We start from the raw sequence: 288,358 nt of genomic DNA, 5'->3' as shown, positions 1-288,358 counted from the left end.
AAAAACATTAATGACTCTCCTTGAGTCATTAATAGAACAATCAGATGGGGGGAAAAAAGTAACTACATGGAAGATTTGAACAATAGCAGCTACCAACTTAAACTAATTGGTTTAAGTTGGTTTAAACTAATTGTAGAACACTACATTTCAACAATGGGAGAATATACATTCTTTACAAATAACTGTAAAGTATTCGCCAAGATAGGGCAAATGCTAGACCTTATGGACTGCCACAGTTTCAAGGATGCTGGTAGAAGACATAACAGTCCAGGGTCAGAGATAAAGGACTTTATTACTCATGGCAATAGCTAAAGCTAGAGTATCCCACAGGATATCACAAAAAGGGTCAGATGATAATTGTGTACACGGTAGAGTGCATTTACAGGAGAGGAACCCTGAGTTTAGGGAACCCAAATCTTTTTATAATAGGCAGTAAGCCTGCCTGACCTTTCCCTAGGAGGGAGACATTACTTTTATTATATTTACTGTACTAGGCAATAAACAAGCCTGCCTTTTATTCTAGAGGGAGACACTATCTCTTATCCTTGAAAAGATATTCCAGAGCAAAGGCCATCAGTACTTCTGCTCCCAAGACATACAGAAATGCAAGGGACCATACAGATGTCTTTTCTAACAGTGTATTGGCATAAATTTAGGCAAACAGATGAATGTAATAGAATAGAGCATCCATAAAGAGATACACACAGTTGATCAATTGATTTTTCCATACAGGTGCCAAAATAATTCAATAGGAGCAGACACGTCTTTTCAACAGATGATGGCAAAACAACTAGGTACATGGGAAAAAAGGACCTTTTGCCCTACTTCACACAATACACAATGATTAATTAGAGATGGATTTCTGACCTAAATGTAAAAGCTAAACTTCCAATGAAAATATATGAGAAATTCTTTGTTATTGATACTATGGAATAGGCAAAGATTTCTTAGGACACAGAAAGCACTAACCACATGCAAAAATTTGACAGAATGACTTCATAATTTTAAACTTCTGCTCATCAAAAGACACTATTTAAGAAAATGAATAGGCAGGACATAGATTGAGAGAAAATACTTGCAACGAATATATGTGTTAAAGGACTTGTATGAACATAAAAGCTAGTTTGTACATAGATCAGGAATTTTTGGAGTCAGTACATTAGAAGGACAACGGGCAAGACAGAAGAGAGTACTGCCTGAGTGTTTGAAGTCTTGAATCATCAGGTGTAGACTGGATAGGAAAAAAGTAAGAAAAAGAACTTGATATATTGGAAAACAATTAAGCAGTTATTTGACTAGAAATATTAATGCTTTCTGAAAGCAAATATAGATACAAGAAAAGAATGAGGATGGAGGAAAAGGAGGCAATAATCAGAAAGAGCATTACTTGGAACTTGAAATGTCAGACGTAGAGCAGACCTAGGAAATAGTGAAATAAAACGGATATTACTGATACCAAGGCACAAGTCAACACCTGACAACAGGATGCTGAAAATCAGTGAAGTAATAATGGCATGGGGATATTGACTGGATGATGTCAAGCCCTGAGGAGGAAAGAAAGCCAGTGAGCCAGGTGCCAAAGCTTTCCATGATTATGGAATAATCAGAAAGTCAGCAGTTAAGAGTGACCAGAGGAGGGCTTCCCTGGTGGCGCAGTGGTTGGGAGTCCGCCTGCCGATGCAGGAGACACGGGTTCGTGCCCTGGTCCGGGAAGATCCCACATGCCGCGGAGCAACTAAGCCCGTGAGCCATGGCCGCTAGGCCTGCGCGTTCGGAGCCTGTGCTCCGCAATGGGAGAGGCCACAACAGTGAGAGGCCCGCATACCGCAAAAAAAAAAAAACAAAAAAAAAACAAGAGTGACCAGAGGAGAGTGAGGGTAACTTGTTTATAATGGCATAATGGACTCATATGCTATGCATGGTTAGATATTTTCATATTAAATTTTCACAGTACCCCGATAATATTATTACTTACCCTCATTTCACAGATGATTAAACTGGAGTTCACAGATGTTAAGTAATTTGCTCCAGGTTATAGAGTTTGTGAATAACAGAGCCCGATTCAAAACCATATCTGCTTGAATCAAGTTAGTATCCTTTCTACCATGTCATGCTAACAGCAGACAACCTGGGCTATAAGTGAGAGGGTATGTGAAGGAACAATAGTGCTGGTCAGGGAGGGACTAGAGGGTCAAAAATGTGGAAAATTTACTCTCGGCCTGAGTAGGACCAGAAGTGCCTACTACTGAGAGGGTTGAGAGAGCTTGGAAGAGATCTTTTACCTTCAAAAAACAGCAAGGTAGCAGTTAATTTAATCTGGGTGATGAACTGTTCTACAAAGACCTTGGGTGTATAAGAGAGGTTTTTGTGATTCTTAGGGTCTACCATGGACCACTCAAGGACTTATTACTCCAAACCTAAATCGATTTTTTTTTTAATAATTCGGTCTGTTATTTATAATTTTTTAAATTCTTTTTTCTTTTCTTCAAGCTCACAGTTCTTACTTCTTACAGTTGCCAATATTTTTGCATGTAGAAGCTCCTCTCTCCTCTCCTAATGTGTTTCTTCTAACCTAGGAAAGGGTTATAAGCCAGATAGCCAAGCTTATTAAAATAATAGGCTATATAAATCTTAGTAAAAATATGTGCTACATAAGAACAAATTGTTTCTGACAGACGCCCTGAGGAAGCCTTCTATAAATGAGGAGCAAGATCTTTTGTTTAAGTAATCTATTTTTGTTTATTTTTAGTTTCAAGCTATGTTACAGGTGGGTGAGGTTGCTGGCTAACTAAATTCCAGTAGGTAAGGTCTTGCTATACAGAAGCAGAATAATAAAATCATTAAATATAATTTGTTTAAATATTATTTAATTAACCTTTAGTAGATGTTAAATGAATGATATTAAACTAAAACTTTTTCAATTATAAGTCTTCTTTTTGGCTTATATATGTTCATCATTTGGAAGGTAAAGATATTTTTAATGAACCAAGATCTAATTCAAACAAAATGAATTTGTTTTGGGCAACTACTGACAGTATCATTGGATCTTTGAGCTGAGCCTGGAGCTCACTCGATTGAAAATGGATTGAAAATGGTGGTATCATAAAAACAAATATCATATATTAACGCATATATGTGGAACCTAGAAAAATGGTAGAGATGAACTGGTTTGCAGGGCAGAAATAGAGACACAGATGCACAGAACAAACGTATGGACAGCAAGGGGGGAAAGTGGTGGGGGTGGTGGTGGTGGTGTGATGAATTGGGAGATTGGGATTGACATGTATACGCTAATATGTATAAAATGGATAACTAATAAGAACCTGCTGTATAAAAAAATAAATTTAATAAAATTCAAAAATTCAAAAAAATATACTTAATAAGTTTTCCTGAATATGCAAAACAAGCACTTTCACCTATTTCTGGAAAGCTTACAGCATTGCAGAAAGCAAAATCAGGAGACAATAAGCATACACCAGTGGTTAAAAAAGAAAATGGTGGTATCATAATTTATAATGTGAGAATAGACTCAGAATGAGGCATAAGAAGGATAGAAGAGATTTATTAAGCTTTAGGGCCACATATCTTGTGGTTACTTTTGAGAAACCAGGAATTCTATTTGTCTATACATATTATCTTTCTGCATAACACAGACTGTCATCAGACCATTTTAAGCTACACAGTAAAAGTCCACTGGCCTAAACTATTCATGTCCTTGGGAAAGCTTATATGAGACATATTTCTGTGATGTTTGGGTTTTATATAATGAACATATATTATTCCTGTGCTCAGAAAAAACAAAGTATGTTAAAAAAAATTTTTAAACTATGAAAAATTTATATAGACTTTGCTAGTTGTTCAAATTACACTGAATAAAATTGAAGTTCTACTAATCCAGAAGTGTTTAACAAACTAATTCTTGAAGCAAGAAGTCTTTATCACAAGAGCTAACTCTAAACTACTGTGTGGGCTCCAGCAAATTAATCTAAGTGCCTGCTATATTTTTCTACATATACCTTAAAAAGAGGATCCAGAAAAATTAAATCCCTCTCGACATGTGGGAGAGAAGTTGATCTGTGTACTTAGTTCCCGCTTCTCCATTCTGTGGCCACTGAATAAAGCTGTACTATGTCGATCTCAAAAAAACAAAAAAAGAGGAAGAAGATCCAAGGCTATTTGAAAAAAAAAAAATCGACATAAATAAAGACCATCCCTGCCCTGTCTGTGGAGGACATAAGAAAGGCAACGTTTATAATCCCACCAACTTTTGTTTGGTAAAAGCTAGTATATGAAAGTAGGAGGACAGAGAGAATGGATGCCGTGGGCTTTCCTTTTTTCCTCTCTTTTATCCTTCTGACTGTTCCCTGGCATACTGACAAATCATCAGATTCTTCCATCAAAGTTCTAATATAGATAGCATTTGCCTTTATTTTTAAGACCATCATCACCTACAAACAAAAGAACTGTTAACTTACTTATGTTATGTTTTTTCCAGCTCCTCAAGAATATGAAGGAAATTGAGTTAAGACAGGCATTTTTTTCCTACATTTCATAGAACAAGCCTATATAATTTATAAACAAAGCAAACTGTCAGTTGCTTTTAACCCATTATTTAGGTAGAAAACAGTTGTTTGAGGTGGTTGCTGCTTTTTATTTTTTTAAATCGCATCTGTAACAAGTTCAAGGTAATCTTGAATTCCAGGTTTGATTCAGTAATCAGCTGAATCAATTTTCAGTTGAAATTCTGAAGAACTGTATGAATAAATGTTACTGGTTTTTTTCTCTTTTGAATATGTGTTATATTTAAATTTGAAGATAAAATCTTGGGCACTTCATTCATGAAGTTATAGAAATTATATGGTAATCAACATATTTAAGTTTGTATTTCCTAACTGTGCAGTTACGTTTACATGCAGAATATAAAGTAGAGGGTCTTCTAAGAAGGCATTATAAGTAAATTTAACCTTGAAAAATGAATTGTCTCTTCAACTATGCTGTATCCTCTCGTTAATGTTTACAGTATTCATAGAAGAATTGCTAGAGAATGTGCTGGAGAATCTAGGGAAATGTCGTTTAAAAAAATAAGCTTAACATTTAACATTGCCTATGTTATATTGATTTTCTTAGTGGAAGTTTCATAAAGCCAAATTGCCTGTCCATGTTTTCCAGCATGTAGTATTTGAAAAAAATTATCCCACTGGAAACAATAATACATGAATTTTCCTCTAATTACCCTGGCCACAACCACTTAGTCTAGCTGCACTAGCATGAATGTTGGTGTAAGGCCTAGGAGGTCAGTACAAAATCAAACCTCAACAACCACAGCAACAGGCAGGAGCAGGCATAGGAAAATTAGAATCCTAAACTTAGATTCTTTCTTTCACATAGGCAGAACAAATAACTGCTCACAAAGTTTGACTTAGAATCATGGAATGTTACAGCTTATGGTAAATCTGAGGACCAAACAGATGAGCGCAGCGATTAATTATTAATTGCTCTTCCCACACTCTCTGTTTTCCTACTCACCATCTCGCCACTTGGGCCACTCTATGGAAGGGCCCTCACTGCTTTTTTATTTTTTTTTCGGTACATGGGCCTCACTGTTGTGGCCTCTCCCGTCGCGGAGCACAGGCTTCAGACGCGCAGGCTCAGCGGCCATGGCTCACGGGCCCAGCCGCTCCGCGGCATGTGGGATCTTCCCGGACCGGGACACGAACCCGTGTCCCCTGCATTGGCAGGCGGACTCTCAACCACTGCGCCACCAGGGAAGCCCCCTCACTGCTTTTTGATTACCAGCAGTGGAGTAACCGTAACTCTCAAACGCTGATTTTGTTAAGATCAAAAGCCTTGAGCCAAGAGTAAGGCAGGAAAGATCGAAAAGGTGTATCATAAGATATGTGCTTTCTCAACCCTTCTACAACCCATCTAAAAGGCCTCTTTGACCTTTATTGTTGCTTTCGTTATCTCAGTGTACCACAGTCTTCGTATCCCTCCAGTCGTGGTTTGTGCTGAGCGTGAGGCCTGGGGTGCTAGAGGGCTTCTCTCAGTGTTCCCGTTCCACCCTCAGCTTTCATCAGTCCCTGCACACCTGCACCTCAGAGAGCACTTCTCTCCAAGCACTGGCCCCCTGCCTCAGCAGGAGACTGCTGTTGCTTATTGGGGGTGGTTTTGATTCTTCTAGTCTAGCCCCAAAATTAGGCAGTCTGTGCACCTGGGCCTTGGGGATGGGGCCTTTTCAGTGCTCCTGCTTCTCTCCCCATGGCAACCAGACCTTCCCTTGTTTTTGAGGCTCCAAGAACAGCTCTCTCTGGTCTCCTGCCCTACCCTAATCTTTCTTGTGAGCATCCAGGGTAAGCCTACGGAGAAGAGTTTGGAAAAGACTGTGAATTCCCCTCGTGAGCCGGGCTCCCAGTTATCCTAAACTGATATGCTAGCCCACACATGGCCTATAGGAATTTACTGGCGTTTTAGCTGATTTCTTCTTAGCTGCTTCCCTGAAGGCCACCTCTTCCTCCCTTGCTCTGCTAAAAGTACAAGAGTTTGTATGTCCCATCCCTCCTCAAAGGGGTTTATCACTCTTTGAGATTCAGTTGCCTTAGCTGCCTTGCAACTTGGTTCTGATAGGTTTAAGAAAAAATAGGCTCTTTTAGACTATATGGATTATTCCTGTTGTTAGTATAGAGGTAACATTTTTTTGTGTGTGGCTTTCCCTGTCCTAAACAGAAGTAGAACCTGTAGTCTCTCATTACTGTCCAAAAAAAAATCCTTTAAAATTCCTTAAACTTTTTCGTTTTGTTTTGCTTTGTTTTTGGTATTTTTTTGTGCTAGGCGGGCCTCTCACTGTTGTGGCCTCTCCCGTTGCGGAGCACAGGCTCCGGACGCGCAGGCTCAGCGGCCATGGCTCATGGGCCCAGCCGCTATGTGGGATCTTCCCGGACCGGGGCACGAATCCGTGTCCCCTGCATCGGCAGGCAGATTCTCAACCACTGCGCCACCAGGGAAGCCCCCTTAAACTTTTAAAAAATCAATAGTCTCAGTGAAATGAAAGAAAATGAGAACCAACAGTACTTTTGCCTACGGCAATTTCTCTGGCTTTCTCCTCCAAGGGTTGGGAAAACAGATTGCCTTAGGCCAAATATCTGCCTGGTGAGCTCTGAAAGAATGGTATGGGATGTGTTCCCTAAAGCTTCTCACACATAGGGCTACAGAACTCAGGGTTCTGACCACTCAGTGTTATGGACTGAATGTTTATGTTGCCCTAAAATTTTTGAAGATGGGGGTTTTAGGTTGGTAATTAGGGTTCCAGATGAGGTCAGGAGGGTATAAGGCCTTCATGATGGAATTAGTGCCCTTACAGGAAGAGACACCAGAGAAGCTTGCTCCCCCATTTCAAGCACACAAAGAAGAGGTAATGTGAGCACACAGCAAGATGGCAACCACCTACAAGCCAAGAGAAGAGACTTCAGAATGAAGCCTACTTTGCCAGCACCTTTATCTTGGACTTCACAACATCCAGAACTGTGAAAAATACATGTCTGTATCAAAGCCACATAGTCTACAGTACTTTCTTATAGCAGCCTGAGCACAGACACCTAGTATTGAATAGTCTAGAATTATCCGAGAGATATTTCTTAGACCAGTGAAAACTGTTACAGTTTGTCACTGGAGTGTGGAGATCTCTAATCCAGAGAGGTTTTTGTTATGGAGTGGCTTTTTTTATAGCCCCAGCATGGGCTTGTGTGGGTGAACCGAGCCATGTGAAGAGTTACAAAGGATGGACCTGTGTGATCTGAAGATCCGAAGTCACTCCTATAGGATGAACAAGAAAGAGGGCAGCAACATCTTCCAAAGGCTCTGAATAAAACAAACGTTTTTCCAGATAGAGTACCCTAGTAGGGACTTCCCTTTTCTGTATCTTTCCTTTGCATACCTGAAGGTCTTCTTTTTAATTTAATTCATTCATCTAACAAATATTACTGTTTACCGTGTGCCAGGCACTGCCCTGGAAGGTTGGAATATATCAGAACACAAAACAAAGAGCCCGACATCTAGTATGCAGTTTTCATTCTAGCAATGGGAGACAGAATTAAACAATATATGAGATACATAAGTAGATGATATAAAATAAGGAAATTTATAGGTGCTATAGAAAAAAAAGAAACAGTAAAGGGAGTCAGAAGTGGTGTGGGTGATAGGTTACAGTTTTAAGTAGGGTAATCAGTGTAGACTCCAGTGCAAAGGTGGCATCTGAGCAAAGAATACACTGAGGTAAGGGAGCTAGCCAGGCAGATAACTGGGGAAAGAATGTTCCCAGCGGAGGGAGCAGCCCACAGAACGGCCCTGGGTGGGAACGTGCTCCGTGTGTTCCAGGAACAGTACAAAAACCAGCGAAGAGGAGAGCAATGTGAGTGGATGTTAGAGAGGCAAGGGACGAGGTGGCAGGTTATAAAACTACAAGTAGCAGGGCTTATCTGGACATATTGTTTCTAAGCTCCATGCTGAATGCCCCTCCTATTGCTGAATGATCCCTCTCCTTTTGTAACTGGCTTCGTAAATAAAGAAGACTCATAGGGTTCATGCTGGGCATCACCAGATGGGTTGATTGGAGGGAGGCAAGAGTTCAGTCCCAGATTAATAATACAGCAGTTAATAGAACAGTTGTTACCAGATCATTGAAACAGGTCCCAGTCTAGATGATCAATAAGCAAAATGATTTAAAATATTCAGTATCATTAGTAATCACCAAGATATAATTTCCTACTATTAATATAGATTATTTCTATAAAATCTAGTTGGACATACTGTTATTTAGTATTATCAAAGGTGGGGAAATAGAAACTCTCCGATCAGGTAATTGGAAGCATAAATAGGTTACAACTTTACTGAATGGCAATTTGTCAGCACATCAGCAGCTCCCTTAACTGGCCTCTTCTTAACCAGTTTTCTGAGTTAACCAGCACCCACTGTTCTCTCTACAAGGCACACTGTCTAATACCATCTGCACACTGAATGCTTGAAGCTAGGGGGCTTCTCTCCCAACTACTTAAGTACTGCTGCTTTCTCAAGGGGTTTATCAAGAGGATTATGTTTTCTCTAAACTTATCATTTCAGTTCTAGTCATTTTTATAATTGTTATTTATTAAATATTATATAATCTGATGAAATGAAAATGATTTGTTTTTTCGGTGGGAAACGTGCTTTGAAATGACTCAATGAATATACATTAAAAAAAATTGCTGTCAAATCAGATGTGGGTGAATCAAATGCAAAAGAAATTGTAAAAATTTTGAAAAGCTGCCTTTCAAGGGTTTTAAGTTCTTTCTCCATTTTAAGCAAAGTGAAACTAGAATCATAAATGATTTATTAATTATAGTTGTGATTTATAGAAAAAAGGTGGTTCAGAGTTCCAATCAATAAAATGTACTATAAACAGAAAACAAAACGAACAGACAAAACTTTGGCCCAAAATTAAAATGCTGGCACATGAAAGTACATAAAGCAAATAAAATAAATAAGGTATGTATGTATCATTTTAATAGATTTCCTGCCTTCAACAACTTCTTTCAACTAGCCTATCACTCATAGGCAACAGGGCTTCAAATATATAGGTCAAAACCTTAAAATCATATGGTCACATTAGCAGTCTAATAATGAGAAAACATCAGACGAATACAAACTGAGGGACATTTTAAAAAATAGCTAACTTGTACAGTTCAAAAGTGTCAAGGTCATGGAAAACAATTTGAAAAAGATGAGACATAGTAACTAAATGCAACATAGTTAAATGGATTGGAATCTGGAACAGAAAAAGAAAGATGTTTATGTTGAAGCTCAGTTTAATATTTACCAATGTTAATTTCTTAGTATTGGTAAATGTGCCACGGTTATGTAAGATGTACATTAGGGGAAGCTGGCTGAATGGTATATAGGAATTTTCTGTACTCTTTGCAACTCCTGTGTAAATCTAAAATTATTCAAAATAAAAAATTTTTTAACTATATGGGAAAAATCCCCTTTACCCAGTTCCAGAAATTCTACTGCTGATAGTTTACCCTAAGGAAATAATTTAAGATGTATGCAAAGATTTAGCCATAAGCTGTTAATTGAAAATAACTTAAATGTACAAAATAGGTGATTAGTTAAATATAATTATGTATTACAATCAATAGCATATTTCCTAGCTATTAAAATACTATTTTAGAAGTATTTTTAATTATATGGAAAAAATATTTATTATATAATATTAAGTGAAAAAAAGGAGATTTGAAACTAGGCTGTAGAGTATGAACTCATTTGTATGTGTGATTATATATACACTCCCACAGAATGCACAAACACATACACACACACACACACACACACACACACACACACACACACACACACAAGCATGCACAGAAAAAATCTTTGGAGGGCCAAAGATTTTAATAAGGGTTATTGCTAGATTTTGAGATCAATGTTGCTTTATTTTCCCCAAATTTAAAAATGTATTACATTTTATGATTTAACTATGTCCAATGAACTTCAATTTTTTTTCTTTCTTCCTTTTTTTTAATACCCAATGCAGAGGTAGAACTTTCTATTTTTTTCTTTCTCATCTTCTTCCCTTTCTCTCTCTCCTTCCCTCCTTCTCCCCCGCCTCTTACCCTTCCTTCCTTTCTCCCCTCCTTCCTTCTTAAGATAAACTACTGATATTATCAATATCTTTGAAACTGCCTGAGGGAACCACACTTGCATAAGATTAGTGGCTTCCTGGGATACAAGAGTACAGGCGCTCAAACCACTTTGCCCCAAGATTCAAGATTACTGAAATTTGTTAGAATAGATTAGGATAACCCCAAAAGAAGCCCAGTGACAAGGAAAAGCAAAACAAAAGCCATGGAAATAAAGTCACCACAGAAGCAGGAAAAGATAGTACCAGATGACATCTCTGACAGAAGAGAGGTTCTACATAGAGGAATCTATCCCAAATCAGTCTTGCCACAGGCAGGCTGTGTCTTCCTGAAGTAATTATGTGAATGAATCTAAAATGCTAGAATATAAGGGCCCCAGGGTAATTTTCCCATGAAACACCTTTGTCCTAGTGCAGCACTGAGGAAGGTGTTGGGGAGTAAGACGATCCTTCTTTGAAATCTTAAACAATCAGTGGACAATAAATAATCTGCACTGACTGATGCAGAAGCTGCTGGAGCATAAAGTTCATCCTAAACGTCATCTTCACAGACACCAGCCATTCTAAATGATTACCGGACTTCTGGTTGTCTCCAGCTTCAGCTGCAACAGTACAAGGCAGCAGCACAGCGCTGGAGCATGTAGTGGTGTTTTAACAAGCAACCAACATCTGTTGGCAGTTTTGAAGTCCACCAGCTCAAGGGGTGGCGTTGCCAGATTTAGCAAACTATAATATGGGACTCCTAGTTAAATGTGAATTTCAGAGAAACAATAAATAATATTTTAGTATAAGGTTTCCCAAATGTTGCTTGGGACCTACTTATAATAAAAAGATATAGATATATATATACTTGTTTATCTGAAACTTCATTTAATTGGAAATCCTGTATTTTATCTGAAAACCCCACCAGAATGATGAGTCCAAATCCCCACTGTAACAAGATAAGCATATATTACTTCTTATTTTTCTAACTTAAAATGTTACTAAATAAAATTGTATAATGGGAAACATTTTTGTTAGGTTTTGTTTGTAGTAGCTCTAATGCTTTAGCAGGCTGATATTATAAAGAAGAGAAAACAAGGGAGGAGGCAGCTTGACCTCAGGCACTCTTCTAGTAAGAGGCATCCTATTACCCTTGAGATAGAAGTCTCTACAGATTGGATTGAAGGAAGAATTTTCAGCCACAGGAATTATTTATTTATTTTTGGCTGTGTTGGGTCTTCATTGCTACGCGTGGGCTTTCTCTAGTTGCGGCGAGCGGGGGCTACTCTTTGTTGCGGTGCACGGGCTTCTCATTGCGGTGGCTTCTCTCGTTGAGGAGCACGGGCTCTAGGCGTGTGGACTTCAGTAGTTGTGGCATGTGGGCTTCAGTAGTTGTGCAGGCTCAGTAGTTGTGGCGCACGGGCTTAGTTTCTCCACGACATGTGGGATCTTCCCCGACCAAGCTCGAACCCGTGTCCCCTGCATTGGCAGGCAGATTCTTAACCACCGTGCCACCAGGGAAGCCTTTAGCCATAGGAATTATGTTAGGCATTGTTTGCAAGAAATATAAAAGCAATAAAGCTGGCAAGAAGAGAGGGACAAGCAGAACTGGTCCTTGGAATATGAAAGGGAGTTTGGGAGGAAGATGAGTGTCAGGGAAAGAAATTGGATTTCTTGCTAACCTGCTATCTAAGTAGGTAAAGTCAAATATAACACTTGGAAATGTGGTTCACTGCTGGGAGAAGTTATTCACACCTCAACTGTAATTTGGGACACCCAGAACTGCATGTGCAAGAATCATTTGTCACTTCGGCAGTAAAGAATAATGATTATTAAGAAACAAAAGAAATAAGCCAAGCTTTTGAAGTCAGGAACTCAGGCAAGAAAAGTGACAGAAATCAGATAGGTTACTGATGTCAATCACGGCAAGCAAATCTGGAATCTACAAAACTGTTATGATCAACACCTCTGCCAAAAGGACATGGAAGAGCCTAATTCCAAGGCCGGAAGTACTTGACCTCTTAATATTTCCTGCCAAAGGCGGAAGATGGTGGGCAAATTCAGGACTCCCTGGGGCTGCAGGTGACTGCAGGGACATTAGAATAGTTACCCTTGTGTTCCTACCGTCTAGGCCTTTCTTGCCATATAAATCATTCAAACTGTTTGGACAGAACTGATATTACAACTAGAGTCTTAACATAAGATATAGGTTAAACAAAGTTATTAAGCTTTCTTCAGTAACAAAGGATACAGCCCTTTTGCACTAATCCACTTTGCAACCATAATTCCATTTGCAATACAGTGAATAACTAAGCGCTTAATAAATGCTTTTTGATGGGAATGAGAATGTTTTGAATGGTAACAGAAGAGCCAGAAGGAGACTTGAAGGGAAAATTGACTGCCACCCATACAGAGACCAACTTGACAGAAAAAGTCAGCTGGGCAAATATTTGACTTACTGTACTTATTTCTATCTGTCTTTGTCCCAGAAAGTTTTAAGAGGGCTTAGCTGGGCAAATGTGTTCTTGCTTGGTAGCCTAGCAAAGGACACACATGATGGCAATGAGCTTTCCCTTTCTAGTTATGCTGCGTTTTCTTCATCAAGGGTGTAGTTCCTTCTGGGATGGGTAAATCCAATTAAACAATTACTAAGTCTCCATGTTACATTCCATCTACAAATAAGCTCTTCGCATTTGTTCCTCAGAACGTATTTGCTAGGAAATATTAAAAGACTTTAAATCAACTGTTAAATTATAGAAATTAATTCGCTTAAGCATTTCTCAGGTCCTACTATGTACAAGGACCTTTGCTTTGTGTTAAAAAAAATTTTTTTGGTGGAACCAAGCAGTCCATCTTCTAGGCAAATAATTAAGAAGTTCATGAACATTGTCAAAAGTGGCAAAAAATGGAAGCAACCCAAAAATTCATCAATAGTAAAATTGATAAATAAATTGTAGAATATTCATACAATGAAATATTTTTCATCAATGAAATGAATAAATGCAACCTGTTCTCATCAACATGAGTGAATCTGAAAATCATTTGGCTGAAGTCATGGACAAATTCAGGCAGTATGACTCAATTGGTATAAAGTTTAAGATTTGGGGAAACTAAACAATATAATAATGTTGAAGGATAGATATCTAGGTGGCAAAATTATAAAGAAAATCAAGGGGAATAAAAATTTAGGATAGAGGCTACTTCTGTTTCAGAGGTAAAAGAGATACATTTGGCAAGGTGTCTCTGAAGGGCTGATACTGTCCTATTTCCTAAGGCTGGGTGGTGGGTACAGAGATATTTATTTTACTATTATTTAAACATTACATATAGGTTTTATACACTTCTTTGTATGTATGATATATTTCAAAGATTATTTTTAAAACAGAGGTTTAAAAAATAATTGAAGGGGAAACCCCTAAGGGATATTTTTTTCTATTTGGATATTTCAGATATACTAAGTCTATAAAACATATTTTAATTAACTACTATGTGTAAAATAGATAGCTAGTGGGCACATGCTGTATAGCACAGGGAGCTCAGGTCTGTGCTCTGTGATGACCTAGATTGGTGGGATGGTGCGGGGCAGGGAGGTCCAAGAGGGAGGGGATATATGTATGCATATAGCTGATTCACATCACTGTACAGCAGAAACTAACACAACATTGTAAAGCAATTATACTCCAACTAAAAAAAACTTTTAATTAAAAAAAAGAGGTTTCTCTAGGTTTTTATAAGTATTCAGATGTTGATGTACAGTGGGTAATTTAGATGATCACTATTATGGAAGGAATGTGGAGAAATGAAGACTATCTCTAAGAATATATGTTCTTCATCTTTGACTTTAAGATAGTCACATCTTGTTAAATAAGAAACCGTATTTATATTTAGGATAAATTTAAATAGAGACAATGAATTAACTGAGATGACATCATACTATACATGACTATGATATCTATCAGCTGAGAGTAATCAATTGAATGCCAAACAAAATTAAGCCACAAAACCAACTGGATGAGTCAATGATCGTATTATACAGATGGTGAGACTTTGATACAGAGCTATGAAATGTTTAAGAGGAGAATAGTCTTCAACAAAAACCAACAGTTTCAAGCATTGATTTCCCCTCAAGTTTTTTTTGTTTCTTTCTTTTTTTTTGTAGTACGCGGGCCTCTCACTGCTGTGGCCTCTCTCGTTGCGGAGCACAGGCTCCGGACGCGCAGGCTCAGCGGCCATGGCTGACGGGCCCAGCCGCCCCGCGGCATGTGGGATCTTCCTGGACCGGGGCACGAACCCGTGTCCCCTGCATCGGCAGGCGGACCCTCAACCACTGCGCCACCAGGGAAGCCCTATATGATTTTTTTAGTAATATTATCTTTGAATTTTCATCAGACTACTTTATCCATGAAATTTTATATCAAAATTATTCAGAAGAGATACACTTTAAAGGATATGGGCTGCTTTATAAATCAGAAGCATCTCTGAAAATTCCAAAGCCTGGGAGAAGCCGAGTGAACATAAAATACCAGTTCCAACAGGAAAGGTGCAAATAACAAAAGTCCCTTTGGGACTATAGAGGAAGATGGCAGGTCATCAATTCCAAATAACTTTAATGGTAGTATGTCCATGGAAATGATGCCAGTTTCCTCTAGACAAGACAGACCATCTCTGGTGTTTTGGTGAATGTCTGAGGTGGAGAGACAGGGTGAAGACAGAAGTCATAACATCAGTTATATTGGTGAAGATAATGTGTGCAAAATGAGCAAAAGAACATAAAATTGAAAAGTTCCTATATTAGGTATAGACAGACAACGGCAATCAGGTCAAATTAAGGAAAAAAAACCTTTTGAGGGGTTAATCTTTACTGCTATGGCCCTGGAAGTGAATTTTTTACTCCTTTGTTTCTCATCTTTATTTCAATAGTAACTTCCTTCAAACTGGATGTGTAACTGAACAAAAGATAGTTGAGATGTGAGAAATTTATTTACAATGAGAATATATCCATTGGGAATCATATTTTAATAGCTTGACATTGTACATTTGATCATGCAAATTTTTTTTCAGGCAAGAAAGATAAGAAAAAGTACAGCCTAGATCAAGGACTCTTTCAAAGTAAGCTAGCTTCAATGTATTAATAAAGAGTTCCAGAAATTGGCTCAGTGTAAATAAAGTACTAGATAATGAATGAATATAATCTAAACTAGAAGATTTTTATTTAATATTATCTATTCTTAAGTCAATTCATTTGATATTAGGAGATAGAAGTAATGTGCCAATAGTTTTCTAAATGTATAGATTCTTCACTACAGCTAGAACTTTAAACTTTGCTTAGCTATGCAATCTTGAGGATGTGTGCTATTGGTAAACTCCAAATAAGATTCATTAAGACACCGTAGAGAGTTCAGTGCATTTTAAAAATCATATCTGAACAATCTATTTTAAACATTTTTCCTTGCATGATAAAAACATCTTTCCAATTAAAAAATAGACATAAATTCAAAGAAAATGATTTGTGGGGTAACCACTTGCCTTAATTTAAACTAGCAGTTCACTGATCTCAGAGTATAATTCCCAGACCATCAGCATAAGCTCCACCTAGAAACTTCTTGGAAATACAAAATGTTGGGCCCCACCCAGACCTACTGAATCAGAAACTCTGGGGGTAGGGCCAGCAATTTTAAAAAGCCTTCCAGATGACTCATATGCACACTAAAGTTTGAGAATCACGGCTTTTTATTACCATTCTACTGTGATGACCTTTACTGAAAAAAGGGAAAAAAAAAATCTAGGCCATTTATAGAAATGAATTCCCCATCAAAATGCCTGCAAATGTATTTTTAAGCCTTGATGGGTTAATCATTCAGCCTGGGACATAAAGATTAACCAAAATAATTGCAATTCAGCAGCCTTTAAACATTACATTATTTTAGATAAAAGAAGGCAAGTTTCTATTTTTCAGGTAAAAAGTATTACAAAAATATTAAATAATTTTTTTTTTTGCTCTTGAAGATTCTAATTATGGCATTCTCTGTAATCATAGCACTGCAGAAATGATAATCTGGTAAGGACTGAGAATGTTTGTTTAATGAGGTTGTCTAATTCAGAACTTAAATTGAAATTTTTGGAGTAAGTTTTCCCCTAGCCTGAAGATTTTTTTACTGGTATTTCATGTTCCAAAAGATCATTCTTTATTCATATCTCATTTTTCTCACCTTCTTATTTTTCCCAGGCATGAAACTTCTAAGGACTTCAAAGGATGTTATAAATGCTAGTTAACATAGGGAAGTGATTACTATCTATTTTATGGCCTAATTACTCTGTTTCTTTCTCCTGCATCTCTCTCCATGCTTTGCAGATCACCCTTGTTGGTCTACAAGAGTCCTTAGAGGCTAGAAATATTGTCCAGAGATTAATGAAGCTAATTGTAGTTTGGGAAGCCAATTTGAGTTACTGAAGATATTAACAAAAATTTTACAAGACTTTCAAAAAAATCTCTTTGGATAGATTTTTAGGCCTTATCAAGCTTTCCTACAGACAAATGGCCCATTTTAAAATAACCTCATTTAAATTACCTTATTCTGAAAAAAGATTTTAAATTCACTGTCATTTATACAGAAAATAAATTATTATTTTGATTAGAAAGGAGAAAGACATTGTAGACAAAGGCAGGAAAACAAATCCACACTTACATTTTTTTAAAACTATGTAAGTTATGTAAAAAAAAAAATTACTCCTGTTCGTTCACAAATTTTTTTCCCTTTTGGGTTTACAAATAGAATAAGAAATTTTCTTTTTTAAAATCTGTTTCTCTTGAGTATATATTATCAGTTATTTAACTTTGAAAGAAAATGTATGTAAAGTATAACTTGAGAAAAACCTTAGATATTATTGAATTAAAAGTTGATAACTAAAAATTATCCTTTATATAATTTTTATGATGAATATAATTTAGATATAACACATCTTAAGATATTCTTAAGCTACCCAGACTTGCAGCCAAACTTTCCCTAAAAGGTAGCCAAACATTTGAGGCCACTCATTCAGTACCCAATATACATTTCTTAATCACTGGTGGTAGTAGTATTATTGGACATAATAGTTTGGAGTTATAGCAGGATATAATGTTACTACTATAATATTTAGTCAAAGATCTAGGAATACCAGAATTTTGTCCCAGTAGCATATCCACTTATTTAGTCGATACATATTTATTGAGCACCTACTACTTGCCAGGTTCTAGGGATATAGTTATGAACAAAACACAGCACATTGCTATTTTCATGGAACTGATGTTCTATGCGGAGTGACAAACCATAAACAAATATACTGAATAAATATTTAATGTATCAGATGTCAAAAAGTGCTGAGATGAAAAAGTCAGTTAAGGGACAAGAAAGTGGGTGGGATATGTGGACGGGGAAAGCTATTCTTTTTTTATAAGGGAGTCATATTAGGAAAGGCTTCTCTAAGAAGGTGACAGTTGCAGAGAGCAGAAAATTAAGGAAGGGAAGAAGCTTTATGAACATATGGGTTAAGAGTGAGTGATGTGGGGGGGAGTTGAAGATGATGAAGTATTAGGTAGCAAGCCCAACATCACTAAGTGCTGTATAAAATAAGGTACATCCTTTGGGTTTCATTCTGAGTCAGAGAGAAAACATTGAAGTGTTTAGAACAGGAGCGTGACATGGTTTTTTTTTTTTTTTTTTTTTCGGTACGCGGGCCTCTCACCGCTGCGGCCCCTCCCGCCGCGGAGCACAGGCTCCGGACGCGCAGGCTCAGCGGCCATGGCTCACGGGCCCAGCCGCCCCGCGGCACGTGGGATGCCCCCGGACCGGGGCACGAACCCGCGTCCCCTGCATCAGCAGGCGGACTCGCAACCACTGCGCCACCAGGGAAGCCCCATGGTTTTTTTAATAATCACTCTCGCTGCTGTATGAGTGGCAAAGCTGAAAGCAAGGGCATACATTGGAAACTATTATAATAGCCCAGGCAAGAGATGATAGAGACTTGGAGTAAGATGGTAGAGGTAGATGGAGTGAAAACTGTCACATTTTGGATATACTTAAAGGTAGAGCCAAGAGGGTTTACTTATGAATTGGTGTGGGATATGAAAAAAAAAAAAGAGAAGAATCACGGATGATTCAGGGTTTGAGACTTGAGCACTAGAAGAATGAAGTTCAGCAGAAAATATACGTATGGCAGGAGCAAGAGAAGTGTTTCTTTACTTTCTTTACTATTAGTGGAAATTTTGGCTTCTTAGAAGACTTATCACATCAATTGAAGGAGAACCTAGTAGGAAAAGGAAATAATCTGACAAGAGAGAGCACTGTCCAGAAAAACTGAGGGCCATTCCCAACAGAGCAGCCTGCAAGAGATGAGCAGGACATTTGTGCGAGACAGAGACACTTGTGGGCCATCTTCACGTGGCCTATAGACAACAGACCCGTCAGCACTGAGCATCCTCAGATTCCGGTCAGAGTTGGAGATAAGGAAAATGGATGACACCATATAATAATATGCAATGGAACTTAGGAATTATGATAAAACATCCCCAGGGATCCTTCAGAAATAACTATAGGAAATTTTGCAGTAAGCTGGAGGTTCTGCAATAGCGGATGTGAAGAAGAGCCATCAAACAAAGGTTAAATTTAGTTTAACATTTATTTCATTTAAATAGAGTATGGCTAATCTAGGATTTCTTACGTGTTTCTTTGGTTTTAGAGATTTTTATAAGCAAGAAATGAGAGATTGCTTTCATGCTGCCATTTTTCGCTAGTGGAATGTTTTGCAATTATTTTTCTATATCATATAGAAAACAAAAATTCTAAAGTGGGGCTTCCCTGGTGGCGCAGTGGTTGAGAGTCCGCCTGCCGATGCAGGGGACGTGGGTTCGTGCCCCGGTCTGGGAGGATCCCACATGCCGCGGAGCGGCTGGGCCCGTGAGCCATGGCCGCTGAGCCTGCGCGTCCGGAGCCTGTGCTCCTCAACGGGAGAGGCCACAACAGTGAGAGGCCCGCGTACCGAAAAAAAAAAAAAAAAAAAAAAAATTCTAAAGTGGCATAAAATGTCATTTAAAATGCCTAAAATCTTTCTTTCCATGTGATTTTATCAATAAAAGATATCTACAACTATCAATACATTTTCAACACTAAAAGAAACAAATCGGATTTATATGTGATGTTACTTATTTTGATATTTCTTATGTATGCTATTTGTGATCTTCTAGAATCAGATGTATAAAGATAGTTTACCAACAGCTTCATTTGAGATAGGTATGTTCTAAGATATATTACATCTTTATGTGGACAGGTTACACAGTGCATGCTGCAGCTGATATTTTAAATTACTACAAATATAGTGAAAGAGATATGAGGCTTTTCATATCATATCTAGGAATATAAACACCTCTTTTCTAAATATAGAATAACAACTCAGTAAGAGCTGATCATTATTTATGTAATAGAAAAGATGCATTTGGCTTTTGTGATACACACAGCTATTTTTCTCAATTATTCTTGCCGTTTCACTCACCATACCAAGAACTACCTCAGCGATAAGAAACAATGACCATTTTCTTCCAGGAACAGAGTGAGAATTATTTTCTTTCATGATGCGATTTTTCTTTCACAGTTCTGAAAGCCTTGCTGGTGTTGAGGAGTTATTTCTTAAAATCCTCTTCACACCAAAGATAGAGTAAAAAAGAGAGAGAAACCATCAATATAGTGCTATTTTCATATTTTAATGGGGCACTGAAGAGAAATTAAGATCCAAATGTTTAGGAACAGTTTTAAGATCATAATTGATGGAGTCCCAAATAGAAGACTGAGTTTCTGGCTTAATTCACTTTGATGGAAAAAGTGAACCCTATGAGTTAGGTGGGGAGTACAGATCTATTACAAAGCTTTGCTTTTTAGAGCAAACTTATGACAATTAGGAACAATTAGGAACCAAAGTATATTAAAAAACACTGCTTATGTGTTTATCCTGGATCATATGCTGGTGAGCTTGTCATTGTGAAAAGGAATATAAGGAACTATTTCTACAAAATCTCTAATTAACCCAGGGGACTTTCCACAGAATTTATAGCCTAAGAAGGATTCTAAATGGATTTAAAACATAGGCAAATAGAGCTGTTGCATTTTCATGAATAACTCTCAAGGGATACAATTGACATGAAATAAGAATATCACTTCTCCTTTCCAAATACCAGCACCACTTCCAAGATGTAGGGAGAATTTCAGTGGGATACAAGAAGATTCCTTGAGTGCAACTTGGAACATAAACTCCATTATAGTAGGGAGTCTATTGGTCTTATTCATCACTATATCTTTAGCAGCTGCCACAGTGTCTGGTCTATAATAGGAGCTCAATAAATATATTCAATACATGATTGAGCCTGTTCAGGAAACCATACATATTAGATGTATGATAACTATGAGTTGCTATGATGTATGTATTCCCTGACGTGTGGGAGTGAGCCAAAAGGAAAGATTATCTGCAAGTGTTGGAGTAACTCTCTTCAGGGCCAATTAAAGAACTTCCTATGGTCTTCCCTGGTGGTGCAGTGGTTAAGAAGCCACCTGCCCATGCAGAGGACACAGGTTTGAGCCCTGGTCCAGGAAGATCCCATATGCCAGAGCAACTAAGCCCGTGTGCCACAACTACTGAGCCTGTGCTCTAGAGCCCGTGAGCCACAACTACTGAAGCCCACACACCTAGAGCCTGTGCTCCACAACAAGAGAAGCCACTGCAATGAGAAGCAACGCGCGCCGCAATGAAGAGTAGCCCCCACTCGCGACAACTAGAGAAAGCCCGCACACAGCAATGAAGACCCAATGCAGGCCAAAATAAATAAATAAAGTTATTTTTTAAAAAAACTTCCTATGATCTCATTTGAAAGGTTAAATTAATTACAGGAAACGCTATCTACAGGTTAAATCTTTGAGCCTGTATCATGCACTGTTGGTGTCCCACCCATATCCCCTTGAGCTTTCACCAGTATAGTCCCCTCTACTCTCCAGCTACCAGCATCTTTATCTCTTTGTCAGAGGGCTCATCTGGCTGACCATATCAGGGCTAGCTTCTTGGGGGTATGACCAATGCTGTCTTACAGGTTCCTGTACTCAGAAGGGGGCCTCATGAGTGGGGTTTAATTCTCTGCTGTTGCTATATTGAAATTCTTAGTAGGTTTATCTTTAACTGTGTTCTATAAGTGAAGTCCATTGGGACAGTAGAACAGGTACAGGGGTTTGGAGGCTCCACTCATATGCACTCCCTCTTCTTGTTGCTTCCTGCCTCTCCCCTGCGCTGACTCAGTGACTTCTGCCACCTTCTGCCTTTGGGCGAGGGTCTGGATACAAGTTGGGTGAAAGTCAGGGTCAGGCACATGCATACAAAACATCCCATGTGCCCAGTTGTAGGATGGATTGGGGGAGGGGCCAGGCAACTGCGAGCCTCTGCATTTGCCCTGTGAGTAGCCCTGTGCCAGAGCGATATATTAAATAAATAGCAAGCACACACACAAACTCACTCATATACACACATATGCATGCACACATGTACCATGTGAGGGTAGGCGGCCTTTTCCTGGCTTTTTGAGCAAGGAACTCCACATTCTCATTTTGCTCTGGACCATGCAAGTCCAATAGTTGATTCAGTGGAGCTCTCTCTGCCCACAGACATGGCAGACCAGCAATGCCAGAGAATGAATTTCTATCCCACCCTTTTCACTCCAGCCTTAACTAATGGCTGGCTGCTGGAATTGGTGGGAGAATTATGTGTTCTACAGTGGCTCCAGAGGTCTCAGCTCCTTTATTAGGATTCAACTCCTTTATTATATGGTAACTTGCTTAATAAAGTGCTCTTATTGGCCACCCTCCCTTCTCTATTGTCCTTCCTCACTTCCACACTGGTGCTTCCTAAGATCATCTTCCAAATATACCACTTGGATTTAAATCCTTGAACATGTTTCTGGAGAAACCCAAAGTAAGAGATTCCCAAGCCAATATTTGAGACGTTTCTAATATCCTTGACTAACTGAAAAATAAATATCTCCAAAAGAGTGGGGTCCTTTCTCCCACAGATTTCTCTGTAATTCAGAGGCTTTGGGGTTTGTATTTTTGTATACCTTTTACTACTCAGGATGCATAACCATTTAATCATTTCTCCTTTGTTTACTTCCTCCTTCTCTGGTTTGAATGCAAAGGGTTCAAGTTTCCTAAGGGTTCCTCTGCATTCTATAATCCTATAAATCTCCTGTTTTCTTTCTGAAAGAAAAAGAAAAGTTGTTCTTTACTTATTACCACAAGAGACAATAATTTTCTGTGGATTTCTGAATTCTGCTATGGTGGTGTTTGATTTTGTTAAATATGACCCTCATATGACAAAAATTACACAATATATTTCTGGCCATTTGTTCTAGAAAACAAATATATTCAACTGAATCTGAAAATGTAATTTCAACATTACTTTCCAGATTTGGGGGAGAAATTGGAAATGGTGGAAAGGTGTAATAGGTATGGAATTTTTTTAAGACCAAAATATATTTTATATTTAACTTATTTCTGTTTTAAATATTTAAATTTTTATTTTCATACCATGAAACTTGGTTATTATTATTATTCTGCATCTTCAGGCACTGCTGCTTTCTGCTGACATGAAAACGAGAGTTTAGAGAAGGTGTTATCCGCGTATTGGTCAAACTTCGCATTTTGGGAATGCCCTAGAGAAGAAAATATGACGCGAATGCCTTAGAGAAAAAAATATGACGCTGAAACCTAGTAGTTAATTTCCACCTGCACCGTCTTCCCTCCAATGACTCATGGATTCTTAGCTAAAACTAGCTGCAATCATTGATTTTTTAAAAAGTTCCCCTCCCTTGCCATGTCTGGGACCTAACTGATGCAGAATGGATAAAACCAAACTAGGGCTGCTGAAGGAAATTCCAGATCATCTCCCAGCATAAGTACCTTATGCAGACCTCATCCTCTCTAGGAATAACACTGACTAACAAGCCCCTTGACTTTGAGCTATCTGCTCCACCTGTCTACAGTGATTCTTCAGTTCTAACTATCCTCTATACCTATTCACTTCCTTTTCCCAATTCCTTGTCCTGGTGAAAAGTTCATTCATTCATTCAAGTGTTCATTCTTTTAAGAAAAATTAATTGGTAACATACAGTGAGATTCAATGATCTGTAACTCAAGTACAGCTGTGGTCTGCGGAATGCCAGCATCATTATCATCTAGGAGTTTGTTAGAAATGCAAATTCCTCATCCCTACCATAGACCAATTGAGTCAGAATTCCTGCATCCAGGATCCATGCCCTAACTACCTGTCCAGGTGATTCATATGCACCCACAGTTTGAGAAGCATTGGTCTTTTTCTGGATTGGGACCCAATAATTGCAGTTCTAATAAGTTTTCAGGTGATGTTGCTACTGCTAGTCCAGGGACCACATTTTCAGAAGCACTGATCTAGAAGTTCAAGTTATTATTCCTGCTGCCTAACGAAAGCCTGAGTCTAAATCTCCTCAAATTATCGAGTTTTAACCTCTGCTTTGTCCAAACTAAATCCAAATTTACTGTGAATGTTTCAGTTCCTGCTTGCCAACTCATAGCTTTTTAAATGTGGTAGCAGTTTGAGACAGCTGCCCCTGTACCCTGTTAATGTTATTACTCTCATTATTTTTGTTTCACTTGCTTTATCTGAAAATCTCATGGTATGTTCAACTAGGCACAAACTTAAAATTAGACTCTCTGAGTTTAAACTATAGATTTACCATATTACCTGTCTAATTTTGAACAGTGACTTACCATTTCTGGAACCTATTTCATTATCTGCACAATGGAGATGAAATGGATTGGAAGAGATTATGTAATTGAAAGAAGCTAGCAAAAGGTCTGGTATATAGTAGGTGCTCAATAAATGTTATTAAAATTTTTATATCACAGCACTCTTCTTCTCTAATACCATCTAACACCAGGTAATGACATGAGATATATTAAAAATCATTCAATTTTTTAATCTTTTTTATGTCTTCAGAGTGCATTTAGTTTCACTTAAAAATTGATTCAACTTTATTGTCTATATTTTATTCCTCTTTCATTTTGGTGACCTCTAGGAAGTGTAAAAATGCTAATTTTCCTTTGATTTTTAGAATTACCTAGAGTTTTAAAAGTAAAGCAGGCTATAATAGAATGTTATGTGTATAATAGAATGTGGTAGTTCTAATGTTCAGTTTCCTATATTTCCTTGTCATTTGATGTCAGATAAAAGTCATAGCTAAATGTACCCTAAAATTTCTCATTAGAAAAAAATAGCTTCAACATTGATGAAGCCTTTCATCCAAGCACCTGAAATCCCTTTATAGGCATTAGCTAATTAAGCTTTAAAACACCTCCATCAGGAGAGTAAGAATTAGAACACATGGACTAGAACCACATAGGCTAGTTAAGAAATAGGGGCTCATACTAGATCTATCAGAGTAAACTGCAAAGATTACAGCACAGTCTGTTCATTTCCATCATTTTAATGACTGATGTGGAACTCCAACTTTAAAATGGTTTTTAAAATCCTATTTCCATAAAAGTAATGCATGCATATGCTTACAAAAATCAAGTAGGATTGAAAGGGTTATAAGAAATATCAACAATTTCTTTCTCCGTATCTCCCCAACCCTATTCCCTAGAGGCAACCTCTCTTTAACTACTAGTTTCTGTATTTATAAATAGTATGTTTATATTGCTATTCCTGATTTACCAATGTCAGATACTATTTATGCCATTCTATGATAGATGAGGATTTAGCTATCACAGCACAACCACCACCACCCCTCCTCCATTCCTCCCACTAGTCATGTCACTTTTAATTAAATAACCTAACCGTGTTGAGAGTATTTTGAGTATATATAAATGTTCACTGCAGGGCTTCCCTGGTGGCGCAGTGGTTGAGAGTCCACCTGCCGATGCAGGGGACACGGGTTCGTGCCCCGGCTGGGAGGATCCCACATGCCACGGAGCGGCTGGGCCCGTGAGCCATGGCCGCTGAGCCTGCGCGTCCGGAGCCTGTGCTCCGCAACGGGAGAGGCCGCAACAGTGAGAGGCCCGCGTACCGCAAAAAAAAAAAAAAATGTTCACTGCAGAGTCAAGTAATTGTACTATCAGTCAAACAGTTGCACTATAGTTATATTTTCTGTCTTACTCACCTTTTAAGTTTTGTTCCTGGAATTCCTAATTATTTTACTTTGTTCTTGCAGGTTCTTACAGCCATTCTTTTTTTTTTTTTTTTTTCTGAAGTCCCATCATATCAGGTGTTTATCAAATGAGTTTCCCCTCTCTCTCCCATTCTGACCACAGCAAGTTTCCATCTCAACTTTCTGCCTCCTTTGGGGCTGCTGCTCTCTAGACCTGCTGCATTGCTATCCTGGGATGATCCTTGACTACTCTCCTGGGTTGCAGCCCCTGTTTCATACCTTTCTATTTCCTAGTTTATTCCCTATATTGCTGGAGGCAAATTTTCTGAGTCTCTGCTGACTGAAAATATTTTTCTTCTACTTTCTACCCCACACTTGATAGATATTTTATCTAGGTATAGAATTCTAGGTAGAAAATCATTTTCCATCAGAATTTTGAAGGGATTTATTTGTTGTCTTATAAATAAAATAAATGACTTACTATGAATAAATGCAAAGGTAATCGATTAACTATACCAAGGCCTAGGTTGGTATATATATATATATATATATATATATATATATATATATATATACACACACACACACACACACACACACACACACACATATATATGAACCAAAGAAAAATATAGATTGCATGGTAACAACATTTGGGTTTAAGGCAGGACTGGCTACATAATTTGAGGAGCCCAATGCAAAATGAAATTGTGAGGCCCTTTGTTAATAAATTAAAAATTTCAAAGCAACAAAGGTAGAGCATTAAACCAAGCATGAGGGCTTTCTAAATGCAGAGTCCTATACAGTTGCATAGTAGCACACCTGTGAACCTGGCCCCAGTTTAAGATCTGGCTTTATAGACCATTTTCTTAATCTCCAATCCCTCACTTAATTTCATGGAGCCTTATAGTGCCATTTATAAAACAGGAATAATAATATCTGTCCTTCCAACCATCTAGGGTTGTGGGGAAGTTATGCATAACATGGTAAAAACAATGTGTGTGTAAGTACTATGTAAATCACAGCAGTGTAAAGAAGAGTAGGTATATGTGGAATATTTTCTTATATCATTGATAAAAAGTGTTAGGTTGGGGTGTGCTTCACTGTGTCCTCATTTATGCATGGATAACTGATGTGCAGAAATTCACAGCTGCAAATATATATTTTAGAGCCAATCCAACACTAGAGTTTTGTACCAGAGAAGCTACAACTCATTGTTGATGATCACATCATTATCTGAAACTCTAAAATAATGGACTTTTAGTTGAAACTTTCTATTAATTTCACCTTACAGATAGCACTTTAGAGTCAGCACTTAAATCTGTCTTAAGTTGTGAAACATGGGTGGTAACTGAGAGTGTGGTTTATTATTATTCTACCCTGTGTTTTACCTGGTGTCCCTATTAAAACTATGGGCCTTTACCCAATTTCAAGCTATATTCATTGGTAAGTGCATACAGATGCTTGTTTGGGTGTTTGAATCCTAGATTAGTTACTAATTGGCATCCATAGTTTTATCATAACCCAGGCACATCCATTCATTTACATATTGTCTGGGGCTGCCTTTACACTCCAACAGCCATTGAGTAGTTGCAACAGAGACCTTATGGCCTGCAAAGCCTAAAATATGTATTATATAGATCTGAAAAGTCTGCTGACCCCCCTTAGACCATCAGTCCTGACTTCTCAACACATCACCACAACCCAATGAAACTGTCCTAGCACCCTCACATTGTTGCCCCTCTATCTGGAATCAGATCACCCTGCAGTACCTAGCACTCTACTAGTCAAACTATCCTGTCTCCCCAGCTCCTAATCCCTCCCCCATCTCCCGATATCTGCTGCTGCTCTGGTGGCTCTGACCTCAGCTTCTTGTTAAACCACAACTCACACTTAACCTCTGACATAACATCTGCTCCTGACAATCAGAAAGAAGAGAACTGCAAATCCCATTCAGGTGCAACACCCCACCTCAGCAGCTAATCTAGTAAGAATTTTCAAGGTTTTCTGGATGCAATTTTGGAAAATTTGGTGCATTTCTTCACAGTGTATATTTTTCACTCCTATCCACTCTGAATATTAAACATCTACTTTATACCTAGCACTCTGCTGTCTAAGAGAGAAAGGGTTACAAGATGGAGAGAAAGCTGATTTAGGCAAGAGGGAAGGGACAAAGGAGGGTGGATGAGAGAAAACAATCAAGAAAATGATCCAGTTTAGTGATAGACGGTAAGACACAGGGTGATTGACTGACTGACTGACTAAATATATTAATAGATAAATAAATGGGGGATTAATGAGAGTGATTGCAAAAGATTTTGCTGAGAAGATAGGATCTGAGCTAGCTAGGCCTTAAAGGATGGTGTGGATTTGGAGAGTGCATATAAGGAGAGAGTAGACAAAATAAATAGGTAGGTGAAATGAGTTCTGTGTCTGAACACCTGCCACCAGGGGTCACAAATTGTGGAGCTGACTCCCTTCCCCTCTCCTACCCTCTATCACCACTGACCAAGTCCCTGTAGCAATAAACTGCAAAAAGGTACTTCTAATGAGTAAACTAGAAAATGGTGACTCTCTGGCTGCCTCCAGCGAGGCAGGCAGGCCTGAAGGGCACAAACTTGGGCAGACAGGGATGACTTTGTCTCCATTTGCACCCCCAGGACCAGACACTATCATGCACACAGTACTACTTGACCAATAATACATTGCAGACCAGAAAAGGGTGGATCCCTAGCTGCATCTTTTCTTTAGACATACTTTGTTGGAATCTTCCAGTGTGTTAAAACGACTTAAATTAATATCTGACAATATGCTCTGTTTGTGAGACCATGGCTAAACAGTTATTCTCATACATTGCTGGTGAGACAGCAAAAATCACACAATCCCCACAGAGAGGAATTTGACTAATTCTACTGCAGTTACTTATGCATTTACCCTGACACAGCAATTCCAATTCTAGGCATCTGTTGTAAAGATATACTGGCAAAAATACAAAATGACTTGTGTCTAAGGCTATACTTTAAGAATATACTTTAGAATAGCAGTAAACTGGAAAAAAACAAAACTTCTATTAATAGTAGAGTGGCTGAATAAACAAGGGTTGGCAAACATTTTCTATAAAAGGCCAAATAGTAAATAGCTTAGGCTTTGTAGGCATATGGTCTCTATTGCAATACTCAACTCTGCCATCACAGTACAAAAGCAGCTACAGAGGATAAACGAATGAGTGTCTATGTTTCAATAAAACTTTGTGACACTGAAATTTGACTTTTGTATAACTTTTATGCCACATAATATTATTCTTCATTTGAATTTGTTTTCAGCCACTTAAAAACATGAAACTCATTCTAGGCTTGAAGTCCATACAAAAACAGGCAGGGACTTCACTGGTGGCACAGTGGTTAAGAATCTGCCTGCCAATGCAGGCTACAGGGGTTCCATCCCTGGTCCGGGAAGATTCCACATGCCTCAGAGCAACTAAGCCCGTGAGCCATAACTACTGAGTATGCGCTCTAGAGCCCGCGAGCCACAGCTACTGAGCCTGTGTGTTGCAACTACTGAAGACAGCGCACCTAGAGCCCATGCTCGGCAACAAGAGAAGCCACTGCAATGAGAAGCCCGCGAACTGCAATGAAGAGTAGCCCCTGCTCGCCGCAAATAGAGAAAGCCGGCGCACAGCAACAAAGCCCCAACACAGCCAAAAAAAATCACACAAAAAAACAGATGGCAGGCTAGATTTGGCCCTCAGACTGTAGGTTGTCAATACCTAGAAAAACTATAGTATATAACAATGTTATCTTATATAGTTACATAAAGAAATAAGGAAGATATCTATATACTGATATGGATCCAAACTGTGTTAAGTGAAAAAAACAAGGGGTAGACCAGTGTTTATAGTATGCTATTGTTTATGTAAGAAACTGAAAGACATATGAGTACATATGTATAATGTTTTTTTCAAAAAGAAATGATGGAAAGATAAACCAAACACTAAATAGTTACAAGGGGAGGGGCCGAACAGGGTGATGTGAACAGAAATGGGAGCAAGACTTCTGTGAATATAACTTACATTGTTTGGACTTTGAAATATAGTTTAGACATAATTGACAAACAAAATGAAGTCACAAAGAAAAAAATTGATTTAGTTATCCACATTTTAAAATGGAGATATTTTACAAAGAATCTACATTTCCTTTCTCTTGAAATATTGAAAGATCTGTCTGGCATCACTGAGTCTACCTTCCCACATGGCAGCCCTCCAGAGGAAGCCACGTTTTAGCAACTTCCTTTTCAGTAAGACATATATTCTGTGTAGGTGTTTAAATTTGCAACTTCTGCCCCAGGAGGAGCAAATGAATTAATACTTGATGCTTAGTATGGTGCTAACAGAAAACTATTCAGTATTTTGAGCATAAGCATGAAATGATAGAAGTAGTATTTCAGGGAGATTAACCTGTCCGTGTCATGTGTAATGATTAGGAGTTGGGGAGAGCCTGATTCCAGGCGACAGAGACAAGTTTCCGAAGGGACTGTCCATGAGGCCTGCCCCACTCTCAGACGTACTTAACGCTGCCCTGGACATGGATCCCACAGGCCTGCGGCATCAGATACGTCGCTACCATTCAGGTGAAGCTCGGCCTGAAATTCTGGACCCCGAGGGCCTGCTGAAGCCAGTGGCTTGACCACCTCCTCCGCAGGAGTCCCGGCCGAGCTTGGGAAGGGGCCACTCTGCTGGGACTGGGGAGCCGGTGTGCCCGCCATCCAGGCCATGCTTGTTAGTACTTGTGGGCGGCCACGTGGCTCCGGGCCGGGCAATGCGCTGTGGCCAAGTTGGGGCACTGGAGTGACCACCCTCAGGCATCCAGACGGTCAGGAAGGGGCCCCCACCCATGCCTCACCTTTCCCCATCCTGCACCCAGTGCTTTGCGGAGATGAGAGCTGGGGTGGGAGGCAGGCTCAGGGTGGGGGACTGAGCCTGCGGCTGTGAAGCTGCCAGGGCATCGCCGCGCCCTTGCCTTCTGAGGCCACGCCCACTGCGCCGAAACCACAGCTCGAGCACTGGAGGTGCCTGGGAGTCGCGCGTCCCTCTGCAGAGCCGGAAAACAGTCACTGTGCAGGGAGCAGCCTCAGAAAACCTCCACAAGGTTCTTCAAGCCTGATGGCCGCCCACTGCTCCTCTGCCAGGCTCGGGGTCAGATCTTGAACTCAGGCCACGGGGTGTGGATGGAATTTTATTTTAATGAAAAGACCAGTGGTCTGTCTCTAGCCGGTGGCGCGAGAGCAACACCAAGGTGAGATAAAAACCAGCTTTGCTTAAAAAAAAAAAATTGCCTAAGCTCTCTAGGTATAGGTCCTGGACTTGAATCCATTTCTCCTGTCCTGTACAGCATCCTTCCTCTCACAGCACGTTAACTTAGGTCAATTGATTCAGTTCTGTGCATCCTTGCCCTGTGTCAACAAAAAAGCAAATATGTTAAAATGGGATGATTTCTATAGTCCCTTCCAGATCTAAGATTCTATCAGCCAGGGAACTGTGCTTCCATGTGTGGGAGTGGGTCTGGGGAAGAGGTAGTAGTATTTGGTTCCAATTCTCCCCACACCCCTTTCCTTTAACTGTAAAGCAAACAACGAAGTAGAATACATTTGATCTGGCATGCCTATAGAAATTAGACTGTAGCTGGTCCCCAAAATGACTGCTAGGGTCACCTTGTATGTCACTGCAGACACTGGGAAGGCTCTCATGATGTCTCATCTTTTGCGAGTAGACTAGCCTACCACCCTTCACCTTACACCCAACTACTTCCTTAGGAGAAGGGTTTTTAGTTAACAAAATACATACACTGGCATAAATACTCAATCTTGAAGCTCTGCTTGTTTCCAGAGCATTCAAGCTGTTAGTAGCAGTTGGAGCCATCATTCCTACTTCATGTGAGTATAGTTTTAGACAATTCCCTTTGTACAAATTAAATAGCATCTTTATGGATGTCTTATTTCTCTCATTGGGGATAATTAGATCACATTTTCCTTTCAGCCTGGGAGAAAGATCCTGGAGATGCTTTAGAAAAATTGGTAAGTCACTCTTTCTTTTGTATTTCCTCAACTCCATAGCTTATATTCCCCCTCATATAAGGAAGGCTCCTTTTCAATATATTCCCCAATTTTGAGAAAGACAAACTGCCAGGAGCTGAATTGCTGTCCTGTGGCCAACAGGCAATTCCTGGCTTCTAACCTCTGGCTCTAACTCCTCTGTGTACCTCTTTGAACTGTGAAGATTAGTGACATAGTGGATCACTGTGGGCTGTCCTGCCTTATGAGAAGACCTTTGGGTACATGTACTTTCCTCTTTATTCCCTGAGCCAATGACTACATAGAGCAGGAATTCTTAAGATCAAAGACATGCCTCAAACATCAAGTATTATAATCTTTGTAGAGTGTAACAGGAAATCCAGTATCCTAGGGACAAAATAAAATGGGAGGTACAATCCTTGAATATCTAGAACTCATTTGTTAAACAGGATCCCAATCATGGTTAACGTATCTGAGGTAGTTTATCTTAAACCTAAGAGAGTAACTCAGAGTATGGTTTATACAATTAGAAATCACATTTGCAAAAATATTACTAATTCTACTTACTCCACATGTTCAATATACATGTGCACACATGCATACACTCTAAGAGAAAAAAACTACTCCTTCAAATACACTTTTTAAAAAAATATTTCAAGGTAATAACCACAGCTATCAGGACAGGCTACTTGGGAAACTCAAAAGCATCAATCAGTTTCATAGTTAGCATCACCACCTTTCTCTGGGGACCACTTTGTATGAGGTAGAACGTGCCCCTGTTCTCACCAGGGCAGACAAAGGGAGCTGAATAGAGAGGATGAGAGCAAGCCAGCCTGTTCTCCATGGAAGAGGAGGGAGAGGAGAATTAGTCAGCACTCACTCTTCCACCTGCTTCCCAGATGCCTCTTAAGATTGTTTTTGCATTATGTGTCTTTTCCTTCTAAACTTGGACTGTTTGCATAGATCAGCAAAAAGATATCTCTAACCTTGCCACAAACACTGGATAATTAAGTTGGATTTTCAAGAACTCCTTGACACCACTTTCTCTGGACCAGATTTTCAGGTTTGGGATCTGAAACTTCCCTTTTTAATTTTTTTTTTTTTTTTTTTTCCTAATCTTTTGGCGATGCAGCGCAGCATGTGGGATCTTAGTTCCCCCACCAGATATTGACATTGGAAGCGCAGAGGCTCAACCACTGGACCGCCAGGGAAGTCCCTGAAACTTTGCTTTTTAAATTGCTCTTTTCCTCTTTTTCCCTTCTCTCTCTACCATTTTTCTACCTCCCAATTTATTAAAGAGGGAAATATGTGAATAAATACAGAATATATTCACTAAAAGCATTATCTGTTCTTTGCTTTTTTTTTTTGGTGGTACGCGGGCCTCTCACTGCTGTGGCATCTCCAGTTGCGGAGCACATGCTCCGGACACGCAGGCTCAGCGGCCATGGCTCACGGGCCCAGCCGCTCCACGGCATGTGGGATCTTCCCGGACCAGGGCACGAACCTGTGTCCCCTGCATCGGCAGGCGGACTCTCAACCACTGCGCCACCAGGGAAGCCCTGTTCTTTGCTTTTATTCATTTGTTCATTTAACAAATATTCTTTGAATGCATCTATATATCAGCTAAGTGCTGGGTATGTATGTAGTAGTCAACCAAATAGACAAGGTCATAATGAAGCTTATACTCTTATAACATTAAATCAAATAAATATTTGCTATGTAAAGAAATAACCAGGGGCAAATAATTTAGGATGGAGGGTCAGAGAAGGCTTCTCTGAGGGAGTAACACATATGAACATCATATGAACAGTAACATCATATGAAACATGAAAAATATTTGATGATGATTCTAGATATTCTGGACAAATTATTCTCCTAATTCTTATGATATTAAAAAATATCCCTGAGCATGTCTACATATTTGCAAAATAAATGTCATGGAAAGTTGTGAATATTTATTTGTAATTAGTGGTCTATTCATCTTTCTAGAATTTAAACCGGTTTTATCCAGCAAACTTGCATTTTTCTAGTATTATGAGAGAAGAGCCCAGATAAAAATAGTTCTTTATTTGATGTCAGTGGGGCTTACTAAATAGAGTAGTAAAGGTAAAAGCAGTGAACCAGATGTACTTAGATGTGTAAGGAAAGAATTTAAAATCTCAATATGAATGAGAGAGGGAATCTGCTTAATACTATAAACAGACTCAAACCCTTCTCTGATTACACCTTTGCAAGCAATTGTGATGGAAAGAACATACAAACATGAAGGAGGAGTTTTTCTAGACACTCTCTTGGCTAAACTTTAGAACTTTGTTATAAATCCATGAAATACAGTCTGCCTCAAAGTAGGCCCACAATTGGACCCACCTTCAATGAAATTACTGAATTAACAAGATAATACATTTATAACTTGCTTTCTCATTTATAAAATGGTTAATTAACATACCACCTGATTCTCAAAACAGATCTTTGAAGAAAGTATTATTATCCCCATTTTAAAGAAGAAACAGAAGTTAGGTGATATGCATATAGTGAATTAGTGAGTGGGGAAAATGAGCTTCAAAACTTGATTTTTCTGACACCAAAGCCTGTGGCCTTGGTGCTGAATCACACGGCTAAGCCTTACTGTAAATCAGAGAGTCTCTGACTCTGTCCCGAGAGGAGTGACAGACAGATTTCATACAGTAAAATGGCAGTTGGACAATCATACTTTCTGCCATGTCACTTCATGGAGAGCAAGGTGTCACAACCTCATCTCATCCTAGTTTTCTTTAGAGACCCATTAAAGGATCTTGCATTCAAAAGCAAAGGGGCAGATATATCTTCACTGTTAACATGATTCTGAGGCACTTGTGACTGGCTCCTGCAGAAGCAAACTTGGCTCAAATGAGATCCACACCTGAGACTCATAGATTCATTTCTGCCATGAGTGTCTTTTGGAAAGAAGAATGCAAAAGAAAGAGGACAGAGGTCTCTGAGTAGAGTGAGAACTTGCAAGCATGCTGAGAACTTTTCCTCCCAGAACAGTATTTAGTGGAAAGTGTTCTTCACAAGCCTGAAGAGACCTAAAATCCTAAAAAGAGGTAGGTGTGTCCCAATAATTTCAATATTTAAAGAAAAGCAAGTTCCTGCCTTCAAGCAAGATGATAATAATTACAGTAATAGTAATATAATAATAGCGATGTGGAAAATAGGACACTTTTACTTATTTTGTCTCCATTATTCTGAAGTAATTCCACTTTAGGCAACTTAAGCATCCTTGAATTATTTTTCATCCCGGAGTATTTACGTAGAATATAGCCAATTTCTAATTTTATGAAAAATGATTTTTTAAAATCACAATAGCTATGCTTTACTGGCGTTGCTGGTTGACCAACCCTACAATCATTTCTAAAAGTGATTCTTACAGAAGGCTAAAAGGCCCATCCCAAGAGTATATATTATACATGACCCAGTCCTAGCCAAAGAAACATGAGGAAGTTCTCTTGGAAGGTTTTTGCGAGGAGTTTCAGTATACTGTTGAAGAGATGTTGAGGCTCACTTTTTTAACAGGTTAATATGTCAAAAATAGCTAATGCACACAGTTTTTCTGCTCTTAACTGTTCAATAGTTACAAATCATCATGATTCAGGATATAGTTATACTACTAATTTTGGCTTAAATGGTGGTAGAATAAAGATTTGGTTTAGTATACTACTCCTTTTTAAGTTCCTTTTAAAAACCTCTCAAAACAGATTCATATTATATTGGATTTAACATGAGTAATAAATAAGTAAAAAAGAGTTTACACTAAGTTGACAACTTGTTTAGAGTTTTTTATAGATGGAGCTTAACACAGTCAGAAACTCACAAAATTTCTGAGAACCGAAGAAAATCAAATAGAATTTGTGCTGCTTCTGTGTAAGCAAGTCCTTGTAAATTTGTTCTTGTCTCTGTTTGACAGATGATGGCAAATAGTAAAATGGTACTTATCCCTACTGGGGTGGCATTTCCAGACAGCTTAATTACCCATTCTTTTTTTAAAAAAATATTTAATTTATTTATTTGGTTGCACTGGGTCTTAGTTGCAGCAGGCAGCCTCCTTAGTTGCAGCATGTGGGCTCCTTAGTTGCGGCAGGCAGGCTCCTTAGTTACAGCATGCATGTGGGATCTAGTTCCCTGACCAGGGATGGAACCCAGGCCCCCCACCCCCCACCCCCGCATTGGGAGCACAGAGTCTTATCCACTGCATCAGCAAGGAAGTCCCCTAATTACCCATTCTTAGGGCGTCCTCCAACTCACAGAGATCATCTCCTCCTACTGAAACAGGAGGGAAGTGGGCAGGGCACAACCTTTAAAAGAATGACATAGCCCTTGAGGATCAGAACATAAACTGGTTAGAACTACTAGGCCCAAGATGGCGGAAGTTTCCAGTAGTCCTTGAGCCTCATTATGTACTCACTGTAATACATTAGCATCTAAATGACACACCCACCAGCGCCATGACAGTTATGAGGCTGACCATAAAAGGACAAAAAGTAGGCAGTTGTCCAATTCCTGGAAATCCCTGCCCCTTCCCCAAAATAGCTGGAATAATCCTCCCACTCATTAGGCTCTGAAATCACCTAGTCCATAAAAACTGTCTCTATAAGAATCTCTTTTACCTGGATCCTTTCTATCTCTCTACCCTCTTATACTATTCTCCTATTCTGTATTAGTCAGAATACAGCCAGAAAAACAAAACCCAAGGATCATTATAGTGGTGAGATATTACCTGAAAATCAGGAAGCTGCTCTCTTCCCTGGTCTGGAGCCCACCAGTCTTCACTTCTCTTTGATATACTGGAGATATTATACCTGTTTCTACTGGAACTAAACAGGTACTTGTCTTTCTGTAGATGCTGCTAAAACCTTTACTGACTACTAGGGCCCAGAGCCTACTACCACTTCTGTTGCTGCTACCAGAGGCTCCATCAGAAGCAGAAAAAATGGCTTCTTCATTTCTGCTACTCTAAATGCCCTACCAATGCTGCATGGTATCAGAAATTAACAGGTAATGTGCTGAAAAAAGAGACTGCAAAATGTAGTTTTCTGGCTTCCAGCCCCTGTGATTTAGAGAACACAGAAGGTCAGGAATGGAGCCAAGAGCTACACACAAATAATTGGCACATGTGGGCTTTACACCAAACCGTTTCAAGACACACATACACATTCATATGGTTTTCATAAGGTTAATACCAATTTATTTTCTGGGTCTCAGCTTAAATAACAGTTCACCAATCAAGCTCTTTTTCACCCCACATATTGATTTGGGTCCCCTATTATAAACTCTCAGGCACCTTGTACTTTTCCTCACATTAAGAAAATTGTCACAAAAAAACTGCGTAATTTTTCATTTAATATCTGTGTCTCCTATTAAACCAAAAAATCCTTGAAAAAAAAAAGGACTGCTATGTCTTCTTTATTGATACCTCTCCATTGCATGGAGTACAGGTCATCCGAATAAATATTTACTGAATAAATGAAATATATCTTCTATCATAGCATTTGAAAGGGTAGTTTCTTCATTCATTGTCAATAATCCCTCTAGGATAAAATATTTAATAGTTCTGAAAGATTATTTTATCATTAGGCAAAGGGTCAGTTTCTCAGGGATTTCTCTCATGTTGTTATACATACAGAGTTTGGCAGAAATGACATTTTAGTTTCTCTAGGTGAGTTGTAATAGAAGTATGAATGCCTAGATCTTTTTCAGTAATGTAGTATATTTCACAGTAATTTAAGTAACCATGGAGATAGTTATGGAATTAGATTAAAAAAAGACAAATTAAGGAATTAAATAGATGGAATTTCTATGAAATGTACAAAAGACAGAGTAAAAAAAAAACAAAGAAAATTATAAAGCAGAAGAAGGGAGGGAAGAAAAAAAAAAGAAAATTATAAAGATTCCCCCTCCAATCTTGAGGTTCTAGCCATCTAGTTATAGAATCACATATAAGAACAACATCAAAATATCTATTTACCCAAATATTCACATACATTTTATACCAAAATAATATTTTCAAACACTGAATGGGAACAGCTTAGAATTAAAGTATTTGATCATGAAAGGGATAGAGCTGATTTTTCTTGACAAACTGGCTTGTAGCTTTCTAATTTAGTTCCATTCATTAGGTCAACACTTTTGTTTGGAGTTTTATTCCCATAACAGAAAGACTGTAGGGTACAAAAGGGCAGCGGAGTTATCAGCAGTCTGTTATCTTTAAAGCTGGATTCCTGATTCTGGAGCTGGATTTTAAGAATTCTAATACTCAAAGTGTTTGATCTTTTTCTAAGAGGTGAGTGGTATTTACACTCTTCCATCCTCAGCTGCTTAGAGTATAACAATCCATAGGTTCCATTTGTGGGGGAGGGAGGAGATGAGGTTACTGTCAACAAACTTTTAAATTATTGCTGTGGAGAGGAAAGGGTTACAAAACAAGTTAAACTGGAAGGTGATGATACAATTCATCTAGGAGAGCTTCAGTTTTTTTTTAAGGGAAATAAGCAACGTTATCCAATGACAATGCATAGGCTAAGGAAGGGGATGGAGGCCTGAGGATAAAGGAAAAACACTGGAGCAATCACTGTAAAGGTTTCAATAAGGATGGTTATAAGACTGTTGAACAGCTTTGAGAACTCAAGGGGAAGTTTGATACCATGAAATTTCAGGAATTGTATCTCGTGCCCTGTTGAGATTTTATCAAGCAACTCCTGATCTCTTGAAATGGAGCAGGACCCTCTGGGGCCCTCCTGAGTACAAATCCTTTCCCTTTTCCCCATTTCTTGTTTGTAGGAAATAGGCTGCATTCAGCCTCCTTGACCTTCCCTGAGCTCCAAAGAGCAGATTCATACAGTTGCTTATCAGGGAAGGGAGGGAATGCAGAAAGAAAGGAAGAGCAATCAAGAAACTATAGTACAGGAATGGCACAGGGTCCTGGTTCCTCCTCAAGGGATATACATAACATTTATCTTTGAGTTCTGCAGGAACTAAGGCCCCCACCAAGGTGCAGGACGGTAAGTTCAGCCTGAGCACAAGATTCCTGGAACACCGCCCTGTTACCTCACCACCACCCAATCAGAAGGAAGTGTGCACACAGTGGAAGATAATGAAGACTGTGACCTCCTCCCCAAATGATTCTCCCTTCAAAAACTTTCAGGGTCCAGCAGAATCTTCAGAGTTGGTTTTTAGACACAAGTCCACCTTCTCCCCCAGGATGCTAGGCTCCTCAATAAAGCAATCTTTCCTTTTCCAACCAACACTTGTCTTTTGAGTATTGGCTTTTGAGTGGTGAGCAGCACTTTGGTAACACAATGGCAGGAATGCTGAGTGTTGTTAGTGAGGGCTAGCGAAACAAAGGCTGGTGAGTGCATTATTGAGAAGTTTACCATGGAGTCCAGTCTGGATAGGAAGGCAGAAAAGCCAGAATGAGTGTAACGGATTTGGAGATAAGTGTTAGAAAACAAAACTTGGAAGACGAAGAGTAAATTCAATAATGATGGCAAACTGGTAGGAAAACAGTAAGCTAGTTTAGAAAAAGCTCTTCAGTGAGAAATTCCCACTGAGACCAGAGGTCCACAGGAGGTTGGAAAGTATTGATGTTGTCAAGGTCCTCAAGTAGTAGAATGTAAAAAGTGTACACAGAAATTCAAAAGAAGACAGGTTGTTAAATGATGTCTATAGAACAATGATCTAGAAGTAGATACACTCAGCCCTGTTCCAGGTAGCATGGGTTGAAGAAATAGGAAAAAAAGAGTTTTCTATAGAAGAGGATTCAAAGAATCTTAAACTTTAGAGAAAAATTCATGTTTTATTTAGTTCAAGAAGGTAGAAGTATTAAAAGTAAGGATATGGGGATGATAGTTCATGATGGAACAGGGGTCTGAAAGAGTCTCATGAAGAAAACAAACAGCTGGTCAGGAATGGAGTGGGCCTAGGGTGGTGTTAGGGAAAGCTAAGTAAGGTGGTTAGAAGTAATGCTGAGTTTTATGTTAAGGTCTTTGAGTGTTGGTCAGAAGAATTAAGGTAAGGTGATGGGGAATTGTATTAATGAAAGAAAACTTTTTCCTCCCTGCTCTACTCACACATCAAGTGTAGTGGTGGAGGAGGGGGGGTTCCCAGACAAAACAATTCTCCAACCTTCCAGACTAACTCCTGCAATTCAATTATGACACTAACTACCTGGTGTTAGCATAGCTAAAGATTAAGGACTCAGCCCCACAAGACGGCCTCCATTTCAGATGCTCATCACAAGTTCCAGGTTGTCAACTGTACTTCTGACCAATCAGCTATAAATTGAGCATTTCCATGACCCTCTCCTGGGGTTCAATAATTTTTTTTTTTTTTTTTTTTTTTTTTTTGGGTTCAATAATTTGCTAGAAGGGCTCTCAGAACTCAGAAGAAACACTTAATAGAATTTACTACTTTATTATTAAGGATACAACTCAGAAATAGCCAAATGGAAAAGTTGCATAGGGCAAGATCTGTGGGAAGGGGGACAGAACTTCCACGCTGTCTCTGAGTACATTACCCTCCCAGCACCTTCACATGTTCACCAACATGGAAGCTCTCAGAGTTTAGAGTTTTTAACAGAAGTTTCATTAATTTTGTTACCGAGGCCAAGCTCGCTCTGCTTGCCACACAACAGGCCAATAAATCAGGAGATGAGGTGTTGAGGCAAGGAATAGCGACTTTATTCAGAAAGGCAGTCATCTGAGAAGATACAGGACTAATGTCCTTGAGTACCATCTTATCAGGGTCTGGATGCCAGTTTCTTTTACAGAACAGAGATGGGGAGGAGGTGAGGAAGTAAAGTAAAAAGGCCATATGTCTTGCAAAACATCTCCTGGTTTGGCCAGCCTCGGGGAGGGGATGAGTTAATTTCTTCTTTCTTGCAGCCATTCACAGGTGGGCAGGGTCAGAATGTTTCCCTGTGAGCTAAAAAGGGCACTTTAGTTTAACATTTAGGCAGAGGGCCAGGGTTCCCCGAGGGAGGCCATTATGTATGCTTATAGCTATAGACAGCACCCCTTTAGTGATTATAGTAACAAAAAGCAACGGAGAGCAAAGGTTAAAGTAAGAGAAACAGATCCAACTTGGAGTCAGATTTTGTTTTTTCCTGTTACAAGTTGACATAATTGATTAAATCATTGGCCATTGATGATTAAGTCAGTCTCCAGCTTCTCTCCCCATCCAGGAGGTTGAGAGTGGGGTGGGACTGAAACTTCCAACCCTCTAATCACTGGGTTGGTTTCTCTGGCGACCAGCCAAAATCCCCAAGTCACCTCATTAGCATAAGCACACAAATGGTTGAAAGGGGCTTATTATAAATAACAAAAAGCACTCCTCTCACCCATGTCATTCAGGAAATTCCAAGCATTACAGGACCTCTGTGCCAGGAACTGGAGAGAAGAAGATCAAATGTGTATTTCTCATTATGTCACAATTAGTTTTCTACTATTGCTGTAACAAATTACCACAGACTCAATGGTTTACAACAACACAAATTCATTATCTTTCAGTTCTCTACATCAGGAGTAGAGCACAGGTCTGGCTAAAATTGAAGCATGAGCTTCCTTTCTGGAGGCTCTAGGGGAGAATCCATGTCTTTATCTTTTCCATCTTCCAAGCACTGCCAAATGCTTTGTCTTATCGTCCCTTTCCTCTATCTATAAAGCCAGTAACTTTGTAACTCTCTGACCATTTTTGCCCACTATGCAGCAAAGCTAATCTACTAACACCTGGTTGTGGTGAAGGAAAGTACAGGCTTTACTGCAGGGCACCAAGTAAGAAGAATGGGCAACTCATACAACTCAACTCTTTTCCCTCCCTTCCATTCAATAATTATTTATTGATTAATGATAATATAAAAGAAATGGTACTGGATATTTCAGAAACCTGAGACACATCCATAAGAATCAAAGGAATAATATAAAGTGGAAGTAAATTATAAAATTTGCCCAATAATTTTTAAAAACTCAGTTATGTTATTTCAACCTTTGCCATTTGATCTTCCCCCACCCATTTTCTTCTCCATTTTCTGTCTTCTTTTAATATCCCTCTGCTTCTACCCATATTTTCATTACTTTTTTTGAGTGTTTCTCTTTCCATCCCTTTTCATCCTCTTACTCATGTGTCTTTTGCCTCCTGTTTCCCTCGGTTTCCTGTGTTACTATCTTTTAGCACATATTCAAACCACTGTTGGAAAAAACTATTTTGTTCTAAAATACTAAAATTCCCCTGAATTCATTTTCTCCTTTCCATCCACTATATCACTGCTCAAGTTCACACTTTCATTCTCTCTTCTCCCTATAACTTCCTTGTTAAATTTCTGCTTCTAACTCTCCTAAATCCCCTGACAGTCCATCCATCCTCACCTTTACACTGTTCTCTGACTTTTCTAGCAAACCTAATCTTGTCATTCCCCTACTCAAAGTTCTTCAGTTGTTCACATGACATACCAGATAAAATCCAAACTTCTTTATAAGGTTTAAAAAAATTCCTTCCTACCTATCTAACTTCATTTTTACCTTTTCCCCTAATTTCCCTTTGCATGTTACCCTCTGGCAGCACAGAAATACTTGTGGTTTCATCATTCTCTGTCATGCCTCTGTAACCTTCCATCTGTCATTCTTATATCCCCTCAGCTGCTTTTATGCCATCCATATGGCAAACTCCTAGTCATTCTTTAAAACTGTTCAAATACTACTCAGCCATTAAAAAAGAATGAAATCTTGCCATTTGTGACAAAATGGAGGGAACTTGAGGGTATTACATTATGTGAAATAAATCAGATGGAGAAAGACAAATACCATATGATTTCACTCATACATGGAATCTAAAAAAAAAAAAATTGCATGGTGATGGATGGTAATTAGACCTTTGGTGATGATCAATTTATTGTGTATACAGATGTCAAATTATAATGTGGTATACCTGAAACTTATATAATGTTATACACCAATTTTACCTCAATTAAAAAAAAACAAGGGGGGGCTACCTTGGTGGCACAGTGGTTAAGAATCTGCCTGCCAATGCAGGAGACACAGGCTCAAGCCCTCGTCCGGGAAGATCCCACATACCGTGGAACAACTAAACCCATGTGCCACAACTACTGAGCCTGCGCTCTAGAGCCTGTGAGCCGCAACTACTGATGCCCACATGCCTAGAGCTGATGCTCTGCAGCAAGAGAAGCCACCACAGTGAGAAGTCCGCACACTACAACGAAGAGTAGCTCCCTCTGTCTGCAACTAGAGAAAGCCTGTGCACAGCAACAAAGACCCAACACAGAAAGGAAAAAAAAAAAAGACTGTTCAAGTGTTGCTTTTGCTGTTAGGGTTTCTCAGTCTCTTTTAGGCAGACCTGAGACTCATCCTCTGCTCTTTGCTATATTGTACATCCCTCTACTGTTTGCAAGAATACTATTATTGGTATTTGGGGTCAGGGCTTGAGTTTTTCCATTCCCAACACCTACCATAAACTTCAGCACATAAGAGCTCAATCATCTTTGCTCAATTGCCCTACCCTTTTATTTAACCTACCTGAATATCAGTGCCTAAAACTGTATTCTTTGGAACTCTAGTGCCCCTACAAAAGAGTTGTATATTATAAATAGAGTTAGCCTTTACATAGCTATGTGATGTATGTTTTCATTGTAGGTTTAAGAGAGAAGTCCAATTCCTCTTTTCCCAAGTAATCTTCTTATCTTTTAATTTCATAATGATTCTCAAGGGCAATCAAGGTCTGTAAAGTAAAACTCCTAAACAACCTAATATTTCAAATTTCTATTTGTCTTTACCATGATCTAGATCAGGAACATCAACCAAAAAAAACAAAACAAATGATATGTATATATGACTAACACACCAGGCTAATTACCTCCAAATTTACTTCTTTCAAACCCGTCTCTGCTTAACTTGGATTATTGTCAATGAAGTAGAACAAATTTTGCTCATTTGCCTTATTGCTTTTATTTCTATTAATTGACAGATTGATGTGTGCTCTGTGATTTTAAACAGTTTGACTTAGAGAAAAATAACTGTTATAAGGGAAAGTTTTGGGAAATAGTCACCGAAAAATAGAGCATCAATCAAAGTTCAATCAGGAAAACAGAAACTATATTATGTCACCTAGGGAACTTAATAATAGGGTATTGTTACACAGGGCATGAAGGGGAGGCTCCATGCCAAAAAGGGGAACATTTGAGGTGATTCAGAGATATGTAACGTAGGAAGCCGTTACCACCTTAAAGCTGGGGAAACAAAGGGAAAATTTTGGGTTATTAGAACTAAGAAACTCAGAGGACAGATCTCGCTGGCTAGGGCATGGATCTTTGAGAAGTAGGCATAGCCTAGCTGGTGCTGGTAACTCTGATGTGTTGTGATGAGTCTGATTCTTACCATGTAAAAGTGGGAGGCTGGAGCCAACTGCTGATGACAGGAAGATGGGCTATTGCTGCTGAGGTGATGCTGATAGCAGGAAGCAAACAGAAAGGAACAAATGTCTTCTCCCCAACTCCTACCTACCACCCTCCCTCTAATGACTTCTGTTGATCGAACCTATAAATAGCTGGCAAAGAAGACATATGTTTGCACAGCCCCAGCCCCAGTATTAAGAGTGAATATGGAGTGGAGAGATGATAGCTTAATAAGTAGCACTAAGAGCGATTAAATTAAGAGTGTTAAGCCATGGTCAGTTAGAGTAACCATCTTGCAGCTTGAAAAATTCAACATGATCATATACTCAAGACCTCAAAAAATTAATATTCTTCTGTTGAGTCTGTCTGCCGTTAGATATGCACTGGAGTATGCTATGTCACTACAGTCATTTAATCATCCAATCTGGGAGCTATATGGCAGATACGGTTCTAGATGGTTGGGTTTCCACAGTGAAAAAGTAAATAGGTCCCTGCCCATCTTTGGGGAACTTTCCTTCTAGTGAAGGGAAAACAGACAATATATAAAGATATAATGTGTCACGTGGTGAGTGCAATGGAGATAATAAAGTAAGTTGTGTGTGGGGGAAATAGGGATTGGAGATGGGGGCAGCTCTTTCATATGGGGTGGTCATAGATGATCTCAATGATAGAATGCAATTCGAGCAAAGACCCAAAGGAAATAAGAGGGAGAAAGCAGTATGAATATATGGGGGAAGATCTTTTCAGTAGGAAATAGCTGTATTTGATAAAAGTGGGTGGACTTTTTTGTGGTTTTGCAGTTTGTTTTTAACTATTTGCATAGTTCTGCTATAAAAGACTGTGATTCTAGCTGGGTAACATCAACTTACTGTCAAATATAGTGCCAATTCAAACATTCACAAAGCATTGCTCATCTCTTCCACTGAGGGAAAAGCTATACTTCTTCACGTAGCAGGTTATAAAAAAAATTGCTGATAGTAAAAGAACTAGCTGAAGTACATACATAATAGCCCACCTCTACTAAAAAATACTTCTTTTAGAGTCAGCTATGAAATTCTAATAGCCTCAAACCTTTAATTTGGATTATTTGAGTAAATGTAAAATGCCCAAAACTGTACATAATTATGTCTTTTATGAGATGTCGACCTTCATTTTTTAGTTAAGAGTTAATGAACCTCAATAATTGGTCAACAGTCTTTAAGGCAGAAAGTGGGATGGACACCATCAGTAGTTTTAACCCAAAACAATGAAATCACTGTTGGCATTAGGATTATGTTGCTTTTTGTTCAGATAACTTTTTTCTTGGAAAATACGTGCATACTTTGGGTTCAATGGTGCCAGAAATATTGATGTTAGCTATGATTAAGTTTCCTTCAACCAATTTGTCACTCAAACAATAAAGGTGAACTTATCTGTAAAGTCAGACGCCTGAAAATGGCATAACGCAGTTATACTCTCATGTTAAAGCCTTTTTAAAAAACAACAGTAATTCTGGCCCTTGAAAAAAGTGAGTTGTACCACATAATATAAAGTCTTTTTCTGTAGCTAGTAATAATTTCCTACAGGAAAGCTTGAGGTGGGTATGTCTTCATTTGAGGAGAATGTAATTGGAGACTGGACACTTAGAAAGTAGAAGTTTGAGTTAACTCAGTCAACTTGTTTTTAACTTTTTAAAAGGAATCTTGAAAGGTCAGTGGTGTCTACTGGAAGGCAAGAACTTGGTTCTGGCAGGGAGACCACCACACATGGCTTGCAGTGTTTGCACTTAACTTCTGTACCTACGCTCCTCTGGCTGTCAAGTAGGGATAATAGTAATTTCCTGCTTTGACTTCTCTGGCTGAAGATGACATATTAACACTATTATTATTATTAAAACATAATGCATGCATGCACGTAAAACAGCAGCGTGGTGTTCTTTTCATGCTTATATAACATGTATAAATACTGCTCTTCCATGAACTCTTCACTTTAGGTCAGAGGAGAATAGCATGCCACTAATCCAATTCTCAAAATATGGAGGAAATATATTCTTTAGAGCTCCATATCATCCTTTTGAGAAGCACTAAACTTGCTAATCCCTCATGGTCTCTGTAGCAATTGCATGATGGCCCCCATATTAAGCCTTTGGCACCTTTTCAAATGTTGGCTAAATTACTTTTTTCCTGCAGACTAGAACCATCAGGGAAAGGCTAGGGTAATGAAATTTGCTAGCGACATTAAAATTTGGGTTGTTTAACATTTAACTGAGTATCAACAACGTGTTAAAGTGCTATCTAAACAGATAATTAGCTACTGGCTGCGCAGTGGGCTCTGTCTAAATTTAACTGTGAAATTACGTTTAGGGAATGCGAAAATAGGAAAAGAAATTTTCTCAAGGGAAGCGGTGGTGTCAGCACAGCTGAGGAATGTCACAATAGCTACATTTCGTCAATTATGATCGTCATCAGGGCATCTCTCGGAGCGACGCAGGACAAGGTTTCTTCGTAAGTGCATCCTGAGACTAGGTGATGGAAAGGAGTGGTTGCAGGAGACAGGCTTATAGGGGACGACAGAGGCAACAGGCATGGACTGCGAGAGAGAAAAGGGGTGGAGGAAAAGAGGTATTTAAACCCAGCGCTGGAAGAGAGGTTGGGAGGAGGAATTTAAGAAAGAAAAAAGAGCGGCGGGCAGGGGGTAGAATTGTGTGTAGCCTTGGAGATGAGTAAAACATTGTAAGTCAGTGGGTGGAGGTCGGGGAGACCCTAGTGATTGAAGGGGGAGGACAGCGTGATCTTGGCGGCAGACAAGCATTAGTTTAGCTGCGACAGGCGGCTAAATCCTTGTTTGACTTTCTTCTTATTGGAGCACATTTGTGGCTCTCTGGAGGCGACGGCAGGACCAACATAAAATTAATGGTGTCAGGACTGAGAACCTGTGTCCTCTGCCTCTAGACCCCCTCAGGACAGTCGAAACTGTCTACCACCCCCGCAGAACCGCTGATGGCTGTGGCTCCAAGGTTAAGCCACCAGGGCTGTGCGTGGCGGGCAAATAAATAAAGAGGGCAAGGCGAGCAGCTGCTGGGGTGAAGGAGGGTCGTGGTGGAACACGGACGCTCCTCTCACGCGCACGTGTTTAGCACTTCCCGAGGTCGCTTTCCCGCGATCAGTTCATAGGAAAACAGGCAGTGAAAATACAATTATACGTGCGAACATGCAAATGAAACAAAACCAAAGAAAAACACCACGGCACTAAAGGCGCTCCGATCGGGGAAATGCAGGCCTCCTGTTGCCCGTCGCCGGGGGAGGACAGCGGACAGCCTGGCGGTCAAAGAAGCGAGAGAGAGAAAAGCAAACCTTCTGGGGCCCCTCTCCTTTCCCGGCTCCGTTGGCCCTTTCACCAAACTGCCCACCCAGAGAAAGGGGCAAGAAAAACGCCTGTGCAAACGTGCCTCGGCGGACTGGTGGGGAAGTGGGGCCGGGAAGAAAGGAGGGATTCGGAGAGCTCGGCTGTCCCGGGAAGCAGGAAGGAGGAGAAAGTCTCTCCTTTCAGCCCTCGGCGAGGAGGGAGGTGACTAGTCCGGCACACTATGTCCAGCTTCCCAGACAGGAACCTTTCGCATGGGCAACGGAAAGGCAGCCCCATCGTGCCTTCCCCTCCCCCGCCCCTCGTCCGGTCCCCGCCAGAGGGAGAACGCCGCTCGGGGGAGCCTAGCTGCGACCTGGACTGTCCCACAGCCCTCCGCCTCGGTCTGAGCAGGGGCCGCGGTGGACCAGCAAGGGGCGGAGTGGGAGAGACCATTGGAAACGCTGGGAAGGGGGACGAGGAAGGAACGCGAGGGGCGGGGCCTACTAACCTATTCCAGATTTTCCTGTTCTCTTTAAAGCCCTGCTTTCGGAGAAACCCCGTTATCAAAGAGGAGAAAAGAGATTTTTGGTTTTTTTTTGAAAGGGGAGGGGCGTGTGTAGGAGGGCGGGGTGGGAGGAGTCGGGCTTGCACTCCCGGATCAGACGGGAGCGCGAGTTGCGCGGGCGAGTCCCTGCGCTCTGAGGGTCAGCTTCCTCTCCCCCTCCCGTGCGGGCGGGGTGGTGCGTTCCGAGTTCCCAGGAGTTCGAGGCGGGCGGGTGCCTGGAGGGGGAGGGGAGGGGAGTGGCGGTGGCGGCGGCGGCGGCGGGCGGCTCCCGCCACAGCCTCTGCAGTGGCGTCGGCGACCGCGGAGTTGAAGCAGCCGCGAGTGCTCGGCTGAGTGTCAGCCGGCGGCGACGGCTCAAGAACTGGGAGTTAGGGACGCGCGCACCGGACCTTCCGCCGCCGCCGCGCCTGCCGCCGCCGCCCACAGCCTGAGGCGCCGGGGCCGGGGGAGCCGGGGGGCCGGAGAGCGAGCGGGCCGGGGGGAGGGTGGGGGATGGCGCGGACCCCAGGGCCGGCTCCGCTGTGTCCCGGAGGCGGCAAAGCACAACTTTCCTCCGCTTCTCCCCCCGGGGCCGGGCTCCTGCTGCCGCCCCCGACGCCACCGCCGCTGCTGCTGCTGCTCTTCCCGCTGCTGCTCTTCTCCCGGCTCTGTGGTAGGTGAACCTCGGCGGCCGGTGCGGGCTGAGGGAGGCGCGACCGAGGGTCCCGGGGCCGCGGCCGGGGCCGGCGTGGGCCGCTCTCCCGGGCGGGAAGCGGTTGTGTTCGGCGGTTGGCTGCGCGAGCGGGTGTCGCGGACTTTGGCTGGAAACTTTTCGCCGCGCCTGGGGCGAGGCCGGGGAAGGGCCGGGGCCGGCGAGTGCGGCGCCGGCCGCCCGCTCTCCTCGCCCGCGGCCGCGCCGCTCGCCACGCTGCGGGCTGGGGTTCGGCGACGGCGCTTTCCGCCCGGACGCCGAGTGCTTCGTGCTCGGGACTCCTCGGTGTTTGCTCCGGGGACCGTTACTTCCTCGCCTATTCGCGGAGGAAGCCGAGAGCGTGGACTTATGTGCTGGGGCTAAGGTGACGGGATGCACGTTTGCCGCCTCCTTTTTTTCCCCGGGTGAAACTTGAGCTGTGAGCCAGGATACCTTTAGGGACCAGAGCTCGACGGAATGAAGCCTTCGGGTTCCCACACCTCATCGCCTTCCGCCCTGGAGAAGCACCATGTTAGCCCACCCTGCAGCATCCCCTACAGTTTTCTTCGGTCCTCCAGCCCCTTTCTGCCCTGGCAGCCTCTGGATCGCTTTGCATTGAGCCCGTCGCTGCCTTCTAGTTTGTGGGACGTATGTCTCACTGTCTGTGTTTATTTTAGCAACCCTATTTGTCCTCAGGACTTCGATGTATGTGTAAAATACCTTATTGCATTGACCGTGCCCCAGCTGTTACGATCAAAACAAGCCCCACGCCTCTTCCCTTTCTTCCCACGTTGTCTTATAGTTTTGTCATATTTGGGAGGTAGTCTCTTTGTAAGTTCACTTTCTAGGTATCAGAGACTAGAAGCCTACTTGTTAAGAATACCTTTAAAAAAACAAAAAAAGAAAGAGCTCCGTTTCATGCGAGAGAGGTGGACTTAAGTGATCCTTGATGGAAGGCGGCGATGTGGGAAAGTAAGGCCACCGGTCTTTGGGGACTAGCTCTGTCTTTTCCTAATACCGGAACCCTGCAGGACGTTATTCATTCGATGACTCTTACTTGGTGAGGAAAGTGCAGAAGCAAAACTTAGGCTTGCTCAAAGCGTGTTTTACCTGAGATTTTTACTGGTACATAAGTCTGCATTGGATCTCAGTGTTTAATGAAATCTTAAGTGAAACCAGGAGTTTGACCAGTATTTACTACAAGGAGAGACGTGTGCGGATTTATTGGATGGTGTGATTTAGAAGAAAGAGAATCCTCTACCCCTGTACTGTGTAGGTGTGTCAGGGTAGCTGGTTATGAGGGAGGTAAAATTTTCAAAAGACTGAGTGCCTCTTATAGGCTGAGAATTTCCACTACTAAATCACCGTCACGTTTCAAGCACTGTAATGACACGTTCTCATTTACAGAGTATAGTATGATAAATGGCATGTTAACTAATCTACATTGTTTCTGTACCCCCACTCCCCAGATGTTTGGTTCCACTACACAAGTCTCAATGCTGTTACCGCTTTAGATTGATGCAAGATTCTAGTTTGAAGTTGTGTACCGTTCTTTTCCATTCTGGAGGGTTGTGGATTACAGTAAGGTGGGAGGAAAGTGGGAGCGGATGTTAACAGTTTACTGTTCTGACTTAGATTGTGTTAAGGACTGGGAGAATATTTCTATCTCCAGTAAAGTTTTATCTAGCTAGGCAAAGCCCCGTAGAAGACTGAAGTAAGGTAATATGTATAGTTAATACAAGGAAATTGAACCTGGGTAATAATTTCATAGTGAATGTGCAAGTGAAGTGTTGATTACTTTTTGAAGGAACACATTGGTTTTTACATGGAAGAAGAAAGGACTTAAAAAAATCTCTTTAATAATATGCTGTTGGAGGGATTTGATATTTTAGAGTCCTAAAAATTAAAGTAGTATAGGCATATGGACTGTGATTTAGAGAGGTGTAAATTAAAGCTTTTAGAGTCAACTCAGCTTGTAGTTGTAGAGACAGACACTAGTTTTGTGTCACTGTGCACTGCTCATTTAAAGAGCTTCCTTTTTTTTGGCTTATAGTATTATAACACCCTAATTTGTGAACCCTTATGACAAATTTTTAATATCAACCTGTATTTTAGAATTCAGTCTTTGAATATGGCACAGTTGTCCTGATTTATGGATACTTAGTAAGTATGGAAATGGAATTTTCTTGTAACCTGTTCGTTGATCTGATATTCATAGTACTACTTAACAAGGTTTGGCACGTACTGATGTTTGAATTGTTTATTTATTTATTAAAAAAATTTTATTGAGGTATGGTTGGTTTACAATGTTGTGGGAGTTGTTAGAGTTGAGAAGATTTTTAGGCTTTAAAGAGATGACTATATAATTTGTTAATCAGAATGCTTTTTTTTTACCACATACAGATTTATTATTATTATTTTTTTTTGCTGCTGATATTTTTGATATTATGCTTACATTTAGCATGGCCTTAACTATGCTACACTTCTGCAATATCATCTATTAGCACAAGATAATTTTTATGTCATGTTAATTTTACTGCTGTTAAAACCCTCGCAGTCAAACTGGTAGACATGATATTCTGTAAGCTATAAACATTAATCAGATTTGCTGTTTTTAGTGTGTACATTACCTGTCTTATTTGAAGAACTGAAATTTAAAAATGAGAATTTTACAGATTAACCAACTGTAAGGGTTGGTTGGTTTTTTTGTTTTTTTGTGTTTTTTTTTTTAAAGCCTAAGAAAGTCCTAGGTGTAAAGGTCAAGAGGACTAGATTTTTCAACACTATCTGACTTGATATAAACCTCATTTATTTAATTATGGAAGCCCATATTTCTTTATAATGGCAGTAATCAGTTCATAGCTGATCAGATTTATCTTACTTTCCCTTCCAACATTTTTTCTTGAGGAGTAGAGAATATTAGGATACGGTATTGATGAAAGAGAAGGTAGACTATTTGACCTAAGTTCCACCTTTTTCCATTTTCAACAGGGTTATATCTTAAATGGATATTTAGAAGGTGATGGAAGAAAGATCTATCTATCCTATTCCTTGATAGGAACTTGAGGACATAAAACATGAATAAGGCAGAGTCCTGGCTTCAGGGAGCTTACAGCAGTATGATAGACATAACATAAACAGATCGTTATAGGACAGCTCAGTATTTATGATAGAGATCTTCATGAGGTGTATTGTGGGTTACCCAGAAGAAGGATACCTAACCCATTAGGTAGAGATATTAGTGTAAACTGAGAAAAAAATTACTTAAAAAAAATCAGTTGAGTTAGATTTTCTTATTGGGATTAGACCTTGTGGTAGGTGGAATAAGTTTGCTCTCTCTCTGCAGTTTATGATTTAGATGCTAAATAAACAGTTTGATTCTGAAAAATGACTGCCACTTACTAGCTGTGTGACTTGTTGGCAAGTTATTTAACCTCAGTAAATTTAAGGTTTTTCGTCTTTTCAAAAAAGGTAATATCAGTTTGCCTATAGAGTTCTTGTCCTCTTGCCTGTAGAGGATTAAATGAAAGAATAAAATAAAACGCTTAGAATGCATGGAATGTGCATTCAAATTTTAGCATTTATTTTATTGCACATTATAAACCAACCAACCTAATATTTGTCATTCTTAAATTCTACCCTGTCGGGTAAATAATCAGATGACCAACTTTCAGAATGTTAGGATATGGTGAAATTAACTCAATGGTGTAGTTGTATGGAACCTAGTTGAATCGTCCCTTAATGATGTAGAATGCATTTTAGGACTGGGCAGTTCTATACGATCACTCAGAATGTTAGTGGTTATATTGAAAAATGTGGAGTTGAAGAGGGAGTCATGATTTCACTTCTACCTTATCAAGTTACTGGTAGTTTCAGGTTGGAGCCTATAATACATATTGCCCATATGAATCTTTCTGCATCCAAAACAGATATAATTGGAAAGTGAACCAAATTTAAAAGGAAGCAAAAAAGACCAAATTTTCCTTTTTGCATTTAGCTACAGAATCAGAAATAGGAATTGGAAAAAGCTGGGCAATTAAATGTTTGTGGATGTGTGTGTATTTACCGTTTTACCTTGTTTATGTCACTTATGCGTATATATATATACATATATTTAGTGATTTCAGCAACTGATGCACGTTTTGCATCTGTATAGTTAAGTAATAGAACTTACAGCTTCTTGCCTATTATTTAAAAATTATTGAAGAGAAGCTGGCTGTGATACCCTTGTTAAAAAATAGTATTTTGGCATTCTGTAATTTACCCCTTAAAAAATTAGTGAGTTAATAATATATTGCTATAGCATATTCTGTAATCTATTAAAGTCCTCATAAAATTGACAATACTGGCTGTATGGTTTGTGAAAGATGTGGCATTTGATTAATAATGGCTATTAATGTGTAAATGTAGGATAAAATCAAATAACCTTTAAGTAAGTAATAGAATTATTTTGTGTGCCAGTAACTCAGATCTAAAAATCTAAGCACCATTAATGTCATACTTTTGACCTTTTATATTTTTATCTAAAATTGTCTTGCACCCATACGCTTTCATAAACTTATGATTTTTCTGTAAGGCTCTGACATAGTTTAATTATTTACATAAATAAAATTTGTTGTGTATTTAAAATTTAAAATTTTAGTGAGGGCTGCCCCCTATAAGTCTAGATACAGCCATATTGCAGGTACTGTAGTTGTTTTGGAAAGGATATGCATACTTATATTACGACTTTTACATGTTCTCTTTAATGTAACATCCGAGGAGATTATTTTTCTTGTAACATTATTAATTGCCCAACATTCATTCTGCTAATTAAGATCAGTAGGAAGGAAGTAACCATGTAGCGTTGTGAGTAGATATTCATAAACTAGAATTTGAGGCATGTGTAAAAACATACCAGCTCATAACTGGTTTAAATGACTAAGAGTTGATAGTATGCTTTTCAACGTTTCTGACGATTATTTTGTAGGTGTGAGATAGTAAATTATACATGTGACTCTATAGATAGGAGAGGTTGTAATAGTTTTTTCTTTTTTTTTAACTTTACTTGGTTTCTTTTAACTTTAATAGTTAAAAAAAAAAGGGATCTCCCTGGCGGTCCCCTGGTGGTTAAGACTCTGAGCTCCCAGTGCCAGGGGCATAGCTGCAGTCCCTGGTGGGGGAGCTAAGATCCTGCATGCCACAGGGTGCTGCCAAAAAAAAAAAAAAAAAAAAAATCAAACTTGCTCTTTTAGATAGGTTGGCTATTGTACCAGTAGAGGCTCTTTACTTTAAGCTCTCAGGTTTCTTCAGAAGAAGTAAAATTTTTAAAAGGTGGGTGTCTATAAATCACTATTCTCAGCTAGCCAAGGTCAGCAAATGTAGGGTATGTGGATAGGTTCAGATCCTAGTTTCTAGGAAATCTTTTTCAAAAGAACATTCCAGGCCCCGCTATGGACTTATTGGATCAACATTTTTTGCAAGAGGTTTGGGGAGTGGAGCCTGATGATTGGGGCATATATATATATATATATATATACATATATATATATATATATTTTTTTTTTTTTTTTTCGCTACGCGGGCCATGACTCACGGGCCCAGCTGCTCCGCGGCATGTGGGATCCTCCCGGACCCGGGCACGAACCCGTGTCCCCTGCATCGGCAGGCGGACTCTCAACCACTGCTCCACCAGGGAAGCCCTGGGGCATAGATGTGGTCATTATTTTGTTCACTGTTGTACCCTCATGTGCTAGGCATGTAGTGGGCAAATTTCTTTATTTCAAGAGCTTAATAGAAAAATAAAATTTAGTCTAAACTAACACTGTCCAATAGAAGTAATGTGAACTATATACATGATTTTAAGTTATGGTGCCACATTAAGAAAGTAATAAAAGAAACAGGTGAAATTAATCTTAATATACTTTATTTAACACAATATAACCAAAATGTTATTATTTCAGCATGCAGTTGATATTAAAGAATTGAGGTGTTTTACCTTTTTTATTTTTGTAGGAAGTCTTTGAAATCTGATGTGTTTTACACTTACAGATTGTTGTTTGGATAAGCTATATTTCATGTGCTCAGTAGTCAGGTATGGCTGGTGGCAACCATATTGGACAGTGCAGGTCTAAACTATTTGTGGTCTCCAAAGTAGGTTATGCCCTTCTCTAGCTCTTACTCGTAAGGCCTAAGATGTTATTACTCTTCCTATCTACTCAAATTCTGAAGCGCCCAGTTTAAAATTAATTTCCTCTGTGAAGCCTTGCCTTACCACTTCTTTCATACAGTGAGCTTTTCTTCTTTATAAAGTAGTTACTCTTTTTATTCATTATCTAGTAATTTAATTGTAAGTTGTTTTGTGGTGTGTGCTCTTTGCAGTAAAAACCTTGCCTCAGGCTTCACTGTATGTCATCAGCATGTATCACAGAATAAACACAAGTTATTTTGTAAACTGTATAGGTTTTAACATGTAAGGGAGGAAGAACCCAAAAGGGTTCTTCTGGCTGGTCTAAGAGTTACATTGACATGAGACAGATTAACAGGAGAAAATCAAACAAAAGTTTAAGGGCATGTATACATGGAAGAGACCCAGGAATACTGCCAGAAACCCTCACCTTAAATACCAACTTCCGCTAAAGACAAAAGAGGGTACTGGGGGTGACGATATGGGACTTCAAAGGGGAGAAAGACAATTCACATGAAGATGGAAAAGCAAATGTTTGGTAAACAAATTTTTGCTGGGCCTTGCAGAGACTATGGGACACAGAGTGGACCCCGTTCTCTAGGCCCTGCTGAGTTTCCCCACAACACTTAGCCTGTACTTTTTGCAGATATCTCTGGTGATAGCTCAATTCCAGGAATAGACCCACTATCTAAATTTTTTTTTTTTTTTTTTTGCGGTACGCGGGCCTCTCACTGTTGTGGCCTCTCCCGCTGCGGAGCACAGGCTCCTACGCGCAGGCTCAGCGGCCATGGCTCACGGGCCCAGCCGCTCCGCGGCATGTGGGATCTTCCCGGACTGGGACACGAACCTGTGTCCACTGAATCGGCAGGAGGACTCTCAACCACTGCGCCACCAGGGAAGCCCAATCTAAATTTTTTTAAGCAGTTAGGAGGAAGGTCAAATCTTCTTCCTGAGTCTTTTGGACCTTGATTGTTTTCAGCTCAAAATAATTGTGTGCCAAAGAGACGTTGTGAGGTGATAAGTTTTGCTCTCAAACATTTGCTTTTTTTTCCCTGTTAATAACTTTAAGGAATTGACCAAATTTTCTATACAACAAAATGGTATCAAGAGAATACTCGATTTATGATTTCATCTTCCATGTTGAAATAAAATAATAACACAGAATAATAGCTGTAATAAATAACTACAAAAACTTTTCTGGATTTGACTTCATTTCCTATCTGATCCTAGCTATCTTTCAAATCCTTAATCCGTCGAGCAAATTCTGTTCATTTTTTCATGCTTTTAAGTTCAGAGCAATGTTTGCCAAAGGGTTTACTAGAACACTAGTCTCAGAAGATATGTTTTTGGAAGAAAGAACTGTGGTTGAATACATTTGGGAATGGGAAAAACTAACCATGTAACCCCCTCCCTCATGGAAAGTCACTGTGTGCATTAGTTTATTAATGGTTTAAGAAATTCTTTAGTAAAATATTCTTTTTTGCAGTGTAATTAAACTATTTGATATTTGATATATTTGATATTAGGTTGATGTTGTTTCTTTCCGTACCTTCCAAGATAGGGGAGGAATGCATATATATATATATATATATATATATATATATATATGTGTGTGTGTGTGTGTGTGTGTATATATATATATAGTATACATATGATTCATTTATTTAATAAACTAGAAAAGGTTGATAGGCTTTAAAGACGTTACTTGGTGAGAACGTTCTTTGTTGGCTTTTCTTTTTTCCAGAAATTCTTTTTGCTTTCTTAATCTCTGTCTCTTTATTCCCTGTTGTGTTACCCATTTTGAGTCTGAGGTATTTGCGAAATTGACCTAAGAGGAATACAGTTCTTCCTGTTTGGTATTGCAAAATTAGCAGTGTATTATTTACCCCAGGATATATGTAGTTTGAGCAGCTTCTGTGGGATATACCTCACTTTATGTATAACACATCACACTCTGGGTCTGAGTTTTAGGAATAGAGTGGGTTTATTAAGATAGCTATTCTCTTTTGTAATGGAAGTCTACCAGTGCTGTTATTGGGAAGGACATGAAAAAATCAAGAGGCAGATATAAAAATAGGTGTACACAGCTAGGACTCCAACTTAGCGTTTGAGAACATTATATATTATTAAGAGTGTGCTGGACTCTTCTAATGGCTTCATTTCAGAGGAAATAAAAAAGTATTAATGAAATAGATGTTAGTACTGGGAAACTATGGTAAGATGAATGTCATATAGTGACTCTTTCTATGAGTTATCCATGATAGACATGATTGTTATTACTAAAATATCTGAGGCCATGGGTTTCGAAACTTATTAATATGATATCTAATTTAGTCATAGCTACTGTGGGGTAGATTAAGATTTCATTTCACAAGTGTCCTTGTCATTATGAACTCCAAACTCCCTTCTAATTTGATTTAGATTAGAGATAATCATTCATGGTTATAAGTTCAATTTAATGTTAACTAAGTCAGACAATAGTCTATCTTGTATTTAAATCTGCTTAGTGATACCCTGGTTCCTTTATTTTAAATGCACAATTTTTAAAAAGCCTCTCTTTTATTTATTTTTTACTGAAGAGATTCAAATGGGAGAAGGTACATAGCTAGCAGTTCTGTCCTTATTGAGGGCACAGGGCTAAAACGTTATAGCATTTTTCACTAAACCATGAGTCTGCATATATTAATTGCTGTAGGAGCTACTGTAAATCTAAATCTCTGATTTCTGCTTGTTAAACTTAAAGGAGGTAAAACATTACCACCAACAAAAACTTTGAGGAACATATGCGAATAATGCAGATGTATTGAACATCAACTTTTATAGTAGCTTCCCTATTCCTATAAGCAATTCTGAGGTTATAAATATATGATTATTTTGATGACGTAGCTTCATTTGCCTAGTCCACATTAAAACCAGAGTTTAATATTGAAATAACAGTAAGAAACTCTTCTTAAATTGTTACCTTCTGTTTGTTGTACACTAATACAGTGTAGCCTTTTCAGTTGAATGACAAAAAGAAGGTATATCAGGGCTAGAATTATTAATACTAATGAAAACATCTTTCCTAGCAAGAAATAAGACTGTTTAGACTGTTGACACTCTTTTCTGTATTTAAGATAGATTATTGTTACATTTTTCAGTGAAAAACATTGTTGACTTTTATTTAAAGATTTTTAAAAGAGTTAGCAATTATGGTTGCTATTTTGAAACCATGCATTGTTTATCAAACTTATTTTCCATATGTGTATAAAAGGATCTGGACTGTCATATATTTTTGTTATGTTTATAACTGATAGTGAAAATGTTTAAATATATAAGTAGCTGGTGAAGCTTTTACACAACATGTTAAAAAGTCTCTTGTAAAAGCTTTAACGCTAACAGCATCTGTTAAAATATAAAAACAAATCTGAGATCCCTAAGAAAAATACATTATTTTTCTTTGAGGATACTGCTGTTGCTTTGCTGCCCTCTACAGTCATCTAAAATAGTCACTCTTGACTTTTCTCCCATGAAATGATTAGAATACTTCCTTGACTTGTGTGCTTTAAATTTCAAGAGTGGGTTGAATAATATTTACTGTCAAAATATGACAACGTTTTAATTAGTCACAACAGTTGATCTATACCTGTAATGCAAAAAATAAAAGGTTTACAGATTGAAGCAGGGGATGGATTGGGGACTATTGCACATCAATCAGGGAACAGATGATGGAGCACCAACCAAGTGATAGGTAGTATAGAGGATATAACAGTGGAATAAGATGTGATGGCTGCTCCCAAGCTTATAAATCCATTTGTAAGACTAACTGTGTGTTAGATATCTGTAATAACATACCAAGTAGTATGATACAGCCTAAGAAAAAAAGATCAGTAAGGCTCGGAAGAGTCAGAGAATGCTAATTAGAGGAATTGAAACTTTTGAGCTATATATTCAAGAAAGATTCAAGTTCAGACAGGTAAAACAGGGTTATTTCAAACAGGGGAGAGAATATTTATTAAAACATAAAGCATCTGTTACACAGAAAGGGCTATGCTAGGACCCTTGGGGTCTTTGCCCTTAAGAAATGTAAAATTTAATTGTTAGCAGATTTGGAATTAGAAAATGGTGTGTATGTGTGTGTCTATTTTATATCCAGTTGCTTAAGCTTTCTGCCTGTTTCATTCCTTATACACTTAGCTAAATAATAGCTCCTTTATCGAGTTGCTGTGAAAATTAAATGAAATCCTTATTAAACTGCAGTAAAGTGCTTTACAAATACAGCTATCCATAACGCAAGGGAAAATGAATTGTCTCATGTTAGAAATGTAAAGTGTTGTGAGATTGCAGAAGAAGGAGCGGTTTAACTGGAAATGGAGGAAGACTTAATAGAAGACCTAATTTTCTAGCTGAACCTTGAAGAGGAAGAGTTTTCCATTTCTGAGGGAAGTCAGTGGAAAAGAGAGCATTCCAGGCTGAAAAGATAACTGGACTGAGGACTCTGTGGAAGGAATTAATGTTTCCACGTGGTTCAAGTATGAGCTTTATGGAGGGAAGTCATAGATTTTAAATACTTTGCTGATTCTGAGGAGATTAGACTTCGTGTGGGAAGCAGTGAGGAGCTTTTGAAGGCAGGTAACTATTGTCTGTCAGTGATTTGAGAATATTTTATAGCTCTGATAGCAAGTTAAAAGATATATGGGAGATATGAGAGACAAGTGAAAGGGAAAACCATTGCTCTTGTCCATAGTGTCCATAGTGTTGTCCATCCAAACATGGTGTTTGGATATCATAGGTGAGGAGAGAAGAGTTGGATATGAACTTATGTTTCTCTCTTGAATGACTAAAAAAGGATAGTAGAAGGATTGATGAATCAATCTGGTAACTTTTTGGAGGCATTTTAATTGTGCCTCTGGGGCATATTTTAGAGCTGTAGTTGGAAATTTGTTAGGAGAGGGTAGTGGGGGAGGACGTGGAATTGGGAATTATTAGGATCAAGGTATTTGGATTAGATGAGCTGTTTAAGGGAGAGAGGAGGCAGAGGGGGAGAAGAGAAGAGAGAAAGTAAGGAAGAGGAAGTAGGGAGGGGACTGGAAAAAATTTTAAATGTTGAGATACTTTGGGGACTTCCCTGGTGGTCCAGTGGTTGAGACTCTGTGCTCCCAGTGCAGGGGGCCCGGATTCCATCCCTGGTCAGGGAACTAGATTCCCACATGCCACAACTAAGAGCCCGCATGCGGCAACTAAAAGATCACGCGTGCTGCAACTAAGACCTGGAGCAGCCAAACAAATAAATAAATATTTTTTTTTTTTTTAAAAAGGTTGAGGTACTTTGATTAGATAAGAGGGAGGGAGGGAGGAAGGGAGGGGAGAAATAATCTGGGAACAAATTCTTACTTGATAAATAGACCAATACATTTAGTGGTTAAGAGAAGTACATTGATGACCTAGTAATTTAGTACAAATGGTTAGGAAAAGGGTCAAATTCCAAAAAATTAACTAATGAGGGGATAGTGAAGAAGTAGTAGGGTAGGGCCTGCTCTTGGGAAAGAGGAACATGACCAAGTAATTTGAGGGGGAAGAATAATGTATCAGTTATTGTGGGTTGAATGTGTTGTCCCAATATTCCTGTGTTAGAGCCCTAACTCCCAATCTGGTGGTGTTAGAAAGGGGTCTTTGGCAGGTGATTAGGTTTAGATTAGGTTGGTCATGAGGTTAGAGCCCCCATGATAGGATTGGTGCCCTTATAAGAAGAGAATGACACCAGAGCTTCCTTCCTCCACCATTTTGAGGATACAGCAAGAAGGTAGCCATGTGCAAGCCAGGAAGAGAGTTCTCACCAGAACCCAAACCATGCTAACACCCTGATCTCAGACTTGCTATCCTCCAGAATTGTGAGAAATAAATGTGTGTTGTTTAAACCACCCAGTCTGTGGTATTTTGTTATAGCAGCCTGAGCTAAGACATCAGTGAAGGTTTTTAATTATGAACACTTCAAACTACTTTGGTTAAAATAAAATTTATTGAAGGATATGGAGTGATTCGGGTATGGAAATGAAAAACCAAAGGAGGCTAGGCATCTAGAAACATATCCAGAACCATAGCCAAGATAATGTCTAGGGGCAGTCTGTCAAGGTCATTGCTTTCTGCCCCTTGAAACACTGGACATTGTAGTTTTGCCTATTATACTGACATTGCTGCTCTTAGAAACTAGATACGGTTATTGCCATAACCCAAGAGTATATATTTTCCATGGGTGTCCACTACAGAGAGTTGAAGAAAAGCTTTTTAATTTTTATGATGAGACTTCTCTGTCTTTGGGAGGGGGATGGGAAAAGAACATTGATATGGCAAGGTCCAGGAACAGAAAGTAAGTGGAAACATTAAAAACACAGATGAGTGAGGCTAATCTTAGAAATGATGAGGGGTTCTTCTTTCTACTAGGCAGAGAAAAAGAAAATGATAGGTGAAAATACAGAGAGATTTCCAGGTATAAGAGGGAAGTTCTGGAGAGGATTTCATCTTTATTGATTTATGTGATAAATTTTGAGAGCACAGGGTGATGTTGGGACTTAGTAGTAGAACCTGTGGGCAGAAATGGAATAAGACATCAATTAAGAATGAATAAAATGAAATTATAAGTCAATTGTTATTACTAAGGAAGAGAGAAGGATTTGTGATTAGAAAGTAATGGGAGAGGGGCTTCTGGAGTGCTGGTAAAGACTTATTTCTTGACCAGGGTGATGGTTTTGTGGATATGCTTACTTTGTAATAGTTCTTACGACTACATACTTACCACTTATACTTTTCTGTTTGTGTGTGTATGTATGTATACTTTGTTGAGTCTTTTGGATTTTCCATCTATACAGTCATGCAATCTATGCATAATTAAAGCCTTATTTCTCTCCAATCCTCCTTTTCCTTTGCTTATTGCACTGGCTAGGACCTCCACTATTGATGTTGAATTAACGTGGTGACCGCAGGCATCGTTGTCTCATTCCTTATCTCAGAGGTAAAAAAGTGTTCAACATTTCAAAATTAAGTATGATGTTTGCTGTAGTTTTTTTTTTTTAATAAAACTTTTTTTTATCAGATTAGGAAAGTTTCTATTCCTAGTTTGCTTAAAAATTTTTATCATGAATGGAGTTTAATTTTATCAAGTGCTTTATCTTAATTTTGAGATGATCATATACTTTTTAAAATAATGTGAATTACATTAAAAAATGTTAAGCCATCTTTGTGTTTCTGGACTGATACCAGTTTGGTTTTGATGAATGTATCCTTTATTATATTATAGGATTCAACTATTTTTAAAAAATTTTTTCTTCACCATCTATGTTTATAAATTAAATTGGCCTGTAATTTTCTTTCCTTATAATGCTTTTGCCAAGTTTTAGTATCAAAGTCACGCTAGACTCATTAAAAAATATGAGAATTGTTGCATCTTTTTCTATCCTGTGTAAGAGTTTAAGATTGGTCCTTTTTTTTTTCTTTTCTTTGACTGGTAGAATTTGTCGGTAAAGCCATCCTGGCCTGAAATAATTTTTTTATGGGAAGGATTTTTAGTTACAGTTCATTAAATAATCATGGTACTGTCTAGATTTTCATTCTTCTTGTGTCAGTTCTGGCACATTGAGTTTTTGTAGGAATTTGTCAATTTCATGTTTTCAAATCTTTTGACATGAAGTTGTTCATAATGTTCTCTTACTACCTTTTAGTGCCTGGAGGATCTGTAGTAATGCCTCCTTTTCTCATTCCTCATGTTCGTATTTTGTGTTTTTGTTTTCTGGATCAGTCTTGCCAGGAGCTTATCAATTTTATTAGACTTTTCAAAGAACCCATCTATGACTCATCTTGATGCTCTTATGTTTGTTTTCTGTTTCATTATTATCTGTTCTACATTTTCTATTTTTGGAGCATTTATTTCCTATTCTTCTATTTCTTGAAATGAATGGTTAGATTATTGATTTTTAGCATTTCTCTTTTTTTATATATGCATTTGAGTTTATAAGTTTTCCAACTAAGGTCATATTCACAAGTTAACATATCCTAATTGCTTTTTCTGCATCTTTATTTTTTCCACTGTAATATGTGAACTTCTGCTACATTAATTTTTCTAGATAATGTTTTTGGCTTCCTGTATTTTCACTCTTCAGTATTATTTTTTCCCTCTTGCTTATTTACACTTTCCCTGACTTGACTTTAAGCTCCTGGAGGGCAAGGAGTGTGCCTCCTCTTTGTCCTTTCTCAGCATAAAGCCTGGTCAACAGAGGTAAGTGTTAAATAAGTGTTAAGAAATACGGATGTGCAAACTGAATTAAGAATTTGCCTTTCTGACTTCATTTCTGTTATTTGTTACCAATACTTAGATTTTTCTTCTTCAAACTTCCCTTGCATTTTCTGTTTCTGTGAATCTGTTTACTTTTGTACTTCTTCCCATAGTGCCCATTCTCTGCTTGGAAAAACTCACCTTGCCTAAAATCCAGCTTAAATTCCACTATTTTCCCACAGATTACCAAACAAAATTAGGAATCACTAGTTTGGGCCTAGCTGAAGGAAAATATCACTTTCTAGATGCAACTTTTCTCACCCTCCACACTTCTCTCATTCTTTCCCCCAATTTTCTGTTTTCACCCTTAACTATGGTGACTTTCATAAAGGTGATATAACCCAGTTTGCCTTGGAATGTCTAGGCTTACAACTGTTTTTCTGGCATAATTATCAATAATACTCCTCCACTTCCTTTCACTCTAAAAATTGTTTTGGCTTAGATGACAAATTATATGATGGCTCTACCATACATCCATTGCCTTGCATGTCTTATTTTCTCTTCTAGATTCTCACATCTTGGAAGTCTCAGGCTATACTGTTTTCTACTTTATAATACTTAGTACTTAATATTCAGTGAATGAAATGCAGTAAATATTTGAGCTCTTACTATGTTCCATACATACTTGTATTTTTTCCATATTAGCTCACTTATTTTTTCAACCTAGACTTGTAATATCTAATTCCTTGACCCAGTGTTTTTCACTTAAAGTGAAAAATCTTGCGAAATCTTCACTCTAAATCCGTTCAGCTGTACAAATTCTTTATGCTTACTTCTCAGCTACTAGTGGGACTTGGGGAGAAAAAAAATCATATAACCATGAAGATTGGTGCCCCTATAGAATCAGTCTTTAGCTTCAACTGGACCTCAAACAGTTTTTATAGCAATCCTTTTTGGTTTAGTCAGTGCATGCTCCCATGTTTGAATATTTTCTTTTAAATTTTACTGAAACCTTGTTAATTAGGTGGTAATAGTCCCATTTTATAGGTGATAAAACAGGCTCTCAAGTACCCGGGGTCACACTGGTAATAATTTAGAGGTCTGTGTGTTCTTAAATCTAGGTTAGTCTGGCTCCAAAGTTCTTGCTTTTTTATTCCATTCTGTTCCACCATTCGTAATTTTAATTCTCATTCTTAGGTCTGAAAAGTATTACACTACTTAGCCATAAGCTCCATGTACTTGTTTAGAGGTACCTCTTTTAAAACAGTAAGTTTGAGATTTTTGGATTATTAATGTATGTTGTGTAAATGTGTGTATAAATTTTTAGGTGTATCATTGTAGAAGGCTGTCATTTATGAGGATGGATAATACATCAGTGTCTTTAAAGCACTAGTTCTTTACAATGTCTGCGTTATCTGAGAATATTTACATGTTCACAGGCCTTCTGTTTTTTATGTATCATTTATAATTAGGTTAAAGTAAATTTAAGGATCAGAAGTAAATTCATCAGTATGGTTAAAAAACAATTCCCTTGGTTGAAAATTGTTTACTGTTGATTATAAATTTTTACTGCTGGAATAACAGTAAGGCCTAAGATAATATAATTATTATAGTATTTTGGGGAATACATTTTATAATGGTGATTGAAACTCATAATGTCATTACTGTTTAAAAATTGCTAAAATTTCACAATTTGAAATGGGAATTGCAAGAGCAGATTCTTAGTAATTGTTATGAAAACCCATCTCCCATGCATTTTACCTCTAGTGGAAGTAGTGCTTACTTAAGAACTACAGCCCCCCTCTACTTTTTGTTTTGAAAATCACTGAGCTTTTGATTGTCTCCATTAATAGCCATTCTAGGTTTTCTTTCTGTGAAATGTTTAGGATTTATTCATAATGTGCTCAGCATGATGGAGTTGGAAAGATTACTTTTCGAAGCCAAGAGGCTTCTTGTCTGTGTTTTGCCAGTAGCCATATGATAAGGGCAAATCACTTCAGTCTCTGTAAAATGAGATTAGATCAGATGTCCTGTAAATTCTCTTCCTGATCTAAGATTTTGTGCTTCTGTTCTGAAAATGTAAAGGAATTGTACTTAAAAGCATAAGGTAAATTCAACTAAAGAGAACCTTTATGTGGGTTGATTAAATCAAGGTATTTTCCTTATTTGAAATTAAAAGGTAGTGACAGAACAGATGATGGAAACAGCATTTTAGAAAGAGCATTTTATAAAGACTTTAATTGCTACTTAAAGATTGGTAAAGATGATGTACAGTGGCATGAAATTTATCTTTAGTGTTAATGTATAGGAAATACTGTAGTAGAAGTTTGCTGTTCCTTGAACCTGTTATTTCCTGTGTTGGTTACATATAAATCATTTTTATAGAAATCTAAACCTTAAAAAAATTAACTCTTTGAGGCTGATTTTTTTTTTAGCTTTGTAGAAAACTCAGACCTGTAGTTCGAAGTTAACCTTTATTGAATTCCACTGTAAAACTGTGCCATCTAGAACTTTCTGCAATGAAGCAAATGTTGTATAGCTGTAGTCTTCAGTATTATAGTCACTAGCCATATGAGGCAGCTGAGCACTTGAAATATGGCTAGTGTAACCGAAAACATGAATTTTAAATTTTATTTAATTTTAATTAATTTAAATTTAAATAGCCACATGTGGCTAGCTGCTGGGACAGAGCTGTTCTAGGAAATGCTAAGCAGTGTGCCATAGCATAATTAGAAGACTTCAGTTCTAGTTCTCTACTGTGTCATTTCTGATTACTGCCCTTTACCCACTTTGGACTTAGCCTTTAGTCTTATTTTATTTATATTTTGGCCCTCATACTGGATCTTTGCGTAGCCTGGAATGGTCTTCCTAGCCAATGAAAATCTTATCCTTGAAGGCACAGCTTAAATGCCACCTCCTGCAAAGCTTTCCCGGATCCTCTGGACTATAGCAAAAGGCACTCTTATTATTTACATGACCTGTGGTAAGTCTTTTAACCCTTTTGATTCTTAATCTGTCATATGAGATACCTACATACCTCACAATGTGGGGTTTTTTTTGTGTGTGTGTGGGGGAGAGGTGATGAGGTGTGGGGGTCAGAGGAAATGGTGTATGTAAAAGCTCTGATAATTTTCAAGAATACACAACTGTAAGCTGATGATATGGTGTGAAAACTGAGTCTCAGAAAGATTGACTTCTCACCGTCTCCCATTTTCTGCCTCACTTTACTTAAAACTTCAATCCCAGTAATTATTTAGCTACATTGGTTTCTGTAATCCTCTAATCGTAATTTCCTTCTTGACTAGTTTCAAGTCTGTAGTCTACCACTGAAATCATTTCTTTGCCTGCACATCCACTGCTTGCTCATCTCTCTTCTAATTGTGCTAGCCTGGTGAAACTCAACCTAGCTGAAATCTTTACTCTCTGCCTTGTCAGTTTCTCCAGTCAGGCAGCTGAATGCTGATTGATGTCACTGTAAGTCAAGATTAGTAAGTACAAGTGGCTCTTGGTACTATTCTGAAATCATACATTTTCCTGGTTAGTTGTTCTCAAACTGTTTGGTCTTGGAACGTTTTTGTGCCCTTAAAAATTATTGAGGGGACTTCCCTGGTGGTCCAGTGGTTAAGAATCCATCTTGCAATGCAGGGGATGCTGGTTCGATCCCTGGTCGGGGAACTAAGATCCCACATGCCAGGGGCAACTAAGCCCACACGCTGCAACTACAGAGCTCACGCTCTCTGGAGCCCGCGTGCGGCAACTAGAGAGAAGCCCACGTGCCGCAACGAAGAGCCCGTGCGCTGCAACGAAAAATCCCACGTGCCTCAGCTAAGACCCGATGCAGCCAAAAAATAAAATAAATCAGTATTTAAAAAGATTTTTAAAAAATTATTGAGGACTACAGCAAGCTTTTCTTAATGTGGGTTTTATCTGTCAATATTTATTTGGTTAAATTTTAAAACTGAGAAATTTAAAAATGCTTTAATTCCTTCAAAAATAATAAACCCATTACATATTAACATATTTTTATGAAAAATAGGTATTTCCTATAAAAAAATTTAGTGGTAAGAGTAGCACTGTGTTTTATTTTGTGAATATCTTTAATGTCTGTCTTAATTGACAACAACTGGATTTTCATACCTGCTTCTGCATTCAGCCTGCTGAGTATCATGTTTTGTAGCCTCTGGAAAATCCACCATATACTCATGACAGAATGAGAATGAAAAAGACAAATAAGATCTTAGTATGACTGTGAAAATAGTTTTGACTTCATTAACCACCAGAAAAGGTCTTAGGTAATCTAAAGGGTCTCACTTTGAGTACTGTTACTTCAGTCTATCTACTCTTTCCCTACAGTTGTTTCACACCTTATTTCTTTTTATGCTTCTAGAACCTCCTCTTATTCTCATATGAAATCCTTTCTGTTTTAAAGAGAAAAGAGAAGTAGTCAGAAAAGAACTTTCACCACCATATCTACCAACCTATCTGTCTGTACTGGTAGTCTCTGCCTGCTATAGCTGATGCACAATGAAGGACCAACAGCATCTCTTCTAGTCCTGTCACATACTGCCTCTTCTCAACAATTGACCCTTCTCTTGTCTCATAAATTTTTTTCAGTCGTTTCAGTCAGCTTAAAAATATGCTATAACATCTCGCATTAAAAAAATACTCTCCCTGACCCATCATCTCTCTTGAGCTTCTATCTGATCTCTTTTTCTGCCCTTCTGGTAAAAATTCTCACAAAAGTTACATGTATAATAAATGTTTTCCAGTCCCTCTCCTATTCTCAATTTTAATAAAAACATCCTTACTGGGCCTAAGTGACATATAATAAGCTTCACATGTTTAAGGTGTACAGTTTGATAAATTTTAACAAAGATATATATACTGTTGAGTCATCATTACAGTGAAGATAGTGAATGTTATCCATTACCCCCAAAAGTTTCTTTGTGTCCCCTATAAAACATACATTTCATCCTTTCCTAACCCTCTTCCCCCAAGTAAGCACTGATTTGCTTTCTGTCACTATAAAGTAGTTGTCAATTTCTAGTTTTATATAAATTGAAACATACTATGTATGTCTTTTTCTGTCTTCTTCCAACATAATTATTTTGAAGTTCATCCAGATTGTTGCATATATCAGTTTATTTCCTTTTATTGCTGAGTAATATTTGGTTGTATGAGTATTCCTTATAAAATTTTTAAAAAGACTTTATTTTTTAATAGCAAAATTGAATAGGATGTACAGTTTCTATATGCCCCCTGGTCTGTGTGTGTCTCCCCTTCCTCCCTGCAACATCCCATACCAGAGTGGTGTAATTGTTACAGTCAATGAACCTGCACTGACATAACCCAAAGGCTGTAGTTTATATTAGGGTTCACGCTTAGTAGTGTACATTCTGTGGGTTTTGGTAAGTGTATAATGACATGTATCTACCATGATAGTATACCAGGATAGTTTCACTGCCCTAAAAATTCTGTGTTTTACCTGTTCATTTCTCTATACCCTCTAACCACTGATCTTTTTAGTGTCTTCATAGGTTTACCTTTTCCACAATATCATACAGTTGGAATCATTTAATATGTATCCTTTGCAGATTGGCTTTTTAAATTTAACAATATGCATTTAAGGTGACTCCATGTCTTTTTGTGGCTTGGTAGCTCATTTCATTTTAGCACTGAATAATACTTCATTGTCTGGATGTACCACAATTTAGTTATCCATTCTCCTACTAAAGGACAACTTGGTTGCTTGTGTGTTTTGGCAATTATGAATAAAGCTCTGTAAACACCCATGTGCCAGTTTCTGTGTGGGAGTAAGTTTTCTACTCATTTGGGTAAATACCAGGGAGCACAGTTGCTGGATTACATGGTAAGAGTATATTTCATTTTGTAAGAAACCACCCAACTGTCTTCCACAGTGGCTGTACCATTTTTCATTCCCACCAACAATGAATGGGAGTTCCTGTTGCTCCACAACTTTGTTAGCATTTGTTGTTGTCAGTGTTTGGATTTTGGCCATTCTCACAGGTGTGTAATGATATCTCATTGCAATTTGCAATTCCTTAATGATATGATGTTGAGCATCTTTTCATATACTTATTTGCCATCTGTATATCTTCCTTGGTAAGGTGTTTGTTAAGGTCTTTGGTCATTTTTGAATTGAGTTGTTTTCTTGTTGAGTTTTAAAAGTTCTTTGTGTATTTTGGTTAATAGTCCTTTATTACATATGTATTTTGAAAACATTTTCTCCTAGTCTGTGGCTTGTCTTCTCATTTTCTTGATAATGTCTTTTGCAGAGCAATAGTTTTCAATGTTGATGATGACCAGCTTATCGTTATTTCTTTTATGGAACATGTCTTTGATGTTGTATCTAAAATGTCATCACCATACCCAAGGTCATCTAGATTTTTGCCTATGTTATCATCTAGGAGTTTTCTGTTTTGTGTTTTACATTGCGGTCTGCAATCCATTTTTAGTTAATTTTTATGAAGGGTGTAAATTCTGTGTCTTGATTTATATTTTTGCACGTGGATGTCCAGTTGTTCCAGCACTGCTTGTTGAAAAGACTCTTTTTGCTCCATTATATTGCCTTTGTTTCTTTTAGAGATCAATTGACTATAGTAAAATTAATCTATTTCTGGGGTCTCTGTTCTATCAGTCTGTTCTTTCACCAGTGTCACTGTTTTGATTACTATATCTTTATAGTCAGTCTTGAAGTCATATGGCATGTCTTCTGACTTTGTTCTTTTCTGTCAGTATTGTGTTGGCTATTCTGTATCTTCTGTTTTTCCATATACGTTTTAGAATCAGTTTGTCAATATCCACAAAGCAATTTGTTGGGAGCAAGGATCATGTTGAATCTATAGATGGGAAGAACTGACATCTTGACAATATTGATTCAGTATTCTATGGAATATTCCATGGAATATTCTACATTTATTTAGTTCTTTAGTTTTTCTTATATAGATCTGGTACATATTTTTTTAGATTTATACCAAAATATTTTATTTTTTGGGTGCTAATGTAAATGATATTGTGTTTTTAATTTCAGATTCTATTTGTTTATCATTAATATAGGAAAGCAAATGTATCCTACAACCTTGCTATAATTGCTTATTAGTTTAAGAAGTTTTTTTGTTGATTCTTTCTGATTTTCTACATAGACGATCATGTGATTTGTGAACAATGTTTTATTTCGTCTTTTCTAATCAGTATATTATTTATTTCCTATTCTTAATACACCAGTATGATGTTGAAAAGGTACAACAGTGGGAACATCCTTGACCTGTTCCTGATCTTATGGTGAAAGCTTCTAGTTTCTCACCATTAAGTATGGTGTTAGCTGTAGGTTTTTTAAATGGATGTTCTTTATCAAGTTGAAGAAGATTCCTTCCTACTTGAGTATTCCTTTTTATTGCTGAGTAGTATTTCATTGTACAGGTATACCACAATTTGTTTATTCATTTACCTGTAGATGGACATTTGGGTTGGTTCCAGTTTCTGGCTGTTAAGAATGAAGCTGCTGTGAACATTTGTGTACAAGTCTTTGTATTGGCACATGCTTTTTTTTCACCTACTGAGTAAAGATAAAGGAGTGAAGTTGGTGGATGATATGGTGCTTGTATGTTAAAGAAACTGCCAAATTATCTTCCAGTGAGGAGGTACCGTTTTACAGTTCAACCAGCAATGTAGGAGAGTTGATTCTTCCACATTCTCTCCAACACTTGGTGTTGTCAATCTTTTAAAATTTCATCTACACTAATATGTAGTGGTGTCTTATTGTGGCCTTAATTTTACATTTCCCAGATGATGTTGAACATCTTTTCATGTGCTATTTGGTGATGTTTGTTCCAATCTATTGCCCATTTTTATTGACCTGTTTTGTATTTATGGAGTTTTGATAATTCTTTATGTATTTTGGATTCAAGTGCTTTGTCACCTATAAATCCTTTATTAGATTTCATTTGTAAAAGACATTTTTGCAGTAAGTGGCTTGTCTTAAGAAGTGTCTTTTGAAGAACAGAAAATTGTAAATTTTATGAAATCCATTGATTGTGCTTTTGATAACATATCTAAGAAAATATTTGCCAAACCAAGGTCACAAAAATTTACATTTGTACTTCAATATTAATTTTAGCAGTAGCTTGTCAGTTTTTATTAAAAGGTTGATTGGATTTTGATTGGGGTTGTGTTGAATCTATAGATCAATTTACAGAGAATTAATGTTTTAAAAATATTGAGCACTCTCTCTTGCAAGAGCAATGGAATCATCACTAACTGCTGAACAGTCATCGACAGGAAAACACTGGAACTCACCAAAAAAAGATACCCCACATCCAGAGACAAAGGAGAAGCTGCAATGAGATGGTAGGAAGGGTGCAATCACAATAAAAATCAAATCCCAACTGCTGGGTGGATGACTCGCAAACTGGAGAACACTTATACCACAGAAATCCAACCACTGGAGTGAAGGTTCTGAGCCCCACATAAGGCATCCCAACTAGTGGTCTGGCAATGGGAGGAGGAATTCCTAGAGAATCAGATTTTGAAGACCAGCATGATTTGATTGCACAGCTTTGACAGGAGTCGGGGAAACAGAGACTCCACTCTTGGAGGGCACACACAAAGTAGTGTGCTCATCAGGACCCAGGGGAAGGAGCACTGACCCCTTGGAAAACTGAACATGCTACTCTTGGAGGGTCTCTTGCAGACGCAGGGGGTGGCCGTGGCTCACCGCGGGGTCAGGGACCCTGGCAGCAGAAGTTCTGGGAAGTACTCCTTGGTGTCAGCCCTTCCAGAGTCCACCATTAGCCCAAGAGCTGGGTAGGCTCCAGTGCTGGGGCACGTCAGGCCAAACAACCAACAAGGAGGGAACCCAACCCCGCCCATCAACAGAGAAGCAGATTAAAGTTTTACTGAGCTCTGCCCACCAGAGCAACACGCAACTGTACCCACTACAACTCCCTCCCATCAAGAAGCTTGCACTTGCCTCTTAGATACCCTCATCCACCAGAGGGCAGACAGCAGAAGCAGGAAGAACTACAGTCTTGCAGCCTGTGGAATGAAAACCAATTTCACAGAAAGATAGATAAAATGAAAAGGCGGAGGACTATGTACCAGATGAAAGAACAAGATTAAACCTGAGAAAAACAACTAAATGAAGTGGAGGTAGGTAACCTTCCAGAAAAAGAATTCAGAATAATGATAGTGAAGATAATGATAGTGAAAAGAATGGAGGAAAAGATGGAGAAGATGCAAGAAATGTTTAACAAAGACCTAGAAGAATTAGAAAACAAACATCTAGAAAAACTAAAGAACAAACAGGTGAACAAAACAATAACTGAAATGAAAGCTACACTAGAAGGAATCAATAGCAGAATAGCTGAGGCAGAAGAATGGATAAGTGACTTGGAAGACAGAATGGTGAAATTCACTGCCATGGAACAGAATAAAGAAAAAAAGAATGAAAACAAATGAAGACAGCCTGAGAGACCTCTGGGACGAAATTAATTGCACCAACATTCACATTATATACGGTTCCCAGAAGGAGAAGAGGGAGAGAAAGGACCTGAGAAAATATTTGAATAGATTATAGTGGAAAGCTTCCCTAACATGGGAAAGGAAATAGCCACCCAGGTCCAGGAAGCACAGAGAGTCCCAGGCAGGATAAACCCAAGGAGAAACACGCTGAGACACATAGTAATCAAATTGACAAAAATTAAAGACAAAGAAAAATTATTGAAAGCAACAAGGGAAAAATGACAAATATCATACAAGGTAACTCCGATAAGGTTAACAGCTGATTTCTAAGCAGAAACTCTACAAGCCAGAAGGGAGTGGCAGGATATACTTACAGTGATGAAAGGGAAGAATGTACAACCAAGATTACTCTATCCATCAATGATCTCATTCAGATTTGTTGGAGAAATCAAAAGCTTTACAGACAAGCAAAAGCTAAGAGAATTCAGCACCACCATACCAGCTCTACAACAAATGCTAAAGGAACTTCTCTAACTGGGAAGCACAAGAGAAGAAAAGAATTTACAAAAACAAACCCAAAACAATTAAGAAAATGGTCATAGGAACATACATATCGATAATTACCTTAAACGTGAATGGATTAAATGCTCCAACCAAAAGACACAGGCTTGCTGAATGGATACAAAAACAAGACCCATATATATGTTGTCTACAAGAGACCCACTTCAGACATGAGGATACATACAGACTGAAAGTGAGGGGATGGAAAAAGCTATTCCATGCAAATGGAAATCAAAAGAAAGCTGGAGTAGCTATACTCATATCAGATAAAATAGACTTTAAAATAAAGAATGTTACAAGAGACAAGGAAGGACACTACATAATGATCAAGGGATCAATCCAAGGAGAAGGTGTAACAATTATAAATATATATGCACCCAACATAGGAGCACCTCAATACATAAGGCAACTGCTAGCAGCTATAAAAGAGGAAATCAACAGTAACACAGTAATAGTGGGGGACTTTAACACTTCACTTACACCAATGGACAGATCATCCAAAATGAAAATAAATAAGGAAACAGAAGCTTTAGATGACACAATAGACCAGATATATTTAATTGATATTTATAGGACCTTCCATCCAAAAACAGCAGATTACACTTTCTTCTCAAGTGTGCATGGAACATTCTCCAGGATAGGTCACATCTTTGGTCACAAATCAAGCCTCAGTAAGTTTAAGAAAATTAAAATCATATCAACCATCTTTTCTAACCACAATGCTATGACATTAGAAATGAATTACAAGGAAAAAATGTAAAAAACACAAATACATGAAGGCTAAACAATACGTTACTAAATAACCAAGAGATCACTGAAGAAATCAAAGAGGAAATCAAAAAATACCTAGAGACAAATGACAATGAAAACACAATGATCCAAAACCTATGGGAAGCAGCAAAAGCAGTTCTAAGAGGGTAGTTTATAGTTATACAAGCCTACCTCAAGAAACAAGAAAAATCTCAAATAATCTAACTTTACACTTAAAGGAACTAGAGAAAGAAGAACAAAAAATCTCCAAGTTGGCAGAAGTAAAGAAATCATAACAATCAGAGCAGAAATAAGAGAAATAGAAACAAAGAAAACAGTAGCAAAGATCAATAAAACTAAAAGCTGGTTCTTCGAGATGATGAGCAAAATTGATAAACCATTAGCCAGACTCATCAAGAAAAAGAGGGAGAGGACTCAAATCAACAAAATTAGAAATGAAAAAGCAGAAGTTAACAACAGACACCGCAGAAATACAGAGCATCCTAAGAGACTACTACAAGCAACTGTATGCCAATAAAATGGACAACCTGGAAGAAATGGACAATCTGGAAGAAATGGACAAATTCTTAGAAAGATATAACCTTCTAAGACTGAACCAGGAAGAAACAGAAAATATGAACAGACCAATCACAAGTAATTAAACTGTGATTAAAAATCTTCTAACAAACAAAAGTCCAGGACCAGATGGCTTCACAGGTGTATTCTATCAAACATTTGAGAAGAGGTAACACCGATCCTTCTCAAACTCTTCCAAAAAACTGCAGAGGAAGGAACACTCTCATACTCATTCTACGAGGCCACCATCACCCTGATACCGAAACCAAAAATACTACAAAAAAAGAATATTACAGACCAATATCACTGATGACTATAGATGTAAAAATCCTCAACAGAATACTAGCAAACAGAATCCAACAACACATTAAAAGTATCATACACGGGCTTCCCTGGTGGCGCAGTGGTTGAGAATCCGCCTGCCGATGCAGGGGACACGGGTTCGTGCCCCGGTCCGGGAAGATCCCACATGCTGCAGAGCGGCTGGGCCCGTGAGCCATGGCCGCTGAGCCTGTGCGTCCGGAGCCTGCGCTCTGCAACGGGAGAGGCCACAACAGTGAGAGGCCCGCGTACCACCAAAAAAAAATTAAAAAATAAAAATAAATAAAAATAAATAAATAAAAGTATCATACACTATCATCAAGTGGGATTTATCCCAGAGATGCAAGGATTCTTAAATATATGCAAATCAACTAGTGTGATACACCATATTAACAAATTGAAGAATAAAAACCATATGATCACCTCAATAGATGCAGAAAAAGCTTTTGACAAAATTCAACAACCATTTATGATAAAAACTCTGCAGCACGTGGGCACAGAGGGAACCTACCTCAACATAATAAAGGCCATATATGACAAAGCCATAGCAAACATCATTCTCAATGGTGAAAAACTGAAAGCATTTCTTCTAAGATCAGGAACAAGACAAGGATGTCCACTCTCGCCACTATTGTTCAACATAGTTTTGGAAGTCCTAGCCACGGCAATCAGAAGAAAAAGAAATAAAAGGAATACAAAGAGGAAAAGAAGTAAAACTGTCACTATTTGCAGATGACATGGTACTATGCATAGAGAATCCTAAAGATGCCACCAGAAAACAACTAGACGTAATCAGTGAATTTGGTAAAGTTGCGGGATACAAAATTAATGCACAGGAATCTCTTGCATTCCTAAACACTAACAACGAAAGATCAGAAAGAGAAATTAAGGAAATAATCCCATTCACCATTGCAACTAAAAGAATGAAATACCTAGGAATAAACCTACCAATGGAGGTAAAAGACGTGTACTCAGAAACTATGACACTGATGAAAGAAATCAAAGGTGACACAAATAGATGGAGAGATATACCATGTTCTTGGATTGGAAGAATTAAAATTGTGAAAACGACTCTACTACCCAAAGCAATCTACAGATTCAATGCAATCCCTATGAATTTACCAGTGACATTTTTTTTATAGAACTAGAACAAAAAATCTTAAAATTTGTATGGAGACACAAAAGACCCTGAATAGCCAAAGCAATCTTGTGGGAAAAAAAACGGAGCTGGAGGAATCAGACTCCCTGACTTCAGACTATATATACTACTAAGCTACAGTAATCAAGACAATATGATACTAGCACAGAAACTGAAATATAGATCAATGGAACAGGATCGAAATCCCAGAGATAAACCCCCACACCTGTGGTCAACTAATCTATGACAAAGGAGGCAAGGATATACAATGGAGAAAAGACAGCCTCTTCAGTAAGTGGTGCTGGGAAAACTGGACAGCTACATGTAAAATAATGAAATTAGAACACTCCCTAACACCATACACAAAAATAAACTCAAAATGGATTAAAAGCTTAATGTAAGGCCAGACACTATAGAACTCTTAGAGGAAAACATAGAAAGAACACTCTTTGACATAAATTACAGCAAGATCTTTTTTGATCCACCTCCTAGAGTAATGGAAATAAAAACAAAAATAAACAAATGGGACCTAATGAAACTTAAAAGCTTTTGCACAGCAAAGGAAACTATAAACAAAATGAAACGCCAACCCTCAGAATGGGAGAAAATATTTGCAAACCAATCAATGGACAAAGGATTAATCTCATGCAGCTCAATATTAGAAAAAGAAACAATCCAGTCAAAAAAGGGGCAGAAGAGCAAAATAGACATCTCTACAAAGAAGACATACAGATGGCCAAGAGGCACATGAAAAGCTGCTCAACATCAGTAATTATTAGAGAAATGGAAATCAAAACTACAATGAGGTATCACCTCACCCCACACCAGTTAGAATGGGCATCATTAGAAAATCTACAAACAACAAATGCTGTAGAGGGTGTGGAGAAAAGGGAACCCTCTTGCACTGTTGTTGGGAATGTAAATGGATACATCCACTATGGAGAACAGTATGGAGGTTCCTTAAAAAACTAAAAGTAGAATTACCATATGATTCAGCAATCCCACTACTGGGCATATACCCTGAGAAAACCATAATTCAAAAAGAGTCATGTACCACAATGTTCATTGCAGCACTATTTATAATAGCCAGGCCATGGAAGCAACCTAAATGCCGATCAGCAGACGAATGGATAAAGAAGATGTGGTACATATACAATGGAATATTACTCAGCCATAAAAAGGAACAAAATTGGGTCATTTGTAGAGTCGTGGATGGACCTAGAGACATATAGAGTAAAATAAGTCTGAAAGAGAAAAACAAATATATTAACGCATACATGTGGAATCTGGAAAAATGGTACAGATGAACAATTTTGCAGGCCAGAAATAGAGGTACAGATGAAGAGAACAAATGTATGGACACCAAGGGGGGAAAGTAGGGGGTGGGGTGGGGTGAATTGGAAGATTGGGATTGACATGTATACACTAACATGTATAAAATGGATGACTAGGGCTTCCCTGGCGGCACAGTGGTTGAGAGTCTGTCTGCCGATGCAGGGGACACGGATTCGTGCCCCGGTCCAGGAAGATCCCACATGCCGCGGAGCAACTAGGCCTGTGAGCCATGGCTGCTGAGCCTGCGTGTCCGGAGCCTGTACTCTGTAACAGGAGAGGCCACAGCAGTGAGAGGCCCACATACTGGGAAAAAAAAAAAAAAAAAAAAGCGTGACTAATAAGAGCCTGTTGTATAAAAAAATTAATTTAGTTTAATTTAAAAATATTGAATCTCCTGATCTATGAACAAGTATGCCTTTGCATTTATTTTATTTAGGTCTTTTACTTCTCTCAGCCAATTTTGCAGCTTTTAACTGTACTAGTTTTTCATAGCTTTTGTCAGATCTCTTCTTAGCCTATCTTTTTTTTTTTTTTAATGCTAAACAATAGTGTTGAAAATTTCTTCCCAATTTTTCATTGCTAATTCATAAAAATGTATTTGACCTTTGTATATTGATCTTAGGTCCTACATAAGACTACTACCATCCTTGCTAATCACCCTTGTTATAGTAGCTTTTTTGTAGATTCCATCTGATAGTCTACACAGATGATTGTATTTCCTGCAAGTAAAGACAGTTTTATTCTTTCCTAATCTGGATGCCTTTTATTTTGCTTTCTTGGCTGATTGTACTGGGTGGAATCTTCAGTTTGAGGTTGCATAGGACTCAGAGACTGCCTGGCTCTTTAGGCTCTCTCTCCCTAGTTGTGGCTCTGGAATTCACTATGGGCGGTAAGCTGAGGCCAGTCATCTGGCTCATCCGTGTGTTTGCTGTCTCTCGGGGATCATTCTCTTTTGTTGCGTGCTGCTTATTGTCTTGATATGGTTGTTTCAAGCAGGTGGGTACATCCTGTTACTCTTCCTTGGCTAGAATCAGAGTGTCCATACTATTACAAATCTAGTCCAATCAGGTTTTTATCCTCACCACTCACTAAAGACAGTTGCCAAATTCATTAGTTACTTATCAGTCCTCTTTTTTGGCCTATACAGCATTTGGAGTAATTGATCACTCTCTTTCTAGGTACTTGCTAACTTACTGTGCAGGATACTTCTTGGTCCTCTTCTTTCTTCCCTGGCCACCCTTTGCCATCTTTTCTGAATTCTATTTAACTTCCAAACCTTTAAATGTTTGAATGCTCCATGGGTGCTTAGTCTTTGTGTCATTAATACCCTTTAGTGGTTTCATTCAGCCTAATAACTTTATATACCTTTTTATAGGTTGATTACTCTAAATTTACATTCTCAGTCCATCACTCTCTCCAGAACAGCATATTTTTATGTATTCAGCTGCTTATAAATATATCCATTTGGTTGTGAAATAGGTATCACAAACTTAACAAGTTGAAAACTGCACTTCTGAACTCTACCCCTTAAAAATGCTCCACTTGCTAATTCTCATTTTGGTAAATGGCAACTCCACCATCCCACTTACTCAGGCCATAACTTTGGAGTAATTTTGGCTTCTCTGTTTATCTTTGACCCAATATTTGGTTCCATCACCAAAAATCCTATTTGGTTTGCTTTCAAGAAAAATACAGTATATCCAGAACCTGACCACTACTTAACACTGCCACTTTGATTAGTATGGTCCAGACCCCATCTTCTCTCTCCTCCTTTAACAGAATACATTCTTAACTGGAATCCTTGGTTTAGTCGTTTTAAAAGGTAAATTAGAATATGTCATGTTTCTGCTAAAAACTGTCTAGTTTTTCATTTTATCAGGATTAATAAAAGCCAAGTCCTACAAATGTATAGTCTGGTCCCCTGCTGCCACTGTGGCCTCATTTCCTGCCATTCTTCCTCTTACTTCACTATAGGGACACTGAAAGGTTCTTTTTTCTCACTTTTTCACTTTTTAAAAATCTCTGCTCCAGTGTTATTTTAAAAAGACCTTCTTTTATCACTCTTTGATCAAAAAGTTATGGTTCTACTGTAAAGTAATAACTGTCCCTTTTACCTTCTTTTATTTTCCTCCATAGTTCTTACTATCTGATATCTTTTTATTTTCTTGTTAATTCTGTCTTTCCAATTAGAATGTAAACCCCGTAAAGACAGGGACATCTGTCTGTTCAGTACTATTCCCAGCACGTAGAACAGTGCCTGGAAACAAAGTGCATACTTAATACATACTGATAGATTAATGCCCTGGATTCTCTCAACCATTTTTGATATGTGATCCAAGCTTTTCCTTAGAATATAGGATCTCCTATGATCCCAGAGTTAGAGATTCTTTCATACTCTAATAGTATTTGAGTTTTCAGCTTATAAATAGTTTTCACATTTTATTAGTCGTTTGGCTCTACTCTGTCTGCACTTATCTCTATTTTGAGTGCTGTTTGGGGATATTGTTGAAAAGACTTTCGTTACATATTTGAAATTGACATGGCAAACATTTATCAGTTTAAAACAATTCAGACTAATTACTGAATGTATATATTTAATTCCTCTAAAATGTTTTTAAGTGTGCTGAAATTGTTGAGGATACCTAGATTCTCGGATTTTACTAGTCTCTTGAAAATGTATACTTATTTCAGTCGTTGCTTTAAAAAATTATTCTAAATTTTGAGGAGTCTGAAAGGATCCCTACTTCAGAGATGTTTGGAAGTGTTGTTTGTAGTTGGACACAGTACAATCAATAAATGTTGCATTTGTATACTATTTGCATATACTTATTCTCTAGATCCTAACATTTGGAAGATCCTGGGACCTAAAATGTCCAAGATCCCTGTAATTTCTTGTAGGTTGAAAAGTAAAATGTAATAAATGATAATATTAAAATATCAAAAAGGATAGTATTAAAGATAGATTTGTGATGACTTCTTTTAGTTCTTGGTTCATTTCTTGGACAATTGCCACTTTACTCGTACTTCCATTTCAATCAGTTTTCTTTAATGTGATTTCTAATATGAATCTCAAGTCTTTCTGTTTGTTTTTGTTTTGAAAAAATGCATAGAAGTTATTACATCAGCCTTATATATTTTTTTTTCTGTTAGAAGCTTCTTGGTCAATATATATATATTTCCTGATGACTTGAATCCTTTGGGTACTCTAAATACTCACTGAATGACTATACAAGTACATATGAAAATTCTGAACAGTTGTTTATTTTTGGTTGTTGTGTTTTCATGGGAGCCACAGGTAGGGGAAAAGCAATCCTTTCTCTCTTTCTCTTTGAAAGGATAATAAGTTCAGTTGATTAATGACAAAACTTTTTATTTGATTTATATCAAATAGACACAGAGCAGAAACAGAACATCGTATTTTACCATGTTTTTCCTTGGCTTCTAGAGTGTGCAGTAGCCAGGATATTACAAAGTTAGGGTCTTGCCAGACATGATAGGTTCAATTCTTTGCTGTTTTTAGCCTCTTTATATTGTAGGCTTTACATCACCATTAATGAAGAACATACTTCAAAAAAACTTAGATCTTTAGTAATAAACAGTTGTTTCTCCAGTACACTTCTGCTCTCCAGTCAAACACTCCAGTGACGCTTCAGATGGGAAAGTGGGTGGAAGAAGAAGGCTTAATGTTTGGGAGATCTTGAGTAGTGAGGCATTCTAATATTGACCTTGGTCTAAGAACCACAAAGGAAAATCTGTTTCTCCACGGTCCATGGGGGAAAATCTTATTCAGAAGTGACTTTTAACTTTTGGGTTTAGTCTAGGATGGGAAATGTAATAGACACTTTTGTTTGCAAGCAGCAGAAACTAACTCTGGCTAACTGAAAAACAAGGAGATAGGTCATTAGAAGCTCATGGAATCTAAGGGAGAGCCAAATTATCAGTACTTAAAGGGTAGTATTAAAGCCTTGAGTAAAGGTTTAAGGTTTGAAACAAACAAAAAAGTTTTACACCAGAATTGACTTTTGCAACAAGCAAAAACTACTCAGAATGTTTCTGTAGAAAAATTAGAAAGTAAAAAACCACTCATAACCTCCTAGAAATTAAAACAAAAAAATCAAAAAGAAAAACCTGATAGTTACATTAACATTTGTTTTTGAGTAAAATTGAACATGTTAAAAAAAGCCATTTATAGTTTTTTGGTAAATATCTGCTCAGGCTCCTCAATTATTAGAGGGTTAGTTTTTTTGGTCAAATCTATCCACTTTTTCCTTGGTGGTTTTTCTGTCTTTGTTGTTATGCGGAGAGTGGTTTTCCCCATTTAAGTATTGTAAAGTATTTTAAATACATTTTTGATTCAGTGGATCCATCTTTTCTTTTTTCTATCTCCAAATATTCTCTTTAGTAATGGTGGCCATTAGCCATGGTTCTTTTTTCTTTTTTTTTCAAAAATTTTTCTTTAATTAATGTATAGTTGACTTACAATATATTAGTTTCAGATGTACAACATAGTAATTTGATATAGAATATATCGCAAAGTTATTATGCAATATTGATTATATTCCCTGTGCTGCACATTGTATCCTTGTAACTTTTTATTTTGTACCTTGTAGTTTGTACGTCTTAAACCCCTTCACCTGTTGTGCCCCTCTTCACAACTCTCTTACCTTCTCTCCTCCCTTCATAACTCTCTCCCCTTCTCTCCCCTCCCCTCTCTCCCACTAGTTTATTCTATCTGTGAGGTGATATCTCATTGTGGTTTTGATTTGCATTTGTATATGACGATACAAATAAAGAGATTCTATATATAAGAGAAAACATACAGTATAATATTTGTCTTTCTCTGTCTTATTTTACTAAGCAAAATATCCTCCAGGTCTATCTATTTTGTCACAAATGACAAAGTTTTATTCTTTTTTATAACTAATAGTCCATTTTGTGCATGTGTGTGTGTGTGTGTGTATTACATCTTCTTTATGGATATTTAAGTCATTTCTGTGTTTTGCCTCTTGTAAATAATACTGCTTGAACATTGGCGTGCATATATCTTTTCAAATTAGTGCTTTTGTTTTTTCAGGTAAATACTCAGGAGTGGAATTGCTAGATCATATGGTAGTTCTATTTTTAATATTTTGAGGAACCTTCATACTTCTCATATTGGCTGTACCAATATACATTTCCACCAGCTGTGCATGAAGGTTCCTTTCTCTCCACATTCTCATCAATACTTGTTATTTTTTTGGATGATAGCCATTCTCACTTGTGAGGTAATATCTCATTGTGGTTTTGATTTGCATTTGTTTTTGATGATAGTGATGTTGACCATCTTTTCATGTACTTGTTGGCCATCTGTTTCTTCTTTGGAAAAATGCCTGTCCAGGTCCCTCTGCCCATGTTTTAATTGGGTTGTTTAGTTTTTTGATATTGAGTTGTATGAGTTATTTATTTAGTTTGGATAGTAATCCTTTATTGGACATACCATTTGCAAATATCTTTCCCCATTCAGTAGGTTGTCTTTTCGTTTTGTTGGTTTCTTTCACTGTGAAAAAGTGTTTAAGTTTGATTTGGTCCCATTTGTTTATTTTTGCTTTTGTTTCCCTTGCCTGAGGAGACAGATCCAAAAAAATATTGCTAAGACTAATTTCAAAGAATGTATTGCCTATGCTCTCTTATAGGAGTTTTATGTTTTCAGGTCTTGCATTTGGGTCTTTAATCCATTTTGAGTTTTTGTGTGTGGGTTTGTTTCTGGGCTCTCTATTCTGTTCCATTGATCATGTGTCTATTTTTATACCAGTACCACAGTGTTCTGATTATTGTGGCTTTGTAGTATAGTCAGAAGTCAAGGAGTGTGATACCTCCAGCTTTTTTTTTTTTTTTTTAATTGCTTATGCTGTTAGGGTTCTTTTGTGTTTCCATACGAATTTTAAGATTATTTGTTCTAGTTCTGTGAAATATGCCACTGGAATTTTGATAGGAATTGCATTGAGCCTGTAGATTGCTTTGGGTAGTATGGGTATTTTAACAATCCATGTACATGGGATATCTTTCCATTTATTTGTGTCTTTTAAAATTTCTTTTATCAGTGTCTTATAGCTTTCAACGTACAGGTCTTCACCTTCTTGGTTAAATTTATTTTTTAATTTTTTGGCCACACCATGTGGCTCGTGGGATCTTAGTTCCCTGACCAGGGATCAAATCTGGGCCCTTGGTAGCTCTAACCACTGGACTGCCAGGGAATTCCCATCCTTGGTTAAATTTATTCTAGGTGTTTTATTCTTTTTGGTGCAATTGTAAATGGAATTGTTTTCTTAATTTCTATTTCTGATAGTTTGTCATTCTGTGTAGAAATCCACAAGTTTTTGTATATTGATTATGTAACCTGCAACTTCACTGAATCTATTATTTCTCATTTTTTTTGGTGGAGGCTTTAGTGTTTTCTATATATAGTAGTGTGTCATCTGCAATGACAGTTTTACTTATTCCTTTCCAAATGGAATGCCTTTATTTCTTCTTCGTGTGTGCTTGCTGTGGCTAGGACTCTCAATATTATGTTAAGTAGAAGTGGCTAGAGTGTGCATGCTTGTTTTGTCCCTGATCTTAAAGGAAAAGCTTTTAGCTTTTCACCATTGAGTATGATATTAGCTGTGGGTTTGTCGTAAATGTCCTTTATTATGTTTAGGTATATTCCCTCTATACCAAATTTGTTGAGAATTTATCGTAAATAGACGTTAAATGCTTTTGTGTGTTTTTTTTTTTTTTTTTTTTTTGCATCTCTTGAGATGATCGTGTGCTTTTTTTACCCTTCGCTTTGTTAATGTGGTGTATCACATTGATTGATTTGCAGATATTGGACCATCCTGAAATACTGCTTGATCATGATGTGTGGTCCTTTTTATGTGTTGTTGAATTCTGTTTGCTAATATTTTGTTGAGGATTTTTGCATCTGTGTTCATCAGAGATACTGGTCTGCTGTTTTCTTTTTTTGTAGTGTCTTTTTCTGATTTTGGTATGAGGGTAAAGCTGGCCTTGCAGAATGAGTTTCAGAGTGTTCTCTGCTCTTTAGCTTTTTGGAATAGTTTGTGAAGGATAGGTACTGACTCTTCAAATGTTTGGTAGAATTGCCCTGTGAAGCTGTCTGGTCCTGGGCTTTAGTTTTTTTGGACTTTTTTGATTACTGATTCAATTTCATTACTTGTAATTGGTTTGTCCAGATTTTCTATTTATTTGTTCCTGATTCAATCTTAGAAGATTGTAATGTCTAGGAATTTATCCATTTTTGGGGGGTTGTTCAGTTTGTTGGTGTATAACTGTGGTATTATGATTGTTTGTTGTACTTCTGTGATGTTGTCTGTAACTTTTCTTTTGTTTCTAATTTTATTTGGGCTTTCTTTTTCTGGAAGATTGTGACTAAAGATTTATAAATTTTGTTTCTCTGTTCAAAAACCCAGCTCTTGGTTTCATTGGTCTTTTCTGTTGGTGGGTTTTTTTTTTTTTTTCAGTCTCTATTTTATTTATTTCTGCTCTGATCTTTATAATTTTCCTCCTTCTACTACCTACCTTTGGGCTTTGTCTTCTTTTTTAATTCTGTTAGATGTAAAGTTAGGTTGTTTGAGATTTTTCTTGTTTCTTGAGGTTGGCTTGTATCTTCCCTCTTGGAACTGTTTTTACTATGTCCCATGGATTTTGGAAAGTTGTGTTTCTGTTTTCATTTGTCTCAAGGTATTTTTTAATTTTCTCTTTAATTTGTTCATGGACGCATTGTGGTATTTTTTTGTGATTTGTTTTTAGTAGCATGTTGTTCAGTCTCCATGTTTGTATTTTTTCCATTTTTCTTTCTGTAATTAATTTCTAGTTTCACACCATTGTGGTCAGAAAGGATGCTTGATATAATTTCAGTCTGTTAAATTTACTGAGACCTCTTTTGTGGCCTAGCATGTATATTTCCTGGAGAAAGTTCCATGTGCACTTGAAAAGAACATGTATTCTGTGTTGGAATGAGAGATCTATTCTGTAGATATCTATTAAGTCCAACTGGTGTAATATGTCATTTAAGACCACTGTTTCCTTATTGGTTTTCTGTCTGGATGATCTATTCACTGATGTAAGTAGGGTCTTATAATCCCATACTGTTACCATATTTTGTCAAGTTTTTCCTTTGTGTATTATTATTTGCTATATATATTTAGGTGCTCCTATTAGGTACTCCTATATTAGGTGCATATATGTTTACAAATGTTACATCTGCTTCCTGGATTGATCCCTTTATCATTATATGATGTCCTTCTTTGTCTTTTGCTCTGGATTTTGTTTTAAAGTCTGTTCTGCCTGATACGAGTATTGCTACCCCATAAACTGTTATTCTTAAGGTTGTAAGGAGATAGCATTAGCACTATCCCTTCAAGTTAATTCTGATACTTAGTGTCTTAGTAAGGTGGGATTGCTATAACAAAACACTATAGACTGGTTGGCTTAAACATCTGACATTTATTTCTTATAGTTCTGTGAGTTTGAGAAATCCAAGATCAAGGTGCAGGCAGATTCAGTTCCTGTTGAGGACCCTTTCCTGACTTGTAGACAGCCACCTTCTTGCTTTGTCCTCACAGAGAGGGGGAGAGAGCTCTACTATCTCTTCCTTTTCTTATGAGGACACTAATGCCAGCCTGTGGGCCCTGCCCTCATATAACCTAATTACCACAAAAAGACCCCACCACCAGTTAGGTATTCAATATATACATTTTGGAGGAACACAAACATTCAGTCCATAATACGTCTTTTATCTTATCTTTTCTACTTCCAGCTGAGGAAGATGATTCTGTTTTTTTTTTTTTTTTTTTTTTTTGCAGTACGTGGGCCTCTCACTGTTGTGGCCTCTCCTGTTGCGGAGCACAGGCTCCGGACACGCAGGCTCAGCGGCCATGGCTCACGGGCCCAGCCGCTCCGTGGCATGTGGGATCTTCCCGGACCGGGGCACGAACCCACGTCCCCTGCATCGGCAGGCAGACTCTCAACCACTGCGCCACCAGGGAAGCCCGATTCTGTTTATTTTTTATTTGCTTTTATTTTGAACATTATTTACTGTGATTCTGACATCAAAGAAGAACACAAAGTAAAAACTAAAAGTTCTTTTTTTAATCCTTAGTAGTGTCACTCCTTAGAGTAACTAATGTTTATCTTCCAGAATATACAAAAAATGATTGTCAGTATATATGGAATATGTGGCTCATTTTTTTACATTTAGATCTTCAGTCCATCTGGATTTGTGTGTGTGTGTGTGTGTGTGTGTGTGTGTGTGTGTGTGTGTTTAGTAAAGCAGGGGTAGATCTATTTCCAAATATTAGCTCTTGTCCTTTCATCGTCTTGACTAATTCATTATTTCCCCACTTGTACAACATATTACATATTGTATGCCATTCTATATGTTGGTCTGTTTGTGTACTTTCAATTGTGTTAAGACATTAAGGTTTTTATTATTTCTATTTTAGTATTCTTTCTCCCCTTTACTGTGCCATTGTGGTTTTTTTTTTTTAAACATATTGGCCCTAGTCTAGTTTCAAGAATTTTTGTCATGGTTTTTACTGCAGTTGCATTGAATTTGTGTGCTAACATGGAGAGATTTGCCGTCTATGTAGTAGGTATTACGTCTTTCTTCTCAGGAACATATCTTCCATTTACTCAAGTTAATTGCTCAGGTTTCTAGGTTCTTTACAACATTATTCATGGGTGTTTTAAATGTTAATATTTTGCAAATATTGACTTTTTCTACAGTAAGTTTGTAAAGATTATCACTTGTTATGGCATGATGAGTATACATTTTGTATACAGTTTGCATAGTTTTCAAGCAACCACATTATTTGTTCTAATAGTGCTTTACTTGGCCTTCTTAGGTTTTTCTAGTAATAGGTTTTTCAAATAATAATTTTGTCTGTTCCTTTCTTATTCTTATTCTTCCTTCTTTCCTTTCCTTGTCTCATTGGGAATTTCTAGTCTAAGTTGAATGTTGATAATGACAGTGCACCATCTTGTCTTGGTCTTTCATTAATAACCATGCCCACTTTTAAATTTTAGCGTTGTGATGGCCATTGATTTGAGAAAAATCTACTTTATTATTAAGAATCCTTTTCTCAGTTGTTATTTTTCAAAAAGTCAGATAATGAGGGCTTCCCTGGTGGCACAGTGGTTAAAAATCGACCTGCCAATGCAGGGGACACAGGTTCAAGCCCTGGTCTGGGAAGATCCCACATGCTGCGGAGCAACCCGTGCACCACAACTACTGAGCCTGCACTCTAGAGCCTGCGAGCCACAACTACTGAAGGCTGCGTGTCTAGAGCCCATGCTCCACAACAAGAGAAGCCACCACAATGAGAAGCCCGCGCAGCACAACAAGGCGTAGCCCCTGCTTGCCGCAACTAGAGAAAGCCTGTGTGCAGCAACAAAGATTGAACGCGGCCAAAAATTAAAAAATAAATAAATTTTAAAAAATCAGATAATGAATATTGAATTCTATTAAATGTCTTTTTGGCATCAGATGAGAAAGTTATGTGACCTTTCAGTGTGATGAACAGTTTAAGAATATCCCTACATTCTTGAATATCCTACTTGGTCATTGTATCTTTTTCTTTAAATAAAGAGCTGTGTGTTCTTTCATAATATTATATGAAATTTTCAATATTTGTAAATTGCCCTTTCATTTGCATAGTTTTGGGTATAGTACTGGGCTTATGATAGCTTTTTAAAATGCATTAGAATACTTTCATATTTTATATGTTTTAGGTTAAATTTTAAAATCTTTGTAATTATGCTTGAAAGCAATGATGGTAAATTTTTTGGACTTGATACTTTTTTGGTGGAGTGGCTGAAAGAAAGTCTTTTTCTTCCATAGCTGTTAAGTATGGTCATTGTGAATTGTCAGTCCTTTTTTGTAATATCCTCAGTCATCTCTTGGGTGGTGAAGTTTGCCCTCTTATCTAACTATTTATTTGTCTATCTATGTATGTATCCATGTATGTATCTATCTAATATATTCATTTATGGTTTTTTTTCCTCCCAAGAAGGAAAAATATTATTCATGGAAATAATATTGTGTAAAGGTTTTGTTGTTGTTTAGAACTGTTGAATACGTTTAAACACATTTTTCTTCGTTATCTTTTTAAGTGATACCCTTCTGCATTTTTATGTTGATTTAAAAATATTAACTAGACATAACTCTAAATGTTAAAGGTATTTATACAGTTTCCATATTCAAATGCTTATATTGGTTTACTTCTTAGTTTGAGCATTTATTTTGCCAGGACATGTATGTGAGTTGCGAACTCTCCAAGGATTTGTTATATATGTTCTAATATACCTGTCAGTGAAGAGCATCTTGCTTGAGTTTAGTATTCATGAGTATTAGTCATATGTTCCTTAAAATGATTTATATTTCATCCATTGCTTTTAGGAAGGAAATCAGTATTATAAAAGTGAAGTTTAGTATCATTTTATTTTAACTTTTGCTTGTAGGATAGTTTTTCTTCATCTGTGAGATAGAAGAACTTAATTTCACATTTATATGTGTTTTTTAAATTCATGTTTTCTGGCAGTTGGTCTATCTTTAATGAAGTGTTTTATACAGATTTTTGGTAGAGGGACTCTCCAAAGGAAGAAACTTTGGTATTATATTTGGTTTGACAGACCTAAATGTATTAATTATCTGTTGCTGAGTAACAAAATACCCTAAAATTTAATAGTGTTAAAACAGCATATATTTATCACCTCTCAGTTTCTTTGGGTCAGGAATCTAGGCATAGATCAGCTGGATCCTTTGTTTCAGAGTTTCTCACAAGGCTGCAATCAGGGTGTCAGCTAGGGCTGGGACCTTACCTGGTGGCTTGACTGGGAAAGGACCTGCTCTTAAGCTTACTCTTGGCCCAATCTAGTGCCTTTCCCACTGCAACACATATTGGTGATTATTTGATTCACTTAAGAATCATTCTTTGGGTCTTAAATCCAGCCCTGGGAACATCTAGCTCTTTTCAGTCCTTCCTGTTACTCAGTCATTAGTGTTTGTCTCTGTGTGTGTGTGTGTGTGTGTGTGTGTGTGTGTGTGTGTGTGTGTGTGTACTGACACAAGGAGAAGAAGGGAGAGAGGAAAACAGGAAGGGAGGGAATTTGATCATATGTTAATGTAACTTTTTTTCATTTTTAAGAACTATGCTTTTTTGTTTTTCCTTAGGTGCCTTAGCTGGACCAGTTATTGTGGAGCCACATGTCACAGCAATATGGGGAAAGAATGTTTCGCTGAAGTGTTTAATTGAAGGAAATGAAACTATAACACAAATTTTATGGGAGAAGATACATGGCAAAAGTGCACAGACTGTTGCAGTTCATCATCCTCAATATGGATTCTCTGTTCAAGGAGAATATCAGGGAAGAGTCTTGTTTAAAAACTATTCACTTAATGATGCAACAATTACTCTACATAACATAGGATTCTCTGATTCTGGACAATATATATGCAAAGCTGTTACATTCCCACTTGGAAATGCTCAGTCCTCTACAACTGTTACTGTATTAGGTAGGTGTACTTGAGTTGTATATTTTGGTGGTGTGGTGAGGATTATTGTAAAAGTATTTTCAAGAACTTAAAATGATTGAAATTATATATAAATGTAGGTTTAAAATAAAAGAATTCAGATATGTTTTTTCAAGTTCTGTCATAAAATTCTATGATTCTAGACTCTCAGTTTAAACTAAATCTTGTCCGTATCTACCTGTGTATCTGTATAAAGCTGTGTAATTTATAGCTATTTTACTTTCTTCATGCAAGATTGTTTTTTTATTTATAATACTAAGTGCTGAGTTTCTTTGACATTTATTTTCATTATTTCCCCTCTAATTTTCAACCTTTAAATTACCATCTTTAAATAAGCTTTTCCATTTTTTAAGGGACTGTGGTCTTAGAGCCATTGACATCTCATGTTTGTTTTTCAAATCAGATTTTATTTCTGCTGTTGTGGATTTGCATAGCTATTTGAATCTTGGTCTCTTGCTTGCATTGAAAGATCTTCTGCCTTTTCCTATCTGATAACTATTAAAGTTTGTAGCAGAATTTAGGAAGAGCTTATTAGCATTAAAATAGTCACCTGCAGTGAAAGGTAAACCAATTTGGAATAGCTGGTGAGTACTTTTATAATACTAGAAGGAGGATTAAGGAGTAAAAGCAACTGTAGCCATTTCCACCCAGAGTGGAACTCCTTTAATGGGTGGTCTTTGCTATGAATCTGCCTTTTTGCCTGTCAGGGGACTTTTTAAGGTCCGCTGATAGCTTTCCGTACTCAATCCTTCTTCACTTTTCTTCCAGATGTTGTTCCCTAATAAGCCTTTTGTACTCCTCATTTGATCTCAGTATCTGCTTCCAGAGAACCAAATAACTACACAACCTCTAATATTTAATGGCATGATTTCAGGGTCACTGATGTGCAGGAAAGAAATTTTGTCCAAATATGTTATATATTTTTTTATGTTGAGAAATACTATTTAAAAATAGAAATAAAATTAAATATTTGAAGACTTTAATGTTTAAGAGCCTGACCTAAGAGCTGTGGGAAAAATATAACTTATATTTACAAAATTGATACTTTTGAGAACTGTTTTGATTGGAAGGCAGGGCATAAATATCTGAAAAATCAAGTGCAAGCCATTGGGGTAAAAAGTCACAGAAAAATTCAGTGTCAAGAAAAAATAGATAAATCGCATATAGAAGAGAAAACTCGTGAATAAGACTTTTTGCTTTAAATATTAGTAATTCCCCTTAAATTAACACAATACTCAATGGTTTAAAACTCTACTGTTGATAGTATAAGACTAGTCATGCTTTTAGCTGGGTCTTCTTCTCTAACTTCATCTATTCCACTCCTTGCTCTACTTCTCCCAGCAACCCAAATTTTATAATCATAATTAACTATTTACACTTCATTAACACCTATATTTTTACATGTGTGTTTTCTTATGCCTGGATTGCCACCTTTTTCCTCCTGTCTCTTCTAGATTCTTCTTTTTAACTGCTACTCATCAAACCACATCCTTTTGGAAGCCATTCTTGAAATACCCCTCTACAATTTGATGGGGTTTTTTTGCTCTTTTGCCTTTGTATCTTGAGCTTATCTTTGTTGTAGCAATTAACATAATGCTTATTATATGTCTTCTTCACTATAAACTTGTGGTGGACTGCAACTGTGCACTTTAAAATTTAACTTTATATCCCTAAAGCCTGTAAGAGTTTCTGTTATGTAGCAGTAATACACTAAATATTATTTAAGTAGGGTATAGGAATGGATAAATAAACTCTGTAGTTTAGAAATGTTTTGTAGAAAATTAGTTGAGCCAGTCCTTGAATGGTGGATAGGTTTTAGGTAGGCAAAAAGGAAAGAAGTATAGGGAGGAGAAAGAGCCAACGCAGGGAGGCAGAAAACAGCATATATTAAGGCACAGTTTCTTCAAAATTGGCATTGTTGAACTTTCAGACTGGAATTCTTGTGATGAGCTGTCCTGTGCATTGTAGACTGTTTAGCAGCATCCATGACCTCTACCCACTAGATGCTAGTAGCAGTTCCTTCAGTTTCAACAAGTTAGAATATCTCTCAACATTGCCAAGTGTCCTCTGCAGGACCACTGAGTAATTTGTTGATTGTTCAAAGGATTTATATAAAATACAAGAATTAAAGGCTAGAAAGGTAGAGTAGGACCACTTTAAAGTAATCTAAATATTAAGATGGGGAATTTGAGCTTTTTATCACTGGAAATGCAAACTTAGTATACAGCATTGTACTTCTTCTCACCTCTTCTTTTATTCTCAGATTCTTGCTGTTTATTTTTTATTTATTTATTTTTTTGGCCACGCTGCATGGCATACAGGATCTTAGTTTCCTGAGCAAGATTCAAACCTGTGTCCCCTGCAGTGGAAGCATGTAGCCCTAACCACTGGACAACCAGGGAAGTCCCAGATTCTTGCTGTTTAAAGCATGGTTCATGAACCAGCAGCAATGGCATCACTTGGGAGCATGTTAGAAATACAGAATTACAGACCACTCTCAGACTTGTTGAATGATAAATCTACATTTTAGCAAGATCCCTAAGTACTTTTTATGCACAGGAGAGTTTGAGAAACACTGATTTGACCATCTTCTCACCTTGCTTAGAGGAATACCTAACTCGTAGACCTGATTTAGAAGTAATGTGATGAAAGTTGTGATTTAAGATGACAAGTCTGGTGTTTTTGATGGATTGACATGAAGAGTCCTGAAATCATAATGCCTCAGCTATGAGGCCATGAAAGCTTGAAGTTAATTTGCTAATTTCTGCCACTTGAGTGAGGAAGGGAGCTACTACAAAGGAAAAGTTAGCAGAACGTTGTAACTGACTGTATATAATAAACTAGGGAGGTTTGAACAATAACAGATTTTGAACCTTAGTGATTGAGTAAATTATGTTACCATTAATTTAAATGGGCATATCTGAATGAAAAACATGTTGGGGATTGGGAGGATGAGATGATGAACTCAACATTTGGCTTATTGAGTTGGAGGATACATAGGCAAACAATACCAGGTAGGTGGTTAGAAACTATAGAGTCAAGCTTTGTATCAAAAGAAAATAAAATCAGGGTTCATCCAGGTAGTAGTGTTTATCAGATAAAAGCTTTTAAGAGAATTACAAAAAGTAACTGAAGACCTAAGACTCAGTATTTATTAGGGCAGAGATTGGAAGAAATAGAGATGAGGAGTTCAAAAAGATAGCTTTGAGAAAAACTGTCAAAGTAATATTCATATCAAGAGAAGATAAAAGTTTTTAAGATTACTCTAGCAGCTTTTTCCCACAGTGAGAATCAAGCCATACAGAAAATGATTTCAGTGACAGTTTTTTCAGTTCTCCGAAGGCTGGCACATAGCTACTATCATTCTAAATGCATAGCCCAGAAGTTAATTCATTACTTGCAGCAGATACCTGAAGGCATTAGAACTTAATTCTTTTGGAACTGATTGGGAAGAACTGCACTAAATATCAAATTTTACTAAATCAGTCAAAGAGAATAGGCAAAGAAAAGTATTGAGTGTATAGATTAGGCAGTGACATTAGAGTTTCAAAGGAGTAGTAGTAATAGAAAGTGAATTAAGGGAATGTAATATAGCAAAAAGCTTTGGGAACACTGAACAACAAATGCCCCATAGCAGAAGAGTTGTACAATTGGTTACTTCCTCTTGATATATGGGATATTATATAGTTGTTAAAAGTGTAGTTAAGAGAAGTATTGCTGCTTGAAAATAAAATGAGCCACAAAACTGTAGGTATGCCATGATTACATCTATATAGAAACTAGAAACAAATAAGAGAAGGAAACGGAAGAATATGATAATGACTGTATTAAGATATTACAGTTGTGGATAAGTTTTCTTTGATTTTCCAATTTTTAGTAATATTACTTCTGTAATTAAAAAAAAAAAAAGATTTCCGCTGCTGCACATGATGGAGTAACAGGGATTGGATTTACCCTTTCTCTCTCTAGCAACAACAAAACTAGGCAACTTAATAGGCATGGTAGGATTATGATCCCTGAAAGAAGGAAAATAAACAAGATGAGTTCTACGATTGCTCCAGCCTCCTCCTTAGGCAGTTTCCAGTGACAGCTCAGTGACAAGGAATTCAGGTAGAGAATGCTAGAGAATGTCTCACTGAGTTTAAGAGACAGATTGGACAGGTGATTAGAATTTGTGGAGCAGAATACTGGAAAGAAGGGAACATGAGAGAGAAAGAGAGAATGTGTGTGCTTTAGAGACCTACAGAAGGGCCCTCTGAAGTCTTTGGTTTAGTACTGATCTATGTGCATGTGAGAGCAAACTTTTGAGGTGGATGAAAGAACCAACAGAAAGAAGTAAGCTTAACAATCCTGGCGTTGATGCAGGGCCGGGAGAACTTTATGTTCCCCCAAATCAGAGTATATAGGGCATTGGGTAGCATCTTAAGAGGAAGCAACAACAAAACCACTAGACAGGGAAGGGTACAGAGAAGTTAACTTAAATGTTGGGGAATATGAGAAAAGTAACTTTAGAAAGCAAATGAAGTGTACAACTAGGAGATTGATTCCCTTCAGAAGAAATAGAAATAACAATTTAAAATTGACTTTAAGATAATTTTTTAAGTTCCTCAAGGATAAAAGCCTCTATTGATGGCACAGGTTATTCACATCAACTCTCCCATGGTGGGGGTTGGGCAGGTGAAATGTTAAAAACCATTGAAAATTTCAAAGAAATAACAACATAGTGAGGAATATAACTAGACCAAATCTAAGAGAAGGTAGAAACATAGAAATAAACCTAGTACCGAAAGCTGAAATCTGTATTCAACCTTGGGGACATTTGACAATTCAGAAGAGACACTTACGATGATGAACTAAGATTTCGAGAACCTTGAGAAGTGAGAGAGACAAATATCTGAATGCAAGTCTGCTCAAGATGGGATGTCTAATAACCTTTCTTATATTCTCCTGGTACCCAAAGGCTTAACGTTTACAGAATAGTAATACACCTGTAGTAAACCAGTCTTCTTACAGACTTCTAGGCCTGGTTTATATCGCTTGGGTAGTCTGAAATTAAGGAGATCCTGGACTTTATAGTGTTCTCAGGATCTAGCTTAGCAGAAGAAAACACAGAAAGGTACTGCGTTCTAAGCCTCAAATTATTTCTACCTTCATTATTCAAACTCAAGGATATCATCTGCTTGAATAACCAGGCATATAAGTAAAGAAGACTCCACAAGCAGCAGCCAGCACAAACAAGACAACAGAAGCAGACCTGCATGAGCTGTTGGAATTAGTGGACACAGACTGTTAAACAACAGTGCTTACCATTTGAAGGGATAAGTCACTCTCTTGAATTTCTGCAGAGAACAAGAAATTTTGTCTACTTCAAGGCCAGATTACTATGTGATATATATAGTAACCTGGCCTTGAAGTAGACAGGTAATTCTTAGTACAGACATACCTTGGAGATATTGTGGGTTCAGTTCTAGACCACTGTAATAAAGCTAGTATTGCAATAAAGTGAATATCACAGTTAAACAGTCACATGAACTTTTTGGTTTCCCAGTGTTATAAAAATTATGTTTATACTATATAGTCCGTTACGTGTGCAATAATATTATGTCTTTTTGTTTTTTTACATCTTTATTGGAGTATAATTGCTTTACAATGATGTGTTAGTTTCTGCTGTATAACAAAGTGAATCAGCTGTGTGTATACCTACATTCCCATATCCCCTCCCTCTTGTGTCTCCCTCCCACCCTCCCTATCCCACCCCTCTAGGTGGTCACAAAGTGCGGAGCTGATTTCCCTGTGCTATGCGGCTGCTTCCCACTAGTTATCTATTTTACGTTTGGTAGTGTATATATGTCCATGTCACTCTCTCACTTCATCCCAGCTTACTCTTCCCCCTCCCCGTGTCCTCAGGTCCATTCTCTACGTCTGCATCTTTATTCCTGTCCTGTCCCTAGGTTCTTCAGAACCACTTTTTTTTTTAGATTCCATATATATGTGTTAGCGTACGGTATTTGTTTTTCCCTTTCTGTTACTTCACTCTATGACAGACTCTAGGTCCATTCACCTCACTACAAATAGCTCAATTTTGTTTCTTTTTATGGCTGAGTAATATTCCATTGTATATATGTGCCACATCTTCTTTATCCATTCATCTGTTGATGGACACTTAGGTTGCTTCCATGCCCTGGCTATTGTAAATGGTGCTGCAGTGAACATTCTGGTACTGACTCTTTTTGAATTATGGTTTTCTCAGGATATACACCCAGTAGTGGGATTGCTAGGTAGTATGGTAGTTCTATTCTTAGTTTTTTAAGGAACCTCCTACTGTTCTCCATCGTGGCTATATCAATTTATATTCCCACCAACAGTGCAAGAGGGTTCCCTTTTCTCCACACCCTCTCCAGCATTTATTGTTTGTAGGTTTTTTAATGATGGCCATTCTGACTGGTGTGAGGTGATACCTTATTGTAGTTTTGATACAATAGTATTATGTCTTAAAAAACAATGTATATACCTCAGTTTAAAAAACATTTTGTTGCTAAAAAATGCTAACCATCATCTGAGTCTTCATCCAGTTGTAATCTTTTTACAGTAGTAACATCGAAGATCACAGATCATCATAACACATATAATAGTAAACAGGTTGAAATATTGTGAGAATTACCAAAATGTGACAGACAGGAAGTGAGCAAATGCTGTTGGAAAAATGGTGCTGATAAACTTGATCCATGCAGGGTTGCCACAAACCTTCTATTTGTGAACAATGCAATATTTATGAAGCATAATACAGCAAAGTGCAATCAAATGAGGTGTGCCTGTATACAAAACCAGTTAACTGATAAATTTTATGCATTTGAATTGAAAACTTCTGCTCATCAAAACACACCATAGGGCTTCCCTGGTGGCGCAGTGGTTGAGAGCCTGCCTACCGATGCAGGGGACACGGGTTCGTGCCCCAGTCCGGGAAGATCCTACATGCCGTGGAGTGGCTGGGCCTGTGAGCCATGGCTGCTGAGCCTATGCATCTGAAGCCTGTGCTCCGCAACGGAAGAGGCCACAACGGTGAGAGGCCCGCGTACTGCAAAAAAATAATAATAAAATAAAACACACACACACACAAAAATAACACACCATAGGGTAAGGAGACAAGCCCTAAACTGGTGGAAGATATTTTCACATATAATCAGAAAAGGACTCTCCCAAATCAGTAAGAAAAAAACAATTGGCTTTAGTAGGTATTTTGCAGAAGAAGAAATTCCAAATGGCTCATAAACAAGAAAAGATCCTTAACGTCATTCATAATCTGAGAAATTAGAAACAAGTTTTCAATGATATGCTGTTACATACTTACAAGGTTGGCAGACACTAAGAAGTCTGACAGTATCAACTGTAGTGGGTATGTTGGACCAACCAGAGTGCTAAGATTGGGAGTAAATTGGTACTTTGGAAAGCTTTTTCGCATTATCTGGTAAATAATGGAAATAAACATAGTTCCAAGGGATAAACTACAGGAACTTTTATACAAATATACCAAGATACATGAATGAAAATGTTCCTTATAAAATTGTTTGTACCAAACAGGAAATAGCACCAATGTCCAACAGTAAATGAACCATACAGTAGTTAAAACTAATAATTTATACAATTGCATGCAAATCTAAATGATCTAAAAGTAAAAAGTAAGAAAAAGAAGAATTGCAAAATAATAATCTAAGGCTAAATGATACCACATGAATCTCAGGAACAGAAAGTTGAGACAATATTAAAATATTTTTTAAATGAACCAATTAGAAATTTTGAAATGAAAAAAACGTCTTTTAGATTAAAAACAATGCACACAGTAACCTATAGGCTTGAGCCAAAGAATTCATGACGGTGAGTACTCAGGAATTTACACAGTAAGGAGCATATAAAATTTGCTGGAAAATATGAAGAGATAGCTAGCATATATATGGAGGGTAGATTAAAGGGGTCTAACATTAAGGTTACTTCCCCTGCTGAGGCGCTTTCTTATACCAGATAAAGCTAGGTAGCATGTACATTTCAATAAACTGTTAGTGACATTACATTTTAACAGTACCTATATTAAATGTGTTATAAACATTTTTGCTGCAAATTGAAGCATTATATATTAAAGCCGCTTTTTCTTTTCCCTGGGGGCGTAGTGGTTAAGAATCCACCTGCCAATTCAGGGGACACGGGTTCGAGCCCTGGTCCAGGAAGATCCCACGTGCTGCAGAGCAACTAAGCCCGTGTGCCATGGGCTTACTAGTGTAATAATAATAGTACCTTTAATCTTCTTTCAGAGTAGTAGTACCTTTAATCTCTTAATGGAAATTATGATCAAATTTGCAGGAATTTTTTTAATATACTAATTTTGGGGAAAACTCATTTGTCCCTGGAAAGAAAAGTGTATCTTTACCAGGGAGAGCCATCTTTGTGATGGTTATGTAAAGTCTTGCTTTTTGTTTGGCCTGGTTCATGATCTTCTCGTTCCAAGAATCCAACTGGTGTTGGCATTTAGTATGTGTGTATTTTATATGCAGTTGTCTCTAAGTTTATGAAATATGGCTAGTTGTGGCTTGGAAGGAGTAAATATGCTTTTGATTGAAATGTAACTAATTTTTTTAAATTTAAACAGTTGAACCCTCCGTGAGCCTGATAAAAGGGCCAGATTCTTTAATTGATGGAGGAAATGAAACAGTAGCAGCCATTTGTATCGCAGCCACTGGAAAACCAGTTGCACATATTGATTGGGAAGGTGATCTTGGAGAAATGGAATCCACTACGACTTCTTTTCCAAATGAAACAGCAACAATTGTCAGCCAATACAAGCTTTTTCCTACCAGATTTGCTAGAGGAAGGCGGATTACTTGTGTTGTAAAACATCCAGCCTTGGAAAAGGACATCCGATATTCTTTCATATTAGACATACAGTGTAAGTAAAGGATAACATTTGCCTTTTAAACATCATGCATTTTATTTTAATTTTCTCCCTTTGACATAATTCTGTATCAAGCTGTCTTTAGTTTGAATATTTAATATTCAGATATTGTTAAGATTTTCCTTGTTGACATTTTTTCTTAATTAGAAAAGAATATTTTCATGGAAATTCCATTTAACCAGAACAGAACATATCTTATGTTTGTAAAGACAGATAATGATTTTAAAGTTGCCGGCCAGCTTAAAATTATTTAAATTATTTAAATTATTTTTAGACCTTAAAAATAAGCTAGACAGGTGAATTGTGGAAATTTATACCTCAGAATGTGCAATACTTGGCGAAAAACAGCTCCTTCTCCAATCCAGTTAATTTAGCTGTTATTCATTTTTATTGATGCTACCCATGGTGTTTTCAGCAAGGATCTTTTACTTCCTAGATGCATTTTAATTAGTTTGAAAACTGTGTTTTTTCAGTATTATTTCTAGTCTGATTTTATTGATCATATTATAAGATCCTCATAAAGGTAAAACAAAGTCATCGTTGGGATAATAAAAATCTTAGATAAGGTTCAAACCTGGCCCATCTTGTGCTTTTATTTTTTGGTTAAGGGATACTCTGGTGTGTATGTTTGTGTGGATATGTATGTGTGTGTATATACTTTCCCCTCTTCTATAAAGTTTCTCATTTTTGATACATTCTTTGTGTAGCATTTAAAAATTTTGAACAAGAGAAAAAGTGATGGTGCAGATAGCATATAGCAAAGATAATGAAAATTAAGTAGGTTAAAGATAAAATTAGGAGAAGTGTTTAGGTTCTGGTGTCATTTCCGTCCATGCACAGATCATAAATCTAGGTGATGTTCTGTTTTGAAGGAAATGTTCTGTTTTTTGTTGTTATTGTTTTGGTTTTTTTTTTTTTTTTTTTTTTTTTTGTGGTATGCGGGCCTCTCACTGTTGTGGCCTCTCCCGTTGCGGAGCACAGGCTCCGGACGCACCGGCTCAGCGGCCATGGTTCACGGGCCCAGCCGCTCCGCGGCATGTGGGATCTTCCCGGACCGGGGCACGAACCCGTGTCCCCTGCATCGGCAGGCGGATACTCAACCACTGCGCCACCAGGGAAGCCCTGTTTTGGTTTTTTTGATATGATATTCATGGAATTTTACACATATTCATTACACTTGGTATAATTAATGGTTTTTAAAACTAGTTCTAAGGATCTTTTTAAAATTTATAGGGTTAAACTTGAGAAGCTGTCTTACATGGATGTTATTACCATTGTATTCTTCAGTGCAAATACAGTCCTAGTAGTAGTCCCTCGGTATCCATGAGGGATTGGTTCCAGGACTCCTTCAGTTACCAAAATCTGAGGATGCTCAAATCCTTTATATAAAATGGCATAGTATCAATATTTGTATGTAATCTACACACATCCTCCCATGTACTTTAAATAACCTCTAGATTACTTATAATACCTAATACAATGTAAATGTTATGTAAATAGCTATAAATTCAATGTAAATACTATGGAAATAGTTGCTGGTATGCAGCAGATTCAAGTTTTGCTTTTTTGAACTTCGTAAAATTTTTTTTTCTGAGTATTTTTCAACCACAGTTGGTTGAATTCACAGATGCTGAATTCATGGATACAGAGGGCTGACTGTACCTTCTTTTCTCCTCACTTACTTGGAGAATCCAAATAAAATTTTTCTTTTCTTTCTTGCTTTTACATACTTTTAACTTTTCCTTTTTCTTTTAAAATTTACATCCTGGTAGTAAGTACCATTAATATTTTTCTCATATGTATTTTTTTCTTCCCTGTGTCTAATAATGACTGAAATTTTCTTCAGTATTTATACTATTATTTTTTGTTTGCCTGAATGAAATTCGAAATGTTTAAAAATATTTCTCTTGATGTAAAACTTCATAATTATGGTTTAGATTTAGTGGCCTACTCCTAAAATGTTCTCAGAGTATTCTTTTCTCCTGTTAATTGGGCCCTCTGAAACATGTAAACAAAGCTTAAGGAGGTAAAATCTTATATCCAAAATTCATATCTCAAAATTTGTAGGTATTCTTTGGGGATACTTTACTACCTATTTTCTCCTCCTTTGAAAATAACTTAAACTCACAGATATCTGTACTGTTCTTTCAGTAACATTTTTTATTACCAGTTTTAAGTTAGAAAAAATGTTTTGTTAATTCTTTGTATTTATAAGAGGCAGACTTTTTTTTTAATTATTAAGGTAATTGTACCTTAGTATAAAAAGTTTAATTTTTTACTACTTTTTTTGTAAACCTTGCTTGATTGACTTCAGGCTTCCCTGCAGTGTTAAAAACTGACCTGGTCTCTCTCTAACTTCTCATCTGGCCATGTACTCTTTATCTAGTTTACTTGTATAGCTCACAGAAGGGTGGAACGTCCCTGTACCATACATAAATAGCATTTCTTTATCTTTTCTCTTAGTATCCTATTCTTTTCCTTCTTGGCCCTCATAACGGATTTTAGTTAAATTTTTTAAAATGTCATCTTTCCTGTTACTATTAGAATATAAGTTTTGTGAATACAGAGTCTATATGTATACTAAACATCTAAAACAGTGCCTGTCACTTAATAGGAGCTAAGCAATGGTGGTTGAATGAATGATTAGTATTGGATTTTACAGTTTGAAGGTATAAATTTATATTGATGGTAGATGTAGATAATTGCTTATTTAGCTAATTATATTGCATATATGCTAAAAGACCTTTGGGTACTTTTAGGCCATGAATAAAAATTTAATGTTTTAGAACAGTTGAGGCCTCAGATAATTTACCTTAGTTGTGATTATAGTCTTAGAAAGTTTGTCACATCTCTGCATGCCCAAAGGATATTAATTAATTATAAGGAATCTTCTTCTTATTATTATTTTTTGTAATTGACTTGATATCTCTTAGGGGATATTTCCTTTTGAATTAAACATTTCTTTAAAGACAGTTTTATATAGTGACTTGGTACTTAAATGCTATGTCTCATCAAATTACCAACTACATTTTCTTTGTTCATATACTTCTGCATATTTCATAACAGGACTCTTACATTTTGCTTTTGGTGATTATAGGTTTGTGAATATTCTTACATTGTGTCCATAATAACTAGAATTGTACATGCTTATAGCTGCCTAGTGTTTGGTGCTCATTGTCCATTCATTCAATCATTGTTTGAGTCAACCAGTATTTACTGAGTACTGTATTCCTTATTTCTTATGTATATGAGAGAAGGAAAATACACCACTTCTAAAGTTGTGTATTATGTTAACGCTTTATCGTTGTGTATTGCATCTATCATTAACAAAAGATAATCTGTTGTATAATGCATTTATTTTATAGATGCTCCTGAGGTTTCAGTAACAGGCTATGATGGAAACTGGTTTGTTGGGAGAACAGGAGTACATCTCAAGTGTAATGCTGATGCAAATCCACCACCCTTCAAATCTGTGTGGAGCAGGTAATAATGTTAGATACTTCTAAAGAGAAATTATTTAAAAGTCAAAAGTATTCTTAAATGCATATTGGAAGTTATTTTTATCAGTGTAATATATGATTACACTAAGAGCTGGAAATTAAATTAAGGGTGTCTAAGTGTTTTTCTGCCCCACCTCTCCCCACCTTCCGGCCCCCGCAATTCTGTTCCTCGGAGGCTACTTTGGCGACATTAGCAATTCCTTCTGGTGTTTATCATCATCGGTCTTAAACTGCTACTTCTTAATGTACTAATCTTTAATACTGTCTATTGAGTTCTTATTATGAAAATGAAAATTTAATTTTATATCTACCCCTTCACACATAAACATACTCATTTACATATTCCTGACCTTCAGTGTCCCAATGAAATTAAGCTACTTTGAAATAGACTGTGTAATTGTTGCCTCCCTATGACAGGTAAATATTATTTACTGAGAGTTAACTAGTATACTGGAATTTTGTTTTCTTTTGTTTCTAAAGCTGTTTGTTTTTCCTGAGGCTAATAATTGCTTCTTTTTACTTCTGTAGTTTACTATCTGAATATCCTTAATTCTCTTTATCTGTGGAATTTCAAACTGCTATACTGAGGTTTACATTTGTTATTTCTCAGTGTTTGCACCCCTCCCCCCACGTCCCACACCTTCTCAGTCTAGAGAATTGTATCTGTCAACTGGATTCTCTTCACTTCTCTTCTTTCTTTTTCCCTTGGTCGTTAACCCTGCTTTGTTTTGTTTTGTTTGCTTGTACTGGAATTCCTATTTATTATATACTAAACATTCTTTCTTACTTAGTTTTCAGTTTTTGTTGTTCTCCCAAGATTTCCTCCATCCCTCTGTTCCACTGATTGAAAATTTTCTTTTGACATATTTTCAATTTCTAAGAGTGTTTTCTTATTCTCTGTTCATTTTCATAGCATCCTTTTTGTATTTTATGGATGCAGTATCTTCTGGATTCTTCCTAGAGATACTAGAATTATTTTCTCTGCAGAGTTTTTTCTGCTTCTTACATATTGTTTCTTTTTTCCTCCAGGTTCTTTTTTTTGTTTGTTTGGTCTTTCATTTTGTAGATATTTCTTAATTTTCTCAGTTGTCCAGTCATTTCACAGTGATGCATTAAAATAAAATGCTGAGTGGAAACTCTTCAGCATTTTATTTTAAGTGGAGAGTACCTACTGGGTAGATTCCACTTCGAGTGATCAACTAGAGAGGAGTTTATTTCACTGGGGGAGCTTCAGATACCAGTTACTGAAGAGTAGAATTCTTTTTTTCATGGCCATTCAGTTTATTTATTGAGTTAACCTTCATTATTTTGCCTAAAACATAAATGCCTGGTATCTGTACAGAGTTGAGAGGAGTCTGTTTTTTTGTTTTTTCAACTTTCAACTGATCTTATTTTTAGCCCTCTGCCTCACTCTGGCCTTCTGCAGTACAGTGAGTCAAACTCCAGATCTTGGGTTCAGTGGACCACATTGGCTGCTTCCTCATTCATATGCCTCCTGCAAGCACTTCTTCAGCCAAAAGCAGAGCTTTTCAGTCTTGGCACTGTTGACATTTTGGGCTGGATAAATCTTTGTTGTTGGAGGCAGTCTTGTGAATTGTGGGATGCTTAGTGGCATCCCTGACCTCTATTCTCTACAGCCAGTGGCACATACTCCCCCCACCCCCAGTTGTGACAACCAAAACTGTCTCAAGACATACCGGGTTTGTCCCCTGGAGACAGAATTACTCCTGATTGGGAAACGTTGGCCTAAAGCATATATTGTTTTCCCCATCTGTTTTCTGTCTTCTAAAAGTTTGTTGAAACATCTGATGAATTCTACCTCCTGTTCTCTTTCTCCACGTTGGTTTTTAATCGTTTTTTCATTCTTTTAATCTTACTTTAGGTGGTATTTTGTGGGTGCAAGGAAAGAGTATATTAGGTCAATCTATTGTCTTTAAGCAAAGATAAAGTTTTAAAAGTAGAGAAGGCCTTCCATTTACATTTTCTTCAATGTGGGAAGAAGGCATTGGTTAAGATGTGTGATAGGGTATTTCTAAAAGTCATACAATTCTGAGTTCTTATCCTGGTGTCTGTACTTGGAGATGTCTTTTTTGAATAAGTTATTTAACCTTTCTAATCCTTTGTTTCCTCATTGATAATGGTACCCCATAGAGATTTTGTGAGGGTAGAGACAGTGAATATAAATCATGTAACATAGGTACAGGAGCATGGAAGGTGCTTAGCATGTCATTTGTTGTGAGTTTAATATGATATTTAGATTTTTCTAGCTTATTTGAATAAACAACTTTAAAGGATTATAAGCCATTTTTATATTTCTCAGAATTAAAGGGGTTAGAATTTTGAGCCCAAAGTACAGAGCTAACTGGTAAGATACGTAGACTTCATATTCATTCTTATACTCCTAGAAAAGGGGTTTACCTTTTGAAAGCTGATGCTTGTAAAAATGTTCTTTCCAAAGTCCTCTTAAGAAGAAGATATGGTGGGGTTTTTGTTTTTGTTCTTTAAACCATGTAAGAATATTACCTTTATCCTTCAATGCTAAATTAAAGTCATAGCAACTGTAAAAGATTTTACTGATTGTTCTTTTATGCACTTGAGATCACAGACCAAAATCCTTCCATCTGTTCTCCAGTGTTGATTTGCTTCTTTCTACCTTTTCATTGTTCTATGTTCTTATTCCCTTTGTAATTAGTTGTTGGTCTCCTACTAATGTGCTTAGATCATTGAAAGCAAGGACCAAATCTTATTTACCTGTGCATTTCATCAACACCAGCAGAGCAGAGTATGGTAAATAGTAAGTTCTTAGTAATTAAATAATGGATGGCTGAGTGAATGAGTGAATGCACTTTTTGAAAATCTGCTTAACTCAAACTATAGTAGTAGTTGAGTGCCTGGGTTTACTTCACTTTTTATCCTCTTATCTTAAAAAATAATTTATGGGCTATAAAAACACTTTCAAAATAAAGGCCTACTGGTTTTTTACCCCCATGGGTTATACCCTAAGGTTGGAAAAATGAGGTATAACAGTATACTTAGTTCCATTGCAATGAATGGTTTTAGAGTTCTTATAGTGGGATTTTATTCCTATTATGGTTTATAATAATGTGTACACCAGATAGGACCTTTTAGCCCAATTAGTAGAGAAACCATTTAAAAAGAGTTACTACTGATACCAAAGGTGCATTGGTTTTTGTTGTCACAGATGCCTACCTTATGAATGAAATTATTTTATAAGAAGACCCTTGTTGGTGCTTTAGAAATTAACCATCTTTGGATAGGGCACAGTATAGATTTATTTGTTCAGTATTAAATGTTGCTCTTTAAATATGTTACAGAAGGTGCTAAAACATTATCATGTACTAAAATGATGACTTTTCATTAAGAAAGTTGTAAATATACCATGTATAGATTCATAATTCACTGAGAATTATTTTAATTCTTTTGATACTATGGGTATGTCTTCAAATAATGTATATTTCTAATTTTCCAGTTTTCCAAATATAATTCTTTAAAAATCACATGTTTTTCTCTCCTTCCCTCCTATTCCCTCTAATATGTTAGCCTAGCTTCACTTACATGAATTGACATTTTGAAAGAATGGGTATTCTTAATGGACTTATCAATTAATTAATCTCTATTAAAATGAAAATTCATAACATATGCTTTTATTTCATAGTGACTTTTACCTAAAGGATACTGATTCTTTCACTAACAACTAGGAAGTAGAATATCTTATTTAAATAGCTGTCAATGAATAGAATCTGAAGATATTTAAAGTAATTTTGTGCCTTTTAAAATATAGGTTAGATGGACAGTGGCCTGATGGTTTATTGGCTTCAGACAATACTCTTCATTTTGTCCATCCACTGACTTTCAATTATTCTGGTGTTTATGTCTGTAAAGTGACCAATTCCCTTGGTCAAAGAAGTGATCAAAAGGTCATCTATATTTCAGGTAAGTTACTATTTACTCACAAAATGTGTTACTTAAACTATTTCTGTAACAGCAGTCATAACAATAACACTATGATCTAGGCAATAATTTATACTTGTGAAGATACATATTCCTCAGTGTGAGGTTTTCCAAATAATCTAAAAGAGATATAATAAAGCAACTCTACCTGAAATTCATATGTAAAGTGGCATTCCATTACTTAAAAAATGTCAAAATGTCTCTGCAATAAGTTCATATACATTTTAAGACCATATGAATATAGCTAATTTTTCAGTTAAATAGTATTAGATATTCTTTTTATTGGTAGTGTGTACCTTTCTAGGTTCTTTCGTATTTACACCAAGAATAAATGTTGGATTTTTTTTGTTTGTTTTTGGTAAGCTACTCTGCACATGTGTCTAATAAATAAAATGGGATATCAATTTTGATGACCCTCTTATTAAATATCATTGTCACTCAATCAGACTATACCATATAGAGTTACTGAGAGGTGAAGTAGGAATGCTACTGAAAATGTTCCAATGAAATAAAATTTAAGATGTGTTTTATGGTCAGTCCATAAGCCACTAAGAACTTATTAGATTTTATGCATTCCATTTGTTTCACTGTGAGTGTTTTTATCAGTTTGACTGAGTATATATTTGGGTATTTACAAAACACAGTTGGAGCTAAAAATACATTTTTCCTGGGTGTAGCTATAAATAATAAATTATCAATGGACTGCTTATTTATAAAAATTATATAAATATTTTAAACATCTCCCTCCTGACTATAAGAGTGTAGCAATCTTTGTGTCTAACAACTGGAAAGTTAGGGGAAAAAGGAAGAGAATCTTGAGTAATGGAGGTTTCTATGGTAATTAGATAATAGGTAGTTAAGATTTTTTTTCTCTGTTCAGTCTAAAACTAAATTGTCTTAAGTCGAAGTATAGTTGATTTATAATGTTTCATGTGTACAGCAAGGTGATTCAGTGTTATATATGTATAAATGTATATTCCTTTTTAGATTCTTTTCCCTGATTTTAGAGAAATTTTAAGCTTGCATTAATGTTACATTCTTAGTCCTTCTGTGATCACTTAATCTAAGAACAGTTTCCCATATTATTTTCTCATGGTATTTACCACAGTTTGTAGTTGTATGCTTATTTATTTACCCATTATTTATCCTCATATTTAAACAATTTGTGTTTGCTTTTTTTTATTACTGTATGCTCAGCACTTAGTGCCTGGCCCATGATACACAATTTTTTTTTGCATGTATCTCACAAGATTAGAGCTTTGTACATCTCTAGCTAGTCCTTTCTGCCAACAGCAGTGCTTTGGTGTAAATCTATTAGTATATTAGTCTCTCTTTCTTCCCTTAGAGGTTTTTTTATTTAAAAAAAAAAGGAATCTTAAAGCCACAGGAAATCCATATTTAAAATGTGGTTACCTAAGGACCGATTACTTTTTATTTCTGTTGTACAAAATTTGGTGTGGGATATTACTTGTAAATCCTAGGCTCAATGTGTTCTAATTATGTAATCATTTAAATATCAAGGCTCAATTTTGGCATCTTATTTATTGGTGATATGTTAAAATTTATATCTTTGGTATTCTGGGTCCATTTCCCAGTACTCGTGACTTGTGTGTCCCACTGCCTCTTAGTGATCATTAACCTCTATGTAGAAGTATAATATGCATTCAGAACTGAGTTCCTCATCTTTATTCTGCCTCTTGCCACCGAATCTCTTTCTCTAGCAGTCTTTGTTTGCCTTTTCAGTTATTGGTAGCTCCGTCCTTACATTTGCTCAGGGCATGAAATCCTTGATACTTACTCCTGATTTTGATTTTCCTCTCATACCCCACCCCATCCATCAACAAATCGATGTGAGCTCTCTTATTATGTTATATGTTATATACAGAACCTTACCAATTCTCCACTTTTGTTGTCAGTATTGTGGCATAAACCATGAGGCAACCCTTACTTCAATATAGAACAGCCATTTAATTTTCCTACTTTTCAATCTGTCATCAAATGAGCAGGCAGAATAATCCTTTTAAAGGGCATGTTGTATCACATCAGTCTTCTCCTCCAAACCTTCCATGGACTTCCCAGTTTGCCCACAATGAAAACCAAATCTTTACAGTGATTTATAAGCTCTGTACATCTTATGGCCCTAGATTATCTCTCTGAGCTCACCTCTTATTATATCCCTTGTACACCTGGCTTCAGCCACCCTGGACACTTTGCTGTTCTCTGAACAGAACAGGCATATTCCTACCTCAGAGTCATTGCACTTTGTTTCCATTGCCTAGAATGTTCTTCATATATCCTCATACCTCTTTGCCTTCAGGGAAAGAGGTATTTGTTCAAATATCACCTTCACAGCCATATTTAAAATTGAAACCTCTCTCTTCTCACCCCTTTACTTCTCTGCCTTATTTTTTCTCTGCAGTACATATTACCATGTGACATACTACATATTTTATTTATATGCTTGCTTGTTTTTACCCCCACTAGAACATATGTCCTAAGAGGGCAGGAGTTTTGTGTGCTTTAATCAATACTGTATTCTCACCTTCTGCAGCAATCTTTAGCACATAGTAAGTGTTCAGTAAACTTTTGTTGCATGCATGAATACATTTGAGAAGAAAATAATCAGGAAAGAATAAAAAATTCAGTCTGCATTTATGTGAATTTATTTATTTTTGACAGAGGTACTAATATACCACTGATGATAAACTTTACACATTTTTAAATCAACCTCTACTAAGTCTTATAAGAGTGGAAACAAAATTTTGAGTAAATATGAAAAATCACAGTTAATTACCACTGAGTACTTCAGAAAAAGATAGGATTATATGAGATGGTTTTCTTTAAGTAATCATCAAGAATTAGACTTTAATTTTCTGTCCAGAGTCTTTAATACAGTATACTGTACTGAGTTTAGTTAGCTCCTCTACGAGCTTCTTAGTGTATATCGTGTATCCTAGATATAAATTGCTTTCCCCAACTGACTATTAAAGCCTACTAGTAGGCTTTTATCACAATAAAAGGCCATAACTTATATAGTAAATGATCAGAAGGTTAATCTTTTTCATTGTGAGTTATATGTACCCGTTTTCCTCTAGGAAAACATTTTAATCTCAATAATAAAATTTATATTTTAAAATTTCATAAATGATATTTTAAAATATTTGTAAAAGGAATGTATGCTATGACTGGAGACTAAAAAGTTCTACCCACAACAGAATAGAATTAGCAACTCTGAGGGAAATTATTTGAAATTTTGTTATACATTTTCCCACATTGGCAGAAGTTATTGTGCAAGAGGTACAATATTCAAGATTCAAGATTGCAATATTCAACTTCAGTTATTACTCATGGTGGTACGGTGGCTCTTTGTCCAGGACTAACCGACTGCTTGAAATTGTGTTTTTCTAGTTGCTTTTGGTGTGTGTGTTTTTTCCCTGATACTGCTTACATCTCTGAAACTAGAGAAGCAAATTTTCATATATCACTTAAGTTCCTCATGCCTAAAAGTCAAAGTATATTCCTATGCAAATCTTGAATTTCAAATCATATAATTTGAATGAATTTCAATCCAGACATAATATCAGATGCACTTAATTTAGCAGTCCTTCAACTTTAACATTTATAGATTTTGTTTATTTAAACAATTTATATAGTCTAAAAGAAAAGGGAACCAATTCATTCAGTTTTTTTAACACAGTAATTATTAGGCTAAAATATACTTTATAGCTACAGAGGTTTTACTGGACTGTTCATTTTCCTATTTGGCAGAACTCGTTAATTTGAAAAAGAAACTTAAGAAGTTGTGTGTGGAGAACTCAGAATCTACTAGTTTATGACATTTGTTATGTATTTATTACATTTAGCAAAGAGTATAAAAAATAACAACTGAATAAATAAGGAATGCTTATTTATTTATGGGAAGGATTTGTAAATCATGATAAATAAGTAGCTATTAATGATTACAAAATTGTCCTCCTGCCTCCTTACACAAAGAATGACTCACTGTAATTATCTTGGAGCAGAGCAAGTATTGGAAAACATGAATAAATATCTCATGTGAATCGTGATATGTCCATTGCTTAAGGTACAAAATATAATGTTTAACAATAGTCCCTCTTATTAATAGTGAGGCTATGCTATTTTTAAAAATTTATTTATTTTAATTTTGGCTGCATTGGGCCTTCATTTCTGTGCTCAGGCTTTCTCTAGTTGTGGCGAGTGGGGGCTACTCTTCATTGTGGTGCGCGGGCTTCTCACTGCAGTGGCATCTCTTGTTGCGGAGCATGGGCTCTAGGTGCGTGGGCTTCAGTAGTTGTAGCACACGGGCTCAGTAGTGGTGGCTCACAGGCTCTAGGGTGCAGGCTCAGTAGTTGTGGCACATGGGCTCAGTTGCTTCGCGGTGTGTGGGATCTTCCCGGACCAGGGCTTAAACCTGTGTCCCCTGCATTGGCAGGCGGATTCTTAACCACTGTGCTGCTAGGGAAGCCCTATGCTGTTTTTTTTACACTAGTTGAGGAGGGGCTGGTAGGTTTGAAAATTTCTGGAACTGTTGACAAAATAAGATTTTTAAATAGTTTTTTTTGGTTACTCTTTTTTTTTGTTAGATTTTCTGAAAGTTGTATTTTGTTAAATCGCGGTTAAATACAAAGTAGATGTCCATTTGTGTTCTCATAAAGAAAATTACAAGTAGAAATAAATGTCAGTGATTTTTTCTTTTTAAGAATACTTCGTAAAAATGTACAGTTATGTATCATATTTGGTGAGAGCTCAGGTGTACATGTACTATTCTGAGAAAAATACCATTTCATTAAGAGCTATCAAAAACTTTAAAAATTTTATGTGCACAAAAATGTGTGAATTTTAAATCATTAATTAGGTGATTTGTGCTTTTGTTTAAACATGCTGATGCCTGCTTATTATAACACTTTTAACTTTGGGAATCATTGTAAAGATGACATTTAATATGTAAAACTTACATTAGTCCTCCTCCTCAGAAAATACATGAGTTGTCTTATAAATGATTAAATTTTAGTCTGTTTCTTTAATATCCTGTTTCTGTGAGGTTGGATTATATGAGGCTTTAATACTTTTGTAGTAGAAATGATCCTGCAATTTCACAATTATTTTTTTAAGATTGAATTTGTGCAGCTAGTGAATTTGTTCTCACAAATTAAAACTCTTCTTTGATTCATATACTTACATATAATATGATAACTAATTCACTTAAAGGTACTTGACTGGATTGCCTGTTATACTGGTTTAAACTCATAGGAAGTTACTTATAATGTACTTGTTACATTTTACACTGTACTTGCTAAAGTTTTACTACATTCTATACATATGGCATTCCGTGATGAAACCTGTTTCAGTAAGTATTTTTCTTTAGCTTGTAATTTTAGAATAACTTACCCCATGTAGATTTAGTATTTTTCTAACAATCACTTTTTTAAAGCTCTGTCAGTACCACTCATTTAAAAAATAATTATAGGAGATTACCATTTGGGTCATTTATTTTTTATCAATGAAGAAATTCAAGATTTTTAAAGTCATCCTTTCTTCCAACTCTAGAATATTGTGTAACATGACCTACAAATACCACTTAATTGATAATTAACCAATCTTTAATTTTTACTATTTATGTTTAGTTGCTTTTTAATATTAATGGCTATTTACTCTGTAATCTAATAGCAATACACAGGATCATTTGCATCTAATATTTAAGTATCATTAGAATGTTCTCTCTAAAATATTAGCTACTCTTTCTGAGACTCCATCCTAAAGCAATGTGACATTGAATTTTGCAGACATGGTTGAAATTTCTCAATTTCCTAAATGTTCAGATATCTTACCCATGGAGTATAGACATGATGATGACATTTTTATAACATTATATAGTTTATAACATGTTTTTACTTTGTCTGTTGATCTCATTTGATAATAGCCCATCTGGCTAACATAGTTTAAATATGTGCTTTTTATTTTTTAAATCACTAAATAATGGTATATACTACATATGTCCTTTCTAAAAATTAAAGAGTTTTCTTTATTTAAGGAAAATATTTTTGAGAGAATTATTAAGTCAACAGCTTATACTATGGACACTTAACAAGAATCTATAGTTTTTCATTCTTTTAAAGATAAGTTTAGCTCTTACAAAAATAAACTATATTAGGTAAAGATGAATATCAAGAAAACATATTTTAATTTTTTCATTCTTTTATTCTGTTATTTCCTTGTGCTACTGGCTAAGAAAATGTACATTTGAATGATTCGATTTAATTTTTTAGTAATGATAATTCTTAAGCCAGCTATACATAGGACACTTAAATAATAGTCTTAATTTAAAAGAAAAAGTATTTCTTAGAATACCGTATCACTCTTAAACTTGGAATAGAATAATTTAGGATTTACGCCATACATAATTTTTCATTCCCTTTACATAATTGGTAACTGACTAAGTGTCAGTTTTATTTTTTTTTACATATAGAACTATCACTACTTTCTAATCTTAAATTAAGAATGAAAAACTATTGTTACTATGAATATATTTTCATTAACTGTGCTGTCTTTTCAACTTGCTGCTGAATCAGCCTGCATTGACATTCTTTGCCTTTCTGTGTCTTGTCTATCTTTACCGTTTCCATTAGATCCTCCTACTACTACCACCCTTCAGCCTACAATTCAGTGGCATCCCTCAACTGCTGACTTCGAGGATCTAGCAACAGAACCAAAAAAATTGCCCTTCCCATTGTCAACTTTGGCAACAATTAAGGATGACACAATTGGCACAATCATTGCTAGTGTAGTGGGTGGGGCTCTCTTCGTAGTACTTGTAAGTGTTTTGGCTGGAATATTCTGCTATAGGAGAAGACGGACGTTTCGTGGAGACTACTTTGCCAAGAACTACATTCCACCATCAGATATGCAAAAAGAATCACAGATAGATGTTCTTCAACAAGATGAGCTTGATTCTTACCCAGACAGTGTAAAAAAAGAAAACAAAAATCCAGTGAACAATATAATACGGAAAGACTATTTAGAAGAGCATGAAAAAACGCAGTGGAACAATGTAGAAAATCTCAGTAGGTTTGAAAGACCAATGGATTATTATGAAGATCTAAAAATGGGAATGAAGTTCGTCAGCGATGAACAGTATGATGAAAATGAAGATGACTTAGTTTCACATGTAGATGGTTCCGTAATTTCCAGGAGGGAGTGGTATGTTTAACAGCCACTAAATGTGACTTAACTATGTACAGTGTTTCATTCATACTAGTTGATCATTTTCAGATTGTTCATACTTTTTCTTGAGGAATAATAAGCTTTTCAACTTGATTTTCAAGCTTACTTTTTATATTCTAATTTGACAAATGGAAATGTAAAATCTGGGTTCAGTGTATCTGAGCTGCTTTACAGTTTTTTTTTTCAATGCTGTACTACTGTCTCAAGATTTAAATTTTAATGCAGAGTACTTTATTGGTCTGAGGCACACAGGTAAGAAGAAATGTCAGCATTAAATGAATGACTTTTTTAGTACAAAAATTAAAAAAAAAAAAAAAAAAAAGAAACTACCTTGGCATTGTGTATTAAATGTTTACCTAAGACTATAATCTCAAGTAAAATGTTTGTTAAACATATACCTCTCAAAATTTATCACCACTAAATGATACATCAAAATTGACTATAAAACTAATTCAAGAAATATTTATATATATTTTTAGTATACAAAAAAATTCAGCCTGATGAAACACCTTTTCTTTTCAGACATTATTTTCTATGTTTCTATACAAATGGAATCTTTACCTCTGCATTTTAATGAGCCTTGCCATAGTTACTGTAGAGTGGCTTTTCAAAGATATTTTGTTGCACTAAAAACTGTGGTAGTACACTCAGTGAACATGATGTGTGGAAGAGCATAATTAGCTGATCAATATTTTTGTCCAAAATACATACATGAGTAATAAAAACATGCCTTTTAAACATGATAATTACTACAATTTTTTCATCTCTGGAGGGCAATGCTTATATTGTCATGTGAACATAGGTTTTGGTACATGAAGTGGTAATTTTGTTTTAATGATTTATGTCCTAAATATAAGAATGATAATGAAAAGATGGTACATAGTTTAATAGAGTGCAGAGAGAGCATTTCAGTATATGGAAAACCATGGGTAAAACAAGCATTGGAGTACCATTTTTAGAAATGAGACAAATATTTCAGCCAAGAATCTGTGCAGAGAATTTTGTAGACCATCTTGTTTTAGTCATTTATTATTGATGTTGTTCAAATGGATAAATATGTAGGAAAAAATAGAATAAACTTGGAAATTTGAGATTTAACAAGAAAAAATCTGAATTCTAGAACCAATCACTAGCACTTGCTGATGGATATTGACAAACCATCCCCCTTTTCCTCCTAAATGTATGTATGTGTTTCAAGATTTTTGTTTTTCCAATTAAAACTGGAAACATCATGAGGTCTTTTTGTTTTGTTTTTTGTTTTTTACATAATTAAGTATATCCTTTCCAAAAATCATGTATCTTTTGAAAAAGAAATCTTACCTAAATCTTCAAATGTGGATCTTCTTTGTTAGGTAATTAAATTGCTTCTGCAGTGGAGTCCTATACAATTATAATGATGACAACTATTTTGAAGACCAAAGAATATGTTTTATCTGTTGATTATTCATTTGAAAAAAGGACTGTGTAGAATTGCCTTAGGTGTTTTGCCAGGGAGTTGAAATAGAAGTTAGCAGGAGAATCATAAATTAAATAACTTATTTTGTTAATAAAACGGCAAAGTAGGTACTTTTTTTTCACCTTCCAACCGCTCCCTTCCCAATCCTCATCAAATCTAAAAAAAATGTTTTTTGTAAGGCAAAGTTCTAACACGTTCATAGAATTTTGCAAGTAGTGGAGACTTTATTCTCAGTGATTATAACCTAGTTTCCTTTATTTTAACTAGCAGTATTTTGTGGAAGTTTGAAATCTATTTTATTTCTCTCCCTTAAACACTTAGTATAACAGTAAAGTGTTGGTTAAGGATACAGTTAAGTTCATAGATGTCTTGTTAAAAATATTTGGTTTAAATATGGCTAACCACTGACCAATGTTAAGACTCTTTGGTCCCAGTCATTGGAAGAAAAACTTCTTGATAATACCTTATGATCGAAGTGACTTTATTTTTTTATTTAAATGTTAGCAATGATATGGCCATAAGAAAGATGAGTCTAAAACTTTTTTCCATGGAAGATGTAAATTTGTGGCTTTTTGAGCAAAATATCCTCTTTAGAATAGTGGTTTGAAGTGTCATATGAATCTGAGAAGAGTAATCCCATTTAGAATATTGTACAAATCACAACTTGAGTCTAATCCAAAAGAAATTAGCAATGTATTCCAAATTAGCAATGTATTCCAGCTGTATTTTAAAATATAAATATCTACTTAGTGATCATGAACTTTCTTTTAAATAGTGGCCATTGTGTGGTTAGGGTTTTTTGTTTATAGTTTTTGTTGGTTTGGTTTTTTTTGGTTTTGTTTTGTTTTTTGGCAGTAGAGAGTGACATGGAACACTGCAAGTGAGTATTTGATATATTCTGCATCCTTTCGAAATCATTTGGCAAGCTACTAAAAGACTTCAGAATTTTAAGAATATGATATCATACTAGTGCTTAAGACTTTCTGAAGCATTGCACTATTGTTTATTAGGGCCTTATGTATGTTTACTGTACATAGAGACTTGTTTGTAAACATAATCATATTAATAAACAGTTTTTTAAATTACTTTTTGAGTATCAGTAATGTGCACAGCTAATTGATGTATTGAACTCCTACTCTTCTTGGAAAAGTTGGAAGAATAGTTTTACTTTATTTTGGCCGTGTTTATATTTATTACCTTTATATTTGAACTGGTTTTTCATTTTTGTGTTCACTTTAGAGTTTTCTTTCGCAGTGGTTAAAGTACTTCAGTGATACAGTGGAGATTAATTCAACTCTTTGTTTTTCCCTTTTTTGCATTTTTATTAAAATATGTTGAAACTTTAATAGGCTAGGGGTTGACTTTAAAAGTGGTATTTGAGAAGTACTTTATTGTTGAAAGATTTAGTATTTTACTATGTGCCTGAAAAGTTTCTGTTTGACAAGTCTAACATTAAAGAAACCATTAGGGTTTTTCAGTAGTAGGTATTGCTTCTGATAGCCATATATAGGAAAGTTATAATGATAAGCCTGGCTGAATGTTAGCATAAGGGGCTATAGGAAGTACAATGTATAAGTGCAAAAATTGAGAGAAATGTAGCAATATTAGATGCGAAAACATCTGATTTTAGTTTGATTTTGCTTTTGGTAAATACTGCTGAAACAAAGTATGAACAAGAAGTTGTTAATGTGTGGAAGTAATCAATGTAAAGTGTAAGAAAGGAAGAAATGGTACCCATATTGATTTTTTAATTCTAACGGGAATGATTTACAGATTGGATTGTTTTTCCTATTTACTTGTTAATGTATTATCCATAAAAAGCTCTTTTCTCAAATTTTTGATATATTGGGATATTTTTAGTTTTAATTTGTACCAGGGATTTTTTTTAAAACCAAGTTACTTATCAGGTGGTAGCCCCAATAGCCGTTCAATATATCTTTCAATAAAAGTTTTTTTAAAAAATTCTTAAGAGGCATATTTCTGTAACAAGCCTGTGGCTCTGGATTACCTTCTTTGTCCGCATTATGATTTTTGCTGGAGAGAGAGAGAGTGTGTGTGTGTGTAACCTAGTTTCCTTTAATTAATGATGTTTTGTGGAATTAGAAACCTATTTTATTTCTCTTTCCAAACAAGGCTATATCAGGTTAAGGATAGAGTTAAATAAAGTTTGAGGAAGCATCTAAGTTGGCATGTTAACCATTATAAAATTTACTTTTAATTAATCATATAATTCCTATCTCATATATACATATCATCAGTAATGTTCTCCACAGTCATGAATTATCTTCTCTCTCTAGTCCTAGCAGTTAAAATAAATTTTAAATGTTTGCTGTGACTTTGACGTAAGTCAAATTTTTATATATTAGCTTTCAGTTTGGAATTAACACATTTCATAAAATATTTTTTAAGTTGGCATTTAGTGTTTTTAACTTGTTGCTTGTGAGCTGCTTTGAGTAGGAATGACATTGTTTCTTATTGTTTGTAGTTACCTTCTCCCTGTTCCTCATTTCTGACATTTGAAATTATGATACAGGGACTTCACTGGTGGTCTGTTGGTTAAGACTCCATGCTTCCACTGCAGGGGGTGCAGGTTCCATCCCTGATTGGGGAACTAATATCCCACATGCTGCATGGCTCAGCCAAAAAATAAATAAATAAATAAACACTGTTATAAAACCTAAAATATTTTAAGATAAAATAAATTAAAATTTGGTACATTATTTCCCCCAAACTTTAAACTATTTTAGAGCAAGCAGCAGTTTTTTTCAAATAACGTACAATTTGACTGGATTAAGTTTGGTTTCATTCTTGTTATACCAATAAAAATTCATGCATGAAAGAATCTTTGGAATAATGTACAGAGTATACCAACTTTTCGGTGTTTTTAAAAAAATTTTTCTGTTTATGCATTTCTGTTTTCTTCTATTCCAGTAAGCTGCACTTTTTTTTTTTTAAGTACATGTCTACTTTGAGTTGAGTAGTGATAGGTTTCCATCAAGAGCTTGAAACCAAACATAGCTTACAAAAGCTTTTGCTATATATACCTACCCTTAGGGGTCATTTCTTTTCTTGAACCTTGATAATAGTTATTTTATCATGTTCATTTCAATTTTGAAGGATAAAATATGATTCAATTTTGTGATGTTTTATTTCACTTGCCTTTTAGTTAATGGCTGCTGTTTGTTCTGGCTGGGCACTGTGGATGAAGCCTAGTGAAAGTGAGTTTAGCAGAATAACTTTAAAGTATAATCTCAAAACTTGAGAATAATTCAAGGCCTTATTTCCTTTCATGCATAATACTTCTACATAGACATGATACCTAATTTCACAGTCTCAGTTATGAGAAATATCTCAGGGAAAACTTAGTCTTGGAGGGACAGTTTGATCTAGAAGCTAGAGGAAACAAGACCTAGAGGCTTTGACCTTCCTGTTTAAAAAAAAAGATTATTATTAAAAAATATGCAATAGTAAGACAGAATAATGAAATGAATGTTCATGTACCTGCTTCAGTTATTGTCAGTTCATGGTCAGTCTTGTTTTATTTAAATTTCTGTCTATATAATCCTTCCTGCCATTAGTTCATCTGTAAATATATCAGTATGTAAAAAGTTAAGGAACATTTAGAGAAAGTAACCACAGATTCATTACTACACCAAAAATGAATAATTCCTTAATATCAAGTATCCAGTGAGTGTTCAAATTTCTAATCATATTTTTTCAGTTTTAGCTAGTAACCAAATGTGATCCATACATTGGTTGGTTGAGATATCTTTTAATCTGTGTGTTCTCTGTGTGCTGTTCCCCACTCCCGCACTTTTCCCATGCAGTTTTTTTGGTGAAGAAACAGCTTCATCTGTCCTGCAGTTTTCCAGTTTGGATTGTGCCAGTTGCACCTCTGTATTTTCTGTAAGTTGACAGATCTAGAGCCTTGATAAGATTAAGGTTTGATTTGGGGGGCAAGGTTACTTCAGTGGTGGTATGTTCCTCTATCAGAAGGCACATAGTCTGCCTTGTTTTCTTTCAGTATTAGCAGCCATTTGATGCTCAAAGCCTAGATGTACTAACAGGGAACCTACATAATTTCTAGATCTGTTAACTCTCTTTTTACCGTACCATGTGCTTTGATGTCTTAATAATTATATTCATGCTGCTCCCTTTACCTGAAATACCCTTTCCTCCCTTTGCCATATTGGTAAACCAGTCCATATTCAAGGTCCAGCTCAAATTATAGTTTTATGAAACTTTTCCCTTTAGAATTAATAATTGCTGTTCATAATTCTTTTTTATCAACTCATATATCCTCTATTGTAACATCACATTTTATTCTAGTTATTATCTATCTTCTTTAGATCAGCGCTCTTCAATACTCTTGACTGTGCCTATCAGTTAAAAATTAGTATGTACTCATACTCCTAATACGTATAAGTTTATAAATTATATATGTGCTACCATAGAATTTTGCTATATGCATTATAAAATATTCAAAAAACAAATTTTTAATCTGCTGAAATAACATTTTAAAATACTAATTATTTTCACTAAAACAGTAATATTTGGGTAAACAATATAATTGTGCTTCATTTTAAAAGTTAACTTTTTCTTGCTAAAACATTTTTGAGAAAACCATATGATTGAAGGTGCTTCATTTTTTTTAAATCTTGGTTTTATACTTTTTGATTCAGTGATTCAAAGTTTTAAGTCCATGTTGAGTGTGTGTGTATTTTTTTTTTTTTTTTTTTTTTTGCGGTACGCGGGCCTCTCACTATTGTGGCCTCTCCCGTTGCGGAGCACAGGCTCCAGACACGCAGGCCCAGCGTCCATGGCTCATGGGCCTAGCCGCTCTGCTGCATGTGGGATCTTCCCAGACCGGGGCACGAACCCGTGTCCCCTGCATCGGCAGGCGGACTCTCAACCACTGCGCCACCAGGGAAGCCTCATGTTGAGTATATTTTAACACTTGTTTTTAGGTATGAAAGCTAAGCCACCTCTCGAAAACAAGTAGATTCAAATGAAAAAAGTTCATTGTTGGGAACCTTAACAGTTTTCATCCCAACTACTGTTTTTAGAGCTAGTCTTTATGTTCAAGGTGTTTGGTTTTTCAGTATCATGCTAATCACCACTCACATTAGCTATTTCAGCACAGTATGGGTTTAGTATGAGGTTTGTTGTTAATAAGAGTGAATATATATTTGTTTTATTTGGTTTCTAAATGTATTTGATTGGGGGGTTGATTTGTCACATCTGATTAGATTGCCATGGTTTTATTTCATAATGTAACTGGTAAAGTTTATGTATTAGGAAGCAGTTATTTGCATTGCCATTTTTGTGGGATTTTGTTGTTATTTGTGCCTACATTATTGGTGCTATCTTACATTCTGTCACTTCTTTGCAGGAATGGCATTTACTTGGATTAAATGCCTACTAGTATATAACATGGATTAACACTGATACCCTCACTTGGTTTATGAGTCAGATGGTCACCTGTCAGAGCACGCATGTCATGCCTCCTTTACATTTTTGACTTTTAGTTAAATCTAGATAAGTTTTTAGTTCATTCAGCTGAGCTCCCATACATCACAATATGTCTGTCACAGGATGCTATGTTGAGAGGGACAACCAAGTGAAGATGTAACTGTTTACTTACTTGCATTCTGGAACTGTCCCGCTCCACACTTCCTATAGGAAATTTTGGGTGCCCTGTGTGGCAGGGTGCCACCTGACACATGGACCAACTAGGGCTACCAGTGCCAATCCATACTAGTGCAATAGTAATTTTTATTAAATGCCCTCTCCCTCTCTTTTTTTAGAAAAGTGATGATTTCTTCCTATACTTCATTGGAAAATAAATATTTTTATGAATTCTCTGACCCTACCTTGAGGCTTTTGCTCTATTGTGAGGACAGGAACTGTGTAAAATTTATCCTTGGCATTCCTAGCACAAGGCCTGGCACATGTTCGGTTACTGTTGGTAATTTGTTGGATGAGAAGCTGAGGAGACTGTCCTGACCCAAATAGAGGACTTGTATTAAAAAATAGTGAGATAAATATTTGGATGGATATAAAGGCCTAGATGTCGTATTGAAAAGTTAAGCATTAAAACAGCTATTGAAAAATAAAACAGTTGGGCATATGGGGAAAATTTGGTAATACAATAACATGTATTATGGGAATATATGAATTTAATCCCAAATGAAAGTTGGGAAGATAAGTTTGTAGGGTATTATATTAAGCTGTGAATCAATCCATGGCATCACAGAAGTTTGGGTGGAGGAAATGAAGAAAAAGAGAGATGAAACTTAACATCTCAATTGTTGAGATTCGGTGTTTTAATGTAAGTGTAAAAAGGGACTATGGATTTCTGTACTCACCCATTTTAAATGGTTTTAGCAAATTGCCAGAAACACATATTTTAGTGTATAGAATAGTATTTAACTTTTAAAAACTTTAAAATGCCTCAGTTTCAGATGTGAATCAGGTGAGCACGTGTTTGAATAGCCTTTACGTAGGCTTTATTCACTTGTATCAGAGTGATAACAAAGACAAACTTTAATTCAGTTTAATATCTATAATATGTATATTTTTTCAAAAAGTAATGAAAGTTATTTCTCATATCTGTATTAAAATTTTGTATGATTTGTAACTGAATTTTGATAGCTTTCTCCATAAGACATATGTATGGTGTCTTTAATTATGGATAGTGTACTTTGGTTGTATTGAGGAATGCTATTTTTCTGTTTTTGGAGGTGAGTTTCCACTGTATATGGGTTAATAAGCAGCTGTGATAACAGAAAGATGTTCTTTTGGGAGACATGCACCAATCCTTTAATACTAAATATTTTAATGCTTTTGTCTTTTTGTTTTCTGCTGCTTGTAAGCATACAGTTAGATATAGTAGAACATCTCCTTAGGTGATGGTAAGGTAATATTTCTTCATGTCAGTCACTCAGTAAACTAGCTTAATGTTGAAAAATGCCAAATTTTTATACATTTGCTTAGTTAAATTTTTTTTCTACTTGTAGTGGTTTTGTTGGAATATAGTCTATGTAGATTATGAGGACAAGGATGTGGGGAGGCAGTGTTGGGGCTAAATTCTCAATTTTCGTCAAAATTCTTTGACTTGAATGCAAGAAACTTGAGCTCTTCCTTTGCATTTCATACTAGTGTTCATCACCCATTAATACTTTTAAAATCTTAATATTCTTAAATATATTATTTCTTCTTTTCTCAGTAAGTTGAAGAATCAGAAAAGGAAATATGATATATATGCCATATGTACTTAATCAGTTTACCTATGTAGAGTAGGATATCCAATTGGTAAATGGACTCTACCTAACTTTTCTTCCACTTCCTCATTTCAGCACTTACTAGCCTGTTCCAATACTAAGAAGAGGTGTGCAAAAACTGTTAGAGATGAATAAAGAATGAATGGAACCAAGTGAAATAAAAATGCTCAAATTAAGATAGAAGGAAGAGTTACAGTATACATACAGTCAACTCTCAGTTATGGAATTCTAGAGCTAGAAATTAGAAGACTAATGGGACAGAATTGGATAAGTAGACCATAATTTAAATGTTTAAAGAATAGTATCTATATAGACTTGAGAATTACTTCAGGATATTAAAAATAGTATATATTCAGAGTTGGGAATTACATTAGGATATTAAAAGTCTGATTTTGATTTATTACTTAAAACACTACCAAATTAAATATTATTGCTAAGATTAAATGAAAGGCTTTCTTGTAGGAGATGTGAGGTTTGATGAATTTATAATGATGTGTTGGGATTGAGTGATTTTATATATATATATATATATAAATATATATAAATGACGTGTTAAGATTGAGAATCTTAATTTGGGCTAATTATATGTTGGGATTGAGTGATTTTATATATATATATATATAAAGATATATAAATGACGTGTTAAGATTGAGAATCTTAATTTGGGCTAATTATATTCAAAGAGTAACCTGAGTTTTTGAAAAATAATTTCAGAAGTATTACATAAATATGGTATTAACTTTGTCATTATCAAAATAAGAACACTCAAATTTAAATTCTCCATGCTTGGGCAAAAGTGATAGGGCCACTTTATTCCTTAGCAAAAGAAAAAAAATTCATTAAAGGGAAATCTTTAGACTAACTAGTGTAGAATAGGTAGCATACTTGACCCATTGGGATTTTTTATTTTTGCCACTGACAAGGTGTATGACCTTGGTCAAATAACCTTGGTCATGTAATCTTAATTGGTTTCAATTGGCCTATTGTTAAAAACCGAATACAAAACTGTAACTTACATGGTGGGAAAAGTGATAGTGTAGAAGAGAAGACTAGCCCTAAATCATCCCAAGTCTTTTTTCTACATTTATAAGAGCAGAGTAATACTTGACTGGCTTGGTTTTCAAATCTTTTTCTCATGTAGCACATATTCAAATGGAGTTTGCAGTGATTAGAGAAATGAGCAACAACAGGAAGATAAACCACATATGTATTAGCAGATGAGGGTAACATCCTGAACAATGAAGCTGGTTATATTGTTTAAAATAATTGTATATTTTTAGATTCTATTCCGTATTTGAAAGATTATCAGATTGGGTTCCTTGGAGCTCATTGGTATAAGATTTTTAGTCTAGAATGAGACTAATAAAATGAACCATTAATAAACAAACCCCAAATCATTACTTTGCTAAAGAAATTTTTATAATTGGCAAGAAAGTAAAACGTTGTTTTTAGCAATCTAAAACACCACATGAATCACATTTTAATATGAACAGTTGGGAAATGCTTCTAAATACACTATGTATGTATTTGGAAATACCGTGATGGTAAGTAGGTGAAACATATTTCAAAACTGATAGTGCTTAATTCTATTTAAATTTTCCATGTCTGGATTCCAACAGTAATTGTAATTATTTAAGGGTGTATATGAACGTCAATTTAATTGAAGACTAAGAGCTCGGCATTTCCAAATAGGGGGCCCAAAAGGAGAGACTTCGTTAGATGTTGCGAAAAACCATTCTTTCCCCAAAAAGGCTTACAGGTGGAGGTTTCTATCCTGCCCTAACCTAGCTTTATTTCACCCTGTGTTCTCTCCTATTCATTGACTGAATGACGTTGGGCAGAATATTTAACTTTAGAATAGCAGAATCTTCATTTATAGAATGTTACCTTAAATATCTTTCTTACCAGTTAGAAAGATAAAATCGTGTATATTGAAGGTTCTTTGTAACTGATGGGTCGCTCCACAAAATTCAGTTATTGGATTTAATATGGCTGAAATTGTCAAAATAATACCTACACATAAAGATTGATGGTTTTGTCATATCCATAATACTTACATTTGAAAATAATTTTAGTAAATTCCTTTAATTGGGAGTTCATAAAGTAGGGTGACTTTTTTTTTTTTCCTGTACGTGGGCCTCTGACTGTTGTGGCCTCTCCCGTTGTGGAGCACAGGCTCTGGACGCCCAGGCTCAGCGGCCGTGGCTCACGGTCCTAGCCGCTCCGTGGCATGTGGGATCTTCCCGGACCGGGGCACAAACCCGTGTCCCCTGCATCGGCAGGCGGACTCTCAACCACTGCGCCACCAGGGAAGCCCCATTTTTTTTAGAATTGTGTGAAGTGCTAACTACTCAATATGTTTTTAACATCCTTTCTTATAAAATTTTGTGGTGCAGACTGGAAAAGAGAAATTGGTATTCAGAAATGATAGAGTGTGTCTGTAGCCAGGAGACAGGGAAGAATTTACATAATTTTGTAGTATAGACACTGTCTTAAAGTGTAATTTGTATTAAATGTGTGTGAATTAAAGGAAGTTATTTGCAGCAAGTACTGTTTTAATAATACTTCTATTTTTAAAACAGATTTTGCAATGTCACTTTTTGACTATTTATTAGGTCTGGGATATTTTCTGTTTTTTAGTGTTGTTTTCCCTTTCTTTTTTTTTTTTTTTTTTTTTTTTTTTGTGGTATGTGGGCCTCTCACTGTTGTGGCCTCTCCCATTGCGGAGCGCAGGCTCCGGACACACAGGCTCAGCGGCCATGGCTCACGGGCCCAGCCGCTCTGCGGCATGTGGGATCTTCCCGGACCCGGGCACGAACCCGTGTCCCCTGCATCGGCAGGCGGATTCTCAACCACTGCGCCACCAGGGAAGCCCTGTTTTCCCTTTCTTGAAGGTTTTTGGTTTCTTTCATAGAATTTATTTTAATAGAATGAAAGGTAAAAATCTATTCAATACATTGTTGGCTAACTCCATTAAAGAATACTGAATTTTTTGTTTTTTTTTATCACCTTTTAGAGTAAGAACTTAGTTTTCATCCTTTTCTCTATCTTCTTTTCTCGTCCAGACATTCTTTGTCCGTTGACAGTAGATTCACTCATTGATACCTGACTGGGAATATTCTTTTCATCACTTTAACAAAGTAAAGTTGGAGTGCTAAGGTGACATCTTGCAAGGAATAAATGTGTTAGCATAATGCTACAAAAAGTAACGAATCAAATATGGGGTCTTCTAAGCTTGTGGTTGTGTATAACATACTTTATCAGTCATTGCACATTGTAGAATGTAGAAATCAGAGGACACAAACTCAAGAACTCTTAACATTGTTTGAAAAACCTAATTTTTGTTACTTTACAGATGTTCCACTTAAGCAGACCTCTTCTATAGCTGTAGCTGGAGCTGTAATTGGAGCTGTCCTTGCCCTTTTCATCATTGCCATCTTTGTGACTGTGCTGTTGACGCCTCGAAAAAAGAGACCATCCTACCTTGACAAAGTGTAGGTAAATTTTTTGCTTGTGTTCAACTATGAATATTCAGTAGTATGTGGCAGTCTTTATCTTTACAGCTACTCATATGAAAAGTGTCTGAGGGATGCAAGTAAAGATACTGTTAGGTCTTTGTAAAATGACTGGTTTTGTCAGAAAGTCTGACTACATTTTGGTAAATAAACAGTTGCAAGGGGCTGCTAGAGACAAATATATTGGACACCTTTTTAACCTACAGTATATTACATATCTTTCCAAATGGTAACATAATGACTCTGTGTTGTCCTGCCTTCTGAATAAAAATGCAGGTCTTCCATGAAGTAGTTGAAAGACAGATATAAAAAATCTTAGAAGTTTAAATTACTTCTTTAAATTGTTTATGCCTGTCTTATGTATAGAGATAACTAACTTTCAACTGCCAGAAGTTATTAAATACATTGAGTTTTAAAGCTTTTATCTTAAATTTGGTTTTGGTGAATTACAAAATGTGCTTTTATTTAAAGAGAAAGCAATGTTTTGGACCTAATCATGAGATAGAATTATAAAACAGAAATTGTACTCTGTTGTATAATCAAAAGACCGAAGTCCCAGTTCACTTAATTCCATCATCAGCTTTTGTTGCTTAATCTGTGAAATGTGAATAATACTTTTCCTGCTTACCTCACATGGCTGTGATAAGAGTAGAATAAGATGATGTTTATGAACTGTAAAGTTCTATACAAATGACATTGTTTCTTGTGTGGTTATTAATGTTTTTATATGAGAACATGAGGCTGGCTCTGAAAGAATGTATTCCTTCTGTCTTCATAAATGCTTTGTGTATGTCTCTGCCTCTCTAATCTGGCACAGTTAGAGCACTGATCTTTTTGGATTAAGGACACCTGGGTGTTAGCTCTGTTACGATCAAATTAGTGGTATGATCGTGAACGAGTCACATCACCTCCATGAACCTTGGTTTTCACACCTAAATAACTTATGGCATCTTGGAGCTATACATTTGCTGTGATGTTTGTTACATTAAGGGAAATAATTACTTTAAATAAAAGGACTATAAAATACACTTTCAGTCTAATACCTGTAAGACCGGATTCCTCTAATATTTCAAGAGTATCTAGCTTGTGGTTAATTTCATCTTAGTTGCTAGATTATCTCAAACTTTTCTATAATTTCAAAAACATAATTTACTAGTAGGCTAGTAATTACAACCAAGTAATCATTTTATTTATTATTTGAATTCTGTTCATTTAAAATATTATTTCATACCCACATGGAGAAGTGAGAATTTGTCATTTCTTTGGCCTTTGTAGCTTTCATCCTCTTTATCTTTTAATATAGGTAAAATTTTTATTTGATTTACCAATCTCAATTACTGAAAATTAGTTATCTGTGATCTTCAAAAGGAGAATATATGAAAAATTATTTTCTAAAATGCAGAGAGCTACAAGATATATTTAATTCTATTTTTGTTGTAATGCAACAATTTAAAAATATATGAAAATACTTTTTCTTAGTAGATTAGGTCATTTTGGCAAAGATAAATGCATTCCCCAAGGATGTAATGGTCTCTTTATTTATTTCAGGTGCCAAGATTAATAATGGTTTGTAGATTGAAAATCTTAATTTACATGTTGAATATTCTAAGAATGACCGTGGCTTTTGCAAACTATTTATGGAAGTATTTCCAAAATATAGTATAAACATTTTTTTTCATTATCATTTTAAGATATAGTCTTTTAAATCACTTTTATGACACTTTGGAGGAAAGTGTTTTCCATTACACATGTTTGACTATATTTAAAATGTTGGTAGGCATAGTCATATGTAAAAATGTGCAGTACTTAATTAGTCATTTACTAGATTACTTGCTTAATAATATTCAAAAAATACTTCTATTTGCTTCTTTTTTAAACTTTTCAAAGAATTGTTTATTTCAGATTAGTCCTAAACATGGGAACCTTTAAAACCAGTTCACTTTTTTGTTCCAATTATGATTGATTAATGGAAATGTAAGAACTGAATTAAACATGTATGCTAATACAAATATTCATATGAGGAAAATATTCTCAAAACTTAAGCGAATCTTGAATGTTCCCCCACCCACCCTTTTTTTTTTTTTTTGCTAAAAGTGGCAATCGCATTTTTTAAACTTTTTAATGCAGGATCGACCTTCCACCCACACATAAACCACCTCCTATGCATGAAGGACAGTCCCCCCCCTTGCCTCAGAAAGACCTTCTATATCAGGTAAGTGTTCTGGAGTACGCGTAAAATAAAATGAAATAAAAAGTATTAAGTAATGTATATTATTTGTTTCAAAATGTTATCTAGTCATTATGCATTAAATATTACATAATAATATATAATTATTTCTCTGAAACATTCAAGGGATCAAATTTAGTCAATACAGATTGGTAAGAAAAGAAGTTATGGCCAGTATAGGTAAGACAAATCAACACTGTATTAGGAATACAAATTTTTACTAAAAGCTTATGGCTGAAGACTTATTGTTAATAGAGTTTTATTGACGTACAGATCCATTGTAAAATATGCATTTTTATATAAAATAAAAGGTAGAAAAATTGAATGGTAGGGTCTAATGTATGATGGAGAGGTTTTACTCCTTGGCATATGTATTTTATTTTTGTTTATTTTTCAGTATATGCAAGGTTTTCAGTATATGCATCTAAGTTTTAGCATTCCTTTATTTAGCAACAAAAGGTTTATATTCCAATTTAAAATTCTGGGCATGAATATTGGGCCCTATTTTACACTTATGATAATTTAAAATTTCTTTTGGAATCAGTTTACACTAATTCGTGTGAAAGTATTGATTCAGTTCTTCTGTCTTAGATTCTATATCTAGATTAATATGCTCTACTTGGGAAAGTTTAAGCCATAATGCTTTTATTCTTAACTTTTGTTTTTGCTTTTTTCCTCTATCACCCATGCAGCCTCCTGGGGCTCTAACCCTGTATTGGGGTTTTATTACCTGTGACACTATAATATTTTTCTCCTAAATTATGTCCTGTATCTTCAGCTTGAGTTAGGCAAAGGAATATTTCTGTTAAGATGTTCTCAGCTTCTGTTCCTAGGTTGACCATATAATCAGTCTCCTGCCTGAGCATGGGGCAGGGAGGAACATTCCGTGGCATGTGCACTCACTGACAATGGGCACCACCTTTGTCATCTTGCACAAGTTTGGTGTCTTTGGGATGAAGATGCGCCATCTTTACAGAACTCTTGTTTTCACATAAAGAATATAGCCTCACATCTTTTTTGGCAAATAAATTAACTTGACAAGTAGTGTGAAATGTCAACAAAATATTTAGCTAAAGGTGTTGTTAATGGCTGCAGATGGATAGCTGTTGTTCTCCCTCCACAAAGCTAGTCACTAACTGGAGGATTTCTAGATTCAGGTGTGGGAATTTTTTAAGAATGTTGTTAGTAATTTTTTAGTATAACCCTAATTGCATATAATTTTATTCTTGTCCTTAAAATCAGTATTTGCTTGTTATTTAATATTTTCAAATTAAATATTTACAAAAGCTTATGAATTGAAAAAAAATTATTTGACTCAGATCATGTGTCCTGGGTTTTAGTTAAGAAAATATAGTTTCTATATATGTAAGCGCTGCTAAATAAACAAAAGGAAGATTTTTCTTGGATGACTTGACAGTGGTACAAACTGCAGTTTTTATCCTTGGAGTCAGAGAAGTCTTCCTGGATGGATCAATTTTGGAAGTAGGATTTTGATACATGTGATAAAATTAGTTGTTGATTAGAGTAAATTGCATAATCACAAGCATAAATCTAGGTGGAAATGAACAGTTATGTGAAAGAGTAATGGAAATTTTAGAAAGGAAATTGGTGGGACAGCATCTGCAGCGGATAACAAACATTGGACTTTGGGAGTCAGAGACCATTTACATTTAGTACTATTGTGACTTTTTCCTCATCTGTTAAATTCAGCAGGTGAAAAACATGATTGATTGTTTCACTCCTCTAGCTATAAAACTGAGTCTATAAAATATTGCTAAGGGTCAGCTGGTTGCTGTCATTTTGCTTAGGAGAGTCAAAACTTGAGTTGGAGATGAAATAATTCTTAATTCTATAAAGATTTTGAGAATAATTTAGGCTAAAATCATTATCCATCAGTAAGATAATTTGTTATGATTCATGTGTTATAATGTCATATGTTAATTATATGGCTGTCTGCGTTTTAATTAATGTTGTGATATCAAAATGCAAAATACATAGAACTGTTTCCTGGTTACCAAGAAATCTGTAAGTGTGTAATTACTATCTAATTAGTTTCATGCAATGATAGCCTGCTGTAATAGTAAATGCCTTCATAATGTTCCACTTCAGTAGATAACTTGTCAACTTTAAACTCATGAAGTAATTCCTAATTGAAGTCATTAGTCCCTAGCCCTCACAGCCAGGCCATGCTCCCAAATATTACCATGGCTTTAAGGAAGAGAGTCCCACTTATTCTACCCATCAGTGTTCTACCCTTGGGAAACCACAGAAGGAAAGAGTTCCTTACTACTTAACTTTTGTCTCCCCTGCTTAACCATTACTGGTGTGATAATAGTGCCAAAACTCATACCTGAGAATTTTCCCTCTAAATATAAGTTAGGAGGATGAAGCCTGGAATTGTGAGGAGGTGATTTCCTTGAATGGGAATGGAACTAGGAACTATTACCATACTGTGGAGAAGATGCATGGAGGCACACATAAGTATGAGGGAAATAAAAAGAGGAATGTCTTGCCTGAAGGCAAAGAATAATTAATACCACCAGCTTGTCATGTTATTAGTTGATAATCCTAGAAAAGTGAGTCTTCATTTAGGAAACAAATACTAACTCAGGACATTTTATTTTCTTAACATTATAGGTAATAAGTAGGTATATTTTTGGTACAAAAATATCCAAATACTACAGAAATTTAGAGTTAATGGTTAAAGTTCTGTTTCATCCACCTATCCCCCAATTTATTATTTCTTTCCCTAGAGGTCACCATTGTTAGGAATTTAAATATCCTCCCAGACTTTTTCCACAAGTTTACTTTGAAGTATATACATCGTCCATATTTACATCTACAAGTAGTTTCTTTAAAAACATAAATGTGGTCATAGAAATTGCTTTTTCTACTCTATTACCAATATTTTTCAGAGTGACTAATGTTGCCACCTGTATCAAAATCCTCTGGGTTATTAAAAATGAAGATTCTTGAACACACATTCAGTTTCACTGAATCAGTATCCCAGGGGTTGGAGACAATGGGCATTTTACCTAGCTCACCAGGTGAATTTTAATGCACATTCAGGTTTGAGAACTATTGCTATTTCTCTGTCTCATTCTTAATGGCTGTAATAGTATTCCACTGTGTTGATATACCACAAATTACCTAATGATATTCCTAGGTTTTTTCCCTTTTTTTTCCATTACAGTAATTGCTGCATTGAGTGTACTTTTATATACTTTATTGTACACATGTATTTATAAAATATATGCAAAGAAATAGAATTACTGTGAATATTTTTTACATTTAAATAGGTGTCACATTGCTGGCCAGCCTAGCTGTATTAATTTATATTCCCATAAACAGTATATTAAAACCCATTTCCCTCTCTAATACTTTTTAGTAGAACTTTTGTTGTTGTTGCCAGTTTGATAAAACTAGAAAAATAGTTCACTTTAAAGCTTCATAGATTCCTGGAAGAAGTTTCATAACTGATTGCCTATTTGTAGTTCTGTAAACCACCTATTTGCATCTTTTTTCAAATTTTCAGTTACTTTTTGAACTTTCCTTGTTAATTGTTTAGCAGCTCTTTGATATGGACAGTAATCTTTTGTCTTAATTCGTCTCTTATTTTTTAACTTTATAGTGTCTTATGCAGAACGTTTACGTTTTTATGTAGTTAAAATCTATTTATCTTTTTTCTTATAGTTTCTGGAAGTTATATATTATCTAAAAAGACCATTTCCCCCTCTCTCCCTGATCTGAAATGTTAAAAAATCATACAAAACTCTTCACAGTTTTATGCGATGTGTTTTGTCTTAAATAATTTAAAATTTATGTTTGCTTATGATATAAGGTAGTGACCTACGTTTTTTCCCCAATGGTATAACCAGTTGTCCAAATATTATTGAATTGTCTGTCCTTTTTTATGATTTGAGGACACTTTTAACCTAAAATAAGTTCCCATATATATTAAGTATATTTCTGAAATCTTAGTTCTATTATATTGTTCTGTGTTTCTCTTCTTAAAGCAAGACAACACTGTTTTTTTAAATTTACTTTTTATTGAAGTATAGTTGATTTCCAGTGTTGTGTTAGTTTCTGGTGCGCAGCAAAGTGATTCAGTTATACGTATGTGTGTGTGTGTGTGTGTGTGTGTGTGTGTGTGTGTGTGTGTGTATATACACACACATACATACACATACATATGTGTGTGTATGTATATATATTTTTTCATATTCTTTTCCATTATGATTTATTACAGGATACTGAATACAGTTCCCTACGCTATACAGTAGGACTTTGTTGTTATATATATAATAGTTTGCATCCGCTAGTATTTCAGCAGAATTTACTATCTGGAAAAATTATGATTTTTTTCCCCAATAATTCACTATCATATATCATAGTCTTTAGTAAATTTTTGTAAATGTTCATTGCAGAGTGTTGTGGAGGAAGAGTGTTTCTACATTTTTTTTTTTGAGTGGCTAATACATGCAAGACAGTATAAAAGGGTATTTTCTGAACTCTTAGCACCATTTTCCATTCCTACTTACCCTATCCCCACCACCTCCTACAGAAAACCATTTTTATCAATTTCTTGTTTGTCTTCATATTGTTTATGTAAAACATAGACAAAGAAACACACACACATTTTTATCTTTTCTCAAATAAAAGGTAACATATATACACTTACATATCTTGCCATTTCCTCTTAAGATATACTGGAGCTCTTTCTTTTTGGGGTAAAAATCATTCTCATTCTTTCATATGTCTACTAAGATTCTAATGTGTGTATATTACATAGTTTGTAATGTCAAAATATTTTAATAAACCAATAATGCTGCAGTGAATAGCTTTGTATATATGCTATTTTGTATCTATGCAAGTATAATCTGCAGGCTACATTTTTAGACTTGATCTTGCTACATCAAATAGTAAATATGTTTATATTTTTTATAAGTACTGTCAAATTGTCCTCTATAAATATTGTACTGTTTTGCACTCGTGTGAGTAATGTTTGAAAGTGCCTGTTTCTCCACATTCTCACCAACAGTATATGTATTCCACTTGATTATTGGTAATCTGATAGGTGAAAAATAGTAAATACACAGTTGCAATTCTGCAATCTCGTTATTAGCAAGTTTCAGCATCTTTTCAAGTTTTAAAAGATCATTTTTTTCCTGCAAGCTGCCATTCTTTTGTGTGCTATTTAAAAATTTTATAAATAGATATGAAAAATTTTTGTTGATTCCAGCATGAATAATATGTACATTGTTCATTGGTATCTAAATTTGTGGTATACAGTGTTAAGTGAGATGACTCATATCCCCATAGATTTATGTGATAAAATAAGAAGATCGAAAAATTAAGAAACTATGTTATGACTAGAGCCCTAATATTATCAAATTGTGTGGCTTTAGAAATATGATGGTCCTACTTGTTAATCAAGTTCTGGAGTTAGAGATATGTCCTCCAGGTATCTTAATTTCAGTTACTAATCATACCATATTTCATTTATGGCTTTCTTGAACCTGTTCACCCTACTACGCTTTATAGTTTTATAGATTTTCATTGTTTCTCCTCAAAACTCATCTTTCTAACATATCACTGCCAGTTTCCAAATAGTATTTTTAGATAAGCTGTTTTTGCTCATTATTAATGGTCTGCTTTTCTCCCTGGATCTGAATATTTTAACATGTTTCCAGATACCAGATAGCAGTAGTTATGGACTTTGGGGTCAAGGGAGAAGGGAGAGAGGAAGATGATAAAAGAATTAACATTTTTCTTCCGAATTCAAGGAAACTAAATGACTGAGTGGAATATTTAAGTAAATGAGTCCTGAGTATTTCTAGGATGGTTTTGCCCTAGAGTAGCAAAAAGTTTTCATCTGCATATTGCCTCCAGTTAATAGGTAGTGGTAATTATTGATATAAGTAGTAAAAGAATTGTAGGGCCTTGTTCTGGTCTGAGGAGGGAAAAAGTTTTGTGAACAACAAAGCTTGGATGAAATATTGATTTATAAATAAATAATATCTAAATAATATATTCAAATAAAATATCAGTGCAACCTCTGAAGTATAAAGGATTGGTATTTTTACTAAGAGCTCTACTAATCAATCTTATAAATGAGAAAAGATAAACCTACTTGATACGGTTTCATAAAGATTAATAAATTACCATATGCTACATCCTTAGAACAGTGCCTGACACATAGTGAATACTATGTGTTTGCTGTTATTATCATTATTGTTAATTAAAAAGAAGCTGTCTGGGCTTCCCTGGTGGCGCAGTGGTTGAGAATCCGCCTGCCGATGCAGGAGACACGGGTTCGTGCCCTGGTCCGGGAAGATCCCACATGCCGCGGAGCAACTAAGCCCGTGAGCCATGGCCACTAGGCCTGCGCGTCCGGAGCCTGTGCTCCGCAACGGGAGAGGCCACAACAGTGAGAGGCCCGCATACCGCAAAAAAAAAAAAAAAAAAAAAAAAAAGAAGCTGTGTAATTCTTAGAAGTTACTAAAGAGACCAAGCAGTGAAATTATTTCAGTAGAAGGATAAAACTGTTACTACTTTGGCTCATGTAAACTCGGCATATATTGCTTTTGGAAATTATTGATACTTTTATTATAAGCTTAGTAGTGCTTGAAATGAAATTAAAATGGAGTTTGCATCTGTTCATTCATAGTTCCGTTTTGTTTTTTCTCTGTCATCCATTTATCAAACATATTGTTTAGGTACTAATATGTCAGTATTGGGAATACATTGTCAATAAAACAGAGTTAAAAATTCTTGTCTTTATGGAGCTTACATTTTAGTGACAAATAGATAAATGCCTATGATGACGTTTTTTCCCCCCTTTTTTGGAAAGAATTTTATTGAAGTATAATTGGCATACAGCGGATACACAAACACATACATACATACCCTAGAAACATCACCACAATTAAGATAATGTACATATTCATCGTTTTCAAAAGTTTCCTCGTACCCCTTTGTAATCTTCCTCTCTTGTCATTTCCCTGCTCCCTTTCTACATCCCCAGGGAACCAGCTACTAATCTGCTTTCTATCTATATACATTAGTTTAAATGTTCTTGAATTTTATGTAACAATCATACAGTAGATTCTCTTTTTTGGTCTTGCTTCTTTCACTCCACATAATGACTTTGAGATTTCTTCATGTTGTTTTGGTCTTTCCTTTATTCCTTTTAGATAGGTGTACCTTGTAGAGATACTACATTTTGTTTATACATTTACCTATTGATGGATATTTGCATTATTTCCAGTTTTGGGCTGTTATAAGCAATGCTGCTATGAACATTTATGTATGTCTTTGTGTGAACATATGCTTTAATTTGTTTGGGTAAACATGTACATGTGGAATGACTGGGTCATATGGTAAATGTAACTTAAAAAGTGTAACTTTTTAAGAAAATGCCAAACTGTCATCCTAAGTGGTTTCCCACCAGCAAGGTATGAGTTGCTCCGTACCCTTGGTACCATTTATTATTATCAGACTTTAAAAAGTTTAGGTATTAATAGGTGTGTGGTTAGTTCATTATTATTTTAGTTTTATCCCTAGTTACTAATACATGTAATTTTTTTTCATTTGCTGATTTGTCTTCTTTAATGAAGTCTCTGTTCAAATATTTGCTCATTTTTATTGGATTTTTAAAAATTATTGGATTTTGAGAGTTCTTTATATGTTTTGTGTTATGGAATGCATGTTTGTGCCCCTCCCCCCATTCATACATTGAAACCCTCATCACCAATGTGATGGTATTTGACAATGGGACCTTTGGGAGTAATTAGGTCACCAAGGTGGAGCTCTCATAATGGAATTAGTGCCCTCAGTAAAAAGAGACAGGGGAGAGCTTATTTCTCTTTCTTTTCTCTGCCATGTGGGATTACAAGAAGATAGCTGACTGCAAGCTAGGAAGAGGGCCCTCACCACGAACCAAAATCTTAGACACATAGGAGGTTTGGACTTCCATAGAACTGTGAGAAATAAGTGTTTATTCTTTGCTTAAAGAATGGCTTCACCTATATGTGTTAATATACGATATTTGTTTCTCTCCTTCTGGCTTACTTCATTCTGTATAATAGATTCTACCATGCATAAAATAGATGGGTAGTGGGAACATGCTATAAAGCGTAGGAAGCTCAGCTCCAGTGCTCTGTGACGACCTAGAATGGGTGGGATGAGAGGGCGGTTGGGAGGGAGGTCCAAGAGGGAGGGCATACAGGTATACATATAGCTGATTCATTTCACTGTACAGCAGAAACTAACACAACACTGTAAAGCAGTTATACTCCAATTAAAAAAAGAAAAAGACAGATTTTTTTTTAAAAATGAAAAAAGAAAAAAAAGAATGGCTTCACCTAATCCATGTTAATTTGCTATAGCAACCTGAGCAGAATAAGACATTTTGATACAAGTCCTTTGTTAGATAATATGATTTGGAAACATTTTCTCCCATTCTCTGGTCGTCATTCTCTAAATTGATTTTTGAAGAGCAGTTCTTAATTCTGAGGAAGTCTGATTTATATGATGGCAATGTAATGCCATGCTTTCTTTCTGTAATGTGGGTGTGTTGTGGTAATACTTATTTTTATTAGTTTCTTTTAATTTGGTTAATATATTTTTATGATATATCATTTTTATTTTTCCTGTAGAAGCATCAGCAATTAGGAAATTTAATGAATTATTTCAGACAGTAGATTTTCTTCATCACTAGCGTTCCTTCAGTATCTAGTATCCTCAGGAGACATAAATAGTGTAAGTAATTCTAATCTCACCTGAGAAATACAGAAATTAGGAAGATTTGGCCTCTGTAATAGTATTTTGTGGCCCATGGTACTGAAGTAGCCATTATCTCTTTATATGTTCTGTTCATCTCAGTATCAAAAACAGTAGTTAGCACAGAGAATAACTCTTGTTTTTAGTAGAATCAAATGGGACCTAACAGTTTTGTTATAATAATTAAGATTCAGATTAACTTATTTTGACTTGCTGTAAATTATAGAAATACTCTAAGAAACTTTATTTCAGATTTACTGTATACATGTAAACCAGCACAGATCTGGGGAACCTGGAGAGATGATTTCTAGGCAATAAAGATTCTGAGTTTAATTGCATTTTAGTATTTTTAAATGGTTTTGCCAGCATCAGTGCATTCATTATGTGATTTTTCCGAAAAGAGTTGAAATCCTCTGACCCCGATTCTGATTGTTTCTGATTTGTAGCTGAACTGTCTGAGTGGGAATGTTAGGTCTATCTTAAGAAAGAAAAAAAAAAAAATTAAGTAGTGCAGTATTTCCCTCAGAACTATTTCTAATACAGATTGAGTTATTTTATGTAGATTAAATGATAGAAAAGAGCTGGCTTCATCCTAGTCATCAATACTCATTACCAAAAAAAAAGCAGTAGATGATTAAAGTAAAAGAACTAAATGTTGACCTTTTAAGATGTTCTGAGCAATCCAGAGAGAATATTTAATTCACACCTTTTCTTAAGACTTTTTATAGTAAAATTCCACTTGGTTCTGTCTATCTTACAAACATCTCACCTTCTTTCTTCCTTTTAAATCCTGTCTATGTTATAAACACCTCATCTTTTTCCTTCCTTTTAAATCCGTAAATGAGTTATAAGAACGATTCGTTATAAAAATTATATACTCACTATTTGTTCTTAATAGATGTATATTTGTGAGTTTCCTGTTTTTCTGTTTTCTTAATTATAAACTATTTAGAAATAGAAACCATGACTTACTACTGCCTTTGTAACCTTTCTTAGTGTCTAATAAACTGCTCTCTGTACAAAAGCTACTCAGGAATTGTTGAGTTGCTGTGATAGTGAAGTTAATTGTTTGCAAAGTCAGTTTCCTGAGCTAGCTGAGGGTTATTCTATGAGTTTGGGGGAACAAAGAAGACAGCAGAATCTATAATAGTGTCACCTCATCCTTCTGCCTGTGTAATACCTAGAAAGTTTATTTTAAACAACGTGGAAATTTTATAGCCAGTCCATCATTAATTTTGAATAAGATAGTGTAACAAGGTGCCAATCCATAATATCTTATCATTTCCAAAGATTTAATCACCATACACTCCTAATAACTGGAAATGAACCTCAACTTTTTGACATTACCACCAGAATACTTTTAAAGCACATCATAAACCATATTAAAGTCAGATTTAATACTAAACTTTGGGGAATAAAACTTTTAATGGCTCAATGCTACTTGGAAACTCCTGCAAAAAAGTATTATCCTAACCATTAATTTACTTAAATTGTGTTTTTTGCCTTGGTTTTTGAAGAATTAAATCTAGGCTATTCATACCTGAGACACAATCAGAATATTCAATTTCTAGTGGTTTGAGATCCGTGTTGAATTCACACTGCCATCAGGGAACTATAATTCTTAATTAGAGTTGACTCTTGATTGACTCATGAGTAATGAGAAGTAAAAGAACTATTGAAGTTAAGTACAGTAAGCTAAGTACAATGAACTTTCCTCCCAAATTTTAGGGGACCTAATAGCATTCTTTATTTAAAAGCGCTCATGATTTCCTTTATTGGGAGAGATTCCTTTTTAAGTACAGAGACAGAGAGCTGAGTTACTTTAAATGTTCAAAGCAACTAAATTTTTTTCAGAGAATAGACTTCTTATTTGTGAATTAAATTTTACATAGACTATCAATCAAACTTTACTTTGAATATGGCTACTTAGTCGTAATTTTCGTCTTGGCAAATTGTTGTTTTGCAGTTATTTTGACATGTTAAATATAAAAAATTAGTAAAGGCCACACATGAACTTTTAAGAGAATAATGTAAATAATATATTATTTTAGATAATTGTTACCCATATGGCTAAACTTATAATGTTCATTCATTCATTCAGTGAATTACAGTAAACTATGCTGAGTGATTTTTTTTTTTTTTTTTTTAGATTCTTCCTAAGCAGATTCAATTATGGAGTCCTTGGTTAAATTAAGCTGACCTAAATGGAGTGTTCCTTCAGGCAGCTGCTATCATATTGTGATGTGTGCAGTGCTAGTGCGGACTCCATGCCTGCCACAATGCCTGACTTACCATCAGAGAATAATAATAGAGATAAACAGAGATTAATAAGAGAGATTAGTAGAGATTAATTTAGTGATATCTGTTACTACCTGTTAACATGAAATCACTATGGGGAGACCAACTCAGACTATTGACTATTATCAAAACATTCCTAACATATTGGGACAGCAATCTTGTATCCTAGAATTTCCAGGATTGTCCTACTTTCACATATTCGTGCTTTAGTGTCAGTATGTATTTAAGTGCACCTATCCCAATTTTGAGACTTCTTGCACTTTCCCAAGCCTTTTCTCCAATTTCTTAATAGCTTCTTTCTCCATTTCTGATCATTCTAATTCAAAGTACTTTCTTCCTATATTTAAGATGGCTCCTATATCTTAACATCTGAAAAATATTCCTAAACTAATTAAAAGAATATCTAATTTAGAATAAAATGTGCAATGTGAACTATAGGAAAAGAACTTGTCACAGTGATAGTCACTTTCAAAAGTAATAGGAGACATTAATCTTACTTAAAGAACTTCAAGAGGTAGAGAGTAACCTGGGTTCTAATTTTCTGATATGCTACGTATTATAGCACTTATTAAATATTTCATTTGTATTCACTATTTCATAAAATGATAGAGTAACTAGAAAACACATAAGATACATTTAGGAAGAGCCAGAAAATGGGGTGATTGACCCTTTCATTTAGTTGATTCATATTTCTTTTTTTTTTTTTTTTTTTGGTGGTACGCGGGCCTCTCACTGCTGTGGCCTCTCCCGTTCCGGACGCGCAGGCTCAGCGGCCATGGCTCACGGGCCCAGCCGCTCTGCGGCATGTGGGATCTTCCCAGACCGGGGCACGAACCCGTGTCCCCTGCATCCACAGGCGGATTCTCAACCACTGCGCCACCAGGGAAGCCCTGATTCAGATTTCTTAAATAAAATGACATTAGAGTGAAGATTTTCATTAAAGTAAAATTTTAAGTTTGAAACCTCTTAAATTTGAAGAAAGCATGTTTGAATGAACCAATTTAAACATTTCTAAATAGTCCATTGCCATTTTTTTTAAAAAAAAAACCTCAATGATAAAGCATAGGCCATATATATTTTTTTAATGTTACAAGTTAGAAGTCAGAAATACTAAATAAAATTGTATTACACTTCGTGTATTACACTTGTCTAACACTCAGAAATTAAATTCAAGATGCTTTTTGGTTTAGAGATCTTTACATGTCAAAAATTAAGAAAAATTTAAAAAATCTAATAGATGGAAAAACATTCAGAAGGGTTTGTTTGGATAAAGTAGTCAAGATCCCAGTTTATCCTTGCATGAATTAACCTTAGTCATTTGACCTACAGCCACTAAGTTATTCCATTTTTTTATGAGTATGGGACTCTGTCACCCAGTCTGCCTTTGCAATTTGTCAGATGAGTTTCCATAGTTACCAACCTACCATAGTACAAATTTCCTGTTCCTGGGCATGATAGTAGACATAGTTAGCACTCTTTCCCCAGAGACATGCTATCGCCACTGGTTAAGTTTAGTTGCAGCATGATTCCAGACTTATTTTGTTGATTATTTGGCACATGTTCTCAAACCAAGATGTTTGTCCCCTCAATTTTATGTTCTCTGTTTGCTTTACTGATGTTTGCTTAATTAGGAATATGGGCAAGCAGTTAGCCTATTGTTGACTCATTGTTTTTTTAATGTATTGCTTGCTATTTGGGAATCTGACTCTGAGAAGATATAAGCCCCAAAGTGATACATGTGTTTCCTTGAGCGTATAAATTAAAAAGTTAATCTTATAATTCAGACTAAACAGTATTTTATTACTGGTGAATTAGTAAGACTCGTTGGGGGAAAATACTTATCCAGAGTGGTACTTTGGTTTGAATCATTGGTGCTGCCTTACAAATATTTTTCAAAAATCATTAGGCTTGTTATCATTCCTACATTTATAAAAATGCACAACTCACTTTCTTTACCTTTGTGTGCTGATTACTAGCAAATATGTATGTAATATATTCAGGATCACCTCTTATGATGACCTCCTGTATGTCTATTTTTTTTTTTATTCTTCAGTTTGTTAATATGGTGTATCACATTGATTGATTTGCATATATTGAAGAATCCTTGCATCCCTGGGATAAATCCCATTTGATCATGGTGTATGATCCTTTTTTTTTATTCAAACAGAAAGTCACAAAAATTATAATCATCCTCATCAGTTCACTCAGTCCCACGTAATTTTTTTTTCATCTTGATCTTTTGTTAGCACTTTTATGAATTCATCAGTGTCGCATTAGAGTTCTGAAAATGCTTATTCATTCAGTTCAGCAGTATAGTCAGTTACTAGAAACCTGTACTTGTCAGAGTCTTTTCCGTGAATTTCTTGAAGATGAAACCCTTTTATAGGAACATTTTTGCAAAAGCATAAGAGTATACCCAGAACTGTCTGTAAATAACAAAAGACGTAAAAATGACCACAGTTAAAGATTTGATGAAAGTTCATAGTAATGCAATTGACAAGGAAATTTAGTTATTTCTGAGATATACATTTTAAAGTAATAACTAGAATTATGACTTATAACATTATACCAGAACATATAAGATTTTTAGATATTTCATGTAATGTCTGAAACATTTATATTAACATATTTCCATACAAATCACCCAAAGAAAGTTTAGTATTAGTTGTTTTTTTTGTTAGTTTGTTTGCTTTTTTATACTGCAGGGATTGCATTGAATCTGTAGATTGCTTTGGGTAACAGAGTCATTTTCACAATATTGTTTCTTCCAATCCAAGAACATGGTATATCTCTCCATCTCTTGGTATCATCTTTATTTTTTATTTATTTATTTTTTTGCTGTACACGGGCCTGTCACTGTTGTGGCCTCTCCCGTTGCCGAGCACAGGCTCCGGACATGCAGACTCAGTGGCCACCGCTCACAGGCCCAGCTGTGCCGCAGCATGTGGGATCTTCCCGGACGGGGGCACGAACCCATATCCCCTGCATCGGCAGGCAGATTCTCAACCACTGCACCACCAGGGAAACCCTTGGTATCATCTTTCATTTCTTTCATCAGTGTCTTATAGTTTTCTGCATAGAAGTCTTTTGTCTCCCTAGGTAGGTTTATTCCTAGGTATTTTATTCTTTTTGTTGCAATCGTAAATGGGAGTGTTTCCATAATTTCTCTTTCAGATTTTTCATCATTAGTGTATAGGAATGCAAGAGATTTCTGTGCATTAATTTTGTATCCTGCAACTTTACCAAATTCATTGATTAGCTCTAGTAGTTTTCTAGTAGTTTTCTGGTAGTTTTCTAGTAGTTTTCTAGTAGTTTACATTTTTAGGATTATGTATAGTATCATGTCATCTGCAAACAGTGACAGTTTTACTTCTTCTTTTCCAATCTGTATTCCTTTTATTTCTTTTTCTTCTCTGATAGCGGTGGCTAGGACTTCCAAAACTATGTTGAACAATAGTGGCGAGAGTGGACATCCTTGTCTTGTTCCTGATCTTAGAGGAAATGCTTTCAGTTTTTCACCATTGAGAATGATGTTTGCTGTGGCTTTGTCGTATATGGCCTTTATTATGTTGAGGTAGGTTCCCTCTGTGCCCACGTGCTGCAGAGTTTTTATCATAAATGGTTGTTGAATTTTGTCAAAAGCTTTTTCTGCATCTATTGAGGTGATCATATGGTTTTTATTCTTCAATTTGTTAATATGGTGTATCACACTAATTGATTTGCATATATTGAAGAATCCTTGCATCCCTGGGATAAATCTCACTTGATCATGGTGTATGATCCTTTTAATGTGTTGTCATATTCTGTTTGCTAGTATTTTGTTGAGGATTTTTGCATCTATATTCATCAGTGATATTGGTCTGTAATTTTCTTTTTTTGTAGTATCTTTGTCTGGTTTTGGTATCAGGGTGATGGTGGCCTCATAGAATGAGTTTGGGAGTGTTCCTTCCTCCACAATTTTTTGGAAGAGTTTGAGAAGGATGGGTGTTAGCTCTCTGTAAATGTCTGATAGGGTTCACCTGTGAAGCCATCTGGTCCTGGACTTTTGTTTGTTGGAAGATTTTTTTTTTTTTTTTTTTTTTTTTTTGTGGTACGCGGGCCTCTCACTGTTGTGGCGTCTCCCGTTGCGGAGCACAGGCTCCGGACGCACAGGCTCAGCGGCCATGGCTCACGGGCCCAGCCGCTCCGCGGCATGTGGGATCTTCCCGGACCGGGGCACGAACCCATGTCCCCTGCATCCGCAGGCGGACTCTCAACCACTGCGCCACCAGGGAAGCCCTGTTGGAAGATTTTTAATCACAGTTTCAATTTCATTACTTGTGACTGGTCTGTTCATATTTTCTGTTTCTTCCCGGTTCAGTCTTGGAAGGTTATACCTTTCTAAGAATTTGTCCATTTCTTCCGGGTTGTCCATTTTATTGGCATAGAGTTGCTTTTAGTAGTCTCTTAGGATGCTTTGTATTTCTACGGTGTCTGTTGTAACTTCTGCTTTTTCATTTCTAATTTTATTGATTTGAGTCCTCTCCCTCTTTTTCTTGATGAGTCTGGCTAATGGTTTATCAATTTTGTTCATCATCTTGAAGAACCAGCTTTTAGTTTTATTGATCTTTGCTATTTTCTTTGTTTCTATTTCATTTATTTCTGCTCTGGTCTTTATGATTTCTTTCCTTCTGCTAATTTTGGGGTTTGTTCTTCTTTCTCTAGTTCCTTTAGGTGTAAGTTTAGATTGTTTATTTGAGATTTTTCTTGTTTCTTGAGGTAGGCTTGTATAGCTATAAACTTCCCTCTTAGGACTGCTTTTGCGGCATCCCATAGGTTTTGGATCATTGTGTTTTCATTGTCATTTGTCTCTAGGTATTTTTTGATTTCCTCTTTGATTTCTTCAGTGATCTCTTGGTTATTTAGTAACGTATTGTTTAGCCTCCATGTGTTTGTGTTTTTAACGTTTTTTCCCCTGTAATTTATTTCTAATCTCATAGCATTGTGGTTAGAAAAGATGGTTGATATGATTTCAATTTTCTTAAATTTACTGAGACTTGATTTATGACCCAAGATGTGATCTATCCTGGAGAATGTTCCATTTGCATGGAGTATTGCTACTCTAGCTTTCTTTTGATTTCCTTTTGCATGGAGTGTCTTTTTCCATCCCCTCACTTTCAGTCTGTATGTGTCCCTAGGTCTGAAGTGGGTCTCTTGTAGACAACATATATATGGGTCTTGTTTTTGTATCCATTCAGCAAGCCTGTGTCTTTTGGTTGGAGCATTTAATCCATTCAAGTTTAAGGTAATTATCGATATATATGTTCCTTTGACCATTTTCTTTATTGTTTTGTGTTTGTTTTTGTAGGTCCTTTTCTTCTCTTGTGTTTCCCACTTAGAGAAGTTCCTTTAGCATTTGTTGTAGAGCTGGTTTTTCGGTGCTCAATGCTCTTAGCTTTTGCTTGTCTGTAAAGCTTTTGATTTCTGCATCGAATCTGAATGAGATCCTTGCCGGGTAGAGTAATCTTGGTTGTAGGTTCTTCCCTTTCATCACTTTAAGTATATCATGCCACTCCCTTCTGGCTTGTAGAGTTTCTGCTGAGAAATCAGCTCTTCACCTTATGGGAGTTTCCTTGTATGTTATTTGTCATTTTTCCCTTGCTGCTTTCAATAATTTTTCTTTGTCTTTAATTTTTGCCAATTTGATTACTATGTGTTTCGGTGTGTTTCTCCTTGGGTTTATCCTGTATGGAATATCCTGTATGTGCTTCCTGGACTTGGGTGGCTATTTCCTTTCCCATGTTAGGGAAGTTTTCGACTATAATCTCTTCAAATATTTTCTCTGGTCCTTTCTCTCTCTCTTCTCCTTCTGGGACCCCTACAATGCGAATGTTGTTGCGTTTAATGTTGTCCCAGAGGTCTCTTAGGCTACCTTCATTTCTTTTCATTTTTTTTTCTTTATTCTCTTCTGTAGCAGTGAATTCCACCATTCTGTCTTATAGGTCACTTATCCATTCTTTTGCCTCAGTTATTCTGCTATTGATTCCTTCTAGTGTGGTTTTCATTTCAGTTATTGTATTGTTCCTCTCTGTTTATTTGTTCTTTAATTCTTTTAGGTCTTTGTTAACCATTTCTTGCATCTTTTCAGTGTTTGCCTCCATTGTTTTTCCGAGATCCTGGATCATTTTCACTATGATTATTCTGAATTCTTTTTCTGGAAGTTTGCCTATCTCCACCTCATTTAGTTGTTTTTCTGGGGTTTTATCTTGTTCCTTCATCTAGTGCATAGCCCTCTGCCTTTTCATGTTGTCTATCTTTCTGTGAATGTGGTTTTTGTTCCACAGGCTGCAGGATTATAGTTCTTCTTTCTTCTGCTCTGCCCATTGGTGGATGAGGCTATCTAAGAGGCTTGATGGGAGGGACTCTGTCTGTTTCTTATTTTTCAAGAGACCCAGCTTTAGTTCATTTCGCATTTCTATGATTACATAATTGCCTATCTGGTTTTTCCACAGAGCTGAACCACTTGATGATTTCCTATTGTTCTTTTGATTTGGGGAGTATAATTTTTCTTTGTAGCTTTAGAAAATGGGGCTAGGACCAGAAGGTGAAGGACATAGAAACATAGATTTGAATACTCAGTGTAAAGAAGACCTTTCCATTAGTTAGGTCTGTCTGATAATGGGGCTGATATCTCAGGAACTAATAGTTCATATTTCCCAACTGGCCTTGTTTAAAGGACTTAGCTTATGTCTTTTGTTGTATGTGATAGGAGGCATTTCTGAATTGGAAGTAAAGTTGGATTTCAAGGCCCATTCTAGTCCTGTTGTTGCAGGAAGGGATACCTCTTCCAGGGCCCGAGAGAGGGCTCTTGTCTAACACTCTGAAATGAATTGTCGGAGGAGACACACGTGCTGACAAAGCAAGATACTTTATTGGGAAGGGGCACCTGGGTGGAGTGTAGGAGGCTAAGGGAACTTAAGAGGACTGCTCTGCCACATGGCCCGCAGTCTCCGTTTTTACTGTGATGGGATTAGTTTCTGGGTTGTCTCTGGCCAATCATTCTGACTCAGGGTCCTTTCTGGTGGCATGCACAACTGCGCAGCCAAGTTTGATTCCAGCAAGGAGGATTCTGGGAGATTGGTAGGACATGTGGACTGGCGTCTCCTCTCTCTCCTTTTGACCTTTCGAGTATTCTTCTGATTGATGGTGCCTTGTTAGTTCCATGTTCCTTACCAGCATCTCCTGTCATAAAATAACTCATGCAGATTGTTACTGTCTTTGCCTGGCCAGGGTGGGCGGTTTCAGTGTTTCCCCTAACACTATCTCTTGATTCGTTTTTTTTCTTTTTTTCCCTGAGTAAATAATATTGGTGGTAGATTGAAAAATAACATTGGTGTTACTTGGGACCAGTGTTCTGCATAAATATTTCAATGTGATTCTGAGCATAATATTTAACTATATAATTGATTAGTTAGTTAATGAGTTACTAAAAGTTAATGAGTTACTGCTTTTAGTAACAGTTACTGCTTTTAGTAACTGACTGTATTCTATCCATGTTTTCATTGAGTGTAATTTCAAGACCTATTTCCATATAGTATTATTGAGTCTTCATAAAAAGCAATTTGACATATGCAAAAATTATTTAACATTTTTTTCACTTTTTTTTAAGGAAGAAAAAGGTTTTCTTCTTAAAATGCAAATTATACCTTGTTTTATGGTTGGTTTACAATTATGACCGTTTGACTTCCCACATAGATACTAAAGCTTAAAATACACTTTGAATGAAATCTTTACAGTAGTTTTAACTACAATGAATAGTAGATGAAATATAGAACTTGCCAACTGCAGAATATTTCATGTACATAAGTAACTTTGGAAGAAAGAGAATTGAAGGTCTTTGAAAGGAAATACTTAGCTTTATAATAATTCCTATTTTAAATTCATTGGCACTTTACAAAGGTAATCTCAATTTCAAATGTTTGGTGGGCCTTAATTATTTAGGCTATCAATTCTGTTTATTAAAAGAAATGCCATGTAAATGTATTTGTTTGAAACATTTTATATGCCTTAATACTAATGTATGTGTTCCCATGGAAACCACAAATACCCCTTTAGAAATATGATGTAAAAGAGTAGCTTTACTTTTAACTAGAACCTGAGAAATTGCAGGCTATATTCAAGAAAAGATATCTACAAAGTTGAAAAATTTTGCTGTGGTTACTTCTTGCTGAGATATGAACTGCATGTAAAACTGTAAAACCATACGTGTGTGTGCATGCAATTTGCAAAACAAATTAATTGTACTAGAACACAAAAATATAGAATAGAAAAGGAAAAAAGTGGTAAGTTAGACTTCGTTAAAGTTAAAAATGTTTGATCTTTGAAAGACACCAGTAAGAAAACAGGCAAACCATAGATTGGAAGAAAATATTTGCAACATATATATCAGACAAAGGAATTATATCCAAAATACATAAAGAAGTCTTGCAACTCAATAACAGGAAAACAACAAACAACCCAATTTTTTAAAAAGTGGACAGAAGATGTGTGCAGTCATCCCTCAGTATGGGTTGGGGGTGGAGGGGATTGTTTCGAGGACACCCTGCAAACACGAAAATCTGCAGATGCTCAAGTCACTTATATAATATGGCATAGCTGAATCTTATGGTAGGTTTTTTTTTTAACATCTTTATTGGAGTGTAATTGTTTTAAAATGGTGTGTTAGCTTCTGCTTTATAACAAAGTGAATCAGTTATACATATACATTTGTCCCCATATCTCTTGCCTCTTGCGTCTCCCTCCCTCTCACCGTCCCTATCCCACCCCTCTAGGTGGTCACAAAGCACCGAGCTGATCTCCCTGTGCTATGAGGCTGCTTCCCACTAGCTATCTATTTTACATTTGGTAGTGTATATATGTCCATGCCACACACAAAAAAAATTTTTTAAAAAGATAAAATATATACAAATATTGAATTATTATGTTGTAAACCTGAAACTAATATAATGTTATATATCAATTATACTTCAATTTTAAAAAATAATTCATTAAAGTAATACAAGCTTATCTTGGAAAAAAAAAGATGATATAACATTTGCATATAACCTGTCCACATTCTTCCATATACTTTAAATCATCTCTCAGTTACTTATAATTACATTGTACCTGGTACCTGTTAATGCTTTGTGTTTGTAAATACAATGTAATACTATGTAAATAATTACCATTGTGTGGGGAAATTCAAATTTTTCATTTTGGAACTTTCTGGAAAATGTTTTCAAATTGTTTTTCAATCTCTGGTTGGTTGAATCCTCATGTGGGGAGCCCACAGTTATGAAGGGCTGACTGTATAGACTTTTCATCAAAGAAGATACACTAATGGCCAATTAGAACTTTAAATTTTATAATTCTACTTTTGTATTTGTTTAGTTTATATAAAAGCAACTTATATTTAAATTTATTTTCCATTTTTGCTCTACTAGGTTAATTTTCAGTATTATTTTCGGTCCTTATATCTCAAAATACTGTATGTAATTAAAAGTCCAAATACAAAACTTGTTTCAGAGCGTATTCCCTAACCCTTGTTACGATTCTTATGTACAAGGATTTATAATGAATAGGTAATGTAGTTCTGCAAGAAGTGACTCAAGTTTATATTTGTATTTTAAAGTTCTCTACAACTGAGTAATCCTGTTTCTGATGGTAGTTTTTTCCCAAAATGAACTAATTGCCTCTGATCCTCATTTTTAAAAATGAGGAATGTGATATTATGGGTTACCTAACTTGCCACACTAGCATTAATAATTTTACTAACTCCCAAGGCATTGTATTTTATTTTTGATGGCCAGCCTTGCTAGAAAATTAGAAATATCTAGCCACCTTTCAACCTAATTAGTCCCGATTCTGACTTGTGTAATTCTCAAAATTCTTTTAAGCATTTTAAGCTGCAGCTATTAAGAACAGATTTTTTACCCCAGATACTTTTCATACATACCTCAAATGCTTACAACGACCCTTCAGGAATTGTTTGATAGCTTTTTCCAATATTTAAAGTTCTCTGACTTGCTCACACTGTTTTTAAAAACCAACTTGAGTGTTTACAGTGTTTTCAACCATTCCTTTTATGATACAGTTTATCTTCCCTCTCTGGTCCCTCTCCTCTATGAAAATTCTAGTTTAATATTTCTCATGAAATATGTTCTCTGGAACAACTTGCAATAGTCCAGAATTGGTAAGTGCCAAATGAACTTGAACCTCCTCTTTTCTCACATCTGTACTTCTATTAAAATGGTCTGCTTTTGTGTGTGAGTGACAGCCAGTCCTGTCAATCCAAATGTCTTCCTTTCAGTTATATTGATTTTCTAACCTAATTGTGTTTTTCTCCATTACATTTAACCTTTATTTTAGATAAAATTCCAACCTATTGCAAATTTTTTAACTAATACAATAAAAATTAAGAAATTGTGATTTTTTTTTTTAATGCCCTGAGCTGGTGTGAGAAAAATAGGTAGCCAAAGTGATATGACTCAGAATGAGTGAATGAGATGTCAAGACCTAGTTGGATTATCAAAATCAATTATTGTAACATTCATGCTTCCTTACTTGAAGACAATCTCCTGCTTATTTTCCCCATGCTCCGCATCAACACCTTTTTGTGTCACTTTTTTTTTTTTACTTTATATGCTTTACACTGTGTAGATTTTTCAAACGATGGGCACATATTCTAATTTTAAAAACTTTCTGATTAAGAAATTAGAACTATTAGGAGAAAAAAATTAGAATGGGGTATAGCAGGAAGCAATGGTTGAGAACAGAAGTAGAGAAAGAATGATTGCATCTCTGGTAATCTTGAAAGTAAGAAAAACTGTGGTGTTGTAGAGTAAAAGTGGAGTGGGGAGAAAATAAAATATGTATGGATTATAAAGCTTTCCAGATACAATCTGATGGCATAGGATGTGTTATACCTATGAGGTAATTAGAGTTTCAAACACAAGTTGCTGCCCAAGGGTTGTTAGTCTGGGACTACACCCACCTTTTTCTGGTGGTTAAATGCTGCCACTTGGCTTCTGCCATCCCAGGATGCCATTTTCTCCATTTAGTGCAGAAAGCCAGTTCATTGGCAGCACTACCCATTCATTCTTGGCTTACAGAGAATCGCTACCCCAGAGCTCTTCAGTGATGCCAGAGCTTCCCTCTTGAATGCATTTCATACAGAATTGATCAAGAGGATCAAGAGAATGTTCTCAAGACTCTACTGGAGGTGCACAGTTAAGGGATGGCTAAACAGATCTTACATGATAAACCCACCCTTAACATTTGGTTTCCTTAAGTCTTTGGATACTTTCCACTATAATATATCAAGGAAATGCTAGAATTTCACCTTCATTTAGGGTAGTCCACATATGGGCCTGGATTTCAGTCATCTAACCTATTAGAGCTACTACCAGTTACTCAATATATTGAATCAAGAATCTTGATTTAGTACATCTTTATAGACATGTTTTGTTTAATTCAACATTACATTCCTTCTAGCTGATCCAAACCCCTTAGTATCTGTTTCCACCTAGGTTCTAAAGGTTTCTATCTCCATAAACTGGCAAAATCTTGCAATTGCAGGGTGCGGGGACACACTTAGTAGTTTACCCTAGCGTATATTGATGTAGAAAATTAAGCAATTCCTTAAAAAAAAAAAACCACTATAAACAACTAAAACAAAATAGTTGGCACTTACAGCATATTGCCTAGAAATCTTCTAAAGTAAATCTACCATTTCATTATATAATTTTTCTCCACATCATCACAGACAGCAGTGCTTCTAAACTTTATCCCACTGTATAATAGGGTTCCCTTTCCTTCAGCTTCAATAGCATTTGCCTAACCTTCCTTTTAGTGCATAGCAAAAGCATCCTTGAAAGCCATCAAGCTTCGTTAGCTCTCTCTTCAGTATCCTTCTGTTTCCTGTAGCTTTGTCCCAAAGCCACTGGCACATGTTGAAGATTTTGTTACAGTAGCATCCCACTTTCAAGGACCAAAGTCTGTTGGTTTTCTGTTGCTGCATAACCAACCACCCAAATTTAATGGCTTAAATAAACAATAGTCATTTAATTACTGGGATTGACTAGGTGCCACTAGGTGGTTATTGCTCAGGGTTTCTCACAAAGTTTCGGGCATATGGTGGCTGGCTGTAGACACCTTAAGCCTCACTGATTTTAGATGGAGACATCTGAAGGCTCCAGTTCCTGCTCTGGAAAGGCTCAAACAGCCAGGGTCCCGAGCAATGTATACTTCTGCCCCCACCCACACCTGCTGAGGGTCTCTGTCTGTCTCTGTCTCTCTCCCTCTGTATTCTCTCTGCATGCTCTCTAGCTTGGCAGCTTCTGGGCACCGAGACTACATGGCAGCTCAAGATTCAAGGATACAAGGCAAGGTGGTGAAGCAGGCTCTACTTCTTGTTGGGGGACTATATTCTCTAAGACCATGTGTGACTAGAAATTAACATTGCAGCAATTTTTGGAAAATACAGTTTGCTTCATCTTTGTGTTCTCTTGTATCCAGAACCTGTTGAAGGGTGTAAATATAAAACTAAATGGTAGATAGCAATATAGGAATGTAAATCTTTGCAAGACTTGTAATGTCACTTTACAATCTATTTACATTATATTTGCATTGTAGTTGCCATACATTGTTGGAAGGTCACACCATTTCATGACTAATGAGAGACTGAAGGCAAAGATTTTAATGCTAATGAGAAGAAATTAAGTAGGAAAAGATATCTGAGTGGGAATTCATTAACGCATATTTCCATGTCACAATGACTTTTTCTTCCCTGTGCAATATCATGATTGTAGTTACTTGTATAAATAATATTTTGAGAAAGAGTATTTCCCGTTTTTCATATACAGATAAAATAAGTGGGATAACTCAAAATCAGGAAAAGATTGCCTGATGGAAGGAATAAAAGCTAGGAATACTATCAAAGTAAATCTTTTTTTTAAGAGAAAAATCCAATAAGAATACAGAATTACTATCTGTGAAACAGAAAAGCTTAAGTACAAAAGTACAAAATGAGAAAGGAATTGTATTTCAGAAGTGACTGTGCTTGACATCAAAAAGTTAATAAAACTAGAATGAATATTAGACAATTAGCAAAATACCATAGTTTCAAGAAAGACATCTGAAATCTAGTTTTCCTTGTATTTATTATTATATTTTTAATCTTAAACTTGTATCCATTTTTTGGTCATTTTTAAACATCTGGTTACCATGACATTTTATTTATATAAAATTTAATATTTAAGAGAATTCCCTGGCAGTCCAGTTGTTAGGACTCTGCACTTTCACTGCTGAGGGCCGGGGTTAGATCCCTGGTCAGGGAACTAAGATACTGCAAGCTACATGGCGTGGCCAAAAAAAAAAAAAGTTTAAATATTTAATTTTATGAAATAAAATTATATTAACTAAACATTTAGATGCTACGTCTTAAACCTGTCTCCCACGTGGTGTCCTTCGGCTTTGTTTCTCTGAGCTGTAGACTGTCAGGTATTGCCCTGAGTTTTGCAGTTAGCCTCCAAAGGGGGTTTCTTACCCCATATTCCCACCACTAACAGAAGCTGTGACTGAAGAATGTGTCCATGTATATTAGTTTCCTAGGGCTGCCTTAACAAATTACCATAAACTGAGTGTCTTTAAACAACGGAAATTTATTCGCTCACAGTTCTGGACACACAAGTCCCAAATCAAGGTATGTACAAAGTGCCTGAAGGCTTTAAAGGAGCACCTCTTTCCACACATCACTCCTAGCTTCTGTGGTTATCAGCAATTCTTGACATTCCTTGTCTTGTAGTTTTCTTCACATGACGTTCTCCCTCTCTGTGTCCAGATTCCCCTCTTATAAGGACACCAGTCATTGGATTAGGGCCCACCACAATCCCATATGACCTCATTCTAAGTTGATTACATCAGCAAAGACCCTATTTCTAAATATGGTCGCATTCAGAGGTACCGGGATTAGGACTTGACCATATCTTTTGGGGGGACAAGTCAACCCACAACACCATGTAACTCAAGCACTGGACTTACACAAAGGAAAATTTAAATGACAAGACATTTCATGCTTGTTTCATCTTTCATTATCAAAATTTTTACTATTAAAACAGCTTAGTTTAACTTTAATTAGGAAGCAGGTAATTCTTTTAAAGAATTATTCATTGGCAAAGATACCAGAGTATAGATATCCTGGTATCTTTGCCAATGAAGTTTCTCAAGCAAAATAGTTGTTCACATAATTCATTAGATCTTTTTTTTTTTTTTAATTTGGTTGCGCCGGGTCTTAGTTGCAGCAGGTGTGCTCCTTACTTGCAGCTCACGGGCTCCTTTGTTGCAGTTTGCTGGCTACTTAGTTGTGGCTTGTGAACTCTTCGTTGTGGCATGCATGAGGGATCTAGTTCCCTGGCCAGGGATTGAACCTGGGCCCCCTGCACTGAGAGCGTGGAGTCTTAACCACTGCACCACCACGTAAGTTCCTGGTTAGATCTTTATTACTTAGAGAATGAGAGAGATTTCTTCAAAATGGTATTCCTAAAAGAACCAGAATAACATGCAATGGAAAAAATGTTTGAACCTGACCCTGTTTGTTATGTAGAATTGACAGACTCGCCATTGGCAGAGCAGAGGAAGCCTTTGAAATTCTGGTTTTCCCAGAGGGCTGATTTGGATGCTTCACACATGCCTGTAAAATAAAAAAATAACATAAACAAATAAGTAACTTGGCTACTTTGAATGGACATCACTACCTCATAAGCTTGTTAGCTGTACAATGGAAGATTAAAGTTATGGAATAATAAATTTGTGATGATTAATATACTCTGTATTTCAAGAGCAATATTTAGGAAATTGCCTGGTCTGAGTTATAGACAAAGGTGTTGAATAAAATAATTTTAAAAGCTTTTCTGATATTTAAATTACATCTATATCTATATATGTAAGTATACATATCATATATAAATATACAATAAAAATATATATTTGTTTTTCTCTTAAGGTAGAATTTTTTAGGGTGGTCTTTTTTTTTCCAATTTCATAGCTTTATTTTTTTCAGCTTTATTGAGGTATAGACGACAAATAAAATTGTAATGTATTGGGTTGGCCGAAAAGTTCGTTCAGGTTTTTCCATAACATCTTATGGAAAAACCCGAAGGAAATTTTTGGCCAACCCAATACTTAGAGTAAACAGCAAGACAATTTGATATACGTATAAATTGTAAAAGGATTTCTACCATCGAGTTAATTAATGCATTCATCACCTCACGTTTTATCTTTTTTATTTTTCTTGGTGTGAACACTTAAGTTCTATTCTCTTAGCAAATTTCAGTTGTGCAAGCAGTATTATCAACTATAGTCACCGTATTATACATAAGATCCTCAGACCTGAAGTGTAAGTTTGTACTCTTTTACCAACCACTCACTGTTTTCCCCAACCTCTGGCAACCACCATCATTCTTTTCTCTGATTCTATGAGTTTGACTATTTTAGATTCAATGTATAAGTCAGATAATGCAGTATTTGTCTTTCTGTGTCTGATTTATTTCACTTAGCTTAATGTCTTCCAGGTCCAGTCATATTGTCACAAATGTCAGGATTGCCTTCTTTTTAAAGGCTGAGTAATATTCCATTGTATTTTCTTTATCTATATATCCATCAATGGACATTTAGATTATTTCCATATCTTGGCTATTGTGAATAATGCTGCAGTGAACATTGGAATGAGGGAGATATCTCTTTGAGATTCAGATTTCAATTTCTTTGAATATATACCCAGAAATGGGATTGCTGGATCATGTGTATGGTAATTCTATTTTTAACTTTTTGAGGAACTTCCATACTGTTTTCCGTGGTGCCTGTACCAGTTTACATTCCCATCAGCAGTGTACAAGAGTCCCCTTTTCTCTACATCTTCACCAGTATTTGTTATCTCTTGTCTTGTTTATAATAGCCATCCTAACAGGTGATATTTGTTTTTTGCTGTTGAGTTATATGAGAACCTCTTCTATTTTAGATATTAACCCCTTACTGGATATGGGTTTGTCAATATTTTCTTTCATTCCATAGGTTGCATTTTCATTTTGTTGATGGTTTTCTTTGCTGTGCAGAAGCTTTTTAGTTTGATATAGTCCTACTTATTTAGTTTTGCTTTTGTGGCCTTTGCTTTTGGGGTCAAATCTAAAAAATCATTGCTAAGACTAATGATTTCTTCTAGGAGTTTTATTCAAGTCATTAATTCATTTTGAGTTGATTTTTGTGTATGGTATAAAATAGTGGTCCAGTTTCATTCTTTTGCACGTGACTGCCCAGTTTTCCTAACACCATTTACAGTTTTCCTAACATCATTCTTTCCCCATTGTATATTTTTGGCTTCTCTGTCAAAATTAATTGATCATACATTCATGAATTTATTTCTGGGACTTCGAGTCTATTCCATTGATCTTTGTGTCTATTTTTATATCAGTACCATACTGTTTTGATTATTATACCTTTGTAATATAGTTTGAAATCAAAGTTTGATGCTTCTTGCTTTATTGTTCTTTGGCTATTCGTGGTCTTTTGTAGTTTCATACAAATTTTAGAATTTTAAAAAAATTTTTGTGAAAAATGCCATTGGAATTTTGACCGAGATTGCATTGACTCCAAACTACTTTGGGTAGTTTGAATGTTTTAATATTAATTCTGACTCATGAACATAGGATAACTTTCCATTCATCAGTGTCTTATAGTTTTCAGTGTATAGATCTTTCACTTCCTTGGGTAAGTTTATTCCTAAGTATCAATGTTTTTTTTTTTCTTTTGATGCTGTTGTAAATGGAATTTCCTGTATTTCTTTTTTTCAGATAGTTTCTTGTTATTGTATAGAAATGCAACTGATTTTTGTATGTTGGGTTTATATCCTGAAACGATTGAATTCATTTATTAGTTATAACATTTTTTTGGTGGAATCTTTAGCATTTTCTATATAAAAGATCATGTCATCAGCAAACAGAGATAATTGTACTGCTCCTTTCCAATTTGGATGCCTTTCTTTTTTTCCTTGCATTGCTCTGGCTAGGACTTCCAGTACACTGTTATATAGGAGTGTTGAAAGTGGGCACCCTTGTCTTGTTCCAAATCTTTTGATTTTAATTGAAATATACTGCTTTTTTGTTGTGAATCCATTAAGAAATTATTGTAACTATTTTTAATACTTTTGTCCTTATTCTTTATACTAGAGTTAAGTGTTAATACACCACATTACAGTAGTACAGTATTCTGAATCTGACTTTATACTTACTGTTACATGTATATATTCATGTTTTATCTTGCCTTCATTTCTGGTGAACAGCTTTGCTGGGTAAAGTATTCTTGGTTGGTACTTTTTTTTGTTTTGTTTTGTTTTTTTCTTTCAACACTTTGAATATATCATCCCACTCTTTCCTGGCCTGTAGAGTTTCTTCTGAGAAATCCACTTGTAGCATTATAGGGGTTCCCTTGTATGAGAGAAATTTGTTTCTCTTGCTGCTTTTAAAATTCTCTTTTCAATTTTAGGTAGTTTTATTATAATGTGACTCAGGGAAAATTGTTTTAGATTGAAATTATGGGGTGAACTATTATCTTCATGAACCTGGATGTCCAAATTTCTCCCCAGGTTTGGGAAGTTCTCAGCCATTATTTCTTTAAATAAGTTTTCTGTCTCTTTCTCCTTCTCTTTTCCTTCTGGGACTCCAGTGGTGCATAGATTGTTTCCCTTAATGGTGTTCCACAAGTCCAGTAGGCTTTCTCAATTCCTGTTCGTTATTTTTAGCTCCTCTTGAGTGAATAATTTCTGCCTTCAATTTCACTGATTTCAGGGTGTCAAGTGTGGGAGCATATTGTGGCTCTGATACAAGCTAGGTATGATGTCTCTTTGGCTTAGATTGCATGGGTCACAGCATCAACAACGGTGTGGTCCTTGGCAAGCCCTGTGGGGGGATCTGCAGTGTTGAGGTCTTCAGCAGCACGTCTAGGTCCAGCAGCTAGGGACCAGGGCAGGCAGAAGTGGTGGCCAGAGAAAGTAGTGTGCATACACTAGGCTGCAGGGGGCCAGCTGCAGGTACCTGTGTAGCAGACACTGGTTGCAGACACATACATAGTGACAGGGGCCAAGGCAGCCAGCAAGGTTTGGGGCCAGCTGTGGGCACACTGGCAGCTGTGGAGACCTTGGCTGTCAGCATGTGCTACTGTGGCCAGTGGGTCTTGCCGTGGGCACATGTCAGTGGAGGCAGGTGACTCGGTTTGGGCAGGAGGTGTGCAGGTACGCAACTAGAGGGCTAGCTGCAAGTGAGCCCAGTGGTACAGGCCAGTGACTAGAGAAGGCTGAATCTGGTCCCCCAAACAGCTGTGAGGCCCTTGGCTTCTATGACTGCAGGATCTTGCTACAGGTGCATCCAGGGCAGTGGAGGCAAGTGATGGGCATAGAGTAGCAGCATGCAAGTGCACAGCCAGAACAGCTGGCCCCAAGCATATGCATGTGGTGGGAATCAGCCAAGGGAGTCTAGCCTGGTGTCTCGCACCCAAGCAGCCACAGAGGCCTGGGCTGGCTGCTAGTGAGGATCTTGGGCTACAGAGGGGGCAGGGAGGGGAGGGAATAGGGCAGAACTCAGGCAGTTAGTTGGTGGTCTGCAAATGCAAACACCTTGAGGTGAAAAAAGGTAAAATCTGCAGGGATTTCATGGCAGCCGTGTTGACATTTGGTTTCATCAGCGACAAAAGCTGCTGGATTCCTCTGCAGAGTGGTTTACAGGGAACCCTGGTTACTCCCACTGTGTGGCTCTTTTTGGCAGCCCCTGCTCTTTTTCCTTGTTCCTAGGCATCTCCATACATCTCAGCTGTGCTGGTCTCTGGGTGGGGTGAAACCAAGATGGATCCTTCACGTGGTGCCCTGAAAGACGGGTTGTTCACCCCACCCTGTTTTTCCCAGTCAGTGGTACTCTTCCTAGCTGGAAGTGCGCTCTTGGCGCTGAGCAGTGCCAGCCTGGGGGATGGGATGATGCAGGCAAAATGACATTATTCTTCCTTTTTCTGTAGTTATTTTTAGGTTTCTTTGTTCCACTGTGTTGCTAAAGATTCTTAAGTGGACTCCTGAGCTCTCTCAGAACTGTTTTTGTTTGTGATTATCTGTCTGATTGTTGATTTTTGTAGGGGGCTGGAGGCTGGGTTCTTTTACTCCAGCGTCTTGGTAGTATCACTCCTCAAAATGTTTGATGTTTTAAAATCAATATTTGGCAAATACAGCACGATATTGTGATATTATCAATGAGCATTTTTCCCCCTAGCAAACTGTGCTCAAGGGTAAGTAAAATACACTATCATAGAAAATTAATAGATTATAAGCAGAGCATATTTTAAAGTTGTCTATGATTATTCCGTTTACTTAACTTACAGGGTCAAATGTGAAGATATTACTTTTCCATTAAAATCCTCAGTGTATAGGTACATATGACTAGGTACTGGAGAGATACCTAGAATCTTGAACTAAGAATTAGGGAAATAGTTTCACATTCAGTTGCAGTGATTAACTTGTAAATATATTTTTTTATACATCTAGAACATATCTATTAGATGAATCCCTAGGAAGTAGAAATTAATGGGTATATGGATTTTTATTTTGATGGTTATTGCCCACAGATTTACACTTTATACCAAGGTACACTACCACCAATAGTATATGAGAGGAAAACACATCTTTTAGTTCATTTATTAGCTTGTTCTGTATTTAACAAAATTACTGCCCTACTTCGTTAAGGCCCTAAATGGTATGCTGGTGAGTTGAAAATGTTCTCATGCATACAATTTTTCCTTTCTCCAAAGTGTCAGCTCTCATGCACTAATATATTGGAAAATTTGGCTGTTTATGTATTGGGCTGGCCAAAAAGTTCGTTCGGGTTCTTCAAAACCCGAACTTTTTGACCAACCCAATAAAATGAATCATCCTTTTAAACTTTTTTCCCCTTCTTTCCCTTATATATTACGTTGAAAAATAAATCCCCTACTCTTTTCTTCTTTGTTGGGCATAGGGATGGAGAGAGTTGAAAGGTAGAAGGAGATAGTATTAAGTAGGGCGGAAATAGGTTGGTGATAGAGAGTTATAAGTTTTCATTGAATTATTGTTTGTGAATAATACCTATTATTTGTTGAGTGCTACTCATGTGCCAGGCACTGTTGTAAACATTTCACATGAACCATCTCATTTAATCCTTCTAGTCACCTTCTCAGGTAAGAATTACTATTTTCCCTGTTGTATAAATGAGGAAACTAAGGCTTTGAGGGGTTAATTTCCCCAAGGTAATTTCTAGTGAAGGGCTTCTTGGTTTGGGCTCTTTCGTTCCTTGCTGCCTACCAACTGAGATTACACCTGTTAACACTAACTAATTAGAGCTCACATTTAGTTAGCACTTGTTAAATGCAAGGCATTGTCCTAACTGCTTTATATGTATGAATTTATGTACCCCTTTATTATAACAACCTTGTGAGGCACATGCTAGTGTGATCCTCATCTTTCATGTAAGCAAACTGAAGCTCAGAGAGTTAAATAACTTTGACAGTGTCCCCAGCTGTGAGAGCTGAGATTAGAACCCAGGCAGTCTAGCTCGAAAGTTCACACAAATACTGGAAAAATCACTGGCATGGGAGTCAAGAAATGTGGATCTGGATTTGTGTCCCAGTTGTGTCATGAGTGACCCTGGGGGGAAATCCCTTTACCTCTCTGGAACCCTGTTCCCTCATATGTGAAAGGAGGGCATTTGTTCCTGGATAATTCCTGAGGCCCATCTTGCACTAACATTTTAGAATTCCTCAGATAAAAGGGACTAAACGAGCCTGCTGCTTCTGATTCATCAGTTATTAAGGACAGTCTTAGACTTTAGCAGCTATGTTATCCCACAGCCTCTGAGACTGTACCTAGAAGATGCTCAGCTGCTGCAATTTAATACATTCTCCTTTCCCAGCACATCAGGTGCCTTTGCATCTGTACAGAACAGAGCTCCGTACTCCAGTGCATATTGCCATTTCAAAGCTATTTATAAGGAGATGTCACATTACCCCACTGCACATATGGGTGGAACCTCATAAGGAGAAAAACTCTTAAATTAAAAACAGTTGAAATATATATATTTCATCTCCTGCTAAGTTAAGGAAAAAAGTTTAGCTATAATGTGAAGTGCATGCATGTTCTCAGAACAACTCACTTCATCATCCAGCTTGCCCTGTTAAAGATCTGTTGCACAGATTTGTAGCCAAGTTCTTTTTTTTTTAATCTTAAATTCTTTTTTTCTTGAATTTTATTTATTTTTTTATACAGCACGTTCTTATTAGTTATCCATTTTATACATAATAGTGTATATATGTCAATCCCAATTGCCCAATTCATCATACACATACACACCCCGCTTTCCCCCCTTGGTGTCCGTACATTTGTTCTCTATATCTGTATCTCAATTTCTGCCCTGCAAACTGGTTCATCTGTACCATTTTTCTAGGTTGCACATACATGCATTAATATACGATATTTGTTTTTCTCTTTCTGACTTACTTCACTCTGTATGACAGTCTCTAGGTCCATCCACATCTCTACAAATGACCCAATTTCATTCCTTTTTTTATGGCTGAGTAATATTCCATGGTATATATGTTCCACATCTTCTTTATCCAGTTGTCTGTCGATGGGCATTTAGGTTGCTTCCATTTCCTGGCTGTTGTAAATAGTGCTGCAATGAACATTGGGGTGCATGTGTCTTTTTGAATTATGGTTTTCTCTGGGTATATGCCCAGTAGTGGGATTGCTGGGTCATATGCTAATTCTATTTTTAGTTTTTCAAGGAACCTCCATACTGTTCTCCATAGTGGCTGTATCAATTTACATTCCCACCAAGTAGCCAAGTTCTTGAGGTAGATTTTTTTTTTCAACATTTCACAAAATAGGGAAACATTCAGGCATTTGCTGATATTAATCATCTAAATATTCAGAGCTATCTCTTCTTGTTTTGAACTGAATGCAGATTCAACTAAACTGATATTTTAAAATAAATAAGTTGAGGACTTTGTACTGTTACATCTCCTTTTTCTTTTGGATACTTGCCAAAATCTAGATGAGGAAGGATGAATATAAAAACAAGATCCTTTTCATCTACTTCTGTACATTTAAAGGGTCTAAAGTTAGCCTGGATTTTATTTCTCAGAAAAAAAATTCGGATTACCTAGCTTCTTTATTTATTTATTTTTTTAAAATTTATATTTCTCCAAACCATACTAAAAATAAGATGATATGGTATTCAAAATTGATTTTAGGGGCTTCCCTGGTGGCACAGTGGTTGAGAGTCCGCCTGCCAATGCAGGGGACACGGGTTCGTGCCCCGGTCCGGGAAGATCCCACATGCTGCGGAGCGGCTGGGCCCGTGAGCCATGGCCGCTGAGCCTGTGTGTCTGGAGCCTGTGCTCGGCAACGGGAGAGGCCACAACAGTGAGAGGCCCGCATACCGCAAAAAAAAAAAAAAATTGATTTTAGAAGGAGAAAATTAAAGTGGGTCTTCAGTTTCATAAGGAGTAAAACTTTCACCCTTAATGGTGCCGTGGTATCTGTTAGAAAATTCTCTACCCACAAATTGTTACCAGGAGGACATTTTTCCTGTTGGCCTTTTCCTTTGATCTGCCAGGTACCATGCATATTGGTTGGAGGCCTCATTTGTTCTATGAACACAGTAAAGCACCTAGACTTACTGTGAAAACCTGCATAAGTCTCTCTGAGAACCTTTGTCTGTTCTAACCCTTACTGCTGAGTTTCCCCAAATCTTTTTGGAAGTAAAAGTGAGATTCTAGCAAAGCACTATGAGCTTCTTTGGGGGAAAAGTGATAGAAGATTTTTGGAGCTTTTGAATCTACTTATATTGAGTATATTCTTTTTCTCCTCTCTTCCAAGCAACTTACATAGAAATGCAACATTAAAATAAAAAAAAGGCTACAATCAAAAACAAACATTATGCCTTTTCCTTGAATACACAGATGGTGCTTACTCTGTTTGATCTGTTACCCATTCTGAGTCTGTTAGGAAAACACGACTCCTCTTGCAAGTGCATGCCACCCTTCTTTAATACAACATGCTTCATCTCTGTGAGCATGGAAGTTCTATTTCTGAACCTGCATCTTCATTTGAGCAGCAGTGTTTTCCTCCATGTGATAACGTTTAACCCCTCCCATTTTGTTGCATCTTGTCATTGTCAAGCCAGCGGCTTTCACCTCTTCTGGATCTTTCACCTGTGATCACACATGATGCTTTCGGTCAGAATTCTTTGATTCAACTCCGATTCGTCTTAATCTTTCATGGGGGCCCATAAAGTGTTACCCATCCTTTGGGGTCACAGCAGCCCTTTTCCTTCTACTCCTCCTCCCCAACCTCACAACTGCTTCAATGTCTGTAACATGAGCAGCTCACGCCCCACCCAGGGATTTTACAGCCTTTGTGCTCTCTTTAAGCACTATCGTTCTTAAATCTGTGATCTGTTTTCCTGGATAGAATGTGATTTTTCTCATGATTCGACTCAATCTGTAGTGATAATCTCTGCTATTATCTACACTGTTTCTCTTTTCATGGACAAATATACCTTCTGTCCCATAAACCTTTAATGAAGTACATGGTCTACATTTATTCTTTTTCCCTCTTGTTTTCTCTTTTTGTACATGCTTATAGCATCTGCAGACTTGGTGTATAGCTATAGGTCTGCTGGTGTTTTCTGCCTTCTCTCACTTCCCCTTCTCTGCTCCCTGCTATTGGTGGTCAATTCCTGGATTTTCCTGTGCTCTAAAAAGCCACACTCAGCATCATCGTGATCATCACCACTGGTTAGATTGATATTTCTCAGGCCCTGTTTTCACTGTGTTGCTCTCATAGCCTAGAATCTGGGTGGCTCTGGAGGCTTGGGACTCTCAGCCTGGTGCTCTGTGGTCAGACCCCCCATACCCTCAATGCGGTCAGATGAGTTCTCCCACCCCACCAATAGAGTCTGGGTTCTCACTAATAGTGTTTCACCTTCACCTCTCCCCAGCTTATCTTGATTGCTCTAGCCTCTGAATTGCCGTCACTCTTATGATGTGTGTTATAGGTCCACAGTCTGTTATCTACATTTATAAAAATCTCTAGGCATCTGAAGTGTTTTTTAAAAAGTTATTTATTTATTTATTTATCTATTAATTTTGGCAGCGTTGGGTCTTTATTGCTGGGCGCAGGCTTTCTCTAGTTGCAGCAAGTGGGAGCTACTCTTTGTTGCAGTGCGCAGGCTTCTCATTGCAGTGGCTTCTCTTGTTGTGGAGCACGGGCTCTAGGCGTGCAGGCTTCACTAATTGCGATGCTTGGGCTCAGTAGTTGTGGCTTGCGGGCTCTAGAGCAGAGGCTCAGTAGTTATGGTGCACGGGCTTAGTTGCTCCGCAGCATGTGGGATCTTCCTGGACCAGGGATCTCTAACCCCTGTCGCCTGCATTGGCAGCCAGATTCTTAACCACTGTGCCACCAGAGAAGCCCCTGAAGTTTTTTTTTTAAACTCATTTTGCACCAAAATCTGACCTGAACTGCTGACTCTCATGAAGCTATACATAGTCATTACTTTCTTTACTTAATGTGAATGCTCATATTTCCATTGCAGAAATATTTATATGTTTGATTATGGGGTTCTGTATGGGGTTTATATTTATTTATAAAACATCTCCAGACCCTTCCAGAAGGGTCTGGAGATGTTTTATAAATATATGGAATAAGTGCATATCACCTTTCTAAAAATCTGAAAAATTCTGAATTCCAAAATACGTCTGTTCCTAAAACTTACAGATAAGAAATTGTGGATCTGTAGCGCTTTGAGGTTATAATCAGATTAGATCAGTAGGTGTTTATATACCTACAGCATGGTAGGTACTGTGGTAGAAGAGAAAAAGTAGAAGCATAAGTCAGTTTTCTCACTTTTGAGTAGTTTGCATTCAAACTGTGTTGCTTTGTTGTTTAACTATTTGGAAGACAAGAAACATGAAACAAGGTTGTAAATTCCTGGAGGGCAGGGGAACAGATAAGTTCTTTGGCATTCTTATTGGTAGAGTATTACTCTACCAATGAGGTTATTTCAGAGGACAGACTATTGATTTCCAGCCCATTTAGAGAAGACTGAAGTTTACCTCTCTGGAGCTCAGTTCTCATAAACAGCAGCACCAAAGTTCTCATCAGCTCTCAGACCAGGTATCCCAAACATGATGGCGCCTCTCACGAACACTGGGTCTGAACTAACTGCACAGGACTAAGGAAGGAGCTGCTGCTGCTTCAGTGGCACCTGCTGGTGGCCCTCAAGGAGGCCCCTCTAGGTAAGATCCATTCCAGCCAGGGTCACCCACAGCCTAGGGCTATTCCAGCTTGGGCAGGGACTAGGTAACTATGTCACCTTAAATGCCATTAATATGGAATTAATTTAAATATCTTTTAAGTTGATATTTTAAAAATGTGATTTACTCCTTCTGCTTTTTCCCCCAGAAGTTCACATTTAGTTCTTTTGTTTTGCATAATGGAAATGATCATGTCCTAACAGACCGACTCCTTTCAGTATCCAGTGAAGGAATGTCAGTTGAAGTGGTATTTACAGATCCCAGACTTGGCGGATGACCTGTTATTTGTAGTTGTTAGCCTGTTCTAGGGGCTAATAGAAAATATTCAGTCTTTGTTTGGCCATTTAAACTATGTGGGCATGAAGACGAGATGCTATGTTAACTGTCATTTACTTTAGTAAGCAGTGTTTCTTGCCTGATAGAGGAGCGGCATCTAATAAGAGCATATATTGAACACTCAGTTCTGACTTTGCTGAGTAAACTGAAGGCAAAGAAAAGATCCTTGACTCATTTTCTTATCTCCACTGGAAGGATTCCCCTCCTTTTGTGTCAATGACTTCACCCTCCTCCTTAAACCACTGGTGCTGTGAACTCTGTTCCAGTCACTGACATGTTCTGGTCATGCTTAACCCAGGAGCTGTATTCCAGCTCAAGGTACCTTTGTGCAGGTTGCTCAAGACGTTAGTGCCTGTGGGCAGGGAAATGCCAAACTGGGATTACAGCTACTTCTCTATTTCAAACAGAACTGCCTACTTTGGGCTTTATGTTTACAAAATTGCTGTCCCTGAAGGTTAATATTAGCTTTCCATAGCAGATGATTTCTCTTCTGTCTCGCCTTCTTTACTGTTATTAGGTTATCTTCCTTTAGAAGAAGAAATAGTGTATGTTACCTAGATTTTCTTTTTTCTTTTCAGGAAAATGATGAAAAATGCCTTTCAATTAAATGTAAGACCCCAAGGGAAAAAATACATGTAATTATTAACTAAATATATTCAAGGATCCTTTAGATTGTTCATGGGTTAGTAATCATTAAGCAAACAGATAAAGACCTATTCATATTTTATTTTCTACCTTTTAATTACACCCTCAATAGAAACATTGAATTATTGGTAAGGGAAATGATTCCTGTATTATCTCACCTTTCAGTAGGAAGGAATATAAGAGTAGTGGTGCTCTACATTTAGTATACTGCATTTTGTTTCACAATCTAAAATATGTTTAGTGTTAAAGATTTTAGGAGGCTCTTTTTACTTTTTTATCTTTTTGCTTAGAATAGCGTAACTTATTAAGTGCAAAGAAGTTCTTAGAGTAACTTTTTCCAGTGCCATGAGTTCAGGAACGTTGGATCAAATATGAGATTTGGGAAGGCCCATATTAATAGTTTCTAGAGAGGAATTAGAATTTGGTTTATGAAGGTAGTATTTCTGCACATAGTGGCTTGGAGTACAATACTGTGCCTGATATAGAAGAGGTAATTAACACCTTTGAGTGCATCTGTGTTCGTGGATGAAAATATATTAACGGCTCTGGATTGAAGGTTTACCTTGTGGGCAAATTTGGAGATAAAGTGATATGCGTGGGTAATTTGGTGCAGTGTTAAGGCAAGGGGTTGAAGAGCAAAGATGCCCATTGTGACAAGGACAGCACAGCATTCTGATGTTAACATGTGCAGGTATTTATTAGTTGTGGAAAATAGCATATATGAATGTATAATCACTTGATTTGTGTCCTTTAAATGGGTAGGATTTATGATTGGGGGGACATCTTAGTATTGTATGTGGGTGTCTCATTCGCCTGCAGATAATTTTCCATCATCTTTATCATCTGTCTGCCTTAATTAGGTACTTTGCATACCTATTACAATTTAGGTGAAGTATCATTTTTTTGTGTATTTTAAGGTAAGCATTAGTGAGACCATAGCCAAGATAAGAAATTTCATTAAAATGTGTCATACCAAATTTTACATTGAAAAATTTAAATCTAGAATGTATACTCAGAAGTAATGAAATTTATTTACCAGTGATAAGAAGGAACACTGTCTTCCTTTTGGATAAGAAAATGGTTTCAACAACAACTAGGCAGTTATAATTCTGTGGTGACTTAAGAAAAACCCAATGCTGCCTTGTAGGATAAGATATCTAGTATTCTTCTGTCTTATAATAAGCCTCATGATTAAGCATACATTTGAAAAGTTTGCCATGAGGACATTCTGTAGTCATTTCTGCTTGTAATTGCGTCATTACAATCTTCAACATGATAAATTAGGGGACTGGACGTGGCTCTCAAGGTACCAACTATCAATATATCACTGAAAGGTATAAACAAACAATAAAACAGGAGAGGAAATTCCCTCTAAATTAATTTTATAAAGTATTATCCTACAACAAATGACCATTATGTGTTCAGCCCTGGGCTGGGACAGAGGTAAAACTCTGAGAGTCCTAAACTGCTCAGGAAAAGCCCTGCCTTTGTTTTTCTTTAATTGAGGCTGGAGCCCAAGCAGGAGGGGAAGTAACTTAGGCCATACCTCTGTTTGACCAGTTCAGATGAAGAAAACTCAGAGCAGCTGGCAAAATTGTCGAATACTGAGCATCGCAATCTCTCCCCTCAGTTTTATGCTCTCTCCTCTTTCAAGTGCCCGTTGTGTTCTTGCTTTTGAGTGCCCTTCTGCAGTCAAATTAGGAAGACAGTGGATATACTCAAGGTAGGAAGATAGGTAGCTTTGTGTGATGGTTTAAGACACAGACTTTGGAATTACATAAATATAAATGTGAATCTTAGCTCTATGAACTGGGAACATTGCTTCAGCTCTCCTGAGCCTCAGCTTCCTCATCTTTATTATAGGAACAATAATAAAATTACCTTTAGGACATGAAATAAGAATATGAGGACATTTAAAGCATATTGTACAACACCTACCTTAAGGGGCAAGGAGTAGGGGAAGAATCTTTTGTCAGTCCTTACAAATTACAGTTGTTCTTTTGTCTACACAGAGCCTAATGATGTCTATTTTAACCATGTTGACATTATTGAGCCAACTTCTTTGTTCCCTTTTTCTCTTCCTTTAACATTAGATCCTCTCCTCCAGTCTTTCTTTATAAGATTTCTGAGTACTGAGGATCTAGAACCTATTTTCATGGTGTTCACACCCTTCTCTTGAACCTGTTCAGACCTAACTCTGCTCTATTCTTTGCAGTTAGGAATTTAGATCCCAAGGTTTCTAGTCCAACTGGCACAGCTTTCACAACATACTCCAGCACCCAAGACTTTTGTGGTGACCGCTGACTGAGAGTGGGAGTCATTGAACATCTACTCTGTGATAATAGCACCATGTGTGGTTTGGGGGAAACCTCCCAGTCTCCTTCTTAGTGTGTTAACAGGAAAGGATTTATAGAATGGAGTGCATGGACGGAACACAGAATTGAACCTTACTCTCCCAGAAATTGGGAAAGAGGAGTTATAAGCAAATAAAATCTCAAGTCTTGGGGAATAACATCCAGGTAGACTTTGTACATCAAATCAGTATAATGTGTAGTGGCAATCTGCATTGATCATGATTGATTCTAGATATTAGAAACCTAAAAATTAACTAAAAATCAGTTAAAAAAATTCTAAATTTGAAAGGAAAAGGTTGATTAATAACACAGCACCCCCCCCCTTTTTTTTTTTGTGGTACACGGGCCTCTCACTGTTGTGGCCTCTCCCGTTGCAGAGCACAGGCTCAGGCTCCGGACGCACAGGCTCAGCGGCCGTGGCTCACAGCCCTAGCCGCTCCATGGCATGTGGGATCTTCCCTGACCAGGACACGAACCTGTGTCCCCTGCATTGGCAGGCGGACTCTCAACCACTGCGCCACCAGGGAAGCCCACACAGCACCCCTTTGACATTCACAGAGGAAACTTCACAGGCTTTTGAGAAACCCTACATTCTAAAATACCCCTATCTTTTATAGAATTCATATATGAGTTGAGAATAACGGAGACACAGCTTAACAGTTGCTATGCTCATTAACGAGCTAAATGACTATTCCATGTCAGAAATCTCCTCAGTGTTCATTCAAATTTGTGTCTCAACAAAGTTACAAATTACAATCTGTCATAACCTTGTAAAATTCACTCATGAATGGTTAAAACCAGCAATGTTAAATCTGTGAATGCCAAGAGTCTACTGTAATAATAAGAGACATTCATGCGAGTAGCTTCGGTAATTATCGTGGAGAACAGTAACAATTATATATCTCATTAAACAAGTGCCTAATTAATGTTGTTGTAAATTTTGCTTGATTAGAACACAGTCTCTATATTTGTTGCTCATACAACATGGCCGGCTGCTCTCACAACTATTAATAAAAGTGAAAGGGAAAATTGACTTTTGGTTCACAGTTTTAGTCATGGCTTAGAGAGGTACTTAATGGATAGGAATGTAATATCCTTTATGCTTTGAGGAATCCATACTTAGTGAATGATGTATGATAACCATTTATTCATGTGTTAATTCCTTTAGTGTGGTGAAATCATATATCTATGGATTAGGAACTCAGTCACTAGAACACAAGTAAGCAATTGAATATTGGAGTCGAGAAACTCCTGCATCAAGGACAATCTGTTATAAAGTATTTATTGAGAATTTACTGTGTCCTTGCATCATGCCAGATTCCAGACTATGTTGGTGAATTCCCATTTGAATTCACCTCCACGTGCATGCTCCTCCAAAACGGAATGACTGTGATAAAATGGAAAGGTATAGTTTTTTTCTTTTAAAAAAACTCAACTTTATTGAGATATAATTGACATAACACTATGACCCATTTTAAGTGTACAGTTTGATAAGCTTTGCCAATTGTATACATTTATGCAACCACTACCTCAATCAAGAACATTTCTATCACCTGAAAAACTTCTCATACACACCCTCTACCACGACCACCCCTCCTTGACACCTCAGGCAACCAGTAATGTGACTTCTATCACAACATACTAGTTATGCTTTTTTTTTTTTTTTTTTTTTTTTTTTTTTTTTTTTTTTTTCGTTATGCGGGCCTCTCACTGTTGTGGCCTCTCCCGTTGCGGAGCACAGGCTCCGGACGCACAGGCTCAGCGGCCATGGCTCACGGGCTTAGTTGCTCCGCGGCATGTGGGATCTTCCCGGACCAGGGCACGAACCCGTGTCTCCTGCATCGGCAGGCGGACTCTCAACCACTGCGCCACCAGGGAAGCCCACTAGTTATGCTTTTTAAAAAGAATTTCACATAGAGGGAATCACAGCATGCTTTTTTGTGTCCAATTTCTTTAGCATTATATTTTTGAGATCAATGTTGTTGCTTGAATAAATTTCCTTTCATTGCTGAGAAGTATTCCATTTTATGAATACACCGTAATTTGTTTAGACATTCAACTGTTGAGGGCTGTTTTGGTTTAAGGTTTTGGGATACAAGGAATAAAAACTTTAGTTTTCTTTTTTTGTAATATCTTTGTCTGGTTTTGGTATCAGGGTGATGCTAATCTCATAAAAGTAGTTACAAAGTGTTCTCTTTTCTCCCATTTGCAGAAAGAATTTAAGAGTAGTATTAATCCTTTAAATGTTTGATAGAATTTACTAGTGATTCCATCAGGGCCTAGAGTTTCTCTGTAGAAAGAACTTTGTGTCTTTCAAGACATTGCAGGTGGAATCATAGTAGTTTACTAATAATTCATTATTCATACATTCTTCATATAATCTCTACTATGAGATTCTCTGGTTTTATGAAAATAATGAACACTAAAATATTTGGGTATGTCTGGTGTGCTGTAAATGGCAGTGTAATCCCAAGGATGTGATGCGGACGCTTAGCAGATGCTTGAATTGGGAAGGTAGCAATGGAGGAGAGACCAATTATAAGCTAGGTATGAGGTTGTGGGGTGCTTAGTTTACCTTCGCTTATTGCAACCTTAGGAACTGAGGGAAGATGGATAGTCCTTCAGCAGGTTATGAGTTTTAGGTATCTTGTTAAGTGGAGGTTTTAAGAGGTAAGTTAATAATGACCTTTTAGAATTTAAGATGAAGTTTTAATAGATATTTTCATTTATCTCTTAAGATGGCAGATTCTTTTTTGTTTTAAACATCTTTATTGGAGTATAACTGTTTTACAATAGTGTGTTAGTTTTTCCTTTACAACAAAGTGAATCAGTTATACATATACATATGTTCCCATATCTCTTCCCTCTTGCATCACCCTTAAGATGGCAGATTCTTGAACATGTTTGCCTTCCAGGAGGTAGGAATCCATGGCAAAAAAAAAAAAAAAAAGAGTTGAAAAATAAGAGAATGATATGGAAGTTCTTGTAGATGTGTGAGTGATTTGCACTAGTTAGAATAAATCCTGCTTCCTCCAGGCTTAAGAAAATTCTGGAAGAGGCAGATGTCAGTTGGGGCTAGGAACATTTTAGAGAAAAGTTTGGGAAGGTAGGAGAATGTGTTTAAAAAGAACAATGTTTACAGTTTATAGATCACAATGAAAGAGTCTGAGCAAAAGGGAGACATGGAAGGAAGTACAGAGCATTTTGAGGGTGAAATTATAAATCAAGAGAGAAGACCAAAAGGACTCCAACTTGGTAGTGGGGATAATGGTTCCAAATGGAACTCTAGTTTGAAGTTCTTTCACTGCCAGAGCAAGCAGAGTATCCAGGGTGATTGTAGACTTGTTGACAAAAGCAACTTGAAATCTTGGTTCTGTCATCCCCGAAAATAAACCTTAGTAACTCTAAAAGCTCTGTTTATGGGGTTTTAAAATATTATCTACATGGAAACAGATTAAAATATAACACATAGTAAAATGTAGAGGTTTTGGTTTATTTGTTGAGTCAGAGAAAGTAAAAACATTTATTAAGATAATATATAATAAAACTTGAAAAACTAGTGTCGTTAGCACCTTGGAAGACAAGAATGAAAGTCTACATGACTTTAGTAAATCAGGAAAGTGAATATGGGTTTGTAGCTCAATAGAAATTGATTGTTACAGATGTAAGGAGGGAAATCAAAATACGTATTAGAGATTCAGAGTATCCCAAGGCTTTCTGGGAAAAACCACAAGAATAATAGAATAATATATATCATGTATCCATCAGTTAAAATATTATAGGTAATTCAGTTTATATATACCAAGCACCAACCATATGAAAGGTTATCATGCAAGACACTTTTCTGTATACTGTGGTGATTAACTTTATTAAAAATAAGAATATGCAACGTTTAGGGTAGTTTATGGACTAGCGGAAAGAGAGCACATGTACCAGGAATTTAGATTAAATTTTGTTCCTTAGGTATCTTGTCAGAAGCTAAATGGCCACGTAATGCAGAGGCAAGCACAGCATGCTCTTGCGTAGCCCTGGTCCCTAATGCAGGGCCATCCCTAGGATGTTTGGGGCTTCTGTCTATATAAAGAATTTGATTAACTATTGTACTACAAAATTCATGGGCTCATGTGAGGTATAATGATTATTGATGAAGGATTACAATATTGGGTAGAGAAGAAGAACTTAACATTTGCTAATTGTCCATTCAGTGCGAGTGAAGACTGTTCATGGTGTCCAGACAGCATTTCTTCCTGCTCAGTCCTAGGAATTCCCTTTTCTTGTCCAGTATTTTCAAGTGTACCGCTTCGGGCTGATTTTATATCTCAGGCCATGAGAAAAGGTTAGCAATGCTGTTATTGCTCATAAAGCCATGGCTCATCTAAAATAACCAAGGAACAAAAGAAAATGCTAATTTTAATTTTAGGTTATTTTTTTTCTGAGTCTATTTTCCTTGGACCAGCACCATCTATGTAATTTGGGTGGCTCAGTGCAAAGCAAAAATGCAGGGCCCCTTGTTTAAAAATTAAGCATGTCAAGATGGCGATACAAGGTCCATGAAGCAGGCCCTGCCTTGGACTTTTACCAGTGTGTACTGTCAGTATCAATAGTCATGTGGGAAGCACCCTAGCATCGTGCAGAATGTGACAGGGGGAATGAATTTGTCATAGATAACTTATAATTTGGATAACATGGCATATGATATAGAATATCAAGAGTTGATAGTTCATATTTCAATGAAGTTATTGGTTAACTGTTGAATTCTTACTGTTGCAGAACCACAGGCTAGGGTGTGGGGGTGGAGGAGGATGACCAAAAGAGGTTCACTGTTTACTAGGTTGAAAGATTACAGACATTAGGAACCATAAAACTGACAGAGCATGCTATCTGCTATAATGGAGGTATAAACAAGAACAATAGGAAAAGTAGGAGTAAATAAACTTTGGTGGGTAGTGTGGAAAAGCCTTTTAGGAAAAAAAACAAATGACTTCAGTCAGACCAAGATGGGTAGTATTTCAAGTGCCAGAGGTTAAGTGGCAGACCTTCCAGACAAAAAGGACAGCATGAGCAAAGACAGTGAAATGAAGAGCATGTTGATAGATATGCCTACATGCTGGGACTTTCAGGCATTCTTTTGTTATATTTATTGAACATCTATTTTCCAGGCACTGAGCCAGAAGCATGGGTATAAAAGTATAGGTTTAGGAATCAGGCAGAGTATCTACAACTTACCAGCTGTGTGACTGGAGACACCTTACTTAACCACTCTGAGCCCCAGTTTTAGTCATCTATAAAATAAAGACATTGTCCAGTGAAGAAGAAAGCAAATAAATAATTGTGGTAACACATGCTGTGAAAGCACGGAAAGGAGAGTGGCTCTCTCTGTCTGAGGGTTTTGTGCTTCACTTCCTGAAAGGGATGGTATTTGAACTTGGGGCTGAAGGGTAAGTATGTGTTTATAAATGAAAGGGAAGCTGAGAAAGATTCTCTTAGGCTGAGGTTTGAAAACGATGAACCCTTTTATGATCTGTATGGGGTTGGAAGGCAGGGAATAGCAACAGGAAACGAAAGCAGACCATGTATACATCTATAAAATATTTCATTACCACTCCAAACCCTTTTCAGTCAATTCAAAATATCAGACTCTTCCACTGAGAAAAGGCAAGAGACCTGTGCTGAATGTTACCTCAAGTAAGATGTAAACAAGTTTGCATGAGAGCTTCTGCAGCAGATGTTCTGTATATTTTCTTCCTTCTACAAGAAGTTTGGAGCCAGGAGAGAGAGACAACTCTCAGGAAATGTAGTTGCTTTTCCCATCCTCATGTGAAACATTTTGTTTAGTTGGCAGACATTTAACGAGACATGGTTGGCTCTTTTAAAAACAGGAGTCTTAGTGGTCTTGGTTGATATGTCTTATCATGTGCTTGGTGCTTTAGAGTGCATGTCTTTTTCTGTCTTCTCCCTCCAGACTGAACACTTGCCTCTGCAGACTCAGTTCAAAGGTAGAGAGGTTGGCAGTCTCCAGCGCTCTGTAAGTAACATGGTCCTCTAGTAGGGTCAGCCCAGGCGGAGCCGGGGACCACCATGTTTATTAAAATACTGTTTTATTTCCATGAAATTTTGTTTTATTCACTTCTGCTATCTGACCATCTGTGGTGTGATTTTTGTAAAGTCCTTGAGCTTGCTTATTCCTCTTAGAAGTAATCAAGTTTTATGAAACCAGTAACCTGACAGAGGCTCAGTACCAGACACACCACAGAACATCAGGGAGGTTCATTTTATGGTGTCAGCTGTGACCCAGAGTCAAGCAAGGAAGAAAGGTCAAGACAAGAGGCTGTTTTTTGACAGCATTTCTTATCCTCAGCCACGTTGGGCATATAGTCAAATACCAGTTCATTTCACTGTGTCTCTTCCCTAATTCCCCAGTGCTGAATCCTGAAGCTTCTTTTGGTTTTGTTTTGGTTGTTTTAGTTCTCGGTATTATCTCATGCATGGATTCCAAGCTTGAGCCTTGCTGAGAGACTCCTGCAGTTCACAACCTTGTTTTTCTCCAGTTTACCTTAACTGATACCAGTTCCAAATTTTGAAACCTAAAACTGACCACAGTCCTCATTAGTCACAATTTTAGGAGATGCCACCACTCTTGTACAGGTATTGTAAGCAACAAGTGACTGGAAAATGATAAGTTGTTGAACTGTACCTTGCCATTCAATTGCTTGTGTGTAATGAATTCTGTTCTTGCCTGTTTTTACCCAAGAGCTAGAAAAAATACAAACAGCTGCTCTGATAATGTAAGCAATGTTTGAATTTTTAGAATGGACTGAATAGCAGAAGATTTGACTATGAAGATGAGAATCCAGTGGGAGAAGATGGGATTCAGCAGATGTACCCCCTCTACAATCAGATGTGCTACGAAGATGGGAGTCCTGGCAAATGTCATCCAAGCCGTGAGCTGGAGAGAGTCTACATCAACCCACGGGAACATTACGTGTGATTGTCCTCTTTCTCCAATGGTGTTCTAACAAATGTTTATTCTTAGACTAAGGGAGGTAAACTGAGGCCAATAGGTATGATTTTATTCTGTCTCATATAAAACAATCCCAGTCTAAGTATATCAGAAGTAGTGATGAATGACTCGGAGTCAATAGCACATTTCTTCCTTTCATTAAGAGTTTCTTAATCACCAGCTGTGCTTGTGAACTTGACTCTAGCTTTGTGTGTTTCTGTGATGATGGTGTTTAACTACTAACATTTGGCCTACAATGGCATGTTCATTTAAAAGTAGAGCATCTGCCTGGGATGACAGCAGTGATTCTCCAGAACTAAAGGCCCCAGCTGGGAGTATTAACCTCACTGGGTCTCAGGCAGACCAGCCTGTTCATCTGTAACTCAAATGGGCAGGAAAAGGAGCTCAAAATCCATCTCACTAATTATTTAGTTGGGATTTGGCTTTTCCTGACATGCTTAATACAATTACAATACCTGCTTACAAACAGGAGGCCTGAGAAAAGAGGCAAAATTTGTTGTTTATCCCAGAAACAATAACAAAAGACAGTTCAGACCTTCAAGTCTGTTGGTTTCTTTTAGACTCTTGTGATATTGTAATATGCATTCCTTCTTGATCACCAAGGTCCTGAGGGATGCATATTTCTTGCTATTATCGGCCTAGTCTTGATGAGCTGTGTGCTAACCAGGGTTCTTCTCTTACTCAGTCATTGTTCCCACAGTTCTGTTCTTTATAGTCCAGATTAGCCTATTTCCCACCTATTAAATTCTAGAAGCCCTGTATAAATGGTGGACAGCCTTGAGCCTTGAGCCCTCTTTTCTGTGGTGTTGTATATGACAGGCTCAGCTTTCACTACGGAAATTTCTTTCAGACTAATCCTATCCACACAGGCTTTGGCTACCCTTTGCATTCTTCAGACTTTTTATTGTCTGTGTTTTATCTACCTCAGAAGAAAGCCTGCTGGAAAATCATCATGAAATAACCCCTACTCTTAAAACCCAGGTAGAGAATTTGAAAACCTAAAAAAATAAAAAGTGCCTTTAATATGGCATATGTGCTAAACCCAAGTGTGGTCCTTCATCCCTCTTCTCCTACTTTAACTGGTCACTAATAAGAGTAAAGAGCTACTAAAACTCAAACAATACAGGGACTGACCAGTCTGGAGTTTTCTCACCTCCCTTTGCCAACTTTTCCTCGATGGGCTTGAAGGTAGCAATTATAGTGGGGTGAGCAGAGGAAAGAACACAGGTACATGTGCAAGTGTCAATCATCTGCCCTCATATCTTAGGAAAAGCATTGCTTTACTATGTGTTCTGGAAGATTATGGGTCTGTCACAGACATAAAAAAAACACTGCAGACTTGTCATGTATTAGGAAAGAGTGACATAAGCACTAAAATAAAATAGTACACGTTTCCAACCTGAGCTTCAAGGGAATAGGAGAATATTAACATAGATTTCTAATGGGGTACCAAAGATACATTATGATTCACGTTTTGCTGGCTCTAGTTCTTGCCTGTGTGTTTGTTTCCTTTTTTCAGTTGCCATGCTTTGTCAGACAAATTATCCAGGTGGTTCTACAGTAGTAATACACCACCCCTCTCCATTACCTGGGTGACCAGCAATTCTGTAAAAGATGATGGTTACATGGAATCAAAGGGTAAATTCCAAGGACCGTCATTGCTGTTTCACTATGTTACCTCAGAGTTAGTGTACTGCCCTTGCTAGCAAGCAGACACAGAACGAAGATATCTGACTTTATTACTTGGAATCCCATCAGTGAGTTAATGTAACTGAAGGTGTAGGGATCCTTGCAGTTGTTTTCCAACCGAAAGATGACTCTAGTCAGAGCTCTCCTTGATAAGGAAGTGTTTTATACATACTAGATGTTACAGAGGAGGATCCTGTGGTGCATTGCCTCCTTTAGTGAGCTTTAAAAATGTCTTACACATAGGAGATGGTTTCTAGGTGCTGCTGGGAAGCAGGTTGTTGAATTAGTGTCACAAAAGTAGACCCTGGACCTAGAGGGGAGTTGAGATGTCTCCATTTGCACTAGGGAAAGAGAGTTGGAAGCACTGAGTTTCAGAGCCCTTTGACCTGTCTTCTACCCTCCCTACCATCAAGAAGCCACTATTGCAATTTTTAACATTCTCGGTGTAGTTATAGAAAAGAAATCTCAGGATGTAGACACTTCTCTCAACAGCCAGCTAGTTCAATATCCTCTTTGCCTCTCTGTCAGCTATGATATTTCTTTAACAGACTGGTAGATTTTATAGCTGTTGGCCCCTTACATGGGTCACAGAAGCTATATAATTGCTTATCCTGGTGCCTCCCATCTGTTCTCTCTAAATACTGAGTGGAATAGAGCTCAGTATTTTAAAGGAGCTTTAAAGGGGTTTGATCCGCCAGCCCCCTCAAGGACAAAATACCATCCAAAATTAGCCTGTTGCTCTCTAAATTTGGAGGCTAGACCACTTGACGATGGCCATTTAAATTTGGAAGTTAGACTCCTAAAGGTCAGTGAGTGAGGCTTAGGGACATAAGCCACAGCTGATACTAGATACTCTTCCCATAACTGGTTTATTAAAACTGCAACAGAAATAAATCCCCAGAGTGCTTATCCACTTAGGGTTGCAGTTTTGCGTTTCAAGGGGGAGCGTGCATGCTCCATCTTAAACACACAGCCTTGATTGCCTATTTTGTAGGCGGCCCAAGCTCCAGGAGCGTGCATCATCGCTGCAGTAGCAGATCACCAGGTTCTTTGCACACCACACTAAAATAAAGCATCTGTACCAGTTAGGATTGCTCTGACGTAATGGGATAAGAATTTAGGTTAATTCTTAAATGGCAGTGATTTATTTTCTATGAGGACTCCCCTATCCCTGGCCGCCTTATATGTTCTAAAATTGAAGAGGTCCACGCTCTTTAGGACATGTAATATAAAATTCTTAACCTGTGCTAGGCTTCCCTGTAACATGCACATAGTAGATAGTAAAGAAATGTGCTGTAAACTAAATGAACTGGTCCCCTCATTAATTTTTTATGGCCTTGTTTACTTATAGGGATAATCTGTTTTTTCATCCATCTTTTGAGAATGATTTCCTAATTCCTCTTTCACAGTAGTGTAAAATTTACTATTTTGTTTTTCATTGTGCAATTTTCCCCTGCAGTCTGCTGGTCTCTCAGTGCTGTTCTTTATATCCAATAGAGGCTTTCTTCAAGCCTCTTTTTCCCTGGGGCATAGAGGATAGACCATTATATCAAGAATCAGAAGAATAGGTTCTACTCCCACTTAATCTGGCTAGGACATCAGTTGCCCCTATCTGTAAAGCAGAGATTGTAATACTTTCCCTGTCAGCCTCTCAGAAATGTGGGGAGAGTTAAAGAAGATAATAATGGATGGGAAATTGTAAGTTCTCTTCAAATGAAAATACCCATGACTCTATTACTGTTGCATATTGAACTGGAACTCCCAGCACCCTTGCCAGCATTTTGAGTACCATAGCATCTCCCCAGGGAGAACCAAGTGGCAGGTGAAAATTTCAGTTCGAGCTAATTTGAGTACAGCCAAGTGCAAGTGGAAGACATCCCTTTTCTATAATAAGCATTTGTCATATGGAAAGCTTGATATCTGGATTTTAGCCTTTTAAGCTCTGTTGACCTGTGGTTCCTCTTGTTTAACAGATTACTGCTAATAATAACTACCATTATTGAGTGTATAGTATGGACTGGATTCCAGGGCAAGTACCTTACAAGAATCATCTCACTGACTAGAACCAAGCTCCTGTTTTGTCCCCTTCCAGGAGACCCTGTGGGGACAGAAAGGCTCCCACTCCTATGCTGCACACCCACAGACCACACTAATCATCAGTCAGCTGTTAACTTCTTTTAAGTCTGCTCTTGGGGAGTGGTGTTAGGGAAGAGGCTTTCTTGATTTTTTTGGAAAACAGAGGTGTAAGAGGGTACATGGAAGAAAACCATTAAAAAAAATGTTTACTGAGAAGAAAGCAATTGCATGTGCTCATTTTTACTTACTTTTTGAACTTCTCAAAATGCTCAGAAAGAGTCTCATACCCATTAGATTAACCATCTCTGCAAAAATAACCAACCGAATAATTAAAGCCACTCCATCCCAGTTGGTTTGGTCTTAGAGGGCACAAACTTCTGACATCTCTTTCTCAGCTTAGTAATTTGATATACTTACTGCCCCTTTGAGTTTGTTTCACCTTCATTGAACTCCCAGGGGGTGGTGGCACTGTTACAGAGTGGACATCTGGAAAGAGAGCTGGCTCTGGTAGAAAGCCAGAAGAAGGAGGAAGGTTGTGAAAGTAGAAGTGTCAGGGCCCCCACCTGTGGTTCAGCTCTATGCTTCTCTTGTTCCTGTGCTGAACTGGCAGCACCCTTCATCCTTGGGCCATTTACAGACGACCTAGGAGGACCAGGGACTTCCGGTTCTTCTGTTAAACTAGAAACTGCTATTTGTAAGCCTACTCAACTATGGACTATGCCTGGATGAATCTTATGGCCCCTGAAAGGTACTTGTGTTCCCTCCATTAAAGAAAATTGTTGTAAGTTGGACTTTGCCAATTTAGTCACTTGCAATTATTAGGTGGTTTAGTGGCCTTCAGTAGGTAGGGGTTGGGTGAGGGCTGTACGTCTCCTCCCCCCTAACCTTACCAGGTGGTATATTACACTGAAATCAGATTTTAAGCCGGTGTCTGCATCATTCATCTTTATAAACACTCAGGCACCAGAACAGACATCCTGTAATAGTCAACCTGTCATGTAAGCTTGAAAAAGTCCCCACTCCACATTGTTTTAGAGAACCCAACGATATCTTATGTAAAAGGGTTATTAGAAATGAATCCAATAATATTACAGCAGATTTGGTGTCAGGCAGCCTGATTTCTGTTCAACTTCTAGACATAGAACAGGTTAGTAATCTAGGAATCTTAGGACTAGTGGGCTTGCTAGAACTTTATGCCCTGTTCGTGAAAGGGATGGAGTGCCCTATGGTATTTGGGCCAGTCCACATACATTTAACACCACTAACTTGACCACTGAAAACAATCACTTATTAACAAAGTCTCTGGCACTGAGTTCTTACGGTAGTAACCTCTGAAGTGACTTGAGTTTTTCAAATGCTAACTAACAACTTTTGGAGGGTGTATTCCCAGCTAGGAAACTTTAAATGTTAACTAAACACTCCTAGGGTGTATATTAAGACCAATTAACATGTGCCAAAATAATTCAAATTACATTCAACATAACAGAATTTCTTAAGGATTCCTTGTTTTATCACACCTTCACACTGGGGTGAGGTATATTCACTGCTCTAAAGTCAGCCACCTGCTGCCTGCTGGCATTTCTCCCTCGTAGTGACAGCCTTTTCCTTGTTAAAGGGGTGTGTGTGTGTGTGTGTGTGTGTGTGTGTATGCATCAGAGAGAGAAAGACAGGCAGAGGGGAGAGAAGCCAACTTAAAATTCACAGTTGAAAAAAATTTTGGAGTTCACACATACAACAGAACCCTCACATCTACAAACATCTCACTATTTCAGGCCCATTTTATTATCTTTGCTTTAGCATTATCTCTGTAAAAAGGTTAGAGGTAGGAACAGAGGCCATATTTACCTTGACAGTGGAAATATATAAAATATTAGGTTTATTTCTACTGTATTTCCACTTATTAGGTTAGTTAGTCTCTACTCACGTTTATTTGACTGTGGAAGTTTGGAGCTGAGTAGACTAGAATGAAACAGAATGTCAAAAATTCAGATGACATTAAACATCTTTTTTTTTTTTTTTTTTTTGGTGGTACGTGGGCCTCTCACTGTTGTGGCCTCTCCCGTTGCGGAGCGCAGGCTCCGGACGCACAGGCTCAGCGGCCATGGCTCACGGGCCCAGCCGCTCCGCGGCATGTGGGATTCTCCCGGACCGGGGCACGAACCCGTATCCCCTGCATCGGCAGGCGGACTCTCAACCACTGCGCCACCAGGGAAGCCCTAAACATCTTTTTATCAAACATTATCAATTGAGACCATGATGTGGAAGTTCCTTCTGTATCTCAGGGAGAAGGGAAACCACCACTGATAGATAAAAGGATTCTCCATTCCATTGGTTGGGAATAAATCACTTCCATTGGTCCATTCCCCAGAATAGTCAGTGTTTGGGGGCTAAAGCCATGATATATATCAAATTACATACCTACATACCTCCCTACACCAAAAAGTTCTAGTTATATGCAGTATCTGGTACCTCTAGCTGTGAGGTATAAGGATAAAGGCCTGAGTTTCAGGGGAACAGATGTTGTGAATATTTATGGAAAAAAGCAGCATCTCTGTGAATTAAAGGTTGGCAGGGCCATGTCCTCTAAGTGCTCCCATCCTAGAGCTGTGTTGTTTACAGTTGCCACTTGCACATGATTGACATGGCATGTCCTTTGGACTCAAGGAGATAGACTAATGGACTTGAAGTTATTATTAGATTACAACTGCCATCCCAAACAATCTTTAATAAACAAAAACCAGCTTCCTGAGATGTTTCAGTGTTTTACTCCATCTAGAGGCAGGAGACTGAACAGTTCCCTTCTTGAGGTTTTTCCCAGCCTTACCATTCAAAGATTTTATGATCAGGTTCCCTGTAGCCCAGCAGGACACTTGGTATCAGGGCCTGGACCGGTTGTATTTATTATCATGGCACAGGACTGAACTGTAAAGTCGATTAGAGGAGGCCTCGAGGGAAAGCCCCCCTGGGAATCCAGAACATCAGATTGTCTGCACTGGCTTAGAACTGTGGCCTGTCCTGCTACAAATATGTCTGACACCCATGAAGAAATGTTTTATGTGTCTCCAGAGGTTAGGAACGAACTTCAAACATTTGTAACGTCCCTTAATAACTCACAATGGGTCTATAAAGCCCAGGATTCCACTGATTCCCAAATGCATGGGCACCACTATTTTGGTTTTCATTATTCTTGCCAATAATGACCAGCTTTTTTTTTTTTTTTAAATCCACCCTAACACATTGATCAGGCTAAGTTAATTTCTTCTCACAAGTCATGTTGATGGCTCCATGTCCATCATATTGTAACTACAGGCAGCAGTGTTTTGTCCTAAATGCATTGGTTTGCACTTACCCACACTGTGGCTCATTAATGCCTGTTTTTTCACATGGTTTCATGAGAACTTATTGCTGTATTCCCTTCAACTGAGCATTTCAATACCCAGAAGAGCATTTGTCATCTTAGGTTTCACTGTGTACTTGAAATTCCACGTCCTTTGTAAAAAAAATGTTAAGTAGGTGGTGTTGCTACTGAATCCCTGGATTATTCCACTTGTCTATCCAGAAAAGTTCCTGTTTATCCTCTACCTTCTGTTTCTATTTCTAAGCCGAAGCTTAAGACATAACATCTGCTCCAGCCTATTCATTTTCCGTGTGGTCTTAACCTCTTAACTTACTTACTTCTCAGTTTCATCCCTGTAAGTTAGTACTCTCCACCTCATAGAGGTTTTATGGAGGGGGAAAAATAAGATGTTTAAGGGCTGTCTTCACGAGAGCTCCTACTTTTAAAGTGATTTTATAAAAGCCCCTTGGCTTAGAAATGAGAAACTCTGTAGCTAGTATTTTTTCCTATCCTTGTTTTGCTGTTTTTATTTCTGAAAAGTGATCTTTGTCTGAATAGAGTCTGTACCCTGGTTTTAACTTTCTTCCCATTACCCCCTTTCACAGTGAAATTGTCCTCTCTACCTTGTCCATCCTCTGAACTTTTTACTTACAGAGCCAAAACTAGTTATCCCACAACAAATCCCACATGCTCTTACTTCCATGATTGAATAAATTAATGTCCTCCAGAAAGAGGCATCTCGCTCTGGACATAAGTCAGAAGGTAAATGAGGTCTCACTCTGGCACTGGCAAGATCTCACCATGGTGCCTTGGTTCTCCCTGTATAAACTAAGGTTAATTCTGCTATTTCACAGCACCTGGGTGTTAAGAGTCTTGACAAAAAAAAAATGATGCAAAATATTTATCAAATGTCCTGTACTATATAAATGCATAGTGAATAATCTGGAGAGTCCTCGGGTAAAAATGTGTTCTTGTGTAGCTCAATTCAGATTACTAATCCACCCATTGTTTTCAAAAGAAATGTTTCACTAAACTGTTCTTTTTCTTTTTAAAGTGAAAATTAGTTTCTAATCATTTGAACTATTTTAATTTTTCCATATGGGAAAAGATCAATAGTATACAGAAAATACCCAAATTGTATTTTAAGTGTTAAAACTGAAAGGGTTTCATAACAATGTAGTGGGATAAGGAGGAGGATTCTAGCTCAAATGTGGCAAGAAATAGAAATACTAAGATTAGCTTTGATTTTGAGATTGTATTATAAATAGTAGATGTTAATGTGGTTGTTTTTAGATACTTTTTATTTTTAAGTTACCAGAAATTGTCTTTTATTTTTGAAGTTTTGAACGATGTGGTTCTTGACATGTTTTGAATAAAGCTTTTATCAACTAAACTTTTTCATTATCAATAAATCAAATATTAAAATACATTTTAAAATTAATAGCCTAATTATATGACTGTAAAATTCAAGATTTAAAGAACATCTTTTATAGAAATAGTAGATTTCTATACTGGAGTCCTTTTAAAAAATGATTTTAAAAATAGTAATAGTACTTTTATACTTCAAACAGTATTAGAAATATTTTTAAAACGTGACAAGTTACATATTATTGTAATTGCTTGTGGAAGACTTAACACTTTTTTAACGAAACTAAATTTATTCCACTTAAAGAATTGTTCTCCATTCCTGATTAGTCCTTAGGTGTTAAAATGTCCTTCTTTTATGAAATGATATCGATGCTAGATGGTAACTTTTTAAATGTTCTTATTTTTAAAAAAGAGTTGGCATCTCTGATGGATCCCTGTATTTTGTTTTAGGGAGGGATGCTTTATTGGTCTGTGAAATCTCAAAATCTAGGAACCATTTTAAAACAAACATTTTATTGAGATACCATAATTTTCATCCTCTTAAATTGTAAAACTCAGTGCTTTTTAGTTATTCAGAGAGTTGTGTAATCATCACCAAAGTCAATTTTAGAATATTTTCATCACCCCAGAAAGAAACCCACTCCCAGCTGCTCCCTGCCTCCATTCCTCCTTCCCCTTCCCAGTCCCTGGCAACACCAGTCTACTTTCTGTCTCTGTGAATTTGCCTGTTCTGGACATTATATGTAAATTGCATCCTATAATGTGTAGGCTTCTTTCACTTAGCATAATGTTTTCAAGGTTCAACCATGGTGTAGCATTTATCATTCATTTCTTTTTATTGCCAAATAATATTCCATTTTATAGATATGCCACATTTTATCTGTTCATCAGTTGAGGGACATTTGGGTTGTTTCTACTTTTTGGAAATAATTATGAATTATTCATGTACAAGTCTTTGTGTGAGCATATGTGTTTATTTTTCTTCCATATATACCTAGGAGTGGAATTGCTAGATCATATGGAAACTCTGGCTTAACATTTTGAGGAACTGCCAGACTATTTGGCAAAGATGCTGCACCATTTTACATTCCCACCAACAGTGTACGAGGGTTCCAGGGTTCCAATTTCTCCACATCCTCACCAACACTTGTTGTTGTCTGTTCTTTTTGATTATAGCTGTCCTAGTGGGTGTGAAGTGCTATCTCATTGTGTTTTTTATTTTAATTTCCCTGACTGCTAATGATGTTTGTTTGTTTTCTACAACCCATTAAAAATGTGAAGCCATTCTTAGCTCATGGGTCATATTGAAGGCTGGATTTGACCTACAGGTAGCCAACCTCTGACCTAGAGGGTAGAATTAGTAAACAAAAACATTAAAGCAGTATTATAAATACCCTCTGTATGTTCAAGAATGTAGAGGAAAGTGTGAGCCATTTAAAGGGAGATGTGGGATATTAAAAAGAATACATGTGGTAGGGCACTGATAAATCGGCTTACTGGATTTAAAAAAAAACAACAAAACTTGGTTTGCAACATTTGTTGATTTCCATGGTGTAAATACTCTGACCATGGCCAGCGTTAAGCTATCGACATGACACCACTGAACTTGAAGTTGGGAAGGGACATACACAGTTGGCACCAGGGACATACACAATTGGCACCTGCAAGCTGGTGCCAGCTGACTGTAGCACATTGCTGATGTAAACTGTCTCTAACTGCACATATGACATAGAGTAATCAGGAACTAGAGCTACCGTCTACCTGGCTGTCATCGGTCTTCTCCTCCACTCCTACAACCATGAGGAGGGAGACTATCTCCCTTCCTATTATATTATTATACTACCAAATAGCCTTTGACTCTTTCTGAGCCTTCATTACTCTGGAATCATGGCCACATTTCCACAGACAGGTGCATACACATGCACAGTCCCCAGAATGTCAAAAAAGTGTTGGAATGAAGTCAGAGCAACAAAGGGGAACACGTTACAATCCATCCAGAAAACTTACTGGAAAGTATATTTTAGTTGGGTGTTGAATGGATAGGATATAGCCGGTAAACAAAAGACCAGACATATTCCACACAAACAGATGGTTTGGGCAAGAATTCAAAAGTGGGAGTCAAAAAAAAGTTGGATGAGTCTTCATGTTTAGATACAGAATCGTGAATTCTTGCAATCGGATATTTTGCCTCTGAATTTCTTCTCCCCAAAGGTTCTGGGAAAAGCCTCAACTTGAGGTTTATGCTTTTACCAAAAAGAACCACATAAGGAAAAAAAAATTCCTTCTACACCTGAAATTGCTACAAGAAAGCTCTAGAGAAATTAGATGGCAAATCATCCAGAAAATCAATAGTTCATATCTCAGACTTTAGTCCTTTGAAATTCTAGTCTAACATGTTTCCAAATTGGCATTAGTTCATGAACCGTGATTAAGAACAAACCAGCCTTCCTGTCCACAATCTCCTGCCTCCCTGCTTCTCAGCACTTCCCTTCCGACTGATGGTAAAGCCCGAAGTTACAGTGTAGGATTGATGCTGTTGACCAGTGTTTGTCAGCTCAAATCAAAGCAAAGCAAAAAGATGCTTTGCTAGGCAGAAGTGGTCATTATGTTACTTCACCTGGCTGCTCATTAGGATAACTTCATCCACCTGCCTTGCTAGGCAGTTGCACACCTGGCCTTTATTATGTGGGATCCTATCATGTGGAGTACTATCCTACCCCCATTTGTGGTGCTTTCATCATTGCTGAACACCTTAATGATGCCAAAGCTCCTCGCTAGCATATTCCTGATGGCCTTGGTACATGGTATTTCCTCCAGGCCTTTCTTTGGTGGGTTTTCAGGTCTCACATAATATATAATATATCTACTCTGGTATGCTCACATCCTGAGCCCTTTAATTCTTTCCTCCTCAATCTGCCGAGATATTCTGGCATTCCAAGTTCACTTAGTATATGGGCCATTGCTTTTTCCATGCTTCTTGGTACCATCCTAGACACCCTGTCCTGGGGTTCTTGCCAAACTGTAAATCCTGTATCTCTGGAGTGTGTTCCCAAATCAATAAACTCTCCCTCATCCAGTCTTACGTTCCAGCTCTTCTCAGTGAAGCAGCCTCAGAATCCAGTCCCACTGGTACTGCCCTGCATCTGCCAGTGGATGTTGGCTAGGCCTTGCAGCTTCTTTGGAGTAAAGTCCCTTTTCTCCCTTATCAGGCCCAGCATGACCCTGGGTGATTATGTTGGAACGTAATCCTCCTTAGAAGCCTAATAGCCAGGAGGAGAGGTAGAGGTAGATCTTGAGAAGGGCACTGGCTGTCTTGAAGGCGGGCAGTGGTGTCTGTATTGATTCCAAGCAAAAGGGAAGTGCTAAGAGGCTCAGAATTCAGAGGAATTAGAGGACAAACAACAGCCTCGATTTGCCCAGGACTGTCACACTTTTATCACAGAAAGTCCCACATCCCAGGAAACCCCTCAGTCACTGGAAATCAGGATAGTTGGTCACCCTAGGATTCTGGGGATTCAAATTTTTCAGGGGAATCTTCCTAGATATTCCCATCCCAAGTGTCAGGACCTCCTTTTCCCCCAGTGAGTAACAGGCCTGCTTGGTTAGGTATTTAACCGTCTCTGGAGATCAGCACTAGATTTACTCCTGAGCTTGGGCCTCAGCTGCAGGATATGAGAGCCTCTTTGTTAACTACCAGGGAGATCCTCTGACTTTCATATTTGACTTTCCATTGCCTATTCATTGCCTGCAGTTTTCCATTATCTTTTTTGTATCAGCGGCTCTTAGCAAAACTCATGGAATCCCGCTGTCCTTATAGTTACTATTTCTCCCTTAGGACTGTCACATTGGGCCAGAGGATGCCCGTGTTCCATCTGTCATCAGTTGGGTCCTCATTGCCTGCCGGGTGGCTAGGGATTCGGCTCCCAGATCCCGTATTATTGATAAACTTTCTAGGACCATATTCCTGGATGCACTGTTGCAGGTTGGGTTCTCTGGAAGCAGATGCTGAGATGGATTTGGGTGTGCAGGGTATTTTTTTTAGAGATGAGCATTTGTGGAAGGGAAGGGGCTGAAGCAAAACTGGGCAGAGAAAGGTTAGAACTGTGGTGCAGTTCTGCCAAACATCGATCCACCCCACGGGGAGGTCTGGAGCATCATGTCCCGAGCTGAGCAGAAATGGCCCGTGTCCATGCTCAGGCTCCCTCAGTCAGTGGGTGTGGGCAGCCCAGGAAGGGCGTGTTCTTGGGTCAGGGGGCCCTTTGCAGCAGGTCAACCCTGGAGCTAGGGACTGGGGCGAAAAATCCTTCCGTGAAAGGGGATGTGGTTAGTGCTTTTCCACTGCCCACACCAAGAGAGAAATTGGAGGAAGCTGATTCCTTTCATTAGTTTGGTTACTATTTATTTATGGACTTAAGGAGGCTCTGTGAGTGGAAAGATAATGTTTAAGTTTTTATGCTTTCTCTCTATATTCTGCCCCTTTCTCCTTCCCCATTCAAGGGGTTAGTTTCTTCATCTTGGGGGAGGTTTGTTTTGTTCTTTTCCGTTTTTTCCCCAGAAGCCTAAAACCATTGTTCCAAGAACAAAGTTTGAAGAGAAAGGCAATTTCTCTCAAACTAAAAAAGGATGGTCCGTCTCAAAAGAGATACAGACATGCATGTTGTTTCTGGTATTTCTGTGTATGTAGCAGAGCCTCGGAGGAAATGGTTCCCCAGGAAATATGGGAGGTGAGACCGTTCTGTGTCCTAGTCCTGTCAAAGAAGGGCACAAGTGGTGAACCTGAAGAGACACTACCCGCACCTCACCACTGTGTCAGACCCCAGGACTTTGAAATAACCTTGAGACAGAAAAGGTAAGAGAAGAATGTTGCAAGAATAACTTCAGATTTCCAACTCACCTGTTGGAATGGAAGCAGGGTTTTAGAAAAAGTTGACTAGAGAAAGAGAAAGAGATGTGATATTTATTGTACTCTTATGCGCAGGGACTGACTCTTCCCTGCTTTGCACACATGACAAGCCGTCACGTCAGTCTCCCCATCCCTCCCCAAACCCTGTTAATTGCTCAGGTCCTTTAAGCCTCCCAGTCCCTCCACACATGCTTTCTGTGTCCTTAGCAATCTGGACCACATGTTACCAGATGGATGTGGAGAGGATATGAGGCCCTTCGTGCAAAGCCTCCCCCCATCTCCTCTCTTGTCCATCTCAGAGCGGGAGCAAGCCAACACTATCCCCAACCCCAAACCCACACCCACTGGCTTGTGCTTGCACTGATCTAACCTCAACTCTGGTCCTACCAGTATTTCTTTATAGTGGCACTTTAGAAGAAGCTTGCTTCCACCCTTTCTTATTTTTATCGTCTTTTTTTTTTTCACTCTCACATTCATGTTCCTTTCCTCCATATCACTCATCTCATATCTTTTTTCTTCCTTATTTTCAATTTCCACATATCTGAGTTTCTTTGAGGCTTCTAATTGTAAAACAATGGATTATAATGTTTGTCATAAGAAGCCTCAAAATACTCTTTTAAAAATAAACTCTTGAAGTGAATAAAACATACTAATACTGATTTCTGACCAGTATTAAGATGAATTTTTTTTTCAGTAATATCAAGCAGAATTAAAGATAGAGGGGGAAAAGTACATGTTTCAAAACCTCATTAGGAATATCCTGGAAAGAAAAGGTTGAGATTTTTTCATGTAGCAGGTCACTTAATGTGTCTCAATCAGATGTTCACTGTGCTTCAAAGATGATTCCCCTTTATGAAACTGGGCCTTATCAGCCCATGGTTCAGACACTCTGAGTAACAGCAGGGCTTCTGAGGAGAGGACATGCATTTCCCTATTTCCTCCTCTGGCACCTTCTTATATCTCTCTATAGTTAACCCCCATTTCTCCAGAGCTCCCATCTACTTTACATCCTCAACACTCCTCAGCTTTCTGTGACATTTATTTATGCATTCATCCATTCATTTACTTGATATATGTGATTGGGTGCCTACTGAGTTCTGCTCTAGGTGCTGAGAATACGGCAATGAACAAAACAAACAAAAAACTCTGCCTCTTGGGTATAGAGGGTAAGAGAGACAGGAAACAGTTTAATTGAGAAAGTTGTATGTTAGAAAGTGATACATATGAATGAAAAACAAAGCAGGGAAGGGAGTTAGAAAATGTTGGGGGCATAGGGTTTACAACTTTAGATAGGGTGGCCAGGGAAGGCCTCACTGAGAAGGTGATATTTAAGTAAAGGTGGGAATGGGATGGAGGGATATGCATCTGGGGAAAGAACTATCCAGGCAGAGGGGGCAGCAGGTGCCAAGGCCCTGTGGCAGGAGTATGGCCACCATGTTTAAGGAATAGCAATGAGTAAGTAAAAAGTAGAAGATGAGGTCTGAGAAGGAATGGGAGGCAGGCGCTGGATCAGGTAATACTTTCTGGGGCATTATGAGGACTGGACTTTTCCTTGTGTGGTTTAGGAGTCATTGGAGGGTTCTCAACAGAGGAGTGATATACTCTGCTTATATGTTAACAGGATCACTCTGGCTGCCATGTTGGGACTGACCAAAGAGGAAAAGGACTCCAGTAGGGTGTCCAGTTCAGAGAACAGTTCAAACATTTAGCTGAGAGGCTTTGTGGCTTAAATCAGGGTGGGGGCAGGAAAAGTGATGTTTATATTGAAGGCATACCCTCCTAACCATCTGTCCATGCTCTAATCCTCCCTGAATTCTCCAAGGCTGGACCTCTTTCTGTAAGTTCACTCTTCTCATGTCACTCTCTCTCTCAAAAACAGCAAAATAACTCCTTGCTGGCCAAATCATGTTCTGTTATTTTTTCGAGGACTCTAACCCTTTGCAAGTTGGCATTCTTCCTAGCCATTGTACTTGAGGCCCTCCTACTTTCTAGCTGAGCTCTCTATTCCCATCAGCTTATTTACTATTCCCCCAATGCACACGACTTGCTATTCTAACTTCTGCAAGGGCAGCCCATGCTCTCTTCTTTGCCTAGATCCTTCTTTCCCCTCCTTAAAGCCCATTTCAGGTGCCCCTTTCTTCATGTCTTCCCATTCGGGAAGTCCACTTGAGCACCTCTGTCCCTGGGCCTGGCCCTCAGGTCCTGCACCTTACATGCTGACAGTTTAGCTTACACCATTTTGCACTATTTTCTCATTTGGTTTGGGTGCTTCCATGAGTTCATAAGCTTAGTGGGAAGCAGCCACATAGCACAGGGAGGTCAACTTGGTGCTTTGTGACCACCTAGAGGGATGGGATAGGGAGGGGGGGATGGAGACGCAAGAGGGAGGAGATATGGGGATATATGTATACATATAGCTGATTCACTTTGTTATACAGCAGAAACGAACACACCATTGTAAAGCAATTATACTCCAATAAAGATATTTTTTAAAAAAACAACAAAGACTAGATATAATATATTTTTGCCACCTTCATCCCCTCCAGCACAGGTGAGGCATGTGATATGTATTTGGCACATTTTTACTGGATTGAACAAAATATAACATATGAACTTCAAAACTAGGGTAGCTCTTCCAAAAAATGCCTTTCATTGCATTTCGTGGCAAACCGTCTTGAACTTGTTAAAGACACGCAGGAAAACATGGTGAGGTTGACCACCACCTACAACTCCTTCCCCATGTCCCTAACTAACTTACCCTAAGGCGTATTTCCTGGCGTGGTCACACACTTTAATGCATGCTTCCCAGGACCGTACTGAAGACATCTCACAGGCCTCTTCTCTAATACCCATCTCCACCAGCATGCTGTGGAGGGCACTCTTCTAACCGCCTGCCTTCCCTCCTTTTTTCCAGTCTCCCGGCCCCTCCCCACTTTGCCTACCCTTTCCCCACATTGTGTGGATTATTTGCAGGCATCACTTCAAGGATGAATCTCATCGGGATCTGCTGAGCTGCATATTTATACAGTCTCCAGGTTTTTCTTACCAGCTGTGGACATTTTTGCAAACTCTACATTACCACCTAATTGAAACAGCGGCTTGGTTCCATTTCTCTTATTAAAGACAGATTAAGAAAATCAGTTCAATACCTTAGCCATTTTAAAGTCATCATTAGCCTCATGCCCTTGATTTATAAGCTGGCTTTAAAAAAAAAATGCATCCCTGCAAATCCTTCTCCTGCTTTTTAGTCCCGTCCCCCCCGCCCCCGCCTTGCTGGTGTCACAATACACTTCATTTTGGTTGCTCATTTCATTCCTTTTAGCCTACTTTAACAGTTATGGGTTTTGTGAATTCCCCACTGGGCCTCTTCAAGTCCTTTTTCTTTCCCCCTCGCCCGTGAATCTCTTGCAGTTTATCATTTGAAGCATCCAGTTGTTCATGAACTTGAATGGTGAGAACGAAATGCAATATTTTGAGTTTCATTTGCGGAGTTCTCAAGGGCTCTCTGCTTGTTTTCCCTGTTGCCGTTCCTGGCTCCTTGCCCCCTCTGTCTGCGAGTCCCCTTAGCTGAGACCTCTCAACCACATCTGGAGCAGAGTCTGGGCTCAATCCCAGGCGTCACCACAAGAATGCGTGGAGTCGGTATCCCAGCTCTTGCAGATCTCTTTGCCCAGCTTGCACCTTGCACGTGAGCTCTAGAAACTGGCCTCTCGTCTGGATGTCTAGGCCCAAGGATCTGACCTAACTTGTCCAGATTGTCAAATCCAGGGTCCCCCTTACCTTTGCTGGTCCTTCCCCAAACCCCAGTTAAGAGCTGGGGGTCTGTCTTTGCATGTTGCAACGCCTTGATCTAGCCTCACGTTTGAGCTGACGGTGTATTTAGCTTTGCATCCCTGTCAAGGTCAGGGACATCCACCAGGGATCACCCAAGGAACTCCCAATGTCAAGTGCCATCTGCTTGGACAAGAGCTGCCACCTTGGGATGGCACGCTCTACCTTCCTAGCTGGATGTCTTTCCACTGTGTGCTGCTTGACTGCCCATCAGATGGGTAGGTCTGACCTCTACCATTTCTAGCAAGCATCTCCATCTGACACCCATGTCTGTAAGAGTGCTTAATGATTTCTGCCATTCCAGCATCCTCTCAAGGCTTTCCTCTCAGTAGGAACATCCTTACAAGACAAGTTCTTAGACAGTGTTTGTCTCAATACCTTCATATCCTAAGATTCTTTTCTATCAAACAGCACCTCCTTCCCCAGTGTCCAGAGTCCTCCTGCTACAGCAGCTCTGACAGGGCTGCCCTTCCTGCCCGGCTCCAAGCTTGAAAACAGCCCCTTTCTCAGCCCTGTCCCTTTTCCCTTTCCTTTCTGCAGCCGGTGCTCTGATGTGTTGATTCCATAAGGCACAGCCTCAGAGACTGGTGAGTTTAACTGTATATTGAGAATATCATAGTTACCACCAAATAGTTCCATTTGTGATAGTTAAGGACGGCCCTATGGGTAGAACTACTATAGATGTTGTGATGAAAGTATAACATACACAAAATCACGCTTCTTTTTTTCTTAGAAAAATGAAACCGCTTAAAAACTATGAGGCTTGGCTGTTTTTCACTCCTTATAGCAATAAAGAACTTTTAAATCATACTATTCAGTATTGGAAACAGGATAATGAAATAATACTCTCATATGCTGCTTCTAGGAAAATAATACATTTTTCTAAAAAGAAAGCCCATACTCTGACTCAACCATTTCCCATTTAGCAATCTACTCTATGGATATAGTAAAACAATCAGACAAGGATGCTTGTATCAAGATGTTTATTTATTTATTTTTATTATTTTCTTTTTTTTTTGCGGTACGCGGGCCTCTCAATGTCGTGGCCTCTCCCGTTGCAGAGCACAGGCTCCGGATGCGCAGGCTCAGGGGCCATGGCTCATGGGCCCAGCCGCTCCACAGCACGTGGGATCCTCCCAGACCGGGGCACGAACCCGTGTCCCCTGCATCGGCAGGCGGACTCTCAACCACTGTGCCACCAGGGAAGCCCTCAAGATGTTTATTAAATTACTATTTGAAAGAGCAAATTGGAAAAAATACAAAAACTCATTAATAAAGTTAATATATAATGGTACATTTATTCTGTGGAACATTATGCTGCCATTGAAATGGTTTCAAAGAATATTTACAACGTAGGACAATATTAATGATATATTATTGGGTGAAAACAGTAAGATTCAAAATACTATATCCTGTAATCTCAATTATGTCACAAGTGGTAAGGCATGTAAATGTGTTTGTGTAGGTGCACATTGTATAAATAACACTGAGATAAATACATTAAAACATTAACAGCACTCCTTCATGAGGTTAAAATAGATTTTTATATTTGTTTTTGTGTTTTGTCAGATATTCTACATTTCAGTAAATATGTATTAGTTTTATAGTCTCAAAAACAGCATTGAAAACAGGTAGTTAGGGCTGATTTCAATGTAAACATTTCTAGCAACTGGAGGGGCTGCCGGGATCACCCTCCGCGTCGAGAGGAGGGACATTCAAGCAGAACAGTGATGTGCACGTCAGTGAGTTTGCCTGTCACGTTGCTTGAGAAATTACATCCTTTCAGCTTCTTAGCTGACGTGTGGAACTCATATTTTCTCATGTTCAAGAGGAACAATTAAGGGGTGGAGCATGACAATCATAATGGTATAAATTTGTGTTTGTTGAGATGAACCCCATGCAGCAAAAATGCTGGAACTTAAACTTACCGTCGTGTCCTGGTGATTCGTGCCGGAGTCACAGGAGAGTGCAGGTTTGGCCTACGTGCTGGGCCCTCCCCAGGTGCAAAATGTCTGGCACACGCTCTGGAGACGTTCGCTAAAGGAAGTGCCAATCAACTCAGAACATATACAGGAAGATTGAAAGCAATTTTGAACTCCTAGAACAATGGGTGTCTTCTATTAAAAAAAATTTTTTTTTTCTTTTTTCCCCTGAAACAAACTGCCCCAAGTCTTTTGTTTGAGGAAGGAGAGGATGGATAGCCGGGTGGAGGAGTCAGGCACACAGTGAGGAAAGATACGAACCTCAGCCGCCTGCCTGGGCTGGGCCCACATGTGGCTGTGTCTTTTTCGGCCACAAGAGCAGCTGTAGTGTAAAAGACTGCTGCTTCACCACCTTCCTCCCTGTTCCAGCAGGCCTGATCCAGGCGGCAGGCCTTGCAGGCGGTCTTTGTGACTCCTTGCCTTGCCTTCCCAGGTTCCAGTGGGCGGGGCACGGCCGTCCTGCACTGCCTTGGCTTGGGCTCAGCCGTGCTCCTCTTACCGCGTCACCAAGTCGCCCAGCTCTGACTTCTGCATTCCTTACTATCAAGGCTATATTTTCCTAACCTCAAACCAGAACATGTGGTATAGGGACACTTTTCCCCGATTTGTCTTGGAAAAGTCTTTTCAACATAAAAATTAGATCATATTTAGTTACAGTTAGCAAAATGCCTCTTTTGAGGAAAAAATGCATGAAATTGAGCTCTCCCAGCACATTTGGTTCTTATGGTCACTGTACTTCTGGCTGACCGTTCTGAAGACGCCCTGGAGAATCAACGGGGTCTTCCTCAGCCTCCCTTCCAGCCCAGGTCAGGCTACTCCAGCCTAAATGGGAAGCAGCGCTTTCTTCCTTCTGAAGCTCCTGTCGCATGAGAGTTTTGTGCACAATTACTTGGCCATCTATGAATTAAGAGGCTAGCAGTTTGCAGCCATCGCCAAACTTATTTCTAAAGGAGCTTTAGTATTTTCACTGCTAAGGTTTTTTTTTTTTTTTTTTTTTTTTGTGGTACGCGGGCCTCTCACTGCTGTGGCCTCTCCCGTTGCGGAGCACAGGCTCCGGACGCGCAGGCTCAGCGGCCATGGCTCACGGGCCCAGCCGCTCCGCGGCATGTGGGATCTTCCCGGACCGGGGCACGAACACGCGTCCCCTGCATCGGCAGGCGGACTCTCAACCACTGCGCCACCAGGGAAGCCCTCACTGCTAAGTTTTTAAAAAGTCTCTACATCTGATAAGCAATTTAAAAAATTAGGTCTGTCCTCTCCTATTTTGCATAGTTTCATTTTTGCAAAGGTCAACGAAAGACAATTTACCTCAAATTGCAAAGTATTTGCCCCAAATCTGAATAATCAGTTCTGCTGGGAGCGTAGCCAGGGAGGGAGGAACTTCAGGGGGCTTTTCACAGCCCCTAGAGCCACACTGGGTGGGTGAGCACTCCTTCTGTATAAGGTCAGATTTACTGCCAAGAAAGATCTTTTTCACTGAAGTGGGAACTATCTCTCTTAAGTTCTGGGAGGGTTCCAAGGCCTCATGGATATTGTGATGTGACTCAGGATCTGAAATAGGATGAGAGTGCAGGATTTTTCTCTTAGGGAAGAAAGAGAAAAGTCTCAGGATGTTCTTTTAAGGATAGTCCCCTGTCTTGGCCCCCTTATTTTAGAAGATAGCCAAACTGAATGAGATGAAGTGCCACTTCTGCCCTCTCTGGCTAATGCTGACTTTGAATCTTTGGCTGGTCAGTAAAGAATAGAATTGTCACCACCAACTCAGGGCTTCAGGGTGTAGCCTGGCAGCTGCACTTCGTGCCATGGCTGTGGAGGAAACCTATGTTCCCAGCCTGAGGTGCCATCTTACCCTGGTCAAAGAGAAGCAGAGCATAAGGGTATTCAGGAAGGGTGCAAATCCATCACCCCAATGTCAATTCACCCAAAAGATTTGTCCTGCCCTTGGAGAACAGCAGTGGGACCTTTCTCTCTGAAAAGGAGACAATTGCTATTATTCTGGTTTGTAGGTTTTTATTTAATATAATTAAATATGCTGTTTTATAAGAATGGAAAGCAAAAAGGAAGTTTATTTTTCAAGCTATTGTGATAGAATTGCCTTGAAATATATTAATGGACTCATCATTGAAGAAGAGGAGGGAGTAAGGATGTCCTAGTCCCATTTGTATTATTCAGTTCTTTCCCATAGAGATTTAGATAAACTTGTTTCTTTCTCCCTAATCATCTCCATGAGTGGAAAAGGATTTCTTCACAGAATTTTAATGCAGGAAGGAACCCTAGAGAATGTCAAGCCAGAGGGTAGATTTACCAGAAGAAAAAAACCAAAAAACTTCTATTCAGATATTCAAAAGAAACTTCGAGCTGGCTTCCCCTCCTGGGAGAGACTTATAAAGGTCATTGATCCTGGATTTGAAGTATAATGTTATCCAGGAAGACTTGATAAGGCAGGAAGGAAGAGAGCCAGATTTACCCAGGTTTTTTTTTTTAAAGAAATTTATTTATTTATGTATTTATTTTATTTTTGGCTGCACTGGGTCTTCATTGCTGCGTGTGGGCTTTCTCTAGTTGAGGCGAGCGGGGGCTACCCTTTGTTGCAGTGTGCAGGCTTCTCACTGCGGTGGCTTCCCTTGTTGCAGAGCACGGACTCTAGGCACGCAGGCTTCATTCATTGTGGCACGTGGGCTCAGTAGTTGTGGCTCGCAGGCTCTAGAGCACAGGCTCAGTAGTTGTGGCGCATGGGCTTAGTTGCTCTGTGGCATGTGGGATCTTCCCAGATCAGGGCTCGAACCTGTGTTCCCTGCATTGGCCAGCAGATTCTTAACCACTGAGCCACCAGGGAAGCCCTTGAATGTTTAAAGTTGAATAGATAAAAAGTAATATGAATCAATGAAATGTGTTGTAGTTTTCAAAAAATGACCAACTTTGTTTTCAGAAGTGATGTTATCACACTTAGGTAAATTCTAGAACCATTGTTATTAAGCAACTTACTACAGATACAGCAAATATGTGCTTATTCTATTTTGTTCCCCAAATAACCTTGATACTTTCTCTGTGAAGACGTTAAACCATTAGAGATATCAAAATATTGTATCAGATTTTTAATTAGAATGGCTTAAATTACTGGTTTTCATTGCCTTTCTCTGGGTGTTTCTTGCCTAGCCATCCTGGCATTAGTTGACATAAGAGCAATGATATGCTGGTAAATGTTTAACAACAAGCTCTCTAGAAGGAAAAAAAATGCCATGATGTGTAGCCTTTGACAATTTCCATGATGTAAAGGCTCTGACCACGGCCAATTTCAAGCTACCATTTTGACATCACCAAATGCAGATTCAGGAAGAGATGCTTACAATAGGCTCTAGTGAGCCAGTACAAGCTAGCTCCAGCTCACCAGTGCTAGAGATATATTACACTTAATTAACAGAAAATGTTTTACTATATATCAAATTCAAATGAGTCATCTGCACATGGGAGTTTTTCGGTGACTTAAACCTCCAAAACCTATTCTCTCACCGGTAACCTCTAATGTTTAATGCTTTCCTGGATTTAGCCTACTCTTCCCCCACCTAACATCTATGCATCCTTTTTGTCGCGCTCAGATGCCTTTCTTAGTTTCCACAGACCAGCGGCCTCCATCCTGCCACACCCAACTTATCACAGGACCACATGTTGTACTTTCTCACCACAGTCCTGACTTTCCCTTCAGAGTACGATATACAACTTATGAATATACGTTTCTTTTTGTTCCTCTTTGTCTGTACTAGACTGGACACCACGTGAAGGCAGGGACTGGGTCAATTTTGCTCCCTCTGGCCCCACCAGCACGATGAATGAATGGATAAATTCACCTCCTTCTGCACTGGGGTGGCCCTTCCTCTCTCAGTTGGCCCATGAGCTTTTCAGTCTGTTAAGATATCACAGGGAAAAAGAAGCTATTGCCTTTCCAGCCATCCTCATATGTTAGAGGAGGCCACGGAGAGGGCGTGACTGTCGGTTGATCCACGAGCTGGACCGGGGCAGTCGGAGGCTCCTCACCCCCGCCCCTGTCCTTGGAATGTACATTCTGCCCACCTTTTTCCACAGCCGGAGCTGTTTTCAAGGATGCAGCCTTGAGAGAGCAAGGTGGCGTTGAGACCATTTGGATGGTAGCTGTGACTGAACCCAGGTAAGGCCTTTGTGTAAACGTTTAGGAGTCTGGCCAAGGATGCAGAGATCTCCTCCTCCGTGTACGAGCGCCAGTTTCAGATTTCACCCGGGAGACTTGCGAGGTTCCTAAGCATCATCATCCCAAGTCGTACTCACATCAGCAAAACACTCTGCACTATCTCCACTGGTTGGTGCAGAGGCTGTTGCAGAGCAAAGCGCCCCTTGCCCAAAGCCACATGGAGGCCAGATACTGTGGAGGCCTTTTGCGAAAAGAAAAAGCTTTATTGCAGGGCGGTCAAGCAAGGAGACAGGAGGCAAGGCTCAAGTCTGTCTCCCCATGGCAGAGTGAGGTGGCTATTTAAGAGTCAGGATTCTGGGGCGAGGAAAAAAAAGGATGAGAGAGGTTGGTTCCAAAGTTTATTGACTCGCTGAATTCTTAACGCGCACGCGCAAGCAGGCTCCCCTGTCTCAGTCACGTGTGCGAGTTTTAGGCAAGCGGGTACGAAACAGGTGGGGAAAATTTGGGCTGTGATTGGACAAGCAAGCTTATTCTGCGCAGACTCTGATCGGCCACATAGGTTCCATCCAGTTTTAGCCAGTTTTGTTGCGTTGTTAAGCCGAGAGGGTGTTTGGTTTTTTTCTCGCGGTACGCGGACCTCTCACTGCTGTGGCCTCTCCCGCAGCGGAGCACAGATTCCGGACGCTCAGGCTCAGCCGCCATGGCTCACGGGCCCAGGCAGTCCACGGCATGTGGGGTCCTCCCGGACCGGGGCACAAACCCGCGTCCCCTGCATCGGCAGGCGGACTCTCAACCACTGTGCCCCTATGGGACACGTCTCAAGGTAGGGGGAATTTATTTCTTTCATTAACATTTACCAACTTTTTTCTTTTCCTCTGTTGTTTTTTTCTCTCCTTACTATAAAATCACTTCCTCTTCAACTGGTTCATTCGGCCGTGCAAATGTTCTCACCACCCCATGCCCCCTTGCACTCTCTCTCTCTCTCTAGTCTTTATTAATAACAATCATGTATGCTTGTTTTATCATTATACAGATAAAGGGGCATTAAATGGTTCTGTTTCTTTGGTTTTGTATCACTCACAGAAATTGCAAAGCTAGAAAGATTTTCTTCGCTCTGTTTTCAGTCTTCCCCCACTAGCTCTCTGAAAGCATGTTTTTGTTTTTTATTGTATGTTCTATCATCTGGGACCTAGAACAGTGCCTGCTACACAGTAGGCATTCAGTACACATATGTTGAATGAGTGAATTTATTTCTGAATCATTTCGATAAATTAGGAGAATACGCAGTGCATTCTAGAAATAAGCCTGAGGACAGATGTTTTATACAAGAATGATATTAAAATATTTTAAAAAGTAAACCAATCTATGAATAACTATTAGTTATAACTAATTTTGCAACTAAATAAATATCTGAAATGAAATAACTGTAAATTTAACAAAAAAATTCAGTATATTATGGGATTGATCTTTGTCTTGTCCTATAACACCTCTCAGGCTCTGGGTTTTGAAAGTACCAATTTTGAATTAACAGCTAGTTGATTTTTGTCTCAAAGATAATATTTTACATGTATATGGCACTTTAGAGATTACAAAGCTGTTTCTTATATTGTCACACTTGATTATTATTCAAACTAAATGGAGAATTTCCTATGCTTAAGTCAGGCTGTGTGCTGTTGGGTATAAAAGAAATAAATACTATGTCAGAATATGCTAGTTAACTTGGAAGATCTGTTTCTCTTTCCTTAGAAATAAGAACACTACTTTTACACTGGGCACAGATCAGACACCTAAGAATTAATTTTTCTCAGCTCCCTTACAGTGCACTGTGAATATGTGGCTGAGTTTTTATCAATAAGATTTAAGTGACATTGTGAACAGTTCCTCCCTTAAATGGAGAAGACATGCTCTTCTTTATCCTTTCCTGCATCCAAATACCTGAAATGCATTTGTGATGGCTGGAGCTTTAGCAATCATTTTAGACCATGAGGGAAAAGGCCACAACCATGTCCATCTTATCCCCTGTTGTATTTTCAACATTTAGCACAAGACATAAAATATAGTAGCTATAAAATTTAATATTTACCAAATAAATGAATAAACATAATTTCCTTGATTATATTCTTTCCTGCCTTTATTTTCTTCTTGGAGAAGCTTTGGCCAGGTATATTCTAAGGAAGTAGTTATAATACCAGAGGTATTAAAGGTCCACATTTGCACAGTCCTATGCCATGCCATAAATGAGTTTTAGCCATTTACACAATTAACTAGTTTTTTTAAAGCTATAGAATTATTTTGAAGTCCCCATTGTAGTTCTTGGGAGAGTTACTGCATATAAGGCTTTACCATGACATAAGGGGCTTGTGCAAGAGAATTTATATCAGCTAAGAGATCTGTAAGGTTAGGGCTAGATTCTCACAAATCTCCAACAGTTTCAATAAGATAAGTTGGGGAAAGTATGCAGGTGACCTAAGGAGACATTAAGTATGGTTGGAGCCAGAAGGTAAAGAAAGATTAATCTCCAGAGGTAACTGAGGTCTGCATTGGGGTGTGATTCAGGGTGGGCTTCTGTCCTAGGCTATTGCATATGCAGTAGCTTTTACCCTTAGAGTTCTTACAGGTGTCATTCAGTCACTGGTAATTCCTGTGATTTTATGACTAACTACTTAAAAACTACATTTTGATAGTAGCTGTCTCTGTTTGTCATTACATTATTGCTTTAAGATGTAAACTATATTAAAGCTTTTGAGAACAGATATCAACACATTATTTGGTTATTATATTTCCAAATGATCATTTAGAATATCCTAAACTTACAAACTTCCAAAATTCCTTAATAAATTATTTGTTTAGTGTAGTATCAAAAAGATCTCAAGGCAATATTTATACAAAGTAATAACATATCTTTCCTACCTTACTTGTTTGAAAGATAGAGTTCAGCAGTGTGCCATAAAATAGCTTAAAACATTATGCATACCCAGTCTTACTGGATCCCAGGTGGACTCATTGCCTAATCTTTATAAAGGCCGGATTTTTTTTTTTTTTTTTTTGTGGTATCGCGGCCTCTCCCGCTGTGGAGCACAGGCTCCGGACGCGCAGGCTCAGCAGCCATGGCTCACGGGCCCAGCCGCTCCGCGGCATGTGGGATCTTCCCGGACCGGGGCACGAACCTGTGTCCCCTGCATCGGTAGGCGGACTCTCAACCACTGCGCCACCAGGGAAGCCCCCGGATTTTTTTTGATATGTGTTTAATGGTGGTATTTTTTTGTAGTAGCTAATGCTGGGATTTCAGGAGAGAAATTTGGTGCTGGAAGTATATTTACTATACTTCTGGCACATAAACCAAAAGCTATTAGGGTTTAATGCTTTTTTTCCCTAAACTTTTTATAGCCTTTCATTTTTAATCGCTGCCAATCTGCTGATTTTATTTTAGGTAGACACTTCAAGACTGTGCTTTGTCAAAACAGACAGATGTATCATTAAATTCCCTCCCAAATTACACATTAGGCAGTCTTTATGTCTTTGTTCATGTGTTACTGAGGTATTTGAATTTGTTATAATCTGGAGTAAAAAGAAGGACAGAGAGGTGATTTACAGAGCAAAGAGCTCTATAATTTAAAATCGATTGTTCTGATTGCAAATGACTTTGTGAAATGCATATTAGCCAAAGTGAGGGTGGCCACGGTTTTGTGTGCTCATGTTTGCAGTCACTGTGGCACAGTTTTGCTGCAAGAGGCTACTGGAAGAGTCCACACCAGAAGTCTCTGGAGTTGCTTTCCTGTCTATTAATCATCTCTTGATAGAAACGGGTGAGGGATAATATGGGTAATTCTCAAATGTGCCTTTTCAATTGGGTTATGTAGTAACTTCCTATTAGTGCTGTAATAAATTACCATAAACAAAGAGGTTTAAAACAACACGAGATTTAGTTTCTTACAGTTCTGGAAGTCAGAGTCTGAAATGGATCTTATTGGGCTAAAAGTAAGGTGTCAGTAGAGCTGCATTCCCTATGGAGGCTTTAGGGAAGAATTTGTTTCCTTGCCTTTTCTGGTTTCTAAAGGCTGTCTGCCTTCCTTGGCTTGTGGCCCTTTCTCCATCTCCAAAGCCAGCAGTGTAGCATCTTCAAACTTTCTCTTACTCTGACCTTCCTGCCTTGTGATCACATTGAACCCACAAGAAAACACAGATAATCTCCCCATCACAAGATCCTTAAGTTGATCACACCTGTAAAGTCCTTTTTGCTATGTAAGGAGACATTTTCACAAGTCCCAGGGATCAGAACATAGACATCTTTACAGAGGCCATTATTCTGCCTTCTACAGATTATTTAAATCTAATAATGCATATTAAGGCACTTCTGTATGTAAGCCCCTTTTCTAAAGCTGAGAACCCATGATTTCCAGAGTTGTTCCTGGACCACTCTGTCTGGAAAGCCATCTTTTTACCAAATGAGTCTAGTTAATGGTTTTAGTAAATGAAATGAAGTAGAGATTATCTTGAGAAGAGGGGCCTACCTTCCAATAAGGGGAGCATCTAAGTAAATTGAAGCTCCGTGAGAACGGCATGCATATCGTTGCCCATTGCCCCCACCCCATGATACACAGGACAGCGATGCCACATCCTTGTTTTCAGTGGTCTTTTGTTTTCTCATCCCATGAAGAAAACTTGAATCCGTTATCTCAGAATTGGGTGAGAAAATGTTCTGTGAAAGGATATCTGGTATACCATGGTTATCATGTTTATGGTTCACGTGTGTCAAAGATTGAGGTTAAAAAGACAATTTGGGGATCTTCAGGTAAAGCATCTCTAGATGGGAAAATATGAAAACTAGCACTGGAAGCCCTCATAATGGGCATGATGGAAAAATTCCATCAACTCTGGCAGCTGCTGTGTTCTGAGAATGGTGTGGTTTACCGAGTTGTGTGAAATGACTGTGCCTCTCAGAGTAAGCAAAGCTACTGAGGAGAATCTAGCTGGTTCGAATGACAGGAGAATGACAGAAGAAACACAAGCCCTGCATTTTATGTGCAGTCTGTCATTGGAGAAGCCTTTGCATTGTTATTAGTGAGCTGTACTAAATCCTGAAAATGTGCTCTGTTTCTAAAACTGTCCCCACTTTGGGGACTAAATGTTCTTTCTGTTCCTTTTACTGCCTCCAGGTACATTTAAACGTCCCTTTAGTACCTGAAGTTTGTCATGTGTTGGCCACTTCGGTTTTTGCTGAGCTGAGCAATATCCTGTTGGGTTTTGGAGGCTCCTCAATCAGTTGCTTACTGGAGCGCCCTTGTAGCCACTGAATGAGGTTTTCTCTTTACCCACCAGGAAAAGATAGACATTTTTACATTTCTTTCCAGTTTCTTGGGACCTTAAACCCGAAGATGGATCTGTGCAGGCCTCCCTGTGCGTTGCCATCACCAGAGTCATCTTAACTTTCTCTCTGGGGACAGATTCAGATACCTGATGCCAACACGGGGGGTAGACAGGAGTCGATGTTCTACTTTAAGGTAGTTTTGTCTCTGCTTTTTCTTTTCTCGTGTCAAGTTAAGAAAAGTAATTGATATTTATTTTCAGAGCCTCCTTTTTCTCCATGTAAAGTATTGATCATTAATGTTCAAAACTTTAAAAATTTATTCTTCTACTCTTCCAACCTTCATTTGTTGAGGGTCTACTACATACAAGGTACTGTGCTTAGAATTCATAAGGATTCTATATTTGAGTCCAAAGGATAAACAGAGAACGGAGAGAATACAGGTTCTCTCTGAGATTCTAGACCTGGGTTTGTTATGATGTCACCAACACGTTGTGACCTTGAGCAAATCCTTTCCTCTCGGGAATTCTGTCTCCTCCTCTGTGAAAGAGGGTGGTGCTGGTTGATCTCCAAGGCCACTCAGCTGTGCGTTCAGATGAGTGTAAGGCCAGGAGTGCAGCTCTCCTTACCTGCCTTGTTTCCACTAGTGAAGGGGAAATCTTAGGGAAAGGCAGGATGGCAAGATTCCTTCCAAAAGATCACACTTTAAGGGGAACACTCCCTTTACCATTCCAGGACAAAAACTTTCCCCCTCTTAGTATATATAATGCCAGGAATCATAGACAAAATCTGTTTAAAATAAACCCAAGGCAAACAAACAAATAAAATGCTTAGTTATTGCAAAAACAGGATGGTAGCAATTTTTAGAAAATTAACCAACTTGTTTTTAAATTAAAAAGGTAGCCCATACTAAAAAATTTAGAAAATAATAAAAAGCAAAGAGGGGGGGGATAAAATTTAGCAATATCCCAGTGTTCAGAGATATTCACTGTTAGCATTTTAGTGTGCTTCCTTAGAGCCTTACAGTTCTTTGTAGTCCTGACATAGACTGGATGTTTGTGTCCCCCCAAGAGTATATGTTGAAGCCTAACCCCAGTGTGATGGTATTAGGAGGTAAGGCCTTTGGGAGGTGATTAGGTCATGAGGGCAGAGTTCTCATGCATGGGCTTAGAATCGTTATAAAAGAAAACCCACAGAGCTTCCCCGACCCATTGTGTGAGGACACAGTAAGAGGACAGCCGTTTATGAACTGGGAAGCTGGCTCTCACTAAATGCCAAGAATGCCGGTTCCTTGATCTTGAACTTCCCAGTCTCCAGAATCGTGAGAAGTAAATTCCTGTTGTTTTTAAGCCACCCAGTCTATGGTTATGTGTTATAGCGGCTCAAATGGACTAAGACAAGTCCCAATTCAAATTAGGAATGTGTTCCCTATAATACATCTTCTTTTTTTACATAACACTATATTGTCAATCGTTATAAAATAATATACATCTATTGTTATAATTTTGGAAATTACTTAATAATATAAGGAGGAAAAAATAAACACCTTAAACTTCATCTTAATTCTTAGATAGTGGTGATTTTTTTGTCTCTCTCACTTTCTGCTTCATGCTTTATTTTTCTCAAAGACCTCATTTGAGTCTCGGTACTATTTTCAGACAGCATTGTTTCTTCAGAGAGGCGTGGCATTTTTCTTTTTAAGCACAGGTAGAACAGCATGTGGTTCCTGCCCTGTGGACATGCCCCTTGGCTGGCACAGTGATTAACCTGGCATCAGTTACACTAAGTGCTATTTAAGGAGGGAGGACATGCAACCTGGAAGTTAAACCATTAGCACTAAATTAAGGCCATTGTGAAGCAGTCAAGACACCTTTTTTTTTTTTTTTTTTTTTTTTTTTTTTTTTTTTTTTTGCTGTATGCGGGCCTCTCACTGTTGTGGCCTCTCCCGTTGCGGAGCACAGGCTCCGGACGCACAGGCTCAGCGGCCATGGCTCACGGGCCTAGTTGCTCTGCGGCATGTGGGATCTTCCCGGACCAGGGCACGAACCCGTGTCTCCTGCATCGGCAGGCGGATTCTCAACCACTGCGCCACCAGGGAAGCCCAAGACACCTTTTAGACACAAATATGCTTTGTTCTTTTTCTGCTGGACACAGAGATTTGGTGATTTTATCCAAGTTAAACTGAGTTGGTCAGGTGGATATTTGAAGAAACATGGTTACTAGGACCACCTTTCCTTGCAGGAGAAGTGTGTTCTACTTTGCGCTAAGGCAGTAGGTGCCATGCTGTTCAGGGTTCACAGAGAATTCACTCCCTCCCTGCAAAAACACACTTATGGTGCATATTATTTGTACTCTGTATTAAGCTTTGTGTGTGTGTGTGTGTGTGTGTGTGTGTGTGTCTGTGTATGAATGTGTGCCCACAAACACAGGTGACAGTTCATAGACACCTAGGCATTTTTAGGTACAGAAACTCAAGTTATAAGTAGTATAGAAGGAATTTATAAAGGGATTTGAAGTCAGAATGCTTTTTTTTGGTAGTTTATATGTGCATTAATCTGGCTAATTGTGATTATTTTCTTATATGGAAGGTTTTAATATGTCACACAATTTACAATAGCCATTTATTATTATTTTTTGAGGGCCTACCATGTGTCAGGCATCTACTAAGCATTGGAACTGTAGGAGTGAACAAATAGGCAAGCTCTCTGCTCTCAGAATTTATGGTCCAGTGAAGGGAGGCAAAGAAAAAAGCAAACAAATAAATTAAATAGATGTTAATAGCTGCTTGGAAGAGACAAAAAAGCAAGGAGAGACAATAAAGCAGGGGCATAGGGAGTGTGTATGAATGTTGGTGGGTGTTGGTGCGGAAGGGTTAGAGGGTGGCTATTTTATTTATTTATTTATTTATTTTATTTTTTTTGGCGGTACACGGGCCTCTCATTGTTGTGGCCTCTCCCGTTGCAGAGCACAGGCTCCGGACTCGCAGGCTCAGCGGCCATGGCTCACGGGCCCAGCCGCTCCACGGCATGTTGTGGACACGAACCCGTGTCCCTTGCATCGGCAGGCGGATTCTCAACCACTGTGCCACCAGGGAAGCCCAGAGGGTGGCTATTTTAAATAGTGTCAGGGGGCTTCCCTGGTGGCGCAGTGGTTAAGAATCCACCTGCCAATGCAGGGGACAAAGGTTTGAGCCCTGGTCTGGGAAGATCCTACATGCAGTGGAGCAGCTAAGCCCGTGTGCCACAACTACTGAGCCTGCTCTTTAGAGCCCGTGAGCCACAACTACTGAAGCCTGCGCACCTAGAGCCTGTGCTCCACAACAAGAGAAGCCACCGCAATGAGAAGCCCACGCACTGCAGCGAAGAGTAGCCCCCACTCACCGCAACTAGAGAAAGCCTGCGTGCAGTAATGAAGACCCAATGCAGCCAAAAATAAATAAATAAAATAAATAATGTCAGGGAAGGCCTGACCATATATGGGACGAATCATGCACATCATAAATGTGAGTGATAAGGAGCCATGTGAGTGGAGACCTGCAGCACATGAGGAAGGGAGTCATGCAGCCATCTGGAGGAGAGTGATGAAGGCAGAAGGATCATCATGTGCAAAGGTCCTGAGGCAGATACACGCTTGACCTTTTTTTTTTTTTTTTTTTTTTTGCGTTACACGGGCCTCTCACTGTTGTGGCCTCTCCTGCTGTGGAGCACACAGGTTCTGGACGCGCAGGCTTAGTGGCCATGGCCCACGGGCCCAGCTGCTCCATGGCATGTGAGATCTTTCCGGATCGGGGCACGAACCCGCATCCCCTGCATCGGCAGGAGGACTCTCAACCACTGCGCCACCAGGGAAGCCCACGCTTGACGTACTTGAGGAAAAGCAAAGAGGCCTGTATGGCTAGAATAGGGGAAGTGAGGAAAATAATGGTAAGAAGTGAGCTCAGAGAGGAATCATGGTTCTCAACTTTAGTAAGCATTTCTTTTAGATGCTGTGTGCATATCATTTCACTCATACTTTGACCCAGTGTGCTTTGATTCCTGGGGGAAATCATACAAGGGAAAGTCCAGCCAAATGGACTGGTGGTCATTTGCCTCTCCTGTTTTGGTGATCTGAGAGGGTGTGTTAGTGTATTCATTTTCCATTGCTGCAAAACAAATTACCACAAATTTGGTGGCTTAAAACAATGCCATTTATCACCTATAATTTCTGTGGGTCACAAGTCCAGGCATAGATGAAGTGGATCCTCTGCTCATGGTCTCACAAGCCAAAATCAAGGTGTTGACTGGTCTAGGTTCTTATTTGGAGGCTCTGGGGAAGAATCCGATCACAAGCTCATTCAGGTGGCTGGCCACATTTTGTTCCTTGCAGTGGGAGGACTGAGGTCTTTATTTCCTTGCTGACTATCAGCTACTCTCAGTTTCTAGAGTCCGCTGCAGTTCCCTGCCACATGGCACCCTCTGTCTTCAAAGTCAGCCATGGAGCATCTTCCTCACATCAGATCCCTCTCAGAGTTCTAATGTCTCAGGTCAAGAAGGTCCCAGTCTCTTTTAAGGGTTCATCTGATTAAGTCAGGCCGGTCAAGGGTAATCTCCCTATCTTAGAGTCAGCTGATTAGGGAATTAATTACAACTGCAAAATCCTTTCATAGCAGCACCTAGATTCGCATTTGATTGAATTACTGGGTGAAGTTGTACGGGTGTACATACACCAAGGGGCAGGAATACTTTCTACCATCTTAGATTTCTGCCTACCATAGTGGGGAAACCTACAACTAGAATAGACTGTATGTAGGAGGGGAATGTTTGTGGCTAAATGTCCTTAGGCACAGTCAGACCCAAGTTATCCACATTTACGTTGGAAATGGGTGAAGTGGGTGAGGTTGAGGAGGGAGGGGCATTTTACAGGTGCTGACTTGGCATCACCACTGCTGAAGGTGTGGGGAGTGGGGAGAGGAAGCTGGCATTTGTTGAGTATGATTGTGTGCCCCCTGCTGGAGGGTGTGAACACTGGCGTACATAGGGAGGGGTAAGAGGCGGTGAGGGGTAGGGGCTGCATAGGGAGACTGAAGATTAGGGATCAGAAACACAGAATTATGAGTAGCCTCGACAGTGAGTTTTATCTGCAGGGGCTGTCTGGTTCGAGCGTAGGAGGAAAGTGAAGTTCAAAGAATAGCATTTGAGGAGAGGTGTGTCCAGGATGCCAAGCCAAGCCTCCTATAGGTCTGCTAATGCTGGTCAAAGTGTGGTCCATGAGTTGACAATGTCAGCATCACCTGGGAGCTTCTTAGACATGAAGAATCTTAGGTCCTACCTCAGACTTTCTGAATCAGAATCTGCGTTTTATCAAGATCCCCAGGCGACTCCATGTGTGTTAAATTTTGAGAAGCGCTGCTCTGCCCTGTTGGCCCGAGGAGGAGACCTTCTGTCTAGACTTCTCAATAATCTGGCAAACGTTCTGCAACCAAGGCAACCCCCAAGTCTCCGATAAACCGGGACAGTTGGTCCTCCAGCCTTCTGTCATCGAAGGCACAGTTAGTTATAACTATAAACACCTGCTAGATGTCACTGCTCTGGGCCTGTGCCATCCCCTCCGGTGCTACCGCCATCCCCCAGGGATTATGTCGCTCCCAGAAAAGGCTTCTCACAAGTGGAGAGCTATAGAAAGTAATATGAGAAGCTTTGGGCTAATAGAACTTCTTACAAATATCCAGTCAGAATAATGACCATGGCTGTCAGAAGCTCACTGAGTGCCTGTAGGGGATGAGAACTCGTGAGGCAGGACTCAATGTGCCCAAGTCGATCTAGCAGAAAGGTTCTCCCTGGGAAGCCTGTCGCCCTGAGGGTGGCCCCGAGGGAGCCCGCTAGACTGGCAGGAGCCTCAATCTTGTGAGCTGCTTCTCTAGCTCTTTAGAAATAATGAGTCTGTCCAGTGGAACGTGACTAAATGGCTTAAAGTTATCAAGCTGAGTGCCAGCTGAGGGCCTGTCCCTGCTCAACAAACCTGCCTGCAGCCTCCACTCAAAACCCCTCAGACAAGATGAGTGGCTACTTTGGAACTTCACCGAAGCTCCTCCCTCTCCCAGGATGACGTGTCAGGCATCTGCTATGCTGAGATAATGATAGAAACAGTTGTGGATTAATGGGGGTAGACTCTGGGCCAACTACAGTGCTGAGTATTTGACTGTGTCTTCTCTTGGAAGCCTCACAACAGTTCTAGGCAATAGTTTATTTCACAGATGGGGAAACCGGGGTTCAGAAAGGAAAATAACTCAGAGAGCAAGTAGCAGGCCCAGCATTCTCACCTGGCTTTTTCTGACCCCAAATACATGTCCTTAACATCGCTCTAATCTGAATTTGCCTTCGCGATCCTTTACCCACTGCAGAAACGGTCCACACTGGGACACATGCTCCGGCAGAGGGGCATTTGTAAGCATCACATCTGAGCACAGCCCAGCCCACCAATCCTTAAAAGTTGCTCTCTCCTAGAGGAGGCAATGAATAGGATATTTATTTCAAAATTTGGAAAATCTATAATCATCTGTGTTCCTAGTACCCGATCAACAACTATGTGCGGGCATGCTACATTTGGTAAATACAAGAATGACAATATCCAACATTTTATAATATGTTATAGTGTCCTCCCACATACTATCTTCATTTGTCTTCACAATTATTCGTTGTATACGTAGAAGAGATATTATTTCTACAGTAAAGGAAACGGAGGCTGAAAAGTGAAACTGGAATTGCCCGAAGTCATGCAGCTAAGATAAGGTTGAAAAACTCAACCCTGTGTGTCCTGACTCCGCATTCTGTGCTCATTCCATGAGACCACAACTGTGGTGACAGATAAAACTACAGGTGGCAGTGTGTCCTGATCACAGCTCACTGTCTTGGAGGAAAGTACTACTGGACGATAGAACCTGTGATAGTTGGCATAATACTATCTTTGAACCTATGAGTTCCATCTGGATGACAGCATTTAGAGCTTATAAGGTGTGTTCACAGAAATTATCTAGTCATATGCACCCATCTTGTGAGGTACATAGGGCAACACTGAAGCCACTCACCACAGATGGCTGTCAGTCACTTGAAATGTGGCAGCCCAGCTTGAGATGTAAATGTAAAATACACACTGAGTTTCAAGGACAGAGTAGGAAAGAAAATGTAGAACATCTCTTTGATAAGTTGTTATATTGACTACATGTTGACATAATTATATTTTGTCTATGTTGGGTTACATAAAATATAGTGTTAAAATTATTGCCACCTGTTTCTTTTTACTTTTTAACGTGGCTACTAGAAAATGTAAAATCACCTACGCAGCTTTGCCTTTACATCTCTTGGACTTGCCTGAAGTGCACAGTAAGTTGATATCACAGTGAAGAGTAAAAGAAGTCCCACAGCCCTCTTTCCAGTTACAACACTTAACAGAGCAGTACCTTTAGTCAGTGATCGACTCTGCACGGCTTAAAATGTGGGACCCTGTGGAGCAGTGCTTCGCAAATTTCATTTGCAGACAGAGCACGCACAGTTCTTGTTAAAATGCATATTCTGGTTCAGTAGGTCTGAGGGTGGCACCTGAGGTTCTTTATTCATAATGAGCTCGCAGGTGATGCTGATGCTGTGGTGCATGTTCCTGCTTTGAAAAGCAAGAATCTCTAGAAGATGAGCAGAAACCACACTTCTGCACAGGGGGCTTTCAGTGCTTCTCAAATCATGCCATGAACACAATAACTGAGGCCAAGACTGCCCCGGTGCAGAACACACCCATTCAACCTGTGTCAGGCACTGAAGTAGCTGAGGGCAGCAAGCTTGTGTATGGATTTCAAATATGTGATGCCCAGAGCCATGGGAGGAGTGAAAGGGGTGTGCATTGTGCGTGCGTGTGTAGTTGGGGGGTGGACTGGAGGAGCTTGACCAGGTGAGCTGTTAGAGCCAGGAGTGCCTTTTCAAAATTTGGGTTGTTTGTGTGTTAACAGCCCTTTGAATTCTGCTGTACAATTTTCATGTCTACATAGAACTAGAAGTTAAAAAAAAATGACTGTATGATATTTTCCTAAATGAGGCTTTAGGTGAGAAGCTTATTGGGGAAAAGTTTTGGTTGAACCAGACAGCAAATCGAAGCCGTAATAACCTCTCTCATCCTTTTAGTTAAAAATGTTTCTAAAGTCAGACTGGAATTCCTCTTGTGTTAGTCCTAGTTGAGTTCAGTTAATGAAACTCAGATATTTTCTCTCCTTTGTTTCCCAGTGTTTTTTGGGAATTTTTCTTTCTCACAGCCCCTGAGTATTACCTGAGACAGTCTAATTCTCCTTTCCCTTTCCTTTTTTTTCCCCTTTCCTCTCCCGTCCCCTCCTCTCCCCTTCTTACCATTTCCTTGCCATCTCCTTTGGCTTTCAGCTGCTTGTCTCAGGGGCTTGTTTTTGTGCTGGAGGCTTGGGCTTGGACAAGGCTGTCTTAGCGCAGTGTCTGCGTGCAGCCCTTAAGACCTGAAGTGTGCTCCTTGGAGCAGAGTGCCTCTGTCTTGATGTCTTCCTCAGCGTGGTGGATCTGGAGTGCAGCTACGGGAACTCTCATGTTCTCGTTGTGCTGGAGCCCCCTCCATGAGACATTCTCCAGTATCAAGTGGGCATTCTGCCCGGGGAAACCATTTCAGCCAAATTACGTACAGCTTTCTCTTTTAGCATTAAGTTATTGTTATTTTTTAGCCTCTTGCCTCTCCTTAAATCCAACATTATCGTGTAGCCATCTGGGGAACTAAGCCTTTATTTTGCAATTTGCATAAAATTCTGGTAAGAGCTTGGAGTAGAGTTCATAGTCACTTTATAACCCAGGTTGTTAGGATGGCAAAAACTGGTGTTTGCACACCAAAGCCCAGAAGCCAGTAGATTATATCTGAGGAGTAGTTGGCCAGTGGGAAGTATAGTGCAGGTGGCTTTCGAGAATAGAATGCTGTGCCTGTGTTTTCTCACGCTTTATGTTTTAATATACTTTACTTTGTAGAGCAGTTTTAGGTTCACAACAATATTGAACAGAAGGTTCTGAGATTTCCATTTACCGCCCTGTATTTACACATACAGAGCCTTCCCCATCATCAACATCCCCCACCAGAGTAGCACATTTTTGCAATTGATGAACCTACATTGATACATCATTACTATCCAAAGTCTGGAATTTACCTTAGGTTTCACTCTTGGTGCTGTATATTCTATGGGTTTGGAAAAACATACACAGATGTGTATCCACCATTATAGTATCGTACAGAATATTTTCACTGCCCTAAAAATCTTCTCTGCTCTGCCTATTCACCCCTCCTTCCCCACAACCCCTGGCAATCCATTGATCTTTTCACCATCTCTGTAGTTTTGCTTTTTCCACATCTCATATAGTTGGAGTCATACAGATTATTATTTTCTTTTTTTTTTTTTTTTTTTTTTTTTTGCGGTATGCGGGCCTCTCACTGTTGTGGCCTCTCCCGTTGCGGAGCACAGGCTCCGGACGCGCAGGCCTAGCGGCCATGGCTCACGGGCTTAGTTGCTCCGCGGCATGTGGGATCTTCCCGGACCGGGGCACGAACCCGTGTCTCCTGCATCGGCAGGCGGATTCTCAACCTCTGCGCCACCAGGGAAGCCCACAGATTATTATTTTCAGATTAGCTTCTTTCACTTAGTAAGTAATAGGCATTTAAGGTTCCTTCATGTCTTTTTCTGCCTTGATAGCTCATTTCTTTTTAACACCAAATAATATTTCATTGTCTGGATATGTCATAGTTTATTTATCCTTTCACCTACTGTACAGCATCTTGGTTCTTTCCAAGTTTTGGCAATTATGAATAAGGCTGCTATAAACATCTGTATGCAGATTTTGGTGTGGACGTAAGTTTTCCACTCCTTTGGGTGAGTACTAAAGAGTGTGATCGCTGGATCGTGTATGTTTGGTTTTGCAAGAAGTGACCAAACTGTCTTCCAAAGTGGCTGTACCATTTTGCGTTCCCATCAGCAGTGAAAGAGAGTTCCTGTTGCTCCACATTCTTGCCACAATTTGGTCATTGTCAGGATTCTGGATTTTGTCCATTTAATAGGTGTAGTAGTATCTTCTTATTGTTGTAATTTGAATTTCCCTGATGGCATATGATGCGAAGTTTTCTTTGTTTTCTCCTTAGTATGAAAGCAATACATGCTCGAAACTATCCAGCAGTTTCCCATCTCATTCTATGCTTTTATTACCCAGATGGGGATGTGGCTTGCCGGGGCTTAGTTTGCGTCACGGACCCAGAGATGTCAATGTTTGCAAACATTCTTTAATCAGAAGCATATAGATTGTGTATCAGTCAGAGTTTGGTCAGTAAAACAGAAGCTACCCCAGGTATCTGAAGTAGGAAAAGGTTGAATAAATGGTACTGGAGTCAGCATAATTGGAAGGCCTTAGGTTGGAAGGCTGAGGGGTGGGGGGAGGGTAAAGGGAAGCAAGATTTCTGTCTAGAAACCAGGAAGAACAGGCTTACAAGAAGCCATCACTGTGGCTTTAGCTGACTTCCACATGGAAAAGTGGATGGCTCTCGGGAGGATGCCTGATAGCCTCACGCAAAGTCCTTGCCATGTCTGTCATCTGCTGATACATACCCACATCCTGGTCTGCAGCTGCCACTTAGAGCATAACTGGCTCTTCTTCTCTTCTGCCTCAAAGTCTCAAGCAGATGCTTCTCACTGGCTGAATCTAACTGTGTCTACTGGCAAGGGAGCCTGGGAACCGTGGGTTTTGAGCTTCTCATCCCCGCAGTACAGAGGAGAGCTTAGAAAGGTTGGAAGGGTGTGCTTTTCAACAACAATATCCAGTGCGGACTGTGCCTTCGTTGATTAGGGAATTCCTGCCAATCATAAGCCGCCTGACATACTGCAACAGCAAATTTTAAAATCTGAACCTAGGGTAGCTAGTGGGTATCCTGGCTAATGTCACTAGAGGCTTCTTCCTTGTCCCACGTAGCATTTCCAAATGTGCCTCTGGAATGAGTGTCTGGGAGCGTGCCAGACACTGGATTCCCTTCTCCTCGGAGTGCAGTGCATTTGTTTTTCCTTCACTGGAAAACCCAAGAAACTCTTCCCTCCAACCTCTTGCACTATCCCTTTCTCTCAGGTGTACCCCCCCACACCTGACAGGTGCTCTGGGAATAACCTTGGCTTCACTTGCTTGCAGGTGTGCCTGCAGCCAATGGGCCAGTGGCCCCAAACATCCAGGTCTCAATGTTTCCCTGACCACCCAGACACGGGCTGAGATGGGAGGGCAGCAAGGAGTGCTGGGCCAGAGGGAAGCCTTGATAATACTCCACGGAGGTCAGAGCAGGCAGAGTAGGTATTGTCCTGACTTCCCCATTAGAGCAGAAATGAGGCAGAACAGCCTGCCGGGGATGGCATGGTTTGCTGTGGTGCTCGTGACCTCTCCTGGTGAGTCAGCAGCAGCCCTGCCAGGAATAGGTCTTTGGACAATGGCTCCTATTCCATTTTGCTCAGATGGCCTGGAGACATTGGTCTCAGCTAGTTTGGGGGCACATCTTGCAAACCAGTGTTCAGAAACAGAACCAGTTAACCACTGCACCACCAGGGAAGCCTCCCCCTTACTTTCTTTTGACCCTTGTCAGTGGGACCACCATTACACTTTGGAGTTGTCATTTTTTCTCCTGTATTCTTCACATTCCATATCAGGCACCACACTAGGTCTTAACAAATTTTCTTAAGAAATGGTTCTCCTATCTTCCTACAATGGCTTCTATTTTCCTTACCCTCTCCCCACAACGAGTCAAGTTCTATACCCATCTTGTAAGGGTCAACACATGGTCAAGCCTTCTGTGAAGCCACCTTCTCTGACATCTCTAGATTTCTTTGGCTTTCTTTGCTTTTGAACTTCAAAACAATTTCTAATCTGTGCTACAAGTGTTATCAACATTGCCAATTATCAGTTCAGTGATAGCTGGCATAATTTGATTTCTTCAGTTTGTATATATCTACTCTCCCCAAATAGACTGCAACCCAAGGAGGCAATGTGTTGCATTGAGGGAGTACAGGATTTAGAGTCAGGCAAACCTGGTTTGAGTCATATTTGGCTTCTTATTACCGATAAGCCTTGAGAAAATTACCTCTCTTATCTACAAAAAATGGGTTATTACACTAAAGAATCTTGGGAAGGAATGTAAGAGATCATGTATGGAAAGCAGTTAGCACACAATAGGCGCTCAATAATGTTTTGGTTTCCTTCCCACTTTCCTTTTATTTTTTTCCATGGCTTCTTGTTGCTGTTTAATATTACTGTGTTCTCTTTACATGTTTTCATTCACTCTCCTTAATCCTAAAACAGATTCCTCAAGTTAAGAAATCTGTGTCCTTTGTATCTAATGGTTATTTGCATTTGTGGAAGGTATAAATCATGTGGTCTGAAAGTCTTCATCTACACGATAAAAAAGCCTTTTCCTCCAAAATGTCTAGGAAAGAGAGTCTGCTTTTATTAGGAGAGCTCACTGAACTGTGAACTAATTGAAGTTTCCATTGAATGCTTCCTCTTTGGGATAACTTTTTTGTACCCTGTTTAGAAATCCAGTCACTTTTCTCCAAAACAAACATTTTCTCAGAGAGTATCTAATATTGGTCATTTCTTGTTCAGTGTGAATTTTAGCCTGGGTATTTCTTCTTCTGGGCCTCTCCTTAATGATCAGTTGATCGATTGATTGATTTTTCTGTGATCAGCAGCTTTTGTCTCCTTGCAGAGATTGTGTCCCTCTGGGCCACACCATCCATGGGTATGTCCAAAAGATGCCCACTACCCTTGTTTTCTTACGCACCGAGATGGAGTAGTGCTACACACTTACTAGCAGCAATTTAAGAAAATGCCCTTTTCCACATGACTTGGATGAAAGCTTCTTGTTGGTTTCTAGCCAACACAAAAGTGGGAAAAATAGAAAGAATTCAAAATGCTATTAGTAGGATAGAACAGCTAGAACACTGGCATCCTACTCGCAAGATAAAATCCAAGAGATAAAGATGACCTATATTTAGTACCAAATAAACTTGACCTTATAATATTACAACAAAACAAAAATGAAGAGACAAAAACCCCTAACACAATGTGATTCTGTCTTGGTAAAGGTACAGAGTTACACTTTGTTAATGGAAATCTTAGTCCCATTTTACTAGCCACATCTGGAGTACTGAGTTAATTCTGCATGACACACTCCAGAAAGATCGCTGACTAACTGGGAGCAGTTAGAGGAGGTCATCCAGGGAATGGAGGGTCTGGAAACCCTTCATGACAGGAGGCACAGTGCAGAGCATGGCTCTAGCTGCCTATGAGTATCGGGAGGTCTACCTCTCTGGATAGAGTAGCCTTGCTTTATTCTGTCCCAGAAGACAGAACCAGTGCTGTCAGATAGTGGAAGGTCTGCCTTGTAAGAGGCTGAGTTTCCTGAAGTTTCATGCTAGAGCTCAATGGCCACTTGAAAATGACAGTGACCGCTTAACATTTACTGATTATCAGGCATTAGTATAAATAGACACTGTTGATACATACATATATTATATATATATATATATATATATACACACTATAATACAAGCTTTCTTTACAAAATTGAAAAGATAGAGGGTATAATGAAAAGCATGTGTCCCTTCCTTCCCTAATGCCAAGCTGTTCTCCCCAGAAGGAACCAATGATACCAGTTTCTAATGAATCTTCCAGAGATGTTCTATGTGTACATACATATGCGTGCACACAATAATGGCATTTTTTACGGTGAACAGATTATACGGACTGTTTTGTACTCCATTTTTTCACTCTAGATACAGATATATTAATGCTCACAACAACCCTAAAAGTCAGGTCCTATAATTATCCCCATTTTAGAGATGATGAGATGAGGCTCAGAGAGTTTGTTGCCCAAGGTCACACAGATAATTAGGGGCAGAGCTGGGATTGGAATCCAGGTATTCCAGTACCGTTCTGTCTCTATAAGGTGGTCTGGTTGGGATTCCCATGTGGAGTGTGCACTTAGCCTGCATGTGCTCTAAGTTCCCTTTCATCTCAGTCTTTTCCATAGAGCTAGCCCTTGGTCTATAAGTAACAGTTAAACATTCATATAGGCTTCATCTGTGCTTTGGATACTTTCATAAATTTATTTGAATCCTGTGTATTTTAAGTATTATTTGGAGATGGAGCAAAAATAATATAAAAATTAGGGCATACAAATGATTTCCTCTTTCTTGAGAAGTGATTGTACATCCAGAAAGGTTATAATATAACCTTTTTCTTGAATCATGCAATAAACCCTGGAGTTCTTTCTAAATCTCTGGGAGTTATTAGAGTTGCTCTGAATGATTCAGACGGGAGAACAGAAAGAGAGGACATCAGTATTTGGTGAGCATTTTCTAGATTCTAGGAACTGTGTTTGGAGATTTATGTATACTGTCTTACTTAAAATAAGCTAACAAGCTACACATAATTCCCATTTTATAGATGAGTAAACCAAGGCTCATAGCAATTACTCACCTAACACCACTAGTAAGCTGCAGAGAATACATCTGCAGCTAGAAGGATCTAGTGGCAAAACATGCTTTTCCAACTCTACTATATTGCTTCTCAGTCACAAATACATGGAAGCTACTGTGGGCTTGGCCAAGTTTAAGAACACCATGGGGAGTAGATATTTTCCCCTTTCTATACTGATGTGCTCACACTCTCTCCTCTGTTTAGAGCTTCTGAGAAATTTGAGGAAGGAGGAGTGGCTGAAAAGTCTGGACATTCAGAGGGAAGAATTCTTACATAAGGTTTGGGTGCTTGATAAATACTTTTGCTTTTACTGTTTATACTTATTCTCCTATTGCCACCTTTCACAGCCAAATTTTATGAAATTCTACTAAATTTAAGGCATTCTGTATTCATATACATCATATATCTCATTCTGACAATAAGTCTGTGAAGTAAATATTAATAATCTCATTTTACAGATGAGAAACAAAGGCTCGGTGAGAGAAAATAGCTTTCACAAAGTCAGAAACTGTGGAGTGATGGGAAGAGAACTTAAACTCAGGTCTGTCTGACTCCAAAGTCCATGCTCTTTCTACTGTACAGTGCACCTCTCCCCAAAAGATAAGACCTGCACCCAGTACCAATTATAAAATACCACAGGTGGGAGGCAACTTTTCTTGATCTGAGATTCAGTCCAAAGACATCTTCCACTAATCAGAGTAATCCACTGCCACTAATCTATCATACTTGAACGTCATAGAAATGCAGCTGATTTTTGCATGTTAATTTTGTATCCTAAAACCTTACTAAATTCGTTTATTACTTCTAATACATTTGTGTGTGTGTGTGTAGTCTAAAGTTATCTACATATAAGATCATGTCATCTGTAAATGGAGATAACTTTACTTCTTTTCCAATTTGAACCCTTTTTACTTCTTTTTCTTGACTGATTGCTGTGGCTAGGACTTCCTGTATTATGCTGAATAGAAGTAGTGAGATTGGGCATCCTTATCTTGTTCTTGATCTTAATGGAAAAGCTTTCAGTTTTCAGCAAGATGTTAGCTGTGGGCTTTTCGTATGTGGCCTTTATTGTGTTGAGGTAAGTTCCTTCTATACCTATTTGTTGAGAGTTTTATCATGAACTGGTGTTGAATTTTGTCAGATGCTTTTTCTGTATCGAGATGATCATGTGGTTTTTATCCTTTTTGCTGTTAATGTGGTGTATCACATTAATTAATTTGTATATGTTGAACAGTCCTTGCATCCTAGAGATAAATTGCATTTGGTCACAGTGAATGGTCCTAAACTGTTAGAAATAATCAACAAATTCAGTAAACCTGCAGGTTACAAAATCAACATTAAAAAGATCAGTTGCTTTTCTATACACTAATAATGAGCTCATTATTTCCAAAAAGGAAATTAAGGAAATAATACCATTTACAGTTATCAAAAAGAATAAAATACTTAGGTATAAACTTAACCAAGGAGGTGAAGGACTCTGGTGGAAGCAGCAGGAGAGAGGTGAAAGCAAGGGTGGATGGGTCAGTTTGAGTGATGTTCTAGTATATAAGTCAGTAGTGGGTTCATAAGCATTCATTCTCTTATTATATTCTATAACATGTATGTTATATTCTTTAGTAAGTATCAAATATTGCATGATAAAAAAGTTAGTATAAAAAAAAGACAGTCACATTGTTGGGTCTAAGGTTGGATTAGGCCAGTGGTTGATCAGCCTGGCTGCACCTTGGAGCCCCAGAAGGAAGAGTCAGTTCTCCTGAATCAAAATCTCTGTTGTAAGCTTCATTCACGCAGGGATATCTGATTCATTTACTTTTGTATCCTTGCACCTATACCAATGCCTGAAACCTTTTGACAACTATATATTAAATGAATGAATGCATGAAGAGGACTGAGCAATCCGCATTTTAGTAAATGCCTATGTGATTCTGCAAGTTAGTCCACTGAACAAGACTGCCATCTTCCTCTCTCACACACCCCAGATCCTTTCTCCTAACAACTGGGCCATCATCACACAAAAGTTCATTTCATGCAAAAGGAACAAGATGTGTATCATCACCTCAAAGGAAACCTTAAAGAAAGGAGATACACACCTTGGCAGGGATCATGGGAGACAGGCAGGCTGGCGGAGAGCAGCATGTAGCCAGTCTGCAGCTGAGCCTGTACCCTCCAGGAACAGCTAGTTTGTGCTTATCTTGACCTCAGTCTCAGTATTGAAGGAATCCTCAGTCTGGCATCCAAAGTAACTGATGTCCCCTCCAGTCCTAGACCTCTTCCCTGGGTCCTGGCTCTGGCCCCAGTTGTCTGCCATGAACCTCAGAGGGTCCTGGTTCATGTCCTGAGACCTGCTTTTCACCAGCCTCACGGTGGCTGAGGCCTGAGGAAGAGAGAAATGGTGGGACAGAGGAGGCTTCAAAGCCTAACCTGACGAGGGAGAAAACCTGGACTCCTGAGCAGTCACCTGTTTCCTTCTCCAGCACCTGCTGACTCTGCCCAGCAACACTCTCCTCTCGTTCCCACCCTCCCCTCCCCATGTGACGCTTTTCTCGAAGTGTCTGCTCTCCTCTTTTCTTCCTAGAAACACCTGTAAAATGGTGCTCAGCTCACTGTACTTCAGCAAGTCACCTCTGTGTGCTGCTCAGTGGGAAAAGTTTGGGAAAGATCCAGACTTTCTGTATCAGCTCTCTACTGCTGCATAACAAATTACCCCCAAATGTAGTGGCTTAAAGCAACAATATATTTATGTCACAGTTTCTGTGGGTTAGGAATCTGGGAGCAACTTAACTGTGTGGTTCTAGATCAGTATCTCTCATGAAGTCACAGCCAAGCAATCAATAAAGTCTGCAGTCTCTGAGGCTTCACTGGGGCTGAAGGAACCACTTCCAAGCTTACTAACCGGACTCTTCACTTCCTCACTACGAAGGTCTCTCCATAGGGCTCCTACTCTGTGGTTTCCCCTATGGGAAGGTAATACAAGAGAGGAAAAGGGAGAGAAAACCTAAGACGGAAGTTTTTTTTTTAATAACCTGCTTTGGGGAGTGACACAGTATTAATTCTGTTATATGATATTGATCACCCAGACCAGCCCTGGTAAATGTGGGAGGGGATTACATACAGGTGTGCATACCAGGAGGCAGGCATCATTGGGGCTTTCTCCGAGGCTGGCCACCCCTTTCCATTGATGGGCTTTCAAGCCCTATGGGCCCTTCAGTTAAATGTAGGTGTTTCCAGAGATTAACATACTAATAGGCCATTAATTAATTAACCAAATAGCTGCCACTCTGAAAAGCAGAAAGTAGATGGGCAAGTTGTGTGTGGAAGGGGAATAGGAGAGATGAGAAAAATTTCTCTGTGGGGCTTTGGAGGAGGGTCAATGGGGAAGGATCTACTATTTGTGGGAGGAAGTCAGCCCAGTATGATAATAAAGACACTAAAAAGCAGGATCCCTGTCTAAGAGGAGGGGACAGAGTGGGAGTGGGGAATGGAGAGACATTCCGTTTGCTGTCTTCGCAAACATAACCTACTGAAACCTTGGCCTCTGCAGCCACGGTATCTGTGCAGAGATGGGGGGAAAGCGGGTGCTGTGCCTCACTGCTGGTTAATTAAATGTTCCTTCCAAGGCAGCTGGTGGAGTATGTGCCTATATACCATCCTCAGTTTGGTTTTTCTCCTTTTTCCTAAATCACACATTTTAATTAACCTTCAAGCCCTTGCTGGGGCTTTGAAAGAACTTAATTGGCCTGCAGGGATTGAAACACACAACATCCAGAAAAAGGCTACATCTCCATTGTTTTCACTCTGAGTACTTGTAAAATTGAAATTATTGTTTTATTTCAGTCTTTGAAGCCCAGAGCTACATGTGCATTCCTATTTGGAACTGGCAGAAGCTTCTTTGAATGCTTAAGTGAAGATTGCAAGAAGGTATTGAAGCCACAGTGACATGTGAGTATTTAACACTTGAGTCGTTCATTCATCTTGTGTCTTTGGGTTGACAATAAGAGTTGTACTCCCACTGGCTTTTTTGTTGTTGTTTTCTTTGGCTTCCTCATTGTGGATGCGACGTATTTGGACCGGAATTTAATATGCAGACTTTCACAGTCAGGTGGGAAATCTCTTGAAATCAGAACCACTTAAGAGATTTTCAGATGTTTTCAGTTTTGTCCAACATAATTCTGAGATCCACAGTCAATGTGTGTATTTTATTTTCCGTATGAAACCATATGAAAAGCAACTGACAGGTGCTTATTGAAAATCAATGATGTGCAGAGATTAGGCAATAGGTAAACACTTGTTTGACTTCAGAATGGAGATAATTGTCAGGGGAAACTCACATGAATGAGTGAGCTCACCAAAGCAGTGAGACAGGGAGAGAATAGCAGGAAGGCAAGAACTGGGATGTTGAGAATCTAGAGGAAAAGAAGCTGGCAAAGGTGGTGGAGAAGGAGACTGTGAGGTCGGGGGTGGGGGGAGGAAAGTAGTGAAGAAAATCCAGGAGGCATCGCAAAAAACGGGTGATTAGTCAGTCATCTTAAAAGTTGCAGAACTACCAAGGGGAAAAAAAGAATGAAAAAAAGGCAACTGGATGTAATAAAAATGGGAGGTGGGGGTGATTGGTTTTCTGTGCTTCACTTTTATTCTGTATCAAAAGTTTGCCACACTAGGTCCTTTCCCCTAGTGTGTCAGTTATCTATTACTGAGTAAAAAAACAAGCCAGAAGTTAGTAGCTTAAAAGTATAACTGTGTATGTGATCACAGTTCCGTGCATTGGCGACTTGGGCTTGTGATTCCGCACCCATTTGCAATGTGTGGGTTTTTTCCCCACACCACCAAGCAATTCTCTGACACCAGCTGGGTGTCCTACATGCCAACTCAATTCTGACACTGTCTACCTGGAGATAGCGTCATGTGCTGCATGGTAAGGGCTCAGTTCTATAAAGCTGCAGCCCCCCTTCAGACACCAATCACACATCCAGGTTGTCACTTGTGCTCCTGATGGGCCAGCTATAGGTTGAAGGTTCCAGTGACCCCCTCCTTGGGTTTGACTGATTTGCTAGAGTAGTTCACAGATTTCAGAGAAACATTAATTTACTAGATCACCAGTTTAATATAAAAGGATATAGCTCAGGAACAGTCAGCTGGAAGAGATGCTCAGGGCAAGGGATGGGGAAGGGGCACGGAGCTTCCGTGCTCTCTTCAGTGGACCATTCTCCTTACGTCTTCACACGTTCACCAACTGGGAAGCTCCCTAAACCCCATTCTTTTAGTTTTTTTATGGAGGCTTTATTACACAAGCCTATTTGATTAAATCATTGGCCATTGACAGTTGATTCAACCTCCAGCCCTTCTTCCCTCCTGGAAAGTCAGGAGGGTGGGACTGAAAGTCCTAATCCTCTAACCAACATGGTTGGTTCTCCTGACAACCAGCCTCCATCCTTAGGTGTAGTTCCAGTGTAACTTCATTAACATAACAAAAGACACCTTTGTTACTCTCATCACTTAGGAAATTCCAAGGGTTTTAGGAGCTCTACCAGAAACATGAGGCCAAGACCAAATTTCTTTCTTTTTTTTTTTTTGCGGTACGGTACGCGGGCCTCTCATTGTTGTGGCCTCTCCCGTTGCAGAGCACAGGCTCCGGACGCGCAGGCTCAGCGGCCGTGGCTCACGGGCCCAGCCGCTCCGCGGCATGTGGGATCTTCCCTGACCGGGGCACGGACCTGCGTCCCCTGCATCGGCAGGCGGACTCGCAACCACTGCGCCACCAGGGAAGCCCCAAATTTCTTATTATAAATCATAGTGTCACAGGACTAGACTCAGCTGGGAAATCCTTTTGCTCCTCTAGTATTGGCTGGACTCATTCACATGTTCTCAGAGAGTTGGTTGATGAGCTTGGGGCCAGGCCATTCCTAGATGACCTCATTTGCTTGTCTGATGGTTGGTGTTGGCTCTCGATGGGGCCTCTCCACAAGCTGCAAGGCATCTTCAGGCTTAGCCTTGGAAGTCACACACTCACTTTACCACATTCTATTGGTCCAAGAAAGTCACAAGCGCAGCTAACATTCAAATGATGGGGACATAGATTCTACTTGAGAGGAGGAGTGGCAAGCCACACTGCAAAGAGAAGTGGACACAGGAAAACGTCATTCATTAGGGCCATTATTGTAACAACGTATCATACATGCCAGGATGGATAACCAGAGACATACAAAAGGATCAGAGTTTTCTGACCGTGTACTAATTCCTGCACATTATTATTAACATTTTTTCATGTCAGAATACATCCTACAATGGTACACTGCTTCTATTCAATTAGGAAAAAGTTAAGGCATAAGGAAGTGAAGGCATAATGGATAAGTAATCAAAGGAGACTTCAACCTTGGCTTAAACCCAGATTCCTGCTTCTTGGCCCATGAGAGACCCACCTAACTTTGCTCTTTCAAGGAGACAACCACTTTATCAATTTTCTGATTTTTTGGTCGCTGAAACTGGGTTAGAGGCAGACCTTCAAGCTCCTCTGCATGAGTCAGGGGCCTTCACTTGAGGTGATGGGAGAGACCACTCACTTTGCAAGATGATGGGAATGAACCCATGGATCTATAAAGTGCCTCCTGTCAGTGGAGTTGAGCTCTTCTCCAACCTCCATTCCCTTTATCTATTTCTCTTTCCTTTTTAATATTCCAAAGAATGAATGTTATGTGAACTTTATTTAGCGTGTGTGGATTGCAATTGATTCAGAAGGATTTCCTTGTCAGTAATAACCTGGAAATGGAATATCCAGACTTGACAGGCATCACATTTTCCTTCAGTGTTGCCATGAAAAGTCAGGGTTTGGTCCTTAAGGAACAGTTTCAAAATCAGTAGTGGGGAGTAACTTGAACCCAGCAATAAGCCACAGTAACAAAAGAAACAAAAGATACAAGAGCAAAGAGAGAAGGGATCTAACACTATCCTCAGCTCCTGTTGTGATCCAGGCACTGAGGTGGGCATGTCATCCACATGCTCTAACTTGGTTCCAGGGCCACCAGCAAGACAGCTACTTTAACCCCAGTTCTACAGATGAAAAACCTGCAGCTTGAAGAGGTTAGTATTGGGTTGGCCAAAAAATTCATTCATTTTTTCCGTAAAATCTTACGGAAAAATCCGAACGAAATTTTTGGTCAACCCAATAACTTGTCTAAAGTCACACAGCAAGTAAGTGGTAGAGCTTTGGTATTTTTTTTTATTTTTATTTTTTAAAACATCTTTATTGGAGTATAATTCCTTTACAATGGTGTGTTAGTTTCTGCTTTATAACAAAGTGAATCAGTTATACATATACATATACATATGTCCCCATATTTCTGCCCTCTTGTGTCTCCCTGCCTCCCACCCTCCCTATCCCACTCCTCTAGGTGGTCACAAAGCACTGAGCTGATCTCTCTGTGCTATGTGGCTGCTTCCCACTAGCTATCTATTTTACGTTTGGTAGCGTATATATGTCCATGCCACTCTCTCACTTTGTCCCAGCTTACCCTTCCCCCTCCCCATATCAAGTCCATTCTCTAGTAGATCTCTGTCTTTATTCTCATCTTGCCCCTATTTTCTTCATGACCATTTTTTTTTTTTAGGTTCCGTATATATATGTTAGCATATGGTCTTTCTGACTTACTTCACTCTGTATGACAGACTCTAGGTCCATGCACCTCACAGCAAATAACTCAATTTCGTTCCGTTTTATGGCTGAGTAATATTCCATTGTATATATGTGCCACATCTTCTTTATCCATTCATCTGTTGATGGACACTTAGGTTGCTTCCATGTCCTGGCTATTGTAAATAGAGCTGCAATGAATATTTTGGTACATGACTCTTTTTGAATTATGGTTTTCTTAAGGTATGTGCCCAGTAGTGGGATTGCTGGGTCGTATGGTAGTTCTAATTTTAGTTTTTTAAGGAATCTCCATACTGTTCTCCATAGTGGCTGTATCAATTTACATTCCCACCAACAGTGCAAGAGTGTTCCCTTTTCTCCACACCCTCTCCAGCATTTATTGTTTCTAAATTTTTTGATGATGGCCATTTGACCAGTGTGAGATGGTATCTCATTGTAGTTTTGATTTGCATTTCTCTAATGATTAATGATGTTGAGCATTCTTTCATGTGTTTGTTGGCAATCTGTATATCTTCTTTGGAGAAATGTCTATTTAGGTCTTCTGCCCATTTTTGGATTGGATTATTTGCTTTTTTGATATTGAGCTTCATGAGCTGCTTGTAAATTTTAGAGATTAATCCTTTGTCAATTGCTTCATTTGCAAATATTTTGTCCCATTCTGAGGGTTGTCTTTTAGTCTTGTTTATGGTTTCCTTTGCTGTGCAAAAGCTTTTAAGTTTCATTAGGTCCCATTTGTTTATTTTTATTTCCATTTCTCTAGGAGGTGGGTGCAAAAGGATCTTGCTGTGATTAATGTCATAGTGTTCTTCCTATGTTTTCCTCTAAGAGTTTGATAGTGTCTGGCCTTACATGTAGTCTTTGAATTTATTTTTGTGTATGGTGTTAGGGAGTGTTCTAATTTCATTCTTTTACATGTAGCTATCCAGTTTTCCCAGCACCACTTATTGAAGAGGCTGTCTTTTCTCCACTGTATATTCTTGCCTCCTTTATCAAAGATAAGGCGACCGTATGTGCATGGGTTTATCTCTGGGCTTTCTATCCTGTTCCATTGATCTATATTTCTGTTTTTGTGCCAGTACCATACTGTCTTGATTACTGTAGCTTTGTAGTATAGTCTGAAGTCAGGGAGCCTGATTCCTCCAGCTCCGTTTTTCTTTCTCAAGATTGCTTTAGTTATTTGAGAGCTTGGGTTTTGATTAAAGTTTGTCTGATTTCAATGTGCGTGTTCTGTTCATTTCACTAGGGTAATAGAGTCATCCTCACCAATAGTAAAACCTCATTAGGAAAATCATATTCTCCATGTCCTGCTGGGTTCTTTTGTTCTCTATTTTAAAATTTAATTTTTGTCTCCTATGAAGTCTTTTTTAAAAATAAATTTTATTTATTATTTATTAATTTATTTATTTTTGGCTGCATTGGGTCTTCATTCCTGCCCATGGGCTTTCTCTAGTTGTGGCGAGTGGGGACTTCTCTTTGTTGTGGTGCATGGGCTTCTCATTGTAGTGGCTTCTTCTGTTGCAGAGCGGGGGCTCTAGGGGCACGGGCTTCAGTATTTGCAGCACGTAGGCTCAGTAGTTGCAGCACATGGGCCCTAGAGCACGTGGGCTTCAGTAGTTGTGGCTTGCAGGCTCTAGAATGCAGGCTCAGTAGTTGTGGTACACAGGCTTAGTTGCTCCGGGGCATGTGGGATCTTCCCGGACCAGGGATTGAACCCGTGTTCCCTGCATTGGCAGGCAGATTCTTAACCATTGCTCCACCAGGGAAGTCCCTATGATGTCTTGAATCCATGATGATTTAAAGTGCAAAAGATGCATGGTATCCTAAACTCTACAGACTGTTTAAATTTTATCCTGACCTAGGGTGTTTCTTTTCCTCCCTTTATAGCAATTGGTGATCAGGTCAGAATAAAAATGCAAATGCTGTTCATTCCATATGGTTGATGGTTAGCTGCTTGTTAGGGAGGAAGATAAAAATACTTGCTAAGACAAATTTACATTTTTTCCAAGGGACTTCAATTGCCTTTGTTATCTCCATCCACCACTATTCTGTAAAAGAGAGGGTCCACATGCTCTTACAGGCTCTCCTGGTTTTGAAAAGAATACTCTTTAGAGGAAGAAAACACAAAAACCTGGGCAGTTGAATTCATAAAAGTGTGAACATCACAGAAATTTTTTTCCAAGGAAAAGTTCATATTAGAAAAACTTTAATTGATTTTAGTTATTATTGTTAGCAGTTTGGGGAACTAGCAAGGAATTATCTTTATCACTTTTGTGCCTCTGTTTAATGCTAATTCAAACTTCTACTCAGGCTATTTAGTTGGTTCTCTGTTTCATAAAAAAAGAAAAAGGAGATGCATAAACCTGGGCAGTGACTTTGTTTCTAGTTCATAAAATTGCTTAGTTTAATTATAACTGCATTTGTGTCTCATTATAATTTACGCATTTGAGATATTCACACCAAGTCTTTGCTCAGCTTCAATGTTAAAAAAAAAGTCTTCCTATTTTTATATCTTGTTATTTCTCCTGTGTTCCTAAAATGATGTTCACCAACTGTGGACTGTATTGAGAGAGAGAAAATGTGAAGTAATAATTAGGAATGGCATCTGTGGATTTACCATGTGCCTGGCTTGGGGATAAGACTTTCTATACCTTAATTCATTGAATTCTTGCATATGCCTATGGGATAGGTGCTATTACTAACCCCATTCAAAAGACAAGGGATTTCTGGTTCAGGGAGGTTAAGACAAAATCAGACAACTACTAATGATGGAATTGGGACTGGAAACTTGTTCTGTGTGACAACAAACTCTGTATTCTATACTTGACTCTCAACTCAAATGCTATACTTGCCTCTCTAGAGATTTTTTAAATTAAACCTTTAATTTTGAAATAGTGGTAGATTTACATGCAATTGTAAGACATAAAACAGAGGAGATCCTGTATACAATTTCCCCAATCACATCTTGCAAACTATAGTACAATACAATAACCAGGATATTGATATTGATATTGATACAGTCAAGATACAAAGTTCCATTACAAGGATCCTTCCTGTTACCCTCTTACAGGCACACTCACTTCCTTCTCACCCCCATCTCTCACTCCTGGCAACTACTAATCTGTTCTGCATTTGTATAATTTTGTCATTTCAAGAATGCTATATAGATGGAATCATGCCCTATATAGCTTTTGGGGACTGGCTTTTAAAAGTCATAATACATCATAGCAAGTATTTTTTCTGACCACAGTAGAATGAATCTAGAATTCAATAGAAGAAGAAAAACTGGAAAATTCACAGTTATGTGGGAATTAAACAGCATACTCTTAAACAACCAATTGGTCAAAGAAGAAATCACAAGCGAAGTTTGAAAATATCTTGAGACAAATGAAAATGGAAACACACATCAAAACTTATGCGATAGGGCTTCCCTGGTGGCGCAGTGGTTGAGAGTCCGCCTGCCGATGCAGGGCACACGGGTTCGTGCCCTGGTCCGGGAGGATCCCACATGCTGCGGAGTGGCTAGGGCCGTGAGCCATGGCCACTGAGCCTGCATGTCCGGAGCCTGTGCTCCGCAACTGGAGAGGCCACAACAGTGAGAGGCCTGTGTACCTGGGATAAAGTGAAAGCAGTAAGAAGAGATCAATTGACAGTGGAAAGTACATCCATTAAAAAAAGAAGAAAGTTCTCAAATAAACAACCTAATTTTGTACCTCAAGGAATTAGAAGAAGAGCTAAACCTAAAGTTAGTAGAAGGAGGGACATAATAAAGATTAGAGTGTAAATAAATCAAATAGTAGAAAAACAATAGAAAAAATTAACAAAACTAAAAATTGGTTTTGTGAAAAGATCAATAAAATTGACAAACTCATAGCTAGCATATGTAAAAAAGAGAGAAGACTGAATAACTAAAATCAGAAATGAAAGGGTAGACATTATAATTGATGTCATGGGGGAAACTAGAACAATGATATGCCAACAAAGTAGATAACATAGAAGAAATGGATAAATTCCCAGAAATTTAGAACCTTCCAGAATGATTCACAAAGAAATAAAAATTATGAACAGAACTATAACCAGTAAGGGTTATGAGTTAAGTAATCAAAAACCTCCCAATAAAGAAAAGCCCAGCATTAGATAGCTTCACTGGAGAATTCTACCAAACATTTGAAGAATAATTAATATCAGTCCTCCTTAAATTCTCCAAAAAATTAGAAGAGAGGGACCACTTCCAAACTCATTTTATGAAGCCAGCATTACCCTGACCCTGATACCAAAGCAAAACAAAGATACTACAAGAAAATGAAGATACAGACCAATATCCTTGATGAATATTAATGCAAAAATCTTCAGCAAACAAATAGCAAACCAAATTCAATAGCACATTAAAAAATTACGCACCATGGGACTTCCCTGGTGGTCCAGTGGCTAAGACTCCATGCTCCCAATGCAGGGGGCCCAGGTTTGAGCCCTGGTCAGGGAACTAGATTCCCACCTGCCACAACTAAGAATTCATATGGTACAACTAAAGATCTCGCAAGCCACAATGAATATCCCGCACACAGCAATGAAGATCCTTCATGCTGCAACTAAGGCGTGGCACAGCAAAATAAATAAACAAGTAAATATTTTTTTAAAAAAGATTATATACACCATGAAAAGGGGAACTTATTCCTGGAATTGCAAGAATGCTTCAACATACAAAAATCTATCAGTGTGATATACCACATTAGCAAAATGAAGGATAAGACCCACATGATCGTTTCAGTGGATGCAGGAAAAGCATTTGACAAAATTCAATACCCTTTCATGATAAAAACACTTAACTAGGACTAGAAGGAAACTACCTCAGTATAATAAAGGCCATATATGATGAGCCCACAGTTAACATCATATCCAGTGGGGAAAAACTGAAAGCTTTTCCTCTAAGATGAGGAACAAGGCAAGAATGTTCACTCTCACTACTTTATTTAACATAGTACAGGCAGTCCTAACCAGAGCAATTAGACTAGAAAAATAAAAGGCATCCAAATCAGAAAGGAAGAAGTTAAATGATCTCTGTTTGCAGATGACATACTCTTGTACATAGAAAACCCTAAAAATTTCACCAAAAAACTGTTAGAGTTAATAAACAAAGCAAAGTTGCAGGATACAAAATCAACATACAAGAATCAGGTGCATTTCTGTATACTAACAATGAACGATAGAAAATAAATTAAGAAAACAATCACATTTACAATAACATTTTTAAAAGGCTTATGAATAAATTTAACTAAGGTAAAAGACTTGTACATTAAAAAGTGTAATATATTGTTGAAAGAAATTAAAGACACAAATAAATGGAAGGGCATCCCATGCTCATGGATTAGAAGACATGATATTGTTAAAAAGTCTGTACTACCCAAAGCAGTCTATAGATTCAATGCAATCCCTATCAAAATCTCAATGGTATTCTCAGCAGAAATTCATATGGAATCTCAAGGGACCCCAAACAGCCAAAACAATCTTGAAAAAGAACAAAGTTGGAGGTCTCACATATCCTGATTTTAAAACATATTACAAAGCTATAGTAATCAAAACAGTATGGTGCTGGCATAGAGACATACATATAGACAAATGAAACAGAACAGAGAGCCCAGAAATAACCACCCCCCCACACATGCATGATCTTCAACAAGGGTTCTTAGACTGCACAATGGGGAAGGGAACAAATGGTGCTGGAAAAACTGGATAGCCATGTGGAAAAAGAAGGAAATTGGACACTTTATGCTACATAAGAAAATTAACTCAAAATGAATTAAAGACCTACCTGTAAGACCTAAAGCTATGAAATACCTAGGACAAAACAGAGGGAAGCTTCATGACATTGGCTTTGACAATAATTTTTTTTCAGCTTTATTGAGGTATAATTGACAAAATTGTTAGCTCTAATGTTCTGGTTGAATCATTTATTTGAGCTTTAATGCCTAAAGAGGCTTTCTTAATTTTCTTCATCTCATCTTGAGGACCTTTGTAATAGGAATATTGGAATGTTTTACAGACTGATTCTTTGTTTTCCTTTTTTTCAGCTTCATTGAGGTATAATTGATAAATAAAATTATAAGATATTTAAAGTGTACAACACAATTATTTGACATACATATATACTGTGAAGGGATTCCCACCATTGACTTAATTCACATATCCATCACCTCACATATTTACCTTTTTTTTCTTTTTAGGTGGGAACATTTAATAGTGTTATCAACTATAGTTAACCATGTTATACATTAGAACCTCAGACTTTATTCATTCTATAACTGAAAGTTTGTATCCTTTTACCAATCTCTCTCTACTTCCCTCCCTCCCCAGTCCCTGGAAACCACTTTTCTACTCTCTGTTTCTGAGTTAGACTTTTTTTTAAGATTCCACACCTAAGTGATGCAATGTAGTATTTGTCTTTCTGCATCAGTTGATATCCTTAGAAAATTCTGCATAGTTCTGTGCAAGATAAGGATATTTGGAAGTCCACATGGAAATGAAAATTTGATTTTGACAAATTTCTTCTGATGGCAACTTTTAAAATCATTTGCCCAAGTCTTCCTCCCTTCAACTCAAATCACATTGTCCTAAGTTTCCCTGCCTGTTAGCTTCATTGTCTCCCTTTTATCTCCCCAATAACTTTATAGCAGTGCTCCAAACCAGGCTGATAGACACATCCCTGTGCTTGGGAAAAAGTAAGCAGTTTAACAGTGACTTGCTAGAAATTACATATCCACCATCATCATCTTCCTGAATGTGTCTCAGCAATGGGAGCCTGTCCAGGTGATAGGCCTGCCACACCTCCTCTCAGCAGAATCTGTCCTTCCCTCCACTGCTAAGGCAAGCCTCACCTTTGTCTTCATGAATTCAGTGCAATTCTGTTTGAAGGGAGAAGCTAGGTTAAACAACTTCTTAGCATCTATTCTAGGTCTATAAATCCATGATACTTTTACTTATCAGTTAGAAACTTACTACGGTTAAAAAAATGTTTTCCTACAATGACACTTAGTATGTCTTAACAACTTAGCAGTTTCAGTAATTACCAGGCAGTGATCATTAGCTTCCCCCTTCACAAAGAGAGGTACTACAACTGACATCATTTGCTTTAAGAAATAAAGTGAATACCAACCATCCTTCCCTCTATACTTTTCCTCCTTTCCTCTTTTTCTGCCCTCAGCTAACATTGAATAAATACTATATATTGGAGTGACAGAGAGGTAGGCTTGGGCAATTAAATGGTGTTAATACTTATTTGTGTCTTTAAAGATTCACATTCTTTGACAAGACATGTTCTCAAAGTAAGAGGATAAAAAGCAAAACAGGAACCTGAAGTAATATGATCATAATCACAAACTAATAATTGAAAGAGCTGGGGTTTGAAACTAGATATGTCTGATTCCAAAGCCTGAATCATTTCCACTACACTGTGCCACCTTGATACTGAGTTTAGAGAAGGGAGAAATACCCATTTGTTGGGACAGTGGTGGAAGGGTTCACAGAAGAGGCAACCTATAACTGGCACCTAGAAGGGTGGCCAGGATTCTCAGTAGATGAAAGGAGCTGGAGACCCTAAGAGTGTATTTCAGCAATAGCAAAACAGATTCTGGATACGGTGTGCAAATTTGTCTTCAGATTGAAGCACATGGTGGTTTTTGCTACTGTAACATTTCTGTTGGACAACAAAAAGGTGATTTGGAATAATAATATGTAGAAATGCCAGGCTAAGTAGTTTGTACTTTATTCTTAAACCTTGAGGTTTATGCTCAATCTCAAATATGAGTTTTTACTGTTACATTAATAGCCCTGTAAATATTGACTTCTGGAATTTCACAATTTTGTGTGATTTCTCTCCCACATTGGTTCTGGGTTTGGCCGTGTGACTTGCCATGTGATTTTGGCCAACAGAACATCAATAAAAATGATGCAAACAGAGTCTTAATATGTACTTGAGTATTGGGGTTGCTGTTTTGGAAGGCTGCTGCCTGCATGTAAGAAACATGGAAAGGTCATGTGGAAGAGAACTGAGGAACCACAGATCTAATTAAACAAGGCCATTTTGTATCATCCATCCCTGGTCAGGCCACCATGAGTGATCTCAGGAAGATGAGCAAAACAACTGCCTGGCTAAGCCCAGCCCAAATTGCAGAATCATAAGCCAGTAAGTTGTTTTCAGTCCTTAAATTTTGAAATAGTTTGTTAAATAGCGATAAATAATTTATTCACAGATACGTAAACTCATTGAAGTTAGGGCTTCTATCCTGGGTGCCTAGATAAGTAACTTCATGGCTGACCCAGGCACTCTGCAGCAACGAGGGCAGAGCTACAGTTACCTGGAAAAGGTAAGAATAGCGAGTGTCTATGAGAGAAGGATATACAGAGATACCCTAACAAGCCCTTGAATTATAATGATGGGTTGTCACTTAGACAAAAACTCACTTTGCCCCAAACAGTAGATTGTTGGCTAATTCAAAATCCCTCTCAGTGATTCTGTGATCACTCAGATGTTGTTGAGATTTCATCTTGCATGTTATATCTTAATTTGAAAATACATTTTCATTGAGAGATTGTAGTATTAAAATGAGCAACTTTATGATCCATTTCATTTTGCTCCTTGCAGTCTGGGTAGCCGTCCATTTTAATAAGCAAATGTCTGTGGAACTACTGTCCGCACATGTAAATGAGAAGGTACACTTATCTTTATTCTTCACTGTGATTACCTTCTATTTATTTTTGAAAGCTTCCTGGATTTCAGCTCATTGTTCAATTGGGAATCGTATCTGTTTTATTCAGAGTAGTATTTTAATTTTCAGATTCTGAGCAGACATTTTGTGTGATTCATTTTACTCTGCCTTTTTGCTTTGGCTTTGCTGAATGTAACTTCTGCCATTTAAAAAAATATCCAGTGCCTGTTAGAAATCACTTTAACTGTGAAGTCTTTGTCTTTTTCTCTCCCCCTTCTCACTTCCCACTCTAATTCCCAATAGAAAACTTCCCTTGGGCATAGAGAAAATGGGAATTTTGTGAGGTAAATTTTTGCTTTCAAATGTTTTTATTTTCTTGTGTGATTACCTTGGGGCTTCAGTGAATGGTATATTTTATGAACCAAAAAAAGAAGTATTACAAACCAAATGAAATTATCAATAGATCCTAGGGATATGAAGTAATGAGAGAGCATTTTATTCCATACTGTTTTTCAAAATAACTGGTGTCCAGAACAATACAACATGTGTCAAGAATGACTCATTGAAAGTCTGAAATAGAGTGGAGAAGGAGGGGAAAATGAATACATATTGCATGGTGTAAAATTGTGCGCTACGAGGTATGAACTCCCTTTTTGGAAAATACTATGAATCATGTTCCAAACCAGTGGTTCTCAAATGTCATCTATATCTTCCCCTCCCAGCAGTCATAACCAGTTCTGTCCCTCATTTGACCCACTGTCCCTCAATCAGATGCAATCTATCCTCCTGGAATTCCAGCACATCCACAGATGAGAGGTGTGTGAAGATGATTCCCCAAGTATGTTTTCATACGCTCCGTGATCTGCCTCTGTTCATGTGAAGTGGGGCTTTCCAGCATCAGTCTGAACTCCTGCTTATCAGGAGTATGGAACTGGGACAAGTTGCATGCTGAACCAGCATCTTACTGTGAAACAGACCAAGTTCCTGGGGATGATCTATGGTGAAAAGTACACTTAATTTTTTATATGCAGATAATTGCTCTCTGAGCCACACTGACTGGAGTCATGGTTAATCTGTTTTAATCTGATTTCTGCCTTTTTTACGCATAAAAGCATATAAAACAATCTTTGTCACTGAAATTAGCCCATATAAAATGGAATTTAGATGGGAGGATTTCAGTTGCCAATGCTGCATATAGCTGTCTGTGTTTTAACTCAAATCTCTTTCTGTAACTTAGATCCTCAATCTGTAAATGTGGGATGTCTGAATTTCTTCCTCTTCAGTCAGGGCTATCTCATTTTTAAGGAACAAAGACCCAGTCAGATCAGATCCAGTAAAGGTGGGAGGACATTATAAGAATACAGAGCTCACATAGGGATCTGAAGATTGGAACCACTATAACTAGGCCTTGTGGAAACAGAAGGCACCAGGTATCAAAACTTCTTCTCTATTACTCAGGCCCTGATAAAATACCAGCAGTCCTCCCCTGCACATACACTCTATTCTCCTTTCTTTAAATACTTATTTTATCTTATTAATCAGTTTCTCTGTGACCGCTTAAATTGTAAGATAGCCTCCAATATTCATGATCTTCCTACTCTAACATTCACCATTGACTAACAACATATTTTGTATTTAAGAGAGAATCTTTAAAGAATTAATTAGTGTTTTCTAGTTTTATCAAGAGGTAATTGATATACATAACTGTAAGTTTAGGGCATACAGCATATATTGTGAAATGATTACCATAATAGGTTAACATCTGTCTTCAGAAAGAGAGAATCTTATGAGACCATTTCCTTTAAGTAATACAGAGCACTCAGATCATGAATTGGTGGCCTTTGGTTGGGAGATTTATCTGTATTCCAACCAGTCATGGTCTAGGTTGGGGTGGAAGCACATATTGAATACCATGGACTTTTTAGAAACTGTAGGAGGGGCAGGCCTGAAAAACATTTGGATTAAGTTCTCACCACAGGGAGAAGAAGAGAAGTGTTAAGTCAGTAGAGAAGAATTACATATGCTGTTAACACAACAAAAAGCAATTGTGCTATGAGCTTTCTGTGTTGAAATGATATAGGTGCACTACACATAACTATGGGCAAAGATGAACTTTTGACCCATGGCATAATTAAATTGTCTGTATAGCAGTGATTTGAAATGGATATTTTCTATTGATCATGCATATCCTGCATGCATCAGAGGGCAGAAGAAAAGACTGAAGGTAGAAGTTGGGCAGAAGTAAATTTTATAAAAGAGCATTATGTAAAAGTACATTCTCACATTTAGAGTGTTTTAAAAGCTAGACGAGCTGTCTCATTTAGTAGTGAGTTACCTGTCACTGGATGTGTTCACATTCCAATGTTGAAGGGGTATCTTACAATTTTAAGATTCCAATTCTCTGACTGTAACTTTGAGCTAATTGGCCTTTTAAAAAACAAATGAATTATTGACAAAGACTGGATGCTTAATACATACTGTGTTAAGACAAAAATTGTAAATTTTTTTTTTTCTTGGTGGTGTTCAGTGAAGTCGGTAAGCTAAATCACTCTCTTGAACAGGGATAGCTCATTCTGGTTGTGGTACCAGAGGAGCAGGGGGTGTCAAAGTCAGTATCTTATAATAAACATTAGGGAACCTCATCTATATTTTACTTAGCAAAAATCCATTTCATGGTCACAGCACTGTTATCAGTCAACAGCACAAAAAAATCAGCAGTTTAGACACCTTTAAAAGATCTCAGTCTTGAAGTGGCCCCTATAACGCATCCACTCAAAGTATAACTGACAAATTGTGGTTAAAAGAGACAGGCTAAGCAGTACCTTATCTAGGTTCTTCAAACTCTATCCTTGTAAAAAATGAGATCATCAGGATGTTATATACCAGGACTGCTATCTTAACTTCCCACAAAGTTATATTCATGTCAAACTTTTCTCTGTGTTGTTGGGTTTTTATTAAATTTTGATATAGGGAAGAACTAGTTGAAGACTTTCATTATTATCTCCAAAATTATTATTTTTCATTGTACTTACTGTATTGCTTACTGTTTCATATATGATGAGAATGGAAAACCATTGTCCAGGAATTTAGTGCCATGAAAATGCCTCTCCTGGTAAAACTGTGGGCTTCCTTTTAATATAACTATATAATATTACATTTTATGTTAGCCTTGACTACTAAGAAGCTGGTAGATAAAATAAGTGTTTAATTATAATAATGATCTCATTCTAGGTATGGATAAAATTATTATCCTTTCTCCCCTAAATTGTTTTTTTAACCTTCATTTTAAGTATGTGTATTTAAATCATATAATATTCTTTTTAGAAGCAGATAAAATTTAAGTGAGTAAAAGTGGGAGAATAAAGGAGACACTATGGAACCACATAGGCTATTGAGTCAGTTAATATAAGATTCCAGAGAATCCTTGATGTTTGAAATGTGGGTACTTTGTGAGTCTGACCTAACCCAAGCTTCCCTAAATATGCTGCAATAAATTACCAGCAATAAACTTCAAAGGCACTGTAACTTGAAAGAAAATGTTCTAATAATCCATAGGGCTATTACTGATAACAGATCAATGTATTTATTTACCATTCAGAAAAAAAATCTCCTATTGACAAAATGAAAACTTCGAAGTACAATCTGTGGTGCACTGCCAGGAGGGCTGAAGCTGCCAACAGATATAAATACCTACTTTATTACAGTCTAAGATTTTATTCCACATCATATATCTTATTTATGTACTTATAATTAGGGTTCCTGTATGTTTAATTGTGCCAGATTTTGCACTTTAAGCATTGACTCCTCTTCGTGGGGGGTGAAAGGCAGGGAAGTGTTTATAGTGGCACCTTGGATAGAGTCACCATATCCATTCTTTTATTGCCCTGCAGCATAGCCATTTGCAGATGGAGTCTTATAAAAAGGTGGGGAGAGGGAGGTGATCACCATGATGAAGTAGGAAGACCCCAAGCTCACTTCCTTCCAAGGGCATACCAAAATTACAACTACTTACAAAGCAACTATCTAAATAACAACCTGAAGACAAGCAGAAAAGACTGTCCACAACTGAAGATATAAAGAAGGGAGCCACATGAGACAGGTAGGTGAGTAGAGACACAGTCTCATCAAGAACCACACACTTGGGTTGGTGACCCACAAATGGGAGGGATAGTGCAACTGCAGAGATCCTCCCTTATGTGGATCCTCCCCAGCTCCACATCTGGCTTCCCAGCCTGGGGATCCTGCACCAGGAAGATAAGCCCCCAGAAAGATGGGCTTTGAAAACAAATGGAGCTTGTGTTCAAGAATGCTGAAGGGCTATAGGAAACAGAGATCCATTCTTAAAGAACACACACAACATCTCAGTTCTCTGAGTCCCTGCACAGAGACAGTAGTTTGAAAGGCATTGGGGTCAGGCCCACTTCCTGATCTTGAAGAGCCTCTCAGAAAGACAAGAGGCAACTGGACTCCCCCTGGGTATGGAGACACTGGCAGCAGTCATTTTTGAAATCTTGTTCTACCACACTGACACCTGCACTGGCAAATGCCACCTTGGAATCCTTCCTCTAGCCTGTTAACACCAGGGGCCTGTCCCATCCCCCAGTGAGCCAGCAGCAGTCGGGCTTCACCAGGCTACACAGCCAGGTGCTTGGGGAACCATCCTTGCTCACCAGCAGGTCTACAGCAACCACGTGAGGCAGAGCCTCACAACCAGCCAGGCCAGCCCCTCATACCACTTCACCCACAATTAGCAGCACTAAAAAAAGCATGCAGTCCACGTAGGGGGACACTCCTGGAGCATCTAGTACTTGTGGTCAAAGGGAGTGTGCTGTTGGTCCCCACAGGTCTACTCTAAGATTAGGACATGTAACAAACCTACCTTATGTATAGAAATAAACACAGGGAATTAGGCAAAATGAGGAGACAGAGGAATATATTCTAAATGAAGGAATGAAACAAAACCTCAGAGAAAGAACTAAACAAAATGAAGATAAGCAATCTATCCATAAAGAGTTCAAGGTAATGATCATAAAGATGCTCACTGATCTCAGGAGAAGAATAGATGAACACAGAACTTCAACAAAAATTTAGAAAATATAAAATATATATATATATATATATATCAGAACTGAAGACTACAATACCTGGAATGAAAAATACATTAGAAGGAATCCACAGTAGATTAGCTGATAGAGAACAGATCAGCAATCTGAAGACAGAATAGTAGAAATCACCCAAGCTGAACAGAAAAAAGAAAAAAAGTTTTTAAAATGAGGATAGCTTAAGGGACTTCTGGGACAACATTAAGCATACTAACATTTGCATTATAAGGTCCAAGAAGAGGAGAGAGAGGAAGCAGCAGTCAGATATATGAAAAAATAATAGCTGAAAACTTTTCTAACCTAGGAAAGGAAACCAACATCCAGGTCCAGGAAGCACAGTCCAGAGTAAGACATATTGTAATTAAAACGGCAAAAATTAAAGATAAAGAGAGAATCTTAAAAGCAGCAAGAGAAAAGCAACTAGTTACATACAAGGGCACTCCCATAAGACTATCAGCTGACTTTTCAGCAGAAACTTTGCAGGCCAGAAAGGAGTGGCACAAATAAATATATTCAAAGTAATGAAAGGAAAAAACCTACAACCAAGAATGCTCCACCCAGAAAGGTTATCAATCAGAATTGAAGGCGAGATAAAGAATGTTATAGCCAAGCAAAAGCTCAGAGAGTTCATCACCAATAAACTGGCATTACAAGAAATGTTAAAGGGACTTTTCTAAGTGGCAAAGAAAAGGCCACAGCTATAAATATTAAAGTTATGAAAGGAATAATCTCACTGGTAAAGGCAAACATATAGTAAATGTAGTAGATCAGTAACTTATAAAACTAGTAGGAAGGTTATTAAACAAAAGTAGTAAAATCATCTATATCCACAATAAGTGATTAAAGGATATGCAAAATAAAAAGATGTAAAATATGACATCAAAAACATAAAACAGGGCAGGGGAGATAAAAATATAAGGCTGGGGCTTCCCTGGTGGCGCAGTGGTTGAGGGTCCGCCTGCCGATGCGGGGGACGCAGGTTCGTGCCCCGGTCCGGGAGGATCCCACGTGCCGCGGAGCGGCTGGGCCCGTGAGTCGTGGTCGCTGAGCCTGCGCGTCCGGAGCCTGCGCTCCGCAACGGGAGAGGCCGCAACAGTGAGAGGCCCGCGTACCGCAAAAAAAAAAAAAAAAAAAAAAAAAAATAAGGCTGTTAGAATGTGTTTGAGCATAAGAGATCATTAACTTAAAGTAGATACCAATAGATATAGTTTTTTATATATGAACCTCATGATAACCACAAACCAAAAACCTATAATAGATACACAAAAAAAGAAGAGAAAGGAATCCAAACATAACACTAAAGATAGTCATAAAATAAGTAAAGATCAAGAGCAGAAAAAAGGAATAGAGAACTATTAAACCATAAAACAATTAATAAAATGGCAATAAAATTACACCTATTCATAATTACTTTAAATGTAAATAGATTAATTCTCCAGTCAAAGAACATAGAGTGGCTGAATGGATTAAAAAATGAGACCCATATATATGCTGCCTAGAAGAACTCACTTCATATCTAAAGACACACACAGACTGAAAATGAGGGGAGTGAAAAAGATATTCCATATAAATGGATATGAAAAGAAAGCTGGGGTAGCAATATTTATATCTGACAAAATAGGTTTTAAAACAAAGACTGTAACAGGAGACAAAGAAGGGTATTACATAATGATAATGGTATCAATCCAAGAAGATATAACAATTGTAAATATATATGCATCCAACAAAGGAGCACCTAAGTACATAAAGCAAACATTAACAGACATAAAAGGAGATATTGACAGTAACATGATAATAGTAGGGAATGTTAACACTCCACTGATATCAATGGATAGATCATCCAGACAGAAAATCAGTAAGGAAACATTGGCCTTAAACAACACTTCAGATGGACTTAATAGCTGTATGTAGAACATTCCATCCCAAAACAGCAGAACATACATTCCTTTCAAGTACACATGGAATATTCTCCAGGATAGATATCACATGCTGGGCCACAAAACAAATGTCAGTAAATTTAAGAAGATAGAAATAATATCAAGCATCTTTTCTAACCACAATGGTATGAGACTAGAAATCAACTACAAAAAAAAACCCTAAAAAGACATAAACGTGAGGAATCTAAACAGTATGTTCCTAACAATATGGGTCATTGAAGAAATCGAAGAGGAAATTTAAAAATACCTGGAGACAAATGAAAATGTAAACACAACATTCCAAAATCTATGGGACACAACAAAAGCAGTTCAGAGAGGAAAGTTTATAGCAATACAGGCCTACCCCAGGAGACAAGAAAACTCTCAAATAAACTATTAACCTTACATCCAAAAAAAAAAAAAAAAAAAAAAAACTAGAGAAGAAGTCAAACAAAACCCAAAGTTAGTAGAAGGAAAGAAATAAAAAAGATGAAAGTGAAAAAAATGTAATAGGGAATTAAAAATAGAAAAGATCAATAAAAGCAAGAACTGGTTGTTTGAAAAGATAACAAAATTGATAAACCTTTAGTCACTAATCAAGAAAAAAAGACAGCAGGACCAAATAAAATTGGAAATGAAAGAGAAGTTACCACTGACAACACAGAAATACAAAGGATCATAAGAGAATACTATGAACAATTACATGTCAGTAAACTGGACAACCTAGAAGAAATGGATAAACTCCTAGAAATGTACAATTTCCCAAGACTGAACCAGGAAAACATAGAAAATATGGACAGACCAGTTATCAGTAATGAAATTGAATCAGGAATTCAAAATAAACGAAAGTCCAGGGCCAGATAGATTCACAGGTGAATTCTACAAAACATTTAAAGAAGAGTTAACACCTGTTCTTCTCAAACTATTCCAAAAAATTGAAGAGAGAGGAATGCTTCCAAATTCATTCTCTGAGGTATCACCTTGATACCAAAACGAAAGACACCATCCCACACACACATACAAACTACAGACCAATGTCACTGATAAACATAGATGCAAAAATCCTCAACAAAGTATTAGCAAACCAAATTCAACAATACATTAAGAGTCACACAACATGATCAAGTGGAATTTATTCCAAAGATGCAAGTATGGTTCAGTATCTGCAAATCAATCAGTGTGATACACCACATTAACAAACTGAAGAATGAAAATCATATGATCATCTCAACAGATGCAGAAAAAGCTTTTGATAAAATTCAACATTCATTTATGATAAAAACTCAATAAGGTGGTAAAGAGGAAGCATACCTCAATGTAATAAAGATTGTGTACGACAAAAACCACAGTGAACATCATACTCAACAGTGAGAAGCTGAAAGCATTTTCTCTAAGATCAGGAGTAAGACAAGGATTCCCACTGTCACGACTTTTATTTAATATAGTATTAGAAGTACTAGTTACAGCAATCAAACAAGAAAAAGAATAAAGGGAATCTAAATTGGAAAGGAAGAAGTTAAACTGTCATTGTTTGCAGATGACATGATACTATCTACAGAAAACCCAGAAGATACTACCAGAAACCTATAGAACTAAATTATGAATTTAGTAAAGTTGCAGGGTAGAAAATTAATATATGGAAATCTGTTGCATTTCTATAAACTAATAATGAGCTATCAGTAAGAAAAAAATCCCATTTACAATTGCATCAGAGAGAAAATATATAGGTATAAATCTAACCAAAGGGGAAAAAGACTTGTACTCTGAAAACTGTAAGATATTGATGACAGAAATTGAAGATGACAGAAACAGATGGAAAAATATACCATGCTCATGAATTGGAAGAATTAATATTGCTAAAATGTCCATACTACCCAGAGCAATCTACAGATTCAGGGTAATTCCTAACCAAATTCCAGTGTCATATTTTACAGAACTAGAACAAATAATTCTAAAATTTCTATGAAACTACAGAAGACCCCACATAGCTAAAGCAATCTTGAGAAAGTAGAACAAAGCTGGAGGTATCACTGCCTTGATTTCAAACTATACTACAAAGCTACAGTAATTAAATAATATAGTATTGGCATAAAAACAGACATATAGATCGATGGCACAGAGTAGAGAGCTCAGAAATAAACTCAAGCTTATATGGTCAATTAATCTAAGACAAAGGAGGCAAGAATATACCTTGTGGGGAAGTGGGGAAAAGACAGCCTCTTTAATAAATGGTGTTGGGAGAACTAGACAGCTACATGCAAATGAATCAAACTGAACTACTTTCTCATACTGTATCAAAAATAAACTCAAAATGTATTAAAGGCTTAAATGTAAGACCTGAAACCATAAAACTCCTAGAAGAAAAACATAGGCATTACACTCTTTGACGTTGGTCTTAGCAATATTTTTTGGGGACATATGTCCTAAGGCAAGGGAAACAAAAGCAAAAATAAACAAATGAGACTACGTCAAACTAAAAAGCTTTGCACAGCAAAGGAAACTATCAACTAAAAGAAAAGGCCACCTACTGAATGGGATAAGATATTTGCAAATGATATATTTGATAAGGATTTAATATAAAAAATATACAAAGAACTCATACAACTCAATATCAAAAAAGCATACAACCCAGTTAAAAATGGGCAAAGGACATTTTCCAAGGAAGACATACAGATAGCCAACAGACACATGAAAATATTCTCAACATTGCTACTCATCAGGGCAAGGCAAATTAAAACCACAATGAGATACAACCTCATACTTGTCAAAATGGCTATTTTCAAAAAAACAACAAATAACAAGTGTTGGTGAGGATGTGGAGAAATGGGAACCTTCATACACTGTTGGTGGGAATGTAAATTGGTGAAGCCACTATGGAAAACAGTATGGAGTTTCCTCAAAAAATTAAAAATTGAACTGCCACATGGTTCAGTAATTTCAGTTCTGGGTATTTACATGAAGAAAATAAAAACATTAATTTGAAAAGATATATGCATATATATGCACATCAGTGTTCAATGTAGCATTATTTACAAGTGCCCATTGACAGATGAATGGATAAAGGTGATATGGTATGTTTAGACAATAGAATATTACTCAGCCGTAAAGAGAAAGAAATCTTGCATTTTTGACAACATGGATGGATCCAGAGAGTATCATGCTAAATGAAATAAATCAGACAGAGAAAGACAAATATTGTATGCTCTTACTTATATGTGGAATCTAAAAAACAAAACAAACAAAAAATTAAAACAGGTTCCTAGATACAGAGAACAAAGGGTGGTTGCTAGAGGGGAGGTGGAAGAAGGGGTGAAACAGGTGAAAGAGATTGAAAGGGATAAACTTCCAGTTATAAAATAAATAAGCCACAAGGATATAATAATATACAGCATAAGGAATATGGTCAATAACAATTTTGTATGGAGACAGATGGTTACTAGATTTACTGTGGTGATCATTTTATAATGTATGCAAATGTCAAATCACTAAGTGGTACACCTGAAATGAACAATGTTATATGTCAACTATATTTCAATACAAAATAAAATAAAATGGTTAGATTTAAATCAGCCATTTTGCTGTTTAAAAAACCAGTTATAATCAGTGGGAATGATTACTTTTGATGCTTTGATCATTTTTGTACCCTTGGTACCTAACGGGGTATATTCTCAATAAATATTGTAGTAGGTGTGCTGACTGAAGTACTGATGAAAAGGCATATTTCAGTTTGCAACAGCAGAAGTAGAATAACATGAGTCTGGTTTCAGATGGATGGGCAGAAAGCTAAGTAATGGTGGGGGGGTTTGCTTAGGTGAGTAGGAAGAAGTGCTAATTAGGGGTAGGCTCTTTCTTGCAGAGAACTATTAATTATCTAATTTTCATAGGTCATAGGAATGGGGATATAAAACGCTATAATTGCTTTCTTCCCCATTTATCAAGCATAAACACACAATCATCTTTAATTACGATGAGCATAACTTAGAAAACGCTAATGTATTGTCCATAGCCTTAAGGTAATTTCAGCCACTAAAATGTGCACTGATTCACTTCATTTGGGAGACTAGAAGATCTGTCATAACTCCTTTTTTCATCCCATTAATTTAAAGACAAGGACACCAAGATTTTTTTTTTTTTGCATAAGTAGAGATTCTGCTGCTAATATTTCCCAACCCCCAATTCTTGTTTTGTCTTATTACCTAGGGCCAAGAGATTTATCTTCAGCCACATTTCCCACTTTTGTAAATTAAAACTTATTTATTTATTCATTTATTTATTTACTTAGGCCCACTGTCCAATCCCAAATGGTGTTTTCAGAGCAGCTAGGTGGGTCTAGTTCTTCTGTAATGTGAGAAACCTGGATTCCTGGCCCAGAATCCCTTCTTACTAGGCATGCAATCTTGAGCAAACCACTTATCTCTGAGGCTTTCTTCACCTAGAGAAAGCAGAATGGTTAGAAGACCAAGTAAGCTAATATGTGTGAATGTACTTTGAGAACCGAAAGGAGCTGTTACAGAGAAAATTGTAGCTGTTGAGGGGTGCAAGGCATGACCTGGTCACCTTGCAGATCCCACAGAGGGTACGGAGGGGAGAGCTTGTCTACTTAAGGGTCTGCGAGGATGCAGAGTTGCCTTCCCCTTGAGGAAGGCGGCAGCGTGTAATGGGGTTTGGTGCACCATTTCTTGAGTTGCTCACCTTCCAGTGAGAAGGGCAATTGTATTATTGCTTCTTCCCCAGTCCTGTGAGTGTGAAAACATTCCCTATTACTATGGACTAACCAGCATTGATCACCTGATTGTTCCTGCCATTCATTGTGGACCAACTAACAGCCTGGGACAAAAAGAAATTAAGGGGAAGATGGATCAATGTTTCTCAAAAGAAAAGGATGGCAGCAGCCTATGAGAAGATTTGAGTTTCTAGGAGTGATAGACCATTTTTTTCTATTAGAGACATTTATGGTGTATGAATACTTCTCATTCTGAGTTCCACAGAATGACTCAGTGGAGCTGTGATCACATCCCACACATCATTCTTTCATGTCCTCCGCCTCCACTAAATTTGAATTGTGCCTTCCCACACTGCAGTGTTTTCTATGCACTTACTTTTCAACTTAAATAATGAATGATGCATGATTTAAGAGGACAATTATTCTTTGAGTGCAAATCTTAAGAATAAGGGTGATAATTATCCAGAGGAACAGGGCACAGCAGAGCATACCAAGAGAGCAATATTCTTTCATGTCATTTTCCGTGTTGGTTAGAAGGAAATCTGCTATACTTCCTCATACTGCTTTTGCATAAACAGACAAATACAGGTATGCTGTTTCTAAAAGAACTTCACCCCCTTGCAGACCGTCTTCTTGCCCAACCTTCTCTCCCAGTTTTCATTCTCTTTCTTTCCCTGTGCTTTTCTGTTCCTTCCTTCCTTCCTCTCTCTCCCTTTTGCTGCCTGCTCCCTCTCTCCCCGCTTTAGGCACCACCATATATTTCCTTTTATCAATATGGAGTATCCTGAAAACTAAGGTGAAACCAAAATCTGGCTCAGAGCCCAGACATCACTTTCTGAAGTGACAGGCTCTGGTAATAGGGGAGGGTTTGCAATTATACAGATCATTGCTTCGACCTGGTGCAAAGTCAACCAGGCCACAGTACAAGAACAAAAAAGCTTAATTTCTGCAGCTTCCAGAAGGGCTGTGAGCAGTGCCTCTGTGTTCACTGACCTGCCTCCTGTGCTGGGCAACCGCCTGTGCTCTTCTTCCATTGAAGCCCTTTGATAAACAGCTCAGCTCATTTGCTGTTCCCCTTGTGAGCTTCTGCCTTATAAAGTAAAAATGAATGTCCTTATTACATATGTTCTTTTCCCTCACCATCTACTCAAAAATGATTTGCACAAATGAAAAATATACCCTCTTAATGATGCAAGGCTCTATATTCTAAATATCTGATTAGCTGTACCTTTCACATCTCAGCATCAGCTTTGATAACATTCGACAAGGCACTTTCTAATCTTTCTTTGAAATAAAATTTCTTCTTGCAGCCTAGCTTAGCATGTGGTCTGTGAAGAATATAAGGGCGGGGGAGATACTTTCTTTCAAAATATTTTAAGACCTTCTAATCACTTTCAAAGTAAAATGAGGGCAGGAACTCAAATTACTTGAGTGTGTTTGTCACCCAGATAAGGGGAGTGCGTGGTCTGTAATTGAACCCCTTTTTCCTATTCACTTTGACTTTCTGAGTTCAGCTTGTCTCGAGGCATCCATTTTTCTAGGCCTTGGGGAATTAGAAATTTCAATGAGATGTGGGAGAGAGAAGGGGTGTTCTCCGGTGAGAATGCAGCGCATTTCTGGACTCAGCAGTCTCCAGGTGGGGAGAGAGCTGCATCAGAGTCAGGAGGAAGGAATGAAAGCATCTCTCAAGGCAAGAAGGAGTGGACAGCCATTGGCAGCTTGCAGTCTTCAGAAGTCAAAACATGAACAGTTAAATCATTTGCAGTTTTAGCATTTTCTTACAGATTATTCATGCCCCATTACGTTACTTTTTAAAAATTTCTTGTTTTTTTCCAGCTTCTCAAACAAAAAATTTTTAAGCATCTGAATCGATTTGGCTTCATCATTCTACCTAGTCCACCCTTTCTTTATTCCATGTCTCGAGAACATAGATACTTGTCCTTCAGTCTTGCGGTTGTGCCGTGCTGGGTGTCTCTTCTCAAGGAGTAGCATCTACCGTGGACACGACTTACATGTCTCCCTGTCCTCCCTGCCTTGCTCCCTGGAGCCTGCGTTAGAGCGTGTCTGTGTCTACCACCCACTAGGACTTCTCCTCAGCCTCGCTTTTTGCCCCTGCCCAAGGTCAACAACAACGACAAAGCAATTCGGAGGTGACCTGGGTGCGCTACGGCTTTAGATGACGAGCATGTCCCCCCAGTGTCTCTGTCTTTTCCACTCATGTCTTGTTGCTGTGCGCACAGAGTCACAGGGGAGCAGGTCCAGGGTGTGGAGCAGGGAGGAGCCTTTACCTGCGATAACTGAGGTTTGATTTCGGAAAGGAAGTGATGGAAGAAGCCAGTTATGTTCATTTCCTAGCACTGTTATAATAAATTACCCAAGCTTGGTGGCTTTAAACAACACAGATTGATTCTCAGAGAGTTCTGGAGGCAAGTGGTCTGAAATTGGGGTGCCCGCAGGGCCTAGCCTCTTCTGAAGGCTCTGAGGGAGACACCTACCTTGCCTCTTTCAGTTTCTGGTGTCTCCAGGGATTTCTTGGCTTGTGGGAGCCTAACTCTCATCTCTGCCTTTGTCTTCACGTGGCCTTCTTCTCTGTGTCCTTTCTTCTTATAAGGACAGCTGTCATTGTATTTAGGGCCCATCCTAAATCTAAGATGATTTAATCTTGTGATTCTTAACTAACTACATTTACAAAGACACTGTTGCCCCCAAAAGGTCACCTTCTGAGGTTCCAGGTGCATATGAATTTGTGGATAACACTATGAAATTCAACCCGTTACCATAGTAGAAGCATGTAAAGTAAAAGCTGGAAGGGAGAAAACTAACGGTCATCAAGTCTAACCCCTTTACTATGCCGCTGAGGTAACAAAAGATGCGTTACCAAAGCTTTATGCAGATGAATTAACAAAAGATACAATACCCAAAACTTACAGAGATTGTAAGAGAAAGTTTTACTAACCTTTATTAATGGTAGATACACTAGGCTGCGTGGAGAGAGGAGCATATTTAAGAGGAAAGGAGAGTGTAGCATTTTAAAAAATTGGCTGCAAATTTTTTGACACTCCTCCCATTGAGAGCTGAGGTCTGTCCCGTCCCCTGAGTGTGGAGGGCCTGCTTTGACCATTGATTGCAGTGGTGATGATGCTGTGTGACTCCTGAGCTGGACTCATAAGAGGTGAGGCAGCTCTGCCTTGTTCACTGTAACGCTCTCTTCTGGAGCCCTGGACCACCGACTGAGGAGTCTGACTACCCTGAGGCCACCATGCTCTGAGGGAGTCAAGTCACATGGACAGACCACATGTCAGTGCAGTCCAGGCACCAGATATGTGAGTGAAGGAGGCTCCAGATGATTCCAGCACCAGCCATCAAGTCATCCCTGGTCTTTAAGTCTTCTCAGATAAGGTGCCAGACTTCATGGAGCAGAGACAAGCCACCCCTTTGTGCTGGCTGCTACTGTACTTGTTAATCCATGCATGTCATAAAATGGTTGTTGTTTGAAGCCATACATTTTGGGATAGTTACACAGCAATAAATAGTAACTGGAAAAAGTCACCTGTGTGGTAATAGGGTAATAAATGTATATGCCTCTTTATTCTACAAGGCAAAGAAATAACCGCCAAGATTCAGACCAGTTTAATTCCAACAAGGATAGAGTCTCCAGGGGTGCACTCTGATGAAAGCTGACCCCATTGAGAAAATGAGCCCAGCACACTGACTCTGGGAGAGGCAGGGTGGTTTGTTCATTTTCATTTGTAAATGTAGCTGGGGGTGTTTCAAAGTCCTGGGAATGGCCACATAATTGTTGTTGCTGTGATCACTCAGCTGGAGAGAGCACAGATTGAAAGGACAGAGTTCACAGTTCAAGAGCAGTTGAACCCGAAAACTTATAAACTCTTCTCTCTGGGTTTTCAGTGCTGAAAATAAATGAAATCTGGAATCTGGTGTGACATGACCATCCTGAATTCTTAGGCAGAGATGAAAGTAAACCAGAGGTCACTGGCTTTTACAGAGAGACCCAAAAAATTTATAATTTCTAACTTGTCTCAAGCAAAGGATAGACCTGTTTTCATTCATCTTTTCAGGCAAGATACCATTAATCGGCTACATGTGAAGAGTACCCCTGGTCCAGGTACTCTTCTAGGTCCTAAGGATACACGTACCCATATATAAGAGTAATGTGGATGTGTGACAAAGACATTCCTTTATTATGTAACCTACATTCTGGAAGAGAGAGTGAGACAGTGACCATCTGAATACATACTATTTGGGTAATGTGAAGTACTTTGAAGGCAATTAAATAGGGGAATGTGAAAGACAATGTGTGTGTACGTAGGGGTTATTTAAAAGGAGTGCTCAGGGATGTCCCTGGAAGTCCAGTGATTGGGACTTCACCTTCCAATGTGGGGAGTGTGGGTTCTACCCCTGGTCGGGGAGCTGGGCTCCCACATGCCTCCCGGCCAAAAGGCCAAGACATAGAACAGAGGCAGTATTGTAGCAAATTCAATAAAGGCTTTGAAAATGAGTGGTCCACATCCAAAGAAAGAATCTTCAAAAGGAGTGCTCAGGAAGGCCTCTCTTACAAGGTGAGTTGAGTGAGTCCTTAGTGATCTGAGCAAAGAGCATGACCCACAGCATCAGCTAGCATGACTCAGTATCTTCAGGTGGCTGACCTATTTGAAGGTCAAGTGGATGGAAGATTTTCCAATTCAGTGATCACCTGTTGAGCACAAGTTGTGAAACTGTCCTGGTTAGGAATCGCTGCTGACCCTAACACTTCTTAATGGTAACTACTCCAGTAGACTAGAATTTCGCAATTCTATTATAGGCAGTTAAATTCTGAGTAGGTTAAATGCCAGTGTTGGGATTGTACCTTGGTGTTAAAGTGCCTCCAGGATCTATTTTAAACAAAGTATAAAATTAAGCCCTAAATATCACGCTCTATAAAAGGGATGGCATTTACAATGCATGTTGGAAAAAAAAAGGAACTACCATCAATCACCTTCTGTAAAGAAAGAAGACAGGAGGTAAAAAAAAATAGATGAGTGAACAAACAAAATGTTCAGAAATATGACTGGATAGAGACTCCCAGATGGACTTAGGCAAATGTGATAAAAACATATTTTAAATTCTGTGTCTGTTAATTTGGGTATCTACGTTCTTGGTAGGTCAGATTCTCTAATTAGTTATTTCTGTTATCACCCACGCTGTCTTATTCCTTGAATGTTAGTGACTGCCTTTTTTTAAAAAAATTGTGAACTTTTATTCCTTAGAACATTATCTGTGGAATTCCTTGAGGTTTGTGAATAAAGTTTGCTTACCAGAGAGCATTCGTGTTTGCTCTTGCCAACCTGAGGTCACTTTAAACCAGCGGTCGGCAAACTTTTGCTGTAAAGGGCCAGAGAGTAAATATTTTAGGCTTTGGGCTATACAGGCTTTGTCACAATGACTCAACTCTGCCATTGTAGAGTGAAAGGACCTATAGACAGTGTGTAAACAAATGAGCATGACTGTGCACCAGTGAAACTTTGTTGGAGACTGAAATTCAAATTTCATGTAACATTCCTGTGTCATGATAATATTTTCTGATTTTGATTTTCTTTCAATCACATAAACCTGTAAACACTGTTTTAGCTCATGGACTGTACAAAAGCAGATGGCAGGCTGGATTTGGCCATGGACCATACCAATGCCTGATTTAAACTAAATTTTTAGCATGTGGTTTTTTTGAGTCTTAAAATCGATGTGAATTTTAGCCCTAAATTTGTGTGAGGGCAGAGATGTGGTTAGGATTTCAGAGGAATCATTTTCTTTTTTCCCCTTTTCCCAGAGCCAAGGCCCAAACAGATAAATATCCTGCCAGCTCTCAGTGTGAGGCAGTTCTTTTCTTAGTTGACCCACGGAAACTTCCTGTGGCCCTTGTTTGATACAAACATCCCTGATCTGGACTCCCACGATGCCTGTACCTCAGTGGTCTCCTCGTCGTCTGCCAAAGCCAAGTTAGAGTCCATCAGGATTGGCAGAGGACACAGGCTAATGTTTCATTTCTGGGTGACAAATTCTGATAGTCTATGTCTGGATGTGAAACTTCATTTTTATTCTGGCCTCTAAGGGCATTTCTTACTTTCCAGACAGGTTAGCCATGCATTTTTTTTTTTTTTAAAGGCTTTTACATATTGCCCAGAATTTTTAGGTGTTCTGTGTACCTAACAATATTGCTGAAAACGCAGGTGTCTTTGGGATCTCTCTCTTGTACTTTTTTCCAGGATTGCACTCTGGTTTATGTTTCATGCTACTCCAGGAGGTTGATTGTGGTTAGGAACAAAGCTATGGGAGAAAGGAAACTTTTGCCTAACGTGTGCCTTCTAGAGAGGAAGCAGAGGTAGAGCCACCAAGAGATGGAGTGGTAAAGAGGTGAAAAACCTTCAGAGAAGAAAAAATTGAAAAAATTCCTGAAAAGTAGCTGAAAGTAAAGATGAAGTGGTGAGTATTGAAGTGGCTGAAGTTACTTTCCCACTGAAGGAGGCTCCAGAAGTGAAGTGTAATATTCGGATTAAAGAAGAGGAAAGGTAACACTGCATCAGAAAACAGAGCAACAAATAGCCTGGAGGTAAGAAGGCAGGAGGCAAATTCAAGACACGGTGAAATGAATGTGCAGTGGAAATGGAGCTGTGTGTATTCAGAGATGGAGGGATATGAGTGCCTGCATGAAATAAGAACCATTGTGTGTTTGCAAATGGGTAAGATGTGATGAAAACTATGACTCAGGAAAGATTAATCCTATAGCACAGCACAAGCTTGTTTGGGTCATAAAGAAATTGGTTGCAAAGAAGGCCAACAAAGAGACTGCTGAAATATTTGAGATGTGAATGTTGAAGAATTTTACCTGTGATGGAAGTGAAAGGAACAGGCAGATCTGAGAAAAGTGGAAGAAGAAGGGCAGCAGAACGCAATGACCAACTAGAAAAGGGAGCAGGTGTGAGAGAAATCTAAAGCGGGAGAGAGCGCGTGGATTCCAATGTGGCTTCTAAAGTTCCCTTTGTTTTGAATCAACCTCCAAAAGCATAACATTCAAGCTTACTCCGGGGGAATCAGGTAGATTCCAAGAAACAAGGGTCTCACAGGTTCAGTTTGAGTTTCATGTTATTGTTTTTCCTTCCAAACTGACCAAGTTGGGAGTACGGTTTTCTCAGATCACTTTTATTTTTATATCTGAGTGTTGACAGTGGTATGAGTCAGCTCCCTCAGTGTTTTCCATAGTAACACAACGGATGAGCTTCCCTGAAAGCCTTCGTGGCAGCTGAGCCAACTGTTGGTTCGTGCACTGCCTTGCCCCGGCACACTGATCAGTGAGTCAGAGGTGGCGGTTACTCACAGCGATGCAGATCAGAAGAGGAAAACTCATTTTGTACGAACCAGAGTCGAAAATTGAAAATGTTCCACCTTAACTGCTTTTCATGCTTGACGCACTTCAGAAGCTATTCTTTCTGACAACATAATGAAGGTTAGTGGTGGGCTTAGTGTTTTGTTTTGCCTTCTTTATTATGAAGATGTTGGTGCAGTTTCTAAATGAATGATCCCGAGAATAACCCTTTGGAATGGCAATGTCATTTTTCGGAAGCAGGCAGAGTGGCCTTCCCGCTTCATGTTGGAGCAGCTTTCTACACCCTAGGTGTAGATTGGCTTTTCAGAGAGCATAATTAATTTATGAAATAGCTGCTCTTGGAGACAGAGGTACAAACTGTGGCCAACTATGTGGTTAGGAAGAAAAATAGGGAAGAAGTTAGAAGGGGAAGTAACACCAACGTGGCATTACTGCAGTGCAGCTAGAAATAACACGAGCGGTTTTTTCTCCTCTGGGGCAATGACCCCACCCTTCATTTTGCTTCTGCTGAGACATTTTGGAAGAGCCACCTTGAAGGAACAATCATTTCTTAACTCACTTCTTCATGGGACTGAAGGAAATACAATACAGATGAAAGGAAATATATTTCTTTCTAGAGCAAGAAGGCCTAGAACTTTGATGGTAGAGCTCTGAGAACTGAAAAAGTTGTCCAATGTGATAAAAATGGATGAACCTTGGACTGGAAGTCAGGATTTTTGATTCTAGTCTGGCTTCTGTCAATGGTTGTATTGATCTTCATTTATCAAGTGGTCACTGTGTCAGATATTGGGCTAAGAGCTTTTCATGCATTATCTCATTTGATCCTTTTCACATTTCCAAGAGTACTATTCCTATTTCTGTTTCAGATGTGAAAGTTGAAACTCAGGAAGGTTAACTAACTTGCCCAAAGTCCCACAACCAATAGATGTTGGTGCTGGAATCTGAACGAGTGTGTAGGACTCTAGAGCTGGAGCTCTCCATCATTGCTTCCGCAAAGAGTACTGGGCCTTGGAAGAGTCAGCCAATCATTTTGAGCATTGGCGGTATTATAAAATAAGGAAATTGGCCTTGATGACGCATGAGGTTGCTTCCAGTTTCAAGATCCTGTCCAACTCTGTCTTCTGACGGACAGAGTATTAAAGAGGTAACATGACATAAAAGATTAAAAATATGAGCTCTGTGGCCTTGAGAAAAGCCAGTGAGAGGCCAGGCAAATTCTTTTTGGGGAAAAAAAGCCACCACCACAAACTGAGTAGTGAAGTCCTAGAAGAATCCTGAAAAGATTTCTAAAATAGTGGATATGTGTTGGAAACAGAAGGGTGAATCCTAATTTTGGAGAAATGACTCATAAGTGATTGAAACATATTATGTAGTTTATTTTTCCCCCTTAATTGGATACTCAGAAGACAGGGCCTGAAGCTATGCAAAAATACAAAGCGATTCCATTTTTAGGGATGCCCAGGTAATTTGCCTTCCTCTGGGATCTTCTGCTTTCGTCTGGGATCTTCTGCTTTCTGAAATCCATTTATCTCATTTAGGAGTGGATTATTAAACATACTGAACCTGAGTTGAAAACTAACCAAAAATCTGTTAAGCCCTGTAGGCAAGAAAACTCAGAATTAAATGAAAATCCAGCTGTACCTCCTTAAACATGGGCAGAGGCCTCAACATGTGCTCACTTAATCTACATAGCGTTGAAAGTCATTTTAGTCCTGATGAAGTGCTGTGGACAGGTATGCCATTTAAGTTTCCTTTCTCTAAGACTTCCCTCAGTCTTCTCTACATTTCATTATAAGCAACGTTATTACCCTTTAAGCACAAAAATAGATAAGGTAATAGTAACAGCCAGTCTGATTACAGGTATTCTCCATTTCTCATTCATCTTCTGATAGTAATATAAAGCTGGCTTCTCCACTCCAAATCATTTCCATTCAAATTTTATTATTTGCATGATTTTTAAAAAACATTCCAGGCAATAAAGTTTTTCTGGTAATCCTATGGCTAATTGTGTACAGGCTAACTACAGTTTAACCAATACGAAAATTTTTTTGGAAGGAGATGACCTCTGAGCTCTTGTAACTACAGTGTAGGACCCAACCAGCTGCTGTGATGCATGAAAACCATCTTAGTTCATTAAGATTAAAGGAGCTCTGGTTTGCAGGGCTGATTTCTGCAGCTGAAAAAGTATTTACACCAATTAACAACTTTTTAAACCCCTCTGTTCGAATTGTTAACCTTCAAATAAAGTATCTCTGTGGAAATGGTTGATGATACAACCACAGTCCCAAAATTCATCTGCCGGATCTTTATTGAACTTGATTTGCAAACATTTAAAGGGTAATTGAAACACTAATTAAATACTGTGTCTGGGCACTAGAGTCAGGAATTCAGAGAGAAGGGCTGACTTATTGTTGACAATATCAGGAGACAAAAGCCCAAGGTGCTGCCAGTTTTTAGCAGGAGCAGTCTAGACCCTGTCTGGGTTGCCCTGATGTCTATTGACATGTGAAAGGCACTTCTAGTTGTGCCATCAGTGCAACACAGGGAATACATACAGTTTGTAATCCCAACCAATCAGCAAAAAGATTCTCCATCTGTTCTAGAGATGTGATATCAATGACTTAATCTAGTCATGAGTAATGATTGAGACTGGGGTACAGAGGACTAGGTGAAGTTGTATTTTTGGATCAGGCCATTGTTTAGATTTTTTTTTTTGGTTTGGTTTCTTTGTGTTCAGGGTGTACGTTTTTCAGTTTGAATTTGGGAGTACTGGGTGTTTACTCTTTTCATTCAATGGCTTAAAGTAATGGTTCTAAAATCTGACTATATATGAACATCAACTGGAAAATACTGATGCTAGGGCTGCATTTGATGCCAATTGTATCAGAATCTCTGGACATGAGGCCCAGGCACTGGCAAGTTAAAGTAACTCTGCAGGTGATAATGATCTGCAGTCTGATTAAGAACCACTGCACTAAGCTGTAAGCTCCATTAGGTCAGGGACTATGTTGATTTCATTCACCCTTGCGTTTGTAGAATGTAGCACAGGGCCTGACACATAATAGTTATTTAATACATATTTTTGAAGACATGTGCTGTGTAAGAATCCTGGGTAACAGCCAGACTGGCTAGGGCTTCTATGAGGGTTACAGATGTACCAGGTAAATGAGAGAAGCAGGCAGTGTATTACCGCTCTGGTTCTCCTGTTGCTCCCCAACACCAGAAAACAATGACCCTGGAGCAAGCAGTGGGCACTTGAATGTTTCCCAAGCTGCACGCTTTCTCTCAATCCCACCAGTTGGGCCCCCTTCCTATGATTCCCATGACTGGCTCCGTCTCGATTTTCGTATTGCATTCCAATTGCTTGCTGGCACTGGCACCTCGTCCTGAATCTAACCTAGCACAGGACATGTTCCCCAGCTGCTGGACTGCTGCTGACAGACACTCCTTAGCTATCAACCACCTATCAATAAGAGAATCACCTTCTCCAAGGTCATGCCCCCATTTGAGGGCAGCCCACACATAATCAAAGATGTGAGGGTATAAAGACTCACACTCAGGGCAACTCTGATGGTCCATCTCAGCTCCAGAGCTCCTGTGGGATAAGTTGAAGCTTTGGTTGGGACTGTATCATAGCTAGACTTCTTCCTCTGCCAGCCCTTCTTGCTTCCCTTCCTCCACAGGTATTGATAATAAGAACATTTCCCAAAGAGCTCCTTCACTCTAATCTCCACACCGGAGTCTACTCACTGAGCACACAGCGATGACGGCATGAATTACTTGACCTCAGCTCTACACGCCTCTCAGACTGAGCCTAGGCTCCTCACACCCCTCTCTGCCATGTGCCAGACACCATGGCAGTAATGATCAAGACAGACAAAATTTCTGCCCTCATTGAACTTATATTCTGGTGGGAGAGATAAGCAAGAAACAAATATCTAACTGTGGGTGATGATGAAAGCCATTTAGAAAAATAAAGCAGGGAACAGGGTAAGAGAACAGAGAATAATAAGGGTGAAGTGGGGTGGTGGTATGCTGGAGCTGCCACATGCTGGCTCATGCGAACCCACTGTTAAATTCACAGGAATCTTGAAAGGCACTGTTAAAACGGAGCCATTATAATTTTTTCCTTTTTTATTGAGGTATGGTTGATTTAAATATTATATTAGTTTCAGGTGTACAACATAGTAATTCAAAATTTTTATGGATTATATTCCATTTATAGTTATTATAAAATTTTGGCTATATTCCCCATGTTGTACAAAATATCTTTGTAGCTTATTTATTTTATACATAGTAGTATAAACCACTAGTGTGTTCTCCATATCTGAGTCTGTTTTTGTTATATTCACTAGTTTTATTTTTTAGATTCTACATATAAGTGATTATATAGTATTTATCTTTCTCTGACATATTTCACTAAGCATAATATCCTCAAGGTCCATCCGTATTGTTGCAAATGGCAAAATTTCATTCATTTTATGGCTGAGTAGTATTTGGCTGTGTGTGTTTGTACCATATCTTCTTTTTGTGTTTATCTGTTGATGGACACTTAAGTTGCTTCCTTACTTTGGCAATTGTAAATAATGCTGTTGTGAACATTGTGAGGCGTGTATCTTTTCGAATTAGTGTTTTCATTTTCTTCAGATATATACCCAGGTGTAGAATTGCTGGGTCATATGGTAACTCTGTTTTTAATTTTTTGAGGAACCTCCATACTGTTTTCCATAGTAGCTGCACCAATTTACACTCCCACCAACAGTGTACAAGGGTTCTGTCTTCTCCACATCTTTGCCAACATTTGTTATTTGTGTTCTTTTTGATGATAGCCATTTTGACAAGTGTGAGGTGATATGCCATTGTGCTTTTGATTTGCATTTCTCTGGTGACTACCGATGTTGAGCATCTTTTCACCTGCCTGTTGGGCATCTGTATTTCCTCTTTGAAAAAATGTCTGTTCAGTTCATCTGCTATTTTTTTAATTGAGTTGTTTGGTTTTTTGATGTTGAGTTGTATGGGCTGTTTATATATGTTGGATATTAACCCCTTAGCAGTCTCTTTAAAAAATTTTATTGAAGTATAGTTGTTTTACATTGTTGTGTTAATTTCTGCTGTACAGCAGTGTGACTCAGTTATACACACACATATATATACATACATTCTTTTTCTTATTCTCTTCCATTATGTTTTATCACAGGATATTAAATATAGTTTCCTGTGCTATACAGTAGGACCTTGTAGTTTATATATTTTTTATGTAATAGTTTGTATCTGCTAATCCCAAACTCCCAATACTTCCCTCTCCTGTCCCCTCTCCCTCTTGGCAACCACAAGTCTGTTCTTTGTCTGTTTCTGCTTTGTGGATATGTCCATTTGTGTCGTATTTAGATTCCACATATAAGTGATATCATATGGTATTTGTCTTTCTCTTTCTGATTTACCTTGCTTACTATGATAATCTCTAGGTCCATCCATGTTGCTGCACCCCTTAGCAGTCTTATCATTTACAAATATTTTCTCCCATTTATTCAGTATGTTTTCCTTTTGTTTTGTCAGTGATTTCCTTTGCTGAATGTGATATAACACATTTATTGTTTTGTGAATATTGAACCATCCTTGCATCCCTGGTATAAATCCCATTTGATCATAGTGTATGATCTTTTTAACATATTTTTGAATTTGGTTTTGTTGAAGGTTTTTGTATCTATGCTCATCAGTGATATTGGCCTGTAGTTTTCTTTTTTTGTGATATCTTCGTCTAGATTTGGAATCAGGGTGATGCTGGACTTGTAGAATGAGTTTGGAAGCATTCCTTCCTCTGCAGTTTGTTAGAATAGTTTGAGAAGGTTAGGTGGTAACTCTTTTTTCACTAGGATTCACCTGTGAAGCCATCTGGTCCTGGACTTTTGTTTGTTGGGAAGTTTTTTTTGTTTGTTTTTTACTACTGATTCAGTTTCATTACTGATAATTGGTCTGATCATATTTGATCATATTTTCTATTTCTTCCCAGTTTAGTCTTGGGAGTTTTTACATTTCTAGGAATTTGTCCATTTTGTCTATGTTGTCCGTTTTATTAGCATATAGTTCTTCATAGTAATCTTTTATGGTCCTTTGTATTTCTGTAGTGTCTGTGGTAAGTTCTCCTCTTCCATTTCGATTTTTATTGATTTTGGGTCCTCACTGTTTTTCTCTTGATGCATCTGGCTAAAGGTTTGTCAATTCTGTTTTTCTTTTCAAAGAACCACCTTTCAGTTTCGTTGATTTTTCTATTTTTGTTTTGTCTCTATTTCATTTATTTCTGTTTTGATCTTTATGGTTTCTTTCCTCTTACTAACTTTGGGTTTTGTTTGTTCTTCATTTTCTAGTTCCTTTGGATGTAAGATTAGGTTGTTTATTTGAGATTTTTCTTGTTTCCTGAAGCACGCTTGTGTCACTATAAGCTTCTCTCTTAGAACTGCTTTTGCTGTATCCCATAGATTTTTGAATCATTGTGTTTTTGTTTTCATTTGTCTCCAGGTTTTTCTTTCTTGTTTTTGGCCACACCGCGTGGCTTGTGGGATTTAATTCCCTGACCAGGGATTGAACCTGGGCCACTGCAGTGAAAGCACTGAGTCTTAACCACTGGACCACCAAGGAATTCCCCTCCAGGTATTTTTAAATTTCTTCTTTGATTTATTCAGTGATCCATTGGTTGTTTAGTAAAGTAGCATGTGATTTAACCACATGCGTGTGTTTTTTGCAGTTTTTCTTGTAGTTGATTTCTAGTCTCACAGTGTTGTGGTCAGAAAAGATGCTTGATATGATTTCAGTTTTCTTAAATTTACAGAGGCTTGTTATATGACCTAGCATATGATCTGTCCTGGAGAATCTTCCATGTGCACTTGAAAAGAATATGTATTCTGCTGCTTTTGGATGGAATGTTCTGTATGTATCTATTGAGTACATCTGATGTAACATGTCATGTAAGATCAGTGTTTCCTTATTGATTTTCTGTCTGGACGATCTGTCCATTGATGTAAGTGGAGTCTTAAAGTTCCCTACTGTTATTGTATTACTGTCAGTTTCTCCCTTTATGTTTGTTAATATTTGCTTTTATGTGTTTAGTTTGTCCTATGCTGGGTGCATATATATTTATAGTTGTTATATTTTCTTCTTGGATTGATCCCTTGATCATTAGATAATGTCCTTCTTTGTCTCTTGCAACAGTCTTTGTTTTAAAGTCTCTTTTGTCTGATATAAACATTCCTATCCTGGCTTCTTTGGATTTCCATTTGCATAGAATATCCTTTTCCATCCCCTCACTTTCAGACTGGTTTCTTTAGATCTGAAGTGAGTCTCTTGTAGGTAGCATATATACGAGTATTGATTTTCTATCCATTCAGCCAGTCTATGTCTTTTGATTAGAACATTTAGTCCATATACACTTAATTATCTATATGTGTGTACTTATTGACATTTTTTCATTGTTTTGGGGTTGCTTTTGTAGTTCTTTTTTTGTTCCTTTCATCTTCATTTGTTCCCTATTCTTCTGTATCATCTAATCTACTGTTGATTCCTTATAGTGTATTTTTTATTTCAATTACTGTATTCTTCAGCTCTGTATGGGTCTGTTTTCTAACACTTTGTTCAACTTTTCACTGTGTTTGTCCATTCTTCTCTCTAGGTCTTGAGCATCTTTATGATCATTACCTTGAACTCTTTATTGGGTAGGTTGCATCTCCATTTCATTTAGTTCTTCTTATGGGTTTTTTTCTTGTTTCTTCATTTGGAACATGTTCCTCTGTTGCTTCATTTTGCCTAACTTGCTATTTTTATTTCTATGTATCTAATAGGTTGGTTATGTTTCTTGATCTTGGATAAGTGGGCTTTCGTAGAAGATGTCCTATGTGTCCCAGCAGTGCACTACTTTCTGGTCACCAGAGCTATATGCTCTAGTGGTACCTCTATATGGGCTGTATGGGTCCTCTTGTTATGGCGGGTTGACTACTGTGGGAGGTCTGGTAGGCATGGATGGCCCCTGGTCTGGTTTGCTGCTAGGCCTCGCCTTGTGTGGCACCTGCTAGCTGTTGGTTGGCAGGGCTGGGTCATGAAGAAGCTGACTGTGGATCCCTGGGAGGCCCCAGGGCTAGAACTGGCTTATTGGTGGGTGGTGTCAGGGTCCAGGAGATCCTGGGGCTAGTGCCAGCCCACTGGAAGGCAGAGCCAGGTCCTGGGATCTGGCTCCCAGGCCCGGGTCCCAGAGCTGGTGTCAGACCACAGGTAGATGGGATCGGTTCCTGACACCGCTGGCAGTGGTGTGTGGGGTGTCCTGAAGCTTGTGTTGGCCTGCTGATGGGTGGGCTGGGTTCTGCCATGGCAGGATGTGGGGCTGTGGTTTTGCTGTGGCTGTTGTCCACTTGCTGGTGGGTGAGGCTGGTTCCAAGGCTAGAGCAGGCTCACTGGTGGGGCTGGGGCCCAGGGCATTCTGGGGCTGGTGCCTGCCCACTGGTAGGCAGAGCTGGGTCCTGGGGTTCCAGGTCTATTGCCTGCATATTGGTGTGTGGTGCTGGGTCCTGGGCCTTCTGGTTGGCAGGGACATGTACAGGGATTACTGTGGGTTCAAGAGGTCTTAAGGCAGCCTGTGTTCTGGTAGGCTGTGTCCCCACCCATTTAGTTGCTTGGCCTGGGGCATCCCACAACTGGTGTCTACAGGCTATTAGGCCAAGGCAGGGCTCAGTCCTGAGGCTAATAAAGCAAGGATTCCAAAATGGTGATTGCCAGCACCCATGTCCACATGGTAGAATGAACTCCCCCAAATGGCTGCCACCAGTGTCTATGTCCCCAGGGTGTGCTTCACGTGCCTCTTTCTTTTCCAGGAGACTCTCTAAGATCAGCACATAAATCTGATTCAGGCACCTTTCAAGTTATTGTTTCTGCTCTGGGTCCTGGAATGTGTGAGATTTTGTGTGAATCTTCACCTTTAAGAGTGAAGTCTCTATTTCCCACAGACCTCTGTGTTTCCCCAAAATAAGCCATGCTGCCGTTCAAAACTAAGCGTTCTGGGGCTCATCTTCTTGGCATAGGACCCTGAGTTGGGGAGCCTGATGTGGCTCTTTGGGGAGAACCTCTGCAATTATAATTATTTTTCCATTTGTGGATTGCCTACCTGGGGTTATCCGTCTTGACTATAACATAATTCCATCCCTCCTACTCATCTTGTTGTGGTTCCTTCTTTATATGTAAACCTAAAGATGTGGAAGACCATTTCTGTTAGGCTCTGGTCTTTTTCATTGATAGTTCTGTAAATAGTTGTAATTTTGGTGTGCCTGCGAGAAGAGGTGAACTCAGGGTCTGTCTACTCTGCCATCTTGGGAATTACTGCCCACCTCCACCACACAGCAAACAGAGCCATTATTAAACAAAAATTATATCAACTTAAAAATCAAATAAGTCATATTAGAAACAAGAGTAATACGTATTCAAAACTCATCGCATTCTCATTTTACTGGATTTTGCTGTTATATATGCTCTGGTGGTTATTTACATTTATTTTATCTGTTTGGTGGAAATATTATACAATGGTGCACTACTGTTCATCTCCTCATAATTAGACATTCAGTGACATCAATGAGCCTGGACTGTGCTCATTAAATTGCAACCATACGTTGACTATGGCCACAAAAGTATGGCAAAAATCAGCAAACGCATTCTGTGAGAATCAGCTGACTGTGTAGAATTTACAATAAAAAATAATTCATGTTATTTTTATTTCTAAATTGTGTGAAATACATCTTTTATATCAGTAAAATTTATAATAAACATATGTACGTATATACATGCATACATCCCCAACCCAACCCCCCACACCCCCCCCACGATCTGATTGTAAACATTAACTAGTACATCACTGTGTAGAGGGCTTCATTTTCAGGTGTATTAGGGAAGAATTATATAATATTTGAACTGATTGAATCCAGGGAGCCCGTGTTTATTACTCTTCGTGAGAAAATATGCTGTCCCAAATCCTAGGTGTCCTCATTTCTAATTCTCAGATGATGGTCTCTAGACAATTTTATTAGCACTTCTCCCATATGAATGATTTTTCTCTCTCAACCTCTACTGATATCTTTTAGGATTTTGAGGGCCTCTATTAGGTCACAGCTCAGGTATTATCTTTTCCAGTGAGGATAAACTCAGCTCACTTGGTTCATTATTATTTACATTTTTATAGCACCTTTTCTTTGTAATTGCCTAGTTGTAAATGTATTTAGTCATCCTTAGTTGTTTATATGGTTATTACAGGTATTTTTGTAAAGAGTCACTCTTCACTATACATTTTATCGCTTCTAGGAATTTAGATACTTGAGTGTTGAATTAAATTTTTTGTTAGGCATATCTAAAAGATACTGTAGGTATCAAAGTGCTGGTATTATTATAGGAAAGGAGTAAAATAGAAAATAAGTTGGGTGTCCCAAACCACTTTTTGGCTTTATGACTGTGAACAAATCACGCAACATCCTTAAGCCTCAGTGTCCTAATCTGCACAATGGGAATTTAAATTGGCAAACTTATTGACTATTAAGACAATTAAGGCATGGTTCCTGCCCTCAAGGTGTTAACTATTAGTCCTAAAACTATTCCTAATTTCGTGTGATGAACACTAATAATAGCTGTATCATGAAAACAGAGTTGTGTGAAAAATCAGAGGAAACGTAAGTCATGTTTTGTGAACAAGGAAAGTATTGTACCATAGATATGTAAAATACAATCATTCATAGAGCTTTTGGGTACCTGGTGCTGGGTGCCTTATGTCACTTGATAAATTCCTACTGAAGGAATGAATTTAGTAGTATGCCAACAGTAGTATGCCAGTTGAATTAAAGACTACCATGTTTTTGTAAATCAACTATACTTGAATAAAATTTTTTAAAAAATAGACTACCGGGCTTCCCTGGTGGTGCAGTGGTTGAGAGTCTGCCTGCCGATGCAGGGGACGTGGGTTCGTGCCCTGGTCTGTAAAGATCCCACATGCCATGGAGCGGCTAGGCCCGTGAGCCATGGCCACTGAGCCTGTGCTCCCGGAGCCTGTGCTCTGCAATGGGAGAGGCCACAAAGGTGAGAGGCCTGTGTACCCCCCAAAAATAAAATAAAATAAATAGACTACCATGTCTTTAGGTAAAGTCTAGATCTGCTGCTGTATGGTTATGTTTAAGCTTCTTAATGAACACATGGTCAACTTTGGTCTAAAATGAATATGCAGTTACAGAATTTAGTCTAATCATGGTATAAGATGTTCAAGTAAACAAAATATTTCTTTAATAGAACCAAATCATACTATTTTATTAATCTGTGACTTTTCTAGGTGTTTAATCTTAGCATCTATGGTTGCTGCATTTGGTCTTTTCTAAAGCCTTCAGAGTGTGATGGTAACTACCCAGCTACTTCACGTTACAGACAAGACACCATGCAGGGAAGTGATCATAATTTGAGGCTAATAGAAGGAATTCTTTCATTGGTTATTAGAAAATGCTTACATGTAATTGAGGTTTTTTAAGAAAGAAAAGAAAGCGTTTCTCATCACTGCAGGTTATACCTGTTCATTAAAAAAATTTAGACAACACTGAACAGTAAAAATATAATCACTTTCTGGTCCACCACCCAAAGGCCATCACTTTTAACTTCTTGGTATCTATTCCTCCAGTCTTTATCTATGAGCATTTTTATGTGGTTATAATAATCTGTGATGTATAATTTTAGACCCTGATTTTTTCATTTAATGTTATAACAAAAGCATTTTCTAAGCTATTAAACATCTTTTCAAATGTCCATTTAAATAACAGTGTGTATTTCATTGGGGGAATGTGTCATTCTTGTGGCTGGTCTTTGAACCACAATACTAAAACTTATTTGAAGGAATGAATTTTGATTCTGCTTTAATCACTTGGGAAGATTATGTTCTTATTCCAATGATATCGACATTCCTTAAATTATTTTTGAAATGACATTTTTGGAAACACCTTCAGAACATCCCAGAAAATTGGTGTCTTTATCAATATACAATTTTTAAACAAGAACATAATTTTACCTGCCTTGTTCCTTTTAATTAACTAAGAGTGTGACTTTTGGCTATTTCTAATATCCAAATCCACCTTAAGGTAGAAGCATCTATTAACACTGAAGACCCTCAAAAGAAAGTGAATAGGCTTAGATGGCAATTTCCAAAGAGAAGTTTGAAAATATTTTGTGAAATTACTATATGTTAGGATAAAGTATACTTTCTTACAGAGTGACTACTGGAGGTGAAAAAAAAAAAAAAGAATACTAATTCACTGGAGCAAGTTTTACCATGTTTGCTAAAAATAAGGTATTTTATGTTACAGTCATCACGTCATCTCTGAAGACTCTCAAGAGTTGATTGTTGATGAAGTCTTAGGAGTTTAAAGTCTCTCAAGCTGCTTTGTCCCTCAGGTGTGCCCTTGAGTTTCAAGGTTCCAAATTTGGACACTGTTGTTAGAGCACCACTCTTAAAGATGTTTTCTGCTCTGATGTTAGAAGTAGAGAATCCTCCATGGTCTTGAGGCAGAAGAGAATCCATTCTTGGTCATGAAAAGAATAGAAAAGGAAAGAAAAGAAAAAAAAAGAAAAGAAAAAAAAAAAACCCACTGCCTCAGGCCTTTCTTATCCAGGAAACTTGTCCTGTTCGGAGTGTCACTTATTTATTAACGACTGCTGAGTACGAAGTCCTGTGCTGAGCATCAAATTCCGCCTTGATGAGAGAGTCCTCTGGGGTCATCTTTAGTAGCTTGAATATCATTTGCTTGGACTGGTGAAAAGAGCAGCGGCTTAGTAGTCAGGAGCCTGAAATGCTAATAAATTCCATCTCCCCTTCTAACTTAGACAAATCTCTTTTTGCCTCATTTTCTCCTTTGTAAAATGGTGGGAATGGCTGTATGGGACTTCTTATGAGATGCTCTCTAGATTACCATTAAGCTCTTTGCCTCCTTAGCTCTGCAAATGTGGTCAGGAGTACAGGTCAGGGGAGATCAGGATGATTTTAGCCATAGTGATGTTTGTTTGACCGAGGTCCGAAGACTCAGGAGTGCTTTCAAAGGCAGAGAAACGAGGACCAGTGTAGTATCAAGGGGATAAAAACTCTTCCAAATGAATTGTCATATTCTTTTATTTTTTTCCCTTTAAGAATTATTCTTTAACTGACCTCTTCTTATTTTGATCATTCTTTTACAGGGGCCCCTGGGATGTAGATTTATATACTATGTGCTATTTTTCTGAATTGTCATACTCTTGACCTGGCTCCTTGAAGTATCAACTGGAATTTTAACTGTCTTTGAAGTGTTCTTCTACCCTAGGAGTAGAAAGTTTGAAATGCGGAGATTACCCGTACCTAGTTCTCTTTTTTCCATCAACCCAGTGAGGGGAGGCTTAGTCTGGGTTGGTGTAGGAGGTAGTAAAGAAGGGCTTGTGATCTCTCGAGGGGATTGTCCAGGGCCTCTTACCTGCCAGCACGATGAGGGGATCAAATGCTCAGAGAGGGTGAGGCTAGAATGGATTGAGGAGAGAGGGAAGTTTTAGTAGTTGTCCAGGATAAACAAAAGGACAGAAGTCTCAGGGGGAGTTAAGAAGCACTTTTCAAGAATGAAAGGAATTTTGACAACCCCGGTCCAACCCCCAGTGGTCTGAGGATGCCAGGACGTGAGGAGCAGAATGAGATGTGGCCTGCGATGTGCACCGTGGAGACCATATTACATGGTGCTATAGTGTGTTGAGACGGGCCGTAATAAATCAGGGAGCAGGATTCGAGAATATGGGGTCAGCAGGAGTAATGCTGGGAAGCAGTCCCTCACGTCTTACTGCTGAGTAGTGGACAGAATTCTCTCAGGTAGCAGAGACTCTTGGTCTCTATTGGCTTTGAAAAGGAGAACAGATTGGCTTCTGTACAGGGATTTCTCATACCAAGTCAAAACACCAGAGGGCCAGGTTGATGGCCCATTTCGACCCTTGGAGCAGTGATAGACTTTGGTGGCATAACTTCATGAGCAGTGGGGTGGACAGCACTGCCCAGCAGCCTGTAATGTGGCGGGCAGGGGCATCGCAGCCTGTCGAGTTTGGTGAAGCATTTGGGACAAGGATGGAAACCACATTTTTCAGTTTGGCTTTTGGGAAAGTGGTGATGGATGGGGTGGATGAAGGGACATTGAAGGAACAGAAGCAGCAGCCTCCTTCCACCCTCTTCTGTGGAACATCTCAGATGGGGGCCTACTTCCTTTCTTGTCTGTCTGTGCCTCAGAGATTCAGTTTCCGCGTGTGCTAAGCCTCAGGGTTTTTGCATTAATAAGCCCCTTTAAAAATGTCAGACAAGAAGCGCTAAAGACCTTTACACCAGCCACTTTTCAATCTTGTTATTTTAATACTTGCCTCTACCCTAAGCTTCATAGAAATGTAAAAGGTAATGAAGTGTTTCATATGCTGTTCTCTGTCTTTTTATTCTAATTTAAATCTATCCTTGAGTGTGTGCTTTAAAAATGATGTTTACTGGAGCTGGAGTATTTATTCCATGCAGCCCAGAAATGCATATGTGGGCTTGTATCTTAAACATATTATGTATGGTATCATTGTACACAATCAGCACAGTGAGAGGAGAAATATATTTTAAAATCTTTAGGCCTCAGTTTCAACCTGGAAATCTGTGAGTTTTCTGTAATGTACCCCATTGAGTCAAGGTGCACCTGCTATCCTATCCTCTCGTGAGCTGGAGGGCAGGATCACATTCCCAGCTTCCTGAGTCAGGTATTCCTTTGCTTCACCTTGAGGTGGTGACTCCTCCCTCCCTTGGCTTTATCCTTTTTAGGTATAAAAGATGGGGGAAAATGAATACTCATTTCTACATTATGTTGCAGAACAGTTAAGTATCTTATTAGTATCAAAAAGATTTCTAAATGATCATTCTGATTTATTGAGCATATTCTCCATGTCTAATAGTGTGAGTTTTGAGAAAAACCAAGTCCCTGTCCTCCAGCGATGCTCAATCTGATGAGACAGGCTAAGGGGTAAAGAACAATACAATGTCATGTGATAAAGCCAGGCCTGCAACAGAGAACCCTGTACATACCGTGAACTACCAGAAGAGGGAGCCATGGACACCACCTAGACATTTCAGGAAGAGAGAGCAGATTGTAGCATCTGTTAATAGTTTCAAAAAGGAATAAAGGAGGGTTAGGACTCTCCAGACAAAGGGAGGGGCACATGTACAAGAACCATTAGAAAATGCACAGTGTAGGGGCTTCCCTGGTGGCGCAGTGGATAAGAATCCGCCTGCCAATGCAGGGGACACAGGTTCGATCCCTGGTCTGGGAAGATCCCACATGCCGTGGAGCAACTAAGCCCGTGTGCCACAACTACTGAACCTGCGTGCCACAACTACTGAAGGCCACGTGTCTAGAGCCTGTGCTTCACAACAAGAGAAGCCACCACAATGAGAAGCCCGCGCACTGCAACGAAGAGTAGCCCCCGCTCTCCACAACTAGAGAAAGCCCGCGTGCAGCCATGAAGACCCAACGCAACCAAAAATAAATTTAAAAAAAGAAAATGCTCAGTGTATCTCGGGACCAGTGAGAAACTGAGTGTGGCTAAAGCATAAATTGCAAGGCAGGGGTAACAGGAGTGAGTTATAAGCATGGAAACAATGGTGAGATTGAGAATGCCTTGACCTGCTGTGCAATGCATTTAGGCTTATCCTTTAGCCATCTGAAAGCCGCATAGAACCTAAATCTGGAAGTAATATCAATATAAATGTTTTAAGGGAGTCCAATCTGGTGTCAGTGTAGATGAAGGGTGAGGGGGGCATGGTGGTGATTATAGCCATTTAGGTGAAAAAAGGTGATGGCATGGATTCAAGTAATGGGGGTGGAGACGGAGAAGAGGGGCTGCATCCAGGAAATATTTCTGAAGTAGAATTAATAGTATTTAGTGACATTTTAAAGCACATGGTGAGAATAAGAGCTGGTTTTAGGAAGAAAAATTGTGGATATGAGTCAAATTTGTTTCTAATTCTCTGGAACGCACTTTGTGGGCTTTGGCATCTCTCTATGAGACATTCAGTCAAAATCTTCTCCTAGACCCTTAATTCACACTAATGTGAACTTAGTGATTACTGATGACAGCTTAAAGTACTACTCCTGAATGGTGGGATTTATGTTTTACTTATAACTTTTAATATTATTTATATTTCTAACCTTATAATTTACTATGAACACAAAAATTCGTCCACAAAGATATTCATGAGAGTGAGTTTTATATAACAGAATCATTATAATAGTAATGATTTGTTGAATCAACACTGTATGTCCAAAGGTGATTATCTAGAACAGCCATCTAAAAATATGTAGAAATACATTTATTGACTTGAAAAGTTGTTCAAAATATATTAGGGTAAAAAAGTACAGTTTACAAGTAGTACGGACAGTATAACCCCATCTTCTACAAGTATGTATTTTTAAACATGTTTCTAGGCAGAGACAGAACAAATATTCCCCCAAATGCTGACAGTAATTATATTTGTGTGAGAAGTGAAATCATTATCAGTGAGTTTGTTTTCTTTATCACGTCATCCTGTAGGTTCCAAATTTTCAATACTATGTGTAGTAAAATGTTAAATGGGAAGTTCCCAGGAAGCACCAAGATATAATGGATATGACATTCTAAAGTGGGATTCTGGACCAGCTTGCAAAATGTCAAGGTCATTTCAGAAGCACAGTTTTACAACTTCTAATAACGTCATCCACCATGAGGGTGTAAAGTACCAGGTGCTGGCAGTCAGTGTTGTGGGGTTTCTGGAGGGACTCCTTTGAAAAGCTTGTACTGTGGGTCCTGTGCCCACCATGGAGGAGAGAGGGCGGCGTGCTTCTCTTTCCTCTCTAGCCGAGAAAGGGTTTCAAGAGGACCACTGGAAGAATTTGATGTGTGTCCCCTCTAGTTGAAGGACGATGTTCTCGAGTCTGACTCCCCTCTGAAAAATGGAAAGTGAGAGGTGGACCGTCTAGATCTTGACAGGTGAGCTCAAGTTAAGGGGGCTGCTTTAGGATCAGCCCACACTCCCACACTCTCTTTGTCCTTGTAAGGACAAAGAGCAGATACTTACTAATATTTCCTGTGGTCCACAGTGGGCCACATGCAAAAGAGAGCCAGCATGGGCTACATGAGGCCCTGCTCAATAGAGGGCTGAGGGACAGGTAGAAGTTCAACATATTTCTGGATTCCTAGGGATTGCAGGAGGAGTAAGTAATGTGATCAGGAATAATGAATCACCCACTTTATGGGAATTGCATGTTAGACATCCCCAACACTGGTGATGGATGGTCCCTGGGGAAGCCAAGAAAATTTCTGTTAGAGAATGTGTCTCCAGTCAGGTTCAGAAATAATGAAAGCATCTTATAACATTACCAGTCCAAATGGAACATCTTCGTGTCCCTCCTTCCTTCCTTGAATTCAACCTTGGAGGGATCAGAAACCACAGCTAGTAAGAGGAGGAGGAGGGATGAACGCCATAGCACAGGACAAGGGAAAAGAAGAACCATGCTTCCATTTCTCCAGCTTCCTGCTTGCAACTGGGGAGAAGATTTAACCTTAAGTCACATTTGGAATTTTGATATTGTGAGATTAGACATTTTTAATACATCAAGATTAGGTTTGGAGATTTAGGGGGCATGTAGAATTATTACCTAAGAATGACTGAAAAAATCATGGAACTATTTGAGTTTTCATCGATGGGCATGGAAAAGAGCATCCTCCCATCTTATATATGAAAACATTTTAAGGAGATAGTTGGGAAAAATAGCTACTTTATAATTTTATCAACTAAGATGGTAACTCTTAGATCAGGGGCTTCTTTTTAAAGCTTTTCCACTGGTTACCACTCTAATACCTTATTGTCATCTTTGTCGGGGCAAAAATCAACCATGGCCTACATCTTGAGTGACTTTCCCAGAAGCCACCAGTATTTTACACACTATCTTTCTGTGCTAACAATGATTAGAGGATCACTGACGCTGATTCCATATACAAAAAGGTGACTTCTCCTCTACCCAGTTAAGGTGTCTCTCCAACCTTCCTTTAAAGAACAAGGGATAAACTTCCTCTGGAATACTAACTTGTAAGTCTCCCAGAGCTGACAGAACAGACTACTGCTCTTTGATTCACTTCTAGGAAACACTGGTGAGCAATGCAAATTAAGTGCTCATCTACAAAATGCACAAACAAATCTAATAGTCACCATGTGTTACAATCGCTTTTGAGAAACTTGAAGAAGAATTTTCTTAAGGCAAAGGCAGAGGAACACTTTAAATTATTTGAAAATTTGAATTATATATTTAAAATCACTCTGGGGAGCAAGATAGATGTAAAATATGAAGGGTGTGTGTGTGTGTGTGTGTGTGTGTGTGTGTGTGTGTGTGTGTGTGTGTGTGTGTGTGTGTGTGTATGTGTATATAGAGGGGAGTTTTCCGTAATATATCTTTTTAAGTTTGAAATATCAACTTAGGGACTTCCTGGTGGTGCAGTGGTTAAGAGTCAGTCTGCTGATGCAGGGGACACGGGTTCGAGCCCTGTTCCAGGAAGATCCCACATGCCCCCGGAGCAACTAAGCCTGTGTGCCACAGCTACTGAGCCTGCGTTCTAGAGCCTGTGAGCCACAACTACTGAGCCTGTGTGCCGCAATTACTGAAGCCCGCACGCCTAGAGCCTGTGCTTTGCAACACGAGAAGCCAGTGCAACGAGAAGCCCGCACACTGCAATGAAGAGTAGCCCCCGCTTGCTGCAACTGGAGAAGGCCCGTGCACAGCAACGAAGACCCAACGCAGCCAAAAATAAATGAAATAAAATAAATAAATTTATTTTATTTCATTTATTTTTTTATTTTTTTGTGGTACGCGGGCCTCTCACTGTTGTGGCCTCTCCCGTTGCGGAGCACAGGCTCCGGACGCGCAGGCTCAGTGGCCATGGCTCACGGGCCCAGCCGCTCTGCGGCATGTGGGATCCTCCCGAACTGGGGCACGAACCCGTGTCTCCTGCATCGGCAGGCAGACTCTCAACCACTGCGCCACCAGGGGAGCCCTAAATTTATTTTTAAAAAAAGAAAAAAGAAATTTAATTGGATCTGTTGCATTCACATAAGCTTTCCTCTGAAGCTGCTGTTCCCAGGTCACCCAAAAGGAGGCATGGGAACCATTACTGTCCCTCTGTCCCCAAGTATGTGTCCATTGAGTGGGCTGGGAGGCCATTTCAGCAAATGTCATAGAGAAAAAAGCAGAGACCTCAGTGACCTGCTTCTGTTTGACTTTCTCTTCAGTGCACTCATCAGGTAAGACCAGACAAATGGCTACACTTGCTTTTTCTATTTCATTCCAGCAATGAGGAGCTGGGTACATGATGCGTTAAGGGGAGAGCATAGAAAAAAGGATAAGGCATCCTAAGCAGATCAGAGAATTCACTGGAGGAGACATGTTACTAGGCTCCCTGATGGGAGACCTTTGTGCGTTCGCAGAAGCTAGGAGGGATGCTCTCTTTCCATGTTGCTAGGCCTCATGTCTGTAGGCAGCAGCATTGTAGCACAGGCCTTGGGAAGGAGGGCTCTGGAGTCAGACCCCTGTATTTTAGTCTATTTACTGATGGTGTGCCTTTGGGCAATTCCTAATCTCCCTGTTCCTTACATGCATTGTGAGTATAATCTGGATAAGAGTTGTACCAACATCATAAAATTGTTGTGAGATTAAATGAGATTATAGATAGGTAGATATTACTTAGAATACCTTCCACATAGTAAAAGAGTTCAGTGACTATTGCTTATTATTATAAGAAAGAAGAAAAGAAACTAATGCTTACTGAATACATACCATGTTCCAGGAATTATGCTAAAAACTTTCACATTTCCTCATTTCCTCCTCATAACAACTCAGTAAGGTTACTAGTTCAGAGTGATTAAATGGCTTACCCAAGAACAAGTAGCTAATCTGTGACAGATCTTAGTTTTCAAATCAGGTCTTTATTTCACAATAGGATACTTCCTGTCCTGTGCCTGCAGTGTTTGATACCCAGAAAGAAAAGGGCAGAATAGATGTGTATTCAGAAGGCCATGCCTTTGAGAGCTAATGAACTGTCAGGGTTCTCCCTCAATTAAAGATGCTCTAAGTATGAGTGGTTGGCACGCTGCCCACCTGTATTAGTAAGGGAAGGCTTGTTGCTGGAAGAAACAACCCATAGATTTCAGTGGCTTTTCATAGAAGTTTATTGTTCTTATATCAAGGCCAATCATTGTTGATGAATGGGGAGGGGGTAGAGCTTCTGTACTTAGGAATGTAGATTCCTTCCTTTTTGCCAGTCCTGAGGTCCTCGGTTGCATCCTTTGCCTGCAGCTAACAAGTGAGGGAGAAGGGTGAGATTGGCACATTTAGATTACTTATGAGTCAGACCTGGAAGTGGACACAGCACTTTTGCCCCATGTTCCTAACCACTAGTATTTGACCACATGCAAAAGAGGCCAGAAAAGTAGTTTGATTGAGAGAGCACAGGAGGAAAATAGGTCTTGTGACTAGAAAGTCTATGCCGCAGCCTACTTTCTGGTCACCAAATACTAATTTCACTCTTTCTTCCATATACAGAACCCACTGGTCCCCTACCCAAGGCAGACAGTGCTAAGTCCCAGGCAGTTCCTGCATCCAGATCAGAGTCCAGGATCTCTGGGCAATGCAGAGTCCTCATCAGGCTTGGATGTGGAGCCTCTGGTGACCTGTGAAGTGAAAACATAACTTATCAGTTCCCACTTTCTATCCCTCCACACCACCCCTTTCCCCCTCAATAGACAGTGGTCAAGCAATGTACAACTTAAAACAGCATAAAAGGGCAGAATGAGAGACACAGAGCAGCCACTGGTCCAGCATACTTTCTCTTGACCAGACATTCTGAAGGGCCCTTCCCTGGCAGCAGAGGAGGTGACTTGGCCAGACCCAGAGTCTGCCCTGGGCGAAACTCCCCCTGTCCCTCATTCTCCATGACACTTAATCCACCCACTAGGGGTTTCTTCGTTCTCTGTTTTCCTCCAGGGTCACCTCTGAAGTGGGCATGGGGCAATAAGTTTTCCCTGGGAGCTTAATAACCTGCTTCCTGCTCATGCAAGTTTAGGGGCTCAAGAATAGTTTTCAGCCTTGAACAATCAGAAACCTAATTAGAGCAAGCTTGTGCTTAGTTTGGCAATATAATTTCCGCAAAGACTCACGAGGCTTCTGACCTATTTGCTTCTAATCAGTAACCACAATCAAGTTCCTTTCTAGACATAATTCATTTTTTAAAAAATGTATTTTACTGAAGTATAGTTGATTTACAATGTTGTGTTAATTTCTACTGTACAACAAAGTGATTGAGATATACACACACACATACATATATATATATTCTTTTTCACAGTCTTTTCTATTATGGTTTATCACAGGATATTGAGTAAGTTCCCTGTGCCTAGACATAATTCTCAAGTCTGATTTTTTTCTTTTCTCTTTCATTTCCATGTATCCTTCTCTCAAGTTCCTGGCAGCTAACTTGAGGCTCACTGAAACAATAGGCTCGGATGCCAGGATATGCCCCTTATCCTGATCTTTGCTACAAAGCCACAGTGTGTCAGCAAGAAGTTCTTAGTGGGTCTTTGTTACTCAGGACATTCTCCAGTCGTATCTCTTACTGTTTGGAGTTCAGCAGTAACTGGCTCTTCTAAATTTGTAAGACTCTTGATCTTTGGACTTTTTTCCTTCAATCTCTGCATGAAAAGCTCTCCTTTTTTGCCTAAGCTCCTGTACTAAAGGCATTTAAGAGTAATCAAGGGCTTCCCTGGTGGCGCAGTGGTTGAAAGTCTGCCTGCCGATGCAGGGGACACTGGTTCGTGCCCCGGTCCTGGTAGATCCCACATGCCGCTGAGTGGCTAGGCCCGTGAGCAATGGCCACTGAGCCTGCGCGTCTGGAGCCTGTGCTCCGCAACGGGAGAGGCCACAGCAGTGAGAAGCCCGCGTACAGTTAAAAAAATAAAAAAGAAAAAAGTAATTAACATGCTTTTCATTCTAGCCAGTTTCCTCACAGCTTCAGGCTCAGAAGCATGTAGTCCTTAAATTATTACAGATGACACTTATGAAATGTTTGGCCAGAGATCAGCAAGACTCTGCAGCTCTCTAGCTCGCTATATTTACTTCCTTATCGTCCACTATCTGCCTGCTAAAACAGTACTTCACATTTTAGGCTTTCACTAAGTCAGCATCCCAGTTTTTCTGTCTTGATTTCTGTATAAGACAGAGAAGGCTAACTGCTAGAACCAGTAACCCCAAAATATCAGTGGCTAGCACGTTAGAAGTTTACTTCTTTCTTAAGTCAGGTCTCATTGGCAGCAGGTACTGGAGGACTCCTGTCTCCACATGCACTCAGGATCCGAGGCTCCCCCACTTTTGTGGCTTTGTCATCTCCTAGACCTTGAGTCTGCTGCTGGATTTTCTATACCAGGTCTTAGCCTGCCTGGAAGGGACTCACATCCTCCATTTTCTATTGGCCAGAACTCCTCAAAGGCCTCATCTGATTGCAAGGCAAGGTGGAAAATGTAGTCTAGCTGTGTGGCCAGGGATAAGTGGATATGAGTTGGACAAAGAACTAATCTTTCTCCACTGTACTGCCTCTGCCCTGAGGTGCTGAGATGCTCTCAGCTGTAGCATCTGAGAACACAGGAGGTGAGTATAGCCTGGGGCAGAGGGGGGCCCCCTCTTGGTTGACACAGGTCATTGTGCCCTTAAGATAACAAATTAATTTTTTCCCTAGGCTTTATATTGAGTAAAATCTTTGAATATTGGAGGGCCGCTAGAGGTAAGGCATAATGTCATATTTTCAGCATCCAACAATTGTTAAGTCTTATTTTGCAGAAACAGATATGATTGGTTTGACTTTCTAAGAGGGGAACTGCCTCTTCGACAGTTGTTTCCTCTAAAAAATACCCTCTGCACGTTCAAATCCCTCCCTGTTTTCTCCATGTCAGACTGTTTTACATAGAAGTCATTATTATCTCCTTGTTATTATAGCTACTTACATAGCAAGAGATAGAAGATTCTAAATAAAGTAAAATCATCTCTAGGAGATGGTGTTAAGCTGACTACACTAAGAATCAAGTCATGTTTCAATATTTTGTTAAAAATACAAACGCCGAGATCTACCTCTGGAGATTGAACTTGATTACAGAACACCCAGGATGACCTTGATGTTTGGTGTGGTTTGGGGATCACTGTTCAGAGAAGACCCTGTTGTCCTTGTCTGTCCAAATTTTAAGTTAGTATCTTTGGATTGACTATGTAACATGAGTCTTTGAGGATCCACACTCTATGGGAGCTTTGGGTTTTGCACCTGGTGTTTCTCCCTGGAGCCAGGCAGGAGGACCCTCTCCCATCTTTCATTTGGTTGAATCATTGAATGGTTCCTTGTTCTCTTCTTATCTATTACCTAAGCCTGTGAAGTGTCTGGTAGCTAAATAATTAAAGGCAACTTTCCAGATTTGTAAAAGAGAATAAAAGGCTCTTTGTGGTGCTGGCCTGTTTTCAGAAAACAAAACAAACTTCAGATGCTTCAGGTTCTCTTTTCTTGATGTGAGAGGATAAAGTTAAGAAGTGTAAGCAATGAACACACTGGAGACAAGCTGCAAACCTGGGGAGTTTTGCTAGTGGCACACACTGGGCAAGAAAGAGGGAAATGGCTGTTTGCCAGAAACTTGCTCCTTTCTTTTCCTGTGCTACGCGAGGGCGCACCCTGAGTTGATGAAACGCTGGTGTTTAGTCATCGGTGAGCCAGGAAAGGTGAGCAGGGATGTACATGGCCGTTTTCTCCCATTCTAGGAGAGGAAGAGGTCGATCTCTGACCCTGCAGAGTGTGAGCATCAGAGGCGGGTGCACTTCCACCCTTCATTTCTCAGGCATGGAAATGATGTACAAGCAGGAAAGGTTTGGGAAATTTCTTGTGTGGTCAGAAGACACCACTGCCTCTTCCCTTCTCTTGTTCCAGCTCTCCTTGTTGTAAGGACACTGGACTCTGAGTCGAAAGACCTGAATCTTATTCTGTGTTTAGCTAACTTTGTGACCTCAGGCAACTCACCCAGTGTCTCCGGGAATTTTCTCATCTGTAAAAGAAGAGGGAGGAATCTGGAATGCCTAGGATCCCTTGCAACTCTACTATGGCGTAAAGCCTGGTGGTAACCTCCCCTGCCTCCAGGAAGTCTTAATTGGATCTGGAACAATGGACTGTCCTGTGAATCACTGCTTGAGTGATATTTTAGTGCACATTTAAAGATAATAGTTTGGAAGAAAAAATTGCAGGCTCATCTTGGGCATTTTGTGGAGGCAAAAGCATGAGTGTTTTCACATTTTTAACCGTGAAATTCAAGAGGTATGTAAATTACCGATCTACATCAGAGTTAATGGGAATTTTGATGATGGAATAATGTGGAATAATGTGCCTCTTTCCTAGCGTTCCAGGGGACCTGGGGAAGGCAGTCAAGGGCAATTCCTGTCATGTGAGGTGGCAAGATTGCTCTCAGAATAGCAGCTACAGCTATTTCATCATTCATCCTCCTATCCCTCGAGAAGTGTTAAAACCCCAGGCTACGTTTTCTTCCACGGAGGAAGTAATGTTTCAAAGAGAACTAAGAAAATGTCTAATAGCTCTCAGGTTACTGATGCTGACTTGAAGGTGAGATGCACTCAGAACCCAGAGGCACAGTGGTACAGAGGGGTTCTGAGAGAAACCTGAGGTGGTACCTAGGTGTGTATTTACTAACAGGGACCATATTCAAAGGCTGCCTGGATCTCATCCAAAAGGCCAAGTTATTGAGGGTCATTTTGGTATTTAAAGATTATAATGTGGGTTTTAAGCTCTTAAATAGAAGCTAAATGGGGTGGGTCTGGGTTTTAGCCAGGTGTTTGACTCCTGTGTTACCTGTGGGGCAAGATGTAGTGCTGTGGGCCAGCAAGAGTATGGGGCGGGGGGTGACTTAGTAACTGGTTGAATGAGACCAAAAGGGTTAATTAATGGGTCAGTGTTGATCTTATCCCCTTGCCACAGGGATTTATTCTTGACTCTGTCCTGTTCGTAATTTTTATTCATGACTTGAGTGAGAACATTGAATGGCAAACTAAAACTATGAATTCAGTGAGATGAAATTCAGCAGAGGCAAATGCAAAGCCCACCAACACTTAGAATCAGGATATTAGCTGCCTAAGAACAGCATAAAGGAGGCATCGTTTAACAGCAGGGTGTTAAACACTTTTGCATCCTGTTGCAGTTGGCTGTAAGCTCAGTCTGAATGGGTAGAGTGATACGCCTGCCAAAAAGCCTAACGAGGTTCTGGACAGCACTAACAGAGCCTCTACTCTGTGCTGGGCAGAGCACACTTGAGGAAGAGAGGGCTGTTTAGGGTCCCAGATGAACAGCAGAAGCTGGCAGACTGGGAATGTGTATGGACAGGTTGAAGGAACCAAGGGGATTTACGTTGGATGAGGAGAAGGCTCGAGGGTGGATCATTCTCTTGTCAAACCTGGCCCACTCTTCTGTGGAAGAGCGTTTTCAGACTTACTCTGGGTGGCTCCAGAGTACAGGACTAAAGCTTATAAGGAAATAATAGAGTGTGGAATATTTCATCTCAACACGTGGAATTGCCTAACAATGTACCTAAAAATTAAAGTATTCGCCTGGGAGGTGGCAACTTTTGCATCCCTGCGGTGTCCGAGCCGAAATGGATGAACACTCCATGAACAAACTGTGGAAGGGAATTTAAGCAGCATATGGGTAGATGACCTCTAATATCTAACCTTGGGTATAAAAGTTGCAGAGAAGCTTATAGACAGCACAGTCTGAGACTAGTTTTGGACAAAATCAGCCTTCGCCGATTATCCGCTTCCTGGATAATCTTTGAGTGGCACTATAGTGGTTCATGAGCTGAAGCTGATAAAACCTTTAGTAGGTAGGTTGAGTTTTTTAGGAAACTATTGTTAAGACGTAGGCAGAGTTCTGGAATGAAAATTAGGAAGCAGGAGTGTGATTTATGGTGCCAGATTGATCTTCAGGAGTCACCAGGCAGGTTGCTATGACCCAGTGTCCTTAACTACAGAAGAGGATTCAACTTTTATATATTCGTAGAAGCTCTGAATTACATGTTGTGCTTTGAACAGCCCCAGGGCAGAGGTATAGTAAATTATGAAAACACTTTGAGGGACTGTGGTGTGTATTACCAAGGAGGAGTTCCTTCTGAACCTGAATTCCTTTGTTGAACAGTTCTCCGTATGAATACAAATAATCATTAGAGAGACAGCTGGCTTCTGCTCTGTATCACCAATAAAACACTCTTCACACATCCCTGTCTTTTCTTCCTGGGAATTTTGCCAGAAGGGCTGGTAGCAAGTGTTTGGGTAAGCAAGTGGGGTCTGCTATCTGCTTCTGTAAGGCTCCATGGGGTGTAGTGATTTCCTGTATTTGTAACATCAGGGATGAACATGAGTCTAACAGATTGGGATAAATAGACTATGCAGGGCCAGCTCTCCCGAGCTGTCCTTGTTAATAGGAAGGCCAATGGGATTCAAGAGGCAAGGTCATTTGCACTCTCAATAGTGGAAGGTTTCTGGGACTCCTGCCTATTAAGGCTGTTGGGAGGAGGAGACAGCAGAGAGGGGAAGATCTGAGAGGCTAAAGTCTGTCCTTTTCTGTTCTGTGCTACTACACCTGGTCAAGGATCTCAGCCATTCCCATGATTTCAGCTATCACCTATAGGCAAATGACCTCCACATCTGTATCCCCTGATCTGTGCTTCAGACCTGTGTAACCAAATTCCTGTTTGACATCTTCGTCTGAATATCTCACAGGAACCTCAAACTCAACATGTTGAAAGACAAACTCACCATTTCTCTGAAATCACTTCTGCTTTGCATTTTCTTTACAAGTGAATGATAGTACAATTCACTCAGTCATCCCAGGAAGAATGTTTTATTCATTCACTCACTGACCTGAAAAAAATATTTATTTTACAACATACTCTGTCCCAGGCAATATTTGCTTGTCGTCAGCATAGTAAAGACAAAACCTCTGTCCTTAAGACAGTGCATTTTAGTGGAGAGATTGGTCATAAGTGTGGTAAGAATAACAATAAAAATAAAGCAAAATAGGCACCTATATAAGAGAATTTCAGGTAATAATAAGATCTAAAAAGAACAGTGAATAAATGGGAGGGCAAGGGTTTGGGGGCTGGTCAGAAGCTACTCTAGCCAAGGTGGTCAGGGAAGAAAGTTGAGGAGCTGACATTGGAATTAATGATGACAGCCTGCTGCCATAGGAAGATTTGGAGAAAGGTTAACTGCAGAGACCTCATATCTGTGTGTGTTTGTGTGTGCATGTTCTGCAGGTGTGTCTGTGTGTATACATACATATGTATGAATATATAAATGTACATATTGTAGATACATTACACATACACATTTTACACATGTATACATATACATATATAAGGACGTGTACGTGTGCACGTATAAATTCTCATCCAAAACTAGAAGTCAAAAGTACTACATAAGGGATTAAATAAAATTATAAAACTTAATACAAGGTTACATAAACAAATGTTAAAATAAATGGGAAAAGATGAAAATAAACTGATTTTTATTTAAAAATAAGAACAGCAACAATTTTAAATCATGGCCAACTCAAGACCTCATTGGTGATATACTTACTGATAAAAGAGTCCTTTCTGAAATGTTCTAGAAATCTAACCATCTGCCTGTGTACCCAAAGAGAAAGAGCTTTGCAGTTTTATCAAGCATCATACCAGGTTTCACAATGAGTCACCGAATGGAGGGACTTCAGGAAAGTCAAGGAACATGCAAAGTTTACGTTTAGCATGTTCAAAAATCGCATTCTTGTTAACACAATAAGTTACGAGTAAAATAGATCTTAGTATTATAGAAAATGAAAATCTACTTTCATGAACTACACATTTTTTCATTCAAGCAGTGTTTATTGTGAGCCTAAAATACCAGACACTGGGCTAAGCCCTGTGAAGTATATGGATACTGTTCAGTTACAGAACTTTCCCTAAAGGAACTGAGGATCCAGTGAAAGGGAGGACAGTTGTACATAAATGCCTATAATTCCAGACAGAAAGAGATGAGTCTCCTAAGTTAAGATTTTAAGGTATTCAAAGGAGAGTGAGATCAATTCCATCTGCAGGACTTCAGGGGTAACATGGTGTTCAAGGTGGCCTTTGAAATGTTGGTGGAATTTGAACATGTGGAGAAGCAGAAAAAGGTGAAACGGTGAGAAATGGCCAGAATGGACAGGGGTGTATCCATTTAGGGCTCTTCACACATATTCTGGTTCTCACCTCTTGTTAGGCACATGGTAGCGCTGTTCACCCCTGCCCATTTGAAGTTTGTCATGGCCACGTGGCTTGCTTTGGTCAGTGAAATATGAACAGAAGGGATGTGCATTACTTCCAGGTAGGAAGATCACACAAATCACCTAATTCCCTGACCTGTCGCAGTGCTACTGGAGGCATGAGTCAGGATGAAACTTCCATCAACCTGGGTCACTGAGTGTTTAAAATTAGCGAAATCTTCTCACTTCTGACCAACCTGAACAAAAATATTCTCTTGTATGTGTGCATGGTGAGCAACTGAAATTTTGGGCTAGCTTATCCTGACTAATACAGGAGTCGTGTGAAGTTCAACTGGCAGAAGCTTAGGATATATGAAAAGCAGTAGTGAGCGAGTAGAGGGAGATAAAATTGCTCTAATCAAGGTTAATATTTTCAACATAGGATGATTTTACATAGACAAATAATAAAACCTTTAGCCCACAATAGATACGTGCACAAAAAATAGGCACCGATAAACATAATAAGCATATTAAAATGTTAAACATTATTGGTGATTAAATAAATTCAAATGTAAATAATACGATGATATGAACTGCCTTCACATTTAGCAAAAATATTAAATATAATAATATCCTCCCATGTGTTTACTGATAGGAATACAAACTCTAGAATTTTCTTAGGGACAGTGGGGCCATATGCATGAATGGCCTTAAATTTAGTTTAGCCAAGTAATACCTCTTTAAGAAATACTGCTGTGTATTTTTTTACTAATTGAGTTTCTTTTATTTGAAAGTTGCTGAAACCAGCCAGAGATCGTATATGAAACAGAGGTATTTATTGGAAAGATACTGATGAATCTGGGGACACAAGAAATGGTTGAAAAGCCAGGCTTTGGGAAGAGCAGAAACCAGAGCAGCTTTGGGGAATCTCATCAGCAGGAGACTATGGTCCTTCCCTGTAGAATGTGCCAATCATATGACCTGGCTACGAATAACACTCAAGTTTCTATGTCTCTCAGGTTAAAATTCCACATTTCAAAAATAGATTCATTTGGGTCTGGTAGACAACATTGCACCAGTTAGTTATGGTCAGAAGGGCAAGATTCCACAGCTTAAATATAGGAGACACCAGTGGATGGGGCAGATGGTTTCCAGAGAAGAGTTGTATGGGGAACTCGATATGTGTCCTAAGGGAATAATCAAAAATGGGAACAAAAATTTGTAAGATGCTTACCCTAGTATTATTTATAGCAATAGAGAAACCCCAGTGTCTAGTAGGAAGGGAATGTTTCTGTAAATTATGATAAACTCTTATTAAGCCAGTTAAAATTGTGCTCATAAATAATTCAGTGATGTGAGGAAAGTGCAAATGACATAATAATCAAATGAAACAATTGTAATGAAAGTTTTTAAAAGACCACAAAAATCATCAAAATATTAATTGAGGTTTAATGTTGGTGGTAGTGATGATTATAGAAAATTAACACTTAGATTTTAATATTTTCTTGATTTGTGTAAATTCCCTACAGTGGTCATATCTGACTTAAAAATAATCAGCAAATTAGGCTGTTTTACAGAACACGTATAGAGGCAGTATTTTGTAGTTATGAAACTCCAGAGTTAAACATTCTGTATTTCTATTTTGGTTGTGCCACTTACCAGCTGAGCAATCTTGGCCACATGGATTGACCTCTTTTAGCCTGAGTTTTTGTATCTGAAAAGTAGAGAAATAGTAATTTTTACTGCCTAGGGCTTTGTGAGCATTAAGTGCATGTAAAACTCATAGCCTGCTGCTGTGTCTAACGTGATAAAAGGTAACTATTGTTGTAATAACTGAGAAGCACAGATAAGGGACAACTAATCCTGACCTGGAGAGCAAGAGGATGTGACATTTAAACTGGGCCTTGTTCTATGCATATTCATTTCTTGAATTAAGGTACTACTGAGAATTGGCTTTTTCTTTTTAAACAAAATTGGAGACAAGACAAATCCACTAATGTAAACATTCTCATAATGTATGGATCTTCTTCACCTTAAAAATGTACCAGGTGGCATTTGAGCTGTGCTCACAGGGAAGGTCCATGGGTCTAAGCAATGCAACTAAATATGGCCTAGTTCTTCCTGTGTCCTCTGAGCCTTGGGCATCTGCAGGGGGGCAAGCTAGACCAGCTTTGATAGAGTCAGAACAGTGTCATCTCTAGCCTCTGGTGTAGGCAAACCATTAGTCTTTCTCTTGGCCCGGGGATAGCCTAGAGACTGCAGAGCCAGGACTGATTGGAGACTGCCATCTTTACATAAGGAGTGGAGTAGTAGGGTAGGGAGTTGGTGGGCATGTCCCACTTCAGTGCTGTTTCTGCCTTCATGCTTCCCTTCTTGCCTCTTCATATCAGTACCTATAAGTGAAAATAAGATTCAGAAGCTGAAGCTCTCTCATGACACTTTTTAAAAATCGGCAAATAGTTCTAATACATTTTCCACATAAGTCTTACTATCTCATTCTGCTAAATTTTTCCAAGCTTCAAGGTACTTCAGATTATTTGTGGATAATGGGAAAAGCAGGGGCATGTTAATAATTTGGAGGCCATAAGCAAGAAAAAAGTAATACTTCCCACTCTCTAATATTTATTTTTTAAAAACTTCTAATCCTTGAAAAATTACATTTCCAAGTAAAGCAAAACTTTTGTGTAAGCTGAAATTAAAAGAACTTTTTCTTTCATACTTTTCTGACTTTTTAAAAACCACTATTGAGGTATGATTGACATACAAAAGGCTGTACATAATGTATAGAACTTGATGAATTTGGTGATAGGTATATATCCATGAAACAACCATCACCACAATTTATGCCATAAATATATCCATAATCTCAAAAGATTCCTCCACCTTTTTTATTTATTATTACAGGCATACTTCATTTTATTGCAGTTCACTTTATTGTACTTTGCAGATACTGTATTTTTTACAAGTTGAAGGTTTGTGGAAACCCTGCTTCAAGCAAGTCTATCAGCACCAGTTTTCCAACAGCATTTTCTCACTTGGTGTCTCTGTGTCATATTTTGGTAATTATCACAATGTTTCAAACTTTTTCATTATTACTATATTTGTTATGGTGATCTGTGATCTGTGATCTTTGATGTTATTCTTGTAATTTTAGGAGGGGGGGTCACCAAAAATTGCACTCATATAAGTTGGTGACCTTAATCAATAAATGGGTGTGTTCTGACTGCTCCTCTGACTGGCCGTTTTCCCATCTCTCTCTCTCTTCTTGGGCCTCCCTATTCCCTGAGGCACAACAGTATCGAAATTAGGGCAATTAATAACCCTACAATGGCCTTCAAGCGTTAGTGAGAGGAAGAGTTCTATGTCTCTCACTTTAAATCAAAAGCTAGAAATGATAAAGCTTAGTGAGGAAAGCATGTTGAAAGCTGAGACAGGCCGAAAGTGAGGCCTCTTGTGCCAAACAGTTAGCCAAGTTGTGAATGCAAAGGAAGAAGGTCTTGAAGGAAATTAGAAGTGCTACCCCAGTGAACACACAAATGGTAAGAAAACAAAACAGCCTTATTGCTGATATGGAGAAAGTGGTCTGGATAGAAGATCGAACCAGCCACAAAATTCCCTTAAGCCAAAACCAAATCCAGAGCAAGTTCTATGCAGTTCTTAACTCAGTTCTGTGAAGGCTGAGAGGTGAAGCATTTGCAGAGGAAATGTTTGAAGCTAGCAGAGGGTGGTTCATGAGGTTTCAAGAAAGACAGTGTCTCCATAACATCAAAGTACAAGGTGAAGCATCAAGTGCTGGTGTAGAAGCTGCAGCAAGTTATCTAGAAGATCCAGCTAAGATAGTTCATGAATGTGGCTACACGGAATAACAGCTTTTCAGTGTAGACAAAACAGCCTTTTATTGGAAGAAGATTCCTTCTAAGACTTTCATAGTGAGAGAGAAGTCAATGCCTGGCTTCAAAGCTTCAAAGGACAGGCTGACTCTCTAGTTATTGGCCGTGCAGCTGGTGACTTTATGTTGTAGCCAATGCTTATTTATCATTCTGAAAATCCTGGGGCTCTTAAGAGTTATGTTAACTCAACTCTGCCTGTGCTCTATTAAAGGAACAGCAAAGCCTAGGCGACAGCATCTGGTTTACTGAATATTTTAAGCTTACACCTACTGCTCAGAAAAAATAGATTCCTTTTAAAATATTAAATTGACAGTGCACCAGGTCACCCAAGAGCTCTGATGGAGATGTACAATGAGATACATGTTTTCATGCCTGCTACCACAACATCTGCAGCCCATGGATCAAGGAGTCATTTTGACTTTCAAGTCTTATTATTTAAGAAACACATTTGATAAGGCTATAGCCTCCATAGATAGTGATTCCTCTGATGAATCTGGACGAAGTAAAGTGAAAATCTCTGGAAAGGATTCACCATCCTAGAAGCCATTAAGAACACTAGTGACTCATGGGAAGAGGTCAAGATATCAACATTAATAGGAGTTTGGAAGAAGTTGATTCCAACCCTCATGGAAGAGTTTGAGAGATTCAAAACTTTCATGGAGGAAATAACTGCAGATTTGATAGAAATACCAAGAGAACTAGAATTAGAAGTGGAGCCTGAAGATGTGGCTGAATTGCTGCAATCTCATGATAAAACTTGAATGGATGAGGAGTTGCTTCTTATGGATAAAAAAAGAAAGTGGTTTCTTGAGATGGAATCTACTCCTGGTGAAGATGCTGTGAAGATTGTTGAAATGACAGCAGAGAATTTAGAATATGACATAAACTTAGTTGATAAAGCACCAGCACAGTTTGAGAGGATTGACTTCACTGTTGAAAGATCTACTGTGGGTAACATGCTATCAACATTATGTGCTACAGAGAAATCATTCATGAAAGGGACAGTCAATCAATACAGCAAATTTCATTGTCATCTTATTTTAAGAAGTGGCCACAGCCACCCCAGCCTTCAGCAACCACCACCCTGATCAGTCAGCAGCCATCAGCATGGAGGCAAGACACTCCACCAGCAAAAAGATGATGGTTCATATTTTGTAGCAATAAAGTATTTTAATTAAGGTATGTTTATTGTCTTTTTAGGTGTAATGCTATTGCACACTTAATAGACTACAGTATAGTATAAACATAACTTCTGAATGTACTGGGAAACCAAAATATTCCAATATTTGCTTTTATTGTTGTGGTCTGGAATCAAGCCTGCAGTATCTCCAAGTTATGCTTGTATTACTGCTATGATGGTGATGCTGATGATGATGATGTGTGATAAAACACCTAACCATTATCTACCCTTTTAGCAGAATTTTAAGTGTATAGTATTGTAAGCTGCAGGCATTGTGCTGTACAGTAGGTCTCTAAGACATATCCTGCATAACTGAAACTTTATACCCTTTGACTAATACTTCCCCATTTTCACCTCACACCAGCCCCTGGCAATTACCATTCTGTTCTTTGTTTCTATGAGTTGGACTATTTTAGATTCTTCATATAAGTGGTATCATGTAGTATTTGTCCTTTTTTTAGGCATTTATTGATATGAACTTCTCTCTTATGAGATACAGCAAAAGAGACTACTTTTGCTGTGTCTCATAAGTTTATGTTGTATTTTCGTTTTTGTTTGTCTCAAGATACTTTATAATTTCCCTCTAGATTCTTCTTTGACCCAGTGATTGCTCAAGAATGTATTGTTTAATTTCCACATATTCATGAGTTTTCCTATTTTGTTTTCTAGTTTTATTACATTTTAGTTGGGAAAGATACTTGAAATGATTTCAGTCTTCTTAAATTTGTTGACGTGTTTTATGACCTAGTATGTGATCTATCCTGGAGAATGTTCCAGGTGCCATTGAGAAGAATGTCCATTCTGCCATTGTTGGGTGAAATGTTTTGTATATGTCTTTTAGGACTAACTGGTATTGTATTGTTCAAGTCTGCTGTTTCCATATTAATTTTCTGTCTGGATGATTTACTCATTATTGAAAGTGGGATATTGAAGTCTCCTACTATTATTGTATTATATATGTCAATGTGTGCTTTTTATATATATATGGGTGATCTGATATTGAGTGAATATATATTTATAATTGTCATATCTTCCTATTCAGTTGACCCTTTTATCATTATATAATGAACTTTGTCTCTTGTGACAACTTTTGACTTAAAGTTTGTTTTATCTGACATAATTATAGTCACCCCTACTCTCTTTTGGTTAATATTTGCATGGAATTTTTTCCCATTTTTTCACTTTAAGCCTATGTGTGTCTCTAAATCTAAAATTAATCTCTTGTA

General features: G+C 38.3%; 1 protein-coding gene across 5 annotated transcripts; it reads left to right on the top strand.

Moving 5' to 3' along the window:
* The first annotated feature begins 46,822 nt into the window (after positions 1-46,822).
* NECTIN3 (nectin cell adhesion molecule 3) lies at positions 46,823-180,695 on the top strand. Of its 5 annotated transcripts, XM_059063876.2 has the most exons (9): positions 48,469-48,884; positions 89,683-90,024; positions 98,681-98,977; positions 102,349-102,466; positions 106,286-106,437; positions 125,792-125,930; positions 128,079-128,163; positions 173,953-174,015; positions 174,799-180,695. In XM_059063876.2, the coding sequence occupies exons 1-9, from the start codon at positions 48,725-48,727 to the stop codon at positions 174,976-174,978; spliced, it is 1,536 nt and encodes a 511-aa protein (XP_058919859.1). In that variant the 5' UTR covers positions 48,469-48,724; the 3' UTR covers positions 174,979-180,695. The 5 variants fall into 5 exon arrangements, 4 of the variants coding, with proteins under 4 accessions (XP_066890794.1, XP_058919859.1, XP_066890795.1 ...); XR_010840787.1 differs by lacking the exons at positions 128,079-128,163; positions 173,953-174,015; positions 174,799-180,695 and adding an exon at positions 113,103-113,949 and having other exon boundaries at positions 125,792-125,810; XM_067034694.1 differs by lacking the exons at positions 173,953-174,015; positions 174,799-180,695 and having other exon boundaries at positions 125,792-125,934; positions 128,079-128,135.
* The last annotated feature ends 107,663 nt before the right edge of the window (positions 180,696-288,358 follow it).

Source organism: Kogia breviceps, chromosome 5 (assembly GCF_026419965.1).
Source record: "Kogia breviceps isolate mKogBre1 chromosome 5, mKogBre1 haplotype 1, whole genome shotgun sequence".
In the NCBI taxonomy this organism is placed as follows: domain Eukaryota; kingdom Metazoa; phylum Chordata; class Mammalia; order Artiodactyla; family Physeteridae; genus Kogia; species Kogia breviceps.
The sequence above is the reverse complement of the archived record's forward strand: the minus strand, read 5'-3'. Positions and strand labels throughout refer to the sequence as shown.

What these genes read in the sequence shown, in the direction of transcription:
- NECTIN3 (XM_059063875.2), top strand. Translation starts at nt 48,725, where the DNA reads ATGGCGCGGACCCCAGGGCCGGCTCCGCTGTGTCCCGGAGGCGGCAAA. An exon ending in GCTCTTCTCCCGGCTCTGTG is followed by an intron (nt 48,885 to 89,682) that starts GTAGGTGAACCT and finishes GTTTTTCCTTAG; the next exon opens with GTGCCTTAGCTGGACCAGTT. An exon ending in AAAGGTCATCTATATTTCAG is followed by an intron (nt 106,438 to 113,102) that starts GTAAGTTACTAT and finishes CGTTTCCATTAG; the next exon opens with ATCCTCCTACTACTACCACC.